Source organism: Drosophila sechellia, chromosome 3R, assembly GCF_004382195.2.
Source record: "Drosophila sechellia strain sech25 chromosome 3R, ASM438219v1, whole genome shotgun sequence".
Classification (NCBI taxonomy): domain Eukaryota; kingdom Metazoa; phylum Arthropoda; class Insecta; order Diptera; family Drosophilidae; genus Drosophila; species Drosophila sechellia.
Window position 1 is genome coordinate 12,509,219 of NC_045952.1, and position 245,052 is coordinate 12,754,270.

Below are 245,052 nucleotides of genomic sequence, written 5' to 3' on the forward strand. Positions count from 1 at the left end.
AAGAGTGTGCTCTGGTTAAGCCCGATCTTGGCGTGCACATCATGTCATTTTCATTTGGAATCGTTTTGTGCTGTCAACAATGCCACAAAAGCGCTGCAAATGACATGTACGAACTCAATCGATTATCGAGTAGGAAGTGGAAAGCGAGGCGAGTTTGTGCCTTAAGTCTTTCGTTCGGGTTCCGCAAAAAGAGAGAAGCGGAGCTGTAGTTGGCTGGCGCGATGGCTAAATACGATGGAATGCGGTAATTAATTAAGCCAAAAGCAAGAACTGCCAACGGCAGCTGACGAAGAATTTTTCTTTCATTTCCAGCTGGAAAAGCCACCAAGCTGCGGTGCGATAGGGCGACGAAGGGTAGGACATGGTGGGCGGTCGATTCCTAAGAATCCAAACATTGCATGCATGAAATGAGCGTAATTATTAAGTACAAGCCAGGCAGCTGGGCACTAAGCCCCATTGCTACCACCGTCTCTTGGCCGTCTTGGCCATGTCTTTATTTAATAGTTGTGTAAGTATTTTTCACAGCAATATTGAATTTTCCGCACACACATGTGACATGGGTCAGTAACCTAGAAATGAAAATAACACCTTGCTGGGGCTGCGGCTTTGGCTGCGGCTATGGCTGCGGCTATGGCTGTGGCTGCCAACTGCCATAAATGTGGACGGAATGGAGATGGACATGGGATGGAGCCGGGACTGGAGCTGGAGCTGAAGCTGAAACTGAAGCTATAGCTGGAGCTGGAGCTGGCAATGTAGAGGCTCGCTGCAAACGAAACGAACCCACCTAGCCACTGCCAGCGACCCCCCTCCGGTGTGTGTGCGAGTTTGCTAACGTTTCAAGACCATATCTATATCTAAGCAAGTGTACGGCAGCCCAAGAGAAAAACTGCCAGCGCAACGGAGACAGGGAGAACCTGTATGGAGCCAACAAGACCGAGACCCAAGCCAAGACAAGACCCAGGCCAGGCCAAGCCACATCTCCAGAATATTTGTTAAACCGCAGCAGAGAAATGTTGAAAACATAAACCGAAAACCGCAAAATGTGGCAAAAAATAATAATACATACCATGTGGAAAACCAGCAGTAGCAGTAGCAACAATGAAAAGAACAATAACAACAATAAAATGTTAGCAAGCTCTGGAGGCAAATTAAATTGAAAGCACTCACAAATGTAACCCTAAACATTGTCTAATGGCCAAAAAGAATACAAAAGGCCCAAAATGTGTGGCAATGCGGGGGAATAGACATCAAAATGGGCATGACAACAGGAAGCCAAAATTATTACGAAAGAAATAGAATATTGTATGCGCTATCCGCAAGGCTACAACGTTAAATATTAAAATGCAAGACACAAAATTAACACAAGCTTTAAATAAAAAAACAGCCCCTTAATTTAAAATTTTAAGCCATTTGAATAAAACGATATATTGTCTAGACAACTTATAATGATATACCACATCGTGAGCATGCTTTTAATTATATAGAAAGCCATAAATGATGCTCTACCAAGCAAAGGTTATGCTATAAACAACACAGAATGTTCTTACGCAAATATTTCCTACCCGAGAGAGCCAACCTATGATTAATATTCAACATAAGGTCTATTAATTGCCATTCACGTTGTTCTAGTTCTGATAAGCCCACCTCTCCTCGTAGCCACCATGCCATGCGCTAAACCCCAAGATCGGAGGCCGGTCTGCCAAAGTATAACCGTCGGGGCAGTGACTCTCCTGGTGAACTTTTAGTCACAGGCAGACGGTCACAGTCAGTAAACAGTTGGTGTTATGATGATATAATAAACAGTGATGGTCCCAGCGAATGGCATAGAGTGCTGAGACCGGGCTGGAACAGATTGATGGGGTAGATTAAAGCCAGGTCATGTCAGGGAAGAGACGGAGTCAGCAGTCAGCAGTCAGCGCTTTGGCATGCGTTTGAATTTGGGTGTCAGAGCGGGAAGAGTCGCAAACAAATCACCCAACACTCGGGATGGCGGACTCGTGTTGGACGCAGATTAATTTCAGGTGACAAATTACACATGAATTTCTAACGGCAGTCCAATATTTATGGGAATCTTCCCACTGGCCCGCAACGTCATGCGTGCGCCCCAACCAGATCCAACCTGAAGTGGAGCGATGTGGAAAAACACTCTGCCAGGTTCCTACTCCGGTTGACAGCTGAAATTGAGATTAATTGTGCTAAATTAAGTGAGTGAGAAATTACGAAATTATTGCAGCGTGTGTTGCAGTTAGAAATCGCAATCAGTTTGCCCGAATCAGTTGGCCCCGTCCGGACTGGACCGGCCCCAGAGGGTCCTACAAATTGTCTTCGTCGCGATCCGTAAACAGGAGTTGAGTTGGGTGCAAATTACAGGTGTGTGGTGGCCAGCGCGAAAGGTGTGAAGCCGGATGGAACCCCGATCCCCAAGAATCGAGAATCGAGAACCCAGCTCCAGTTGAGGGAGAACCTCGGTGCAATTGGGTGAACGCCCAGTTTTCGACAAGAGGAGGGTGGGGCAGCTGATGACTGATGATAGAGTTGATTGAAAGTTAACAGCCAGGCAAAGGGATACTTGGGCAGGCATTATCTTTAAATGTACCCAAGGGATACCTCGCGAATTTCAAACATATTCCTCTAATGGGTAACACACTGAACTTGATGGGGTTGAGAAGGCTAGTTGTAATTTTGATCAGATTGCTTCGTATCTTAAGCCCGTAATTTTACATATTTAATTTCTATTAGAGGTAATTAGAAGTACTTAAGGGGATCTGCATGTAAAATTCCCGTCCTCAAAGAAGTGTATATCAACACATTTAGATTGATGATAGAGCTGATTGAAGGTTGTACACGCACTGAGAAATTCCAGGCACGCAATTAAATATTTTTAGATTTTGAGATAAGAGAGCTGTAGAAAGTTTCAAGAAGCAGCTAGCAAAGGCTTATTGATCAAGGCAAGTACTAGGTAAAAGGCAGAAAATGGGAAAGGTTTAGAATTTATATTCGCATTAGCAAACTTATTACTGCAATTTGGAAAAGCTTGCAAATATAAGTTTCATTGTTGTTTATTGGTGTTTTTTATCTCTTGGCCATCCTCTAAAGTTGAGCTACTGAATTAAATTGAACGAGTGTTATTAGAGTTGATTGTAGAGAACGTCGCTCCCAAAGGCATTCGAATTCTTTCTCAAAGGCTTCCTCTTGAAGAAAGCATGCACACGTCCAGAACCGCATTCCACGTGCCACAAAAAGCAGCCCAAGCAACACCCACTATTCCCAAAGGTGACACATCACAATCGGAGCAGCAGCAGGAGCAGTCCAGTGGAAATGGGTTTTGGCAATGGCCATGGCAAGAAGGGATTGAAAGGGCGTGGTCCGGCAGTCGGCTGCAGTCTGTTGCAGTAGTAGTTGCATTTCGCAGCTCCCGGCTGAAGGAAAAACGGATGATGTCACGGGGGCAGGTGGCACGGGACAGGGGGCAGCAAGCGTCAAAAGCTGTTACAAATTGTGCAATTGGTTTTGGGCTAATGCCAGGCAGAAGGCACATGGAAAGCCAACCGCCTGTGCAACTTGGAGGCCGTTGCATCGAATATTGCAGTTGCATGTGTGAGGAATCGCAACAAACCGAAAATGGTATACGACCACTGCAACCTGTTTAGGCCACGGGGCTGTATGAGGCTAAAGCTGGAGATGGAGTCAGAGACCGCGTCGCACTTTACAGTTTGATTTCTCACGAGGCAGACGCGGCATCTGCCGCAGGACCGTTACTTACATGCATCTGGTTCCGCACTTCAAGTTCAGGTTCGGGCCAAGCCACTTTTCGGGTGAGGGAAGCGAGGCTGGCGGATGGGCGGGAGTCCGACTTGGATACGGGTACTAGGTTTATGGAGGGAGCGATTTGAATAGGGATTTTGTTTTCACTTGTGTCTGGGTCGCCAGCTGACCACTTCAAGTGGCACAAGGTCAATTGTGAGCCCGATGAAGATGTTTTGGGCCAGGGAAGAGATGTTTTTGCCACGGGAAAACCTGCTGCCCGTAAACATCTTCATTGCCATCTTCTTTGACGCTCATAATGATGATGGTGATGATAATGACGTTGAGGATGGGGATGGCGGCGGGGCAGCGTAATGAGTTCAAATCACAGTTGCATCCATGAGATATCGCTGCTCGTGTAATTGTTGGCATTGGCATTTGTCAAACGTTTTGCCCAGCAAGTAACCGACCGACCAACCGGCAGATGCAGTGCAGCAATTAAAAAAGAAATAGAAGAGAGTCCAGCACTGGGATTCGAACTGGGATGCTGGGACGTTGGGATGTTGGGATGCTGGGATGTTGGGATGTTGAGATGCTGGGAACTTGAGACTGAGGCAAACTGCTCAAGACGGACGTGATTGAACTGCAAGTGGGGAACCTGTTTGCTTGTCTATATTAGATATGAGGCAGCGATAAGTGGAGCGTTCTCTCTCTGTCGCTCGGTTGAAGCCAAGAGTTGAGATCGTCAATACAAACATGGCCAAGATATCAGCGACAAGCTGACATTCTCTAATAATTGGCCACTGGCATTCCTTCGCGCTTTGAATTTACAGAATTTATGGTCAGTGAGGAAAGATCCAATGCGATGGCTCACCCAAATCCAATTCCCATCGTCAGAAGCATCCGCTGCTGATCAAAGCCCCCTCTTACATGTCCCGCTCCCAATCCCGAACGCCATATCCAAACGCAAGGCCATTACTCCAAATTAAGTGGCACAGCCGTATGCAAGTTTACAGCCTCGCAACCCATTAACACAGCCAACTCCTGAACTCTCCTGGGCCCGCTTCTGATGTCTGGAGGCGCCTCCAGCTCGGATCTACGCCAGGGAGCTGCCATAAACACAGGCCGCATATCCATGTTGGTCCCATCACTCAACGCCACTCTGGGCAATTAGCCGAGTGAAATTCAACACTCGCCAGTGGTACCATTGTCCAAATGGGGCTGGGTTTGGCCAGGTGATTTGGTCATCGAGCGAATGCCTTTCGGAAAAGTGGATGCAGGCCAATTTACTTGATCACCAGTTTCCTGCTTCGCATATTTCGGATATTCTAGGGGTTGCAAAATGGGATTAACTATTTTGGCTGCTACTATATCTTGCCTCATAATAAAGATTTTAAAGATCAATGAAATACAATGGAATATTGTAAGCCTGCACTTAATATTTCATAGTGAAATTCTGGGCACCATTTTCATCCCTTTAATTATACAAGGAAAAAACTAAATTCTTCCTAATCTTCAAAGGCATGGATAACTTTTCTAAGAAGTCCCTTGAAATGCAACTTGCTTCTCAGTAAAACGTGAACACAGTCGCATCCCAAGTAACTTGGCAATTGCAACAACTTCATTTGCCGCTGCGGCTGGCATCTATTTTTATTAGCCAGGCAATTTGGCCAAAGGCAACAGGAAAAATAATAAAATAAGTCTGTGACGAGGAGATGCGAAGGAAGGCGACTATGCCGGATAATGGCAAGACCTCAATCCCAGAAAACCCAACCGCTGGGACACACAAAAAAAAAAGTAAAACGGTTTCTGGAGAGACACCTGTCATGAGAGCCTCTTAACAACGGCCATCAGCGGAGGCAGCAACACCTCTATTCAAATAAGCCACAGACTCAGATTTAGGATCGCGTCCGTATCGGTGTCGCCACTTGTCGAGTGGACTCGCCGTGGACTTTAGTGGTTCGCAGCAGTCTGTGGTCCATGGTGCATGGTCCGTTGTATTTTGTCTGGGCCATGCGTGGTCCCATTTCCCAGCGAAAACCACTCGCGGTTGACCCAATGCTAAGCGGGCTAAGTTGGACAATGGCCCACAGCGCAGTTTAACGGATGCTTCCTCATCGTCGTTGCGGTGAAGAACATAAAGGGTGGAACGGGTCTGGAGGCATGTTGCTCCATGGATCGCGGATCGCGGATCGTCACTCGAACTCGTTCCGCGGAAACGTGTTTGCTGTTTGCAGTTTGGTGCCTGGTTGACCACCACACGAGCGACCATGCCAGGCCAACCAAGTGCAAGTCCAAGTCGCGTCTTGAACCAGTTGCATATGGCCGGCCAGTTGGGTTGTGCCCCGAAGTGTGGCCACAAATCGAATTGTTGTTAATTAATAACAGCGAAACACCTTTGTCTGGGCCCCATTCCCAGTTGCCTACCCCCGCCCCCAATCCCCCTGGCTGCCACAAACAGGTGCTCCTAATTTGGGGTGGCGCCCCAATGTTGACGCCCTTTTCTGGCTCGGTTTCGGTTGCGAATTACTGGCAGCCAGCTTGTTAGCATGGACTTTTGGCCACAAAGTCCAGTTAGCCAAGCACTCCCAGTCGCGCAAATTCTATAGCCATCTCTCTCCCCGGTTAATTTGTGGCATAACTCGTTTCGTAATTGAGAATTACATTAGATTCGTGACGAGTGCGTGCAACAGAACTAGTTCCACCAGCAGCTACTATTGAGTCATTTGCCATCACAGAAAAGAAAACAAGAAAGACAGTAGTTGGGCGGTATCGAAATATCTAATACCTTGTACTAGTACGCCTATAAAAATATATTGGTGGCAGAATTATTGACTCCATATATATACACAAGAAAAAGCGCTGCTTTAGGAATCATTTGTTGTTACATAAACATTTAAAATATTTTTCCCGAAGTTACCTCTACTAGGGTATGTCATAGTCGTGGCTACCAATTTGGCCAAGATAAGCCGAGCGTATGCCAATACTTATACGTATACGTGGTGCTCTCCATTCGTTCTGATGATCAACGGCTGATAGTCGGTACCCAAACATATCTATATTTTATTGCACGCAATTTCCTTTCAGCTCAATTCGTTTGCCAAATCATTTCCCCAGTTCCAGGCAAAGATTTGGAGTGCTCCTGCAGCCGCTCCTGGAGATAATCAGCGTTCGTAGAGGAGCCCGAGCTACCAAAACGAGCTACCTGATTGCCCCTGGAGTGAGAGTGCGGAATGGAATGATAGCTAAGTGCCAAGTGGATCTCGCTCTGTGTGGGTATTAGCTTGGGTAATCGGAGATGGGGCACAGCCCTCTTAGGAGGAGGGTAACTATGGCAAAATGGAACAGCAGAAAGGTTGATAGAAGCTGCCGATCGGAGATAATGAGGGCCCGAAGGATACAACACCATAAAACGCAGATAGGTATAAGATCTGATTTGATGCAAGGGTTTCGAGAAAGCCTCCTATGTAAGGTGCCTAATGGTAAATGTATTTGTAATAAGAAAAAGGTATTATTAATGTCGAAGTCTAAGTAAAAGTTGTAAAAACTGCTGACAGGGCAACTTATACCGTATCGCATTGAAAACATTCCGACATTTTCATCTTGATTTCCTACCGCAAAGTGGAAGAAGGCAGTGGTTTGCAAATCAAATCACATATAAAATCATCCATCAATGGACAGCTAACACTATCGGTTTGAACTTCCTGTGTGCCAGTGGCTGGCTGCATCCACCACCCTAGCCACCTTTATTACGGCTAACCACTGGCCACTTGGATATGGGCCGCCAATTGATTCCATTGCTAATGACTGCTAACGGTTCCACAGACACTTGCCGCAGCTTCGATTGCGGCTGAGGAAAGGAAGCCAGCGGTTACCGCTGCAACGCCCAAGTCGCCGGGAGCCTCTGCCATCTACAGATCTCGACGCACTTCACCTGCGGCACAGTGAGAACGAGCGGGAAGGATCAGTGATTGTTCAAATTATTATTGATCGGTTGTAGGAAATATTTGATGATCATACAAAGGAATAAGTATTATTAACTAATTACAAACAATCTAATTAAATTGGTGGATTCCCAATTAATTATCTTAAGCCATTAGTCAAAATAAGAAGTAGGATTTGCCAACGCTGCGTATGAGTAATATAAATTGTTCTGTTTCTTCAGTAAGATTCCCCTGGGACAAATTTACATTCCCTATCTAACTTCACCTGTTCTAGCAAATCCCTTTTAAGATCCTCCTTCTCGAGGCTCCACTGTCGCTGGGCAGCAGCACGTTTGCGTGTGGCTTCCGCGGCCGCCCGTCCAAGATTGATTGGGCACTCGTTTATTGTCAGTGGAGCTGGGCTTATCGCATCAGTGCAATTTGTTTGCGCCGCTGCTGCTGGCGTTGGTGCAGATTCCCCCCAACGAGAGGTGCGACCGCCCCTTTTGCCTCACAGAGAACTAAGGGGCAAGGATGAAGGACGGTGTAGGGTGTCCTCCACTGCCATTGGACTCGCACGCAACGAGGCTTAATGACCCCGCAAGCCTTAATTAAGGCCCAAACTAAAACACTTTGATTGATTTACGCTTGCCAACTGCCCGAGGACAGGGACAGTGATATGGGGATGGCCACAATTAAGAGAGCGGCGGGGTTGGAAAACGAATCCGGCTGCTTGCATAATTACCCCGTAAGACTTAATTAACTGTAAATTAAAGAAAATGCTCGCTTACATTATGGCTGCACTTAATGTCGCGTGTGATAATGGTGCAGATCTTCCTCTGGCACTCAGTGCGACTTTGCGAATCTACTCAAATTGGGAAGCCGAAGCTAGGAATACTTCAACCAGGTGAGCAGGTGAGCCCTTGTTAATATTTTTGATACTTTTATATATAGATTGATACCTCTTTTTAGTCACATAATATCATAGATAAATAGCAAATTTTTGGTTTTATGATTTTCTGATACCCCTTTCTATAAATTTTGAAGATTGCCCAACTTGTTGAATATGATTTTTGCTTTTCAAAATTGCACTGCCAACAGATTGGTAATAATACCCGTTGAAAGGGTACATTTTAAGATCATCGCAGAGTAAGAGCATTTTGGTTGCTTCTGTTGCTTTTGATGCTTTTGTTTTTTGCTGCCACAGCGGCAATGCCACCGACCACCCCCCGCGCTCACCACACATGGAATTAGAGCGGGTAAAAATGTACGAGGAGATAAAAGAGAGGCGAATTAAGTAACAAGGCACTTAACGTTAACACTTAACAAGGCAATGTCGTGGCTGTCTTGGCTGAGGCCTGAAACCTGCGCCATGCACCGTGCACGGGGAAGTTGGCCATAAAAGTTGGAGCTGGAACTTTGGCCGCGACGGGAAGCCGGAGGAACGAAATGCCATTAAGTGTCATTGCTCATTCCGGCGAAAGATTGATATCGGGCTTTAAATATGCGTACCGCGATGGTATGGGAAGGAATCGGATAGGTTAGTATAGAATGGTACATCAACACTGTCACGGGGTCGCCAGAAGTGTGAGTGACGATGGTAGTGACTGCGGATCCCCGAACTGCATGGCCGCCAAACTTCCCATAAAAACAGCAGGCGCAAGACATTCCGAACGGAAGCAACTGCCCTGTAATTACGTACTTTTCGAGGAATGAATTATATGTCTGCAATTCACATACACATCTCAGGGATAATCACTCTTTTATTTTAGCAAAAATAAACTTTGAGTATGAACTCTTTTAAAACACATCTATCGTATCATGACGAAATGGTACCACTTTTTTGTATGCCAAAATGTTATTATAGAACTTTTGAAGCCTTAAAAGAATAGATTTGGTTTTGTACATAGGAGTATGTTTCAAACACCTGCCCCAAAACTATGATTGATTGCAGCTTTGCAAACTGAAGAACCGCAGAGCTGGCGTCCAAATACATACCAAAAAACTGATCGCCAGGTGGGGCCGCCAAAGTTGGCCCACAGTGAACTCCAAGCTGGCTGAGAGTGGCAGCCAAAGGCAGTTTGCGGTTAAAGCGGCTTATCACATTAGCACACTTCCAGACATCCGACATCCAGAATTGCGAACTTGCAGGCCTTTGAGCGAAGACAGAAAGACCCGAACGTGGCTAAAAGAGCCGCTGGAGAACCGTTAGCGATCGCGACATTCGCATCCTGCTTGGGATCCTTCGCACACACGCACACGTAGAACCGAACTGACTCAGATATATCTTCGTACTGGGTGGAGATGCTGCCGAGATATACAAGTACGAGTTCGAGTACCGGCCGGCTGCACTTAACTCTTCGCCTGGACGAGATCTTAACAAAACTAACTCGATCGCCATTGATCGGACGCATTTCAACTTAAAGTCAAGTGCAGAATGCCGGCGCTGGCGTCGAAGTCGACGGCGACGTCCGCGCCGGCAGCGAACTGCATTCCCAAACCGAGTCGCGTTTTACTCACAAAATAAATAAGACAGAAACAGAAACAGAATGATACAAACACAAAAAAAAAACAATAAAAAAAAAAAACTAAGTCAAACCGAACTGTGTGCAGAATTTATGGCTTGGGCTGTGGCCGTCCGGAGAAATGCTCTACAAGGCATCTTGGGTCTTCCCAATGAATCAATAGCTTTCCCGGAGCCACAAAACGAATCTCTCTTGCGTAAGACAAAAGAAACTGGGGAAACCCGCCTGAGTTCAAGATCAATCTAAAAAGGTCCCAAAGAAAGTGGCGCTTGAGTGGGGGGGCCAGACCACCCTATGGAAGTGATGGAAATTTAAGATCGTATACGGAAGATCTCGGGTAACAGTTCCTATTGTCTGCATTTAGAGGAGAAAGAAATCTCATAGAAATCTTAGAATGTTTCTTTAATTATTTTAGAGATTATAATGCAACAGTTATTAAAAGTAGTAACTTATACAAAGAGCTCAATTGGCCGCGCAAATGATTCATACAGCAGATTAAGGCCTCCTGCGACATAATTCACAAAGGAAAACCTGAATGAATTCCCTCCACGTCATAACTCCAATACTTTGTGTTGATCCTCCGTTGACATTATTTATGGAAGCTCTTAGAAAACCGAGGAGCCCAAAATACCTCCATGTAGCGCACAACAAAGTGTGGAAGAAAAGCAACGTTCTGCGGTGCTGCTCATTTTGTGTGGTTGCATGGCTGTGTTGCAGATGGAGCAGGTGGAGCAGTGGCAGAGGCAGGGGCAGGGGCAAGAGCAACGGGGCAGCAGCACAATCGAGTTTCCACCAATGTGAATTAAATAGTTGGCCAAAAGAGAGGCGACAGAGAGCTCAAATTCCGCTAAAAACGCAGCAAATCCCAGACGATGGCCACAAAGTAATGGAAATATTGAGAATTCCTTAGCCGCCACTTCGACGGGGTCTCCATCTCGGTTAGAGTCTGGGTCTAAGTCTTGGATGTGGCATAGCCGTAACTCAAACCGACCATTAGAAACGAACATTAGCAGAAGACGTCTAAGAGCTGCAAATGCTGCAAAGGAAAAAGAACTAACGAACCTTGACAATTAAGTTTGCGCCACTCTGCCAAACCCAATTGGAATTCAATGTGCATGCAATGGCAGAGGCAGAAGCAGAAGCAGAAGCAGCAGCAGCAGCAGATGCAGCCAGCAGGGACACCGAGATGGAGGAGGATGCGACTCAGACGGAACAGGAGGTGCATCTGACGTTGATGATGCTCCCCGGACTCCGCATCGAACCGAAGCCGGAGTCGCCAGTCGCACAAAGACCCATACTCCATACCCCCAAACTCCAAGCGCAAAACGCCAAACTCCCGACTGGAGTCGCTGTCTGTCGCTTGCTAATTCCCCAACAAATGTTTGCTGTTGCTGTTGGCGGCTTCTGCAACATGTGTTGCAACAAATCGGCAAGCGACTGCAGCTGGAAAGTCGCGTGATGATGCGCCAAGTGGAGAGGAAAAATCTCGTTAAAGGTCGTGTCACAAATTCTGCAGCACTCAGCGGCGAAAAGGGGACAATGCCAAGTGCCAAAAAGCAGAAACAACAACAAAATCAGTCGCTAGTTGCAACAACGGCTGCCGCAGCAGCAGCATCAGCAGATGCAAACTCGTGCCGCTGCTAACACAATAAATTTTCTCTTTCAGCCCGGGCGAATCTGGCGTTGAACTGCGTACATGGGTGGCCAAGTAATGCTCCTCCTCCGGCTCCACTTGCTAGTGCTAGTGGTCCACGGGAGCGGGTGGACAAATTTATGAACCCGTTGATAGGCGCTGATGGAGATCTTTCCGGGAAATACTTAGATGGGAAGTTGTGTTGGCCGTGGTCGGATTAACCTATTGAGTAATTTATTGCAGTGGGTGTGGCTTAAAGATTTCGCAATGTATTTCTTTCTTATCTCTAATTTGCAATTCGTTTATTTAATCTCTATGGTTTTCTTAATATATACTTCACCATATGCGGACTACCATACGCTGTTAAGTTCAATGAATTAACCTTTTTCCTGCCATTACGACTTTAAAATAATAACCAGGCCGTCAATGGTCTTATCTATGGGCCAGCTAATAATACCAGGACGGAACCTAACACAGTCTTGGCTTTTAATAGCCCACCATTTAATGTAAGCCATTTCGTTTGATTTCAGCTTTGAATCAACCCCACCCATCAATATTATCCTTAATACAGTGCAAATTCCGAGTTAAGTACTTGCCATTAAGCATCATTGCAGTAACTTTGTCTTGGCCATAACTCGGCACCGAGTACCCTCATCGGGGTCTTTAATCTCCCGCGGTCCGGCTGCCGTCAACCGGGCCCCATCCTCCAGACTTTCCACGTCCGCAGCTTCATGCGTGACCCCGATTCCCACAAGACTGGAAATGTGTCGGATTGGGAGGTGGGGATCTGTTCGGATCGGGATTGGGTTAGGGATATGGATGGGCTGCGATAAGCGATCACGGAATGAGGGATAACTGGTCGGTTAATGAATGGGTTCGCAATAATTGATGCCACTTTAAATTGGCCAAATGTTGATGGCCCGTCTCTGGCTGCGAGAACGGCCGAGAACAGGAAGGGAAAGTTGGCCAAGGGACTGGAGGCTGTCCCATCGCAGCGAGTGTTGCAGGTGATACTGGGACATGGAGCCGGAGTGATATTTCAACCTTTCTCCCGCTACCCAAAAGCGAAAACATTTTGCGAACGTGATTGGGGATGTGGATGTTTGGACATTGCCTTTTAATCAAGCCCACATTGCGAGCCAAGTGATTTTATGCCTTGCATTTCAGCATTTCAGAGCTCACTGACCAATTTAGCCGGCTGAGCACAAAATTTCACCGCAAGATCATCGCACTTGGCGGCACGCAACCCGAAAGCCGGGCCCAAAAATCCCAACTCCCAACTTGGCACTGGACGCCACTGGACGCGGCGGCCTGATGTTTATGTATGAGTTCAGTCACATTTTGGGCCAAGCCAAACGGCTAGTTGGATGCTGAAAATTTGAAAATGGGATCACTGCTGCGCTGCACTGGCTCGCTGACTGGCACTCGTATGCTCTAATTAGTGCCGCAATGGGATGGGATGGGATTGGATGTTATGGGATGGGATGGGATGGGTTCGCTGTACGGCTATCCAGCTGTCACTCCCGGTTATATCATCCAAAGCCGAAATGCAGTTGAATGCACCCGCCAGCGGGAAAGCGCGAATTCCATTGACCTCTGACTCCTGGGAAGCTGTGCACATCGACTGCAACACATCTTGGCCAAAAAGCATCTTGGACGGCAGTCTGCTGCAGTGAGCAGACAACATCACTCATACGTGAATGATTCAATGATTGCATGATCACGAGGCAGATGCACCAGCAACGCCGGCAACCACAACCACCCACCTGTCCATCTTCGCTGGCCGCTGGGGTGTTGCATGAATTTGCGCAAATCTCTTAAAATTTAATTAAAAACAATTATTTAAAAATAAAATTTAATTAATTGCAATGTTGCATGAGTAGACACCCCGCTGCTGATACTGTAACGGTGGCACTGGCCTCACCGCATGGGGCATCTACACCTCCAGCTCACGGGTGGCACCATCCCACCTCCTCCGCCTCTTAATCCTCCCCAGCTGCATGCGAAATGAAATGCAGTGTGCTATATGGCCTATATAGCCAAGTCGGTGTGGCACGGGAATAATTAAGTTATGCTATCTGCTACCTCGTTGCATAATCAACTGGATGAGGAGGGCTGGAGAGGAGAAGAACTCGGACCACAGATTGGAGGTAATGGAATGAATAACATTCTTCGGATTAGGATTAGCTTCAACTTGTTTATTGAGCGGAGAGAAGTGAATAATAAAATGCAGAACAAAGAACTATAAAGTAACCGAGCTGAATTGATTTTTTATGACATGAAAAAGATTGAGATAGAAAGATAGATAAAGAAATTGTAGATTAAATTTATTTCAGCTTGGAGTGATAAATCCTATTAAAAAAGTGATTATGCAAAAATTAGTGCATGCTAATTTCTTGAAACATTTTAAAATAAAGTAGGATAGCAAATTTGAATTGAGACTTTTATACAAAGATGCTACCATTATTGAAACAAATGTGATTGCATTATTATTAAATGGCCATTGAAAAATGTAATAATTTGATAATTCATTTAAAAATATTTTATTGATAAACGCAGAAGGTTTATATTAGTAAAACTTCCAGTAATCAACACTAACATTAGTAAAATATGAATTTTATGAGGTGCAACCAGAAAGATAAATACAAATGTGTAAAGTTCTTGATAACAAATCTGAGCCGTCAGTGCTAAATTAGATTAAATCGCTTATTTACATACCACAGATGTGGATCCAAGCACTAACCACCTGAGGAAAGCTACCCCATCCACAAAAGTTCTCCGGCTGCCTACATGCTGTCCGAAGCTGGGAATAAAGAAATTAACATGTTGCCACAAAACTGCAGTTATGCCCCGGAACGATCGGCAACAAGGCAGAATCGGAGCTCTAATCACTGATGTTGGCCGAAAGGGGCAGCAGGCAACACATTTAAGAAATGCGCCCAAAATATGCCGAGAACAAGGAAATGTTTACTTTGGACCGCTCCACTTGGGCCCAATAATTGCCGGCCAGAAACTAAATAACAGCCCAACATGGTCTTGGCCGGGTGCTGTACGCATAAATTTAGCCTTAATTGGCTTAAATATTATGTTGTCAGCCAAAAAAAAGTAAAAAACCACAAAAAAGAAAGAAACCGAAATCAGCAACGCCAATCAAAAAGGGACAGGATGGGAAACGGAATTCAGACAGGATCGAGGCAATGAGAATGGAACTTGTGCTGGAACTCGGACAAGACTCGCCAAATGTGGCACGTTTTCGGATGCCACGGTGTTGGGCTTAATCAGCGGTTTCCATGCAATTGCCGAAAAAAAAATGTCTTACACAAAAGAGGTGGAATGGGCCAAAAGATGCAGATATGCATGTGAAAGTAAAGAACGGACCCTTAAATAAGCCCAGATCACAGTGATTGCCATGGCAATGCGAATGATGATGATGATGGGTCAGGCATCGGACTCCGCCACACCGCCAACCTGCCATACCCATACCCATACCCCTTCTCTTCCTGGCCAACAGTATGTTGGCCTTTTTGGCGCATTAACGGCTAGCCAGACTGGCTAAAAAGCGATGATGGGCGGAGGGAGGTGTGCGGCAGCGGGTCGGATGATGGGGCAACCTTTTAGACAGCCAGGTTCAATGCCACCCAATGCGACGAAGGCAATAAAAACAAACTACCAAATTTGAGGCAGAAAAAACACAGCTGGGCAAGAAGCACAAGTGGAAGACGTAAAAACTACCCAACGTTTATATAGCAATTACCAACTGTGCTCGTGTTTCGGATCATATGCAAGCCGCACTCTTTTAGCGACTGTGCTGGTGTTACATCACAGCCAGAGATGATCTAGTGCTGAGGGATTAGACTAGCAAATAGGGCTTTAGTAAAAATATTAAACTTTTATAACCTATTACCCTGGGCAAGAATCCATCGATTTGATCTATGAATAGAGTCTAAGCTATTGCAATACATTATATATGCTAATAAATTACTCTCATTAAAAGCGACTTTATGGGAAGTCCTTCTATGCGGATTATGTTATAATGTTGCACTGGAACCCATCGCTCTCCCAGCAGGAATTAGCCCATTTCACTTACTCATCTCTGGCCACGGTCAGCTGCTACTTTGTGGGGATTACTTTGTAGTTGCTGCTGGGATATAGCTATGTACATATATGCAGATGCATCGGTGGTGGTGTGTGTGTGTTTGTATCTATGGTCTCGGAGATTCGGCTCTGCTGGCCAGCAACTGCATCAAAAGTTCATTATGCGCGCTCGCGAATCGTGACATTGCATAATGGCAGCTGCAAGTGGACTGCAAGTGGCCGGGCGGACATGCAAGGCGCCGCCGACGTCTTCGTCGTCTTGGCCGTTCCCCAGTCAAAGGTGGTGGTGTACTGGCGTACTGGATACCAAGTCCACCAAGATAGCACACACGTTTGTTTGGAAAGAGGAGCCGGGCAGGTGCCACACCTACCTGGAAGGTGGAGGAACTGCTCGGGCTGGGAAATTGATTCCCCGCCTAACGGCAGAGTCAGCCGCCCGCTGATCCCTGTCCACATTCACATCCACGTCTTCATCGCATCCCCATCAGTCAGCTCATCATCTTCAGCAGCTACCGCACACAGCGTATAGATCCGCATATGCCTTCAAGTTTGAACCACCTTAGCCTCCTGCCCATGCGTCGATTCCTACACCCGGCACATAACTTCTATAACCCTCTTTGATAAAAAAAATCAGTTTATTAAGTTTTGCTTCTGGTAAAAAAAGTATTTTATTTGGGTTTATTATTATTTTAAAAAAATGCAATCAATATTAAGTCTCTAATATCTTAAATCTCAGCATGTCCAACGCGATCCACAAAACAATCGATTTGATGATGAGTTCATGAAAGATTTTTCTCCAAGTGCTCCCTTGCATCTGATCCTTTGTCCAGGTTGCAATTAGAATCTTTGTCGTGTCGCTGGCTTATCGGCGCACACTTTCCGACATTTTCGAGGTGTGTTCGAGCAGCTTTCTTCTGTCTTGCCAGCCCATTCTGGCCCATCTGCGACCATCCCATAGTATCCCATACCAACCCATACCACACCATACCATACCATTCCGATTGCCATTCGGATTTCCCCTCCTGCAAGAGATAAAAAAGAATATGTTGCGGATATTTTTTGCCATTTCTCTTTCTAGGTTATCGCATATAACAACTTGTACATGGCTCTTTTTGTCATACTTCATGGACTGCGACTATGAGTTTAGACGGAGTCATATAATAAAGGCGTTCCAAGGCATGCTCGGAAATTGTCCAACGTCTATATTTGGCGTCTATGCTGTGTTCTGTTCTGCCCCGAACCGCACATCCAGAGATCCCTCCCCTCTGCTGACCGACCACAACTTGACCACGGTGCCAGAGTTGGAGTCAAAGACTCTCCTTCGGAATGGGAGTAGAGATGTGTGCCATGTTGACCCGTTTTTATTATGTTAACATGCGGAGGAGGAGCAGAGGAGGCAGGCGGTGGCCAACTGGAACGCTTGACATGTGCATTGAAGCCAATCCAAAATGCTGTGTTGAACATGGCCAAAATATTCGCAATGCGGTCAAAGTTGAAAAGGTTCGCGGCAACTGGAGTGAGTGCATCCAGTTGGTCAGTGGTTGGTTGGATGAATGCTTGTTTGTAGATAAACAAATGTAAGCTACTGAATCGGAATCTGGAGTGAGTGAGGTTGTTTGTACCAGTGGCAAGCGCATAGATAGTTGCAACAATTTCGGAGTGTGTAGGTGGCGATTGTTCCCTAGAGATATTAATTGGAAAGGGGATTGAATTTAAGCACTTTGAAAAGTTTCCTTCAGCATTTCATCATTTTAATTTTGTTTTAAAAAGCTAAGCTAATGGCAATGTAGCTCTACTCATTAGCTGCTCACACAAACATCCAACTACTTGCCATTCCCGGATTGTTGCCTTTTATCTAAACTATAATCTGCAGACGAATGGCAAAGTGGATCATCGTTAGGCCATTAGTTGATCATTAGCAGATCACACATAACTCATCACGAAAAAAGTGGATCAGTTGTCGCCACACTTTCCCCCACTCCGGCAGCAATTAGCCGCCGGATTCGAGAGCCATCTATTCCCCATTCGATTGGACGGATGGACGTGGGGCTACCGCAGAGCCTCCTCTCAATCAGCCTCAATCAAAGATTGTCCGATGGACCGATATATAGCTGCTATAAACGAACCCCTTAAAAGCGAACAAACAAAATTGCAGCGAAATCGGCGTATAACGCGCGAAACAAATAAATAATTGCCCGCTAAAAAGTCAAACAAATCTTCGGCAAACACCAAAAAGGAGTAACAACAGCCAAATACTGACAATGCCGATATATATATATATATATATCTAAGCAACAAACAATATTAACAACCGACGAACAGCAACACAAACGCCGATCAATCAATCAATCATTTTCACTTCGGATGTCGATGGCTGGATTGAGTTGAATCTCCAGCCGGCTGGTCTTGCCCTATGGATTTGATATGGCCATAACCCATAAACCAGGGGCCCCTGGCCCCGGCTCTTCTGAGCCATCTTCTGTCTGGTCTGGGCGGCTGTGCAATTAAATAAACGAAAGTTTTTCATTAATTTCGATTGCAGCTAGACGACACTTAGACCAGGGCCTTCTCCCTCTCCTCATACTCCCCATGCTACCCGGCTCCTCCTCTTCCGATCTTTGAACACTACCAATTCATTAGCCACGCTTTGGCTGGGCTTTTGGGCCTCCTTGGCAGTGGCTGGGAAGCCTGTTTTTGGTGGACCTGGCCTCGGTCTTGATGGTACTCTTGGTCCCAGACCTGATCCGCTCTGGAGTGGGGCGTGCTCTCGTGCTGCTCATAAATGTCTGATGGATGTGACGTGCCTTGATGTATTTCACTTTTCTTCTCCGCTTTTCCAAGACTCCATGCTGGAGTTGTTAAGTGCCAGCACATACTCACGTATATGTATGTTGCTGCTGCCCAACAGCAACAACAAATAGTTGTTTGTTATTTTTCTAGTTTCAGAAATTTTCACATTACTATAAAGCAAAGAGAGCCCCGAGAGCTGGAGGTGAAAATAGAAAAATTGCTTGGCAAATGAAAAGCGCGAAAAACGCGCGTAGCGAACAAAGCAAACGAGCCGCTTCCCTCCTGCCAACATCCATTGGAGGGATGAGGCCATAAGTTGGTAGGAAAACAATGATGGATCCAGTACACAGTTTCAAAATACGTATCCGATTTCCCAAGTGCACACAAGTCTCTAATTAGCAGTTGTTAGCCTCGTCAATATCGAGTTGGTAGTTGGTGGCGACGAGGTTTTATTAAGTTCAACTTTTCAGCTTCAACATTTTTTAAATATTTTAGAAGAAATTCTAATCACTTTAAATTTATGCATGTCAAAAAACATAAAAGTTTATATAATAATCTCTTGAAAAAAGACGATAGAAATGCAGGCAAAATGGTATCTGAACATCGTACAAACTTTTTTAAATAACTTGCAATAATCTTATACAGTTTCTTAGAAATAATTATATCAATTTAATTTAGAGATGCAGTCCTAACTATCTTAAAACTTATAACAGAATAAATATGGGCACAGAGCATTTTCCATTCGTTGCAACCATTTTCCAATGTTGGCTTTCGTTTGGATTCGGTGTTTGCAATTTCATTTGTCGTCTTATCCGTCATAAGCTCTCAATTTCGGCTCAGTTAAGCTAAACTTGACTTGGGCAGCTCCCAAAAAGGGAAAGTACAAATCGCATCGCACTTTCCTAAGCACTTAGGGCTTGCCAATGGCAATCTACTGCGAGTAGTCAATGCTGCATTGGCCTAAGGATGCAACCCAACCCAGAAACGAGCTCGAGTCTCGAACCTAGCCCAGTCCATAAAACGTATCTCAAGTTCAATATGATTCACTTTCGCTTTCGATGCGTTCCAAAATTAAATTTCTTCTTTTTGTCTCGGCTATTTTGGATGGGCGCAGTTGCTAAATCCGCTTGAATTTGCGGGCTGGAGCGACACACATTCTGCCTGTATATACTATATACATACTCGAGGTTAGGGGAAAGCTGCCTCCACTGCGTTCGCCACTCTCTGTGGCCCCCAAGATTGCGATGCAATTAATCATCGGACAAAACGCATTGTTCGCGTTCCCTGGCACCGGCGATGGGATCGGGCGTGGGGATCTGAAGGTGGAAGTCGGACCCCGGGCCTGCCCACTCCTCGGATTCGAGCTGCTGCTCCCGAATACTTAAGTCGGCCATTGGCGCTTGGCCAGTGCGGTTTTTTCCGCTTCCTCCATTTCCACATCCACTTCAGATGCTACCTCGTTTTTCCATAGTTTTCTTGACCCAATTTTGCTGTAGGACGAGGTGCAAAGAATTTTTATTGCTGAGAGTTTTACGTAACAGTTAAGCTATGCGAAAAGTATTTCCACATCAATATAAAGCAGGATAATTAAAATCATTAAATTCGGAAAAGTCAGGAGCACAAAACGTGTCCAATATCCCAAAAAAAACCTTTTGCACAGTAGTTTGGTTTTATGTAGTTTTATTATTATGTTTTCACTGTATAATAAACTTGGTTTGAATGCATGTATATGTATGTTTTAGTTCGATCTTGAATCGTTTTATAAATCAGCTTAGTCATTATTATCTTTATTTAATATAATTAATAATTAAAACTGTGCGAAACTCGCATTTTCGCCTATCAAAAATTACTCCTAATCAAATTTTCGTATAGTATTGGGGGCTGGATCTGGATCTGGATCTCGGTTGTTGGAACGGGATTATCTTTTCCTATTTTACAATACAAAAAACAACTCAAGTTGCTCGAGATGATCTATGATCTGACTGGTTATATCTCTCTCGGTTTCTTTCTATTTATAGTAAATTTTAAACCATGTTGTTTTATTATATCGCTTTAGAACACATTGTAGTTTGCAGTTCGTGTAAGTTTGTGTTTTTCAAATCGAAACCAAAAATTGTCTCACACAACTCAGTAAACTTAGACAACTATTTTGAAAGGTTTCTTTCGTCCCCTTCGACGGGTAGAAAATGCTTCGATTTGGGATACCAGAGATGTTGACGTTCACTAAGGCTAGTATTCAATTTGCTTCGGATGTCCCTAACCGATTTCTAAGTCTTTGCTTTAGATTTCTAGCTAGTTGCAGACTTGCCGAACGAGTCTGTCAGAAGGGTTAATGGGCTGGTTGAAGTCGATTCTCGGGTTGTATGTCTAGTAAGCCATGCTTAGGGGTTCTATATTTTGTCTATGTATTGCTTGATCGATCTGAGATTTATATTGGCTAGCCTAGATGTCAGCCGCAAACTTGGTGAGCAGAAAGCAAGGACTTCAAGCTGTTCAAGGATATAAGGATTGGTTCAATCGGAGCTATCTGATATCTCTCATCGGCTTAGGCTGGCCTTAGCTAGTTAGTTCGTTCCTAGTCATGATTTGGAACCATCATCATCACAAGACTCCAACGGAAACATCCCGACTGGCTAGCTGCTCCTCAATTCTCGGTTCTCCTCGAGTTCCACCTAACTTCGCCGCTTCTTTGGCATTTTTATCGTTTCTATATCCCTTCGTTTTCGATTTGCTGTTTATTGTAATCATTGATTGATAGGTTTTGTTTAACATTTAGAAGAGAGATTATGCTTTCAATTTCTTTGTTTTCAGTTGAAATGCCCGAACTTGATTTTATTTAATAATTTTTATTTACAATATTTATTTTGTTTTCTTTACGAAATATAAAATAACTTTTTGTTTCGTTTTATTCTTGATTTTTGTTTTTATTGCGCATATAAAAATATCAAAAATTCTTTATTTTCTTTTACGTTTTTTTCTGTTTATATAATTTTTAATCTTCCTTTTGGAACTATTTGTAAGTCTGTTGTGGTTGATTTATATATATTTTTTTGCTGACTTGCTCTAAGTATACAAAACTTGTTATGAACTTTTTCAATGCCAAAAATTAAATGACAAAGATACATTTTTTATTGTGTCAAAGGTTAAACCTTTTCTGTGGCCTCAAATGGTGACTTCCATTTTCCACCCGACACATACATCCTTTGTTTTTTTGTTGCATTTACTCATTTGAAAGTTTTTGCTTTTTTATAAATATTTACAAATATATATTTTTCGTAAAAAATTATAATAAAAAATGGCGTCAATTGTAATCATTTTGCTGTTGCCGTTATTGTTTCGAAATATGTTTCTGCCTGAATATAACTTTTAGTTGTTTGCTAATTATTGGCGCCTATAAACTGCTTTGATGTATGTTTCCCTCGTTTATTAACTATTAGTTTGTTTGTTTCTGTTGTTGTAGTTTTGCATAAAGCACAGCACATTAGAGGCAATTTTAACATTATATATAACTTGTAATTGTTTCTGTTTCTTTTTTGCTTCTTTGGAGTATAAATAATTTATATATACGAGTGTTGCATGTGGGGGCGGTGTTGAATATGTGTATTTCGATTTGTTGCTGTCAAGTTAACTAAACTTCATGTTCGCTATATGCTAAGTGGCTGTGTGAGTGCTGTCTGCGTGAATAATCTGTATAATCAATCAGCTTAAGCGACCCCTAGAGGATGCGATCCCATGATGCATGCCTTTATCCTAGCACTAGAACGCACCGCTCTAAGTCGCTTGGTTAAATGTTTTCCTTGCGTTTAAAATTAACTAATCACTTCAAGCGCTATGCCCCAAGTGTTATATTTAGTTGTATATATAATTATGTATATATATATATATATATATTTATATATACGTGTATAATCATATGTAGTAAATTATTTTCCTCGTCTTCGGCTGTTGCCCTTTCGTTCAACGTTCCCTTTCTCGTTATACAAAAATAAGTTACTATCAATTCAATTCTCTTATTATTGGTGTATATAAACAAACTAGCAAGAAAACCCTTTGCTTGCCTTCGTTATCATGGTATAATTAATATTTAATATATTCTTGCTGTTGTTTTCTTTTGCCCATTTCTATGTGTTATAGGTATAGTATAGTAATAGGTGATGAAGCAGAACATGATGTGTGCTGGTAAAAGTTTGTAAACTTGTTCTATTGCATCGATGCGAGACTTGTGGAAGTACTAATGTGCGACGAGGTGCCCAACGTGGAGGCCATGTCTCCTTGGTAGCTGAACTGTGGCGGTGAAACCAAAAAATCGGATGAGCATACAGAACCCCACTTTAAATGTTTCCAACTAGCTCTTACCTGCGGGAAAAGCGGTTCTTCGGCTATGGAGCCCAGAGGTCCAGTGGGATCCGGCGGCGTCAACTCCACACTCTCTCCCGTAAACTCCTTGTCGAAGTACCTTGTATCCGTATCGGATGTGACCTGAGGCTTGAAAGGAGGCGGTATCTACGGTAAGCATTTTAAATTCAATTAATATATACAAATAGGTAACCGACAGGTTTACTGTGCCCTACTTTTTTCTGCACTAGGTCTGTCCAGTTAATACTCGCAAAGAATGGATGTGCTTGTATCTCCTTGACATCATCCTTGCCACCTCCCAAACGCTTCTTGGGATCCTTAGCTAGAAGGCCTGCTAGCAGATTTTTCGCCTCATCTGTGATATTACGCGGGAATTTTACCTCCTCCACCAAAATCAATGTAAAGAGCACATCATGATCACGATTGTAAAACGGAAGACGACCACAGATCTGTAGAAAATTATATTTGTTTTAAATACTTGTTAATAGTATTTGCAGATGCAACGAACTCACCATCTCGTACATGACCACGCCAGTGCCCCACCAGTCCACCGCTTGGCCATAATCATTGTCATCTAATACTTCCGGAGCTAGGTATTCCGGTGTACCGCAGAAGGTTTTCGTTGTGCGGCCGTAGGTGATGTCCTCCTTGCACAGACCGAAGTCTGCGACCTTGATGTGACCATCTTTGTCCAGCAAAAGATTTTCCAGCTTCAAGTCGCGATAAATGATGCCCTGTGAATGCAGATAGCCCAGAGCAGAAATAATCTCTGCCCCATAGAAACGGGTTCGATCCTCAGTAAATATGCGTTCGTGGCTTAAATGCCAAAAGAGCTCGCCACCGTTCACGTACTGCATCACAAAACACAGGCGGTCGTTGGTTTGAAACGAATATTTGAGTGACTGCAAAAGAGGGAAAACATATCTTAGTTTGTTAAAGTAAGTTATATATTTCTAGCAATACTTACAATGAGGAACGGATGATTTGTGGACTTGAGCACACGACTCTCGGTCAGGGTGTGGGCCACCTCGTCCTTTTGGATAATAACCTCCTTTTTAAGAATTTTGATCGCGTACAGCTTGGCGGTTGCCTTCTCGCGACACAGAATAACCTTACCAAAGGTGCCCTTGCCGAGCACCTTGAGGAACTCAAAATTCTCCAAAGTCTACAGGGAGATAAGGTGGAGTCAGCTCGATTACGCCCTTGGTCAATGACCATGTCACCAGGTGAGTGGTACTTACCACTTTCTTAACGCCGCTGCTATTACAAGTCGTTCCCTGTACGGAGAACTGCTCGGAAAGCTCGTCCTCGGCAATGGTGGCCATGTCCACGTCTGTCATGTCTGTCTGTTCAGATGGCGTCATAGCCACCTCACCCACATCAATGAGCCGGCTGGATACGTTGCGAATGGCCTCCGTCCACTGCTGGCGCTCCAATTCCGATTCGACGGCGAATGTCCTCTCGATTACCGTGGTCCATTGCAGGCCGCGGATGATGAAGGTGAATGGCTTGGGCCGATCGACGGTCATGATCTGGCAGCCGCGCACCGTAAAGTTGTTGAGCAGGAAGTCCGATGGCGTGCTGGCACTATCTGCCGGCTTGCTGCGGTAGCCCATTAGTCTTCCATCGGAGTGGAGCACGAAGTAGCGCTGGCGCCAATTCTTTATGTGCTCGCCCCTCTTCATCAGCCACCCCTCCTTTACGACCTGATTCTGTTCCGTAAGCGCATGACCCGATGTAACGCTGGGCGAGCTGAGGTCGTAAGTTGTGTTTATTGACATGGTTGCGGAATCGTGTGTAGGGGCCGCGGAGGTCCTGCTTGGCCAGGATTGCTGCCAGCTGAATTTCTCTGCACTGCCGCTGGTGGGGCTGCTGTTTGGATGGTTGGATTGACTGTAGATTATGTTAATGATGTTGCTGCTGCCTGTCGTGGTGGGCGATTCCGGGATCCTAGAGGCAGATCCTGGCGCTGGGGCGCTGGCAACCACAGTCGATCGCCGCTGAAGAACAAACGGTAGGTAATTCGTGTTGAGGCTGTTTCACTAACCCTACGGACAAGCGAATGGGGGACCTGTAAGAGGAGAACAGTGAATCCTTTATATTCATGCTGAGTTTCAAAGAAGAAACCGGGTTTAATAGAGGATTCGTCTACCTTCAGGAGTTCAACATGTAAATATTGGCTGATCCGCACACTGTGGACATAAACTAGTCCAAGTAGACAAATAGAGTTCCCAAATGAGTTAACTATCAAAAAAGGGGAAACAGCTTATAAAATGCTGCCAAGTCTATCCAGATATGCACTTCCCACAAAATCGCCTATCTCACGCTGATAGTAAACAATTGTTATTGTCATTTTGCATGTTTATGACAAATGCAGTTGGCGCTTGCGTCAGCAGCTGGTGTAAAACATTTGCGGCATTTCCGCCGCCAGAAAGGGATTGAATTGGATTGAGGACTGTGATTGTGATTGTATCGAATAGGATGGGTTGGTATGGTGTGACATGGCATGGGATTGGATTCTTAGTCACTGGCCCACATGCAGATGTAGGCGCCATCGTCGCCTTGTTGTTGCTGGCACTTTCGGCTTCAAACGAAATTCCCCGCCATGTTACGCAGCGACACAGCGATACGAGTGAAAATTGTTCGCGATTGCATTTAGCGCGAAATTAAATCAAAACAAGTCGACGGCGGCGACTGTTCATGAACTTATGTATATGCATATATACATACATATACATATGTACATATACAGGGGACTCACAGGCGGCACTCGCACTCGTACTCGCGCTCACACTCGCACAGCTGCAAAAGCAAAAGCATATTCATTTACAATTTGCGAAAATGTCAACGACGGATGGCCGCCGGCTGTACAAATGTCGCTATCTATCTAAAACTGTAAACAAATGTACATAAAATAAAAATCGACAAAATACACACACAGGCATAAGCGGACAGGCGCTCGCACACCGAGGCAGTCACACAGACAGGGCTGCATTGCAAAGTGCGAGTGAGGCCAGACTGTGGGTGCGAGGGGGAGGGAGACAGACAGTACGCGTGTCTGCCACAAAGGTGTATGAGTGTGAGTGTGTGTGTGAGTGTCTGGCCGTGTGCGTGTGATTGTCTGGCCGTGTGGGTGTGAGTGGCTGAGCGAGTGAGCCACCGAGTGTGCGAGTGTGTGTGGGCAGCGGCGACCTAGCAGCGCAACATGTCAAATCACTTCGTGGAAATGGAAATTGTGGAAATGCTGGTGAAAAATCCGACGAGAACCCACCTAGTTTTGTAAAAAAAAACGCGACTTTTGCTTTCCCTACTGCACTGCGGTTTGTTTTCCTACTCGTTTTGGTATTTTCCTTTTGATGGTGACGGCAGCGACAACGTCACGGGCCTTCTTATTATTGTGCGTATGTTGTTGTTGCTGCTGTAGTTGTTGTTGTGTTAAGGTGCCAGACACCAGAGGACGGAACGAAACACACACACAATCTCGCACTCGCGCACTGGAAGTCGATTTCCGCCACCCGGGCGTTTCCACTTGCTGTTTTCTTGCCTTCCAACGCAAGGTTGCATCAATTGCAAATGCTTAAAAACGTAGTTTTCATAAACAGAAGCACGCACACAGGCAAAGTAAATTTTCCAAGTACCGTTTAGTTTTTACGCTTCACTTTTTTTCGATAACTGGCTCGATAACTGATTCGATCCGCGCTGCCACCAGTTTTAGCGATAGTTAGGCGATAGTTATGCCGGAAAGATGCCAGACAGGCTCATAAGGCACGCAAATACCGCTTAAATTTAAATTTAATATTTTAAAAGGTAATAGTTCTGAAGTTGAAGAAAAAATATCGAAAACTTAGTTTTGTGACTGGCTAAGCCGACACTTTATCAACAATTTACTTCCAATTTTAATTTATGAAGTGCGGATGAATCATAATGCTGTACTGTTCTTTAATGCATTTTAAAGAACTTTCTTTGATGTGCTATGTATTCAAAACTATTTATAATATCGAAAGATTGCTATAACTTTTTAAAGCATAATTGATCAAAATTTAGGCAGCCCTCAATTTTGTGTGTGGTTCCTGTCCACACTAGATAAAGGTTCGGGACTCTGATAAGTATGACCATGTGTAAAGGGCTTGAAAAAGTCATTTCTCTTTGCCAGTTTCCAGAATATCTTTTGATGTTCACCTCTTTGGGCACACTTGCTCAGATTTGTTTATGCAGAACGCGAAGTCTCCTTTGAAACCAAAAAAACAAAAAACGAGTAGCGAATAAAGTGCCCCATTGGCACAAAACGAGGTAAATAACTTGCAATCCAATCGGAAGGGAGAACATAGCATGCCACCTCCAAATAAACAAATAACGACTCCAGCGTATGTGTGTGAGTGCCTCCCAGTGTATATGTGTGTTATCAAAAAAGGCGTAGAAAAGTGCAAAAACAAAGGTGTTATTGACTCTCAACTTTCTTTTTCTGCCTATCGTGTGTATCACTGTGGGCTGTGGCCGAATAAAAGCGTTCGCCGAATATGAGCAATTGGAATAGCATGAGCATAAGTAGTGAGGCAGAATCGAGTGCATTCAATTAGTTGGAGAAATGGAAAATCGGAAGAGATGATGCAGAGAGAAGGGAAGAGTGCAGTCTGGGGCAATCAATACCAACGCAGCCACGAGCCCCCCTTTCTTTGTGTGTGTGTGTGTGTTACCGTGTGAAAACAAAACAAATGTATGCTAGCTGTGGAAAAGAAAGCGCATAATTGAATAATAAATAATAACAGAAACAGGGCAAATGGCAACGACTCAATGACAAAAGCAAAGCCGCCACCGCAGCACAAGAAATGTGGGTGCAAAAGTGAAGAAATATGCCATTGTTTATGTGATTTGCAAATGTGCACATTCACACACACACCGCTGCAAGATAACGGTTGTTGTGCGGGCGGGTGGCTGTGCATTTGTAAGAGCGAGAAAGCAATACGAAGAGAACAGGACTGAGCAGTACAGGGGCGAATCCAGGGGACCTTAAACGCAGATTGTGCACACCTTAAATGTTTTTGTAAAATCAAATCACAATTAAACAAGTATTTATTTGGACCTTAAGACATGATAAAAAAAAAATAATAATAAATACGGGACTTAAACTATTCAGTAAATTTTAATTGTATTACTAATTCGGAAAATTGTAAATTCAAGTTTGGAAATTAACGGTATCCCCTGCAAGTCTATCTAGGTCCGCCCCTGGATAGAGCGCAGCGGAGAGAACAGTGCAAATCGAATTAGTCCAGACTTTTGGTCACGCCCTTGAACTTCGCATTAACCCACCAACACCCCCATTCCACAGATAGCACCTAAGGACCCCACACACCACACAAGATGTTCAACTTTATGAAGAAGAGCGCCGGGGATGAGGACAAGGAGCGTCGCAAGCGCGAAAAGAAGCTGCGCAAAGAGGCTAAGGGCACCTCTGGTGGCCCGGGTATGGGAGGCGTGACAGGCGTCACCGGCAGCATGAGCACCGATGAGCTGCTCCGCCTGGACGAGGTGCGCCGATCGCTTAAAATCCGAGGGCGACGCAAGGAGAAGGAAAAGTTGCCGAGCGGAATTACGGCGGACTATAGCGCAGACTTCTTTGCCGCCCTCAATGCAGACGCAAACGGCGGAAGCAACGGGGGAGCAGTGGGAGCTGCAGATCCCGAACAGGATCGTGGCAATGAGGAGATTGTAGCATCTGTGATGACGCACATCGAGAGCCGAGCGTCCAACGGCGCCGGCGTGAGTGTCAACTACAGCGAGGTCACACATTCTCTCCTCTCTGGAGGGCTCAAGGTGAGGTCTTTGTGGTTTTTTTATCCGAAATCGTATTGAACAACTTTGCTTCCACATTCCAGAATCGCTTTCTTCCACCTATACCCCCAAAACCACCCAAGCGTGGCATTCTGAAAGGTTCCCGCAGTAATATGACCAATGTCCACGAGGAGATTAGCTTCGCGGGCAGTGCCGGAGGAGCAGGTGGCACGCCAGAGATGCTATTGCGCAACACCTATCAGAATGAATCTCTTTACGAGGGAGCTGCCAGGGGAGCTGGTTCGATCGGCTCTAACTCCAGTCAGCATGGAACCTCGTTCACTTCCGTGGAGAGCCTGCGCAGCGATGGAGAGCAGACGGGAGGTCAGCAACGGGCCATGACCCTGCCGGCCAACGCCCGCTATGGAGCTTTACCCCAGGGCAACAGTCAAGGATCGCACCTCCATGTGCTCACCTCGCCGTCGCCCAGCGCCGAAAGTCTCACAGATACCACAAACTCCTCTTTCGCCACACCCCCATTTTCGCTGAGTCCCGTCGGTGAGTCCCAAGGCATCGACCGTTGGGCCCGCGTCCATGCCTTCGATGACGTGGAGCTGCCGCTGCCGCCGGTGCAGTTAGTAAAACTTCCGTTACCAAGGCAGCTGGTGATTAGGCGACAAAAGTCGCCGCGCCAGGACTTCGGCTTTAGCCTGCGCAAGGCCATCTGCTTGGACAGAACAGAGTCCCTGACTTCGCCCATTTTCAGGCCGGTTATATTCGCCGAGCCAGGTGCTGGTGGCGGAGCCACGGGTCTGTTGCCCGGCGATCGCCTAATCAAGGTCAACGGCACGCCGGTTGGGGAACTGTCGCGGGAGATCATCATTGAGATGATACGGAACAGCGGAGAGGCTGTCACCGTGGAGGTATGTTGTTCTTAGAATTTCCTAATTCCTTTCATGTGCATACGCTAAAATAAGAACCAAAGTATGATAAGAAAAGATATGATAAGAACACCTTTCATTTTATGGTTCATACAGGTAAATACCTGACAACTTTGTTCAAGTTTTGCATGAATTGTTAATATATGATTATGTTTTGTTTCATTAAAAGCAATCCCTCTACGTCGGACTTATGTATAAAATGCGTTATTTGATTATTATAGGAACATTTAGCTGTTAAACTTTTACTTTATAATAAACTAATATTCTTTAATCCCTTGCCACCCACCCAGGTCCAACCAGTCGCTGAGTTGGTGGAGCTGAGCAAACGATGCATGGCACCCAGCACAGCCACCGTGGAGGAGATCGATCATTCCATTACCAACGGCAACTGCAATACCCTGCGACGCAGTGCCAGCAAACGCTTCAAGCGTCAGGTGAGTCGAGATCGCATCCATTAGTGGGTCTAGCTTACACACGTGATTGATGGAGCAGTCAGCCCGTCATCACAGCACTGCAGTGAACCAAACCTCGAAGCTTTGGTTGCATAACAACATTAACCATTAGAATGCATCGGACTGCGATCAATTATGAGAAGCTCAGAGGCATCTTGGGAATTAATAATGATCTTTCAAATGATGTTCTAAGCTGAGAATGTACTTTTTAAATTAGAAAATCGGTTTCACTACATACTATTGGAATCATAGTGATGATTCTTCTGGTATTCCCGTCAGGCGTTTCCTGTTTGGGGTTACTTTTCTTGTGCAAATATTCTGCCATTTGCTTCGAAGCTTTTCTCATATGACTCAATACCAGCTCTGTTCGGTATGTGTATGTGTTGTCTAGTTATTTATAAATTTTATGTGTGACAGATAACTTATGACAAATAAAATAATAATAATAATAAATGAGTTTTTTCCCAGACTCATCTGTATGTACTTTCCTATGAATGTTTGCCACTGTTGCAAATATTTTTGTCTTACTGATAAGGGGATATTTATTTGCAAATCGTTAGGAGAGCATTTCGTAACCGCATAGTTCCTTGTCCATGTGGTAGATCGCAATTCCTATTGACTTGTTGACTATGCTAGAAACGTGTTTGACATTTTCTCGCCGTGTTTAACTGGCACAAATATTGTGAAATATGGTCGTAAGCCTGGGGCTCTGGGACTAGCCAGCGATCTATTCACCTATGTGTGTATCTATTTGTCCACCTATCCCCAGTATGGCCTGGCCCTTTCTATAAATATGCACGTGTTGTTGGTGGAGCAACTTGGGTGGGGTGGTGGTAATGCTAAGGCGTTGACATATTTCACCGCCTTTTTCGCTTCCATTGAAGAAGACGAAAATAAAACCGCACCGATTTGGCAACACTGTGGAAAAACTCAAACTGCATTTGGTATGGACTTTATGTATTTCTGCATTCGGCCATCAGCCGACTTCAAAAAGTCCGAGAGACGACGATCCGTGGATTTTCACGATCCGTGAGTTTGCCTCTGGCCAAAACACCAAACCTGCAGCGCTGCCAGCGCCGACTGCGACAGAGGCAGCGACTGCGGCTGCAGCTGTGTGTGCATTTCTACACCCACTTGAAGCTGCATACACAAATAGCAGGCAAAGCCACAACAAAACATGAACGAACTCCATGGAGTTTAAGTCCAGACTATCAGATACCATGTAATACCAGTGTTCTGTCAAAATATTTGGTAATGGAATTATTATAAATAGAAGAATACTTTTCTCATGTGTGGAACGATAATATTCTAGAATTAATTCACAACTTGGTTAGTTATGTTTTTATTTTTATTTTTTTTTTCTTGATAAGTAACTAGTATTCTGGGAGAGGTAGTTGTAAGCCACCGGTACCGGTATACTCTGGAGCTCCCCAACTACCGGGTATCCGATGGGCAGAGGCGGAGGCAGCGGCATCGATGTCGGCGCAGTGTGTTTTCGTCTGTGCTTCTTTTTTTGTCTTTGGATTTGTTTTTGTTTGCGTCTCGGGGCTTGTTGTTGTCGGGCGGTTCGCAGTCGCTGCGCTTAGAGCTGGGCCGTCAGTATGCTGAAAACTTTGCCAAGGTTCGGTACGGAAATCGAAGTCGAGGAAAGACTGCGCGACGCCCACGGCGAACTCCGATGTTGTTAGCAGTTGTAGTGCCTGGTGCCTGGCGGAGTGGATTTTGGTGTTTTGTGCGCCATGACGATTACGATTCTCGCTGTCATTCGGTCTGGACTGGCTTTAATTCATAACTCGCTGGCGTCGTCGCGTTCGTGACTTGAGTCTTGCAGTGCAATCTATCAATCAATCCGGGTTGGTTCGATCGATCGATGATTGGCCGTTTTCATTCGCGCAATTGTCTAATGTCAAAGCGCTAAGTGCTCCAGCAACATAAAGCTAACAGTTCCAAGGTTCCGCGGGCGCTCCAGTTACCTAATCGTCGCCTACTTCCCGCTCCGCTTCAGACTCTGGCTATTGTGTATCTTCGCATCAGTATCTGTATCTGTTTCTATATATCTGTTTACCGTTTGCTGTTTGCTAATCCGCTCTGGTCATGCTCCGCAAGCTGGCCATGACAATTGTGTGTGCCCAGTGATCGCATAACAGCCATGTTCCTCAAGCCGAAAAGCTTCGAACAGTCGCTGCGCGGCGGTATCGTTCCAGCTGTGCCAGCGGCTCCAGGATCGGGCCTCAATCCAAATTTCCATAAGGGTTGCACAGGCAAGGCGCATGCCTGCGGCACCAACAAATCCCATCGAGCCGGAGGATCAACGGCTGCAGCGTCTGGAGGATCCAGGGCTGGCAGACAGACGCCCAAGGCTCAGCGAAAGAATAGCATCAGTTCGGAGACGATCAGCGAAAGTGGTTCAGAGAACTCCAACAGCTGGCCATCCTCCTCATCGACAGCTGTGCCAGCTACCGTTCCGCCACCGAAACCTCCGCGTCTGGCGGCCACTAAAGCTAAGGAAGCCGCTGCCATTGACTGCTCTCCCGTACAGCCTCCGTTTACCCCAACCTTCGAGCGCTCCACGAAACGCTCGCTCAGCTTCAGGAGCAGCAACAGCAAGACAACCGAGGCAAAGCTCACACCGGGAGCAAGTTCCTCCATCCGTCCTCCGTGGAATATTTCCGCCGCCGCTGCATCAAAATACGCCGCTGCAGCCGCCAGTGCTCCACAGTCACCCAATCCTAGCACTAGGAGCTCGTTCCGACGACGCCGTGATGCCCAGAACGCTGGTCTCCATTGGCCGGCCATTTTGGCCAGTTCCCTGGCCGCCAGCTATAAAAACTACGATGCAATTTTAAAGCAAAAGGTGCGCATAATATCTTCGTAGCTCTGTCAAAGCTCTTTTTAATACGTTTATGGTTTCACATACTATTACTACAGATATCTGAAATATCAGTGAATGTGGTCACTTTGTATTTAAATAACTTAAGCCTCAAATTACTCTGTGGAAAAAGAGGCTCAAGAAATAGATTTGTATGTATATCGAATGAAAACTTTCTAGTACTTCTCTCCGAAATCGATGGGTGCAATAAAAAAAAAAACAAATGAACAAGCCGACGAATGAACAAAAGATGGAGTCGATCGATAGATCGCCGAACCATGACCCAATGTACGATTTAGTTGCTAGACCTTTTATTATTATGCTCGGACTATGCGTGGGCCGTCGAGTCCCAACTCATAATTTACGGCATGGTACGGTCGGTCGTCGTCTTACTTTATAACTTTATGGCTCAATACGCCTGAGAAGCCGACAAGCGGAAGTGTTCATTTAGGTTCGAGTTAGCTTCGTTGCGTGCCCGCCTCCACAAAGTTCTATTCGAACTGGAATCGGGTTGCATAATGCAGTAAAAGATAGATGGATATGAAATCCAGACAGTAGCTTTTGGTATGGCGCATCCATCTAGCCACGCTCTTATCCTATCCGCTATCCATGTTAATTAGCCAGGTCTGATGTCTCTGTGTGGTGGCTCCGCCTCTTCTTCGTCTCATTTGTGTGCTCGCCATCATCAACAGCTGCGGCAACGACTGCGGGTTCGTTGACTTCGCCGTGTAGTGGAGTGCAGCATTGATTGACAGTGGACATGCGCCCGGGGAACTATTTTGTTTATCTTAATATTCCTCCAAACAAGTTTCAACCGATTGATGAGTATGCGAGCTGCGAACTGAACTAGGCGATCAAATTGTGTCCCAGTTGAAAACCAAGCGGGTCAATCAAATTTTAGACATAAATCTTTCGCTTTAATTCTTCGTTATTTCCTTTTAAGAACTAAACGGAAATAAACATTTTTAGAAACTTCCCTTCGTCAAAAGAATTTCTAAAGTCTTTCAAAAAAGGAATGATTCAATTAAATGAAATGTCTATTACCAGTAGTTTTGAAACTGTTGAAAAGCCATAAAAATAGAGTGACTAAGAGCCTAATGAAAGACTACACTCGATTTCCTACTCGTTCCGGCTTTCCCAACATCTACAAAATTAATTAGTTCCCCGCGCACACTCTTCCGAAACGTGCCTTTAATTGAGGGCTATTGAACCTTGCACAATATTTTCATAATTCGGGAGAAGATCTATCTTGAGTATAGCGCGAGGAGGGCGATCTTAGTGAGCTAGGAGCTTGGGAGGCTGCGGCTAAATGCCATTTATAGCCACAAATGTGAACTGAAGCTGGCGACGACGTTGGTGAGTTGCATAATGGCGCATCCGCGTCGTCGCTGGTTTGGCTGTCTAGCCCAATAGCATTTGGCGCGTCTAGGCGGCTAATTAGGATTTAGAAAACACCATCAAATTTAGAAATGCACCCGAAATAAACTGAACGCAACTCTGCAGGCTGCTGGCGGTGGTGGAGTAGGGATAATAAATGGAATAAATGCGTGAAAATGTGACCCGAACCACGCCGATCCGAAAATAAACTCAATGTACATGCCCCCACACCGCCGAACTACTGCTTCAGTTGAAGTTGCGCCGACAAAATGTTGACCCCAATTTAACTTAATTTTCGTGTCTGCTTTGTTTGTTTTCCATCTTTTCGCAGAGCCGCCATGAGAATGGCAATGCCGGAGGAGAAGAGGGAGGAGCCAAAGGAGTGGGCCACGATCTGGAGGCGGATGTTGCGGATGCCAGTCAGCCGGAGCGCGTTTGGCTGGTGCACCGCGGTGGCTTCACTGCCGCCATCCGTCTGCCGACTGCGTCTTCTGGCGGAGATGAGGAGCACAAGCTAAGCCTGCGCCTCCTGCATAATGGGGAGCAGCTGACCGTCGACGAGGACGATGTGGAGAAGCAGAACAGCCCCGCCCTGGATCTTGTCGAGGACATCTGCGAGCTGAAGTATCTAAACGAGGCGTCCGTGCTCCACTGCCTCCGTCAGCGATACGCCAGCAATCTCATCCACACCAAAGCGGGGCCCACGCTGCTCGTGGTCAATCCCATGGCACCGCTGTCCCTGTACTCCGAGAAGGTAGCTACCAACTGGTTACTGGCCAGAGCGGGTTATTTATCGTCTGCTGTCTTTCGTTCGTAGGTTGTCTCCATGTTCCGCGGCTGCAAGACGGAGGATATGCCGCCCCACGTCTATTCACTGGCCCAGACCGCCTACAGGAGCCTGGTCGAGACGCGGCGCGACCAGAGCTTGATATTCATGGGCCGATCTGGTTCTGGCAAATCCACTAGCTTCAAGCATGCACTCAACTACCTGGCGTTGGCAGCTGGTATGCGTTTCCACAGTCGTATTGTCGTGGTTGCTCTTACTCACACTCGTGTTGCAGTTGCATTTGTTGTTTGTTTTCCTTTTGGCCGTAGGCTGCGGGCTGCTGGCTGGCCCAGTTTGCGCGGGCCACACCAAAATCCAATCTGCGTTCGATTGGCTCATTTGCATTGTTGGCCAAGAAATGCAGCTGCAATTAGACAAGCCTCAAATTCGGTTCCATTGTTAGATTTATCACCCAAAAAGGCAAAAAGTCTAATGGAAATGTAAATTGCCAAGCTACATATTAATGATTGTTCATTTGATTTGATCTGCTTCTTCGACATAAAACATTTATATTTTGTTAAGTAATTTGAATATCATATTGTAATATAAAAGGTTGAAACCAGTTTCGTCAACGATTTTTTTGTTGAATTCAATTTCTCCTTTTCTTTTTGTGCTTAGGTGCCTATAATAATTTTATAAACGCGGAGAAGGTCAATGCCCTGTGCACCATTCTGGAGGCTTTTGGAAATACGAAAACTTGCCTAAACACGAATGCCACGCGGATGACGCAGCTGTTAAGCCTGGATTTCGATCAAACCGGCCAGATTGCATCTGCCTCATTGCAAGTAAGTTTTTCTTTAATACATACCATCAAGTGGTTTAAATGTTTCTCGCCTAGGTTCTCCTCCCAGAAAGACAACGAGCTGGCCGACGACTTGGCCATGAACATAGCTTCCACATCATGACGAGACTCTTGGCTGGCGCCGCTGGTTTGCTACAGAAGGAGCTGCACCTGGAGAACATTACCTCTGAGGACAGCCATCCTTTTATATCGTTATCCCAAAAGCTGGAAGATCGGCATCGAGCTGCCAATGACTTTATGCGCACTGTTCAGGCCTTTGAGACGCTGAACATTGATGCAAAGGCGGTACGTGGGATCTGGAGCATTTTGGCGGCCATTTACCATCTTGGCATTGCGGGTGTCACGAAACTGGGCACTGGATCAACAGCCCGAACTCAGTTTGCCAATCCCACGGCCGCACGAAAGGCCTCAGGTTTGTTGGGCGTGAATCTGGAGGATCTGTCATCAGCTGCCTTTGGTCTCACCCAACCAAACGCCCCCAATGGCGGTCTGAGTCCATCGAAATCGCCCACCTCGGACACTGGACACGAATGGGCCTGGGAATGTCTCGAGGCGTTGGTCATTGGTCTATATTCGGAGGCCTTGGCTGCAGTGGTGGCATTGATCAATCGTCAGATCTGCACATCTGCCCACACCATAGCTTCAATTATGCTAATTGACACGCCCGGCTTCCAAAATCCAGCTAGCTGTGGCCAGCAAATGGGTGCTACTCTAGCGGATCTGCGTCACAACTATCTACAGGAGCGTCTGCAGATGCTCTTCCATCACACCACACTGGTGGCTCCCCGCGATCGCTACGCTCAGGAGCTGGTAGAAATCGAGATGGACCAGGCTTCGGAGTGTCATCCGGGACCGTTGATCTCGCTTATCGACAAGGCACCTCAGAATCATGTGGTGCGCTCGTCCCAGCGAGATTTACGAGAACATGATCGTCGAGGCATGTTGTGGTGAGTACAATGTTTTAATAGTTTACACTTCAAAATTCACGGCAACCATTTATGTTCTAGGCTACTGGATGAGGAAGCTATCTACCCCAACTCCAACGACGACACATTCCTTGAACGTTTGTTCTCCCACTACGGTGACCGGGAACATCACAGCCTGCTGCGCAAATGCGCAGGTCCGCGACAATTTGTACTCCATCATCTGCAAGGCACCAATCCCGTGCTCTATGCTGTCGATGGTTGGGTGCGTCATAGCCGGGAGCACCCAGGTATTCGAAATGCTGTATCCCTGCTACAGGACAGCAGTCGGGAGGAGATCAACCGCCTGTATATCGGCTCACTGACCCGCGGATCGGGAGCAATGGTGTTTTGTGGCTCTTTTGCTGGGCTGGAAGGCACTCAGTCACTTCGTCGCGTGTCTAGTATTCGTCGCTCCTTCACAACGGCCGGAGTAAAGCGAAACTCCATCATGCTGCAGGTGAAGTTCACCGTGGATGGAATTATCGACACGTTGCGCCGCACTGGAACTCACTTTGTGCACTGCTATCTGCTGCAACATAACGCTGGCAAACACACCAAGTACACCGCCAATGGATCGCCCAGCTCAGCTGCCGGTCAGGTGTCCAGCGAGGAGGAAATGGTTAACGTGCCACTGTTAAGGAGTCAGGTGCGCCAAGGATCAGTCTCATAATTGATAATACATATTAAATTATTTTCTTAATTTCTTAGCTACGTGGCTCACAAGTCCTAGAAGCGGCTCGCTTGCATCGTCTTGGTTTTCCCGAATCAGTGCCATTGTTGGAATTTGTCAGGCGTTTCGGTCTTTTGGCCGGGGATTTGGCTAGCAATAAGGATGTGAGCGTGGAGCAGATATTAGCTGTCAATGAACTGGATGTGGCCAGCTATCGCATTGGACCCAGCCAGGTGAGTTCTAAATCATATCGTTGACAAGAATTTGCTTAGAACTTTCTACAAAAAAAGTTAGAATAACATACACCAGAGTGCACACATTTAGTTTACGGCCTCCATATTAATAGTTATAAAATTCAAATGTTAAAAAATCAATTATGTGCAATATTTATTTGCTTTATATAATTAGTTATTGCAGTTTCTAATTGCTTCAGCAGTATATATATATTAAATATATTTCGTCTCAATTGCTGATTTTGATGGAATTGGCAGCGGCAGTCGTTGAACCAGTTTGACTGAAGCCTCTCTGTCTTCTCCCCCCTCAATGTTGGCTCTTGATACCACGTTCCTATAAGATTAATTACTCGCAGTCGAAGGCAACTCCCATCTAATTGTTTTTACTCACTCGTAATAAGGTTGGTTAATCCGAAGAGTTGACATTGACTCAACACGTTCGTTCAATAGTTAATGAAAATCAAGACGGACCAAATAATAGGCTGAGTTTAATTACCTCCATAAACCTGCGGAGTGATCCACTTTTATTATAAGATATGCCGAATAATTACTTAAATCTAAAATAATTTTTGACTAATTCGAATTCTTTGGGTGGATAGGCTCTTGTTTAAGTCTAGTCTTATTTATATAAAAAAAAACATCACTTTTTGGTCTGTAGCAATCGTGGTTTCCGTTGATCTGGATCTAGTCAATTGAACGCCGGTTTGCTGTCTCCCGAATAGTGGACGGCCGGGGTCGTTTAATGTGGACCAGCCCATCGCTGGTGCCATACGGAGATTGCGGCCGTGTGCTCAGATAAAATATACCTCTTTTGGGGACTGCCGGTTCACCGCCCATGAACTCGTTGCCGGCGCATGTATTCACTGCATATTTTCCGCTGCCTCCGACGTTGCAGTTGCAGGTGGCCGATAGCACCGATTTCGCTGAGCTGCAGCGCAAGGCGGCAAATGATTTCGGTTGCCGGACTGACTCAGCAAAGTAGAACATGGCCGCGAAGTGGTCGCAGACAAAATCAAACTCCGTAGCCGTGGCGTTGGGACAATGTGGCTGCCCGAGGCCCCAGTTGGCAAAGAAGGAGGCATGACTGAGCTTAGTACTCGGATTGCCGAGCAGCGTTAGATCCGTGTGAATTGACTCCACATACAAGGCATCGTTGACATCCAGCCTCTCTTCGGGTCCCAGGCTGAGTTGCGTTAGACCCGCGGGATCCAAGGCGAAAATGGCACCAAGGCGATTTGGCCTTAACAGCTTTCCAGTCAATCCAGAGATGTGACTGCCGGCGCTGTGCCCAATCATATAGATTTGCTCGTAGGGAACTCCTGTGTTGTCATGGAGAAACCGCATCATTTTGGCCACATTGGCAGCTATCGACGGAAGCTGCTTAGACACACGTGGATAGCTGATGTCCAACGACTGGCGACTCCAGTCCAAAATTATAACGTTGTAATTTCCCCGGGACAGGTAGGCATCCTTGATGGCGGCATTCGAGCAGGTGACACTCTTTCCCGCCCAGCCATGAATTGAGACCCTAAGAAAAGAAATACACATAGCTTTTAATAGTGATCTAGCAATAAAAACTAGCCACAAAAACTTACCTAACTGGCCATTTGGGATTGAAGTGCGAGTTCCTTAGCATGGTCAGATCTCCTGGTCGCAGCAGTTGACGCTCCTCCGGATTGAGGGGCGTATAAAGATCGTACCGCAGCAGCTTTGTTTGCGAAGGACGGGGCCTTCCGAGGAGGACGCCAGCCTCAGTGGTAATCATGCCCTGGATCACATCCGAAATGGACACCTCGCACTTGCCGGGAGCATAGGCAAAGTAGTCAACCGACGCATCCACTGAAATGGCAGACGAGGCAAAAGCTGCACATCGAACATATATATCGGATTGATGCGTTCAGAACTTACTTCCCGCTGCGCCAAGGAGCAGCAGGCACGTCCACAGCCAACTGTGTGATATATGCATTCCCGTTAACGAGCCCATAAACCGCACTGGCCAAAGCCAAGAGCCTGATGAAAATTCACGTCGGGGCGTCAATTAAAATTCACTTAAGTGCGATTTAAGGTGTTCAGTTGTTTCTCGAAATTCTGCCACAATTCGCGATCCAAATTTTATCACTCGCTCGCGCCGCTCACTAAAAGAACGTTCAATTTCTGAGCCGGACAGAGCTGATCTGAGCTGGGCTAACCTGTCGTGCACCTCCGAATCGTTACAAGCCTCGAACCGAAGTATTGCTAAATTCTAAACGGAGGCTTGGTTAAATAAAGCCCGCTGCGTTCTGCCTCTGCCGTCGGCGACCGGCAAGGGCGGCCTACCAGCGGCGGCCGCAGCAGCAGAGGCAGCACAGCGGTCATTGTCATGATGAACGACCACTAACTGGTTGGAACGGCGGGCTGGTCAGTGCCGGTACGCCAGTGCAGTCCACCTATCGCGGCTTTTGCAGTGGCAGAAAGATGCAGTTTTTGTGGCTAAGTGCAGGCAAACACTTCACGGAGTGTCAATAAAGGGATGCTGGAGATCTATGCTGGTTTTAACCACCTTTTCAACCATAGTGGGTCAATAGGCTTTCACTGAGCACTCGGCTCTTCATAAGTTATTATTTTATGCATTGATTAAAAACGACTGTGCTAGCATAATATAATCGACACGCATATCTTTAACTGATTTACAGTTTCGGGTCGATAGCGCTATCACCAATTGGTTGATCTCTGCCAGTTACCCGCTTATATAAGTTAGTCCGAGATATCATTAATATTAATTGGAAAATGATCGCACTCTGAGTCAATAATTTGATCTGTCATTTCGAAAGGGATTACAACATGATAGATTGAAATGGATTAAATAAATTAATTAATTACACGCTAGATAATAGAAATAAAACGTAAATGTATTCTAGCCTGCATCTTACAGAAATTATTAGCCATTAGTTGTTAATTATTTGATAAATCATAACTACCATTTGCAGTTAGATCACTTGTACTCGTTTCAGATCACATTCCAATTAATAAAATGAGGTTGGTAAACAGAAGCCCTGGGCCTGGGGAGTCGTTGATCCCACTTAAAACTCTACACTTCCACACTTTTCACCTGCCCCAGACGAAATGCGGCTGAGATTTTTGGGGACTGGGCCAAAAGATCCCAAGTGGGTTAGGGTTCATCTGTGTTTTGCAAACCATTTAGCAGGTGTTAACTTGCGTTTACGACTTGCCTTGCTCTTCCTCTTTGCATTTTTGGCTAAAACTCATTCATGCTCATGCTTACACATGTATATATAGATTTCTTTAAAGATCGTTAAACCCGTGCGTGGCGTTGCCATTGTCGTGTGTGCTGATCTCGCGCCGACTTGTTACAAAAAGTTTATTGACAGGATTTACCTTTTAAGGCAAACACATAATGTGTGCTTATTGTTATTATGATTATCTCAAACGAAACGAAACGAAACGAGACGCAACGAAATCCGTTGGCATTGTTCCGTGTATTTGTCCAACAAATGTTGCTGTTACTTTCAATCTAATCAAGAAATTACCTTGGAATTCGATGGCTGCCATTTGTCAGTCAACAGATATTGAAACGTTTTCCAAACTGCAGTCTCCTGTAATTGCTGATGGCATGCGAACAATCACCGCCTTGTCAGGATCCTTTCATTAACCGGGACTTACCCTGCAATTATTGTATTAAATGGGCACCTCTCAATCATCACGATCCCTTTCTAGGTGGATCCACCACAGCAGCGTTCACATGTTGAGGAAACCTCAAACTGGTTACTCATCTCCAGTTTGGGCACAGTCGAAGTAAGCATGACTTTGCTAATTGACCACACGTTTGATTTGTATTCAGCTTCTTTCACCAAAGTTGTAGGCATTTTCTTCAGCTTCTAATCGAATTAGAATTGATGAAGGCATTTGAATAATTTATGCCTGAAATTAAGACTAATTCACATCGCTGCTTGTGATGTTACTTCCCTAAAATATCGTAAGCGTAAACTGGAATTTCGTATGTGAGATATTTTAAGTTCGCACCTGACATACCATACTATATACAATATATTGATAGTATGTGTTATGAACAAAAGCTTTGAATTTTTGAGGCTTATTTTTAGCTAAAATAAAGTGGCTAAGTTTTGTGGCAGTAAATCGATTTGCCTAATAAGTTTAATTTATTTCAATTATAAACTTCCATTTGCCTCTTATCAATATTAAAATTCTGATAAAATTCCACTTATTTACTATATATGGAAAACGGAAAGTGCCTGGTTCTAAAGTCCTGTCCCCCGGTGTTAAGCCTGTCTGGGAAGATATCGGTTACGTGCAACATCTTTGGATTCACTCGGTTGCCCGCATGGGGCTTTTATTTCCTGTTCTCAGCGGTGCAACTGTGAATCGAACTGTGCTTTCGACTGGTCAGTGGTGGTCGGTGCCCAGTGGCCAGTGAAGTGATCGTAATAAAGCAACTTTGACGTCACTTGCAGCGATTCCAGTTTGCTCGTCTTCCCCAGCGACTCTTTCTCCTCTCGCCGATGACGCTGGATACTTTCACGGTCAAGTTCATCTCGGCATTGTTGCCTGTCTCGCGGTATAGAATTCCCCAGATGTAATCTCTGCGCCTGGAATGTGGGCTCCAGATGGACAGGGCTTCGCTGCATTTCAGTCGGTCTTTGCGAATGGAAATCGCATGAGCTCTCGTCGAGATGTGGTCGGATAAAAGCGCAGTTTGTTCGCCGTGGAGCGGCAACGCGAGTGTCGCCGCATCAGTTCGCAACAGTGCTCAAATCCTGAACCTATTCTATGGCGAGGGGCAGGAGGATTTTGTGGTGCCGCAGCCAATCCTGGGACTGCTGACCATCGGCTGTGCCATCGCCTGCGTCCGCATAGTACGTACGGGAAAGTGTCCAAATCCATATCCCAGTCCGAAGCCAATACCGATTCCCCCGATTATGATTACGAACACACGCACGGCGACTTTCACCAAAAATGAAAAAGAAAGAAAGAAAAAACGGCAACCAAAACAAAAATCGAAAATGACGTTGCAACCTGCATTCGCCTCACTGGGAAATCACATTTGACCAGTGCACATTAAAATTTTTTTTCTTTTTGAACCAAAGTGAAATTTCCAGCGTTCGCTTTCATTAGAAATGGGGAGTGGTCCGTGGCTGATGGCTGTCTGCCTGCCTGCCGAACATGATTATGTAACTCGATTGAGGCGGGTTCTGTCAACGCCACAGAGGTGGGAATAGGGGGGAAATACCTATTAAATTAGCTCTCCCTCCCATTCGGATGGATGGGAAAATATAAAATAAAGCCCGAACCAAATGCAATCGAGACACGAAAACTTCATTAACGCCTACCTTTGGAAGGGGGCGCGGCTGGTGTCTTTAGCTTTAATCTGCAGGCCCCCAGACGAGCCCTGCATACATATATACATATATGCGTATATGTAAACTAGTTTTTAATTATGAAACAATAACCAGGAAGCTGCAAGATATGCGTTTCGAACGGACCGCAGGCCGTGTAATCCCATCGACATTTGTCGGACTTGTTTACTTCGGTTATGTTTCTTGTAATTGCCTCGAAAGCGGTAAGTTAAGGGAAGCCCCAATGACATCGTTACAGCCGCTTCTGTCACGATCATGGTAATGATGACTATGACTGCGGAGGATCAAGGATTTCCTGATCTTCAAGTGCGACGTGCAATTGTTTTCACAGATTTTGTCGATACTAGCAGGGTTGTAATAAAATGTTGTCTGAGGTCGTTGTAAAATGAACACAATGTTCAATGAAATAAATTTCGCAACTATTAAAAGTCAGCGTTAATCGTTCATATTTCAAATTTCATTCATTTTTTTCATTCGCAGTTACAGAAAATGAAACATTTGCGGTTTCTACGTATTTGAGATTTATTTGTTATTCATTTTTGCCACACACAATCGGAGGGTTACTGATGAAAATCATTTCCATTTTATTATGCTTATCCTAGATATTAGCTTATATTAATCAAGTAGCTTAGCTTAAGTCGTTAGATAGATATATAGATAGTTGGTGAATTGAATAACAAGCCCATATAAAAGACCATTAAAATTTACCGGGTTATAGAACCTACTCTGGTTAACGACCTTTCATCCATGTTGCAACCTCTACAGTCTAGACCAGTGCAGCCTAAACCAATATTTATTTGTCCCCAATGAACATGGCACTTTTGCCCCGTTCATCCGTGGATCTCTTTGAATCTTTTGTGAGGCACACAGGGCTTGTCCAATTGCTGGCAATGAAAAGGCAAAATGGAATAACAAATAAGTAGCCGAGGGCAGTTCCAGACCTAGTCCATTGCCTCACTTGTTTCGCTTTTCTTTTGTGATTGCCTTGATGGCGATGATGTGACTAATTATGCTGGGTAGCCGCAAGTCGAGCATGGGTGGCCAATTGTTGTTGCTGGTAATTAGCATCATTGGTCCAGCCGGAGGATCGGTGATTTGTTGGTGGTTGGTGTGGGGTCGCTGCTCGGTGGCTCTTTGGTTTGGTTGCATTCACTCGCCCCTTTCCCTCTGCCAATTACCAACGGCCGCGACCTCAGCCAAGTTTGTGTTTTTGTTGGTGCTTCGAGCTGTGTTTATGTGCCAGCCGTTTCTCGATAAGCCACTTTCGAATGCAGAGCCAGCATTTGGCTTGGACTCGGACACGGGCTCGGGCTGCGTCTGCTTGGCCAGCCAATTCAGTTGCGTCGCCGAGCCCGAAGAGAAAACACCTTACCACATCCGAGAGTCCCAGTAGCTGCCGCCCAAGCCGTGAAAGTGGTGGCCAGTCAGTCGCCTTCGATTATCGAAAAGGAAACTGCAATTTATTGCGAAATTATATGCACTTTTACTCGCCGCTGTCGTCAGTCGCTGGACCTTGCTTTACATAATTCCGCAATGTACAAGCACACGGTCAAGTCCAAGTTGAGCCAGGTGCGCAGTAACCCGCCACCTCCTGCCGCTGCCACGCCCACAACCCACAAGCATGGATTGGGGGCGGGCAAGAAGTTCTTCTCCAATATACGCCACAAAATCGAGGATAATTTGACGCCCAAGTTGAGTGGAAAACTATATTACAAGGGCAGCAAGCACACCAGATCCATGAGTGCACTCTGCACGGTGGATGGCGGATGTGTGGGTGGGAAGTATACCCCAAAGGTTGTGCCCACAAGTCCCGTACCGCTGCAAATGCCCAGCCATATGAGCAGCAGTGTGTGCAGCTATGTGGACAGCGATGAGGAGAGTCACTTCAGCCTGAGTCTCAATTTGGCGCAGCAGTCGCTGGAGGATGAGATCTTCGCGGAGCTAGAGAAGGTGGCACACGATGAGAGCAAACTGAACGAGGTGCTACAAAGCTTTGACCACATACTAACCGAGTATCCACCTTTGGAGGGAATTATGTTAGCTCCTCAAGAGGAGCTGCCCGCTCCACCAGCGGAGTTCAGCGATCGCCAACCCATGTTGTCCAAGTCACACAGTGCTCTGAGCATGGGCAGGACTAGAATGCAGGTCTACCAGTCCCCGGAATTGGCTGGATCTGTGTTGCTACTACGCGGAGCAGGAGGCGATTCCAGATACAACTCCCTGAGTGATCTTAGCGGCAGCAGGATACCGGTACGCAAACAATCGAGTCTGCGCAAGCGCAGCGAAAGTTTTTGCCTGGAGCAACCGATTTGTACCAGGACATCCAGTAAACAGCGCACCCGGTCCATGCTGACCCTAAATACAACTGCACCTGCAGGAGCAGCCATTCCGAATGCTGTAGCCATGCCCAAGCGAGCCAACTCCAGCCTCGAAAAGAGACACATAACCGCCAGACCAGCGGCCAGGAGAGCAAACTCCACCCTGAAAGCGGGTGGGATAAAGCCAAAATCACCCAATGCAAACAGCGATGAACTGCTAGTGAAGTGTTTGGCCAAAGGTCAGGAGATCCTGCGTCAGGTGGAGAGCATGAGTGCCAAGCCCAAGAGGAGCACCAGTCGCGGAGTAACCAAGGAGCACTCGCAGTTGATGAAGAACAAGAAGAAGCTACAGAAGCTGCATTACGCCAACGAGGAGAAGATGGGCAGACCCAAACTAGAGTCCTGCAAGATTATACCGCCGAAGCTAGGGGAAACATCCGACAAAAATCAGGAACTACTCGTAAAAGTTGTCCAGGATGTAAAGATCGCACCACAACAGAATCTGAAGAAACCCACGAAGGAAATCCGCGCAGAGCAAGAAGAGGATTCTGATGATTCGGGGCACATAAGCAACACACAGCTCTCCACATCCACGAGTAACTCCACCGGTAGTCTTTGTGAATCTGAAGGCGATGAAGCGGAGGATCAACCGGCGGATGCAAAAAGCTGTACCAAATCCAACAAGATCGCGGAGCTTTTACAGAAATTTGAGGCAGCTGCGGCGGCTGGTAAAAAAGGTGCCACCGCCACGATGCACTGTCCCACTGTGGTGGCCAGCAAGGTGGTGGCCCAGGTGCAAGCTGTGCGCTGCATCCAGACACAGGTGGAGATCTATCCCACCTACACGAAAGAGGTAACTATGCGGCTGCACTGACTTGGCAGCGGCAGCGCCGATCCCGCTTCCGATCCTCCCCAGCCACTCCAATGTATGCTCTCAGCTGCATCTACTGTCCTGCACCTCTCTATATCTAACTCTATCCAACTTATGCTGTATATGGAATAAATATTTATTGTACAAATCACTTGCTATGGGTTTATCTTACCCCCTCTCTTCTGGCACTATCCCTTTCCTTTCACCGCCTTAGTATTGCTTTCCGGAGTCCTAACACCTGGTTTCTGGAGCACGCTTTCTGGATTGAAAGTGGCACTTTATATATTTTTCGGGGTATATAGAAATATTTTACTTAATACATTTTGTATTTGCCTTTTTCTTTATTTCCTGTAGTAATATTCTTATCGTTCAGCTAAACTTTCTCTTTGTCTAAAAAATTAGAATTATCGGTTGGCTGAATCGCAGACAAGCTCTTCATATGGCTCTTTATCGGTCGGTACCAACCACTCCCTGTGTCCATATGGACGCATCCGAGTGTCCAGGCATCCGACCAACAGCAGATGATGACTGTGCCGCACACAATCAACACTGGCCGGCACAAGACCGTTTAGTTTGCCATTTCACATTGGTTTACTTTCATTTTTGTCTACGTGCCGGGCATAATTAAAATTTCGAGAAAATAGTTTCTCGACTCGGTCGCGAATTCGGCGTTGACTGACAGAGACGGCCTGAGATGGGGGCCACACCTCGGAGGTGCGTCTTTCAGCAGCTAATTTGTATGGGAACCCAGTGGCCCTAAATATGCTAAACACATATGCGATGGATACAACCGTTTGTGCATTTCCACCTGCATGATCCGCCATTAGGAGGGCACCATTCCAGTGTGGTTATTGCCATATGGCAATATCTTGTTTACAATTTCGTTTTCATTGCCCCCGACTGCCGGCGACGTTGCTTCTTCTCACTTTCACACCTGTCAGAGTGCGGCATCTTTTTGCACACAGGTGTTCAGATTGCTCATAATTTGAATTTCCCCCCTATGCCGCTCAATTAATCTGCATTATCTGAGCTAAGTCAGCCCACAGCCCACCTTGACCTTCACTTCCTGGGAATGATGTGATTTTGTTTTTCGATTTCTCATTTTTCGCTCGACTTTTAATTTTATGATGAACTTAATAATTGAGGGGATACCGGTTAACCTATTGTTAATTCGTCTTAATTAACGTAACCAATTATTAAAATGAAACTCTATTTACATTTATTTAATTACTCGAGATTATGTGCTCCATTTCGGATTAAAGTGCTGATGATGAATTAAAAACAAATTACTCATTTTAGGTTAACATTTTATTTAAGTTTCCAAAACTCGCCGACAGCACAACTATGAAATGTTTTGATTGTGAATTGTAAACAAATTACCACTGAGTAACGAATGAATTTCATATACCATTGCTAAAGATCTATTTAAAACTTTTTAGATTTGCATACATATGTATTTTTTATTATTTGTTAAATATTGTACGTATTAGCAATTCACACTGATAGTTTTATTGAAAATAATATAATAATTTCATCATAAAATCCTTGTACAATCATTACAATCTCTTACTTATAAAAAATATATTGTTTGTTTCAGATCCTCTTCCGCTCAGGAGTTCTTAGTGATCTGGAAGCGAAGCGCGATGTCCTGCTCTCAGATCGCATTATACAGCTGCAAGCATTTTGCCGCGGCTACTTGGCCCGCAAGAAGATGTCCCAGCGAAGGGTCCAGGTAAATAAGCCCTGACTATATTCCGAGATTATAGTAATCCATAATATCGATCCCCTCAGGAACTGGCAGTGCGATGCATTCAACGCAATGTGAAGGCATTCCTTGCCGTTCGCGACTGGCCGTGGTGGCGTCTCCTGGTGCGGGTCACTCCCCTGCTCAACGTTCATCGCACCGAGGAGCAACTGAAGACGGCTAACGAGGAGCTCCTAATGCTGCGAGCCAAGCTGGAGAAGATCGAGTGTGATCGCAGTGAGGTCAAGGCGGAAAACCAAAAGCTGGAAGCCAAGGTAAATATCAAAAATCCTGATGGACATGTGTTTTCGAGTGGGGATGCAATTAAAATTGCGCCATATGACATGACAAGTCATCTGCGAGATCATGTTTGCGTTGGCACTGCTTGGATATCTGGGGCGCCAAAAGCAAATGAATGCTTAATATATTTAGCTAGTATTGCAGTGGGGGGTTCCTCATCGAGAAACTGCTTCTGTTGCAAGAAAAATAAGTATTTATAGAAGAATGGTTTTATAGCACCAAGTTAATATTTAATATAATCATGAGCATTAATTTAAGTGATAATACTTTACTCTTTGTTGCAGTATAACAAATGCTTAATCAATTAAAGATCGATTCCCTTTCCCCAAGTCAAAGTAATCAAGATGCACATTTCGCCAGTGAATTTCCATTCTCTTTCATTTCAATTATTTCGTTTTTAAAGTGGGTTAAAAATAGCATTTTGGGCATTGAACACCAAACTGACTCTGACTCTCAGAGTCTGTGCGAGCGTACATATTCTGGTGGAGATGGACGGCTGGGATGCGATGGAATGGGATGTGGATACTTAGGCAATGTTTCGCACATATCGCACACCAGAATAGCCAGATGTATTTTTAAATGCTCTAAAAGATCATTAATAATACTTTGTCGCGCAACAGTTGAGTTGCAGCTGGGATGCGATGCGATGAAATTTACATAATACTAGATTGCCAAATTATGGGATCAACAGTTGGTCGAAATCAAGAGACATTCGCAGATTATGTGATAGACGGAACTGCTCCGATATTGCAATTGACTTGGTTCGAATGGCGTCTCTTCTCGTCTCCCTCGTGAGAAGTAAAGATTTATCTGGCTATTGGTTCGCCAGAATGGGAGAGCCAAATTGCCGGTGAGCTTTTCTGCTGGCCAGAACCAAGCGAAATCCGTACGCATCACTTAGTTGCCGAGAAAACGTCGCGTTCGCCAGAGGCCCGTAGCGCCGTGTCCGGGAGATTCGATGTGATCCGATCCGAGCCCAACCGATCCGATTTGATCTGTCTCGATTCGTTGCCCTGCCGTGCGTGCGTGAAGAATCGCTGCCAAAAGCAATAAAAAGCCAGCGAAAACAAAGGAAAATCTGAAAAGCTGGCAATTTGAAGCGCGCGCGTGCTGAGGCCAAAATAAATGCAGCAACAACAAGCCACAGAAAAATTCAGTCCGAGATAAATTTAAATTGCATCAACGGTCTCAAGTTTTTGACAGCCCCTAGCATAAAATAATCCCCACCGACACACGAAAACCAACTACACCAAAAACCAACTCGATTGGCATAACGAAAACGAGACATAAATTTCGAAATTTGCGAACAGAAACGAAAATCCGACAAATATTGGCCAAGGAAATTTGCACAGAAACAAACCACCGAGCCAAAAAACCCCAAAACGAAACCTAAACCCCTCAGCCCCGCTTGCACTAATCCGAACCCATGCCTCCCCTGTCGCCTGCTAATGAGGCTACTGCTGACATTGCAGCTTCAGGTGAGGAGAATGCAGGACCTGTAGAATCGGACCGATTGGAAAAGGAGAAGTTCTTGGCTCGCGTACTGGCAGCCATGAACGGCGGCCCTAGATCAGGAACCCTCGCCTCCAACAACAGCAGCGGTTCATCATTGAACTCTACCTTGAGTGGATCCGCCCCTCTGGCACGCCCACCCAAGCCACCTGCCAGCCAAGCCAGGAAACAGCTCCGCCTGCTGCCCAAGCAGCGGGAGCAGAGTCCTGTGCTGAGCAATGGCCACACCACACGTTCCACACTGGGCCACCAGCACACCACCAACAAATACACACTGAAATCCACTGGTGGCAGTGCCGGCAGCTCGTCGCTTTCATCGTCCTTGCTGGGTAATAAGGACTCTGAAATACCGTTCGAGGTCTCGCTGAAACTGCCACTGAATCCTCCTACAGGAGCGGACAGTGACCGTCATCGCCTAGTAAACCGTTCGCCCAGTCCGGCCTTTTCCGTGTCCTCGCGATGCTCAACCCAGTCATCGATCTCCAACTTCACCTCGAACTCACGACTGCAGACGCCACCGCGAAGGGTCTTCCCGCAGAGTTACACGCGCGGGTCGGGTGGAGTCGATCCCTACGAAATGCGACAGTTGGAGAGTTCCCCTGTGGTCTTCGATGGCAATCTCTCCTTTGTGCTCGGATGCCAAAGGCAGCCGGTGCATCAGTCGATGCGTGCTTCGCCCTCTTTCGAGGATCCGCGCACGTCATCCGCTTATCTGAGTGAGAAAATACAGAATTTCCTGAAGCGCACAGACCATGTACAGGAGGAGTGGACCGCCATGGCCAGGAGGACGCGAAGAACCACTAGCAATAGTGGTCGTGCAGGAGGATCTGAAAGTCGCTGCACCACCCCAGGCAGCACCTGTTCCGGATACGATGACTACGATACCATCTCGCTAATAGAGCGTCAACGAGAGAGAAACAGCATGGAGCGCTGCGGATCGGTGGGACGCACTCGCTCCTCGCAGAACATCTTGACCAAGGCCTTTCAACTGGCCAAACAGCTTCCCCATACGCCAACGTCGCGTGGGAATTCGGTTGCCCGGGATCGGGAGTCATCTGTGGCCACCATTAGTCTAACGACCGGGGACAATGACGATGATGATGATCGCACCATTCGTGAGGAGGATGATGAGGTATCAGTTGCGCCAACCTTGAGCTTGTTGCTGACACAATTTCCCGCCTCTCTACTATTAAATCTGTTGTTGAGTGGGGGTGATGATGTCTCCTCTTCATAAATATTAAATTCCTAAACAAACACAAAACACCCCGGCCATAGGATGGGGCTTCCATGCTGACATTGACAGCGGCGAAGCTCCTCCCCCACACCTGAGTTGAACAAGGATCTATTTTTGGAATCGAATACTGTGTGAATCACACGTTCGAATTCTTTTGGGCGGGAGGAAAATATTCCATATTCATATTCATTTTTTTATTCGTTTGTGGCAAAATAGAATAATTCAAATGTTTATGTGCGCTGGATACATTCAAAATTAGTTCTCCGTAGTATTTTCTGGATATTAATTTATTTGGAAGATTCGTAGATCTTAGGATCACATATTTATGTGGGCATTGAACCGACCTTCATCATTTTATTGAGTCGGTTTAGATATTGTGGCATACAAATAAGATTGAACTCTGGTACTTTTCTTGACAGATATGCTTTGATCTGTGGTTTAGTAAATGATCCGTCACAATGAGTAATTTCCTTGTCACTTTCTGTGATCTAAAATCCATTTACCAGCGCTTCATTTTAGTTTTTTACCAATGCTTGCTGGTTCTCTAGTATATTTAACGTCATGGGAATGCCAAAAGAATACAGATGACATCAATGAAATGTATAGAAATATATTAATTTTTAATATTTTAATGTTGATGGATCTATTCGTTTTTTATATATAAACAATTTTTTTATATTTATGAAAAACATTGACTTAAATTTATACATTAAAGTAAAAACTTCTATGGGAAGATAAAACTTAAGTGCTTCCTGCTCGCACTTTTCTGGATCAATGTTTGTTTACTCACTTTATCTCGGCACTCCGGCAATGTTTTGTTAATAATGATTTCAATTGTTTGGACACAAGTTAGTCAGAAAACAAAATCGTTAAGCTCAAATATAAAGTTAGATAAACTCCGTGAAAAACTAGCACACAATAATGAATGTGTTACATCGTTCGAAATCAATTTCTTTGCAGCTATCCGAGCTGACGGTGGACCTTGCCGAGGAGCGATCCACGGCTCACATAGCCACCGAGCGGCTGGAGGCGGAAACCGCCGAACGCTTGAAACTGGAGAAGGAGCTGGGCGATCAAGCCAACAAGGTGAAGAACCTTCAGGAGACGACGGAGAAGCTGGAAATGGAGCTGATATGCGCCAAGTCCGATCTGAATGGCATCTCTGAGGACGAGGATGCAGAGAACGAGGATGGGGTCGGTGGCGGCGTCTACAAGCTCAAGTACGAGCGGGTGGCCAGGGAGCTGGAGTTCACCAAAAGGCGGTTACACACGCAGCATGAGCACGATCTGGAACAGCTGGTCGGGCTCAAGAAGCATTTGGAGATGAAGGTCGGTTAACATGATTCCTAATATCTAAAACACGGAAGTGCAATATGTTCCACCCCGCCATTTCAGCTTTCCGATGCCTACGAAGAAGTTGTGGAGCAACGTCAGGTTGTGGGCCAATGGAAGCGCAAGGCACAGAAGATGACCAACGAGATGAACGATCTGCGCTTGCTGCTCGAGGAGCAAAATGCGCGCAACAATTTGCTCGAGAAGAAGCAGCGCAAGTTCGACGCCGAGTGCCAGTCCCTGCAGGATGCAGCGCGTCAGGAGCGGCAGGCCAAAGAGCGCTACGGTCGCGAAAAGGACGTCCTGCAGGCCGAGAAGTTTACGCTGGAGCAAACGCTAGCGGTAAGTGGTTGCTGCAACATAGGTTCATTTAGTCTTGGCAACATGTTGATAATAGTCTCGAGCAACATTTCTCGAACACTTGTCAGCAGACTATACATTTTTTTAGCCAATTAAAATTAGTTAGTAATTCATAACATTGGAATCATAAAAAAAAAACAAGGAAATTATTTCAATATTTTTGTGCCATAAATATGGGTTCGTAAATAAATATATTTAAGAAAACACTGATTGCTCAGTGTTTGAGCAAGGTACGGCACTGTGCGCACATTGCAGTCGAGATACAGATAGAGATACTGGATATCTCCGACTCAAAAACTCGTTCGGCTCGTTTGCCCATGCACATTCTGAGGCACTGCGCTCCACGGTCTACCTAGACTACTGCCTACCTGCCCACACCGATCATCTGAGACATGTACGCATGTGCGACCGCTCTCTTGCATTGTTCCATACCCAGTCGAGATGTTTATGGTTCTGGGTTCTCGATTCTTGGAGTTTCATGTTTTTATCGGCCTGTACTCGAGACACTCTCTGTCTGTCTCCGGCCGTCTCTGTATTTGTATCTCTTGTCGGCCTTTTGGTCACACATTTGTGGATCTTCGCTTTGCTGCTTTCTTCTCGGTTCCGCTCGACAGTAGCTCGAAGAACGTCAACGTGCGATATCTGGAGTATATAGTGTGTTACGATTCCTCCGTCTACGTCTGTCCCGGAGTCTCTGTGTTCTGATTGTTCGGACTGGAAAAAGAAATTAAAACGTTGGCGGCGTTCTCATTACGCTTTCGATACTCATAATTAGCTGGAAGAGGAAGAGCCTCCATGAAGGGCGATAACTGAACTGGCCACTGCGATTTAGATAGCACAAACCGAGGGTCAGAGGCACAAAAACAGAAATTCCCAGGCCAGTACAGCCATGAGTTTCCGCTACTCAACTCGACTGATTCAAGTGAGTCTGAATAGGCACTGAGCCGAGCTCTAAACTCCAGAAAACAGAAGCAATTTAGCAGACTAAATGAGCAGAAGCTACCTTTATTACTAAGTGGCTTGTATCAGAGTGAAACTATAAAGTTTACAACTAAAATCTTAGTTATTAAATAATAAGTAGACGTTTGTTAAGGTACCATAACAAAATTAGGACATTGTAGTTACTTGTTCCAATTATTAATTCTGGTGTTATTTATTCTTCAGGACACCCGTCTGGATCTTGACCTCAAGGAGGAGAAACTTGCATCGCTACAGCGCGAGCTGGAGGAGATGACCTTTGGTGGCGGCACCGAGGAAGAGTTCGCCCAACTGCGGCGCTCCAAAAATGAAACAGAGCGTCGGGCCAAGGAACAGGAGGAAGAACTGGACGAGATGGCCGGTCAGATACAGTTGCTCGAGCAAGCCAAGCTTCGCCTGGAGATGACCCTGGAAACAATGCGCAAGGAAGCGCGCCGTGAGTCCCAGCAGCGGGACGAAGAGCTGGAAGAAGTTCGCGGTAATGGCTACAAGAAGATTAAAGCCCTTGAATGCCAGCTGGAAACTGAGCACGAGGAGCGGACTCTGCTGTTGCGCGAGAAGCACGAGCTAGAGCGTCGTCTCTCGTCCATGGAGGATCGCGATCGTGTTGATCGCGACGCCGAGGAAGCGCTCAACCAAAAACTTCGACGAGATCTTCGCAAATACAAGGCCCTGCTCAAGGACGCCCAGACACAGTTGGAGCGACTTAAGGCTGACACGCCTGGCAAGACGCTTATAAGACAACTGCGTAACCAACTGGAGGATGCCGAATCTGCTCGTTCGCTGGCTATGAAAGCGCGACAAACTGCGGAAGCCGAACTTACTGAAGTGCAGGCCATGTTCGATGAGTCGCATCGAGCTAGGAATGACGCGGAGGAGCGAGCCAATGCGGCACACAGAGATCGGGCTGAGCTGCAGGCCCAGATCGAGGAGAACGAGGAGGAGCTGGGGGAGCTGATGAAGAAGTACAGCGCCACGGTAAAGCAACTGAATACAGAGCAGATCAACGTATCCGAGGCTGAGTTTAAACTCAATGAAATGGAAGCAGAGCGCAATAATCTCAAGGAGCAGGTGGCCGAGCTGCAACACCGACTGGACAACGTTGAGAACTTGGGGGATCCATCTATGGCCATGATGTCCAAGCGGTAAGATATCGTAGCTCATTTTTCTAACCAACTTTATTTTACTTTGTTTTTGAAACAGACTGGAGCTGCGCACCAAGGAATTAGAGTCTCGACTGGAACTAGAGCAGGCCACACGGGCTCGCCTTGAAGTGCAGGTGAACCGTCACAAAGAGGCTCTGGAAAAACTGCAGAACGAGGTGACGCAGTCAAAGATGCGTGAGATGCAGGCCCAGGATGTAATCAAAAAATCGCAAAAGAGTTTGCGCGACATGCGCGAAGAGTTCCACGTTGTCTCCAGCCGCGAGCAGGAGTCGCTCACGCGGCGCAAGGACCTCGAGAAGAAGATGGAGCAAATGGAGTCGGAGGGAGCGGCGCTTAAGAACGATCTGCGACTGGCTTTACAGCGAATAGCTGATCTACAGCAAGCAATGGAGGAAGAGGGCGAGGAGGAGCTGAGCGAAAGGTAACTGAATGAATGAACATTTAAGCTTAGAATGGTAATATTTATATTCAATCCATTGCAGTGATGAAAGCCTCAGTTCGGTGGGCTCTATCAGTGATCTGGAGGATCGACTTCGGCCAGTTCATGTGAAACGCAGCTCACAGCAGTCCTTGAACGGCAGCATCGGCGGCGGAGGCGGCAGCGTTGTCAGCTCCACCCGCACCGTGGTGTTCGAAAAGGACGACAACAGCCCGAGGTACGCTGATAACGAAGTCAACTCGAACAGCAGAAAGCAGCACAAGCATTAAAGGCCCAAGCACACAGCGTAGACTCACTCACCCTCTATTTGTCTGACTCTTAATATGCCTATCGCTAGTTAGCTAGTCTGTAAGGTCTGTTGCTATTTGCCGGCTTATCTAATTTAAATAATTAAACCATACATGCAAACCATCCGCCTCAATCCACATCCACCAACGACCCCAAAAACCAACTCGACAACCGCTGCCAACACTTAAACGCTGCAATTCTCCAACGACTACCGCCAATTCAAACAAAATCATAAAAACCGAAACGAAACGCCCCAAAACAAACGATGCGTGTAAATATGTTAATGCGTATGTGACAAAAACCAAAAAACACAAAAATTCCTAACTCCGCTCCGCTCTGATCCGCTGTACCGCCCCCGCTCCGCAACAACAACAACAACCCGTCCCTCCCATTCCGCGTGTGTGTGCGTGTAAACCATTAGCTTTTTCTTATTGTAGAATAACAGTGACGTCGCCATCGTCGCCACACATTCATAAGCTGGCACTGGCGGCCAAAGCCATACCGGCCAACAAACCGGACACAAAACCTGCAGCGTCTACCAGGATGGAGTTAACAGTGCCAGCGGGCCAGCATAATGGCCACAATGCCTAGCTGGCCAAGCAGTAGATCCATCCATTGTACGGGGCATGTCCACCTGGGGCTGCAGCTTGTAATTTGTAATTTTTATTTTTTGGATATTTATTAGTTGTTTATGATTATTATTTTATTACTGTTTAGTTCAATACGTTTAACTATTTATTATCGAAATATAGCTACATGATAATATTTAATATAAAACCCAATAGGCATTCGAAAACAATACTGAGTTGTAGTTAATTTAATTTGCGCGACAGTCCCTATACAAAAAGTGATTAACATGTTTTATCTCTCTCAAAAACAAAAAAACAAAAACGAAACTGAACTAACACCTATAGAATATAGTCCATTATCCTATAGCCAACTTAAATAAAATTAGTTAAACGCGTTTCAAAATCATAGGCAAGTGTATGCAAATACAATAAATTGAACTTTTAATCAAATTAAAACCCACAAATGCGAGTATTTTACAAATAACTCATATTCTTATACGAATCATCATCCCCTTCACAAAATCAGTAATTGAACATCATTAGCTTCATTCATCATTAAAATAAAAACCATAATTAATATTTGAATACGAAATTTTGCAGAAATAACGCCAAGTATCGGGAAAGATTCATAAAAAACTTTATAAAAACTAACAAAACGAATATAAACAAATAAATATATTGTTATAAAACTTAAAACAATGTGTTTTTTCTTGGTTGTTGGAAAATTAAATGTTATAATTTCGAAAGAAAAAGCATTTTGAGGTAAGTGTCAAAAGCTATTGCATACTCTTGGGCGGCGTTGTGAAATGGGCCAACAATCCAACGAATTCATGCGTCAATATATATTCCACCATTAAAATCCTAAGATCAAGCTTTAATTGATAATGTTGAAAGCCCTGCTCAATTTATTTAGCCCAAATTTCAAATCAATGCACAACAATCAAAGGTTATTACCGTAAAATGGCGTACAAGCTGCACTTGGCCCAAAACTAAACTTCCGGATAAGAAGTGAGAGGACTCTTGAGCACCACCGGCACATTGATATATTTGAGGAAGCACGCACGCTGCTAGGCCGAGGTCAAATGTGTAAGACATTACTGTGTACCCATGCCAGATCTGGGGCTAGAAATCTGGCACCCACTTACCCCCGAAAGGGAGCCGAAAACCCATTAAGTGGCACCATTTGGCATTCGCCAGCCCAGGTGACTTTGAAAGTTGCAACAATCGGAGTCCTACGCCCACGCCTGGAATCCCCGGATCGGACTTGAATGAAAGTTAGGCACGCAAGCTTACCGCCTTTGGGGGGATGGGCTCGAGCACTTGAAAACACTTGTTGTATGTCAAAGCCAGAGGCCCAGACATCAATCAGGCGCCTGACATCCATAAAGCGAAGCGATGGCTTTCCAATCCAGGCGTAGGCAACAGGTGGCTTACTCAGAGAAACTTATCCGCTTGGTCCTCCTTTTTTTGAGGCAAATGCCGCGTGCCCGTCAGTCGAGCTGAACTCAAAAACAACCGTCAACTAGGCGACTGTCAAATGCGCCACGTATCCGGATTATCGATCAAACAGCAGCGACTTTACGCCAGTTTCTGGGTCTCCGCTATGGCGCAGACACGTATTGGATTTCAAAGGCTGCGGAACGGAATCGCAGAGCTGCATTTGCGGCACTCGGCGTAGTTAAAGATAGCACCAATATGGATGACCGCACCATAGACTCCATATTCCTGGGCTCGCTGGAGTCCCTGCCGCCGGTTAGCTCAAAAATCGTGCGCATCTTCACCAGCTCCACATTCACGGGTGGGTCCGACAGCCAAGTAACCTTTGGCCATGTGTGGCTGTTTTGCGGGGAAGTGTGAAATTGTTATGCAATCCGGATTTTCACAGACACCACAATGGAGCGGAACACACTGATGGCCAAGTGCTATCCGCGGATCAAGGACTACTGTCGCGAGAAGCATGGCCTGGAATTTCAGGTGGTCGACATGCGTTGGGGTGTGCGAGATGAGGCAACTGACGATCACATGACCACGGAGCTCTGCATGCGCGAGATCAAAAACTGTCAGCGGCTCTCGATGGGACCGAATTTTATCGTGTTCCTGGGTCAAAAGTACGGCTACCGGCCCATTCCCACTTACATAGTGTCCTCCGAACTGGCCCTAATCTGCGAGGAACTCACCTCGATGGGCGTGGACCGCGCTATCCTCGATCTGTGGTACAAAAAGGACAGCAATGCAGTGCCACCCATCTCGGTGCTGCAGCCCATCTCATCGATTTTAATTAATTTCAACAACAAGGTTAGTTTTCTGGTGAAAATATTAAGTATTTTCTTAATTGTGGGGAGCATCCTTAAAAAATTAAAGTGAAGTGTTAAAGTTTTGGCTATTAAATTCAAACATTCTGAAGGACTTTCGTAAGTAATAGTCCTAGTTAAGAACGCTAGGTTCTTTTGTAACTAGTTATCAGAGATGTTTGTATATAATATATAGTTTTTTTTAATTCTCTATATGCACCAAAATGTAGTTCTTCTTAAGAAGTAAGACTTAACCGCTTATATACGACTCCGTTCTCCAGCGCGTTCCCAAGCTGCAGGCGGAGGATCAGGCTGTGTGGTGGGACACCCTGAACAAGATGCAGAAGCTGCTGCGCAAGGCAGCTGCCTCCTTGGGGGCCAGTAACAAGATGTCCAAGGAGGACGTCCACAACTATTTCATGTCGGGTAAGTAGCAAGTAGCAAACGTAGTGGTAGCTCAACAAAAATTGGTCCGCGTTTAGTGACGGAGCGGGAGGTGATCAACGGAATATTGAACGTCAAGAATACAAAGAACCACTGTCTGTCCTATGTGAGGTACATCAACAACATTAATCTGCAGAACCTGAAAAAGGCCTCTCTGTTCGTGGACATCATCAACCGCAGCCTGGACACGGAGTCGGCCAAGTTGCTGAGTGACCTGAGAGACGTCCGGTTGCCGGCCAAGATCGAGGCCGTTAACGCCCAGAAGTAAGGAATGAAATGAGAGCCCAGGCCGGCGGAAGGAGGAGAAAGATAAGGATGCTAATTCTTTCTGATGTGGGGATTGGGGGGCACTTTGCAGATACACGGTGGAATGGATCGGACGGGAGGGACTGGACATTGAGACGCACGAGGAGTACCTGAATCATTTCATCTCTCACTTCTATAAGAACGTAGTGAAACTAGTGGATAGGGCGATGCGCAAAGAAGACTCCAGTGCACAGGGGCAGATAGTAACTGAGATCCTTCAGCATCTGCACGCTTGCAACAATTCGGTCAAGATATTCTACGGGCGCGAGGAAAGTTGCGAACGTATCAAGCGCTACATGCTGGGGGATTCAGATAAGCCACTTGTCCTTTTCGGCGACGGAGGCTGCGGCAAAACTTCCCTGCTCTCCAAGAGTGTTTCCCTCGTGGCCACCGAGTGGTTCGCCCACGTCCGGCCCATCAATGTCATCCGCTTCTTGGGCACCACGCCGGACTCCAGTGCCTTGACGGCCACCCTTATCTCCATTTGTCAGCAGGTGAAGTCCATTCAGTACCAGCTAGCATCCAGACTAGATACTAACCCTAAATGCTTCTAACCTCTTACTCCGAAACACACACACACTTCCCTAATCCAATCAGATCTCTTACAACTACATGCTACCCTTCGAGAACATACCCGATGATCTTGTTCCCTTAACAGCACACTTTAAGCAATTACTAACTTACGCCAGCCCCACCCAGCCGCTCACCATCTACCTCGACTCAGTCGACCAGCTGACGGGCACCCAAGACTCGAACAAGGTATCATGGATACCCACGCGTCTGCCCCCGCACTGTAAGGTGAGCCCTGGCTGTGGACGCCACTCCAAGTCCACTTTCTTGTTTTCCTTCCTTTCTTCTTTGTGCATGATAGTCTGAATACTTTTGTGAATATAACAAATCTCTATGCGTCTATTCTTAGTGCATGATATTCGAAATTTTTTAATGGAAGTACAATTCCTATTCTCCTGACACTGTATATAATTATGCATGACATTTTTAATTTCCACTTATTGAGCACCTCCTAAGCCCTTGAAAGATTAGAATATTTTATATATTGTTAGGAACAAAACTGGTAAAATCATTTGCTGTATATATATTTTCACACAAAAAGATAAAAATTATATATTTTTCTGCGAAAGAACTGCTAAAATATGAAAATTTATTGGATTTTCAATCTTAGTGTTAACAATGTGCAGTGAGCTTCGAATCTTTTATCTTTAAATACCCTGTTTAAACCCCTGCATCATCATCATTGCTCATACGCCCTGTATATACATTGCATGAAACCGCATGCCCCAACTCAGATGGGAAACTGAGTAAGTTTTTCCAATTGCTTGACCTGTGCGTGCTAAGCAAAATCACTAGAAACCGCCACCAGAACATTTGCAGGCACCTCACCCAAAACGACATCGCAAGGAAGCCGTTCTGCATGAGGCGATCCGCGCGTGGTATCCACCCAATCCCAATGTCCTTGCATATATATCCGATTCCGACTGATTCCAGATAATCATCTCATGCGCCAACGAACCGGCAAATCCGACGGTGTCCCACGAATACCATGTCTTGTGCAAGATGATCGATGTGGAGGAGAACTTTATCGAGGTCACAGCACTGGGCGAGGACTTGGCAATGAACGTGATCAAGATGTGGATGAAAACGGCGTGCCGGGATCTTAACAACTACCAGTGGCGCCTGGTGGCTAATGCCATCAGCAAGTGCTCCTTGCCAATTTTTGTTAAGCTGGTTTTCGCCGAGATCTGCCGTTGGCGGAGCTACACGCGTCCCCAGGAGACGCACCTGGCCAATACTGTAATGGATTCAATTATGCTGCTGTTCGAACGAGTAGAGAAACAACACGGTCGTATACTGGTTTTCCATGCTCTAGCCTACATAACCGCCTCTAAATCGGGACTTTCTGAGAGCGAGCTGGAGGATCTCATATCGCTGGACGACAAGGTGCTGGACGATGTCTACCAATATCATTTGCCGCCAACTCGCCGTATTCCGCCCCTTCTCTGGACCCGTATCCGCAACGATCTGCCCAACTATCTGAGTGAACGCGAGGCGGACGGTGTAAACGTGATGAACTGGTATCACCGGCAGTTCCGGGACACCGCCAAGGAGCGCTACTTTAAGAACATGAACATGGCCATTTACTTTCACTCCATGATTGCAGATTACTATCTTGGCATTTGGGGCGGTGGTGTGCCGAAACCGTTTAAGTTTACAGAGATTCAGCGGCACAGGTTCGGATTGGCGGACAAAGAGGGATCGGCTGATCGCAAGGTGCCCATCCAGCCGTTGGTCTTCAGCAGCAAGGATGGACTCTCCAAACGCTACAATCTGCGCAAGGTAAGCTGGTCTATATACATAGCTCTATTATATAAAAATTTGACCCCTATTAGTTTGGTGAGCTGCCGTTTCACTTTGTACGCTCGCGACGGTTTAAAGATTTGTTCGAGCACGTCCTCTTCAACTACGACTGGCTGCACGCCAAGCTATCCAGCTGTCCACTGCAGGCGGTGCTGGCGGATTTCGAGGATGCCTCCAGTAACACCGACGACAAGGAAGCCAAGCGAGAACTTATGCTGGTTTCCGATGCACTGCGTCTAGGTGGCGCCATCCTGGCCATCTATCCGAACATGCTGGCACCGCAGCTGGTCGGTCGTCTTCTTCCCGAGATTGGCGGTAATCCCAATATCAAAATGCTTTTACGAGCTTGCGATCGGAGTGGCCCCAAGGACTGCGCTCTTATTCCGGTGAATCATTGCCTGCACACGCCAGGTGGACCACTTAAAGTAGGTGGCTCAGTCTTGAAGTAACAGTTAAACTTGATAATAAGAAGCCCCCTTGACCTGTAGTATTCCCTTGAGGGTCACCAGTTCGCGGTGTTTGCTTTTTGCTTGACTAGCGACATGCGCTACATGGTCTCCATATCCACGCACTTCATCACCTTTGACCTTTCCACTTCCGACCTGACGCGTGACGTGAATCCCGGCATCGAGGGCATTATGCAGCAATTGGTTCTGAGTCCAGATAACAAATGGGCTGCCGCCTACTCGAACAACAACCAGACGGTTCTGCTCAACATGCTCTCCAGCGAGTTTGTGGTAATCAACAGTCCTTTCGAGGAGTCCCACGGACCAGTCAGCGGCCTTTATCTACTAAATCAAAAGTAAGTTTAAGTAAGCATTAAGTAAGCATTGAGTAAGCATTGCATTCTTCATCGATTTCATTCTCATTCTTTCGATTTAAGTTTGTTTATCACCTGCAAGCTTCGTTGGGCCCAATTTGATATGCGGGGCAATCTTGTAGATACGTTTGAAGTTCCCGGCGAAAATAAAGATTGGGAGATCTTAAGTAAGTTAAATATATCATGACTACTAAGGAATTTAATCGTAGTCTGATAACACAATGTACGTCTCTTTATTTAGCTATGGAGTTCTTCAATCCTGCGGAATACAACGTAGTTTTCTGGTCTGGCTCCATCAACGACATGCGTCTAAGGCTGGACTCGTGTCGGAGTGGCCACTACTCCAACTGTCAGCTGCTCTTTAGCGCCATGGTGATGAACAAAGCTAGGACTCGGGCCTATGGATGTGCCAACGAAGAAAACTTTGAGGTCTCCGTGTTCGACTTCATTGAAGATGAGGTTACTGGGGACATATGTTGGACTTTGGTAGAGAGCTTGCCGCGTTTCGAGAACGATGACAAGGAGATGTTGCTGCAGTTACGGCTTGATCAACATGATCGCATGCTTCTGGGGACGGCTGGCAAGGGTTTCGTAATCTGGGACTTTGGCAGCAAGGATAAGGATGCAGCGGAAGAGTGTCGTTTACGGGAGGGGGCCCTGTACCTGGCCCTACCGCACGGAGTGCGCAATATTACCACTCGTATAATGCAGTCTAACTCGATCATGGTTAGCTCCAAATTGGATTATGCCGTTGCCGGAGTGCGTAAGAACCTGTATGTGTGGTGCCTACAGTCTGGTCAGTTGGCCAAGGTCCTGGACGCCCACTTTGGACGTATTATTCAACTGGAGCCGCTGACCATCGGCAACTGGAACAACCTGGTCACATCCTCCATTGATCGTTCCGTAAAAGTGTGGAACATTAACAATATTTTTGAGAAGGTCCACGTCATCGACCGTCACGAATTGCAAATTGACGACATCAGCCTGTCGGAGGTTGATATGGCCGTGACCGTCACCCGCAATTGTGTGGGTGTCTGGGAGACCCGATCTGGTCGCCTTCTATCCAAGCTGGCCGACAGTCCGTTGGGTGCCATCGTCACACATGCCGAGATCACCCCGGATGGACGCTATATCATCTCCTCGGAGACTGGCAAGTTTTTAGTGTGGAACCGTGTGTCGGAGCAGGTAGTTTTTAGGGACGATCAACCCGGAATTCAACAAATCACCCTTATGGACTACGGCTATAAGGTTCTCACCGTGTCTGTGCCGAACATAAATCAGCGGGATATTCTTGCAGCAGCTGCTGGAGGGTCGTCAGATGAAGCCAACCGGCTTACGGCGATAACGACTATGCGGTCCGTGCCTGGTGAGTTAGTCTTTGATACTCATTTAGTTAAAAAGTATAAACAACTTACACGAGTACATAATTTCAGAGGGCGCCATCTTATTCCGATTCGAATTCCCCATACGGATGATCACGGGCATGCCTTTTCGTCAGTCGGTTATAACAGCCGACAACGCATACATTGTGGTGGTTACGGTGGATAAGTCCAACAAAGATTGCCTGGGCGTCTACAGCGCAGCAAATGGAGCATTTGTTTCCAAAGTCCTGTTGAAGGGCTGTTCCATTAAGGAGGTCATTTCACTAATCCCGATGCCGCACAAGGCCAACCAGGTGGCCGTGATCAGTAGCGAGAAGGGCAGCGTCATGGACATCAAGACGAAGAAGCACGTCCGCTCCATTGCCAAGTGGGGAGGTAGCATTACGCGAGACGGCAAGTGTGGATTATATGCCCCCACCCGCGGCGGACTGGAAATGTTGGAACTGCGTAAAGGCACCACAGTTAAAACCTTTATACCCAAGGTGGCCGAGGGCGTGTTCTCGGTGATCTGTATCTTCACGGAGAACGACGAGTACGTGGCTTATTACCATAGCGGCCGCAAGACCATACGCGTATTCCGCACCGCGGACACTGAAATGATAGCCAACTACCGGCTGCAGGCTGAGCTTACAGCGATCAAAAGCAGCAAGGATGGACGCGCTATCGTTTTGGGAACTGTAGACGGGTGTATGTCGGTGCTGGCGATCGTTGATCCAAAGAAAGAGGAAATGAATGAGTACCTGAACGACTTGCCCTCCCGCGACGAGAACTGGAAGGCCAAGCTGGCCAAAATGAAGGCCCGGGTTGGTTTCAAGGCGGCAATTCGTGTGGCGACCATTTCCTCACGTTACGCCAAAAGCAGCAAGGGAGGAGAGGATGGCGAGGAGGAGCTGCTCACAGAGATTACGGAGGACATTGTCGTGCCAGTGGCCGATTAACTCAATTCGTTAATTTATAAATATAACATTTATTTTCGCATATAGTTCATGAGGATGTTACAAAAATACGCTGCGTGTCTACTGTGTATGTTATCCTGCGTGTATTGCGTGCTCTCGGCATTGAAATAAGTGTGTGTATGTGCGGGTAGAACTGAATGGGTCTTAAACTAAAAAATGGTTAAGGGGTAAGTGCTATTTGGTAAGAACTACGGTTAGCTAATATCAGTATAAATTAGAATTTTTAGCGCGCACTGAGCCCAACGCTTGGCTTGAAACAATTTGAGGGGTGTTGAGAGTGTTGAAAACATAACCAGACATAATAATAACAAGAATCGATCCTAGTAGGCGCGTGTTGCAAAACAATGACCTTTCAAGTATACACAAACCTTTAACATGCTACTGCTTTTACTGACAATTCAAATAAAATAGCGTAGGCATAAACTAACAAGCTGTCTAATGAAACCCCCAGTCGCCACTTTAATCTCAACTCAGCCAATCGAATCTTATTGAATCGCATACGAAACACAACTCAGTGCTAATACATAGACCGATCGTTTGTTATTAGTAAAATTACAGTACATAGTTGGAGGAGACATAGTGTAATCTGTTAATTATTGTTACTGTTGTTAACCTGCTTTCGACACTCACTGCTGCTGTTACCACACATAATAACCGAGAATATATATATGTGCCGATTCGTAAGCATACAACTATGTTAAATAATAAATGAATTATGTAGTTTACGAGGACTTGCTCGATCAGTGTGTTTTGAGGGGTCTCTTTTTCTTCTATAGCTAAGGTTTTTCAGCTACGGGAAGCGCACAGTTTATTAGGCATGATTCTCTTTCTTGATTTGAGCCAGCTTTGCCTGGAGATGCTGCAAGCGATTTGGTGACATATCCCGCTTCTGATTAAAATACCTCAGTTAATGGTTATTTATTTCTTCATTTAGCATACTCACTTCTCGCTTAATGAGCGACGCCTTCTGCGCGTTCATTCCGTTTAGACAGAGGTTCTCATCAACCACCTTATTGTCCAGCATATGGGATCCATCGTCTGCTGAACGTGCGGATGCTAGCTTGGCGGCCCCTCCGGTCATATGATACTGTAGGCGGTCCATCCAGAAATCGGGATCAGGACCGCTGTTCTGGTAGTTGACATCTGTGAGATAAGAACGAGTAGCTGCTGCAGTTCGTCGGATTTAAACAGTGTAGTTAGTATACGTTAGTATAACAAATTGCTCATTGGCCGATCTGTGTGACGCTCTTACCCGTCCGATTATCCGGAGCCTGTGTGGATCCAGCGTTCTGATTCCTCTCAATCTCGGCTAAGCCCTCCTCGATGTACTTGTGAAACGGGGCACTGGAGCCTTGCAGAAAGGTACTTAGATCGATATCAGGATTTTGTTGCTAAAATGTTTAGAAGTGTTGCCTCAGGTGCCTCAAAAATCAATGGAAATATTATTAGAAAACCAACCTTAAAGTCGTAAAGTTTCTGCAGACCTTGCTGTTTGGTATCTCTATCTGAGATCAGCTTAAAGATCTGTGAAACTGTATCATGTGTTTGGTGCGAAATTCGCTTGGAGGCAATCTCCTTGGCCCTCTGGGGGGAGGCACCAATTCCTGAAGCAGAGCCATCCTTTTGGAAATTCTATAATAAATAGCGTTTATTTTGTATTTGAGCATTATAAAATTTTTTTTTTTTAATTTCACCTTGAGAATGCGTATCAAATACGTGTGTAGCTCCGAGTGTGTTGGAATCTGGTTGAGATGCTGCAGAATGGCATTCCCCTTCACCTTTGCCATGTTATGCAGAATGGTCTTAATCGTGCGCATTGGAGTGTCCGACGGTCGGTTTTGCCACCAAGTGCTTGGCAGCGCGAGCATAAACTCGTGCACCTCGAGAATCACGGCGTCATAGTTCAGCTCGTTGCTTCGTTCTGGTAGCATCTTAACGTTGCGCCATATGCACTTCATCAGCAGGTCTGTGAACTTCGGCAGCTTTGCCTCCGGACAAGTCTCCCGCAATAGGCGTATCAAAGCACTACGAAGTTATAAATTCAATTAATGTGGCTTAATACATAGTAGACTCAATAATCTTACCAGTTTAAATTTGTAAAATCTACCTTGTCCAACACTTTCAGACATATGCCATTAATAACCTTGTTATACTGACTATCATCGCCCACGGCCAACTTAGGATCAGCCATAAGGTTTAAGAGCGCCGACATTAGATTTTTTATGCATGCCACGCTCAGCGTTTTGCCCAGAATGTTGGCATGGAAAAATGTATACAGAATGGATAATAGCGGCTGGTAAACAACCACAGATTGAGCAGATGGTATCTGTGAGAGATTCTGATAAAAAGAAACAAAGGAAAACAATTTATGAAGATTAGAACTATATAATAAAGTTTTTTATACCTTAAATTGTGCAAGCACATTCTGAATAAATATTTCTTCGTAGTCGCGCAGCACAGCCTGCTTCTCTGGGGCCTCGATGATGGCGGCAAGCTCGTTGATAGCCGCGCGCGCCTTGAGAGTGTCCGTGCTGCTTACACCTTTTATAACTTTTACCAGCTGCGGATCGTGCTTTGGCAAAACATCAGCCAAACTGTTAGTATAAAAAGAAATTGTAAAATACCCGATGTGTTGGATAGCCTGATGGACCACCTACTTTGGTATATTGTTCTCGAGTTGCTGTTGAGGCTGCTGGTGCTGCAAGCGCATAGGACTGCGATACGGCGAGACTCCACTGGTCATTCCGGCCGTTGATGACGGGGACGTGGTTAAAGTCTGCTGCATATAGTGCTGTCGAGAAATCAGCCGATCGAACTTCTCCTGCGGGTAGTGAATGCCGGCCCGCGTGGGCCTAACCTTAATGGGTTCGTCCAGCGATGAGATGTCTACGTTCAGTAGCGGCTTCTGCTCCATTTGGTCCACTCGGACCCAATCTCTTTCGATCTCGCTGATTACCTGCGAGTCCAAGCCGAATGGTCCACTGGGCTTCTGTTGCTGGGCCTGCTGTTGTAACTGTTGAAGCTGTTGCTGGAGTAGAAGCAGCTGTGACGAAGGTGCCTGGTCGAAAGTTCTAGATAATCGAAACAAAAGAAATTGTGAAATAACTTCAAACCCAATTAAACCGCATACACATAAGAGGACAACAAAGAACAACAAATGCAAAGGCGTCTTTACAAACAGCAAGCAACACAAAAAAAAGAAAACAACACAAGTATAAAGAAAGCCACTTTACGCCTGTCGAGTCAGGGAGCTCAAGTAGTTTGTGGCGCTCCGATCTGTCATGTTGTTCTGCCCACGCGCATTTAGTTCCCGCTGCAAACTAGTTAATGAAATATAAATAATAACGAAAATCAACCGAAACAAACCGAAATTTATAAAAATAATATGCTCATCTTTGGGTACATCCGAGGGAGGAAACTACTAACCACTACCGCATCTTTTAAAAATACATAACAATTGGACAATCGGTAGAAGACATTTAACCGAAAGGAATGGAACGCACCTTGTCTTTTATTTATCAGGATTAATTATATAACGTTATTGTGTAAATTTTACATAAATACAACAGCTTGTTTTAGAAATCAAAGAATAATAGCTTTCACTCCCGAACACAGCCATAAACTACGGGTTCTGGATTTATGGGCACGTACGTAAAAGTGGCCAACTAAAAACTAATTTTTGTCCTTGTCTTGTGGATTATTATTATTATTTTTATTGCTATCCCAGAATAATGGCAACACCAGTTTCCAACCCTCGGTTGTACAGGGCACCCCGCCAAACCTTAAGCCAGCCTTCTTACTTACCCGTCCTCATCTGGTGGCGGAAGCTCGTCGCAACCATTGCCCACTTCAGCATCTTCGATTTCGATGCTGTCATGTCGTTGAGGTGCCTGCACATCAACAGACGGCGGTGGCGTGGGCTTCTTAGTCTTTTTGGCTCGCTTGATGCGTTCATCAAGCATTGAGAGGTCCTTTTCGTTAAGATGGCCAATCATCTTGTAAGTCTTTTCCCCGGACAAAAAGAAGACCTGGACGATGCAGTTGAGTGCTGCGTTGCGTACGGAATTATCACGGTCAGAAATCTGGCGAGCGATCTCGCGCACCGCCGATTGTGGACAGATGTTCATGCCATAGCTCTCAATTAGAAAGGTTAACTCGTCAAGGCACTCAGTACGCTGACGGGCATTCTTCGATTTCAGACCCTCCATTACATAGCCAAAGACCTTGACGAAAGGGAAGACCAATATTACTTGCCGCAGAACGCGGCGTACGCCATTTCGAACAGCATCCTTTGGATCTCCGATCTGAGTGTGAAAAAGGAAGCTTAGAAAATTGTAATACCCCCTATTATCTAGAACTTGCCTTCAAAAGCAGATGTGGGACAAAACAGCTTCCCTCGTTCTCGGCCAGAATGTATTCCTCGTCAATAAGTACCTGGAAAACCTGTACTAGATATTCGAGACCCTTAATCAGTACAGAAGGGTTCGTATCGTAAAAGCGCAGCGTCAGCCATTTAAGTATTAGGTCCAGATTACACACCAGCGCCCTACTGTTTCCAGCCAGATCTTCGCTCAACTGCTCGATGACTTTCAAGTGGTAGCTTCAGGGTAATTCAAATATTTATTTCGGTAACGCGAAAGGGACACTAGAGGCACTTACCGAAAATCGTCGTGGAACATGTTGGCTATCAGCGCTTTATTTACGTTTGCGGTCATCATTTGGTCGCGTAACAGCTCGGTGAATTCCTCTCTTGGGGTTACAAAAGTCCACTTCAGCACCTTCATTTTTTGTTCGTCTAGCAACCGCTGGTTTTTAGCACTGTTGGCGCACAGTAGCGGCGACGTGTCGATATCTTCGTCCTTTTTGCGCGCTAGTGCCGGCTTATCTTGTCCTCCGGCCACCCGGGCTGAAGCACTCTTCTGGATTCCAGGCGCAACCCCTGCTCCACCGCCGCGAACAGTTTTTGGCTTCGGCTCTTCAGGTATTGGAGCCTGATGCTTCCCTTTGGGCAGCGGTTTTACCGGAAGATTAGGACGCGCTTTTTCGAGTGCTGCAAGTATATCCTTTTTGGAGGCGGGCTTCTGCTTGTCCAGAGCGCGATTCATTGCATCAAATCCAAGGTGAATCATAATGCCCAACACCGCCTCGTTGGCATTTTTCCGGACATCGGCGTTTCGATCGCAGATGTGAGCATATAAGTGCGGCACCATTGAATGGATATCCTCCTTCGATACTGACTTGGGGGGAAGACCAGGCAGCTTATCTGCCAGCCAAGCCCACAATTCTGTCTTTAGAGCTGGGGATCCTCCCTTCAGGGCATCGGCTATCATTTCGCTCTCAAAGAATTCCTTATAGCCGCCCTTTTCGCCAAAACTATTGATGCAATTCAGGGCAGCGGCTCTTACAAAACTCTTGTTATCACCCAGAGCGTGTAAAAAGCCAGGGAACAAGTTCCGCACGTGGTTTCGACAACCAGCCCCCATGGATGTGGCAAGCTGCTCGCAAATGGCAAGTGTCGTTTGGGCAATCTTAGCATTGGAATCTACCAGACGGTGGGCCAGAGCAGGAGCCAAGTCGCCAATGCTGGGTTTGATTAGCCGCGCCTCTGAAATAATGGCCTGCAGCTTAGTCAGACCCTCGTTGCGAGTTTTCCAGTCCTTGTCGGACATCTCCTTCAGCAGTGCCTCCGTAATCTGTGGAGAAATATCAACGCGTGGTAGAAGATCAGCCATGTTAATGGGCTCTTCTTCTCCGGCTGCCCCACCATCATCGTCCTCATTGTCCGGGGAATTACCGGCGGTTCCGCCGCTGCTACGTTGAACTCCTCTAATAGGCTTGGGTGGTTTTTCGCCCACATTCTTGTCAAACTCTACCTGGATCTGGGACTTTAGTGCGGGCTTCTCGCTGTCGAAGAACATCATTAGAGTTTTGCCCATATACATAGACATGGTGCCCACCAGTTGAATAGCGGAAGCACGAACCGTTGGATTTGTGCTTTGCACCCCTTTTCGTACATCATCAATAAGTGTCTTTGGCTGCAGTTGGAAGCCGAATTCTATGATTGACTTGCTCACCCAGTTAAAGGCCTCTGATTGCACTTTAGGCGATTTTTGCTCAAAAGCAAAGCTCAACACTTTGCCCACAACGTACTCCAGTTTAGTGGCTTCGGCAAAGGCGGACAAAACATCGGCAGCTCCTGCACCATTCTTGGCGTCGGCTAGCTTCTCGATTATTTCGTTAATCACCAGATCAACGGTTGTCGTGGTCAGTGGATAGTTTTCGGCCACACAGCGGATTATGTCTAGCTTAAACTTCAGTACCTGGAAATTCATTTCTTTGAGGCCTGGCTTCCGTCCACTGATTGTTCGGATCAGGATTTGTGATATGCCAGCCTGTTTTACATCAAAGCCGGTTATTTCACCCAGAAGCTGTTCCACAGCAGCAAGGCGGTTCTTCCAGTTGGAATCCACCAGCCCATTAAGAATATCGGCTGGCAGAATTTCTTCGGATTTTTCTTGCAATTCCTCGGGGGTTAATTCGCGTTCCGTGGCTAGGGGCTTTCCACCCGCTTTTAGAGCTGCAGTTGGAGCAGATGTAGCTCCTCCACTAACTGTCGCCGGTTTTTTCAAGACCTTACGTGCCCCTGTGGTGGCCGGTCGGGTTACAGGCTTTGGGTCCACACTACCAGCCGTTGTCTTAGCAGGAGCACCAGCTTTTGCAGTAGGTGCAGATGCAGGTCGTGCCTCCTTCTTTGGACCTGCAACCTTTATTTTAATCTCCGCCTTGTCATGGCACTCCTTTATCTTAGCCATTTTGAGTGGATCAACATCGGCTAGCAAGGGAGTCACCGCTTTGTCTCCCATTAGCTTCATTAAAGTACCAAGAGCTTCGGCGCTGCTGTCACGTACGGTTGGATCTGGTTCGTTAAGCGTTTTCACTAGACTGGTGGTCAGAAGTTTAAGCAGCTTCTTGTTTAGCGCGGTTGGTTGGGTGCGGGTTAGGGCACGGGCCATAAACAAGGCCGTTTCGGACTTGACACTTGGATTTTTGTTGGCCAGGGACTCTACAATGGACTCCTGCTGTGCCTCTAGAGAAGTGGAGCCGTATATGGCATCAATAGCTTCGCGCAGCGCTGTCACAACATTAGGTTTCTTCTCTTTAAATTTTTCCAATAAGGATGGGACACAAGCCTGAAATAGAAATACACATATGAAAATACGTTGTTTGGAAGAACGTGAGAATTACTTACGGATGCGTAATTTGAGAATCGCTTTGACAATCCTTTGGCTAGCAAGGCTAGACATTTTCCGGCCATTGCAACGAGGACTACGTTGGAGTCCTTGGTTATAACCTTTTTAAGAGCGCTCACCAACGCTCCATACTCGCCATTCTCTAGCTTGGGATGGTCCGTGAGCAGCTTCTCCAGGATCTCCAAAGATTCTTTGCGCAGAGTCCATTTCTTTTCCTCCAGCTTATCGTAGAAGTCCTTGGGCATTTTGGAGAGAATGTCAACGGGGTCTAAAAGATCCATAGGATCGATTTCTTCAACGCCAGCCTCGCCATCATCTTCTGCATACGAAAACAAAAATTAAAACAAAAATTCACTGCTTTTGTAATATCTAGGACTTTATACCATTATATGCATCCTCGGTCGCTGCAGCATCGGCGATCTTCGCTTGCTTTTCCTGCTGGGACTTTAGATATCTAAAAGTAAGAGCGGTTTAGCCAGGTAATGATAGAGAGAAAGCCTTTAACACACCTGGAGGGTTCAACGCGTTCACCTTTGAGTTTGTCGAACTCATCCTCCAGCTCCTTTAGCGTTACCTGTGGTAGCGTTGAGATCTGTGCCTTCATTGCAGCTCCGATCCAACGGTAAATCTCCACGGCCAGCTGCTTGCCCTCATCGCGGACCGCCTTGTCTCGGTCACTCATCAGCGGGGCAAGCTTTTTAATTAACGGCTTGACGCCGATCACCTTGTGTCCGAACTCCCGGAGGGCCAGTGTGGTGGCTGCCACGCAGGCGGACACAATCTTAGGGTTCTTGGCCTCCATACCCTTAACCAGCTCTTCGACGACGGCCTCCTGCTTCTCTATCTCCACATACATGAGAGCCACTTGGACGGAGAGCTCCTTGGTTTTGGTCTTTGGCGCCGCAATGCACTTCTGGACGATCCCAGTCATCACGTCGCCTACTGTGCGTCCCGCCAGCCCGCTGTTCTCCACAAAGATGAGGGCCGCTTCTAGACCCTTCTCCTGGGCTAGGGCATTAGAATCCACTACCATCTTCTTTATGAGCCCTGCAAATTTAGACCATTCCGGCGACTTCTCGTCATCCAACTCGCGAAAGATCTTTGCGGCCTCCTCGTAACCATCGACGCGGGCTTTCCATAGTTTATGGACACATCGCTCCTCCACCGGCAACTTCTTGTACTCTGTGTCCTCGGCCATGGTGTCGTGTTTCGTATGCTACTGGGGTTCTCCTCAATGGTCTCAGACGCAAGCAACCTCAAGCAGCATTCTGCGAAACAAATAGATAAAAATGTATAAAAAAGCTACTTTAATCGAATTTTTCTTAAAAGAAAAACTAGTCAAGCTTCCAATGAAGCAGAACTATTCCGGATGTCAGGAGTCATCGAGCTGATGTTTTAAAATTGAGCTTAATAGTCTATGAAATACCGATGGCCAAGGAAGCAGCATCATCCATCCGTTCCGCTCGAGGGGCGGCAAAAAGTAAATGGGTCGGCCATATTTAGATTGTCGTTCTTTAAGTGCAGTTATTTGGCAAACAGAAGCAGAAATAGGAGAGTGTAAATTTGGATTTTCGGAAAAGGTTGGTGGGCTTGTCACCCAGGATGGGTGATATCATATCGCTGAATAGCGCGTTTTTTTCAGACAATTAATCAGGGGCAGGGAAAATACTCCCCGCACAACCACTACAAAAGGTGACACACACGCACACGCAAGCCTGCGACTGATTCAGGCGTGGATTTTCCATCACTCCCATTTGTAATTCCTCTTTATTTGATGCGCCCCTGTGCTCCAGTTCGAGTAGAGCATTTTTCAATTCGGACATGGCCGCCCTTTGTTTCTCCCTCTCTCTTTCTCACCCTGTTTCAAGCTCTCACGCACACCGACGCTCTCAAGTTCGAATTAACGGATCGTACCGCAGGCAGCAAATGTTTCTCCTGTGGGCTGTGCGTCTGGATTGTGCCGTCGTTTACCGTTCCACCCAACCGCTAATGGTTGCAGCGGCTATCAATTTCCTGTGGCTGCAACTTGAGAGTCGCAGATGATCCACATACCGCCCATTTTAGCGACAAACAAATTGCGACGCCCTGGAACAAAATTGCGATGCATCCGATTGCATTCCGGTACACGCAACAGCACACTCACCATCAGAATTGTGATCCAAGTACCGCCGTAGAGCGGGGACTGGGCGGGGAGCTGCGGGCGGACAGCTGGCCAGGGACAGCGGCTTGAAAGGGCTGCGCAATGCAATAACTTCGATTTTTCGCAGGCGACGACGTACCAACACTCACACACGGCACAACACAGAAGCACGCACACTTATTCGACAAAGACACACCGACGGGCGTCTTTCCGGGATGCCAAGTAATGTAGCAACAATGAACAATAACTTAACTACGTTTCCAGCACTTCGAGGCCCTTTTGTGCAGCGGAATTCTCTTGGTTTCGCGAGAGGTAAATAAATAATAATTTTTGCAGTTCTTCAACAGCGTCGTTGCGCCAGTGTGACCGCTACTCACAACTGTAGCATTCCTTTAAAACCTATAATTAGTGTGCCTGGGTGGAAAACTTTGATAGGTACGCGCCAAATTTTAAACATATATACATTCAATATACAATATTTTGCCCAACTTTGATTTCAAGCAATTACCACAATCACTTCAGAATAAAAAAATATTTATTTTATGTTTGGCGGCAAATGCGTTTTGTCTAAACAACATTCATTACCACCCCCGTATAAAATACATTGCCGTGTAGAACATGTAGAACTAAGATAGTTTTGACATTCAGTAAAAAAAGCTAATTGTATAATTGTTATGTTGTATTTATTGAGCCATCGCTTTCGATGCGCGTGATCTCCAGAAGATGAATGGTGTGTCCGCCCATAAACTCCAGCATATCCACTCCAGACTCCTTGCCAATGTCCTCCATGCTAATGGGTAAAGCCTGCAGCTTCCACTTCTTGAGCAGCGCCTCGATAGACCAGTCGGCGCTCCGCTCTTGGTATGTGAATATAAATTTGGCCCCGGCATTTCGCTCCAGCAGAAAGGCGACTGTGACCACGATATCCTCGAACACGCTGGGATCGTAGAAGCAGTCTGCTGCAATGATAAGGTCCAGAGGCGGCAGACGGAACACGCTGTTTAGCAGCAGGCCCCAACTCAGGCCCACCACATCGATGTCAACCCCCGGCTGCAGTTGATTGGCCAGGCAGGACTTTCGGATATGGGCCAGGGACTTGGGCAGAATGCAGTTGTCAGTAAGAACAACTTGGGCGCGGCACTTGGCCGCCAGGATGCCAGGCAGGGCGGTGCCGCTCCCTAGCTCCAGGATGCGCTTGCCCGCCAGTGTCTGTCTGCGCTCCCACAGGAAGTGGGCTAAAATTGGTGCGCAGGGCCATGTGTAGAAGGAGTAGGCTCCCTGAAGCAGCTGTAGGCGGATTTCAGATACTTTAGTTACTACACGAACTCCTGGTTTTAAGGATTACCTCAGGTATTTTGATCTCAAGTCGCTCGGCGGGTGATCCGCTGAAGACAAACTTGCGGATATGCTCGGCAGTGGCTGTGGCCGCCACAATGTCATTGTCCTCGCTGCCGCTCTTCATGTGGAAACGCATCTTAGCTCAAGCATGCAGGAGTATTACTGTTTTCACTAAACTGCAGCTATTTTTCAGAGTTTTGTTTACAACCTGTTTGATTAGCGATGCCACTTCGTTGCGATAACTTAATCGATAAATATTGAGGTGAGCGAAGCAAATAGTGACCGGGTGTTCCAATGGTCACTTCAGTATCAGTTGACATTTTGGGCCACCATTTTATTTTAAGTTTCAATTAAAAACGTTTATGGGTATCCCAACTAGTGCAGATTTTTTAAAAGCATCCCAATATAAAGTAGTTGCAGCTGAGCGCTCCTCTAACTTAAATTCTAGTGACCGCGACTGCTGCTGTCTGATGACAAGTGTACGAACAATCGAATATCGCCCATCTCGTATGATCACTGTGAAGTTTTGATTTTCCAATTGCCATGGAGGGATTCAGATTCTTGGAAGAATGAGCTCCGTAAATAAAATAAAGCTAAACGAGATCAACAAGATGGACTCCTGTGGAAACTGGGAGCGGTGCGGGAATTTGGGACAGGGCGGATTCGGCCAGGTTATCCATTGGCGAAACCGGACTACGGGCCGTGAAATTGGTGAGCTATAAGAACCTTATGGGCTAACACAAATATACTATAAATATTTTTATGATTTTCTTTTTTGCAATCACACACATTACCAAACCCCCCACCCACCAGCCATACTCAAAAACATTTACATTTTTTGTTGTTCTTTCTATATATCCAAATCATAAAACCTTAAAAAATAACATACATGTTTGCTGCCCAACAATTCCTAGAAATTCCTAGGTCTCCGCATGAGATATGTCGCTTATAGCCGTTCGGCTGAGTTAGCCGATATCGCAGATATTTTAAACGTCAGTCTTAAGTGTTTATTTATTTTCCACATAGCCACCAAACACTTCAAGGTGTTGGAGTCTCTGGGCGCCGATCAGCAAGTAAAGTTCAGCGAGCGTTGGAACAAGGAGCTGAACTGGTCTCGTCAGTTTAAAAGTCCCCATATTGTGGCTGGCGTGATCCTGGACAACGAGGATCCGGACTTTTTGAAGTACCTGAATGACATGCACAGTGTTGAGTTACCTGTGATTGTGCTGGAATACTGTAACGGTGGAGACGTGAGGAAGCGTCTACAGAGCCCGGAGAATGCTAATGGTCTGACGGAGTTCGAGGTGCGGCAGATCCTGGCAGCTCTACGTCAGGCCCTACATTTTCTGCACTCGGTGTGTGGGATTTGCCACCGCGATTTGAAGCCGGACAATATAGTAATCCAACGAGGAGTTGATGGCAAGAAAGTCTATAAGCTAACCGATTTCGGACTCGCTCGAGGAACTCCCGACCAGACCATGGTGCAGAGCGTGGTGGGCACCCGACATTACTTCGCCCCAGAAGTGGTAGAAAAGGGTTTTTACAACTCGACCGTGGATTTCTGGTCATTCGGAGTAATTGCCTATGAGCTGGTCACTGGTGAACTGCCCTTCATCCCCCATCAAAACCTTAAAAACATTGTAGTCAATCTGATAAAAAAGCCTGCCGGATGCATTGCTATCACAGAGGATCCGGAGGATAATACTCGTTTCGTGAATCAGTTTAAACTGCCACAGGAGCACCATCTGTCGCGGCCCTGGGCTGCTGAGTTCACAAAATGGCTGCGCAGTCCGCTAAACTCAAACTACAAGGAACGCGGTCTACTAGCAGCTAATGAAGTTCCAGTCGTCTTCGATGACCTGGACAAAATACTCAATATGAATGTGCTAACTATTTTTGCTGTTAACCACTGCAAACGACTTGAGTATGCGGTCTCTGCGGAGATGACTATGAAGGATCTAATTGGCTTGATTGTCCGGGACACCGGAATGGACGAAAAGGAACTGTACTTCGTACTGCCCACTTCCCATCCGAACAAAACGGTTACGCCCGAAAGTAAGCCTTTGCAGCTGTATGTGGAGGAGTGGAGTGACACAAGCAAAGATTCACGAAAGTGGACTAAGTGCAGCAATCCACCTGTGATGTTGTACATCTTCCAGGTCAAGAAAGAGTGTGACTACAATGCACCTGAACCCATTCTATCAATTCTTGCTCGAAAGTTTATCGCTAACAAATTTAAGACGGCGGAAAGATGGCTGCAAAACCGTGTTGTCTTGGATATGCTCTACGTGCTTACCAAGGAGCAAGCAAGATACGAAATGCTCGTGTCAGGAATAAACGAGCGTGCGCTGTCGTTGGAAGACGAAATGATGGAAAATTCGTTCAACATAGACAGCATCGATAAGCAGCGTATCATAATCTCCTTTGCCTGTGATCAGCTAAAAAGTTTGCTAAAAGAAGCCCAAGCAAAGATTCCGTCCCGTCAGGTAGCAATTCTTACTATTCTACCCTTAATCCAGTAGTAATTCAGTTTTTTTTTCAGCTTATCAGCAGTGCACAGTTGGAGAAGCTTAACCGAAATTATGAAATCATTATACAAAGCGCGAAATCAATTAAGTCTTACTTGGAATCCTGCTTGCGTGAAGCCAAGGTCATGGTTAAAACCACCAATCAACTACGGAAAGAAGTTTGCGGGAAAGACCTATTCGATTGGTAAGGTATCAAATGACCACCTCAATATAATGCAGCTTTTTTGTTTTTAATTTCTTAGCACTCGATTTTATAAGGAATACGTCTGCAATGGTGCGGTAATTTCGCCATCAGAGTTGAATAATGTCGCCGAGCAATTCGCAAGCACTCGTTTCAAGTTATATAAAAAGGGCGAGGCTAGAAATCTGTCCAAGTCTATCGATCACATGCACTGCTTATATTTTAAGACCAAGGAGTCCATCCCGGTCCTTGAACAACAATTTTGCGACATTAAGGAGGAGATATTTCAGCTTAACTTGCAGATGTTGATGCCAGCCTCCAACACACAACCTCCAAAGCTTGAGCTAAGCGCAGCGTTGGACCGCCTAGCTATAAGCTCTGGCTCAACCAGCTCGGATCCATTTGACTCTCTACGCACGATAAACGCCATCGAAGCGGCAGAAAGGATTAACAACATGTAAGTTAATATTGAAAACTGTTAAAAATTTACTAATAAATGATTTGGTTTACAGGCTTGTTCATGAAATGAAAATTGATCACTATTAGTGTGCATTCTGGTCGACCATACATTTTAATTTGATTTCAATCAAAATCGCATGAATATTTGTCCATTCGAAATCATACAAATATGAATTTCGATCTTATTTTGTTATCGTCCGCTTACCCAATTAATTAGCTTTATTAGTTTCATAGAATCTTCGCATGTTCTCAGTTTAAAACGATTTTTTATTTTTTTAGTAAAATGTGTTACGAACATTGAAATAAATGACAAACCTTTTTTAAAATTGGAGTATTTTTACTAGCTACGCTTTTTTTTCACTACTTAATTTCTGTTCGCGGTATCGTGAAATGGTACACTTGGATTTGATCTGCTTTCCAGATGTCTATTTTCCTATATCAATACTGGCTATATATTTAATCCACAGTAGATTATATAAGTGTATGACATATATGTGTATTTACATATATTGTATATATACAGACCGCTTAATTTCTGAATAAACAGCTGTATATAGCTTGGCTTGGTCAATTGAAATAAAACTTGCTGAGGATTGCAATGTCACGGGAAATTGCACATGCGGCAGAACAGAGAATTAGTCGTCTTTTGGCCATGCCAGACGTGGCTATAAAAGCGAATTGAGCAACTGGGCAGCCACCATAAGCCGAAAGCCGGTGACCACTGCCAGAGCTTCAAGGAGATCGCAAGGATACACAAAATGAACCAATACTGTTTGACGGGCTTGCTTTTGGTCCTAGGAGTAGTACTACATATAGAGTGGGCAACAGCCAAACCTCCAAACAAAATGCCGGATCAGCTGCGTACGTAAATCAATTTGTCTTTCTTATATTTTACTAACAATCGCGTGAGTATAGTGATATTTAAAAAATTTAACAATTTATTTTTTTAAATGGGAGCAATGGAATAAGTAAAATAATTTTGTTGCTTCGCCCCTTTAGCTTCCTTTCTTAAGGTATGCCATCGCAATGCACCTGACCTAGACACCTGCGTTAGAGAATCCTATGAGGAACTGCGTCCACGGCTTATAGAAGGTATACCAGAGCTATATATACCTGCCATGGAGCCGCTGGTTGTTCCCCAGGTCAAGATGGACCAGGACTCCGGGGCCATCTACTTGCACTCAGTGTACCGAAACGTCAAAGTCACAGGCATCTCAAAGCACACGGTCAATGAGCTGCGTCTGGAGCCTTCAAAACTCAAGTTCATTTTGTCTTTGACTTTCCCAAAGCTGCATATGGAATCGGACTACAGCATTAAGGTCAGTAGAGAAGTATGAATATTGTATTGTCAACAATTTAAACTTAATTGACTTAACTAAAACTGTTATTCTGTTCTGTTATTTTAGGGAAAAATTATGATGATGCCACTTTTGGGCGATGGCCACTGCAATGTGGATCTCGGTAAGCTAAAAGAGCCAAGTCTTTAAAGTCTATATATATTTATTTGTAATATTCCTGCAGTTAACATCACCATGCGAACCGAGCTGATTGGACAGGAGTACAAAAAGAATGGAGCCAACTTTTTGAAGATCAACACTGTGAAAGTTAAGTACGAGCTATCTGATGTCCACATTCATCTGGATAACCTTTTCAACGGGGACAAAGCTTTGGGCGATCGCATGAACGAGTTCCTCAACGAGAACTGGAAGGCACTGGCCGAGGAAGTGCGTCCGTTGATGACCAAGGCGCTGGTGGACATTTTGAGGGCCTCCGTGGATAAATTGTTTGCTTCTTTTAGCTACGATCATCTGCTTCCCAAGTAAAATATCGAGTGAAGACAATTTTTTTTTCTATCTTACTGATTTAATCGTAGTTCAAACAGTAGCCTACAAATTAAGCAGACAGTTAAAAGCGAAATAAATTATATATATAATACAAAAACGGCGGACATGGTCCTCAAGATCACTAAACCAGCCACAGTTTGGTGGGCATCTTGGAGAAGACATTGTTCCACAGCCCATGAAAGATGTCTGCCAGTCCCAGTTCCAAGTCTGGACGCAGCTCTGCTATCACCTCCTTGCCGTTTTGATTCAGAAAGGAGTTAATCGATGCCGCCAGAATTTCGTTTCCGTTGAATAGGTTCTTCAGGTGTATTCTCATGGCGCCTACATCGAAGCCCACCTTCATTTCATCGATATGGATGATCTCGTCGCCCGTGCGGCTCTCGTTCCGTAGCGAGATCCTTGTGTACACGGTTGTGTGTACGTTCTTCAGTGCCATAGCCACGTCTCCACTGCCCACAAGGGGCAGAAGTAGGATATTTCCCTTCAGGTTGTACTTCGCCCGGATCCTAAGCCTTGGAAGCTCCAGCTCGAAATTTAGCAATCGCCGCTCCAGATCCAAGCTAGAGCGTAGTGGGTTTGTTATTAGCTATTTGGTGTTTAGTGAGTTATATTTAATTACCTGGCTCGTCGCACAGTCGCGTTGGACGGTCCTCGGATGACCAGGTCTTGAAATCCTCCGGATAGCACCAGATTGCCGCTGCCCTTGGACACCGACACCTGGTCAATGTTTAGGGGCTCAAAGCTCTTTACCCCGATCTCCGGAATGCCAGCGGCTAGTGCCGGAAAGCATCCCTCGAAGAGCTGCCGAAAGCACTTGTCCTCGTTCGGATTGGAGCGTTTGCACGTCTGCAGCCACGGGGCTGAGGAAAGAATTGGTTTATACATTTAATTTCCAAAATTTGGTCTTTCGATACATGTTTACATTAATTATAGACTCAAATTTACAACTTAGTTTGCTTAATCATTTTCAAAACGGTTCTTTATTCGTTAAATATGAATATATATATATGTATCTATATTTCGGGTCTGTTGGCCAACTCTACTTACGCCTCTCCTGCAACGGGAGCTTGTCGTTGACAATTTCGCGAGTATATGCCCCGTGGGAGCCTGTTATCAGGAAAATCGAACCGAAAACACTCAAACTAACGGCCAACTTCCAGTATGTTGTGCTCACAACCATGTTTACAGGCGAACGAAACTAAAGCAAGGGGTATCTTTGGGATCGCCACTTTAATCCGTGGCGTGAAATCTGCTATCCGTTGAGCGCGACCGTTGGCGACGATGGTTCGAGACCAAGTGCCGGGATAGCCAACAGAAAAGTCGAACGAAACCATCAAAGGCCAAGTTGGCCAACAATAGTTGTGTTTTTCGTTCGCTGCTTTTGCGGCCAGTTTTACATACACTTTTTTTGGCTTTACGAATTCCGCGATTTCGGTACTACCCGTTTATCCGCCTGCCAAGTGACCGCGGGAAAAAGTTGATGAAAAAAGGTTTTGAAAGCAATGCACTTTTAAGGAATTGATTTTTATTAAAATCTTGCCTATGATTATCATTGATATCCATCAAGTGAAATATGTAGCATACGTTTTGGTGTTTAAAAGAATTGTTCTCTCTGCAGAATAAGTCACGTATAAATGACTAGTAACGACACTAATTTATTAAAGTACCTCATTTGAAAAATTGCAGAGAAAAGAAAGCTATTTTATTTTAGTTATTGCCTAATGTGTGAGCGATTAAATTTATATAAGCCATTCAAGCCGTTGAGCTTCATCGGTTTTAATTGCTGCAGAGGTACTATGCCAACTTTCCCAAGTGTAGTGCACATGAAGCCCCAGCACTTGACCGAATATTTGGGATGTTTTATTTGTTGTATTGATATTTGTGCTTTTATGTTACCTTACATTTTATGTTCGTTTGCCGCATAAATGCCACCGGTTCCCAGGTTGTTTATGTTTATGAATGTTGCGCCACACACACGACATACATATGTATGTATATATAGCCTGGCCTGCTTCGGGCTCCACCATGGTGGGGCAGAGCTCCCCCGAAGTTGTTCACCTGTTGACTACTTCTGGTATTACGCAGACGCGACTCGATCGCAACGGGAGTTGGAGTTGTCTGCCTGGGATAGTCGACGCCGCCTTGCCCCTTCATTGTCACGGGTGTTGTCCGGTTTTCGGACTCTTCGTGGCCTCGGGCCACCGATGCCGACAATCTCCCCTTCCATGTGGCGCTTGTCGCGTGTAGTCTGGTTGCAAGTTTCTGTTACGCAGTCTCCCCAATTAATGATAGAAGTCAAACAAAACAAGCAAAAAATCCAAAAAAGAAAAACCATATATGCTCCCTGATTATGCAATGTTTTATCCATGATAGAATACTTAGCCTAGAGGTGGCCCACTCCTAATTGAGCCATGAAAAAACATTGCGTGACAATAAATAGCATTCATTTTCATTGGCTCTTTTGTAGACCTTAAATTTAGAAATAAAAAACAAAGTTCAAAATGTTGTATTTTTACCTTTTCTCACGCTTGCATCTCCAAAACCCATTTGTCATTAGGGAAGTCACTTAATTGCCGCAGTTTACGAAAACATGAATATGCAAATTCAACTGTTATGTGAATAATAATTATTTTTATAATCTTTCTCCCTCAAGGTTTCAATGTTGCATGCTGTGACAATAACCGAATATCCAAAATATCTTCCATGTTCATCTCTCTCGGATTTTTTCGCTTACGAGTTGCGTGCGGAAATTACCAAAATTCGTGTCTGCGGATTGCGATATCTTAAATTGAAGCTGCTTCCTTACCGACTAGCCCATAAAAACAATATAAACAAAATCCAGCCGAGATTGAACAGCTGTCGAACCGGCAGAAGTTGTCCCACTCGTGAAGCCTGTGATTGCGCAACGTTCGGCTTGATTGATTAACCAGCGTTTTATTTTCTTTAAACGCCAAACAAACGAGTTTAATGTTCGCTATTGATTTTTTTTGTATTTATGTTTTATTGGCGTTTATTTTCACACTTGTCGGTGCATTCCTGGTTTTTTCTCAATACTGCCAGCTTGCCGGAGCAAGTGATGCAATCACCCGTCTCCATCACTTTTTGCGGTATATATATTTTTAGCAATGTCATAAAAGCAAAGAAAACAAATAATTGCATGGGCTTTCCCATGGCTTTTGGCTAATCCGCACCTGATCACGTGCAATTGGCGCCAAGAGGTCAATAGCTTCGATTGGGCTTGTTAAATTGGCACCTTGGCAGGCAGATCACGCCTGTGTGATTTGGTTGCTTATCACCTGGCTTATGGTACATTTGGACACTCTGACATTGACCAACTAGCCCGTTAGTGATTATTGTGAAAATATATAAGCAAATTGGCAACGGTAACAAAAACACTATTATACTGATTTGCAGTTCACTTGGAGATTTAAATATTTTCGCTGGCGGCATACAAATATTTATTACGTTGTAAAATGGCTTCAGTGCTGTTAAGTAGCATTCATATGTAAAGTAAATATGTAAGGTAAAGTGAAGCCGCGCTTGAAAGTAGGCAACGCTTTTTTCCAACTTAACCTCTGTTAAAAGCTCACAGATATGATAAAACTACTTCGTCAGTAGAATAGGACGGACTATACAATTTTGACCAAAAGCGATTTGAATTTTCAGTGTATTCAGTTTTGATATGCAGACTAAAATGTTTTATATATCAAATCCACAAAGAAGTAATACTAAACTCAATGCATAGTTTAATACAATCTTTATTTAGCGTTCATATTGAATGGGATCAGAGCTACGATATTAATTCTAGACTTCTACATAGGCCTACTGCTAAATGTTCTATTAAGTGGGTTGTTGGGGAAGTGCGGAATACACATAAAATATTTAAGCTACTTGAACAAGATAATGTTTATGATAAAGACCTAAATGGAACTACACTATAAACGAAGCGATATCAATATCTGTACACACACATAAAACTTGATGGATAAGCACATACATATAGACGTAGATTTGTACAACAAGAATTGCTATTAGTTATTTACAAGACATAAAAACTAAGTGCCATTCAGGCAGCTCTTAAACTAGAAAAGTCCCACTTGCGACCCGAAATTCAATTAAACTAAGCTAATTCATGGTACTTAGCTAGAATTAAGCTATTCCGAAAATACGTTTCAGAAAGGCACACAATTAGCTAAACTTAATTAAACGAAATTGCAAACGAGGCCGAGTAGTACTAATGTCTAAAGTCTTTTCAATGCCATGATTCCAAGGAAGGCTTCAAGTGAGGGTGCAGTTTTGGAGGAGGAAGGAGATCACATCACAGAGCCAGTGTCCAGAGCCCAGAGTTCTAACCTTACGAGGTGGCCATCAGTTTGGCTGCCTGGATGACGTTGTGCTGGTGATGGTAGCCAGCCAGTTCACTGGCGGCTCCGCCTGCCATGGCCGTTGTGGTAGCAGCTCCTCCGAGCGCACCGAAGGTTCCTCCAAAGTAGCAATTGTTCACGTAGTCGTAATTGGTGGCACTCGCCTCTGTCTTGACCCCGTAGGCGGCGACAGCGGCAGCGGCATGGAAATGATGATGTGCCGCCGCTGCCGTCACATGGTGTCCATGGGATCCGCCGAGGTGATGGTGGTGCTGGTAATGGGGCGAGGGAGTTCCGTTGCTCAGGGCCGGCGTCTCCGCACTGTGCGATGTGTAGGCAGACGCACTGCCTCCGCCGGAACTGCTGCCGGGCGTGTAGAGCTGCGTTCCTGCCGCTCCGTGGAGCTGGCGGGCACTGAGCTGTGCCTGTCCAGAGGATGGAGTCATGCTGTGGCCATGTTGCTGGTGCTGCTGCTGCGTCGTCGCCTGTCCGTAAAGAGGAAAGCATTGTTGGTGTGCCGATTGCTGCTGCTGCTGTTGCTGTTGTTGCTGCTGTTGCTGCTGCTGCTGCTGCGCGCTGTGATGTCCCATCAAGGTGCTACTACTGCTGGTGCTGCTCTTCATATCCGTGTGCAGCTTACTGAGGCTATGGCGCTCCAAGCTGAGCGAGGGTTTGAGATCTGTAGATGGGCAAAAGGTGATGAGTGAGTGTCTGGGGAAATCTACACTGCTTCCTCTCATGCTCCACTTACCATGCTCCTCCTTGCACTCCTTGATGGCCTCCAAAGTGGAGCCTGTTCCGGATCCCGCGCCCGCTCCTCCCGCCGAACCGCTGCCGGTTTTCTTGGGCTTTCGCTTCCTGGTCTGAATGCCATCCTTCCTCATGGCCAGTGGTCTGTTAACACCGTGCAACTTGTAGTACAGTCCACAGGCATTGCACACGGGTTCGCCATCGTTGTTGCGCCTCCAAAGTGTGGTGGTCCGAGTGCCGCAGTTGGTGCAGCACAAGCCCATCCTCCGGGTGGCAGTCTAAGGTGAGGAGAACGCATATTAGCACTTGAATCTTGTGATTATGGACGGGGTCTACTCACTGCACTCACCAGGCGCTTGCTAGGCTTGATCAGCGGCCGGTTCATTCCGTTCATCTTGTGGTACAGTCCGCAGGCGTTGCACAGATAGTGTCCGGTTCCATCCCGTCGCCACAACGGCGTCGATATGGCACCGCAATTGACGCACTCGCGTCCCTCGCCAAACTGGAAGTCCATGGCGCTCTCGTAGGGCGAGGATCTTTGGAAGCCCGACGGATCGTAGGCACTGCGCCACGAGCCCATCATCACGGCGGCGTTTGGCGAGTAGAACTGTGCATGCGCCGATCCGAATCCTTCCGTGGTCCAGGCATTCTGCGCCGCAGCGCTTCCGAAATGCGCGGCCACGTGGTTGTACTGTCGGTTGGATGGCACGTACACGGGAGCGTTTACCGCCTGCTGGTGATAGCCGGACACACCGACTCCGACTCCGGCGCTAGCCGCACTACCGGCGGCAGCCAGGTCCGTGTATGCCGCAACGGCGCTACTGTGGTACATCTTGACGGCGGCGTCGTGGGTGGCAGAAGCGGATGCGGATGTGGATGCAGGGGCTGCCGACAGCGTCACGTTCTGATAGTCGCCGCTGAAGTGGGGATAGTCGCGAGTCGACTGCTGATCCGATGTGGACTGAAAGCATAAAGGACAAACATATATAAACTTTATGTTCAAAATAATGTTCTAATTAAAAAATATATTTAAAATATATAAATAAAATATATAATAAAAATGTGCGTAATGTAAATTTATTACATTTTAACTAAATGTACTGCTTTAACTTCGCAGAATATTATGTTGTTAATAACTTAAAAGTAACGACCATTTAAGGTAGGACATCTTTCAGAGATCATCTGCCCTTACATCCCTTTAAATCCCTTTCCCGACTCCCTGTTCCATCTCTTTCCTTCAGGGACTGCCATTGGATGCTCTGCCACTTGGGCAACTCCCCTTGCTTGGCAGCCATTTTGGATTCGGTACTTGCTGCAGCTCCTGCGGCTGCTCAACACGCCTGCTCCGAACGTTGCCCCCTCCTCCACGTTGGAACTCGTTTTCCCGGACTGCGCCCTTTCGAGTTGGCAACTCGAGTTATTGGCGCTCTCAGCGTCTTGCATCTCCACACTGCTCGTGTATCTCGGGCATCCGTGAGTTTGTGCATCTGTATCTTTGGCTTCGCAGCACTTATCTGGTGCGTAGGCACTTCGATTTCTGGGGGGAGATGGAGGGATGGAGGGACATGCCATAAAGTGTCATTTGAAGGCACTGGGTACATACTTTGAAATAAAAAAATTGGGAAGCACGCATATATTTGATTTCATGAAGAAGCAGTGAAATAGGTATACATCTAATAACAATTTAAAGGTACTATTGCAAAATAGTAAATTCAGCAAAACAATTGCTTTTTATTTCACCACAGTTTTTCATTGTTCATTCAACATTTTTGCACCAAATGAGGGAAATGTTTTCAAGTGGCGTTGGCTGTTTTCCCCCACATACACTTACATTTGTATTCCTATTTCAGAAAAGTTCAACAGCCAAAGAATCAACAGCGCGGGTAAAATATAAAAAAAACAATAACGTAACTCGACGGCGATCATCGAAATCTGTGCTTCACATCGCTTTCAATTAAGGCGCCAATTGCATATTTTTATTTATGCGGATATATATTCCAATATATTTTTAAATTGCCTTTACAGTCAGCAACAAAAAAATCGAAAAAAGGGGGGAAAACATTTGACGTCTTTATCTTATCCCACAAATTTAATGCGATGATGTATGAAATTTTTAATTTTTTTCATTCACATTGCCTCGAGGGGGCCGCAAATAAATTTTACTTGCAAACAGATGGCCACTTAAGGGGCGGGGTATTCGGAATGGCTAAGTTTGGCAATATTCATGAAATTAAAAAATGTTAAATGCAGTTGAATGTAATTGCTGGCAGGCAAGTTGTTGGCCAAGAATTTACTGCAATGGATTAAAATGCCGTCGGCAACTTAGATTTAGTATAAGACTATTCGATGGTACCTTTAGTACCTATCTCTAGTTTCTTCTAATGATGTAATGCTTATAATATGTATTATTGTTTTAAATGGAAGTATTTGTGTACAATTTAAATTTTTCTTATTAGTTCTCATAATCATTCTTATCCTTTTGTTGTGTATATTAACATTGTTATAAAGTATATAATTTTAAAATATATAGCTATTTAGTTGCTATATTTTTTACCAATTAATTTATTAACGTTAGCTTTAATTTCCCAAAGCAAAATCAAACTGGGATAATCCATCTGATTGATCGAGTGCAACGTGACGTATGAGCAATAATATTTAAGACTCAACACGCAACTGTCAAAACAAATTAATTGCGTGCATAGAAGGGAGGGGAGGGGAGGAAGAGGGGATAGGTGAGTATCGGTGCATCATTTTCGGCTGCAACTACCCAAATTCCAGCGGAGCCTGGATGCGAAAGGGACGGCGCGACGGTGGCAATCAAAGGGTTGACCACGCGTGCATAATGACGTCGCTCCCTTCAGAAGATCACTCGATCAAAGGAGCGCCGAGTGAGAGATGCGATGGCGATGGAGTCAAAGTCGGATTGGAAGTTGCAGAGCGAGATCAAAGGAGGCGGCGACCACACGAAAAATTGTCAACAAGCCGGTCGAAGGCAAAGCGATGAGAGGGGTTCTTACCTTTAGTACGGATCAAAGGGATCATGACGTATGGGATACCAATGGGCAAGTGGAGGAGAGGACGCTTGGCGCTTATTAAAAAGCGATCAGCAAAAGGGACAAGCCGCGAAATCCCCCAAAGGAGGCGAGGAATTCAAATTAACAGCCATAAAAAATCAATTTAAAAAAGTGCACTTAGCGAAGTTATTGTCGGAAAAGAGCTAAAATGTTAATATATATGTACATACCAAAAATTATGAGAAGTGTAAGATTCTTTCAACAAAATAAGTTCATACGAATCATATTTTCTTTGAGATAAATCGAATATTTTTTATTTGTAAATATGAATGAATTTATTTCAAGTGTAGAGCAGACGTGAATCAAAAGAGGATACCGAAACCTATAGCTATACCAAGTATAACGTTAATAATTTGTCACCGCAAATGAAGGAACAAAAACAAACAGAGAAAACCACTTGAGCGGGAATGGCCGCGCAAAACAACAAACAAAACAAAGGCCGAGGAGTCAGAACCAGGATGAGAAGAAGGAACCCATGGTGGAGGGGGCCCGGCGGTTAAGTGGAGGACGAGGATGAGCGGCGCTTTGAGTGCTTGTATCTTGTTTTCATCCCGCTCTTAAGCTGGCGCTCTGCCGTCAAGTGGCGGATCCTGTTTTCCACTCACCACCACTGCTCACCACTCCTCGCCACTTCAGCCACCTCCACTTGACTCATTCATTCATTGATCTTCGCTATTCCTGGCTCTCACCGTGCTTTCTACTGCCCCTTTCTTCCCACTCCCGCTCCGCGGATCCTTCTCCAAGCTGGCGGCTTGTTTCGATTTTGGATTTTGTTTTGGCCTAATCGCTAAGCCATTTAAGTTTGCCGCCTGTCGAGGCTCATTTCATTTCAGGGTAGTCGTTTTACTACAACTAATTGATGCAAGTAGATTAAAAAGTTATTAATGTCGATGGGATTCGAATCAACTTTAAGAAACTGATCAACTATTCAGCGGTATCTAGGGAAACTAAAGTAGAGCCTTTATGAAGTATTTACACATTTCTGGAAACTAAATAATACCATACTCACATATGTACACATACTATACATACTCACAATCTTATATTAATCAAAAATAAAGTAAAACCATTAGTTAAAAAAAAAATACTTTAAGAATTATAATATTTCTTATAGTGGGACTCAAGTATATTATTTTTACTATTTGTCATTAACAAACTGCCCATTTAAAAAGTAGTTTTTATGATTGAAAGGCTACATCAAGTTCGGAACACGATATGCCAGCCCAAAAAAGAAGTTGTAGCACAAGTTCGGTGGCATATTAACAAAAACGTGAAAAACTTGGAGTAAACTTACATCGCCATCACTCAGTAAGATGCCCATGATTTATGGCCGAAAAATTCGCGATCGCAGCTCGTTTTTAGAATGATTAATGGGCCACGCAAGCAGCTCAGTTCAAGTTGAGGTTGAAACCGATTCGGATTGAGCTTCCGATTTCGATATATTCGATTTGATACGATTCTGCTTTACAGCTAGTTATGTTATTGATATGGACGTTAATAAATAATCGTTTCACAAATGCATTCCGATTAATTGCAACAAGCTCCGAAATGTTTTATTGCACTTTTGCACGACGTTTGTTTATTATTTATATGGCATTTTATGGGCCTTGTTGTAAGACATTTGATTAATGTGGCCTATAAAGCGATAAATTTCGGTTTAATCCATTTACGAGCACTTAACCGATTCCGGTGCTTTTGTCTCTGTTTTCTTAATTTTCGTTGTCTCTTGTTTAATTGTATTTTGGAGAGCGAGAGCACAACGATCCGACTTCCTTGAGGCGAACAAACAAACTAAAAAACGCCCCGGAGTAAACAAAAACTTAATCCCAAATATCCAGATCCAGTTTCATTCGTTGCCGTTGGCGCTGACGTCGACGCCGACCGCGGCGCTGGCAGCGGAACGGCAAGAAGTCAACGGCAACAACATAAAAAGTCAATTTCATCAATGGGCAGTCCGTCGTCATCGCGCCTCTCTTTCCCGCTCCCTTCGTCCACTGCTGCAATGTCACCAAATCGTCACGAGCGTGAGCGGGATGCACTTGGCTGACAGGTAAAAATTTGTAGGTGCATTTCGGTACGCAGCCGCCGGCAGCGACGTCGGCAGCGGCGCTGTCTCGAAAATTAGTCAATTTCATGTAAGTCTTGAAAAATGATGTCCTGCACACTTGAGCCGGGAAATCGAGGCAGGTCCGCACTTGAGACCGGGGAACGGTAGGCACTCTACCACTCGTCTTTCCTAATCCGCTTTTCCAGACCCCGATCCCGAATCCTATATCATTTCTTATCCTATTCTTACACAGAGAGAAAAGACATGGAAGATGTAAACTAATATATGCAAATAAGCATTCTTAAAATATATTATATTTTGAATATAAAAATCTAAATATTTTTCCTTAACTAAGAGAAAACTATCTATCTTTTTTCAAATTAAGCCACCTAGTGCAGATACTTTTGTGAATATATACAATTCAATATTCATTTGAAATTGATATAAATTTTGCTGAGTGTATAAGAAATCAGAAAACCGAGGCGATATTGTGGGCACTGAAGGTCCAGCCCATTGTCAGCAGCTCATTAAATGGACTGGCCGTGTGTCTATCCCCGAGAAAGGATCGCAGGATCTGGACAGGCTCGAATTAATTGATCGCTCAGCCCCGTGTGCGTTTGTGTTTATATAGCTCCTAATGGTAGAAGATTAATTCAGATGACTCAAATTGCAAGTAGGGCTAGGGGATTCACAATTTATTGTTGAAAAATGGATTGATGTCCGCAAGTAATACGCGACTTAAAAAGATGAAATAGTCTGAATAATTTTCTTTTACGATGATTAAATAACAAATATATGAAATTGCACACATAGAAGCATGAAACAGTTTTACTATTTACTGCATAACAAATGAATATTAGGAAATAATATTAAACACATAAATGTGCTAAAAATCGCATTATTTAATGCCATACTAAGCCAAATCCTTTTATAAACTGGAAGATAATTTCTAGATTTCAATTCGTCAAGTCCTAAGCCATTAGTTTCCTGATTCAGAGCCGCAGATCGACCACAAATCACTCGCCAAGCAAGCGGAGACCCCAGGAGTCGTCATTAATCAAGCAATTTGCCTTAGTTTCTGGCAATCGGCCAAAACAAGAAAAGGTTCTCGATGAGCGAAAGAGCGACCAGGTTCACTCCATTAAAATGCAAAGCATAGGTGGCAGAAAAGGAAGGAGAACAAAAGCAGGGCGAGGAAAGTAAGTCACAAAGCCAGTCCATGGTGGTAGGTAGGAGAAGATGTCAAAACAAAAACCGCAGGGATGGGCTTTTCGGAGGAGGAGCGCGGAGGAGGCATACATGCGCATATTTCAATCCGCGCTGACACATCCTGCTGCGCTAATGGACCTTAATTTGTGAACAGCTTTATATATCATGCGCCAGACCGTTAATGTGATCATCCACACGATCTGAAAGCGACTGCGAACTTGAAGCTGGAGTTGGCGATAAAGTTTTTATGTGGCTTATCGAACGGAATGGGGCTGGCACGCGCTTTCCTGGAAATTGGAAAAACTGTCGGGGGAAAGGCTCTGGAGAAAGTGCAGGAGAGCCACTCGCAGGCCCATCTCGAGCCCATTGATAACGTGCAGACAAATGATAATTGTCCCGGCTCCATTCTAATCCTTTTCCAGCCATGGAAAAACCTTTCAATTGACTTCGTTCTCGGGGTCGGGGAAATGTCGCCAGAATTTTCAAAGTGGCGTCACCGCTTATCCGCCCCGGCCGACCCCTTTCTCCGACTATCTCCTGCCCCCGCTCGAAGGGAACCCAGTGAAGTCTAACTCTCGGGTACTTTGCATCTCGATGATCACAATTCCCATTGATCGTCATCGCCATCATCGACGTCTTTCTACCCCGCTCGCTGGGTACATGGATCTCCCTCTCGGCAAAGATGAAAGCGATCTTTATTGGTTTTTGTAGTGATTTTAAGTGGATTTGTGGTTCGATTCTTAAAGCCGAAGTGCGCCAGGCCAGCCTCGGATTCAGAGATCCAGAGATTCGGATTCAACCTCAACCTCCGTGGCCGTGGCAGCGATGTCTCTGCGGTTATATCGTTTTTATTCAAATTTGTATGTTTATTTCTTTCTTTATGCGTAATTATGAGAATCTTCCAGCTGTCGTCGGCAGACGAAGACATACTTGGCCCACGGCTGTTGAGTGTTTTAGGTCGTTTGAGGCTTGTAATTATGGACTTTGGTTCGTCTTTAATGTCGCAAATGCATCTAGCCGAGGGAGTAAGGATGGAGGTTCAGATGAGCAGGGTTCTTTGATCGCATTTCCATCACAACTTGGGAAAGGCCAGTGCGGCTATTGACGAGATATCGGGCGGAATTTAGTTAGGAGAATTCGTTGTATGAGTATTTGCAGTCATCATGACACATTTTAATTTAGAATTATAATATTTTAAAGTTATATAAATAATTATAGGACATTATAAATAATGTTCTTAAGAGATCTGAATTTGTTGGTACTTAATAGGACTAAATAGCATTGACTTCTTATCACAAATTTCACGTATTTCAAAGCACTACATATGTAGAAAAGTTTAGTTATTTTCCTAGCGCCACGAAAGTTGCGATCTGGTTTCGTTATCGCAGTACCATTAGGGGCTCTTTTTTAACAACCGCTGGCATTACCCATCAAAGTAACTCCCCGGGCTCCAGTTTTCATTGCCCCAACCCCACTTGCCCCCACCCCCCCTCCTCCTTTGTCAGCCCGCACTCAATTCAAGGAGGCACTTGACATGGCAACTAAAACGCAGTTGAAGTGCGACGGCTACTTACAAATTGCCGAACAACAAAAAAACGCAGAGCTAGAAAAGAACTCAATTTGAATATGGAAAGATAAGTGAGCCCCCAGCCCCTCTCCGTAATGATTGTTCCAATCGCTGATTTTTAGTGTGTGTCAGTCTATAAACATCGCTTTGGATAGAGGCGCATTAATGCTTATCACCGTCCCTTCGGCAGGGTACTGATGGCGGAAATGGGGACTTATTGCAACTCTGGTACTGATAATACTACATTTGGCTGTGCATTTTTTTTTATAATTAATTACAAGGGAGATACGCGTATCCGTATCTTATGTTGTCCTATTTTTTGTACGTTTTGCATGGAGCGTGTGAATAAGGAAAGACTTAAGCAACGAACTTTATTCGGGTATCCTTAGTGGCCAGCATAGATGGCGTCTCAATCGGATATATTTGATCTCCGCCGATATAACGATGCCAAGGAAGTGTCCCCATTTCTCCCTGATATCATTTTCTACACTGAAAAAAATTTAATCACTCTTAGATACTGAATGTTAAGTAAAATTATGAAAATGTTTAAGATTTCAAAAGAATTATCGCTGTGCGAAGGCAGTGACAAGTTTTCGGCACGCGGTCCGACATATTCAGATTCTCGAGGAATTTGCCTCGAATGTGTCTCTCGATTGGGCCCCCACTCCGCCGCTCGTTCCGTCGGCTCCTGAGCAAAGCTCTTAAGTGTCTTGGCGTCGGCGCGGCTTATGTCTTCACGTCTCGCTCCCTCTTGGGTGACATTTACATTTGTGAGATCAGAGAGAAACACGCAGAGAAAGGGGGGCCGCGGGGAATTAATTGCTGTGGAAAAATCAAGATTTAATCGGCGCTCTTGACTGTGAAAAGATGTCGCCTAATTTTCTCTAGCCTTTAATTAATTAATTATGGCCACCTAATGACGAAGAAGGCCAATGTACATTCGGGAGTATTCGAAAGTTTTTTTATTAGCCTTTGGCGCCGACCCGAGCCACAGATGAACTTTAAGCCTGAGAAATATCACGATAAGGTTCAACTGCATGCGGTATCGAAATCAGTTTTCTCCAGCAGAATTTATTGTTGGAGCTCGAGCACCACAGCTTCCCCTAAGACCCACCGATAAGTGCGGAGATTACGCCTCCCTTGCGTGGGTTCCGCAAGGCCCCGATTGGATAAATCCGCCTTGATAGCAATATCGCCATGAATAAGGCGAGCTTATCGGACTGACTCTTTGTATTCAGACTAAAAATTATACCATATATGATTTATGTGGAAGTGCAATAGGAATTTAATCTTGCGCCACTGGTAAACAATATTTGCGGATAAGGATTGGAGAACAGTGACCGAATGTTTTGCAAAAACAAACATGATCTGCAGACTATTTTCTAATAACAACATTCAAAAATAACGAATGATTTATTGAAATAAAATGTACTTAAAGAAATTCTGTTAGTAGGTTTTCAATGTTTTCAGAATCTCCTCAAAATATAGCGCATATAACCCACACAGCAAGCAGCTCAGACTGCTGACGCCAAGTTCCCGACTACCGAGAAGTACCAGGACCTCGCCAGGATCTCCTATCTGCTGGTCGGGTCCTTGGCTAACACGCAATTAGCCGTCGTCTCGCAGGGCACGGCAGGACTTCCATGATGGTGGGTCAATGGGTCTCCAGTCCAGTGCTGTACTTCCTATTGGGCTCGGTGTTTCTGGCCCGTTGACCTGCTCGATGCAAAGTGCAGCCAGGGCATTTATCATCCGCCTGCCAGTTGTTTCTGCCGCCGATACACTTTCCACTTGCGTGCTGCATTCTCGGAGCCGGCTCTACCTGAATGAATATGGTTATGGATATGTCTACATGCCGGGTTCAGTTCAGTTTGGTCTACTTGGGATTGTGCTGTGTGGGCTGGTGGTCAGCTTGGCGGGCGAGTGTTGAAATTGCATAATTAGGTTAGGCTGTGCAGTTTGCGTTTTATCCAAGTTTGCCTGGGGGTTGCAGAGTTGCCATGTCGCTTTAGAAAATTAAGAAAATATTTATTTCTGAGCCGTTGACCTTTTTATTCAAAGTTACGGAAAAAATGAATGTCTTACTAACTTATACAAGCACTAGTCAGAAATAACCTGAACTTAGAAATGTAATATTTCTGTATCCAAATATTTTCGTACTTTCAAGATATATTTTGGTAGATATCGAATAATAATGATTCGGGTGCCTGGTAACCCTACCTCTCGATGACCTTTGACTTGGCCTCGCCAAGCAATTTGGGTTAGGATTTATGATGCAATTCCCGAAATATTCTTTCGGGCCATAGCTGGAGACAAAGTCAGAGCCATTTAACTAGTTTTGTTTTGCCTTTTTCCCTGATGCTTGAAGCCAATTTCAGTTTTATGGGTTTCTGTTGGTCTCATAAAAGTGTCATAAATTAAAAGGCGCTTAAACACGCACACAGATCCATCCAGAAACCCACTGCAAATGGACGGAATAGGGATCATGTAACCTGTGCCACTGGTAACACGCAGCGCTTTTGACTCATGACCTCCTCCGATGGCATGGAAGGGCATGAGATTGGCTAGCCTTTGGCCTGCTTTTATGGCCCCTACGGACTTGCCTTTACTGTTTTCCACCTAATGATTTTATGGCACTTTTTGCAATATTTTCCTGCGTTCGAGAATCTGCCGTCATGTTGTGTCATTGTCAACACGGTCCGGCCCTATGGGATTCCATTCTCCGGCCTCTCGGATGTCTGGGTCATCCATTCTGTTGTCCAGTTAGTGGTGGCGCCAGCAGTTAATTGCTTTATGGAATCGCACTTGTTAGTGCCTTGAGAAAAACGACAAATTCGTGGCCTCTGCTCGGAAGTGAAAGTGTAGCAAAGGGTTGCAAGGCAACTAAGTGGTCTGGTCAAGGATAAGTTTTAAAATGATAGGGTTGTCAAGGTTTTAACAGCTCAAGGACTATTGTGCACCTATATCGCGATTAGATATACTAAAGCGTGTATTTATTTATCAAGATTTTTTTTTCCATTTTCCATGGCTTTTCCTAGGAATTGAAAATTCTTTTTAATTGTTTAGTCCCAATAACTATTTTGCACACAATTAACAATATTATTAAAAAATTTATATTTCTTTCAGTATTACCATTACCATTATAGAATTGTAGACTTTGTTTGCAAAATATAAATATACCCGCAGAGAATATTACATATATACATATACCACAAATTGTAGACGATAAGACCACTTTGAGTGAAACCAAAAGATCAATTAAGTCTGTTCAAGATGCCTAATTGCAGCCAAGCCATTTCAATTCTTTTCTTTCTTTCTAAAACCCCCTCGTCCCCTTCATTGTCAGCTGCTTACACCTTGCTCTAATTTATGTGCATTACCAAAGAGTTTTGGCCATGTTTCGAGCGGAGAGGAGTCGAGACCCTAATGAATAGTGATACCAGTTAATGTTAATGTTAATTCGAATGTTAATGACTGCCGTCCGTTGTTCTCGCAAGTTTTGCGCTGGAGTCTTTTGTTGGGGTTGGCCCGAGTCGGCAATATATGTATCTGCAGTGCAATTGTGCGAGTAATTATGCCAACTACTGGCACTGCAAGTGAGTGTTGAAAAATTCATGAAACAAGAGCGAGTTTTTCACTGTTTTCAACGGCTTTTAGCACTCGACTGCCGTTTGGCTGGCTCCCATCAATAACGGACAAGCAAATGGAAGTCTGAAAGATTTTTGACACTTGGTCTTTCAAAGGGGAGCTAAACGAAACAAAACTGCGCTCATGTCAACTGCCAATGGACGCCAAGTTCATATCAAAACCTCCCCGGCGACAACCCCTTTCCTTTGCTCTTTGACAGCTCAAAAGTTGATCTGAAATTTATGGCATTTCTTGCTATATTTTATGGCAGTTAATGCCAGAATATAAAACGCAAGCGCATAAATTAAAATTCAATTAAATTATTGATAAATACAACAATGCCCGCGGCAGTATAAATTTGATATATGCCCAGCCGCTAATGGCACCATCGAAAATGATTTAGTTGCCAATTTTTGTTCGAAAATCCAAATTTACGATCCTTTCACTTCGTTGGCTTCTGGGAATCTGAAAATGCATCTGAATTGACTTCCTCCAGCTTTGTCATAGACTATCGCGAACGAGTTTATTTATTTAGATCGTTATCTTAACGCAGTCTTTACATGTTCAACATTAGTCCCATGCTAATTTCATTGTTGATCCATAAAGATTGTGTTGTAGTCGAGCATTATCTTAGCTAATTGATATAGCAGATCATATTGCTTATGTCTAATTTAAGCTGTAACTATTCTCACACAAAGTTGCAGTTCGCCAATCATTGAAATAGATCATTGAATGACACTTAACAGCGGTCTAATGATTCGCCACTGGAGTTGAAACCAGTTTTTTAATTTTCTGTTGTTCAAACAAATGGGGATGTAAAAATAAAGACGTTTTCGTAAGCAAGAATTAAAGAAGAATTCCTCCATTGCTGATTAGCTATAATTATAAGATCCTTCTTAAGTAAGTTAAATTTCAAGAAGGGTTTTTTGAATGAAGGATGTGAACTTTGTATTCCGTTTTTATAACACTCGTTAGGTATTAAATTAAAATTAGTAATAGCCAATTAACACAGATGCTTTAAAATAAATTTCAACTTACATTATTCAGTGTATAAACAGAGAATATCTTCTCTTTTCTGTCCGTTTGATTCGTCTGCGTACCTCCAATGGTTTTGTGTAATTTATGCTAATCAAGATTCGTATGCCAATTGGCAGTTATGGCACTTAATGGCCTTTTTGTTGGGCGGTTAAACAGAAATGTAAACTGCTTTTAAATCGCATTTATTGTTTTCACAGCAATCGTTTTGTGAGTTTTTGTTATGTGTGCGCGGTTTTGATTTGATTTTGAATGCCGGAGTCCAAATAAAAGCGCCACAAATCACACGAAATCCACAAATATTTAATGGGTATGAACAAAAAGGCAAAGATCACAGATCACTCACACATACACTATTGCTTTCGGCAGCTATTCAGTTAGCTAAAGATGGCCAATGAAACGGCGAATGCGAGAACCGAAACCCGCTTAATTAATCAAAATGCGAGCTATTAAAAACGGTCAGTTTTCCAGTTTTCAATTGATGGATGATAGCTGTTATAGATCACTACTATTTTTGCTTTTTGGCGACGGCAATTCGCGTTTCGCTCGCTTCATTCGCTGCGTTTCGCGTGTCGCGCATAAACGTTCGGAACCCAACTGAAGGCAAGGAATTTCAAATTCGACGGGGACTCCTTGTCGCACCGCCTGCAACAGTGTGTGTGCGCGTTCTGATTGGAATGGGGAAACTCTGGCACACACTTACGTGGTATACGGTCACACACGCGCGTTTCTTTTGGGCTTCCGGTTGGATGTGCGCTGAGAGAGCGACTGACTGCACTCTCGCGGGCAAACAAACGGGTTTTTCCATACGCACGCACACACACTCACGCTCGCTATCGATATAAAAGTGGGTGTTGCCTTTCCATCGCGTGCTCTCTCTCTCTCTCTCTCACTCACTTAGCATGCCGTCTTGCTAGCTCGCTCTCTTACTTAATCAAAATGTGGCCATATTAAAGTTAGCTTGATTTGCTGTTTAGATATTGGTGAGCGAAAGAGCGAGAGAGATGAGAGCAAGAGAGAGACAGCGCGACTCTCTGGGGACAGCCCACTTTGTGCTGGCTAACGCGGCGTATGCGCAATGTCTCCCCTTCGCCGTTTAAGCACATTATATGCGCTAATAAAAGGAATAAATTACCAATATCAAAGCCATAAGCCAAGACTCCTTTTTCCGCTGGTAAAATCCACACTTTATGTGCTCTTTAATTGGCACCTTCATAACTCTTCTCCCATCGCAATTAACAGCCATGATATATACACTTACTTATATATACATACATATATGCGAATTCGTACTAGTACTGGCCTGGAATTTATAGGTTTAACGCCCACTTTTGATTTATTTATCAGATAATGTCTTCATTAAGTTGATGCCATTTACATACATTCAATCGGAACGAACTTTGGAGGTGAGAATAAACAAAATCTTTCTGATTTACAAATTAGTTGTGCCATTCATTTGTCATAATGCAGATAAAGCAATCAGTTAACGCTGGTTTCGATGAATAAATTTTAATTACTACGCTGCAAAAAGATTTCTATGCGAAAATTATGTGGTTGCAAATTACATACGTTGACTTACACTTAAAGATTTCCTTTAAAAATTATAAACGATTTTATATTATTATTTATAATGACTAACTTTATCGTGCAATAATTTAAACCACTTCATAAATGATTTATATTGAAAAACAGCCACAAAAGATGAATTATAAACTTGTTCATCTTTGGCCTCAAATTTTTTGAAAGTACGCATAAATTGACGCAAATGAAGTTGCTCTTTAATGAAATTTTAATCTATGAAAGAGTGTTTCGTGTCATGGTACTTATCGGTATTTCACATATGTACGAAGTGACTAATGTGAACTCTACCCACGCAATTATATAGTCATATTTATATAAGATTCCGTTTTTGAAAGATTGTCATTTCGTGACACATTCACCCCCAAAAACAAAGACAAAAAGATGCAATCAGCTTTCTTAAGCATCCAGTCACTTCCTCGTTTACTAATTACGCGTCAACACTAAAAAATTGCCATTTTCAATTGGAATTTCAGGCGGGAACAGCCCGATAAGCTTTTCGTGGAACATTTTCGTATTCAAGTCTGGTCAAAGCCTAATGCTCAATTACCACAAATTAAATTTATTAAATCACCAGCGGGCCAGCAGACGATAAAGTTCAATTATTTATTGGAACTGCCAAAATACGAGCAGGCCAAATCATAAAGAAAAAAGCAGACACGAAATGCGTTTTCCCCCACCAGTTTTCCACCGACGGAGAAGGAGATGGCGACGGAACGGAGAATGGAAAGCGAGCTGCAAATGAATTGGACCTGAAACGCGTGTAGCCGTGCGATATACCCATACACGGACGGACTCTTGTGGCACGGACATGAAGCGCCCCAAACATGCAACAAAATTTATGCGAAGCTTTAACGAAAGCCAGACGGAGGATTGAAATGCGGGGAGGTGGGTTCAGCAGACACAGCACAACAACACTTCCAGCGGCATATCCACTGGCCAATCGCCGCACGACTGCCGCATGGCTCTGACTCCACCTCAAAATGGGGACCAGCATTGTGTGGCACCCGAAACGGGTTTCCGTTGCAAGTTGCCCCGTCGGCCTGCAGCGGCGTCCTGCTGATCTCCAGGCGCGATAGCCACAGCCATGGGAGGCCATAGCCCGGGTCTGGTCTGGTTTCGATTGTGGTTCTGATTCCGGGGTGTGGCGTGGCGTGGCGAGGTTGTGGGCCGGGGCAGAAGCCGCCACTTCGTCGCAGCAGGGTCAAAAGTGGTAGAATTTGTAATGGTGGCCAAGAGTATGCTGCAGGCCAACAGCAGAGGTGCCCCACAGGGGGTTTGTTTTCAACTGGATTAAAGAGTAATCAGCTAAAAATCCATTAATTTGTTTTTTTTAACTTGGATTATTAAATACCAATATTATTACTTGTGCTGAATTACGGAACCTGCGAATTAATAAAACTATGTTATCTTTCCTCAACATCCCCCTTTTCCACAGTTTTGTCAGCACCTGCGACCTGCGCCCAGTTCCCTGCCCCTTTTCTGTGGCGCCCAAAAAGTGGGATGTGGCTTACGACCAGGTCGGATTGGGATTTCGCCTCCGACACCGACTCCTTGAGGTGGCGTGGCAGCTCTGGCTCTTTCGCCTCCTTCTGGCCTCTTATCCAGCGCACTGCCATTGCAATTAATTTTGGCATTTTGACATTTACGCGTTTTGTTGGATGTGGCTGTGGTTTTCTGGCCCCTATCTCAAGCATACGCACATACATTTTTGTTCAGGTATTCTGGCGCTCGATAACAAGACATTTTGCCTATACAATTCCGAGCGGAATTTTCTCACGTTGAAGGGTCCGCGAAAGCGGCGCCAGTTGTGAAAAGGGGCCCAAAGAAGAAGTCGTCCCTTTAATTACGACTGGTTGGGACTACTTTTGAAGGGCAGCATTTGAAATATTTCCTCCACCACTGCCGTTCGATAAACTAATGAAAAGCCCTGCAGGATTTTCGCGGGCGCCTAATTGAAGAGGATGCCAATCATAGATTTGGTCCCCGGTTTCGATATGAGCGATGCTCGTCGTAAGTGGGTGCCATACATTGTAATTATTATGGCCAATATCTGGGTTCTCTTTCACATTAGTTTTGTGGTTAAGTTGGCGCCGGCCAACAAAGTTGTTAAGTTGTAAACCATAAGGTTAATAGCATCTTTTATAGCTTATAAAGGCATTCCTTGGTGAATGATGCTAACATAATGCGAGCATAGAAATGGGTTTCAAACTAATAAAGTGGTATATTGGTTACTTTATTGTTTATTTGTAATTTTTATTGCATTTTGGATATTTCAATTGTACGACTTTGTAGTGGGTAGCATAACTAACAATCGTTCATATGTATTACTCTTTTGAATACAAACCAAACCGAAATGATATCACTAATTATTCCAATTGAATTCACACGACCAACTTGCCTGTCCAGTGCATTCGAGAGCGGGCCAAGAGAGCGGCCAAGTCCCCTGGGGATTACAATATCACAAAGTGGCCTAGCTGGATCGTGATCATGATACGACTGAAGGAGTGCCACTGCCCCTGGCGACATTTAAAAGCTGCAAGTGCATTAGTGTGGGGCAAGGATCGAGGCGCCGTCTAAATTACAGTCGGCAAGAGGCATCGCGATCAAGATCAAGTACCATTTTCAACGCTTCCTTTGGCGCCACGTTTCTGAGCCCCAGAGAACCCTTTCCCAGCTCATTTCGCCCAACTTGCATTCCCTGATGCGATGCAAATGCGATGGCCCAGGAGTCCCAGGTGGAGTGGAGTGGGGTTGGGGCAGAGGCAGGGCCAGGGGCAGGGGCAAAGTCTGCAGCTCGGGCGATAAGGAACGACACAGAAATATGCGGAGGAGATGGGACTGCTGCAACTCCCATCGTGAACTCTTTTCGGGCTTCATCTTTGCGTTCCCTGCTTCTTTTTCCTCCTCGATAAGCGCCGCATCTTCAATCTTCCTCCAGTCCAGGCGGCGTCTGCGAAAGAGACGGGGCAGATAGAGCGAGAGAGAAGGCCCATCATCATCATCGTCGTCATCTGTGATATGTGTTATGCCTTATATATGTATGTATATGCACTTGTGCATACAAACGTATATGGATGTGGATGCGGCGTATCCATTAGCTGCGTCGCCATCTCGCAACGGAGAGCAAAGATAATGTGATTTCGGGTCGGTCCGAGCCGAAAACCGAAATGGAACGAGACGCGCGTGAGTTGTGATAAGGGACCCGAGACAAGGGAATACCTTAACCCATATCCCCCATATCCATTCCTCCTCCGCCTCTTGCACTTCCCTCCCTGCGCGGCTCATCCAAAGCAATCGCGTTTAGTCTTTCGTGTGAATTCTCGGAATTTCGATATATATTCCTAGAACTCGAATCGAATTCGGTTTAGTCGATGATGCTGCTGCTGTGGCTTTTGTGACGTCACTGGTCTTCTGGGTGTGTCTGTGGTTATGATCTTATGATAGAGTTGCAGGGCAATAGAAACAAGGGAATTGAAAACAGCTTTAATGAGAATAAGATCAGGAATGTATAGTTTACATACATATTATTAGAAACATCTCCCATGGTCTCTATACATTTGTAGGAGCTTATAAATTTTGTTATATATTACTATTTTTAGATGAGTAGAATTCCCCAGATACCATATCAGCCTGCCCACCAGGTCCAATTAATCTCATCGAGATGTTTAGAAAGCTAAATATACAGGTAACTAATAGAAACAATTTTTTCTTTAGTATAATCTGTCTGTTTTGGATCTCCCAAGCTTTGGCCAAAACAAATTATAGTCGCATTCGTAAACGGACTTAGCATAGCCTGAGCCCAATCCCGAATACCCCGGAATCCTCCATATGGCCGGCGACGGCTGACTATCGGCTTTTATCTATTTTAACTGCGAGTTGTTAAAGCGCATTTTCGTGTCGTTTGTCGATTTGTTATGCCAGCCATGAAAATGACGCTGACGATGATGGTAGCTTGCGGTCCGTCCAGAGGGAGATGCACCACCAGCGACCCGCGACTGCGGCCGCACTTTGAAGTTGGCTAAGTGGCGCCTATGGACCCGGCTCGGTGTTTTCGGGGCCAGATCGAGATCCAGTTGAGTACCGAGGCGGGTTCAAGAGGCCGCCGTGCTAGGTGGTCAGCGCTGGCTAATTAAATGCACAGAGAGTGGGGGAGTTGACAGTTTCGACTTTATGTCGGCTTTTATGCCCACATTGGATGACCCAGCCGTGCCCTCTGCTCTATCGCGATCACATCTGCACGGAGAGAAAAGCAGCTTAATGTTTATATTAGATATTATCTGGCAGAGAAGTTGCTTAAATGGTCGTGTGACACAAGCAAAAGCTAAGTGGTTTTAATTCCATTTAAACTATTAAATATCGCAGTTAGCACATCACATCATTTATAATTTATAATTTTCTCTCCCTGTAGAAACAATCGTTACTTGACTGTTATTGGACATGAACAAATGCGCGTTCGCCTTGGCCAATTGCAATTAACTTAATAGAAATTCAAATGCATGCAAGGCTCCGGAGATTAGCGGATCGCTCTTGCCAAAACCCCCCCATCCAACCGGTGATTCCCCCATTTCTTGCGCCGTTGTACGTCTGTCATAATTCCGGCGATAATGTCAGTGCGCTGCAACTTGTAGCATAGTAAGTGTGCCAGGGGATCGCTGGCGAAGGGGAGTGCGGCGCTGTGGCATCTGAAAAATGGCGCCCGCTGTCGTATCTTGTTGCCTGTCACATTGAATTATTATTTTACGGTCTCGCCAGCCCTCCGCTCCTCGCTTTTGGCCATGGAAAATGGGAAATGGAACAGGTTGGTCGCTAATGTTTTAATTCGCTGCTGCAGAGGATGTGCCGCTGGCTGCAGGTGCGGCAGCTATTAGTGCTACGCTTATTACGGATTGCCGAGTTATGAAAGCATAAATACAATTGCGATTCCGATATACTTTATGTGTCCGTCCGACGGGGCTAATTAAAAAGCGTATGCGGTAGCAGCAGCTCCTTTCAAGACGGCTGTTCATGCAAAAGGGCAGAAAAAGATTATGAATTTTCATTACTTTAGGATGTCGTGTATACACTTAATTCAAATGCAATCTTTTAGAGATTGAAATTATCAATAAATAGCATCAAGATAACCATCAGAGATATAAAACTATACATTCATTTCGATTAACAACTTAAAATATGATTTTAGCCCTCTTGGGAGCAGTTTTACAATGCCCGAAAAAAAACCAGAAAAGAAGTGAATATTTTTTATTCAGCTAATTGAGGTGTGATCATTCCTATGGTGTCCATTATTTTCTATAGTACTCCTCCACCAGTCCCGGCCATTCCATTTCGATTCCCTCGAATCCATTCCATTCCACTTGCACAACTTGACGCTGCACATAATTTTTGCCAACACATTCCATAGCTGCCGGGTGCTGGGGCCGCCGTCTCATTACTCATTCGCACCGCAGTCTGGAAACCGCAACCAACTTGGGTCCCCGGCCCAAGTGGAAGTCTCCCCAGTGGAGCCGCGGCTTGAGTTCGACTCGGTAAGCTTGGAGCGCCGGCCAGAGCGGACGCTAATAAAAGCGGTCGTAAAACAAGTTTGCCTAATTGATCGAGCGTACGCCAAAAACAAAAAGAAGACTCGGACAAAGAGAGACCCAAGCGCAAGGCGTTAATACCATACCTCCTTCGGCTCGAACTCAAACTGGACTCCATTCCCGGGCTGTGGGGCATTTTTGCCATACCATGCCATACCATCCGAGCCATGCCATCCGTACCGCCGACAGCAGATCAAAGGCAGCGGCTGCGGGCGGTGGCGTTACTGTGCGTCGGACAGGCTTTTAAGCGATGACACCAAATCGCTATTTAGACACTGCTCCACTGGTTCGGTGATCCGCGCGAGATCTGGGGTCCTCGTCTCTGGGGTGCCCCTTGGCTGGTCTCTTGCCTGCCAACTTGTTAAGATTTTATGGTCTCGCGCTGTGGTCCGTGGGGGTCATTAAAATTAATTTGGATCAATTTGGTTGGCTGCCAAATTGTTGACAATGAAATATAACGATCTCCACCGAGGTACCTCGCATCCTGGTAGAGCCATCAAAGTCCGAGTGCCTTGCGTTTACAACTTATTTATTTTGTAGAATTAAAAAGAGGCTTAAACATACAAAATCGTAGGCTTCATTATGGGCTTGTGCTGTCTTGGGCTAAACTACCTCTATATAGAGTACAGCGATCCTAAGTGGTTGGCACAAATCATTTCCAAACTATTTGCTGTAAGCAGTTGACTAAAAGGAGGAAGACATCTGCCAGGTAAAATGGTTACTCAAAACCAGGAAACGCGGCAAAGTCTTCCTCTAACTGGGACATTGGTCTTGGCTATATGGTATGACTAACTAGCTAGGGCTTAAATAAATATTTTGGCAATTTTTGACATTTGGGTTAGGTTAACTATAGGTTACTTTAGTGCGTAGCTTAAGTCAAAGCTAGCTTAGTTATTCGATGATCGCTCTGGCAGACCAGTGCGCGTAATTACGCTGGGGGTCAGTTCGGTGTTGGAGCTGCGACTGCTTTCGATGGTGGGTACTCTATAAGGTATGATTATTATTGAGGAGTTCGGCGCGGTATCGAGAAGTATCTTTAACTTACGGCTGAACTATCTGACGGTTTATCGGCACCGTGCCGGGCAGATGCGGCGATTGACTCTGTGGCGTTGATTGCTGGCTGTACGGAGAATGGCTCTCGCCGGTCACGTGATGACGGGCGGACATGTTGAGCGTTCCGTCGGTGGTGGGCGGTGCCGTCGCATTCAGCGAAATGGCCACCACCCGTTGTCCACCCGCTGGACCCGTCGTCGACATGTCGTGCAGCTCCGGACTGGCATTCTGCTGGCTATTCAGCATGCTAACCGGCACTTGGGAAGGATAAAGCGGGCTGTTGGCCATTAGGTTGACTCCTTGCGACATGCCTGGTTGGGAATACAGGGAATACGAGCGAGGAATTGGGATTAGTTTATTGCATACGGTAATCCCTGGCAGGTGTACTCACTCGGCAGCGGTGCTCGGTGCATGGGCGCTCCTCCGGTGTTCTTAGGCTTCCGTTTGCGCTTCTGGATGCCCTCCTTCTTCATCGACAGCGGTCGATTCATGTTGTGCAACTTGAAGTACAGTCCACAGGCATTGCACACCGGATTGCCCTCGTTGTTGCGACGCCACAGGGTGGTCGAGTTGGTCTGGCAGTTGGCGCAGGTGACCCCGTTGCGGCGGTTGTTGGGGGCGGCGGCGGCCTTGGGCTTCGCCTGCCGCTGGGGCATACGGGGCGTCATCCGCATGAAGGACGGGCAGTTGGGGCAGAAGTACTCGTTACCCTTCCGCAAGAACGGTGCATGGCAGTTCTCGCACTTCAGCTCGTGGTTGGGCGACGAGGTGGACGAGGCCGTCACCGGACTTACATCGTATTGCCCTAGGCTGCTGGCGGGCGGCCAGTGGGAGGTGCCCATATTGCCGCCCCCGTATTCATCAATAACCTGCGGATGGAAGTTGCTCTGTGAAGCATGCGGGAGGACAGTTAGTATGTACTGTCTCAAGAACCAGTAACTTAAGTTATACTTACAAATTGAACACTCTGGTACTCCGGCGGGGCGGGAGATGGCCATAAAGCCTCGATGCCGTTTCCGCCCTCAAAAGATATCGCCTGAAAAGTGGCCGGACCAGCCTGCCGCAGCTGATTTAGGGCAGACTCGGACTTGGCCAAGAATTGACCGGTGCCCGGAACACTGTAAATAGTGTTTCCCTGCTGCAGCGTTGCCGCATAGCTATTACTACTGAAGCTGGAGCTGGGCGGGAAGGGGGCGTATGCGTTGCCCAGATCGGCGTACGTCTTGGACTCGTTGGCATGCACCGTGCCATCCACCACGGGTACATCGTAGTACATATTCGAGGCGGACGTCTCCGGTCCGGCGGTGGTGAAGCGTACATCCTCCGTGACGAAGCGCACGGGTCCACCATGCGAACTGGTCGCAATGTGGACCGTCTGGGCCGCCGCCGATGCTGCAGCTGCCGCCTGGTGTTGGTGGTGTTGCTGCTGCTGCTGCTGGTGCTGCTGCTGCTGTTGGTGGTGATGCTGCAGTGCCTCCGCCTCGCTGCTGATCACTATGGTCTCGCCGTAGCTGGCACCGTTGGGCGTGGGACATTGCTGTTGCTGCTGCTGCTGGTGTTGCTGCAGTTGCTGCTGCTGTTGTTGCGACTCCCCCGCCGTCTCTCCCTTCTCCATTGTTTCAATTTTGATCGCGGCCACATCGTCACCGCTGCAGATAATCTGTCCGGAGGAATAGGCGAAGATGGTGCCCGGCGGAGCTCCGGCAGCAGCTCCCACCTGTTCCGTCACCTCTGCGTTGCGTGGCGCCATCTGCACGTAGTGGGTGGCTCCGGGAGATTGGTGTGCACTGCGCTGGTACTCGATGTGGCTATCCGGAGCAGATCCTGAGCTCGCGTTGCTGGCGTTTGTGCTTGGTTCTCCTTCACGAGCTTCGTTTAATTCACTGAAATGTTGTGAATATAATAATAATTTTTAATAATAATGGTAAATATTAACTATCGATTGCCTTTTGCTAGAGATGATTGTACTTAAAATGCAATTTTAGAATGTTTATGTTTTCAGGGAAAGAAGGTCTCCAGAGGTTACTTACAGTGTGCCCGCTGTGGTGAGGATTCGGCGCTGGATGCGTTGCACCACCACGTACTGCTCCTCCGGTTCGCTGACGCCCGCTTGTCCCGTCTGCACCACCACGCCCACCGATGTTGCGGCTTGCTGTTGCTGTTGCTGCTGCTGTTCCTGCTGCTCATCCAGATTGTTTGCCGCCTGCTGGGCCAACTGATCGGCGCCGTTGCTGGACTCTAGCTTGATCTTGTCCAGCAGTTGAAGCTGCTGCTTGGTCAGAGCCTGCTGCTGTTGCAATTGTTGCTGTTGCTGATGCTGCTGCTGCGTTGTCTGCTGTTCCATCTGCAATGAGCAAGCGACAAGTGTTGAATGCCATGTTTCGCTCGGCTCGTCTCAAAAGTGTGGCTCCAGTTCCGGCCGCGGCAGTGCGAACTGCCTGCCTCGATTTCCGTCACAAAAGTCAACAAGACGCAAGCCCAGCCAAGACCGCTGAGTCGGACTTCAAAGACACCGCCCGCTCTCGACTCACAGCTCAATTTGTCGCCTACAACCGTAAAGTAACAGAAACTGAGCCGAACGGAGACGGGCTTGGAGGCGACCCCTCTCCTTTCTACCACTCAGTTGCTCAGTGTCAACATTGTCGAACACATTTTTCACTTTTATTCCATTTCATTTCCACCAGCAGAAGTATTTGCTCACAGAACCCTAAACTCAGAGCGGTGCCTTGGTTTCGTTTTCATTTTTTTTGTGTGTTCGGGGTTTTTGTTTTTGGTTTAGTTTGGCTTTTGGCGGAAATTAAACTTGGTCATAAAATCGGTTTGCTTTCCCCGCCATAAGTCAGTCGCTTTTGGGTTTATGACCTCATTCCGTTGGGGGTGGCACTTCCACTTCCACTCCAAAGCCCCATACCCATCCCCATTCCCATCCTCGAGCTTGTGTCAACACATTCGATCGTCACTGTCACCTGATTCACGATGCGGCCAGGCAGGAATTTACCGCCAGTCCGCTCATGACAAGTGCCATATAGCTCAGAGGCTCAGGTGGGTTCCACCTTTACCATGGCTATAAATATACCAAAAAATGTGTGTGCCTATGTGTATCCATGGTTCAATACACCCTCAATTGGGGAAATCCATAGCAACACTCAAGAAAAACTTTTGTGGCGATTGAAATATATTGCAAAGATAATTGCAAACTGTTAACTGAGATATAACTATATATTTGTACAGGTGTATTAAAAAATCCCCACTCCCCTTTCATATAACCAAACCAATTTTTGACCTACCACTTAATTAAAATTGATTCACTTTCGCAGAACTTTAGGTTGACTTGCCACAAATGATTGATACATTTTTGGCATGGACACAATCTATGTTCAATGATGATTCAGTTGGTGAGTTGACAAGCCGTAAAAATGAAAAATCACCCGCTTACCAAGGTACAAAGTCTAACTACTTATGAGGAAGGCATATAAATGGGGGACAACCTAGTTCCATGGAAGCCGATTGAATTCCGTCGGCGCTGTTGACCGTGCCAATTTTTCGACGTCGTGGCCAAAGTTCAAAGAATTCCCTGGATGGAGATAATGTGGTGCAAACGTCACTTTGACAATCGTCTGGCCGAAATGCAGATAAACCCGACTTTGAGTGTATAGTAGTAGTACGATAGGTAGGCCCCCATGCACGTGCCATGTACCGCGAAAAAGTTAAGATACTACGGCCGAACGATACGGACAATATCTTATCCGGGCGCTATCAATGTACATAATCAGCTGCTGCTGGGACTGTTGAGACTGAGAGGTCATGGTTGGTATCCCCCACCTGCCCGCACCCACTCTCAGTTGCGGCTACGTCATCGATAGGGACAGATACAGATAAATCCAAGAATTACAAAAGTTGGGCAAGCGATGTTTGTCACCCGCGAATGGCAATGGCATGTGCTATTTGCTCGGCTTAGTCAAGAATCGTTGCGAGGGTGTGGAGCCCGCTGAACTTATGAATGAAATCTGCCCAGTCACACTCACAACCATACACACACACACACAAACGCAAACGTCCGTACTTTATCTATATAAACAAAAGATATTGACTATATAATCGCACATCGTTTCGCTTTCGTTGAGCTTGGGTTCGTGGTTGAGCAAATTTCAAAGGCAGCTCTGAGCCAACATTTTAAGGCATTTAGAACTGAATAGAACTTTAAATCTTGAATATAATATAAATATATGTTTAAGTGATGTGATAAATGCCATTTTTGTTAAAATTCTACATTTCATCAGGAAATTCTATGCCAGTTTTACTTTTTATTTCAGACTTACACAAACATATGATCAATTTGTTTATTATAAAGACATGAAATTGGGTAAGACTGCTTCAAGGCTAAAGATGTGAAAGCATTTTTAATATAACAATATAATTACCAAAAGAATGAAAAGTAAATAAATGTACCCATTTTTGGATATACAGCTTACACAAAGTCCTGCATTTATACCCTTTATATCTGCGCTCGTTAGAAGATTCTCCGATTAATTAAACTCCACTGCAGTTGGCTAATGAAAGTGCGATAAGACTCTCGACTGCCAGCTGCATTTACAGCTCTATTAAAGGGCCATCAATCGTAACCTTCGCCCTCTCTCCTATCAGCCATCATCAACTGTCAACTGGCGACGCGTGTCTAATAAAAGTATCTGCAACTGGAACTGCAACTATCGATGCCGCCATTGAGCAACTGTTAAGGGACTGTTCTTCCATTGGTCGAAAGGACACTTCCGGCAGGGTAAAAAGTACCCCCAGATGAGCCAAGGGTTGGCAGGGTCATTCATTCACAAAACCAACCCCAAACCCATTTCCTTCATGGATAGAGACAGGGATAAGAAGCAGGACCAAAGCGAGGTGATAAGATTGACATAAATTTCACATTATCCGTGCCCAGCAAAAAATAGGAAAAAAACAGTCCTTTTTCATGAATGAAGAGGAGCGAGCAGTTGAAAGTCGGCTGCGTGTTTCAAATTTTATTTTTGTCAAAGGTATTTTGACGCCACCTTCGATCGCAGCTGAATTTGGGCCTCATAAAGATTAGCCATCTTTCCACATTTAACTGGCTTTCTTGTTGCCTCGTTTTCTTAATGGTTTCGGTTCGGTTCGGTTCGGTTCGGTTTTTCATCCAAGAGCAGACACCAAAATAAGTGTCGCAGTTTGCCGCTGCATCCCAGATGACTCATTCATTATAAATCAATTTGTCTTATCTTATTACCTGGCGCTAGAACAGAAAAAAAAATCCATACCGCTGCCGTTTGCGGACTAAAATCATTTTCTGGCTCGGTAAACCGAAGGATGTAAAATCTATATGGCTATTCGAGCTGTAAATGCCTTTGAAAGCCTTTATACTCCGTTAATTAATAAATTAATATTTATTCGTGCCTTGCGACTGATCTATAAACTTGAACTATCTGCTTTTAATTACCCTATATGGCCTGTCTATTTAGCATAATGAACTTGTGTGAGAAAACATTAAAAACTTTTATGATCTTGTCGTTTCAACAAAGTTAAAATGATAGATAGGCTTATAGAGATCTCGTAAATGAGCATCAAAAAGGTATTTAAATGTTTTTAATAGAGTTCACGTCTAGTGGCTCAATTTTTTAAACGGGCAGGTTGATATTCTCGATTCCGATATGGAATTGTAACAAAATTGGTTTTGAAGTAAAAAATACCGAATTGGCAAACTTAAGTGATATATTCATTTAAAAAATTACGTTCACTATTTTTGAATAATTTTAAGTTTATTTCACCCACCTTCAGCTGCATGTTTACACTCGGTGAGATAGTTTTGCAAACCATCAAATTGAGTTACCCACGGCGCTTCTTTGCGTTTCTTCCAGCGTTTTATCTAAGATTGGTTTTTATCACTTGATTTCAGTTCTGTTGTGTTTTCAAAAATTTATCACAAGCACGGCGTGTCCAGGTGTTTGGTTCACTTCTCCTATCAATCTGGGCGGCCGAAAAAGTGGCGCGCAAATTGGGCAAGTTGGGAAAATTGACAAAAATTGGCGAAAATTTGTAACTTTGGAATGTAGGAACTTTGGAGCTTTGGGGTCGATCTAATGCTGTCATCCGTGGGGCGATTGTGGTTGTGGCCCGCGCGCAACCTTTGCCAGTTAGCAGTGATACGAAGTGCTATTTTTTCGAGACCAACTCGGCTCTGGTGGTGGCACTGGTCTCCGGTCTATGGGCTCGGTACACTAAACACTGAGCACTCTGAGCACCAAGCACCTCACTTGCGATGACAACAACGACGGCGACGCAATGCGGTGCCTGCCGCGCGTTTGCCGCCCAATTAGCTACCCACACCGATGAAGATCCAGCGCCTCTGCGGTTGGGCGGCCTCACACCTGTGTGGGTGCGTGGTCCTGTCGGTGTGGCAGCTTTATGATTTATTCTGTAGCGCCTCGCCTGGTATTGGTTATCTTATCGACACACATGCGATAAGATACGCAACGAGTGTTGGTGCCACGGATGCGATAAGTATCCGTGAGATACAAATTGCGCCTGCGTGCTCGGCCGATTTTCCAACACACCGATGTTACGAATGTTCCGAGGTTTCCGAGGTTTCCGAAGAGTGGCGTCAAGAGGCCCACCAGCCGGCACAGTTCAGCCAGCCCCACATTTGATTCCATTTCCACCCTTCAGCGCTCCTCGCCCTCGCCCCCAGCTATTTGTCAATTGTGCAATTTAGTCCAGCGCATTTTCTAATTGCACTCATAAAACACTTTTCTGGCAAACTAATAAACTCGAGCAACGTTAGTCAACGTCAACAGAATATCATCGGATCGGGCTTGGGCCTGGAAAGTGGGTCTGGGCATGGGCATGGGCATGGGCTCGGAAACTTTATATGACCCCACGAGCAGTCTCGCTCGAATGTGGGCCGCTTTGACAACTCGACTGCTCCGTGGCTGCGCTCCACTTCCACTTCTTCAATTCTCCCAGCTCTCCACACTTCACAATCCACTCTCGAGTGTTGTAACTAATGAACACCGCCGGAGGAGGAGGCGGAGGTGGAGGGCAGGAGCACACGTGGTCGAGGATCAGGTGCGGCGCATATATTGCAAAACCCCTGAAATGTCACCAGCCAGGAAAAGATTGAGTTTGAAGTGGCTGGGTGATTGGAGTGCTTGGTCAGAAATCTGATATATTTTTCAACCTGTCAATTGCAGATACTTTGTAAGCACAGATGAAATATGTAGATAAATATTGTAAACATATCTATACTATATAAAGGGATGTAGTAGCTAAATAGTAAATTTTATAATAAAATTTATATGAAAACCATGACTTGAATTGTAAACAATCTAATCTAGGCTTTTGTATTCATACCTTAAAGCTAAGCCCCTATTGCAATTCGTACAAACTCCTTGCTTTCTTTTCTTCAAAGAGCTGCAATCTGTAAGTTAGCCACATATCTTGGCCACCCAGCCAAGTTGGCCCAGCGAATCATAAATTGTTTATAGTTAAAGTCATAAAGCAAGCAGATATATGACGGCCATTAACATGCACAATCCCCTCGGAGTTGCTTATAATCCCACAATTACGGGCAACTTTCCGCTGCTCCCATGAATGGAAATCGAGTTGAGGCGATAATTTTAATTGTTGCAACGCATGCGGTGCATAAATCATGGGCAAATCTTAAGAGCAAAACCGGCAGACAAAAAGTATCTAATAGTAGCTGCTGCTGCGTGTCGCGAAATATCTGTGCGGTGATTAATCACTCAAAAAGTTGTCGGCTATGCCAGTTTCGATCGTAACAAATGGCGCTACACGAATTCAACATTACAGGAAATTAATGCTGGGGAGGAGGACTCCAAGCTGGATACCCTGCCACTTGACTGACTCATCGAGTTGGCTCTCTTGCCCTGGCAGAGCCGGGCAATTAATACCCTAATTGATGGCACCGCCGCGCCTAGCTTTAGGTGCTTTGCCGGCGAATTTACGACCCTAAGACGGAAGACTTAGGGGCGGCGAAACAGACAGAGTCTTAAGATTGCTGGCCATGGCATATCGTGTGCACGGAATCGTACACCCTTCAACTTGTCCACATCCATTCAGTTTCGAGTGCTACGTCCGTGAAAGCCCATAGAAGCGAACCAAAACCCCAAGAAACCGTAGCCCAAAAAGTTATCTAGCCTCAAGTGTTCTCGACCAGTTGACAGTATCGACGATCTTTGGCTGGAATGACGGTATAGAATTTAATTTCTATATATTGTTTATTGCGCTCTTGTTTTGGTTATAATTGTATTATTTCTCTAGCTTTCCGTTTTGGTCTTTTTCCAATTTTGTTTGGCGGCGCAAACGGGTTGTTCTGATAAGGGGAAGAACTCTTTGGAAATTAAACGTGCCAGTGGCAACAAAGGCGTGCGCCATAGTTTTAATTATAGTCGACAGCCGGGGGTGCGATCCGATTCGATTCAAAGTCCCACCCCGCATGGCTGGTTGCCCAATCCCTGCCAGCCGCAATGGCGTGGCTCAATCGAATAAAAATGGAATGGAAAGATGGAGATGCAAATGGAAGTGCCGTAATGGCTCTCCCTTTTTGGGTGGCTGCACTCTGCGCCTTGCAACCGCTGGCAAATTGGGTTCAAGTAAATTCTATTAACCCGCGCCGAGGCCATAAATCATCCGGCTAAAGCACGCTACCGACATTTCGGACATGAGTTATGAAAATGGAACTGCGCACTCCGCACTGCGGGATTTCATGGTCCCAGCAGGAGGTAGAGGCACTGCCAACCAGCTGGAAGAGCAGGAGGTCCAATTCCGCAGAAGGAGCTGGCAAGGAAAGAGTTAAGCTTTCTTTGTTTACGCTCCGAGGAGTTGTCACTTGGCTAACGAATGCTCATTCGTTTATTTATGGATTGGACACTCGGACAGTGATGTATCTTTCGAGTGAGTCAGGGGAAAGTTCGGATATCAGAGAAGAAAAAGAAGTATGTTATTAAGCCAATTACTCATTATTCATAACCAAACTTATACCAAATTTTATCCATATCATACTGTTAAAAAAGATACTATGATTTAAGTTAACATATATTTTCGATCTAATGCATATTCCATTCCAACTGCATAGCCTCTTGCGATTGGCGTTGGTGTCTTTTTTGCGAGATTCTCTTGTTTGTTTGTCAAGTATACGTACCTTTGTTTGCCAATGGGACCAGGTGCGTGACTCATCACTATAACTGGCAATCCATAATAATCCGCCAGAGGTGCTCAGTGCGGTTGCTGCTGGGCATTGTTTTGGCTGGGAAACGTGAGACGTGGAACGGATGCCACAACGGCAACAAAACAGCAACGACATCGACGCCATTAACGTTAACAATCATGGCTACTGGGGTTGATTGGGATCGGCACTTGGAGTGGGTACCCCGGGGTGGAGTGCCCGCTGTGTTGGGTTTTCGATTCGGTTTTGGGTAGGTAGCTGGTTAACTGACGACTCCGGCGACCCCAAAACGCATACGAACATTATTTATTACTTATGAGCGCGGACATTTTGTTGTTCGTTGCTTTCAAAGCCTTGCGATTTAGCCATGAGAAATTTATGGATGGGCTTCTCGTTGCCACCGATTTGAGTCGAAACTGGACCGAGTTGTGGCATGTCACTTTTCCGCGGCCGCCTGAGGAAAAATGCTCTTCTGGAATGGAAACTCCGTTGGGTGTTGCACACCCGCTGATTGCTCCTATCAACCAAAGCGATTTTTCCTATCGCCAACGCCTCTAATACAGCCCGTACGTATGTATATGGTATACATAGAGGGAAATATCGAATATCTGAGAATAGATAGTGGCCTTAGATAAGTTAAGGTATCTTAACAAAGATTTCGACTCCGCAACTAGAATTTAGAGATATCCCTCCCGGTGGCAGGCCCCCAACAAGACCCAACCAAAATCGTAAGTCAATCGGTGGCGGCTACTTAACCTAGTACACGGCTCCTCCTCTTGGACAAACATCCGAGTGGGTCTGGGAATTTGCTTAACCGATAATGGGGGAACTCTATCTGTGACGTCGCCGATTCCTTTCGAGGCGCGGGATTGGGGATGCCTTGGGGACAAGGGGACGAGGTTGACCCAGCTAGATAAAAGTATCTAATCTTGGCTTTTTAGCGATACACGACCACCAATGCAGCCGTATTTATAAGATAATGAAGATTTCCTATCAATTGGACGCGGTGCTTGTTGTTAGTTGTTGCAGTCGTTCATGCTGTTGTTGTTGGTAGGATATCGGTATCAGTTTGGGGTATCTGCAGCCAGTTAAGGTTCCATTTCCAGTTTGGGTCGGGGTTCTGGGGCTGGTTTGGGTTCTGGGCCTGGGCATGGCTCTCTCTCGCGGTCTGTATCAGTATATCAGTGTTTGAACTGATAATGTCCCAAGATAATAAGCGATAATAATTTGAATTTTTCAGTAATTCCTTAAGTTTGGACGCCCAGCGGCATGGAATCTAATCACAGTTGGTGAGTGTAACTGGGATTTTCAACATGGAAACATTGCCTTTGCGCGTTCGTCCCGAAAAGAAAAAAAAAGAGATGATCGGCTTGCCTCTAAAGATATAAATGTGTGAAAAAGTGCTATAATAATCACGAAATATATATCAAATGCGGATTACTAAATGGCCGGCTATCCACAAAGTGCACCTAACAAAATCAGCCGTTTATATAAGAGCTTCCAATGAATTGTGAAACGTTTGGCGTGTGTTTCGAGAATTGAAAATTTGATCTTTGGCTCATCGATAAGATACTGCCGGGCCGTGTGTATAAATTCCAACTGCCAAAGCAGCGCTCAAGTAACAACTGAGAAATCGAAAGTCAACTTTGGAAGTTAATTAACGATCCGCTGATTAGATTAGAATATGCTTATTAACTACTGCCCGCGATATGACAAAGGCACCTCAAAATTGTATTTCCAAGAAATCGCCAAACAATTTTACCCATCGATCTTATCCATCTGTTTGGCTATCGAAGCTTGTGTATCTCATCGAAAGTTCAATTCGTAGCTAGTGACATTCTTTTCCATTTGAATTGCTGCTGATGTGGATGTGGCCCCCTCTTCGTGTCACTTTGAGGCCTGGCTGCTTCTTCCTCGTTTTCGTTATCTTAAGTACACATTCTGAGGTACAAACGTCAGTTGGAGATAAGGCCACGAAAAAAAAAAAACAGCAACACCACCCGAAGAAGACATCAAAAAGCAGTCAAGTCAACAACAAACAGAAAGAGCCGAGGAGCGCAGGGTGGAAATCGAGCATTGGGTGGGGGATCCATCCGACTGCTCTAAATGCAATCTGTTTGCACAACACCGACCTGAACCCATACCCATATATGGTATATGGTCTACCTATGCCTAAGCTGGCCGGAATCGGGAAATTTTGAGCATTTTCACGCCAAACAAATCAGGCAGATGTCAAACATTTAATTAGGTGCACCGCAGCCGAGAAAAAGCAGGGAAAATGTGCATTTCTTATACACTATATTATGGTATATAGACGGCAGAAAATCGAGCGACTTACACAACTCAGCTGAGCTGCTTGGCGGCTTCGGTTTCTGCATATGGTAAATACCATTATCAAATCATATTATCTTATTTATAAGCATTATCGTGCCACAGATACAGATTGCCTATCTATGGAATGGGCATGTAAAAAAATCATATATACTCTGATATCTTACCGAGTGTGGTTATTTCGTTGCTGGCACAGTAAGTTTTGCACTTTCCATTAAAACGCGCTCCGTTCCCCAGCCAACCCGTGTCGCAATTATAAAGCAATAATTATGCATTATACGAGAAACATTGAACGAGAAGGGAAGCTAGATCGTAAAGTGACGAACCAGAAAAGTGCGAATATAAAAATGAGTAACAAAACGCGTCAAAATGAACATGAATTCATCGTAAATTACGGACAACAAGAGTGTGTACTAAAATCGTAAAGTCGGCCTGAAAACATATAGTATATATAGTATATGGGCAAACAAATGGACTGCGAATTAAGCCCACTGTGAATTGTTACCGTTCTGGTCCTCAAATATAACAGTGAACTTAGTACCATTGGAATCGCCGAGAAACCCATGATATTTTTCGGAACATGATGACTAGTTTTATCCCGCTTCCGATTTAAGAATTATATCTCCTTGGTGTCATTTGGTACCAGTCTTCAACCATTTTGTGATATCAACATCTAATTTTTAAATGCTTGCGACATTTCTAATTTCGTTTGAAACACTTAAAGGAAACCATTGTTTATCATTATCATTGTGAAAATCCCATAAAATTAAAGATATATTTAGTATACCATATATGAGCAGTTTGTACACCAGTGCTTCGCTTTGAAATCAACACACATATGTATATCTAGCCTAGTTTGTGCACAAATAGTTGCCTTGTTTACCAGCAGCAAACATCAAAGCCTAAGCTCTTATAAAATAAGAATAAACAAATTCAGCCAAATGATTACGAAACAATAATTCCAAGTTGTCATGGCTAAGTAAATTAGGGTTAGTCATATACGAGTGTTTATTGAGTGTCAACCATTTTGAAAATTTTCCACCACCATCCAAATCATCCTATTGGATTTTATAAAGCTTCATTTTCATAGTGACAAAAACAATGCAACACACATTTACATTTACATACAGCTCCCGAAAGTTGGAAAACGAAAACATAGACAAACTTTATCTTATCGTTCATGATATCGGGCAAGACAAGGCTATATGCTTGGCATTATCATTTCTTTATTTGCTCAAGTTTCAAGTGTGAAACCCTGACCCGAAGCCAAAAAACTAGCAATCTGTTGAGTGAAAGTTTTTGCGAATATACCTGAGCAACGACCGATTAGATCTTAAAAACACATGGTATCGGCATTTAACAATTGCAGGAAGAAAGGCAACCATTTTGCAATTCATTTTGAAACCGAATAATGTTGACTACGAAGTAATTTATGGTGGATGGAGTCCATTTCACGGTTAATCAGCAGGGGTATCAATCAAATTACTGGACGGAGTCTCCTCAGCACCACTTGAGTGGTGCACGAGCCATTCCAACGAGCGGCACTCGCTACTTCACTCAACTTTTGTACAGTCACGTAGTCAGGCACCCAGCTCGTACCTCCCACTGCCACCCACCAGAGCCACCTCCACGTTTACCGCAGACCCTCCCTGTGGATCCCCACAACTCGACGAGCAAACAACCCTAGCAATAAACAAAAACTGTTTTGCCACATGAAATGACTTTCAGATTTTGTTGCTGTTGTCGTTTTGTAACGCGTGACTCCCATAAAAAACAAGAACAACACGGCAACCAGCGCACTGAAAGTTTATTAAAAAAGAAATAGAGCGAAAAATATAAATAGAGGGAGAGGACGAGGACCAGGGAGTGACAGAGACAGAACGCAGGGAACTCAGCAATGCGACGTTATCTTATCACTGAAAATGTCGCTTTCGTAAATGGCGGCGCACAAAATAATATAACACACACTTACTCCACCCCAACGTACATATATGTATGTGTGTATGTACATCCCCACCACATACATATGTATGTACATATGCACAACCACTTTCTGCTATATTTTATTCTTGTCTGTAATTGTTCAATTCTAGAGTGGCTCTGCGTAGAGGACACCCACTTTACATATTTCCTAAAAATCAGAAAATATATTAAAATTTATCTGAAGTGCCCAATATTCGAAAAATGTGTGATATTCCCTTATTTCTCATAATATAAGTGCTCTAAATCTATAACAATTTCTACACCTACCAAATATGTGTAGTACACATTGTGTACCTATATGTATACCTTTTTCCTATAGCTGTTCTTTTTTCATTATTCTCTAATAAAAAACAATTAGATGCTCTACTGTTCTAATAATTCTCTTTTTGTACTAATATAACATTTAAACAAAATAAAACAGTATTACCAACTAACTAAAGAGCCAATAAGTATTTAAAACACCATCTTAAAAAAGTATAAATATATAAAGTCATCTCACATGACAAAAACTGCAGAGAGTTTAATTAGCAGCTATTCTTATCTGACAATCGGATTAATTTACATTTTTTATAAATTTCGGATAAAAAGATAATTAAAAGATTCATTAAATAACATTTCATCTGATGTAATATTAGCATGTAAAATAAAGACAATTTTACCTTACATGTAAAGTAGAAATATGTAGCATATTTACGAGGGAATACATTCAAACTAAAGTGCCTACTTTCAGGGTTCAGCCATACTGAAAACGATTGAAATCGAAATACTTACCAACACTTAACATCTTAACAACGACATTACGAATACGCCACGTTGTCAAAAACTCGCTTTAGGATATTTCAGGGACAATTGTCTTTTATTAACTCAAGAGAAATAAATTTAATATTGCAAATATTATGTAAAAAATATAGCAAACTAAAACTTAAATTGCATTAAATATATATCGATGCTATAAAAAATATATAAATTAATAGCTAATTGCATGAGATTATTGGTTACTTCGATTGTTTTTCTTTTTCGTTTTCATTTGCCGTTTTTGGTTGACTTAACTATTTTTTGTGGCTAATATCTATGTGGAATTTGATTGTAGGAAATCTCAAAAGGTATTCGATTTGATAACAAAACTTTAAATGAATATTCTTAGCCTAGTTTCTGAATCGATTTTATGCTGTTGGCATTTTGCTAACAATTAAACTAGTATTTCATAACAAATTTCGAGTAGTGGACCATTAAAATTCGACGAAAATGTAAATGTCAATCGACTTAGACCGTATGACAACTAATGATTCGATAGATTTTAGATAGATGAGTGTTCTTTGAGAACTGCTCTTGGTATACAGGCTATAAATTCTTTGGAGCTATGAGATTAATGTAACAACAGAATCTTTGGTCGTGCGACATACAGCGTGTCGCGCCTACTCCATCTTCACCACTGTTTCCCGGTCAACGCCGAACTTGTGCATCGCATAGTTGGTCACATGCTGCTCATGTTGACCCAAAAGGGCAGCAGTCTGCTGCAGCAGCTGTTGCTGCTGCTGCTGATGTCTCTGGAAGGCGGCCAGTTCGTAGTGCTCGTCCAGCGAGGCCGATCGGCTGAGCATTATCTCTCCATGTTGTTGCTGCTGATGCTGCTGCTGCTGCTGTTGCGACTGATCCATCTCCTCCATCTTAATGAGAGCGGGCTGCTCATCTTCCTCCGGAGTCAGGTAGTAGGGTGGTGAGGCTCTCGTGGGCTTGCACAGCGTCATTCCGGCCTGCTGGTACGGATTCTGCAGACTAATAATGTTGCTGTGACTCAGGGACGATAATGTGTTCGATGCCGTGGTCGGTGTTGAGGTGACCATAAGTCCCGCCGACGCCGTGGAGCAGTTGGCCTGGGAGGTGAGCGACAAGGCCTCCGTCTTGATCGCCGCCGCTGCCGCCGCCGCCGCTGCTGCTGCTGCTGCCGCCGTAATGGAGTTCGGCAGCAGTTGGGCCAGCAACTGGTGGTCGCTGGTTGAGCCGCTGCTGCTGCTCAGTTGCTGAGCTTGTAGATATTTCTGTATAAGTTTGTTGTTATTCTCATTGCTACTATTGTTGTTGTTGTTGTTGTTGAAGAGCGAGCTGTTGTTGTTGTTATTGTGGAGCTGGTGAGTAGGCGATGGGGTGTTGAAGATGGATGTGGGTGTGCTGGGTGAGTGCTGCATGCTGCACGATTGCTGCTGCTGATGCTGCTGCATGTTGAGGGGCGACATTTGGTAGTTTGAGTTGGGCGACATGTCCAGCCCGGAACAGAGCTGCTGCTGTTGATGCTGATGTGGATGAGTCTGATGCTGATGTGACATGGCTGATGGCGACAATGAGGTGGAACCCATGCTATGGGGCGAGCTGGCCGCCGATGAGTGCTGATCAGCCATTAGCAGCGGTTGCTGCTGCTGCTGCTGGTACTGCGGAAGCTGTTGCTGCGTCTGCGATGAGTATGAGTTGTATGGTTTCAGATCGAGCTGTGGTTTCATATCTGACCAGGTGAGCGGGGAACAAAGAGAAAGCAAACATCACTAATTAGGCATGCACATAGAATGAAAAGTTGCTGGAACTCACCGTCATTGACATCCATTTGGCTGCTGTCCAGGACGACGCCAACGTTATGGCAACTGGTCGCCAATGAACCACTTTCCATGATGGCATTCAAAGCGTTCTTCGACTTTGACTTGGACTTCTCGCTCTTCGTTCCCTTGGGCTTGCGCTTGCGTTTCTGTATTGGTAAGATAATATAGTTATAGTATACGAATTCATATGCCATATTTAATTCTAGTGAGCTGTATTCTTAATCAAGCCCCATATAGTTAACAAAAATACAAGTCCCCATATTTAAGATGTGTTGGATACATTGGTTTGAACTCTTAAACAGCAAGATTGATACAAAAATTGATCAAATAAATATTACTACATTTAAACCAAATGTTGTTTCATATTAATTAAGTTCCTTTTCAATAATAAATAAATACGAATAAACTTTAAGCTGCGATGTTTTTTTTAAATGGATGACTAACCTGAATGGTGTCCTTTTTCATGGTCAGTGGCCGTGGGACACTGTGGAGCTTATAGTACAGGCCGCAGGCATTGCAGACGGGCTCTCCGGCGGGATTGCGGCGCCACAACGAAGTGTGGGTGGTGTGGCAGTTGGAGCAGGAAAGTCCGGCTCGCTTTGAGGCGCTCTAAATGTTGCAACAAGAAATCAACGAATTAGTTAAGACTAGAAGCGCTCGGGATGCAGTAGCTTTTCGTGTGGAACAACGTTTTCTATGGCAACTCAGTGGCCAAGAAGGTTTACGGGTGTACAGATCTACAGATCTACGGGTTTACGGGTTAGTCAAAAGTGGTTAGCATCGATTCTGGTCTAGGGGTTAGTGACTACTTGCTCTCATCTGTTAGTCGGTTTTGCTATTCCAAAGGGGTTTCGGTTGGTTGGTAGGGTTTTGGTATGGGTTTGGTTTGGTTGGTTTTGTTTGATTTGGTTTGGTTTCGGTATCGGTAATTAATGGGCGACCTACCAAGCGTCTCGAATTGGCGCGACTAACGTGCTCGTCGAGCGTCGTCGCTGCAGTTGCTGCCGTTCCCGACGCCACCGCCGAAGTCGCCGCCGAGGTTGCACTCGAGCCTGGACAGGAGTAGGAGCTGGCGGCACCACTCGTGTTGGCCTTACTACGGCCACCGCCGCCCACATTAAATGAGTTGGGTTTATAGAAATCCCCGCCTGATTCAGCGGCCACTGGAATTGAGCAATCAGAATGTTGTTGGTTGTAGTACACAAGAAGCAGATGCAGATGCAGATGCAGATTGATCAGATTTTCTTTGTTTTTGATGTCACTTTTCGATTAAACTAGTTGGCATTGCGTAATAAATAATAAATTCAATTAATTTTTTCACTCTCTTGGAGCATTGGAGGTTTGCAGGGGGGCTGGGTGAAGGTGGGGCGGTGGTGCTGAGGCTGGCGGATGCGGATTTCTATAAGTTACGAGTACCCACTAAACACTGAGAGAGGAGGTTGCACACAGAAATTTTGTTCCACACAAAAGCGTTTGTTTTGATTGATTGATTGGTATTGGTTAGTAGTAATTGCTGGTGGTAGTTTTGTGATTTTGTGAATTTGTTTTAGACATTTACCAATCTTCTAGGCTGTTTAATTAGGGGTCGATTCATGCCGTTCATTTTCATGTACAAGCCGCAGGCATTGCACAAATAGTGTCCCGTGTTATCGCGTCGCCATAATGGGGTTGAAATCGCACCACAATTGACACATTCTCGCCCCTCAGTGAAATAATCGGCATCGAATAATGCTTCAAAGATTGACATAGAAATATCGGAATAAGTCATAAGGTTTTTTTTTGAGTTGATTTGGTTTGGTTTTGCAATGTTTGCTGTTGCTGTTTTTGCATTTGGGTATTGTGTGTGTATTTAATATTTAGATTTGCTTTTGTGGTGTCTTTTTGTTGGTTTTGAATTTATCTCAAGAGTTGAAATAAAATTAATTGAATTTATTATAGAGACGTAGGCTTAATCACTAAGTATATGTATAAATAATAAAATGTACTAGAAATGGGAAAGAGTGTATGGGCATTGCAACAGCTGCTTACAGTTGGCCACCAGTGGCTGACCCAGTTGGGTCGTGGTTTGCTCAGGTTATGCAAATACGGGTTTCCTTCTCGCCTGGTGTGCGTGTGAAATTCTACCTAAAACCCTCTCTCTTTCGTTTGTCCCAGACAAATGGGACAAACAAGCGTCGGAAAGGATTTCGGTTTGTGTGTACGTTTGGTGAGTGTCTTATGTCCTAGTCTAGACTAATTCTTGGTTTTTCAATCCCAACTGTAACTTACTTGCTGACAACGATGCCGAGGCGGAGAGAAAGGTTCCAGGATCTACGCGTCCAGTGGTTCCATCCACTGCGGCTGCGGCTGCTGCATTAGCAGCCGAAATGGCCCGCCCATTTCGTATCACATTCGAGACCACTCCGGCTCCAACTCCGGCGCCCAACTGCGCCTGACCGGAAGAGGAGGTGGCGTAGCCTAACGGATCGAACCAGGTATCGTTCTGCAAGTGAGTGAAGTGTATGCTGGTTAGGGGGGAGCTCAGAGCAATCATGGCAGTGGGGGCAGCACTCACCTGACCGCGATAATTGGTCATCGGAGCATAACGTTCCACCGAGCCACTGTTGGGGTATGCGATCCGCTGGAAGGCTGGCAGTGTACCACCGCCCCCGCCGCCACTGTGGCTGCTCCTTGGCGATCCGTAGCCGTCCTCCAAGGAGCTGTTGTGTCCATTGACCGCCGCCGTTGCCGCAGCCACCGCTGCCGCCGTGGCCGCAGAGGAGCTCGAGTGGTGCAGACCCGCTGGCCCCGGACTGCTGCTGCTGGAGTTGTGGTGCTGGTGCTGATTGTGGTGATGTTGCTGCTGCTGCAGTTGCTGCTGCTGGTGTTGCTGATGTTGCTGCTGCTGTTGCTGCTGTTGATGGTGCTGCTGCTGGAGATGGGCGTGCGTTTGGTTGGGGGACTGCATGCCGTACTGAATGCCATTGGCCGTCTGAGCAAGCAAGGAGCCAGCATAAACAGAGCTGTAATCAAGAAAAAAAAGGTAAAATTATTGATTTGAATATTTTTTCATTTCATTGCTTTGACTCTGCAATTATACCTATAACAATAGTTCTTCAGATACATATTATTGTAATTCGAGAAGAACATTTTAACAATTTGTTTTATATTTGCCCAGAGAAACGAAAACTATGTGCGCGTTTAAAATCGCTGGGCACACATTTGCACGCGTTTTTAACCGCAACTGCTGCTGTTATTGCCGCTGTAGAATCTCGCTGTTACTGTTGGGAATACGAGGCGCTATTAACATTTCCTGCGTTTTGTTTACTTTACAATAATGAGTGAGATTTGCTCGGGACGGACGGACCACCAGCGTCCAGTTTTGGCATGTTTGCAGTTGAGCCTGCGCGGGTGTGGTTATAAAACTTTTAATTAAAGAATAAAAGTGTTTGCAGCGTTGTTTACCCCCGCAAATAAAAACGTACGTAGACGTTTGTTTGTTAGCCTTAGCCAACAGTAGCCTGTGCAAATATTTTTGCCAAGACCCGGAAAGACATATTCAATAAACAATGATGGGGAACAACAAATTGCTGCATAGGCAAAACTTTCGTATGCCTATCGATCTCGAAGAGACTAGGGATAAAGGATCGAAGCTTTGGAGCTTTCGTTTTCACAGGTGCACACTTATTACGCGCTGGACAGGAAGGGTCCTTCGTAGAAATTCAATCGATATCCTGTCACAATACGTTTTTGCTTTTTGTCGAACAGTACAAGTATCTATTTATTTTCAAACAGCAGGAAACTCGCGAAAGTGTTCAGCTCAGCATTGGCGTTTTCATTTTCGTTTTGATTTATTTGTGTTTTAGTTTTCAGTTTTATTTCGGGCCGAGAGTTCTCTGGATGACGAGATGGAGGCGGAGATGGAGATGGAGACCGAGACCGAGAAGAAAGCACAACCGAATCGGGGCACGCGCGTTTGCATAATGACTTGAGTCGGGTTTAGTTTTATGCCAATGCAGTTGCAGTTGCAGTTGTCGCTGCTGCTGCGGCTGCTGCTGCTGCTGCAACTGCGATTGCTATTGTTGTTGCCGTGAGTGTTGGCCCAAAGTAATCCAACTCACTACACACACACAATGTGATCGAGTGACTAAAGAATAAAGTTAACCGAAAAAAATCGCATATCTGCGTGTGTATTCAATTATCAAACAAACGGCTTGCAAATAATTGACTCTTTGTTGCCAGAATTTATACGACCAAGTCTTGCAGCTAGTTGCACACGCTCTCTGATAACAGCGTTAACCGCATTTACAGCCCGAGGTGCCCCACAGCTATAGCCAAGCTATAATATATAGCTGCATATATAGGAAGTCTGAGTGACAAGAAAAAGTGCACGACAACGATATAGCTTTATCGCCGCTGCGGTTCACTTCTGTTGTTTGTCGCAGGTGAGTATTTTGCGTCGACTTCTTGTTTTTCACATACTTATGAGTGTGTATGCATGGCGAAAATGGCATGTGAGCTGGCCAGCAGCGTGATATCTTCTTCTGGTTTCTCACTGCCACAAGAGCGAAACTGGCCAAAAAGTCACATACGATGTGCTGGCCACATCGGCGTCACCATCATCCGGCACCAGATGACGTTCTGTTACCAGATATATGTACAAGTGCATATTTCCGCCATACAAAAGATACTTTTCCATAACTCTAATAGCTCACCCCATTGTGTTTCTAACATGTTTGCATCCTAAAAATCAAACTTTTTGGACTGCTCCTCACATGACTTCATATATACTTCAACTGAATGTGCATTCATGCCTGTTTCCATATGCATATGCAAAACACGTTTTCAATTTAAATAATAACATAGGGAAAACAAACGAAAACAGCAAAAAGTTTAGATGCGAATTACCAGAAAATAGTCGAGTAAACGCGATCGGCAATGTGCGGGTGCGTTGGGTCCGCTGCCTCCCACCGATGTATTTATAATTTCCCGCCGTACCTAACGTAACGCTCCTGCCCCGCTTGCCGCTCCCCTTAACCCTTCACTGCAACTTGGGGGTTGCTGAGTCAGCAGCGGCTGCCCTGAACACACACACAAAAAAATAGACACTTACGAAGCATTTGAGGCTGTTTCTGTTTCTGTGGGCTCCAGTTTGGTTTTCGTTCGGGGGTTTCTATGTCACGGGATGGCTTTGGGTTACCCCAGCTCCCAAACAGTCACACACTCGAAAGGTATCCTCACACCGAAAGCAATAGAGCTTGTTGCAACCCGAGCACCCAAAACAAGCTAGAAAAATGCGCTACAATTGCAATTTGCATTTACTGCTTTTTTTTGGCTCTGAAGAGTCGCCGCGAGTTTCGACTGTTCGATCAAATGCGGGTCGCGCCCCTTTTTTTGGCCTTTAGGAGCTAGTTCGCCACAGTCTGTGGCACGTGCTGGTTTTAGGCCAAATGTGGCAGCAACCTGGACACGTGCAACACTAGAACTCTCGCATGCTGGTCGGAAAAACTAGCAAAGAAACTAAGTGAACCATTTAGATTTCCTGCATCTGGTGGGGAAGTCGGTGCTACCCGGACTAGGATCCAAAGTGGAAAACTCATGAGTCAGACAAGCCATGCGTCAATAATTAAGACATTGCATATTCTTGTTTACGAAATTCGAGCGGCAATTTGTATATATTCTGCTGAGTTCGAGCTTGCAGATGATTTCACAGAGGCGACGCTATAAAATGCCAAGTGCAAAGCCTCCTTATTTGTTGTCTCCCATTGTTTACTTTGATCGTGGACAAGGTTAGTTGTTCTAATAGAAGCCGAAAAGCACTTATACATAATCGGAAAGATGACAAGCTTTATGTTAAATGGAGTCTGTTAAAATAATAATTAATCCCTGAACTTTATACAAATAAACTTTAAGTAGCATCTCCGAAGGTAGAAGTAACATTCCTGAATGTTAAATAACAGGACGAATACTTGGTCTAAAATTTTCCATACCTACAGCTACGTTTCTAAACCAAAAGTCCTGCCCCACTGATCCTGCTCCCACGGAGGGCGACATGCGCGGAATGCTACTCACATGAGACATCTGCTGAGGCTTCACAACTGTGTTTTGTTTATGTTTTTGTTGTCCCGCTGGAAACACATTCTTGGAGCAGAACTAACTTGGTGGCTAGATGAAAGTGGAACAGATTTTCGCATTCCGCATACTGAGTAAACCACCTGGGAATGCCATAACGCCATAACCATAACCGACTGTATTTGGGCATGGATTTGGGATTGCGAGAGACGGTGGAAAAGAGGAGACTGAAGTCCGAGCTTTGGAACCAATACCCCACAATGGGGGCTTCTGTTCGGTTCGTCACTCCGCCCGAGAAATCGCGCCAAGGCGGGAGAAATATGAATCAGCCGGCGCGGTTCTCTGTTAGGTGATCGCTGATCGCTGATCGGAGCTCCGATCATGACTTTTAACGGTGTCGCCAAGCGGGCGAAAGGCACGTGCGCTCGCCCGCTTCGTGATAGTGAGCTCATTACAGTGCTCCGCGTCAAGACTCACCTGTTCTGCAAGCTGCTGCCGAGCTGGGCGGCCGCAAAGTAGGCGTCATTCTCCGGCGAGAGGCTATCACGCTGGGTGGCGCTGGTCAGCTGGGTGAAGCTCTGCAGGGTGGACAGTGCGTGCGAGGACGACGGGGAGTCCCCGCCTGCCGAACTGGTGGAGTTGTTATGGGGATGGTGATGTTGCTGCTGCTGCTGTTGCTGGTGGTAGAGTTGCTGCTGCTGCTGCTGGTGGTGATGTAGTTGCTGCTGGTGGTGGTGCTGCTGCTGGTGGAGTTGCTCGTGGGTGAGGGCATAGGGACTGGCGGCGTCCTTCAGCGTATGCATATCGGACACGGAGGTCAGCACATGGTAGTCGGTGCTGTGGCCATCCTCGAAGCACTCGTCCTTCAGCGTGTCCTGGATGACCTCGTCTATGTTGGGCGTGGTACCCTGGGCCACTGCTGCTCCCGCAGCCGCCGCCGCTGCCAAATGCTCATGGCTGGTCACTCCGCCACCGCCTCCGGTGTAGACGCTGTAGAACGCAAAGTTGTTCCGCATTATGGGATCCGTGCTGGGGTAGTGCTCGTAGAGCTGGGTAGACGTATGATGGCTGGGCGGATAGGGGAACTGCCCGAAGAGATGGGGATGCGATGCTGCTGCCACGGCCGCCGCTGCTGCTGCCGCTGATCCGCTGGTCAGGTCATAGGCCAGCCAACTGGCCTGGTGTTGCTCCTGCACCGCCTGCTGATGCTGTTGCTGCTGCTGCGCCTGCTGATGCTGCTCCTGCTGATGGTGGCTTATTAATTGCTGGCTGAGAAACTGTTGCTGTTGCTCGTAGATCTGGGCTTGTTGCTGCTGCTGTGGATCCTCCGACTGATGGTAGCTTATCACTTTTGTTTTAACACTTTCACTCGCGTCGTTCTGCGCTTTACTATTATTATTATTATTAGTATTTATCGCACTTGGATCGTCATCGATCGCTGCTTCAGATGTTGCTGCCGCGTCGCTTGCTGTTGCGGTTGCTATTTCTGTTGCTGCTGCTATAACTGTTGATGTTGGTGTTGCTGTTGCCGACGCGTTTGCTGTGGTAACCGCTTGCCTTGCTGTTTCGCTGACAACTGAAGTGAGAGCCTGCGAGCGAGCGGACTCAAGTGACGATAAATTCGCTGCGGCGGGCGTTGCTGCCGCAGTCGGCGTCGCTGCTTCTCCGTTCTCCGTTTCGATCGCTATTGCCGTCTCTTTCGCTGCTGCATTTGATCCTGTTGCTCCCGCTGTTGTTGTTGCCGCTAAGGCTGTTGCTGTTGTTGTAGTTGCTGCTGCTGTTGCTGCAGTGGTCGCCGCTCGTCCTGCCTGCCGCTTGTTGTTGTTGGACTTCGCCGTGCGGATCTTACTGTCCGCCGCATTCGTAAGCAGACTACCGCCGCCCGCCTTGGCCGCGGAACCCAATCCCGATCCCGACCCTATCACCGCCCCTCCCGCCGCTGCCTTCTCCTTGGGCTTTGTCGTTTTCGTCATGATTCCCGGCGCTCCACACGATTATCCGGATTCTCCGCCGCAATCCACGTACGTGTCCGTATCCGGCGCGATTTTCACAGAAACTGATTTGATTTGAGCGGCTTGCGGTTCGAACTTCGAAATACGGAACAGCAAAGCAACAGAAAAAAATAAAGCTCGTTAAAATTGTTTTTTTAGAAAACCAAATCGAGAACAAATCTCAGCGAGCATCCTCTCTCCCTCTCGCCATCTCTGACCATTGATTACAGTTGCGTTTGCTTAGCGCTTTGCTCCACATGCCGTTACACGAGCACCACTCGTAATCGTAATCGCATGTTGGTGCACCGAAATAAAAATTACTATCATTTTAATTTCTATCCTTGTCCTAAGATCACAATTTATTTTCTACATGTGTTTATTTATTTCTTTATATAAAGCAAACATATGATTCAAATATAATAATAATAATAGATTGAATTATTTTATTCAATATAAAAATACAATATGAAAAGGAAATTAGATCTTTTATTTTATAAATTATATATAAAAATTTGTACTATGAAAACATTTATGACATAGTTTCCAAGTTTTGAAGATTTTAACAAGGATTAATTTAAATTAGAAAATATGAATATTTTCGTCTCGTGTACAGCTTTTAATATTTCGAAATATTCGATGCGAGCTCCACGCTCTCGCACTCGCCCACTCCTTCTTTCTCTTTTTGGGGATCCCTCTCTTTGGCTCCTCTCTTCCTTCGCTTGCTATTCGTTTGTGCTTGCGCCTAATGCCTGCCTTATCGCACTTACTGCCTCCGCATGGTGCTGCGTTGCTCCGCCTCTCAATACAGCAGCAGCTACAACAGGCGCGGAAAGTTGGAGAACGGGTGGGTGGGGGAGTCAGGCCGAGGTAGGAACGAGGCCATGCCGGAACGTGCTGTTGTTGTAGCTGGGGCGGCCTCAACTGTTGCTCGATTGGTGTTGTTGTGGTCGCTGTTGTTGTGGTTGGTTGACTGTCGACTGCCAGCGACCGCAAACAAGTACACACAAAATCTGGAAATAAAATGAAAAAAACAATCCATATATATTAAGAAACGTAAGCTAAGTTTAAAGGAATTCGAAAGATTTACCATTTCTTACTGAAAATTTCTATTTAAATGAATATTTGAGATGTACAAAAAGTATAAAGCAATAATGAAGTTTAATTCAGTAAAAAATTTCAAAAAGAAAATCATAGATTAAAACATTTTTTCGTAGAAACAAAAAAAAATATAAAAATAAACAATTAAAACATATGTTTATATAGTTCTAAGAAAATTAAAAACATCGAAACAGCAATTAAAATATGACACATTTATATTATCAATATGTAGGGCTAAATGTTCGGATTGCGTTTGTAGTAAATCCAATAATTTAATTAAACTTAAAATATAACAGCATGAAGCCAAATAAATCGCCCTTCACTTAAGCCCATTACTTTCGTCGTGGCTAATGGTCTCAATACTCTTCACGGTTAGTTCTTTAATTCAATCGTGAAATTTACGCATAAATCAGAACGCCTCATGAGAGACCCAATATGAAATTTCTCAAAAATTTCAAAATAACATGCACATAGGACTGGGGCTCCAGGATCCAGACACACTTTCATGCCTATCGCGAGGACGAGAACATTAAAATCCAACCGAGACGCGTGTAGAATTTCAGGACAAATCTCGCGGCGCGACAAGTGAACGTGAGAAAATGCTGGGGAAAGACTTTCCTCAGGAGTCCGTCTGCGTTTGCCCCTTGCAAATTCCCGAGACGTCGCGCCAAAATACATAAAAACAATGCACTTGAGCTCCGTTCTAATGGCTGATTAAAAAATTGTTACATTTGAACCAGGACGAGTCGTAAAACGATTTTCGAGTGGGATCTTGGGAGGCTCGGACGGTGTTTTTATGGCATTTTTATCGTCATTTGAATAGGCGGCTCCAACGATCTGTTTGGACATTTTTGGAACATTTTAACGATCGTTGATCAATTGCTGTACATAGCGGGCGACATACTCAAGTGCTTCGCTTCCAAAACCAAAACCAGAACCGAATTCGATTTTGAATGCTGCATAGAACGCCGAATAAAGGCGACATGCGCACTCGCTCCATAGACATAAATCGCTTAACCTTTGTCGGTATTAAAATCAAATAAGTGTACGTTATTAAATATACGAAAAATCGAAAATGCTGATAAGGTGCTCTTGGGATCGCTTGGGATCGAAACCGTGCTGAAGTGGGGAACTAGAGCGGACCTCTCGATAGACACATGGTGACTGAGGTTGACGCCTCTCCGCGATCGCCTAATTTGTTCATATACATATATATTTTTATTTTTCAAATAATTTATTCACATGTTTTTCTGTTCGCCTTCGGTTGGCCCAACACTCTCGATCGGAATCGGACGAATTTCAATTTTACTACGAAATCAAAAACAAGTATTTCGAAATGTTCAATTCGAGCTCGTTGGCTGCATGTGCCTCGGATCCATAATGGAACTTTAACCTTGAAATTATTAATTGCCAACTTTGAAAAACTGGGACCGCCGTCACACGGGGGATCAACTCAATATAGCAATCGATTCGCGCATGTCTAGAACCTAAATTAGCCAATTAATTACAATTGAAAAGAATTCACTAAATGTTTAAACATTTCTAATGTACTTTCTTTTCATTCCATGTAGTCTCCTTTTTAGAGAGTTATAAAAAATCTGCTGTAGTTTAAACGCAATTAAAGGTGTTTACTAACTGGATCTTATTATTATAAAAAGTACCTATTCCACACTTGTGACTTTCTCACACTTTTATTCAGTATTTACCTAGCCGAGCTCCCCATCCGAGTTGACCCTCTTTTCCCTGTGACCCCAAGCTGGCAATGTTATGCTTAGTTAGGTCTGATAAGTCGGGCTTCCATAAACGAAATGCATTGAGTACACATGCAAATAACGGTGGGTGGCCTTAAAGCCACGACTATGGTGAAGAACTACGCATTCAAATGTAAGTCAGGGCTGAGTGCCCCACCCTTTGAAAAGTTCCGCAGATCGGACAATTCAGATGAGTGTTTGTGTGGCGAAGATTCGGAGGAGCATGTGGTAGTGTCAACAAACACGAGGATTTTGCTCCAGACCGATCTCCCGAAACGATAAATCACCAGGAGATGCTATGCTAATGATGTGATTTATTACAAGTCCTTGGGAAAGGATAATCTTGTGGGTCTGCAGGCTAGGAGTTGCCCTGTTTCACACTCGATCTCCGATTGTCAATGGGCCGTGGCACAGCTCTCTGGTTTTTGTTTGGAGGGGAAACATATCGAATAGCCATTGTTTATGGCGAAAAGTCGTTTAATAAGTTTTATGCGATGCATTGAGACATTAGTAAACCCACTGAGGGCCAATTCAAACAGAACATTCTTATTTGTATATCCCACGAGACCAAAGTGCAACGCACACGTACACACGAAATCCCGGGTTTAATGCCACTAAGTTTGGCTTCAAACTATTTTGACATATTTATGGTGGCCGAAAATGGGTTACCCCGCTCCACTCCCCCCTCAAACAAACAAGTGTCAAGCGTGGCGAGTGTCTCACATATCAGGACGATGTACGATGATCAGGCATAGTTTCGGTGCCGATGTATTTATGCATTTTTAATATTTTCGTGTACATCGCGGCCATAAATATTGCGCTGGTAATCCAATACGCGCCACGGATCCATTTCATGAAGAGCTCTTTGTTGAGTGCTGAGTGTTCCCCTATCTTTTGGATACAAGTCGTTTGACTCCTTAAGCGCCAATTATCTGCATCGTTATGTGGTAGGCATTCAAATAAAACTCCTACAATAAACCGGCCAGATCCGATTCAAGTGGCCTGCGGTCCTCCACAAAGTTGTGCTCTTATCAAACCCATTTAATGGCCATTGAGAACATGTCTTTAACACTATTTTAATGCAACAATGAGCGACTCAATTGTTTCGGGTTATCTTCAGATGCTGGGCGAAGATACAAGAATGGTAAAACTAACGATTTTGCCACATTTCATCAAATTAAGTTCAAAAATTCGTTAAATTCAAGGATTAAAAAAAACATTTTAAGTAAATAGTAAACTAAGTTTGGATAAATGCTTTTTAAATGATAATGTTCATTGGTATACAAACAACTCAAATGAAGATTTTTCTGTTGCCCACATGCCAGTGTTAACAATCTTAGCAATTTTCCAATTTTATGCAAATAGAATTTACATGGCATACTTATCCAATTTGTTGAGTCAACACTGGCGCATGTGACGTTGAATTAAATGAGCAAACACATCATTAGGTAATATGGTCAAGCGGATTTGTTTGGAACAATCACCGACTGACTTTCCTGGACTGGCCGAACATATTTTCTGCACATTTGAGAGAAGTTTTTCCCACAGCCGGACAAACAAAAAAACGTCAATTGAACCTATTTAAATAGAGTTTGTATTGAATACTGTCAAGAAGCCACGATTAAGCCGCAATGATCAGCGCTAATCGGCCGGCCAAGCCGCAGACGGCTGCCATTTGCCCGCCCAGGTAGGATTCCCATTTCGTGTGACCCACCCGTCCGTCCAGGTAAGCGGATGGTGACTGGCCTGTGGCAAGGTAAACAGGACAAAATGGCAACACGCGCCGACACGATACAAATTGATCGTGGCAAGGGGAGGAAGGGAACGGGGACAGCGGACAGGACACCCAGGGGATGCGGTTGTTATTGTTATTGCCGCATCTCGTGCTCACTTGGTTCTCTCGGTCCCTTCGATGTCCTTCGAGATCCTTTCGCTCTCGGACCAAGCAAATAAACAGAATTATGAATTTGTTTTCGCTGACAACGTCAGGGAAAATATTGTCCCTTCCATTTTTGGGTTATATAATTTTCGAAAATATGTTTTTACTTTTCGTCGTTAGCCACGTATGTACCTAGGCGCTGGCGCTTTATAATTAGGGCGTCCACTTGAAAAACATTTCGAATCGCTTCTCTGATGATTTTTTAATGGTGCGCTTAAGTGACAATCGCTGTAGGTGGGCCCCTAATGCGGAGACTATTTGATTGCATCTAAATTGAAATATCTTCTATTATAAAAAAGTCATAATAAATATAAATATTATATAAAATGGTAGTGTAGATTTGTATTAAAGTAAATGACTATTTCCAGATCATTCATTCCATATGAACCTTTTTTAGGCATTTGGAAAAACTAAGGAACTTTATCGGGGTCCAAGTTACACAGGATTGCTTGCAATTACCATGCATAAATGCGGTATACGGACATCTACCAATCAGATAAATGGAATTCCCCCATTAAAAACCGATCCGAAGCCATCCCAAAAATAGAGCACATCCATTCATGAAAAGGAATGGCAAATGAATCAGCACACGGGAATTTCCCAGCCCAGAAACAAAATTTATGAATGGAAGACGCGGACGCTAAACGGACAAGTCCTAAACTCATTAATTTTTATGCGGACAGTGAAAGTAAGGTTGGGTAATTAAAGTTCCGCAGCGGAGAACAATGCAAGTCGGAGCGATGACGGGGCACGGTGTCTGGGTGTTTGGGATCGGGGAATAGGGACTGGAAATGGAACTGGGACTGGGCATATCCTGTCAAGCACACATTATATTACGAAGGTGGACGGACAGACAGGTAACCAAGCCACTAGCAACAGGTACCCATTGAAGACCCAGTTAAGAGACACGCGCGGATACTGCTCATCCGATGTGCTTGTGGCACTATGTTTATATGGAGTAGGTGCGGTTTTTCCTAGAGTGGATGTGGTGTGCCGACCACAAAGTACTGGAACTGGAACTCGAGCTCGAACTGAAATCGGTACTGGGATAGGGACGTGGCCAGAGCAATTAACGATTAAGACAAACACGAGTGTCTTGTATCTTGTATCTTGTCTTTGGTGGATTGTTGTTTGCCGTGCAGTTTGTTTGCGTTTCGGAATTTCACAAAAATTCTTTTATACTACAATTTTTACTTTACTTGTTCTGTTAATGTTTAATGTATGTGACTGTCCGTCATTGTTGGTTGTTTGTCCTCGGCTTGGTTTTGGTTTTTTGTTTTTGCGGTGTTTATTGTCGCGGTTTCCTCCGCGGCACCCAAAAGTAAATCCCACTTGTTTGCGGATGCATTTCGCCATGGAGATGCACGTGTCAGGGGAGTCGGATGGCTGTGTGGGATGCATCCAGGGTTTCCCTGGAAAATCACTGGCTGAACAACAAAAGGCAATTGTCGGTTAACTACGACAATTCGCTTGACTATTATATGTGTGCGGGTATATATATATATTTTTTTTTTTGTTTAATTAATTTTCAATATGGCTGACCTATGGCAGGAAGACATGTGTGTGTATATAGCAATGAATTTATGGTTACATAGTATAAGGCCCCACTACATTTATTTCATTTGTTTTGAAATTCTTTTCTTAAATGTTTATTTTTCTTGAATAATTATTTCTTTTTATTTTTCCCCCACATATATATATACATATATATACATATACATACAAGTCGATGTTGATAAGGCCTCGTTGTTGTCGTCGCAACAACTCAACGACCGCAGGGCAAATTGTATGACCGCCAAGTGGATCGGCAGCGGTACCATGGAACGGGACCCATCGTTTGGACTCACATTTTGTTTTTCAGTCGTTTCAACCTCCTTATATATTTATACATATGTACACATATATATAAAAATATATATGGGCACTTGCTGGGTGCCACTGCCTGGAGCTGGAAGGCAATGCCCCACCCCTTGGCTGGACGGGATCCGGAGTTTTGTGCTTTTTGGGTTCGTTGATCGTCATGCTGGTTTCGTGTAATCGTCATAATTTTCCCTACTTTTTCCCTGTCTGTCCCTTTTTAATTCCTTAAAAAATTTAGACACTTTTTGCTTGGGTGCATTCCACTGATACATTTTGTTTTTAAAACATTTAATAACCTTACTGCGACTTGAACTGAAATATTTATTCTTAGAAACTATTTTTAAGCTTAAAAATCATTAAAATCATGACTGTACAATGACTCATGATAATACGTACACTATGTCTTCCCAAAAGTTCTGACTAAGTACTATGTGCCATTTACTTTGTACATATATACAAAGTAGCATCATTTCGCACATATGCAGCATTCCATTAGTATTAATTTTGTTAGTTATGACAAGCTGAATTGAGACCAATTTCCCCCGAATGGCCACCACATCGTCTGGGGAAACTTACCAAATTGTCCATGGCCAGATTCCCATGCTTATTCCGCCAGCGATAGAAAATCCATTGTGGCTAGGTCCAGAATCTAGTGCTCGGATCCGTTGCGCTCATTATGAGGGGCGTTCGGTCGGCCCATGTGGTTTTCATCGATGATGACCGAGCCCCGGGCATCTGGGCATCTGGCGATCTCAGGCGCTAAGCAGGCGTTAAATTTTCGGTTTCGATACTGGCCGGATTTCGAGGGGGCGTTAACCCGGCAAATGAAAGTGTCACACAGGTCACGCCGACGGATCACAACTCTTTCGGGGAATGATGAGGAGGCGGGTGGTGGCTTTTCCGTGCGCCCAACCGTCGATTATGTTGGTTAAACTCACGTCGCTTTTGTGGTTAAACACACGTTTGAAGGATTTCCCTTGCGCCTGCGCAACTTTCCTCACATTTTTCCACGCTCAACGGGTTTTCTTCGGTTTCACGCCCAACAGATCACGGTGATAATCGCCGGGACACAACCCACGAATCCGCACCGGTGTGCCGGATGCGATCGATAGGATGGGATGGCACGGGATAGGTTGGGTTGGGTTGGGAGTGGACCCGACCAGACCCGCATCCGAGCTCCGACCTACTACTACAACTTTTCAAATGCTACTCGGCCCGGAGCCACCCAAAGCAATGCGAGTAAAATATTCTTGATTAAAACTTATCAGAGCACATTTCATATCACCTTTTCAAAAACGCAACAACAGCAAAGTAACGATTGAACTTATTATCGGCGACGCAACCGTCGAACTCATTGCGCCGTGTACTCGGTACTTTGGCGTAGTTTGGCTGTCGCCGGTTCCGCTGATTGGACGCCGCCAAGATATGGCTATCTGAGCCGGGCCCGATTCCGATTCAACGATTGCCAGCCCCACAGGCGCCACCTCCGCCGCATGGACGCCACACGGGAGCGAGCAGGACGTCGGCAGAGATAGAGCGAGAGGCAGGGAGAGTGATACCAAAACACGATTTGATTAAGTTGCATCACGCGTCGGTCGCGCGACTATCCTTATCGGGGCAACTCTCGCTCTCCGACTTGGCGAGTATATGCCATAGCCCTAGTCATATGCCCAGCCGAGTCCTTATCATCTGGCCTGCTTTGGCCAGATTTGATTTGGTGACGACAGCATTGGGAATCCGACCAGATTGCTACTATCGCGGGATGTACATAAGCTCCTTGTCGCAAAGAGGTATTGGGCGAACTGGAATCCTCACCAAACAGTATAGAAAGGATCTTTAACCAACTTACTAAATAAAATCTAAAAATCTCAAACCACTTAAAAGTCTTTTGCATTTAATCAGAATTATATAAAAGATATAAACTCCTCCAGAAACAATCCTGTAAATACCTTATATCTAACTATTTATCAAAGATACAGACTCTTCCAAGCTAATTTTAGTAAACATAGATATAAGTTCCTAATATAAATATATTTTTTCACTTTGTTTTTTATATCTAAGTTTTTTACTTCATGAAAAATATAAACTTTTTTGCGGTCTACTTTTAACCGATAACGAAGCCTGCCAGTCGACCTTGCCTATCTATGGCACTCCTACTATACTGGATCTTCATGGAAAGGGGGAGTCTTTCCATAAAGTTAAACAGCAGAGCTTTGTATAACCGAAACCACCAGGGAAATGCCAAAGAGTCTGGTATTTTTAGAAAAACTATAAAGCAAGCACGTTTCCCAAAAAAAAAAAAAAAACCGATAAAAAAAAGTGTAAAGAAATTCCTATCTAATAGTAAAATGCCGGCTCTTATGACGTCACGCGTCGTGATAAGAGAACCAGTAATCAAGAAACAACAAAATGCTGAGAACAAACATATTGCAAACAGAAACATTGATAAAACCAGACGAATCAGAAGCAAGGAGCGGAGCGGGTGACGAGGCGAAAACAATGCTGGCGAGATAAGGAGGTAAATAACGTGGCGGAAAACTTTAAGTCGGCGCCTCGCAGACCAAGATCCGACCCAGCCAGTAGGGAGAGGAGGAGGCCCTGGCCACAGGGTGCGGGTCACCCATGCGGGGAGGAGTCGAGGAGGAGACCTTGCGATAAGAATGCAAGGGTGCGGGTGCGGGTGCTGGCTATCAGTAGTTGCAGTAGCAAAGTCCGGAAGATGCCTTGTGGTCAGAAGATAAAAGGCCAAAGCGAGTGGGTAAGAGAAAAGGGAATACACTGAGAAGAATGCAGGGGCAAGAATTGTAAACTACTAATAAATTTTAATAAACTATTATCTTGTCATCATGTCATTTTAGATACTATTGCTACATTTAATTTAAACCATCCTGCTACATTTAGCTTTAATCATAAAGAATATATATAAAGAATTTCATATGTGAAATGTGTATAAGATCTGTTCTATTTTCCTCGCAGTGTAATATAGCGAGTGAAAATCGTTGCTTATCACTTGCTTTTGCTTACAATATTATAATGACCATTATAAAGAAACTGGGAAAGACGGGCACTACTACAGGCCAGAGATAAGGCTATCCTGTACCACGCACCGAATCCCTCGTACCGCTCTGCAGGAATCACTATTGTGTCGGAGTATTGAGACACAGTCTCCATTACGAGCGGGTCGCGTTTAGCGCCCCTCGTAGACATAAATAATCTACTCCATGGATGGTGTGCCTATGCCACATAATCCGCAGCCATTTCATCGTGACGGAGCACAGATAAGCCGGGATTTGTATTAATCGAAAGCAAACCAAATTGAAAAATAAATCGAGTATGCTGTGTGGTGGTGGTAAGGGGTCAACTAACTATATTTACTAGCTGGGGCACTTTTAATGGGCTGACACAACTGATAGCCCCATCAAATTTCAAGGTACTCGGGTCACAGCCGACCAGATTCGAATGAGAACAACCGAAAGTACATGTGTACATATTCCTCGCCAGTCGAGCAAATAGCTCTTCTGATAAATGAAACACGAAATCGATTTCAACCGATCGATCTGATAACTTGTGGCCATATCAACGCATTAGTCAATAAAATGAGCCGTGACTATGGAAACAATTGGTCAGGGTGAAATTAGGTGTCTTATTGTGAGGGACAGGCGTAAATATTTACTAAGCAAATTATGCACGCAAACATTAATTTTTCAGGGCAAACAATTTTATTTGCCATTGCTGATGAGACTGTTTGAAAACATTCAAATTTGAATTCTTTCTTCTGCTCTCTCTGTATTCTCGATGCACTGCAAACCATTTCCATTCCCAAGCATATTTGATTTTCGATTTTTCCAATGAGCCGTAAAGTATTCTACACTTTGATTTCTTAATCTTCGAAAACTCATACGTCATCGGAAGTGAATTTAAAAGAGCAGCTATTTCCTTTGGTATTCAAATTTGTTTTGTAAAGATTTAAGCTGATGTTTAATTTTTGTTTTATTTAATTTCAAGCTTTATTAATATTTATTTCTAAAAGTTTCCTTTCGCGATTATAAAGGAACAGATCAACGTACCCTAAAACTGGAAGTCTTGGCGTGGGAAGCAGTAGTCTACTTTTTCAGTGCCTGCACAAAGTTGCCCAAGTCGTATTCTTCCTCGTACTGATGCTCGGACCAAAGTTCCGGCAAGTTCTCGATAATGGTGTTCATGGACATGCCGCCCGATGCTGTTCCTGTCACCGCTGATGATCCAGATTCTGTTCCCTTGTCTTTCCCTCCGTTGAAGAGGTCAAAGATCTGAGAGGTGCCCATTGTCTGCAGCGAAGCGTTCTCCGCGCTCACCACAGTGTTGGCGGTGAGTATCTTAAACTTTTGCAGCCCCATGATCTTTTCCTCCAGCGAGTTGCGCGTGATCAGCCGATAAACATTAACTACTTTCTTCTGACCGATTCGGTGGGCGCGGTCCATAGCCTGCAGATCCTTCATTGGATTCCAGTCGTGCTCGACAAAGATGACCGTATCGGCACCCGTTAGATTGAGACCCAGGCCGCCAACCTAAAAATTGATTTACGATTAAAGTTGGATCAAAACATGAAAGCCAATTTTATGCTTACCATAGTGGTCAGGAGCAGCACATCGATGCTAGGATCGCTGTTGAAGTTATTGACTATATCCTGTCGTTGAGAGGCGGGTACACTGCCGTCCAGCCGGAGATATGTGACGCTGGGCAGATGGCGGCGCAGTAGATCCTGTTCCACAATGTCCAGCATCGCCTTAAGCTGGCAGAAGATTAGCGCCCGATGCTGGCTCACAGACTCCGTCTGCACACCAATGCCGCAGTCTAGGAGAAGTTGCCTGGCGAAGGAAATGAAATATTTTAAATATATACTTTATATTTTAACTGTGTAACGAGAGTGCACTTACTTCAAGGCAGGCAGCTTTGCAGAATGCTCAATGTCGTCCAATGAGCTGTTTGACAACGCCAACTGACTGGTCACCTTTGTGATCTCCTCAGACTGGCGCAACACCAGCTTGGGATGGTTGCATACGTTCTGCAGGTAGCGAAGCGCTTGGAAAATATGTGTCTTGGCGCTGAGATTCTCCGTCACCATGGATGCCGACGACGAGTCGCCCAGTTTGTCTAAACAGTCTTTCAGGTGTTTATTACTAAAATCTTCATACAGTCGCAGCTGGAGCGGACTCAGTTCGCAAAGTAAGTCCTGTGTAATCTTTGGCGGTAGGTCCTTCAGCACATCTTCCTTAACACGGCGCAGCAGGAAGGGCAGGACTTGTCTGTGCAGAGCCTCCATGGCCAGAACTCCAGCTTCCTGCTCCTTGGCAGAGCTCTTCGCATCCCGAGATGACAGAATGGGACGTGAGAAGCGTTGCACGAACTGTTTCTCAGTGCCAAGGAAGCCGGGCATTAGAAAGTCAAACAAGGACCACAACTCCAGCACATTGTTCTGGATGGGCGTGCCGGAGAGGATCAGTCTATGGTTTGCCTTCAATCGTTTTATGGCCTTAGAGCTCTTTGTCTTTCCGTTCTTAATAATATGACCTTCATCTAGAACGCAATAGTTGAAGTGTATGCCGCTGAAGAAGTCGATGTCCTTGCGCACAGTGTCATACGATGCCACAACCAGGTTACATTTGGTTCCGATCTCACTCCTTAGCTTCTCTCTTCCCACTGGAAATCCATAGTAGTGCAAGGGACGCAGAACGGATCCCTGGTCAAGGAATTTCTCCACCTCGTACACCCAATGACCGGTTAGAGTTGGTGGGCAAATTACCAGACTAGGCAGATTCGCCAAATTGGCTGTCTGACGGTGCATGTGATCTCCGGCAAGGATGCATATGGTTTGTAGGGTTTTGCCCAACCCCATATCGTCGCAAAGAATGCCGTGTAGATTGTATTTGTTCAGGAACCACAGCCAGTTGATGCCGGCTTGCTGATAGCAGCGCAGTTCCACACTTATTGGTACCGGAACCTTATAATTGGGAATGCTCTTTGGATTGAAAAGATAGTCGAGAAACTCACGGTCACGCGTCTTGCGCGCCTGCAGCGGATCGCTTTTTAATTGCTCCGTCTTTCCGTCCAGGGGCATTAACTGGACGAGATTTGCAAAGCAGTGCGTGGAAAGCAATCGCACTGACTCATCCGGATCGCTCATTGCGCCCAGTAGAGGCACCACCAGCAGCACGATGTAGGGCACTACTTTTATCTGCAGCCGGCTGACCACGCGTTCGATAGCCTCTATGGCTCCTTGTCGCTCTATAAGTTGCTCAATCTTCCCAAGCAGCGGTAGCAGATCGTGAACCACAAACTGCATAGTCTGGCAAGCATCGATCTCGGCCAGAACGGCGATGCATCGAGCAGCCATGTGTCGGACTGCCTTAAGAGGATGGCAAACGATAAAGCCAAGAGAGGGCAGAAGGGCAAACATCTGAGGATGCAGTGCAACATGTAGATGGGGGGCTGCTGTCTCAATAAGCTGCATGGAGCTGACAAGCTCATTGCATACTCCCAGATCTGGAAGGAGGTTGCCCAATCGCCAGTCGTGAGCTTCTTTTACGAACTGCTCCACCTTGCCAAACATTAGCTGTTGGAAAACAGCCACCTTTTCAATGATTTGCTCTCCAAATATCCTACATAGCTTTTCTATGGCACATGCCGCTCCCAGGCGCTGTATGCGGCATTGCTTCGCCTCCGCATCCTTGGCTTGCTGCGCCTTTAGCTCAATGTGAGTAGTGGCGTTGGTTGCGGACAATATTTCGCCAGTGGGCGGTCGTCCAGGGCCCCTGGGGGCCGTAGTAGCAGTGGGAGTTGTTGCACCGCCCGCACCGCTTCGCGTGTTAGTGGTTGTCACTGTCTGTTGAAGTGCCAGTGTTAGGATACCATAGTAAACACAATTATTAATAACCTCAGACGAAACTGGCGTCTGTTTGAGGGTTTCTGGTGGCATTACCTAAAAGAGATTTAATGAACAAATAAGCAAATTGAGTTATAAACAAGCTAACTCCAACTTACCAGTTTGGGAGTGAATTCGGGATCGCTCCTTAACAGCGTACAAAGGTTGTTTAAAATCTTGCTATTTGGACTAGGATTTCTATCACAGACCTGATCCATAAGGTGGACCAGGAACTCGGCAGACAGCTGCTGCAGCTGGAGGCACTGCTCCCGCTTGATGGACTCCATTAATGGCTTGACCACCGGATTCAGCTTATCGGGCAGGCAGTGAAGAGCGCAGATGGCGCCAGCGAGTGCTGCCTGAGCACTGACATGATAGGCGCTTTGCTCACTGGTTGTCTGCTGGTAGGAGGCCTGAAGGCTGCGTCGGCGCTCCTCTAGCATGTCTAAAACTTTCGGCTTGAGGGGATAAGAACGCACATTTTCGCTTAGCGTAGTTGCCACTGCCTCGATTTGATCTAGAGTAAGGATCTTGGCGTTGTTGAAATCGTTAATCGGGATTTTGTTCTGCTTCAGCGTAGCAATAAAGTCTTGTGCCTCTTGTAGTAGTCGGGTCAGTGAAATGGCCACCTCATCGTAGTAGACGTACTCGCTTACACACTGGTGTAACTTTTCCTGCAGATTGGGCGGTCCTGGGCGTACTGGCTCGTCTTCTAGCGCCCAAAACGCAATGATAAGCCCGCACACGATTCGCTGGACAGCGGAGTGGGCATTTAAATGACCCAATAGTACTTTTGTATAACAGTCTGTGGGACTCTCTGTTTGTGGGGTATACACCACTCCCGGTGCTGGCTGAACCAAGTAATGAGAAAGAGCACCCAGTGCCCGAGATGATGAAATCCGAGCTCGCATAAAATTAGCATCCCGCACATCCAAAGGCGTGGCCTCGCTACCACCAAGGTACAACTTCAATGAGGCGTTTGAATGCGCTAGAATGTTACCGCCCAATTCGTCACCTATGCGGGGCGTTCGTTTTCGGGATGCGCTCCCTGGTGTGCTTGTATCTCCACCAGCTCTGATCAGCACTGCTGCATCGAAAGCCAATCGAGGTGGCTGCATTGAAAGGCATATCCAGGACGACACGAATGGACAGGCAGCATGCAACAGCGCACCCAAATCTGCATGCTCGATCAGATTGGACCACACCTGACGGGCTAGTGCCTGGATATCCGCCTGCGGCTCGACCAGGATGCGTTGATATATGTGACGCAAGGCCTGCTGCAGCAATTGCCACTTCCAGTCGCTGACTCCAAAGTTAAGTTTAATTTTCTCCTTATCCGCTTCCTCTTTAACTTGATTTTCATCTTTGGGCTCGGATTTGACCCTATCCGCACTCGTCAAGGTTATAAGTGTCTTCAGCGTTGACCTCCGCACCGAACTAGTGCTATGGGAAAGAAAAGGCCACAGGCGCGGTACCAAAATGGCCATCGGCTCCATCTCCACCCAACAGGCAGCGTTTGGCAGGCATAGAATGGCCGCTAACAGCCCCATGAAACTGTTGCATGCGGACGTGAGTTCATCTTGGTCCAAGAGTAGGTCCCACAACATTTTTACGATGGAGGATACTTGCGCCGGATTTAATAGCTTCGGCAGCCAGGAAGAAACTGGAATCAGGGTTGCGGCAGCCACCGCTCCGACATCATCCACAGCATCCAGCAGACCGATGAGGATGTTTGAAATCGACTGGGGCAAATAGATGGGCAGCAGCTCCTCACGCACCACAAACACATACTTCAGGCCCAGTAGTCCACCATGCCGCACTTCCCACTCGTTCTTGTGCTGGATGAGCTGAAGCAGAATGTCCACGATTCGTTGAACCTTGGACGCCTCGATCTCCTTGACCAAGGTACCCAACACTTGGGCACAGGTCTCGCGAACCGGTGCCACTACCTGATCCGAGACAAAGTCACCAAACCGATCCAGGCAAAGCACACAGAGCAGGCGCAGGGCAGCATCCTCTAGCCAGCGGCTATGTGCTTCGTCCATCTGTTCGCGAGTCTGTAGTACTGCCTTTCCAGCTCCTTGAGCGTGCTGATTGATCAGCTCCCTTAGAGCTGTAGCCGCCCCGTGGCGCACCTCCCATTTGGCGTGAAAGAGATCAATGAAGAGACGTGAGCAGAAGTTCTCCAGTGGCCAGGAGACGGCATCCACCCAAGTGCCTGTGGCATCTGGCACAGCAGCTGAAATATATATGAAAAAGTCAAATTAATAAAATGTAATCAGCGCTTTATCTGGGCCACCCACCATTTAAACTATAGAAGATTTCCTGTCGATCCGTTGACTTAAGTTTCTTCTTTTCGGGTTCTTCTAATGCAGCACCAGTGGTGTCATTACTGCTGTGGTTGCTGCCAGTACTATGATTGCTATTGGAGTTCCTCCGGCTGCAAGTTGGCGTAACTGCGGTGGCAGAACATCCGCTTGTGTTTTGGCGAGCCTTGCGCTTGGCCCTGTTCATCTCACGGCAACTAAGTGGAGCTTGGCCAGATCCGTTCGCCGCTGGCTTTATGTTGAGTAAGTGCTCGACTGGAAGCTTTTCTGCGTTGACATTGTAAGTGCTGCCACTCCTGGTAAGTGCTACATCCTCGTCTGTTATCATATCGGTAAGATTAACGCCCAGCTTGGCGGCCGTGGTCAGACCCAGTTTGTCGTTCAGCACCGCACGCTGGCGGCTTAGACGACTGGCTAGGCTTCTGTCCTCCTCCCCGCCGCCACTAGCCGGTTGCTCCTCCTGCACATCAAACTCGTTGCCCTCGGAGCCAATGAGTCTGGCACCTTTGTGGAGGATTTGCTGCAGATCGAACTCATCAAAGCTGAGTAGTCGCTCGCTGGCCGTTGTCGAGTTGGAACCACTTGACTGGCAGCTGTCCTCTTCTGCTGCCGCTGCAGCTGTGGCAGTATTACTAGCGCAACGCTCCTTCTTGGGCAGCGCATGGAGTTCCGGCTGCCAAGGCGGCACTTGCTTTAGTATGGCCTCAACGGTCTGGGCTGCAGCTATCCGTGTCTCCCAGGACGTACTGTGCAGGTAGCCCACCAATCTGTTTAGCAGAGCATGCAGCTCGTGTGGATAAAGCTTTTGGACCTCACCAATCTGCTTGGCGGCCGCTTGACGAGTGGCCGCTGTGGAGCCGGTCTCCAGTAGAATGAACAGCCGATCAAGTCTGCAAGGGATGTTGAATACAGTTAGCAATTTAAATCTTGGGGTTTTGATAATTGACAAACATACCTAGATGTCATTATACAATGGTAATTTGTGGTTCTTTTTGTGATCCGTTGATATAATAATCTAAGTAACTAATCTGCAAATAAAAATAAATACATTATTAAATAAAGTATACAATATGTTATATTATATAAAGTATTCATTGGGGCATAAATAAAATTGAAGAAATGTTTATTTTATATTTTCGTATTTCCCCACTTAGGAAAGTGTTCCCTCGTAACATATATTATTTAAGTGATTCAGAAAAATAACCACAAAAATAACAAGTCGATACATTCAATTGATAATAGAATTAAGCGAATCATTTGATGGAATGTTGTCTCTATAGCGCTAAATAAATAAGAATATTAGTAACCGTACTAAATTGCTTAATACTAGTACTCAGTGGTTAATAAAAATATGGAACTACTATATTCCTCAAGGAAGTTTGAATAATATTGCTCTCGATTGAAGATACTTCTTTTTAAGTATTTTACGTCCAAACACCTGCTCGACCATTCATACCATTCCGTCAAAGAAGATTTATACCCACGCGAAATGTGACTTAATTGCAAATTAAAAATTAACCAATTAGTACGATTTGATTAGTTTCATTCACAATGTAGTACCTTAGAATGACCGCATAGCTCAGCACGACGACAGGCCTGTCGCAATCTCAAAATTTAGCCTTTCCCACCGCAATCCAATCGACCAATAAAGACTGGACACGTGGCCGAGGAAGGCTAAAGACATGGACGACCGAGTCGGTAATGGTATGGATTTCCTGGGAGGCATTATTAAGCTCCGCCACCAAGTGGGGTTAGGCTGTGTAAATTGAGTCACTCGACGCGAATGGCGAATAATGACTTCGTTGTGGCCGCTGAGGCGTTCTTAACAGCTTAGAGCAGAACGTGACAATTGAGCAAATTACGGCATTTCCATATTCCATATTCCGGACTAGTGCCCCCATATTACGTACGAACGCCAAGGGGCCCAAACGATTCGCCTGGCTTAGAGCCCGTTCGCCTCGAATTATTACAAGGAGATTATCGATATTCCAAAGTGACACATACTTTTACTCTCGACGCTTTCAGTTTTGAATGCCTGTTATCAATGCAGCGCGTTGTGGGTGATAAGAAATTGCAAAAAACCACGGTTCACTGAACCGTTTTAAGAATACATTTACATTTACGTTTAGAATTAATAATAATAACGAAACACGGTGAGTCTTCAAGGCACGTGCAGATTTATTGACAATGTTTATCCATCCACAAGTAATCAAGCTAACAAAGCACACACACTTACATAAACAATAAAGAAATACATAATATTAAAAACGACGTAAATGTCATAATGAAATCGTTTGTACATATGGCATGTCGCTTGACTTTATCCGACCAACCATAAAGCCAATTTATCGGCGACAAATCTGCTGTACTTCGATTTGTCAGCGACCTTGTCGAAGCCACCCACTGAGGCGGGGGGTTGGGATGGGGATTGGGATTGGATCGGCATGGATTGGATGCAGGAAAATGCCCCGTCGGCTGGGTAATTAAATTTCCATTAGATGAACATCGATAGAAAAAATCGCATTTGTTCCTTTAAAAGGGGAATCGTTACGAGCTGTCCACGATATTAGGCGATGTTTTTGCCATATTGATTTTAGCCTGTTTTGCGTGTCGCGCATTTATTTTATACATGTCCATTGGACGATAAGCCACGAATATGTTCACTTTTTCATTATCACCAAATGGCTCTCGTAAAGTAACGATTAGGCTAGGCCAAGTGTGTTTCGAATTTTTTTTGTGGCAAGTTCTGTGTGCTTTTTTTTTTATTTATAGACGCTTGTATTCTACAGATTAAAACGGGCTTGCGGAAATGTTGGGTCTTTTGTTTACACTAAAGATAAGCGCGACTATTTCCCGTGCCATGTCGCTTGATCATCGAAAATAAATTAATTATATGTAAAATAAATACAGTATGTTGTCACACTTGACTAAGTTTATATTGGAATGGAGGGTATTTTTATTTAAGCCTAAACTAGATTAGCTCATAGTCCGCCCAGTTATTACTATCATAATTCCCAGAGAAGGGGAGATTTATATGGAGCTCTGTGTGTTTATTGCTTAGGGAAATACAAATTGTTTTAATTCAATAGATTACATATTATGAGATCAATGGGTCATCTGCTCAAATTCGCCGAAAATTCGGCATTGATCGCGCCATATGTTTTTTATATGCGAAGAGTTCCATATTTGCACCATATTTGGCCAATATTGGAACAGCTGTTGCTGCGTATTTTGCACAATGCACGAAATACTGATCGGTATCGAATTAATGGAGCTGAATAATAAACAACGGGCTGTTTAACGCCAGCAGCATCATCGCATCGCGACGGCGCAGTCAAGTTCGGCAAGTAAAGTTGTATATTCAAATGTTCTTTAAGAAACTGTGACAAATGTCGCTGATGTTGCGAACCGCGGGAAAATGGCAAATGCGAAAAAGCTGAAAAGGCCGAGCGCCGCCTTTTGAAACTAGTTCAGGTGCCCTACCCCAAGTTGTTGGTAGCAAAAGAGAGAGGGAAGCGGCGACTGCAGTCGATTACGGCAGCGGACCATAAATAAATACAGGTGCTTGTACCGCCTGGCATTGTAGTGCACAGTGAGAAATTCACTGAAATGCTATACTGAGATTATCTGTAGTAGGTTAAGGTACGGTAAGATGAGAATTTTTTAATTACTTTGAGTTTGTATACCAAAACACGAGGCTCATTTAAAATCAAATAATATTTCATGCATCAATAGCTATAGTATTAAATATCATGAAACCACATGCTTTTTTCTTTCCGTGCACTAAACGAATCGTAATGTGGACGTGGACAGCGAACGCAGGGATTATTGTTAAATGCCACCCACTGAAATCGGAAAAAGAGCCCAATGAATGAACAAATGGACGACACAAATAGCGGCTGGCGAATTGGGCACTGTGCTGCGACTAAAAATACGCGCACTAGAACGGGCTGCCAAGATGAGAGAGACAAGAAGGAGAACACAAAGAACTAGTGGTAGACCAAGTTTTTGTAAAGGATTTCCGCTGTTTTGCTGCGTTGGCGCCCACCTCCTCTATCGCTCTCTCTCTCTCTTGAGCGCTCTGCTCTCTTATCAATAAACAGAGTGGCCCCTTGGCCCCACTCTATCTATCTCTTTCGCACGCACACACGCAAGCGGAAGCGATAAGTGGCTGCCATATAAATACTGTTGCAATCGAGGATAAGAATTTGGGGATTCCTTATGTTCCTATTCGCATTCCCACTCCCGATCCCCGAGTGTTATATCACTTACCTTTGGCAATGGTTGCTCTCTCTCTCTATCTTCCCCTTCGCTTCGCCTTTGCTCTTCTCTCCACTCTACGCACTCCTCTTTCTAGTTCCCTTCGCGGTGCGGTAGCAATCAGCTTATGTGGGGCGCCCACTCACAATTCAACTCATGCGCTCTGCATTTTCTAATTGCTTGAATTGTTTGCTCTAAAACTGTACAATCGATGCTGCGTTACTATAGCCGTGCGTATGTGTATGTTTTGGCCACGGAAAGGGGTACTGGATACTGCTTTTCGCCAGCAGCGTCACAAATCAATCCAATCGCTTTTGCTTTCTTCCTACTCACTCGCACTCACGCACCATTGACTTTTTATTTTCACGCACACTGGCACACTCGCGACGGACACACGGATGGGAATCCGGCGTTGCGAATTACGGCAGAATTCGATTTACGGCAATTGTCGTTGGCGGGCGTGGGCAGTCAATGTTTTAATTTAACACTGGGCTTCACGCTAATGCAAACACACTCCGACAGCACAATATTTTTAAGTTTTCGGTTCCCAGCAGCCATGTTAGCGCGATGGAGTCGCATTTATATGTGCGGCCTGACTATCGTGGTGCATCGGTTTTTAGGTGGCGCGAGCGGGACGCCGATAGAGCACAACGACCAGTGTGACCAGATGGCGATATTCAATTAGCGCGAAATCATCACATAATAGCTTGTGCTCACTGAGATGTGAAGCTAACTGACACGTTAGCTAGCTATAACTTTTCCGAAGTCTATATAAATCCCTAAACAGCTAATACGTTTCCTTGTCAATTTATATATCGTTTCAATCACTAATAGATTTATATTATTATAACCTCAGTAAAAAAATATTAAAATGATGATAACTTTCAGTGGAGATAGAAGAAATATCGATTACGACTGTCACAACGACATCGATTTACATACCATCCCTATTTTATCAACGCAGCGTTTATTGGCTTTTTGGCGTGGAAAAGTGAAAAAATAATTGACAAAAAGACCACAAAAGTGCCGCAACATGAACACACTGGGTCCTAAAAAGGACGGAAGTCCGAATATAGACTTTTTCCAGTCGCAGGAGACGCTGCAGGGCTTCGAATCGATTCGCCAGTGGCTGCAGAAGAACTGCAAGAAGGTGCGTGCCAACAACAACGCCGCCGCAAACAAAAATGGCGCTGTCAGGCGGCGAAAAAAGACGATTTACTCACAACCTTAATTATTGCAGTATTTGGCCCACAGTTCGGAGCCCATCACGAAGGAGTCCTTGGCCCAATTGCTTGTCCACTTCCTGCAGTATGTGGAAGCGAAGCTGGGCAAGAATTCTGCGGATCCGCCGGCAACCAGAATTCCGGTTAGTATTGTTAGTGGCTGCGTTTGGAGAGGGGGATAGGGTGCTCCGTGTTGCGTGTGTACACGTAAATATTAACCCTCTAATGGCCAATTGTGGACCACTAGCTTATATTTTGTATTTAGCTACATGATTTACGTTCATTATAAAATATATATCTAATAATCGTACCACCCACCCCAGATGCGCTGCTTTCTGGACTTCAAGAGCGGCGGTGGTCTGTGCATCATCTTCTCGACCATGTTCCGTTTCCGGGCTGAGCAACGCGGCAAGAAGTTCGACTTCTCCATTGGCAAAAATCCCACGCGCAAAGATCCCAACATCCAGCTGCTGATCGAGATTGAGCAGGCGTTGGTTGAGGCGGACTTGTATCGCATACCGTACATCTATATTCGGCCGGAGATTGAAAAGGGCTTCGAGGGAAAACTGCGCGAGATCCTGGACAATCGGCGGGTAGAGATTGTGTCGGACGAGGAGGACGCCACCCATATCGTCTATCCCGTCGTGGACCCACATCCCGACGAGTATGCGCGTCCCATTTTCAAGCGCGGCGGACATGTGATGCTGCATTGGTACTACTTCCCCGAGTCCTACGATTCATGGGTTGTGAATAACTTTGACCTGCCGGATCACATTCCGGAGAATCCCGAGTCACCGGCGGAACGATGGCGTGTGTCTGCATCCTGGATCGTGGACCTGGAGCAGTACAATGAGTGGATGGCCGAGGAGGACTACGAAGTTGACGAACAGGGCAAGAAGAAGACGCACAAACAGCGTATATCCATAGACGACATCATGTCCTTCGGCGACGAGAAGAAGAAGCCTGCTGCAAGCTCGGGCGGAGGCAAGCAGAAGAGACGCCGTTCACCATCTCCCGCCACATCGGCATCCACCTCAAAGCCGGGCAAGCGTAAGCGTTCTCCCGCCGTGGTGCACAAGAAGTTGCGCAACGACGATGATGACGAGGACTTAACCCGCGATCTGGATGATCCGCCGGCCGAGCCCAATGTTCAGGAGGTTCATAAGGCAAACGCCGCCTTGCAGTCCACCGCCAGTCCAGCTCCGGGCGGTAAATCTCGTGGCGACAACGACATGATGCCCATTAAAGGTAAGTTTTGTTATCTGACATCGGCATGGACTAAACAAAATGATATCTAGGTGGCACTATGACCGATCTGGATGACGAAATGACTGGAGGAAGCGCTGCTCAAGCCATGTCTACCGGAGATGGGGAAAACTCGCAGACAGGCAAGACAAGTGATAACAGCAACACGCAGGAATTCTCTTCATCGGCCAAAGAGGATATGGAGGATAATGTGACCGAGCAGACGCACCACATTATCGTGCCCTCGTACTCGGCTTGGTTTGACTACAACTCCATCCATGTGATCGAGAAACGGGCTATGCCGGAATTCTTCAACAGCAAGAATAAGTCAAAGACACCGGAAATCTATATGGCCTACAGGAATTTTATGATTGATACGTACAGGTAGGTTGAAGCTTCATTTCTTTGGCGGCAAATAGTTTTGAAAATGTTACTCATCTCTTTCAGGCTCAATCCGACGGAGTATTTGACCAGCACAGCTTGTAGGCGCAATCTTGCCGGAGATGTGTGCGCCATTATGCGGGTACACGCCTTCTTGGAGCAGTGGGGCCTGATTAACTACCAGATCGATGCGGATGTCCGCCCCACACCAATGGGTCCACCACCGACCTCACACTTCCACATTCTTTCGGATACGCCATCGGGTCTACAGTCCATTAATCCGCAAAAGACACAACAGCCGTCGGCGGCAAAGACGCTGTTGGATCTGGACAAAAAGCCATTGGGTAAAGATGGTGGCCTGGAATTGGGCGATAAAAGTGGTCTGACTAGCATAAAGACAGAGGCTCTAGAGAATGGCGCTGCCGGAGGATTAAGTTCCGGAGTGAGCCAGTTTGGACTCAAGCTGGATCAGTACGCAAAGAAGCCGGCGGCCATGAGGAATCGCACGGCGGCAAGCATGGCTCGTGAATGGACCGATCAGGAGACTCTGCTGTTGCTTGAGGGCTTGGAAATGCACAAGGACGATTGGAACAAGGTCTGTGAGCACGTTGGATCTCGCACCCAAGACGAGTGCATTCTGCATTTCCTCCGACTTCCCATCGAGGACCCGTATCTAGAGGATGATGGCGGCTTCCTGGGCCCCTTGGCTTGCCAACCCATTCCGTTCAGCAAGAGTGGCAATCCCATTATGTCCACCGTCGCATTCCTGGCATCAGTGGTCGATCCTCGCGTTGCCGCTGCAGCAGCAAAGGCTGCCATGGAGGAATTTGCAGCCATTAAGGTAGTTACATTTTAGTCAGGTTTAAACGATGATTTTAACATCTAATCTAAAACTTATGCTAGGATGAGGTTCCCGCCACAATAATGGACAACCATATGAAAAACGTGGAAAAGGCTTCGGCAGGTGGTAAGTTTAATCCGAACTTTGGGCTGGCAAACAGTGGAATCGCAGGAACCGGAAACGACAAGGACGATGAAGAGGGCAAGGAGGGTGGCGCATCTGCATCTGCTGGAGGCTCTGATGAGGAAATGAAGGACCTAAGCAAAAAAGACGGTAAGCCAAAAAAATAGAAATTGGTAAAGGGGGTTTATGGATGTTGGTTAAGGGAAAAGTCGCTAAATCGAGCGAGTTTTCTATTATTCGATTGTAAAGGGAATTTACTCAATTGTTGGTTCTGCATTTGTTTGTTTTGTTGAACTCTTGTGTTGCTTTCATTCAAAATTCGCAATGTGTTCACCATTTGGCACTGTATTCGTATATTGTTTCGTTTTTGTGTTGCGCCCAATCTACCAAACTTACATCAACACCACAACCACCAAATAACAAACAACAACCAAAGACGATGCCAAGTCCAAAGACAATACAAAATCGGATAAGACAAACACGAACACAGACTCGAGTTGCACATCATCATCAGCGACAGGCAACACCAACAACACTGACAAGAAACCAAAGGAGTCCTCGCCTTCGGGCGACAAGTCAGCCACCAAGTCAGACAAATCAAACAAATCCTCACCCACAGAAACCGCAGCATCCGCAAGTGGCGGCGAAGTGGACATCAAGACGGAGGACAGCAGTGGCGATGGCGAGACTAAGGACGGCACTGAGGCCAAAGAGGGATCGGGAACCGGCACAGGGCCATTGGCGGTGGCAAAGGAAGGAACATTTAGCGAAAATAATATGCAGACTGCGGCGGCGGCAGCCTTGGCATCGGCAGCAGTTAAAGCCAAACATCTGGCTGCCCTGGAGGAGCGTAAGATCAAATCCCTTGTGGCGCTCCTCGTTGAGACTCAGATGAAGAAGCTGGAGATCAAATTGCGCCACTTTGAGGAACTGGAGGCCACCATGGAGCGAGAGCGCGAGGGATTGGAGTACCAGCGTCAGCAGCTGATCACAGAGCGTCAGCAATTCCATCTGGAGCAGCTGAAGGCAGCCGAGTTCCGAGCGCGCCAGCAAGCACATCATCGTCTTCAGCAAGAGCTCCAAGGCCAGGCGGCCGCGGGATCAATGATCTTGCAGCAGCAACAGCAGCTACCACAGGCCCAGCAGCCCCAGCAACAACAGCAATCACTGCCGCCGCATTCGCACCTGGCGCAGCAGCAACAGCTGCCTCCGCATCCGCACCAGTTGCCGCCGCAGTCCCAGCCGCTAGCGGGTCCCACCGCCCAGCACCAGCCGTTGCCTCCGCACGTAGTGTCGTCGCCCAACGGTGCTCCCTTTGCAGCGCCACCGATTTCGCTCACGGGAGGACTCCCACCAGGCGCACCCACGGCCATTGTCACGAATCCGAGCGACCAAACCGGTCCAGTCGCAGCGGGAGCAGCGCAATCTCAAGCACCTACACCAATGGGTAAGATCACTTACGAATGACAATTCATAAACTATGGTACTTAGACATCTAACTCCCGCCATAGATACCACACCGCCAAGCAGCGGTCCAGTGCCAGATACCAACGCACCGCCGGGATCGGCAATTCCACCAGGCGGCATTCCTCCGGCGAACTCTGCTCCCATCGCCGGCGTAGTTCCCTCTTCTTAACTCTTACTCATAAGCCAGGAAACGTTAAAGTAAATAGCTCTAAGTCGTACGCTCTCAGTATGTATTATGTATACTCCACTTTAAGCCCAACTCTTGTGTGTAATCTGAAGGAGATGCACTACATCTTGACGCGTCTCCAGTTTTGTGAAAGTTTCGTTTCGTGTCCGGTCGCGTTAACAAGCAATTGCACAAATATTTTGAACAAAGTTTCAAAGTCGAAAAATTGGCATTCAATAAAAATTTATTTAAAATACGAGTGGAAGTTATTCGTTTATTTTTACAAAAGCAAAAGCTTTTAACTTACTTGAACCGCACTCAAAGCGGAGTAATCAAGTCAATAAAATATCTATCATTTAAGCATTATTTAATTACCATTTTTGAGTTTGAGAAAAATCTTAAGAAATATACTAAGCTAGCTGCGTAAAATGCAGCCAAGTATTTAAGCCTTTTTTGATTGGTTTTTAGATCACTGAAAGCTGGCGACGCCGCAGGATGTTGGGTCGCTTGATCTCTCTCAATTCGCTACTGGAAGCAGCGCGCTTTATGTTGGGCGAGCTTTGCAAGGAAAGTGGTGATGCGGCGGGAGATGGAGGTGAATGACTGGAGCAGGAGCCACTTTGGCATATCCTGGGAGGGGGCGGCGAAGATATGCTGATGTTGGCTCTCAAGATCAATTCGTTGGGAGTTGTCTCCGTCAAAATACCAACGTTACTCTGTGATTCTTGCAGTGACTTGATTGCTTGCGCACACTCCAGGTGTCGACCATAGTTGCCCATACTCTGGACATACACACTGTTGTAGAAAGTGATAATATCCGCGGTCTGGCCATTGCCCAGTATAACCTCTCGGTAAGCGCTTCTCCGAGAGTGCGGCTGTCGGCGATAGTGCTGGATAATCATGCTAAATGTGAGGTGAAGCTTCTCGAGCCGAACATGAAGATGTATGGCGCACAACAGCAGTTGGTCCAGGTGGCGATTGCGGAGCAGACGGCCACTCTCTAAGGTAAAAGAGTGCTCGGCCAGATGCCATATCTGGGGAAAGGAATCCACGAGACAAAGACTCTTACACAGAAGGAGCAGCCGCCGGTTGGCCAATCCGTAGAACTTTCGTAGGCAGATGCTTAAGCCTGTTGAAAAGTTCTCCTTACCTTCCGTTTCTGCATCGACTTCCTTGTAGCTTGGAATTCTTTGCTTTAGCTCCCACCACAGCTGTGAGCTCTTGCGGAAAATCAAAGAGTCCAGGCACATTTCCTCCACCACATCCAGATGCTTGATCAGCTCTCTGCCCAGAAAACCATGATCGCAGCGCACCACCAACTCTAGAATCTTTTGAAAGTCGTAGGCGTCCAGTGAAAAGCAGTGCAGGACAAAGGGAAACTTTAAGCCTTCCACTAGTTTGTGGTGGACGTGAAGTGCTAGTTCCAGACAGCAAGCTAACAAGGCGTCGGTAAGCTTGCGCTTTTTTATTAACTGACCAATTTTCAGCTGGGGTTTTTGTACCATCTCCGGGCCCAAAATTTTCTGCAAATATTTGTAGCAAAGGCCTCTGGCCTGCCGGAATCGTTTTCTAGACAATTCATCATCCAAAAAATCTTTTACGGCCATAGTAAAAGTCCGATTCATTTCTTCCAGAGTTTCATCCAAATAATTTACAGTTTTATCTGCGTCTTCCTTCTTTGGGAAAGCTTTTATAATGCTTAGGGGAAGAGTTTTTGGTAGATCATGGGTGAACAGTTTCCTATGCGAAGGTGACAAGCTAGTTTGGAAGGCGAGCTGTGGGCTTTTAGGAGAGTCCTCTTTGGTCTCTATCGCCCCCTTGACGCTAAGCAGCACACGCTCGTCCATCTCACTAATGTCGGCTATTTGATTGGTGTATTTGCGATTTAAGTTTGCAAGGTTGATATCTAGCATACCCTCCTTAATGATCTCCCGCATGTGAGTGTCGTCTCCAAGTAAACATTGGTCCATATAGAGCATTATTAAGGCTTTGTGGAAAAAGGCGTTCTTCATTTGCATCACCCCCCTCGCTGGTAGCTCGGGAATCAGTTCTCCCAGTGCTTCTAGCACGCTATATTTATTTAGCAAGACAGGATTGAAGTCTTCGGTGTCCCATTTCTTGGGCACTCCAGAGAATTCCCGGCGGATAACTACGGATCGGGGCAGCTCTAAGGCGTTCACGAAAAGGATATCCATTGTGCAAACGAGCACTTGGCAGCCGTTGATCAGGTTTGTAGTCGCAAAACCGGGTAACTCGTTGCGAATGACTAGGAAGAGCAACCAACCGAACTCATACAGCGCTTGGTACTGATATGTGGCATCAGGGTCCGCATCCTTGCCGGGCTGAACGAACAGGCACCGAAAGATGTGCTGATAATGCCGCAGCAGCGTCAAAGTGATACCAAGTCGACAACGCAGTTCCTCAACCTCCAGCTGGAAAGTGTTCTCGTTTTGTGTTAGCCAATTCCAGTGCTCCATGCGGCGTAGAAACTGGGACATGTTCACTTTAAAGCTGCGCAGCAGACTGGTTAGTGACATGTTCCAGCAGAAGTTTTGCTCCTCCGAATCGTTTGCCTCGTTGTTGGACTCCCTAATATCGCGCATCTTCACGCGCTGCAGTTCGCTGTAGACGGCGCAACACAGCCACTCCTGGGCATCTGCCTCGCTTGTAGACAGCCCGCTGACGGCATCCAAGCGACGGTAGGTGGACAGAGCGCCCTGCCGGATTCTCTCTTCCAGATCCAGTTGCTCGCAGCTGACGGAGAAGCGTCTCACCAGCGTGTCCGCGTCTCCCTCTACTTCACAAGTGTCCATTGATAGGAAACGGTTAATATTCTATAGTCTACTAGTTTTTGTTTGTTTATATTACTTCGTAGTTTACACGAATTCCCGTTTAGACTGTACAAAATGCAAATTTCAGAAAGGCGCGAATGATTTCGATTGTCGCCTGCCTCACCGCCATTGTTATCGAATTTTTTCTTTTGCAGCAGTGTTGCTTTAGCTGCCTTATCGATAGCTAATACTTAACCCATTGCTTTCACTTACTAAATAATTAATTACATTTCGTTATTCAGCAAGTATTTCAAAACTTGCATGTTTTTAACATAATTTAGTTTTTATAAGTAACCTAAATACAATTAATGTAATTCCTTGTCCATTGGAAGTATACCATATGAGGCATTCATAAAAAAGTGGTCATTCTAGGGTTAACGTTTATTAATTGTTTTCAAAATGCTGCAAACAAATCGAGTCCTTCAAAAAGAGCAGGCTGAACTATTTGCTATCCAGAAGAAACTCGACCGAGTGCTCCCCGTCATTCAGGAGGCATTAAACTCACTAAAGGTATCTACAAATCTCTTGCTTCCATGACGGTTTTCCCAAATCAGTGTTCCACAGGTAGAGGAGCTGCATCTTAAATCTCAGTTGGTGGGCCAGCAGAACCCAAAAACGCAGTGCTCCCCTGGAAGGGATCCCCTCCACATAGATGTGTCGGTGGAACAGTCCCCAATCACAACTGTGATGGAGTCCCAGCTCGTCAACAGCCAACAAATAGACCTGGATCTCGTAAGCCAAATGAGGCGTTATGAGGAGGAAGTCGACTCGGATTAAAATTGTTATTAAGGCTGGAACTTCACCAGAAAACGTACATGTTGGGTGCATAAAAATATAGACAATATAGTACAAAAAGTTCCTTCATATTCGGTTTAAGTGTGGGAAAACTAAACTAGTAAAGCTACATACTATAGACCACAAATCGGTCTCTTGATTACTCCTGATCGTCAGAGGATTCAGGTGAACTCCCGGCTCGTTTTTTTTTCTTTTGTGGTGCTCCCTGCTTTTGATCCTCGCTGCTGTCGCTATACGAGCCACTGCCACTTGAGTCTGACGAGCTGCCTTCCTCGTCGTCCGAGTCCGAACTGGAGCTGCTCGAGTCTGATTCGGATGAGGAGCCCGATTCGCTGCTGCTGTCTGAACTGTCCGACGAGCTGGAGGAGGACGAGGAGCTCTTGCTCGGTTTCCGCTTGCGACGGACCTTCTTGCCTTCCGAGGAAGCCACTTCCGAGTGCTCCTCCACCTGGTTCTTAGGTGCGTCAGCCTCCTTTTGGGACATATGCTTGCTTAGCTGCTTGGTACGCGAGCTCCGGTGGACGTACTTGCGCTTCTCCTTACACTCATAGCTCCAGTGTCCGATCTGCAGGCACTTCTGGCACCGGATGCCGTTGGGAAAGTCGGCTGCTTGCTTGGCGGATCTGTTTTTGCAGAAATCGTAGGTTACAACAAAAAAGCCGGCTGGGGTACTTCTTAAACAAGACTAACCTCTTCTTTTGCGCTAATTTGCGGGCAGCTAGGCCCACCAAAGTCATCCTGAAGCACTCGAGCAGACGCTGTTGGGAGGAAATCTTGATGTGGGTGGAAACCAACGTGGCCGGGTGGAAAAACTGGGAAAAATGAGTATCAAAAATGTTTTTTATAATTTTTTTCGTCACATTAGCGATAGTCCACTGAAAATTGTATACTTCGCCAATCGACTGTATATGGTATGGTCACCCTTATTGTTATCGGCTATCGAACTCAACAGCTGCTTGCCTAATTTGTGTCTACCTGTTTAAATCTGTTTAAATGTCTGAATTTTAAACTTAATTAAGCCGAAATTGAAGTGCATTATGCATGGTCGTAAAAAAAATAAAAAATAAGCAACAGCTGTCAGCTATTTCACTCTTAATTGACTGGCACAAATTGCCTGGCCAAACAAAAACAAAAGCGCTGTGCTGACTAAGCGGCGAAAGTGGTTGCAACAAAGTCCAATTACTATCAATCGGTAAGGTTACTGCAGGCCATTTGCTGACCAATAATAAAGGATTTTATACGCATCTAGCCATGGACAACAGCGAGTTGATGCCACAGGCGGGCGGACGTCATATGCCGCCCGAGGAACTGGCCATGCAAGCGCTAACCAAGCAGCTTTACAAGTCTCGTCTCTTCCGCGGTTATTATATGGAACGCTGTTTGGTGGAGCAGGTGTCTGGATACCGCGACGTGGTGGTGCTCCAACGCAGCGAGCGAGAGCTGGAGAAGCTGCTGCATTCGAGCGCCGGTCAATTGCAAAAGTTCTATCAACGCTTCGTGCCCAATATGTGGGTGGGCATCACCTATGGCAGTTGCGGAAGTTATCAGCACAAAGCAGATCCTGGTCAACTGGAGACCTGCATCTGGACAGAGATAAATGACATAGCTTTTGGAGAGTATTGGTTTAGCATCAAGACCCTGCGCTTCCGGGACCATGAAGTCCAGTTCAAACTGAAGATGGTGAGGCCTGTGGAGCCAGAGCCGATGGGGACACCGAGGAGATCGCTGACCCTTAATAGAAGTAGCCCTGTTAAGGCGATCACAACGGGTGAGGGAAACTCCTCCTCCAAGCCGGATGAAGTGGCGGAGCAAATTCAGCTGGGCCTCGATGATTTTTTGGCTGTGTTGCAACAGTGGGGCGATGGAGTCAAACAGACCGTGTACGAATTCATGGCCAACGATGTCAACAAGAGGAACATATTGGGCACTATTCGGTTTATGGGTCTACTCATTTTCTCTGCCTTGGGTGGAGCCGCACTAGCGCTACGATTCCTAGGCGTATTTGCTGTGCGATTCCTGTTTGAACTGAGTCGTTTCACACACACAGCCACTCCAATAGTATTTAAACTAATCGAGTTTCTTAATAAGATTGTGGGTGCTTTCTTCATACTTTTGACCATGATTTGGAAAGACATTGTCACTCGTGGACAGCCGCAACCGAAACAGCAGCAGCTGCATCTGGAGGCAAGTAGCCGCTTCAAGAGCATCCAATATGAACGTTCCGAACCGAATCGACGTAGTCCCCGGTGGTGACCCGCCCACTAAAAGCACATTAATGTCTAGCAAAATGTTCCGAGGTGAAAGGGCAACGAAAAATCATTGAAATTGTGTTACTAGCCGTAAGCCAAGCGAAGCCAATCCCAATCCCCGCTTCGAGTCCGAAGGTATTTGCTCTGCAAATATGGGGGCACCTATGAGATTTACAGATTTTAGTCAATTGCAATATTGTAAATTATTAATTGGCGTGCCACTGGCGCACAATCGCATGCTTATTAACCCCTCTGTTAATTCATTGTGTATTGTCCAAAAATGTGCTTAATTAAATCCGTTTAGTGTTAGATTCTGTAATTTATGTATCGAAAATTATTGTGAATAAATTGAATGCAATATGCGAAAATCGAAATGAAAGAGCTTGGCATTTCGTTAGTTTTAATAGTTATACACTTTCCCTTTATTACTTTAGTTGATTTTAATCTCGTTAAATTGTTCTCATATATATTTATTATGTATATACTCGTACGTGTTCATGCTGTCGTCTTCGGTCTGTCATCGAACTTTACACAAAATGTTTAATTTATTTTCCGTTTGCTGTGCTTAGTTTTCAGGGTGCTATCGTCAGAGAAACTCCACGTTCTGCCCTTGGTTTTACATTGAGTGGAAAATGTTCTATGGCATTTCAGGGAGTGCCTCTGCTTCTTTCTGACAATTTTTGCATCCGGAGGATACTACGAGGAATCCTCTGGTGTCTAAATATTATCAATCATTAAACAACTAAATTATACTTTTCGGTTTTTCGTCTCGGGGGTGATATACTTTAATTAGTACATTTACATATATTTTACTTCAATTTGCAATGTATATTAATGGAATGCTGCTCAACAAACTTTGCTCATAAACATTAATTTAATTTTTGCTTTCTTTACGGCTTCATAATAATAATCTATTTGCAGACAATAAAAATGTGTGTGAGAGTCAATGCTGGAGGTTTGATATATCTTTCAGGATTCGGTGAGGATTGGATCTAGGGGGTTGGGTTGTTCTGCCTTGTAAAATACATATGTTGTCAACATTATTACATTATTTATCGTTAATTTTTAATTTTTAATATTTATTGTTATTATTAGTTCGGTTTATGCACTAATTTGCTTGTCATTGTGTCGCCAACATGTTTAAAAACGCACAAAGTAAATATAAATTTTAAAATTTCTTTAGTTTGTCATATTCCATGCCGTTTCGTGTAAATACATTTCATTTGTTTAAAAGTAAATGTACAATATACAGTTTAATGTCATAACTTTTACTTTTTCCGTACCATCCGCCTGCGTGTTTTCCATATATTTCGTGACTGCTAACAAATAATTACACATTCATAGCATTCTCATTCTCATATAACGTTTGTCTGCAGAAAATAATTTTATTTTGGTTTTATTAACAATTAGTTAGACATTTAGAGCAAAAACATTGATAATATAGAATTTGTTTTGTTTTTAGTTTATGCATAAAAATTTGTCTAGTGAAATATATAAATATATATGTGTATATATTTGTTTCAAATGTTTTGAACTGCTTATTGTTTATAATTGCATTTACTTTTCATTTGTTATTTGTAATTTATTAATTGCGTTTTAAGTTTCTTGATCTTTCAAGTCGTCCAATCAGTGTATTATTGTTTTGGCAATTTGTTTGTTTTTAGTTTTGTTTAAGGAAGTTCGTGTCTTGGTAGTGGAACAGCAAGGTAGTTGTTTAGAAAAAATCCAAAAAGAAGTTTGGTTCGAACTGAAAACGTTCGGAAAAGAAAACTTGTTGGCGAGCCTTAAATTGAGCTAAACAATTGGTATTTATATGCATTGTTATTTATTTATTCTTCAACGTGTTGTTTAAGCATCAATCAATGATAATTTATTCTGTGTTTAATATTGTTGTTCGACTATAAACTATCGAGGGATAAATAATACGTTTGAATGTTACTTCTTTGCTCTCAACTAATAAGTTACTATCATTTTTATTTTGCTTGTTTTGAATTCAAAGTTTCTAAAAGAAGAGCATTTCAAGGATTTTTAAACTAAAACTTTCATCATTTTGTTTTTTTTGGGTGTCTCGTATCTTTACATATTTTATATCTATACTTTTATTATAATAATTTTTACACATTAAATTCAAATGCATTAATTTATCTGTATATATATATGTGTGTATATATATTTATATATAATTTATTTATAAATATAAATAACAAAATTTCCCTTTGAAGCATGTTTGTTTACTCAATTGTTAGTCACTATATTGAAATATGATCTGCATATATAGCATTAGCCAGTTTCTCGTCTGGCCCGCTCTCATAGTTGTGTGTCTGTCTATATGTTATAAGTACTTATTGATAGTTACTGACTGCCAAGATTTCGGTTGCTTCGTGTGCTGAACAATTGGCAAGTAATACCGACGACTCCCTCTACCGCTGCCACTCGGTGTGTCAACCAAATAAAAGAGAATATAGTAGTTACATTTGAATACCGGATTGGCTAGGGCTTGGTTTGGATCTCTTTTACTTTTCAGTTAAAACGTTAAGGTTAAATTAAATCGTTTTCTTTTGCTTTAGTGTCTTATATCATGTCTGAACGTAACTGAATAGAACGCTTTGCTCAGAGGCCAATAATTGAGTGGGTGTTGGGTCGGGGGCTATAGTATCTCAACCAAACTTTTCCAATAGGCCACCCCAAGGCAAGACCCCATGGAAATGTCTGGGATTGTGGACCACCGGCACTAGAAGAGCGCTGAGACTGCCTCGTCTCATGGATAGCCCAACATCGTGCGCTTTAGGCACTTCAAAGTTCTGTGGTTTCGAATAGTTTTGTATTTTGTTTGGATTTGGATTCGGGTTTGTTTTTGGGTTTGGGTTAACAATATTAGGGTAATCAATTAAGGAGGAAACAAGGTTGGAGAGGAATGGAAAGAAAGATAAAGTAAAGATAGTTATAAACTTAGAGCCAACTTAGAAGAAACTACGATATAAGCTCTTAATTACTTTAAATCATCGGTATCCTCAATTAAATCGGCGTACTCCTCCCAATCGTTGTTAGTCGAGCGTGTGCGCAAGTTTGATATTGTCGGTTCGTCCTCATCCGCCTCCGTGTCGTCCTCGCCGGCCTTCCTGCCCTTTCTGCGTCCCCCGCCGCCAGTGCCGCCTTCGTCAACCACCTCGTAGTCCTTGAGTTCAGCTTCCAGATCCTTTTCCCATTGTTCCTCTGGCAAAAGACGGAGCAACAAGCGGAATATCGATTAGTATTTGCGTGGCTTAGCAGCGAGTCAGTAACGGAAATCTGCTTATGTACGGATATATAATAGGTTTAGCATACATGGTTTACACATTTCGTATATTGGTATATTGGCATATTGGCATATGGGTATATGGGTATATAGGTTTAGTATCAAAAGTGTGTAAGGCAAGCAATTGAATTGTGGTTAGGTGACCATCCCAAGCAAGTACATGGTTGTTCTTAGTTCAATCATCGCTTACGTTTACCTGCGGCTAGTTTCTGGGGATATAGCTAAGACATAGATTTTCACACACTGTTATGCGTTTGGGTATTCGCACCGTAACTGAATAATAGCCGTCTACAAATAGTTGGAAATTTCGTTTATTTTTTACTTGGTCAATTAACAAAGTGGGGCCAATTTGTGGATTAATTGATAGGGTAGGCTGGCTGTTCACCAATGTCGCTCTAGCACTAATTAACGGATAGCGTGCACCCAAAGGATACCCAGTCCATGACTTGCTTGTAGTTCCCGAACTGCAATTTGTGTTAGGTTTATGGTTGGCTTATTGTTGCTTCACACTCCATCAATTAACAAAAATGTTTACAACAAAAATCATATTCAGTGTGTATTTACAGCATTTACGCATAAAAAGCAAGCAAACGGAACATATTAGATTAATTATTCTTATTTACACGCCTAATAACCGACGAAGCTTGCCAAATATAAGGTATTCTATAAGCTGGCAAACCAAATGCTGCAAATCAATCTAAACAAAAATGCCATGAAGAGATAGAGAGAAACAGGGGAAAGAAACTGAGTCATATGCGGCTTCCTGGGGTTTTATAGTTTTGGTCAGAGAATTGAATAGTTTTGAATTAGTTTCCATCGATTTTGTGTGGTGAGTTGGTCCCAGAGATTCGTATTATCATTGTGCAGTATAAGAAAGCGAATTGATTTCGTAAGAAGCGCCCAATTTGTATTAAAAGGTTTCATTCTTCTTGCCCCCCGCTGAGTTTTCAACGCACGCACTTCAATGTAAACTATAATGGAAATGCTAAACTAAAAACAAAGCTTTGTCGACTAAGACTACTAATTAATTTACGCACACATACTAAAAACATACACAACGATTATATAGACACAGACAGGAGCGTAGTGGGAAATGATTGAAATTGCAACTACTTTGAATTGTTGGATAATATCTACATACAATATTGCTGAACAGAAACATTATGCAATTGAAAACCAACATGTAACCGAAAATTGTCACAACTAAAACGTGTTGCAATTTGTATATATTTCACTTTAATGTTTTTTTTTTGCTTTAATTCAGGCAACAATTTCTAACTTACCACACAAAATTTTGTTTCGTTTTTTGTCTTTTTAGTAACATTTTTTTGCTTTTCTGTCTTCGGTTTATATAAATAATGGCGTTACTGGGTTCAACTCAAATTTTCATTGTTGTCAAGTGAATATCTTTATAAGTATTTATATAATTTTGTTGTTGTAGTACTTTTTTTGTTTCGCTTAACAATTTCTTTTCTTGCTTGTGGGCAATTTTGTAGTATTTTTTTTTTTTATAATTTTGTTCTTGTTTATTTTGTTAGTTGGTTTTTTGTTTGCATTTTGAAATTTAGATTTAGCTTTTTGTTTTGTCTTTTGGTTTTAATCCATTCAATCTTCTGCAAGGTGATTCGTAAATAAATCAAGAAATACATGAAGAAAAATAAATGTTTTGTTAAAATGTTTTCCCATACAAAATCATCATCAGATATTCAAGGTACGATACTTTTGGAAAATTTTGTGTATTTCTAGGAAGGAGGTTCTTTTCGTGTCGCGGCTAGTTTATAATATAGTTTCTTTTGATTTTAAAACATGTGGAGAAATGTGTCAAAGAAAGAGGCAAAATTATAATTGGATCAAAGGAAGGAAGACAACGAAAATTACATCTAGCTAAATTTTTGTAAATGAACTGGAATTGCAAATTGAATAAAAAGGAGCACGAAATTGCAAAGAGAGAGCGAAAGTTATATCAATAGGATATAGTTGTATATAAGAATTTCTTGATCAGCTTGGTCATACTCAACTTGTTCGAAATTTGGTTTGTGGCTTTAACTCTTGGATAATCGAAATCAAATTATATGTCATATGTTACATACATATATATATATATATTTGATATTATTTTGCAGTTCGCTAAATGGCAAATGAGAGTTTTTGTCGAGTTCGATTTTATTTAGGATATATACTTATATGTGTTTATATAATTTATAATACTCTTGTTATCCATTAGTTGCTTTACTTCTATATTTATTTATTGTGTGATTTCGTTATTGGTTTAATATTACTTTCAATTGATAGATTCGCTTTAGTAATTAAATGCCAGAGCTTGAGTTGTTGTCATATAATAAGTAAAAACGATTTTCATACAAAATGTAATTTACATAAAAGAAAGAAACAGAGCAGAGGAGAAGAAAGAGAATTGTTCGGTTTTACACTTGATTTGTACACACATTTTGGTTTGTTTTAGATTGTTTGTTCTGTTTGTTTGGCACAAAGAAATTATATATTTTCATGTGTGGCTTTGTTTGCAAAATAGATAATGGGATGTTAGGAAAACCAAATTCGCGACTCAGACAAGAGACATTATTGTGCTCAGATGGCAATGGAGTGTGCCTGGATAGATCTCTAAAGTCTAGATGAAATCAGAGCTGAAGCTCGCTGCCTAAGCAATATAACTAGATACACTAAATGTTTTCTCATGTTGCATGTTGTATGTGGCGACATGTGTGTATGAATGAATGTTTCGTGTGTCTCAGAACACCAATGAAATTCGTTTGATCAATTTCATGTATGTACAAAAAATGTTAGTCCTTAAATCAAACAACACGAAATAACAACGAAACAATAGTAACAAACTGATAGGGGGAAATAAAATAAAACATAAAGTCTTACCATCAGTCGGAGCTAATGCCTGCTGGGTCATGCTGTCGATGCCCAATTTGCGCATGCCGTCTTGGATCTCAGCCAAGTCCGATTCGCTCGAGGCCTGGAAGTCATCCGAAACGAATTCCGATTCGGAGATCTTCTGGCCCAGCTCTTTGCCGGCTTGAGCCTTTGCCTTTGACTTGGCTGCCTGGACATCGCACTCCTGCGCCTCCGGCTCAATCACGGCCTTCGGCTGCTCGGCAATGGCTTTCACACTCGAATCGCCCTTGGCTGGTTCGGCAGTCTTGGATTTCTTTTCTTTAGTGGCCACTTCGTTGGCTGATCGTTCAGCACGGTTGAGTTTTCGAATTGATTTTGATAGACAAGTTCGTTTTCACAGTGTAATTTCGTGGTGGAATTCATAAAAATAATAATAGAACGAAATAAGGAATAATTAAAAAACTGAAAAGAGGAAACACAGTAAGTAAATCGATTTGAGGTGAGGCGCTGAGCGGCTGGCGACTGGCGAAGTTCGTGGAACGATTATCAATTGAGCTTCGAGACGCGATTGAGATGAACGTTAGGGGGAGTGAGGAAGATCCGAAAACCAGGAATTGAGTCCTCGACGATACAAGCCATTGCGGGTGGAGGGACGGATACAAATCAAGGGGTTTTAATTCAACTTAAGACTTGAGCATACTCTTAGGCGGTGTAGTACAGACGCTAGCCAAGTTAGTTAGATCGAGGCTCGAGAGATAGTAGGCATGTTTTAAGAGTAAGGTAGAAAGAGCGAGAGAACGGAAAACGTTGGATAGCTAGCGTGTGTGAAAAGGACTAAGAGGAAATCATAAGTTAAACAGGCGCGTGTGGCTAAAGTGAACCAAAAATGAAAGACTTAGACTTAGAGAAAGATAGACAGAGTTCATAGGCAGGTCGTTATAGATAGATAGATATAGATAGATAGATAGATAGATAGAGAGCGCGCGAGTAACGAGTGTGAGTGTTTGGTGAGCGAGGCAGTCTGTTTGTCCTGCATCTCTTTGCGTTATATGTATATATTTTCCAGAGTTGTCTACGACGATCAGCAGGAGCTATAACCAACTTACCATCTTCGCCGCTTGAGGCCTGACCCACGCCATCGGCGCCCAGAGTGCCCAACTCGGCGGCCTGGATGATCAGTGAGACGCGGTAGAAGTAATTCCGCCAGAAGTTCTCTTCAGTGATGCTGGGGAAAACAAGGGGCATACGGATCAAGTGATTGTTAATGGCAACGCTAGAATTGTACTCACATCTTGGGCACCAGCTCGAATCGCATCGTCTCGAGCGCCTTGTCTTCGGCCATAATGGCTATGGCCGTAGGATAGGCGGTGTCGTAGCTAAATTCAAAGTCCACGCCGGCGGGCGGGGCGCGCACGAAGTTGCGGCGATCCTGCGACAGGCCAAGGATTTCCTCCTTGATCTTGGCCTCGTTGGCGTGTCCGATCCAGGGGGCTGCTCCATTGCCCACGCCGCCCTGGCCCTTGATGAAGGCTTCCTGCTCCTTGTTGAACGAGTCGAGAATGGTCTGGGAATATGCAGGAATAAATAGAGGTTGGCCCCATTGTAGCAGTGTCATCGTGGTACTCACATTATCCTTGACAGTTTCCTTGATTTTGCTGCCAGCCTTGCTGATGGCCGATGACAAGAAGGACCCAAAGTGTTTGGCCTGCTGTGTTACTTTTGTGGTAACTGTCGGATACATTCAAATCAGTATGCGATAAGTTTCACTCCACTGACGACAATCAGCCCAAATGGGACTTGCTACCAACAGAACTAAACTAAACTAAACTAGACTACAAAGCAAGCGTTTCACTAGGGGATTGAGAGTGAGTGCGATGGGAGTGGGAGTTCTGGGTTATTTCAAACTACTTGTAACTGGGGGTTAGTAACCTGTCACCGCTTTCTATCTCAATCTTTTTGAATTGGCAATTCGAGTTGACATTGATTCGACATTTAGCACAATGTGTTTGAAGTTGTCTCTTGTAATTTGGTTACCAATCAAAGTGTGACACGTACTTTTGACTTCATCGCCCTTACCCTGTCCGATTTGACCCTCGTCGCCGGTGGGCGTGCCACCGCCCGATGCAGGATGCGAGTCGGCGCCCTCCGTGGCGCTGCAGTTGCGGAATTCGTTGTGAAGCGGAATAAAAAGAGAGAGGGGGCAGAAAGATGGAGTGTGAATAGTTTTGCAATTTTCATATCGTTTGTGTATTCATATAGTTATTGGGAAAAGCTCCAAGAACAACTCATGCAGCAGGCGGCAAGCCAAATGAACTAAACACATAATTAGGTACAGGATTATAGTAAAATAGTAACAAAAAAGAAATAATAAATATACCATTCAATTAACCATGCATCAACAGCCATTAAGCGTGCCACGTTTTGTTTACAAAAATCTACTAGACTTTCGTTTGGGGTTCTGTCTCTCTTATCAAAAGATCTTGTTCTCATTATGCGAATATTCATTTTAATTTTCTCATATTCAATGTTCTTTAACTAGTGATCTTACTTTTTCAGGTTAATTTACATTTAAATAATCTTTTGAATTCGCTTATTTTAAAACGCTTATGTATATTTACACATATGTTTTTGTATACAGCCATTTATTTATATTGTTTTTTTTTTCAGTTTGATTCGTGAATGCAAAATGAAATGAAGGAATCTCATATGAATGTCAGGATGAATGATGCCAAAACGAATACTACAGGGGCACAACTAAAAGTGGGTAGAACAAAAGTGAATTCCAAATGGGATAGCACACTCAAAAGTCATGCGAGGACTGATTAGCATCATTAGCATCACGGATTCATACTTTTCCATTTATGAACTTTTAAGCCGGTCCCCGAGAAAGACAGACACTTAGCGAGCTGGGAGATGGTAACTTTTAGCTGCTACACCAAAAAAAACAAGGCCATGAAAAACAAAAATCGTACACAGAAGGAGGCTACACAGCAAAACAGCGAGATGATTTTTTTTTTTTTGATTCGAGACAATAAAATGAAAACACTATGATAATGATCGAAATAAGGACAATGATACACATATACCAACAACAATTAGGGTTGAGTTTTTTTGAGGTTTTACTGTACGTAGACGAAGGACTTGGTTCCAAATAGTTATTTTTATGGTTTTCATTCGGTTTCGTTGACTTGGTTCGATGGGCCGCTCAAAAATGATGGAATCTGATACTTTGGGCAATTGTTAATGTCGAGAAAATGAAGATTTAACGTTTTTGATTTCGGCACGTTTGAGAAATTGTTAGAAGCGAAATGTTTTTAAATAATAGAAAATATCAAATGGGACTGCTAAATTCATGTTGTATGCTTTATGTGTTTGGTGTTGAAGAAGAAATCTATTCAGTTGTTTGATCAAATGGTTTGATCAAATGGAAATTGTACTTGATCATGAGCTGAATGAAATGAGTTATGGTAATTTCAGGTTTTGATTTTTATGTTATTGTTTTTTCAAAATTGTGTCCATTTCCAAGGCTAGGAATATGATCAACTTACCGTTTACAGATATGTATCTGAAGATACACTAAAAGATACTTTATATACTTCCTACTATATAATAAGATAATTTATTGTATTGTTTAGTTTTTAGGTGAATGCTCAACATATCCAAGTCAGGTAATAATAATATATTCCAACTCTCGTAAAGGGACAACATTTTGTGATTGTTGTAAGCCAATTTCAGGTGGGTTTTTTGTTTAAATATTTACTTTTATATACAAAAACGTTTGAACGATTTAAAGATGTTGTATTGTTTTACAGATGGGAAGATAGATAGGTTAAGAGATATAGAAATTTATAGAGAGACAGATCATATTTGATTTGTACAAAAAGTTATTAATATGTGAAAAAGTGAAACTTGAACCAGCACAAGAAAATTCGTGTATAGCAAATGAATAAGTATATAAATATATTGGTTAAGTGGGAATGCGGAACAATATCTCAACTAAATAAATGGAGGAAAACGAGTTTCCTTTGATGTGGAGTAGGTAAATCGTAAATAGTTATAATATATTTCAAGAGAAACTCGTGTGTATAATTGGGTTAGTATTAAAGTAAATCGTGTGGAAAGGCTTCAACTTTCGGTTAGGCAAACTAATTGTAAATAAAACCAACGAAAACTTAAGCCTCTGCTCGTATTCCTTCCAGTTGAGGAAGGAAACTGTTTCGCCAGAGGCTTCAAACAAAAGGTACCCAAAAAAGTTGAACAAAAGACTGAAGAACTTAGTGTGGCTTAAACGGAGGTTAACCAAAGACGCAACAGGGAACTGAAGTACAAAGACGCTTCTCATCTCCTTTCATAATTTTTTTTGCATTGGTTTGTATTGAACGGCTGCTTCGTATATAATTCCGTCATTGTCAAGCTGGCACCCATACCTAATATACCTCGACTTGTCGTCATCCTCGCCACCACTCACGGCTCCACTGGCGGCGGCTCCGCCCTCTCCGGCGACAGCTCCCTCGGCGCCCTCGGCTCCATCGGCTCCTGCGCCCTTGCGGAGTCCCGGGATCGATGGTATCGATGGCATCGCTGGCATGGTCGGCATCGATGGCATCGACGGCATGGCTGGCATCGACGGTATCGAGGCGTTTCCCAGCCAACCCTTGGCACTGCCCAGCCATCCGCTGTAAGTAATGGCAAACAGAAAGAAGCATTAGTCGTGGGTCCTTAGTCCTTGGCGATTGAGTGACTGACTGACAAAATGACAATCAATCTTTGCCCTAATTTGACAATATTCAATGCTCGCATGTGGGTGGCTTTGGATAAGGGCCTGATAAAAATCTATAATGTACCATGTCAAACAATAAGCAGGCGCCTCTAATCGCCGAGCTCGTGCTCACACATACATATATAGTATAAGGGCTCGCACATACAGGGTGGCAAATTAATTGATTTCCTTTCGATATTTTGTTTATTTATGCCAATATCTTCAGATTTAAGAAGGAAATATTATTATGAATCCGTGATCAGTTTTTAAAGAGAAATAGTTTTGAAATGACTGTCTACAGCACTCTTTTCAAATTCTGTCTTGTTCGATAATCCTGCGCGATTCGTTGAACTATTTTTACGCCGTCATCAATAAAATCCAGCTAACAAGCCTATACATCCAGAGTAGACATAGGTGTGTGTATTATTGGAAGGAAAGCCGTTGGAGACGGCTTTGCCGTAAACTTCGTCCCAGACCGACACTGTGTCAATCACAACAAACAACACAAAGATCATCGAAAAACTGAAAGTGGAAATAAAGTGAGCTGAAGTGAGCGATGTATGACTGCTGTCCTGTGTGTCTGGGCAGGCTTCGTCGGCAGGTGAAGACGCCATGCAAGCACACATTCTGCAAGAACTGTCTATGCAATGTTTACAAACACAGCCCCGCCAAAGCCTGTCCACTCTGCCGGGCCCCATTGGAGTACTACATCGTAAGTCGTTTAGAAATATGCTTGCAATTATATGAATTAATTATAGGCTCATTTCCCTGGAGCAGAGCAAGAGGAACAGCACAATCAAACTGGTCTTCTTTTCATAGAGTCCCTCGTTAAATTTAAATGTTAATGGATGTTGCTTTTCTGTTACTTGTTTAAATTATTTCATTTTGTTTAATTTTATATATATATTTAAATCAAAAGTTGCACATTGGACACCCGGATTCCGAAAATCAATAGCTTAGCTTATGCAACGCAATGGTGAGTTTAACAGTAACAACTTGCAAAACTTAAATTGTCAACATCTATTTAAGTTGCCCAAAGACAGTGAAATTATGATTAAATCGCTTGACTGGAAGCTTCGGGGTCTTCATTCAGCCAAGTACAACAATCGATTGGAGAATAGTCCTCGTCCTTTTCCTTTTTTTCCGCTTTCCACACTCAAATATTCCATATACATATTGCAATATTGAATGCTCTGCCAGCGGCGCTACAAGGAGCAGGGACATGATGCGGAATAAGCAGGGGGATACGCCCCCTTTGAGCCTAGGATATTCTATATGGTGATGGTCGTGCAGACATAGCACTCTCACATTGGCACATAAAAAGCGAGCTGCGCTATATATAGAGGAAATAAAATAAAACTCACAATGACAAGCAAAGGATTTCAATCGGTATGCGGTTCGAGTAACGCGCCTGCACTTATATATCTGTAGATTCATGTGCATTATGCTTCATTATGACGGGGCAAGGCCAACGGAATAGTGGACAGGCATTGCGCATACGCCGCGTTGTGTGGATGCTCATCGATGCGGAATCAGAGCAGTAGTGAAAAATCGCTGCCGTAAATCGAATAAAACTGCAGCCAGGACCCATTAATTTTTTTCTCCCCCAACTGCACTTAATTGAGGCGGCAAATTAAATTTGTACCCAACTGGGTCAGGAGATTAAAGAAGCATATGTCGAGCCGCATCTAGCATACGCCATGTTGGCCCGACCAATTAGGAAACCAACTCGATGGGCATATCGGCAAAGTTGTAGCGCATCAGTATATGGAACGAGAATGACTATCGCCATGGAGCTTATCATTAGCAAGGGACCAGAGGCACTCCCTCCTTTTTTTGCTCTACTTTCTCCCAGGGCTTCCCTTTTGTGATTTATGTCTTCGTCATTGGTTAAAAGGATGCTGCGAGGTTGCGTCTGGCATCTACGCAGTTATACTGACCTGACAGCGGCGGCAACAGTTTCCGGTCTTATTTATGGCTCCAAGGATTCCCAGATGGGCATTGCATAACTCAGCACGAGCAGACCGATAAGTGGTTGGACATTCACTTGAGAGATGGTTTCTTAAAGTAGCCCACCGACATTTCCTGCTCTCTGCCAAGTGTGAATCATAAATTTCCATCTACTTTAATTATGCGATACGCACTCATATCGACTTTTTGCTGCTGCTCTTAAGCATTCTTTTTAGCTAACTTTTTTTGTCCTGCCACCAGAATTTTCCCGTGAAAAGTTTTAATTATAAAAGTTCGGGCCAACGCTGCGGCAAACACATAGAACAAGAAATACGACATGCCGCAATGCCAGAAATCAGTGGAAACAATGGAGTGAAGTGAGGCTGACCTCAATTCTTCAGACATCTTCATCATAAATCCGGAGGGTAAACAAGGCCAGCAAAAACTAATTAATTGGCTTTTCAGGCGCCGGCAATCGATTTTCGTGGATTATTTTATATGACCAATCCTACCGCTGTATCTCACTACGTCATTTGTCAAAAGAAATTTCCCAAGCTCTTTAATCGAATTAAATTTTATTTGAATTTAACAATTTAAAATCAGCATTTTTACACACAAAATATGTCATAAATAACACTATTTTAAACAGCGATGTGTTGGTGTAACATTTATTTTTTTCACTCCTAGTTTTTTTGCAGAATTTCCTAGCTAGAATGTTGCAGAAAATACTTTTCACTCTTCAATTTTTTTTATTGCAACAATGTCGTGGAGTCGTGGTGTCATTCCCTTCGAAAAAGTGAATGACAAAACAACGCCCAACGCACATGGCACTTATGTAAATTGCAGCCTGTCTGGGAAAAGCAAAGTGGGTAGCTTTGGGTGGGGAGAACCATTCGCTGCAATTGCAACTGCAAATGGAGAAGTGTAAATGTGGCGAAAAGAGCAGGAAGGGATGCAGTGGGTGGGTGGGGATTTTGGCGTTTTAGCAGTGCTTGCCACCCAGCTTGACACTTTCATCCCCACACTCTGAAAACCCCCTTGTTGATCCCCAATCCTCTGATGCGAAAATTGCATTGTCAGCACAGAACGGCGTCAACTGTTGCAGTTGCTCCATATTCACTCTTTTTTACTGCTTTTCTAGCGAATTGGCCATTTTAATTGTTGTAATCGTTAATTGGAGTACTATGAAGTGTTGCATATCCTCACCCTCCCTTTTTACTGGAATTTTCTAATTGGATTGAGATTTTGTTGGCGCCGAGCGGAGATTTATCCAGTTTCAAAGGGTCTAAATCGGAACCAGACACGAAACGGCAGAGCTGATGGGCCTATAACTAAAGACCATGGCAACACAATCCGTTGTCATGTTTGAGCCCTCCATCTTGCTGTCGCTCCTTCCCTTCCGCTTTTCTGCTGCTACACAATGGCCTGTATTTAAAGATAATGCTTATAGGAAATTTATTACATTCGCCGTGGATAATGCGAGGGAAAGTAAAGCTAAATGCGTGTATAAAGCAAAAAGAAATGATACCCGGCTAAAGGCACCTGCTGAGCTTCCATTTTCCCCAACTCCATTCCTCCATCTGCCGCCAAAGAATCTCCGCCATCATCATTTTCATCGAAAACCCCCACCCAGAGTAGGCTTATACTAAGGGGGGAGATACATCAGTCTTAAAGTGAAGCTTAGTTAAACTGCTGTATATTTTTGCTTTGGAAGGAAAATGTAAGTTCCATACGCAACTTTGGTGAAACAACCATAATTTTGTAGCTGGAATGCGGGTTTTTCGATACTGTTAAAGCTGCCCTCGCCATTTAGCAAATGCCACACTCTGTCAGAGGCGCAACAGCCAGCAAAGTAGCGCCGAGAAAAATCCACATTTGACAAATTACCAGCGAGCAGGTAAACAGAAGGCGACTAAGCCCGTCCATGAAAAAAGGAGGCGGGAAAACACAGGGAAAACCGCCAGAAGCGGGAAACTGGGAATGGCTGGAATGCAGGTTTGCCAGGGGACAGGACATCTACATAATCATGGTCATGTGTGGCTATTAATAAAAGATGAACGCAACATTAAACGACTGCATAAACGTGAGTCATCCATCCATCGGCACGATTGTTGCCTGCCTTCCTTACGATTTCGCCATTTGACATTTGACTTTTCATGCTCGGCAGATTTCTATTTTCATATCGCGTTTAAAATTGCTTTTTCTTCTTTTTCTTTATTTACTTTTTGGGTTTTTTATTTGATTTTATTTTCAATTAAAGTGAGCTGAGCAAACATAAATATCTGCTGGAAAGTGGCCTATCAAATATTTATGCGGAGCACTGTATGGGGGAATGTAAGTCGAGGCAAAATGTCGAGAATAAATTATTCAAAGCGAGAATTGATGAACAATCTGGCTAACAGAGATTGAAACTCTGCGCGGGAAATTGGCCCAATCAACGGAAACGGCCAGAATGGGTGATTGGTAATTCATTTGCAAATCCGTTTGCCCACAATGCACAGTGGTTCCCCCCATAGGCCAAAAATAAAAAATCAAACTCCAAATTTTGACTTTAAATGTTTCATTACTTTCTCATAATTGGTCTAGCTTTTCAAATTTATTCATGTTTTTGTCTTGCTCTAACTGCCCGTAAAGTCTATAAAAAACCTTATAAATCGACAATACTCTGCACGTCTAACTCAACTAGAAGTATTTTTGGGCGCTTTCCCCATACAATGGAAACCACTGTGGAATGGTGGTAAAAATAAACCTACTTTGAGCTGATTATAAAATGGACCCATTTTTCTGGATTCAGCCGCAAGCCCTTTTTGTTAACTTATGCCTTGTTTAATTACGAAAATCACAAGTACGTCCCACAGGATTCTCGGTTGAGAACCACCGTTTCGAAATAATCATACTAGAATAATTAGGCGCCTTGTTCACAAACCCCCCGGTCTAAACCACTTAATATGATTGCGTAATGGCTGTCGCAACTACCGGGGATTCAACATTCAAGGAAACGACCCACCTAAGCCATGTACATTTAAAGGAACGACTGCGATAAGCTTAGAAATGCGAAAAAGAAGCATAATCATCAAAGTCGACGCGAAATATCCAAAGCTGTTTGAGTAGAAGTCCCATAAAAAAATTACGAGTAAGGACGATTTAAAAAGGTGAGAGGTTGAACACTTTATCAATTTAAGTGGAGTTAGAAATGAATTTCTCTGGGCTAACCAACATAATGCGGTTGAGCAAGGTTAATTAAACTAAAAGTTGCCGACAACGTCTAAAAATAGGAAAGAGGAACGAAAAATAACAATCTGCATGCAAATGACAGGTGGACAGAAAGGGTGAATAACCAGCTCTTCAGAGTCCTTTTTGTTTCACTGGTCTCATTTTCAGGATACTTGTCAATTGTGGCTTTTCTTGTTTCATTTTGATGTCCGCAAGAATGGATATATACAATTTTCGAAGGGAAATTCAAAAAATAAACCTAATTTAGGAATTTTACCCTTGGCAAAACTAAATATGCGTATAAGACCATTCGTGCCAAATACTCAAAGTAAATTTTGAAATAATCTTCTTATGCCAAATACGATATATAAACCAAATGAATACAATAAAAACATATATCAATAAAATAATGAATACATTAATATTGTTTGTCAGACAACTATGTTATGAGGGGATTTCTTTTCCTCTTCTCTTGAGTAGCATAGGTTTTGGGGAACTCAACAATAGTGTTTTCAATACTGACACACCAAAGCACCAATAACATAACTCGTGATTAACTGTGTCGTGCCACCATTTCGGGTTATACACACACTTATTTATAGCTCCGAATTTAATGGCACAGTCCCCGAAATGATAAACATCCCACGGCAAAGGTTTGGGACAATTGTTGCCAAGGGCTTTGGCTCCTGAATTGCGATGGTCCGCTGCCGCTCAATCAAAAAACTGAATGGCGCGTGAGTGTGTATGATGGCCGAAAGCCCAGGGGGCGGCCCAAAGGCCCGTGGCGGAAATAAACCGGTAGCAAAAAGGTGCAAAGTGTTGGGAATTTTATGCGCATTAATTATACGCAGCGAGCACGCCCCGAAAATGCAAATGAATTATTTAGCTTGATATTTAAGCTGATTGAGATGAATTAACTTGAAATGAATATCAAAGGCAGGGGCAGCACCAAACAAAGGCCACTTAATGCTCAATACGTGGGCGAGCGCTTACATTTGCGACTCGAATTTCCCACGGCGATTGGCAGAGTTTCGCCAAACCAGCAAGGAGTCTCCCGGAGTCCTCTCGAAAGTGTCACTACACATGTGAAAGTGGCTTCTACTTCAACTTTTGCAGCCAACGGGCAGGCAATTTGTGTGAGCTTTTGACTTCCCCTCGGCGATTATGGTTGCAGCCCTTTTGGTTACTTTTAGACCCCTACCTGTGCACCATTTGATGGCCCAAACGGGCGTGGTCGCGGTTCAGTTTGAGAAAAAGTTTCTGTGCTAATGATTTTACGACTGCGAACAAAAGTTTTCCTCTTACTGCGTTGGAAAAAAGGTAAATAGTTTATAGTTGGAGCCCAATTAGTGGGATAATGGCTTCCAATTAGGTATAATTACAAAAGTATAAACTTATAATAATATAAAAATAAAAACGAAATGAACTTACGTGGCTTCGGATACTAATGAATCAACCAGGGAGGCGGATTTGGGAAGTCTAAAAGAAATCATAAGAGTGTAAATCAAAATAAATATATAATATAAATAAAAAATATATCTCATCAAACGAAATCAAGAAGGGTTCACAATTAGGTAAATTAAACCAGGGGATTTTGAATTAAATGAAAACAAACTACACAATGAGTCAGGTTTTTACATGGAAGTGGTATTTTCTGTTACCCGCCGAGTCTGATAAATTTATTTAATTCCTTCCTCCGTTCCCAACTACATTTTCATCCGGGTTTGTTCACCGTTTGGATAATTACCTGCAAAAAGAGTGAAAAGAGTTTCCAAAGGTAATGAAGATGTATATCACCAGCGATTTTGAATGTATTAGGCAAATTAATTAGATCATTTCGTGTTGGGTCTGGGCAACCGTTCGGGCACAACGGCCTGCGAAACGCCCAACCAAACTAAAATTCTTCCTGACCTGACCCTCTAATTAAGCCAAAGGATATGATTACAAATGCGAAACAGGACCGGGTGCAACATGAAAGCGAAATAAAAGACCAAAGTTCACGCTCAAGCGGACCCAGTGGCCCATTCGTACATATAGTAGATTCGCAAGTCTCCAGCTGAGCGGAGGAAAACAATTTCTTAACATAAATCAACTCAACGGGGGAATTGTGGCTAGCTGCTTTCCAGATATTTATGTAGCAATTTGCCGACAAGGACAGCAGCGCAGTATTGATAAACAATACCAATCGAATTGTATTGAATGGCAGGTGGGGCGAAAAAAAAATGCAAATCGTACTCTGACCTTGACCCAATAAAAATGGCATACGGTTTGCGGCTCGTGTCCTCTGATAGAGGCCCTGAATAGCAAAACAACAGTACTCGTATTCGTCGGGCGTACAACTTGCAAAGGGCAACCAAGATAAAAGTCTAAGCTGGCACACTTCGCGTATACGTAATGTAACAAAATGCATGCAAGCAAGGCCACCCAATGGGTGCGGGAGTGGGTGTTGTTTTGCTGCTGCTGTCGGTGGAGCGACAATGTTGGGGAGTGGCCCATGCGTAATTTATGCCGACCGATTCAGTGGCCACTGAAAATTTTATTCAATTAAGCGAAGCTCTGCGTTTCATCTAGCAACCCCCTGTTTCGCTGGCCACCAACATGTTTATGGCAAATTGTCAGCCGCAACAACAGCAGCAGCAGCGGCAAGGATCGTCATCTTCCTGGCACCAGCCGTTCGCCTCCGCGAGTTTCCTTACTGCGTCCTTTTACATAACATGGTATTCATTATAAGGCTAATTAAGTATACGCCATGTTGTGAGCTCCGGCACTCAATGCACGCTGCACTGTTTGAATTTGCTCGCTCTGCTCATGGCAACACCAATACTTGGGAACATATGGCGAGAGTGTTAGTTTTGACGAGGTTACGCCTGAAACTAATGAGATAATAATGGGATATTGCGCTCGATAGATAAAGCAAAACATGCATGTCCTTCAAGTGGAATATGATTAAAGCCGACTCAAGCATACGCATAATAAATGGTCGGAAAAGGACGAAAACAAGTGTACACACAGAATACTCTCTTATAGAAGCGAAATCAATAAGCATATGGACCAATATGGATACGTTCTTAAAATAAACCCCGCTAAGTAGGCAACAGTTTTTATTGCCGACTTCAGTGCTCTCGAATTGGCAACGAATGTTGCCCATACGCCGCGTAATCCCTACTGCCGCACCCAGCGATGAAGCATCCAAGGACTGCGCCACGTTGCAGCAACGTGTTGACCTTTAGCACACTTTCCGCAGCAATCCTTCTCACTGTCACTTCGTGTGCCCCCCAGTCGTATTATCTTAATTGTTATGCAGGCGAAAGTGTGTTCGTTTCGCAGTGTGTGACTTGGCATATTTCATTACTCAATTACAAAGCAAACTGTTTGAAGAGCCAGAGTCAAATGGAAGGACTAAGCCGTTTGCGATTTTCAATTAACGGCCAACTTGCACAACACACACGACGTGCTGAGTCACAGGCGAATGAATGAGTGAATGAATGAATCGGTGAAAGAATGAATTGCAGCACTCACCACCACTACACCCACAACATCGAGCCGATTTAATGAAAGATGCAATATGGCAGGATGGGTTGACCCTGATCTAATGCAAACGGGTCGCAGGCGGAGGTCGTCATTTAATTAAGAAATGCTTTGACTCCGGTATGCGACCACTGCTGTCAAGTCGGTAAGTGGAAATACCATCTCTTTAACGTATTTCCCTGGCAATACGTACAACCAAATCAATATTGCTCAGATAGAAAAAGGCAGTTTGAAACCGTAAAAAGTTTCATCAAAAAGTAGATGGAGGCAAGGCTTTAATTTCGCTTGGAAAACTTTGACAGCCATTTCTAGATAAAGTCAGAAACCTTTTAAGACGGCCGTTGGGCACGAAAATTTGGTAAGTAAAAGGTTTCGCCTGTCACGTACAGCCATGGAATGTGTGAATTTTCACTTAAAGGATTGCGTTATCGGGAGCTTAAAAGCTGCGAGAAGCCAAAACATAACATTGGATAATGTCATTAGCAGTAAAGTTGAGTAATTTTGTTTATTGAAAAGCCGTGAGGGAAACTTTCAAGGATACTGTTTCCCGGGAAACTTGATTACAATCGTCCAAATCACAAGCCATGCTCTCATTAAAAGTTATATTATTCCCCCAAAAAAGGTCCACGAAATTGGATTAAAATCGAGGAGCCTAACCCTAAAAGAGTTGAAATGTGTAAGTTTTGAAACGCCGCTGCTGGTGTACCATTTAAATTTCAAATTGTGCGACGTCGCATAGCGTGGGCCAAAAAACCATGGCCACGAGCCATTTTCGTAGACGTTTAGAAGCCTGTTGTTGACAGAATTAATTGCGCATGTTAACGTTGCTACGCGGGTGGCGGCATCCGAAACCGAAAATTGAATTCTAGGCGACGTGGCTGTCAAAGGAGTCCAGCCATCCTGCCGCTGCAGCTTCCGAAGCTGAAATTGAATTACGCGTGTTTTTCATACACATTTTTTGCGCCACTTTCAGCCACGGAATTGCGTTAGGCCAACGGGCAATAAAGCCACCCAAAGGCTGTTTCGCCAATAAAAGACCCGAATTGATGCCCAGAGACAATGAGTTGTCCTGTTGTTGGCTCGACCACCTACACTCCGCATTACGTATACGCCCCGTCACCGTGATTAGGCAGGAGCCCGAAAAAGCCGACCCATAAATTTCAACTGCAGAGCCAGGCGGAAATTTATGAAGCACAGCACAAAACAAAATGGCCGCTGTGAAAGCTTGGGGCTATGTGTTTTACACTCGACCAAATCACACAGCCCCCGACCATCAGGATGTGGGCCAAAAGCAGACATACATATGAGCAATTGGGTCTGGCTATTAGCACTGGCAACTGAGCTGCCATTAACGCAATGCAAATACAACCCTCGCAGCCTCGAAATTTCCCGGCTTATCAAACGGCGATGTTTGCTGCTTTTGCTCTGCTGTACTATTACTTTTTTTCTGTTATTTTATAGAGCGTGCCCGTTTTATGTAAATTTTAAATATTACTCTAGAGGCGGTTTATTTGCTGGAACCATTGGCTTTATGACTGTGACTGACAGGAACCCCAAAAGGGATTACGGACGAGGGGGAATGATGTGTGATATCTACAGCCATTTGCATAGTTGGATAAGCACTGGGAATGTGCACTCAATGGGCTACAAAATGGCACAGATGGGCGAGGTTTAAACAGATAATCCAGGGAACTGGGATTTATTCTAAAATATTAATATTCTTAAAAGCCGAACTAATATTTATAGCAAGATTTTTAATCATATATTCTAATCCTTTTGTACCATCGCATCAAGATATCTTTGCAACAGGATACAACATACAGTTTGCAAACACAAACAATTTAAACCACTCAGCCAGATGAAAGCAAGTTTTTAAGTTTAGACGTGCCAGTCGCACACTCGCGGCCATAAATATAGGGATGCCAGCCTCTCTGACATCCAGAGCAAAGTTTTTGGCAGAGCATTTCTCATGCTGCGAGGACAGTGGGAAATGGAAACAAAGCACGTAGTCTGGCTGCCGTTTTTACGATACGCCGTAATTTGCTACTTTGACGCAAGTCCTGTGAGGTCCTGTGAGACCTCTGCCTGCTGGCTTTTATGTGTGTGCGTGCTGCGGCCCACACAAACACATACACACTCAGTCCCTCGCTTCCTGTTCCCCGGATGTGGCTCCTGGCTCCTCCCCCGTCTGTTGCATCGTTTGTTGCCATTACCCGGTTGGCCTGTCACTTCCGCGCTCCGTTAATATTTATGTTTTGCCAGCGCTTGTCTTTGCTCTTAACGCGACTTTATCATCGTCTGCGTCTGGAGCAGGCCCAGCAACTTGGCAACATGGCAACATTATCGTGAAGGGCTCAAACGGCACACAAACTTTTAGCAGTGACTGGCCTTCCGGCTGCCTTGCCTCGACTCGCTTTAGTTGACTTCCGGTCGTGCACTTTCCCATTCTGCGGATATTCCATTTATCTTTATTCGAGCAAAAGTCCAACTGCTAACATATGTTTCCCACCCGGTTTCCTATATTTCCATATGTTCCTGCCGTGTCCTGATTTCATTGCGTTTTAAATCGGACCACGCGGAGCATCTGCGTCGTTCGCACCTTGGCCAACTTGGGGGGTCACTTTACGAGGAGCATTAAATTTTATTTTTTTTTATGGTATTTCGGTTTCGGTGCTCCTGCGTGCAGGGGCCATAAAAATCCGTTTGGCAAGACCTTTGGCCCACTTTGCTTTTTTGGCATAATTGACCGCCAATTGGTGTGGCAAAAGTGGCACGGACAGCGCCAACGTGTCGGGGTCAAAAGGTGGATCTATAAAAATTGGTGTTAAGCTGATTGGACACTTTGATGGCCTCTGATTAGTGGAGCCACTGGGCAGCCAATTATGTACATGAAAAACCTAGCAACTGGGAATTTTTAGATTCCAACTAACATGTGTTTAAATCAAAAATCACTAAAAATAGAAAAGGGTTACCGAATGAATTATAAATCTTTCTGGGAATTAAAAAACAAACTAAATGTGAAAAAAACTACCGTGCGACACGCATTCTAAATCAGCCCTTTTCTTTGAGTGGGCGTGAGAAACTCCCTGGCCAGCAATTAGGCAGTGAAAAACTCGTGTGACAAACACTTAATTTGCATAAAAATGACTATTTATATGGGCCGAATGATTTAGCACGAAACAAATGCCCACACCATAAATATTAATTCGTGGTGCAAACAATAAGCACACAATGCCGCAACAGAAAAGATTCGAGCGTCGTATAAATTGAATTAAATGCGACAGCTGAAAAAATACACAGAACAAATAGTTTCAGGACAGGACAGGACCCACCCACGGCGCAGGCGGCAATTAAGGTCCTGCCCGAACGTACTGAAATTGCAGTGAGTTGAGGAGGAGGCGGAGGAGGAGTAGCTGCTGACCACAGGGATTGTTTGGCTGCTTTTGGTGCCAGGCCAGGGCGTTAATTTGGCTGGCAAATGTCAAATGGCGAGCGCTCGGACACAGGGCGTCGTTAGCACCCACGCCATGTCCTGGCAAATGGCGATATGTCCGGCGATGTCCTGCCTTGACATGAAATTTTAATACCGCCTTTAAATTTAAGTAGCCTGTGGGGTTTTCCTTTTGCATTCGGCTTGGCAGCATTTCAATTGGATTCCCGCCGACCGTCTCGTTTCTCTTATTTATATTTTTATATCCTTGGGTAATGTGTGTGTTCAGTTCAGTTCGGTTCGGTTCAGGAGGCCAAATGTCGCTCGATAAATTTCTGTGGGTTTTCCATTTCGCCAGACTCGCATTTATTTATTTATTTTGAGGCCATCGCTTTGATTTTATTATGTTTGCCGTCTCCAGGTGGGCGGAAAAAAAAGGAAAATCTCGGCCGGACTTTGATTTCCACAGCTTGTTGGCTCAAATGTAGTACTTATATAATTTGAATAGAAATCGTAATACCTATTTGCATATAGAGGGCATATTTCAATCAGGCCAAGACCATGCGACATGTGCAAATATTTAATTCTTAACTTTTGTTTGCCCTCGCCCTGCTGCTTGTGTGCCTAATGATGACCCGAATGGCATGGCAACTGGCTAGCAACTGGCTAGCAATCAAGTGTTAGCTGTTATTGTTGGTGAGTAAATTGTGTCAAGCGGCGTTAAGAATGCATTGCGTACTTTTACTTTGTCCAGCTTGTTTGCCAAGCAATTTGGTCGCAAGATGAAATAGTTAGTTACTCGTACCCTTTCGCTTCGTATTTGTTTTCATTTTATTTTGGCATAATTTTAGCAACAAAGGCAAGGGCACACGCATACATACAGACACACTCGCAGAGAGCAAGTGCAAATAGTGTAAATGTCCTTGAAAGCGCCAACAACTTTGGCCCTGGCGATGGCAGAGAAAAAATCAGAAAAGGAGCGAGGAAGCGCATGTACAGGTGGGGATCCGGAGGAGCTTAACTAATGGGTGGAGATGCATTCGCTTATAACTCTGGCATAGCCTACTTTTTCGGGCAGTCCTTAATCGAATATTGACCGATTGGGCTAAATCACCAACCCCATTGGCTTCATGAGCAACTCAATATGCATGACAGCGAAAATTGAATTAATTAATTCATTGAAAATTATAGAGATTTGACGCTGATTGGCAAGCGAGGAAATGAAAAGGGCAGGGGCACAGGCTTAAAGACAGGCAACAAGCCAGCACACACGTTTTCTGAATGCACAATTATTAAATAGGCTGACAAAAGGACAACAAGGGAGCGGGGCAGGAGGTGGAGTAGCAAATCCTCTAAAGCGGGCGCCATCGCCGTTTCTACTCGTTTTGGCCACATCACATGTGCACATTTCGCAGAGAGGAGCATAGAGCGTCCTTTCGCACGGCTCTCTCGTATCGATCCGCAAAACGAGCAAAAGTCAACTGGAAACTGGAAAGCAACCACCAAAAGGAACACATCCTACCTCCCAGCCAGCACCCCTCCGAATGCTCGACCTCCCCCCCCCATCGACATTGGTGACAGTATTTCGCACACAGCAAAATGGTCAAAAAACCAGAGTGTACGAGTGGTGAAAGCGGACGTGGGCGCCGGGGGACAGCCGCCAGCTCGAATGACTCAACATTTTGTGGTTATGCAGGAGCCACGTGCAAATTATTTTCATTGGAACGTACAGAAAACAAAAAGAGTAAAATAAAGACGAGATACAAAGAACAACACGAAGGTGGACCAACTCGTCAATGTCAATTGATAGTAAAAGGACTTGCGGGGCAGGAGGAGAACGGCGCCTCGTTGAAAAGGCGTGACACATCACGGACTTGGGTTTCAAAGACAACAACGACGACGACCACGACGACACCAGCTGTTGGCAGCTGGTTGGAAAAACGTGCCCCGGATTGACATCCTGGCATCCGAGCGCACACTCGCACAATTAAATATTAATGAGCTGAATTAAGTGAAAAACAACGTTAGTTGACTTTGGCTGATCTTCCGATTAGCCTGCAACTTGTGGCATTAACGGGCCATCACAGCGGGCTTAACTTGTCCAAAATATCAGCCGAATAATTGGAATTTACTTTCATTTATTTCGAGGAAATGAAGGTTGAAACGGCAGTAACACTCTTGTGGGATAAAGCAAACCCAACATAACTGCGGTGTAGAATGCCTGCTAGAGATTGATGAAGTACCCAGAAGAAGCGCGAAGGACGAGGTCAAATGATACGGCGAGGTCGAAAAGAAATAGGGCACTACTATCACTCATTTTGAGGGAAGGAAACCAAGAAACCAGTCGGAAGCTTGTAAGCATACAGTTGCTTTTTCCGTTCTCTGCCAGTTCAAGGAATTTCGTTTGGTCAACAAAATTAGGGCAAATAAATTCGTTTGGAGAATTATAGTACTGACAGTCTAGCATACTAAGTAATACATATATGCCAAGCTAAGAAAAGTTTATGAAGACTGAATTGTACTATATTCTATGACGATTCAAATATTTTAACAATTAAAAACCAGTCTTCACTTCAAATCCATTTAAGCCGCAAATTGGCTTGGCATTTTCAAATGGAAATTGCTAGCCAGAAAAGTTCAGGGAAGGAAGTTTACTGGCTTCGCAAGGAAACGGAGCCATATAGGATATAGATGGTACCGAAATTATCGGGCATTTGGATTCCAGTTTAAGCAATTATGTTCAGTCACGTGAGCGCGTGCGGAATGCAACGTAAAATGCAGGATAAGCGGAGTGTGTCAAAACAATGATGAATGTGCCGTAAAGGAGCGATTGCTGGAGGGCAGGAACTCCACGGGGCGAAATGTTAAAAGGTACAAATAGCAAGGTCACATTGGCACGCCATGTCAGGTCGACTGAAGTCAGGATTTCGGAGTCACAGTCACGGAAGACTAGAAAGATGGGCCTAAGGATTACCCAGGGCGCAGTGTTCGATTCACACACTTACCTTTTGCCAGCTTCCTCGCCCTCGAGTCCTTCGCCACCGGCGGCGGCAGCTGCCTCCGGGTCCACGGCGGAGGAGGCCGTGGCCTCCACGGATGTGGATGCTGCTGGAGCGGCTGCGGGCGCATCTCCAGTGGGCGCGGGCACATCCTCGTCGCCAGCGCCTCCTTTAACGGCGCCCACCAGCGAGGTGAATTGATTTGTTAGGCCCGAAAACATGTTGGCTCCTGCTGTTTCTCTCAAGGATTGGTGGTGTGTCCTGACCAGGAAGACGTGCGCACGTTCAACGCTCTCTAGGCTCTCTTGCTCTCGCGGTTCTCACGGTTTTCCACTGCTCTCCCGCTCCTGGCGCTCCAACTTTTACTACACTGGGCAGAGGCAGATAGAATGTCCTGTAATGGGTTTTCCTTTCTTTCAGTGTTTCGTTCGCACCACAGAAGTTTCACTTTCAACGCTCGGCGTTATGTAAATTCTCGCATTTAACTTGAAATTTGAATTTTGCACGCTGCAATTGCGTTGGCCAGATGGTCGAGATGGAAGGGAAAAGAATGCTTTTTATTGCTGCTTGGCGAGGCGGTGGGGAAAATCAATAAAACGGACTGGGAATTGCGTGGCTATTGGGCACAATTACACGATAAATACTCTGCGATTCGATCGATTTTCCACATGGACACACGCCACGCTCGAGTTTCTTTTCTTTTGGGTTTATAGCTATTCGCTATTTGCACAACTAAAGTAATTTGAGTCGCAGCCAATTACCACTTGAGCTTTTCTCTGCCAACTAGATTTTGCTTTTCTTATTTTTTTTTTCTCTTTGGTTTTCCGTTCGCTGCCAGGAGACTTTTGGATTTTCGGCTGCCTACTTCGAAGGTCCTCTGAAAACTGACGGAGCAGCGGAATGTCGATGGCTCAAATACCGAGCTGGAGTGTCGTCTGCGCTCTCTTGGACTCGGGGATTGGGGATTCTCAGATTCGGATTCTCGTATGCGTACGTTCGCTTTCTCACTGGAAAAGTGGAGTCCACCCCCTCCTCCGCGTTGCTGGGGCGATGGTATTGCGATTTCCGTGGGTGGGATATTTGTGCGCTGGAATGCGCATGTGTGTTTTGGAGTCGTTTTGCTGCTGCTGGCGCAATTAGACAAACAATTGACACGTCTATGGAAACAACAACTGCGCACCAGTAATGATTATTTTCGGTTGGTTCTCGACCAGTGCTGCCCATCAAACAGCTGACTACCGTCGTCCGATAGCGCGCTATCGATGCTCGCGCATCTCTAGCTTGTGCAACAGCTGATTTTAAAATTCAAAATTTCCAAATTCCTATTTCGAAATTTTGGAAGCCCATTGCAGCATTCGTTTATTTACATCAGCATAACCTTATATAGCTAGATTAAGACATGGAACTTTGTTGACGCTTAAAATATTTTTATTTTCAAGCCCCAACAAGCGTGGTTTTAAAATTGTTCCAATTCTAGTTAGCTGGCCTGAGAGTAAAATATTTATACCTAACCATCTGAGCTAATCCGTGTTAGTTTACAAGAATTCCATAACATTTGTGTTCCCGGGAAGTGGAGTTCTTCGCAGAAAGTGTTTACACTTCTCTTCATGTTCGTAAATCTCTATTTACATCAACAGACTTTCATTTTTTGTACTTAACACGTAGTTTTTAAATCAATTATCAGCTAATTAGTTCGTTTGGGAAAACAAGGACACTCAGCGCCGCTGCCGCGCTCTGCTCTGAGACTCCTCCGCCGTCTCTTGAGCTGCTTCCGTATTCGACGACTTCGACTGCTCATGGGCCTTAATTTCATGGTCCAACCGCTCTTTCGCCCGGAAAACCTTTGACTGGATATAGAAGGAGCCGCCTTTGGAGCGTTCGTTCACTTGAAACAGATGTTCGTAGTTCTTGATGATAGCGTCAACGTTCTTGGGGTCATCTATATTCAGGATCTGCTTGGCTTCCTCCAGCGTCATGCCTGCATTGATAAGTAGGTGTGAATAGTGAAATAGATAGCATGACTGTGTCCAAGACTTACCTGTGCGCAGGTTGGACTCGGCGCTCTTGTCGCCCTGCTTGCCACCACCCGCCCGTCGTGCTGCTTCCTGGGATGCGGCGATCTCCTGGCGCAGCGCCTTGGTGAAGGCTCTTCCCACTGCCTGGGCGCCCAACACGATGATCTGGGCGATATACTTGGCCATGACGTCGGTTTCTTGTACTTCCTGGGATTCGTACGTTAAATCTCCGGCACTCTATTTGTACAGCTTAATTTTGAGGCTCAAAAAACGTGTCGCTTTAATTACGCAACACTGTTCTTTTCCTCCGTGTTCCAACTGTACTATTTAAAAGGCGTCCTTCTAAAGACATGCATACATAACTTTTAACACTTAATTTCGAATGGGATTTATAATTGTATTCAGCTACCAGGTAAATTTTAGCTTTTACTCCAGATATTTACTAACGAGCAGGCGGCGAAAAGCAGATGAAACAGCTGATTGGGGATGGTACACGGTTTTCATAAAGAACTATCGATAGGTTTAATTGAAAATCGAAATATTTTTAAATATGAACTATTTAAATATTTTTTACCACGACTACTTTGTCATCGATAACAATAGTCAGTTATCGTTTTCAAAAATTCAAAATTCCCTAGTTAAGCCAATGACACAGGAACCCAACTGGAAAAAGGACTACGACCGTCTGGTCCGCGAGCATTTGAATGATCAGAATCAGGCGAAAATGATACAACGACAAATACGGCACTTTCGGTCAAAGCGTGTACGACTCCAGAATGAAATCGAGGCGGAGAGCAAGAGCATGGACGTTTGGGTAAAGATGATGGAGAACTTGCACCGCGGAGTGGAGCGCTTTCAGCACAACCACCTGCTCACGCCCAAAAAGCGCAAGCAGCTGCGCCGCATAATGCGAAAGCTGCCCTTGAGCAGTTTGGATGAGCAGGTGCGACTGATGGAGGTGTCGGAGCAGTTGGTGCCCAAGCCGTGCAAGGAGACTCCTAAACCACCGAAGGGCAACGAACGCCCGTTCATCAAGTACTCAGTACCGCATCAGAAAAAGAACTGCGAACCCAATAATCAATCCCCCGTGGACAAACGGCTGGCCAGGATATACGCCAATCTGAAGGCTCTGCTAAAAATCCACGAGCAGACCTCGTCCGTCATCGCTGATATACGTTCCCTGATGGCCACTATTGACTATTTGGAGCGCGGAAACTGCACCAAGATAAAGATCACTCCAGCGGAGGGTTCCAGGCCGTCAATAAAGGCCACCATCGAATTGGATCGGCTGCGCAGGACCAAGAACGGCAACCACTACACTCGGGAAATTATGGACGTACGTCCTCCGTACATCCTTGACCATGTGCCGCAATTGAAACCAAACATTTTCGACGCTCTGGGAAGAAAGGCGGCAAAGTCAAAACCTAAGCACTGAACCATTTCTGGTGTGGAAAATAATTTATTACTCCAAGAATTAGTCTACTTAGACATAGTCTACTGAACATGCTCTATGCTACGCTAGTCCTGTCCTGCGTCCGTTTGATATATACAATTTACAATAATCTTATTTAGCTCGGGCAAAGTGGTGGCTGATTACAGAGAACACTTTAAGATATGCTTTTTATATAAATAATATCCAAACCAATAGATTCTCTCGGTTAATCATTGAACTAAGACTTGAGGACTTGTATCCCAAAAGTCCGTGTATGGCTAAAATTTGCCTGCCACTTTATCAACTATTTTGTTTTTCAAGAGTATTCTTTGCCCATAAATTCCCTTTATATCTGTGCTCATATGGCCTGCCTCTGTGCTTTGTGGTGGCTACCGCCGGCTATGGGACATCTCAACAGAATCCCGGATTGGTGTGTTCGATGATGCAGCGCTTGCAGTACTTCTTGACCGCCCGGTAGCCCTCGATGGACACCGGACAGTCCTGGATATTCAGTTGCTGGAGTCCACGGCAATAATACGCGATACACTGCACCCCGCGGTCTGTGATCATGTCGCAGCTGCGCAAGCTGAGCTTCTTCAGGTTCGGACAGCTCTCGGCCAGAGCTCGAAGCCCCGCATCGCTCACATCGCACTTCCCGATGTCCAAGGCTCGCAGACGTGGGCAGGATCTCGCCAGAACCGTAATGGAGTCATCGCTCACGGCCTCACATCCTCGAGCGTTCAGGTAGCGCAGCTTATAGCACCGCCTGGCAATCACCTTTAGCCCCGCATCCGAGACCCGTTCGCATTTGGCCACGGAAAGGTAGCGCAGTGCGGCTCCCAGCTTGGCCAACTCATACAATCCGAAATCCGTGATGTTCAGGCAGTCGGACACACTGAGCTCCTTCAGCGAGACGCAAAAACTGGGCACAAACTTCAGACCCGCATCTATTCGTTTGAGAAACGAAAAGTTATTCATATCGTATCATACGAGTAATCCACTCCAACTCACCTGTGACTTGTATGCAGCGGCGCAGATAAAGGTAAACCAGCTGGGGGCAGTTCTTCACCACGATCTTCAGACCCATGTCATCGATGGCCATGCAGTCCGTGAGGTCCAAATACTGAAGCAGCAGGCGACGCGGCGGCTCCATGTGGGGATTAGGACTGATGCTGCTCACCTGGCTGCAGCCTGAGAGTAAATATGATTTAAAACATGAAATCATCAATAAAAAATCCATTAAACTATATGCACTAACCCGTCACATCCAGATGCTGCAGGTTGCTGCACTTGGTCAGCGCCTCGACCAGCGCCTGATTGGAGATGTCCACGCAGGTCTGTAGCTGAAGGTGGGTCAACTCGGGGCAGCGGCGCGTGAGGAGCTGAAGACCCTTGTCCGAGATGCGGCAGCCATCGGCGAGCATAACGCGCTCCACCTCCGGACAGGCGCCATTGCAGCTTTGGCCGCACAGCTGGCGGAAGATCATCTTCAGCGTCTTGTCGCCATTCAAGTGCTCGCCCCGCAGCGAAATCACCTTCCACAGGATAGGCCGCCAGGCGAGATGCTCGAATCTACGGCAGACTCGCGCCACGTTGCACAGCTCACAGCTGTCCAGCCATGAGAAGATCCGTACAACGGCCTCGTCGGGCAGACGATCAAAGAGCGGACCACAGCGGAAGGGACCTTTGCGGTTCCAGGGCGGCGGTCCAATGGCGGTGCCAGACGCTGCTCTTCCTCCCAATCCATTGCTGGAAGCTCCTCTTCGCGGCGTTGTAGTCGGCGTACTGCTGGCCATGATTCCCGCTCCACTGGCCGTGGTGGAATTGGTCACATTGCCCGCTCCGCCACTTGAATGGTGACCTGTGGGAGAGGGTGAAACCAGTGTGGCATAGCCCTGATCCAAGCTGGGCGAGAAGCGGCCCAGGTTGCACAGCCCGTCCGACAGGCTCTGGCCCTTGGAGTGCAGGTGGTTGGAGTTGGAGCTGCGGTTCAGCAGGTAGCGATCCGATCCACTTGTTTCGCTGGGACTGGAGGTGCGCGGATGATGCAGGCGTTCTGAATAAATAAGCATTAGTATAATTTCAGGACTTGGATTTAAGTCTACCCACCTGGCAGTCGCTCGTTCCCGCTACCGCTGCTGTAATCCTCCAGGTAGTAGCGTTCGTTTTGGAACTGACTCGCCTCGGCGCCTAAGGGAAGGGCTCTCAGGGCGTTGCCCAGATACAGTGACTCCATCTTCTTTTCCAGCAGGTACTGGGCTCCATTGCCGCCGCTGCCATTGCTGCTGAGTACAGTGGGCACACTACAGCGGCCACCTTGGGCACGTCTTCGTCCTCCAGCTCCACCACTGCCACTTCCATCTCCACCGCCACCCGCGTTGTTGTCACTCGAGTCCTCCGTATCTGCACTGTTGCCGTGCATCCAACTGGGTCGCTGGGTTCCAAATTGCAGGACATGTTCTAGTGTTAGGAAGTTCCGCGGCTGTGGTACGGGAGCCACGTTCCTCGACGCCGGAGCTGGTAGTTCTGGGGACTTTTTCGCATGCCTACCCACCGAAGCCGTGGAATGGGCTCCATAGTTGGTCTGCTGATCGGTTGGTCGCGAGTGCCGGCCTCTCAGCTCGAAGGTAGCCGCTTTTTGCTGCACCATATGGAGCACTGCTGCCGCCGACGAGGATGCCACAGCCTGGTCGCTGGGCGGCGTAGAACTGCTCGAGGCCAGCGCTTCAGCCACCTCCAGGACGGGATTGGGTGACTTGCGGGACATCATCTTGTAGGCTTGTGGATCCAGCGGACTGGAGCTCAGCGGATGCGGGTGGTGGTAGTGGTCACGTACCGCATTGCTGTTACGGCCCAATGAAGCAAGTGGACACTCCAAGTCGCTGCTGCGACGGTTGCTCGTCTTGTGCGACATGGTTGGTACCTCTCCTGGTTGGAGGATCCTTTGTCTATCAGCTAGGAGGCCTCTAGAGTGGCGCGAAGGTCTATAATATACAAATAAGGAATACTTTTAATATATTTCTTTAATAGTGCAATAAAGTCCATTAGTGTAAGTGTAGATAACTAGGCACACCTTTAAAATATTTATTAACAAAATTAGCATCCATTATTAAGGAACACGCCTATCTCAGATTAAGTAATTTTAAGACTGCAAACAAATGTCTGATTTTTCCAATTGAATTGTAATTATGGTGGAATTTCCTAATATCATTTAACCCAAAGGCTCCAAACGAAGCAATATGTGTGCCAAGCTGTAAATGGAATTCAAATCTGCGATGGCCATGAGAACACGGAATGTCTGGCGAAGTGGAAGTGTGTGGGTAGCCATTTGTGGGTCTGCATGCCATTCGCAATTATTAGAGGAAAAAGCAGCGATGGAGCGGCATAACTGGGAGTCATAAAATGCATATACATTGCTGTGCAAACCACTCCTCCGAATCTTTACTGCATTTGACCTTTCAAATCCAGCACTCGACTCTGGTGGGTGAAATGAGTTGGGGATTGTTGGAATTATCGGTTGTCGGCAAACAAATCGTTCTGCGCACGTATATATTTTCACAATTAATAAGGGGATCGCCCACGCAAACACCGAACAAAAATCATTGCTTAGCTTTATATGTGAACAACGGGCATATCTTTTATTTGGCCACACGTATGCTGTCATTTCCATTGAGTCGCGCTCCAAGCTCCAGCTCCATTCATTGTTGTTGCTCCGGAACCAGTTTGCTGGGGAAGCTGCAGAGGATCGGGGGGCATGGGGAACTGTGTATTTTGGATGAGGAAGAGGCTGCAGAGGCAGCAGAGGCGTGGGCTGGCTTGTGGCCATCCGCAATTTGGCCTAACCTTAAGACCTTAAATTAAGCCGAAAGTAACCCAATTCGGCAAGTTGGGCACAAGAACAAGAGATTTGGGCAGAAGCCATAACCGTTCTCCGGCTAGGGGGCTTGGCATAATTTACTCGCCCATCTGTGAGCCATCTCTTAATAGAAAACTATAAATTCATTTCAAATTTCCGTGGCATTTCTGGGTGGGGCCGCGCTTTTTTACGGGGCACACCTACGGAAAAAATGGGGCTGGGGTGGCATACTTTTGGGACGAGCAAATCAAAAGCTACTCACAAGTGGAGCTCCGCGCCCGGCTTTATTTTTATTGTAATCAAATTTGAAATTAATTTCAATTTCTGATTTTTGTGTTGTATCATTTTGTGGCCGCACCATAAATAAACACACCAATAGGCTGGCAATAATAACGCGGTGCTCTAGCACATTTGGTGGTGCCACGGAACATAGACATATGTCTTGTCATTTGGCTTATGGCAGCTGATTAATCTTAGCATCTCCGAAACCGAAACCCAAACCAAAATCTGAATCTGAATCCGAGGTGAAGTGGAGCCGCCGCCTGTCGCGTATGCCTCATATGGAATGTAGCTCAACTGGTTCGAAGCCCCAAACGAAAATCCCCGAAGAAAGAAAGGAAAATGCTCCAAGCTCCAGAGATCACTTCACTCTGGTCCACTCTGGTCCACTCCTGCCCAATTCAATCCGTTCGAGGGGCATTCGATTTTTTCCTAGACCATGGCCAGCCATTGCCATAATTCACAATAGTTGGACAATAAATAATTAATAAAGCACGCTCGGTGTGTGGACAAAAGTGTCAAATGGTTCATTGGGCAACACAGCATGGAATTTGCATAAATTTACATGCAAATGTAATTCATTTTGTTTGTCTTATGCTTTGTCTCTCGACTGAAGGGCCTAAAATATCATTAGTAACGCATTAAGTGTTGTAAACAACGCACGAAGCTTGTAAAGTTCTTGTCTTCCAACACTTGGAACTCAGATTAAAGCCAGGCTTAAGAAATTTGAAGGAGAAAGTTTTGGTCAAGATATATTGACTTAAGTATGAGCATTTACCATAATTTGGTAAATTTATCTACATTTTATCTAAATAAAACGTAATGTGCGATTAAATATATATTAATAATCCGGATAAACTTCACATCTACTATATTATTATTATTATTAACTGAGAATTTACGATGCGTTATGCAATTTCGCTTCATTTTATTTAAATTAAATGAGTATTATCTTTTGACTTTTTGGCGTCCTTACCATTAAATTTATATCCCGGATTACCTTCGTATCTGTCAAGTTGCTCAATCAATTGCTGTTCAATTAAGCCGCGTATATATTTCGCAATTTTTATTGCTCAAATAAAAATTAAAAAGCCAGCTAAGGCCAGCGATCGGCGGACGTCCATTGGAAACTGGTCCAGCTCAGTATCTGGCTCGATCTGTGTCTATGTTCCTATCTCCTTCTTTACGTGCTTGTCCATATTTCCCTGTCCAAGCCAAGCCTCTTCAACTGAGCTCAACGAGCACACAAACGAGCACATAAAATATGACAACAACAAGTACTAATTATTTAATATGCTTAATGAGCAAATGTCGCCATCGTGGTGCCCACAGTGCACTCGAACATGGCAAGACTGCCTCGGCACAGTGGGCAAAATGTTTGAATAAGATATAAATAATCAATTAAACTAGGAACTGCGCAGAGTGTGAAATTTAAATAAATGTAATGGACATCTTTTAACGACTGTTATTAACTGACTGTGTAGATGTTTTATGGGCAATCTTGTACTTTTTGATAGTGTCATCTTTTTGAGCACTTCCTCGTTAATGGAAATCCCCATTTTTCACCTTCCTGATTACTTTATTTCTCTTTATTAATCACATTGGGCACACTGTGCGCTGTGCCAAACTAATAACTGCTATTTTCAACGTTTGTGTGTGGCGACCGTTGTCTGCACATGGTTGAAATCTAACGCCGTGCGGCAATAGCAACAACAGCGGCCACATCTTGGCGCCACGGACAGCGGGCACCTTTTGGCCTCCATGGCTTGGCGTGCTGAGCGCCTGGCCCCAAGTCTTGGCCCAAGAGGCATGTGCTCCACGGAGTGCCTATGTGTGTGTGCGGCTACCGTTTTCCCGCAGCAATTGCCGCTCTGTGGGTTGGCTTTTTTCATAGTGTCAATTTTGATTTAGCAAAACGTTGATGGTGCTGCTGTTGCAATTGTTGTTGCTGCAGTTGTGCCTGCAATTGTTATTGCAGCAGCTCCATTGGGTTGTCAGCGCACCCGCCGCCTAACACCTCCTGGGCAAATAGACACCCACTGTGGAACAAGCCGGCGCTGCCTAGAAAGTGGGTGGCACTGACAAGTTTTACAAAAACAAGAATAAATATATACGAGTATGAGCTTAAATTATAGTAAATATTTCTTGGCAGCGAAAATGGGCGCAGCATCAACTTGATTTTCTCAGCGATTTCACACAAAATGCAATTAGCTCAACTGGCCTTAGCGTACTTAAGTCTCATTTATTAGTTATTGTTTGATTCGAATCGTTGTTCTTTTCAAGCGCCAGTGGAGTTCAAATTAATTGGCAGAGAAACTGGGGCTAGGCAAATTTTGCGACATCGAGCTTGGGTATGGAAGTTGTTGCCATTGCTCGCACCTCCATAGAAGATGAACCTTTGGCACTTCTGCGATGTGGAGTTGTAGAACCAATTGCGCAGATAGGCCTTGCCTTTGCCCACATCCAGTGGCTGGAGGCATCTGCGTTTGACTAAAATCACATAGTCCATGAGTTTATGAAGTTACTTCTTGAGTGGGAATCCACACTTACTCGAATGACTCTGCTGCAGACAGAGCACGAAAAGAATGAGGAGACACGATATTTTGAACAGCATGGTGATAAAATTGAAACTAACAAGAATAAAAAGCTATTGACAACTTTTATGCCAGCAACAATTGTTTTCGAACTAGAGAGCTATATTAAATCAGGTGGTATAGAACAAACACCAGTGTTTGTCTTATATTGCCTATGATAGCCAAATATTGTGTTAGTTGTTTGCTTCTAATCATTCGTCATGCACTTAAACTGCCTTTTTAGGCATTTGTAAAAGTAAACAAAAGCAGGTGAGAAAGAAGTATACGGTTTCGGTGAAACTTAAAAATTCAATTCAAATATAACCTGATTGTTACGTACTATACATGTAACTTAAATATTATGAAATATTCAATATTACAAATTTATGGACAATTCTTTTTGCAATGCCACCAAGTTGCAAAGTTATTTGCATTTCCATTTCCACTGATACGTTTTCCATTGAATCTAAATTTTCGACAGGCTCTCCAATTTCTATCGTAATACCAGCGAATTTTCCAAATCGCACCTTTGCCAGTATTTTTAGGCAAAACGCATATTGCTCTATCTAAATGGACAGAAGTTAATAACTTTATATAAGTTATATAAGAATATAAGTTGCACATCTACTTACAAGTGCTAATCTGAGGTGTAATAACTATTAAGATCAAACCGAGATATAGCCATTTTAGCAGCATTATTTATGTGTGACTGAGTTGTAAGTTGATAAATGCAAAAGGTACGAATATTAAACAGCTTTTATAGGTGAATTAATAAGCCAAGCGACAGTCGCAATTTAAACACCCTATAAAATGCTTACGACTTGTTTTCTATTTAACAGTATTTGTATTCATAAGGTAATTAAATAACCCATTATGCGGCTAAACGTCTTTCCAAAACTGGCTTACCCACTTACTACCTTTAAGAACCCCGAAATTTATTTATTCGCTGCCATTCTGTGGCAATTAGGCATTGCTTAAATATTTATTTCGACACATTTAATTGGCCGCAACAATGGCTAAACTCGGTTAACCGTTCAGTTAAGTTAAATGAACCCGAATTCTCTGGCTTCTCGTGTTGCTGTTGTCTCTATGCATATATGCGATGAAAAGAATTGAAAGTTGACACAGTTCAAAAAGAATTCGAAATGTTTCGCCAGAAGAAAGAGGGGAGAATGTGCTCGTATTATTAAATATGTATGGGCGGCATTTCGGAATGGGCTATATTTTTGCCTATGCATGCATAAATAGGCACTCGTTATAAAGGTTCCAGCTGAATAGGCCGTAGATGGGAAGTTGGAGAAAGAGATTGATATGGTAGAAAGTATTGAATGGAACGAATGAATGAAGACTCAATGTGGTCGTAGCGAAATTAATTAGAGCATTCGACTTGATTTCGAGCTATGCGATATCGGCGGATATAGTATTCCTTCCCCGCTCTAACTGTAAATTATGGGAATTTTGTCTCAATTTGTAGATTCTGCAATCTCAATTACCTAGGCAAAAACTTTCTCAGGAAGCTGCTCAGTGACTGTGGAAAAACTCGTTTAAATTTCCACTTGGCCATCGCTCACTTTTTGTTCAGCGCTGATTGATCTGATAGTGCAAAAAATGTTTAATATATATATGTATATATATAAATTGATTTCTTGACGTCTACGCGCTATCCATCAAAATGGGACTTGCCTTTAAAGTCTTTACGAAATTTCTTTAATGGTTTTGTGCCATTTCTTTCGTCATTATCTGTAACTAAAAATTTCACCCGAGCCATTAAAGAAGAACGCGCAGATTTTAGTCGAACTAATTAAACCGAATCTTATATAATGAACCGTGAACACAATAACAACCGTGAAGACGCAGACGCGGCGATTGAAACATTGAGACTGTCATCAATCAATGGCAGATTCTTGGCCAGCTTCTCATCCTCGACTCGAGCATAATTCAAATTCCAAGCGAATTTCCAGTTCGTTGCTTGAGTCTTTTGTTCTGCGCCACGGCCCCGAAAATAACTTTTGGCAGTGACTGTGCCTTAAGCTCAAAATTAAACAGCAAGCCCGGGCAAAATAAATTAAAAAAAAAGGGGCCCAGAAACAAGGCGAGCTCATTGCAAATTACATGCTGTTCCAGGGGCAGTGCTGACTTTGACGGGGCCAGCACAATTGCGGACGTGAATGATGGCACCACGGCTAATCCCCAGATACCCAGATCCCCAGATTCGGAGATCCGAGATCCCCTCTAGCGAGATCCCCGAATTCGAAACACATAAATCCAGGCCAAGTCAAAGTCCAATAAAAATGTCGAGCAAATGCAAAAGAGCGACAAATGCTTGACGGACCAAATGTCAGAGTTAATTTATCTAAAAGCATTGCCCGACTTTTCGTTGCTAGACGGCTGCTAAAAGAAGACAGAGATCGGATAATTTTAATTAAGACAAAATATTTGAAATTCTGCACAAGACAACGAGGTCTCTCTAACAAGAAGCTAACAATTTGCCGCGCGCAATTTTTCAAATTACATTTCATTACAGAGAGAGGGAGAAAGAGAGAGAGGGGGAGAGGGAGAGAGATGGCCATGATCGAGTGATAAGTGCAAGAGAAAAGCACCGTTTTGTCCCCGTCTCTTGGCCACTTTTCATTCGGAAATCGGAATCCGTCGAGAAAGAGAGCGAAACAGGTTATATCCGTGTGGTGGTGGCCCGCATGGCCAAAAGACCAAGCCTAAGCCAAAAGACGCCCGCATAGGTTGCCTATCTGCTTTTTTCCGCCATCTAATATGCTACACATAAATTGTTTAACAAATTTAATTTTAAAGTTCAGCCCGCAATGCCCTGCGACAACGGCAACGACAACAGCAACAATTGTGGCAGCAACTATGTCAGTCACTCGGCAACATGGCCAACTAGCAAGTAGAAACAACATTCCAGCTGCCTCCCCCCGCGCACCTGCACCGCCGCCCTCTCCTCTCCTCATCCCCCCCTCCCCCTCTCCAGTTGCCCCCCTGCTCTAGCTGGCAATCGTCAAGCTCGTAACTAGCTGCAGCTACAAGTTGCCGTTTCTAATACAAAACTGTCGCTTGTGGCGTGAGAGACTGCAACTCCGGCCACCGAGCTCTCTTGGCCATGATTCGCGGCAAGCTTTGGCTTTCGAGACAACAACAGCAGAAAAAAAGAAAACGTCAAGAAAAATGAAAATAAAGGAAAAATAAATAATAAAAAATACGTCGCATTGCATTTTAGTATTTGCTGATTGCACTGTTGCAAGAGCTATGAAATCATACAAACAGACACATAAATACCCGCACACACACAGCGCAGGGAGACATACAATAAAAGTTGCGGACAAGAAAGGAAAGTCGATTAGCCGGCGGATAGAGCCGAATTAAAAATGCTCTTCAGATTAAAGGCCAAATCCCTGATTATCTATACATAAAATGACTATTTAAGTGCAATAAATAAATATGGTATATTTTTTAATGCAACCTTTCATTGAAATGTTAAAACCAATTAGCAATATTTCTGCTCAAACTAGAAAGAAAAAATGCAAGCCATAAATATTTTATATAAAATATATCGTAATACGCAAAAAACAAACTAATTACTAAAATATTGTGGCATCTTAGAAATATGAAAGTTAAAATAGATAATGCATTTTAGTGAATATATTAATGAATAGCTACATTCCCCAAGTAGTTGATGGATCCACGCCATTGCAGTTCGAAATATAGAAATAATAAATATAAAAAAAAACTGTTGAAAATCTCATGAAATTGGCGAGTGGCTTTTCCATGTCTGCAACTGCGATGGCGGCAGCCTTTTGGCTTGAAAGCTTTTTGGCTTTGATTGGGGCTGCGGGCCATGGCTGAATGCTGGACTGCTGGATTGTTGGACCTCTGGATTGTGGATTGCATTGGCTCTCCAAGTGGCCAAGTGGCTCGCTGGCTGGCCTGTCATTGCAATGCGCATATGTTGACATTTTTGTAGGAAATATTTGAAATAGCTGGTAAATGCGCGAGTAAGCGGGCGATCTTTGCCCGCTTTCATTGCGAATAGCCGCTGGCTGGGAAAGTGCGAGCCCGACACAAATGCCAAAATGTTGTGATATCAAATGTCCAATTTGTAATCATTTAGCCATGCTAAGATTACAAGGAAGAAGTCAAACATAATAAATTCGTCTGCTTGTTTCGGTTTCGGTTGGTTTTCTGCTGGGTATACGAGTATATGGTTTCCAGCTAACCGAACTACAGGGGCAAACCCTCGGGCACTTTGCTAATGATGTGAAGAGCCGAAAACATTTGGCCAACACGTGTGCCATACCTCTGATCGCCCAACGCTGGATAGAATTCTCTACATAAGTATCTGTCTATCTGGTGGGCACTGTGGAGTTCCAGGAAAAATATGAATATAGCTATTTTCGCGGGGGAAAAGGAAAGTCGCTTGGCGTATAATTGCCGAGAGCATGCGTTTGTGTGAGGATGAAATTCAATCAGTTGGCCATAAACATATCCGTTGCAGCAACTCCTAGTTGAGTTAATGACCAGTCGAGAGATCCCGACTTCCTCTACGTGTATAATTTGCATGCAACCACCTCGCGGAGAGGGTGTATCTCCAGCTCCATCCGCATCTGCATCTGCATCTGCATCGGTGGTTGTATCGCGAACGAGTTATATGCCAAAGTGGTGCAGCAACAACAATAAATATATATCTCCAAAGGTGTGATTTTAATGTGACAACTTTTGCAACTGGTTTGGGTTTTGGCTTTGGTCTTAGTTTGGGGTCGAGAGTTTTCCTCCGATGCGAGGTGTCACAGGGAATGGGCGTACGAATAATTTCATTAAAGTTTTACGATCGTGCAATATTAATAAAGAATACTATGGAATATATGCTTAACGAAGCCATACAGAAACAAAGAGAGCGAGAGGGCGAGCGAAAGAGAGGGCCTGAAAACCTGAACCTCGAATTGCAATTTAATAAGTTGTGATCGCCCATTCTACCTTGATGATTATACAGGTAACTCCGTTTGGCTTCTCATTTATGCATCGCATAGCACTTTGTTTATTTGGCAGTTTTTGCAGCTTCATTTAATTTCCATTTATTTTCTCTGTTATTCCACTCGCACACACACACACTAGCGCACTCTTTTCTCTACTTTATTTTCATTGCAGGTCGCGTGAGAGTGTGTGCGTTTCGATCTTTCACTATGGCTCTTTGTGTTATCTTTTTTGCGCTCACTGACTCACGGCACCAACACCAGCACAGACTCTCGCACACACACACACACACACACCCGTAGGACACGTAGGCACGCAACGCAGAGCGCAGAGCGGCGCCTTGAGACCGTTTGATCCGCTTCTACGAGATCGGGACACGCGGGCACCTGGATGCGTCGACAGGTAAATGGCAACTGAGTGCGAGTCGCAGCTCAGAGGCTATAGATCGCGACCACGGCGGCAGCGAAAGAGAGCGGCGCGCTCTCTTGACCGAGGCAGTAACACACCACAGATGGTGGGAGGGTGGCATTGCCAGCCGAAACCGAAAGACTTAGGCAACGAACTTGTTGAGTTTTAAAGTTGAAAATCACATCCTCGAATTCAAAATATTTGATGAAGTGATACTGTGACCAGAGACCCAAACAGTCATTGTTTTAATGAACTTGTTTTTAATTTCCTAAAAATGTAGCATACCTAATATGAAATTTCAAATATAAAGCTGACAAATATTGCTTTAAAAACAAGCAATATTTCTTTTGTATTTCTTAAATTATAAAAAATTTCTAAGTGAAATTTATATTTTTCGTTAAAAATACAACACAAATGTAAAGATTTATGTAGGCTAACAAGTGATAATATTAATAAAGAAATTTAAATTCACCACTTATTCGAACTATTTCACCGTGTTCCCAAACTCCTGGTCCGCTCTCTCCACCCCCCTGTAAACCAACGCCTGTTGGACATGTTGTGCTACTTTTCCGTTTTTGTTGTTCTGCTGCTGTGCTCGCAAAAATATTTCCACCACGGCATAACTAAATGTGCCTGTGGGCTTAACTGGCATACAAGAAGAGAGCCCCTCAAGATTCCAGGCTGAAAATCTTAAAAAAAGAGGCTTAAGAGTACGGCTGAGTGGGTCTGTGCATGTGTGAGCTGTGTGTGAGTGAGCTGGATTACAGGCGCGCATGCGCAGCGCACGCCTCTCGCCCTCGCGCTCCCTCTTTTGTTTGCAATGGAATTTCTTTCTTTTCATAAACATGTTTTCTGGCCGCTGTTGTTGGCTTATTACAGCATTTAAGAGGCAAAAAAAAAAAAATCGAGGGGTGCGGGGCTCGGCATAGGGGATCGGGCACACACTAAGCCCAAGTTGCATGAAACAAGTTCAGCGCTCGACTTTGGCTGCGGCAGCTCAGTTTTGGTCCGCTCTCGGCTTGCTGCGTTTTAGCCAGCCCAGCTCTTAACTTCTTCTTGAATGACTGCGGCGCAGGAATGCAGTGTTGTAAATAGCTAAGGCCGCAGCGACGCAAGCGGCGACTGCGACGCCAGCACCGAATGCAAGCGGTCCGCACCACATTGTTGTTGGGCGCAGAATCAGAGCAAGTCGGAGGACGACCGGGCCAACAGATCGCGACAACGATCACAGCAGAGAATTCGAGCTGCAGCTTTGCACAGCCAGAAATATTGTGTCTTACGAGAATACACTGAATTAGGATGTAAACTGCAGTATTTCCTAATGCTCAAGTGGCCATCAAAATTATTACTCCATAAAATGAGATGTTAAGACTTATGACAATGCATTTTTAAAGCCAAGCAATTAATTTTCCCTGTGTAGCGTTCGATGTTGCTGTTGCCGGAGCTAAGGCTGGAGCAATGAAAATTGCTGAGAGCGCCCCGAGGGCTTCCAACTTGGATTGGGACTGGACATGGTTGGGACCCGGGTCTCTTGCCGCTGCTCTTGACCACGATCGATAAGGCTCGCACACACACGGCCACTTCAGAGACGGGCTTTTCGTGTAGGTTATGTTTATGAATTGTCTTGCAGATTTTTGCACACGGAATTATGCGTTTATCTCAGAGGGTTAATTTCACTGGCTGCTGCTGTTGTAGCTGTTGCTGCCGCTCTCATTGCTGTTGTTTTCCATGCCCTGGGTAATTAAATCGCAAGAAGCTGATAATATATGGAAAAGGGCTCAAAGTGTGCAGGAAAATGGTTTGTTTTGCCCCTTTTTTTGGCCAAAAGGGTTTTCTGGCTCTGCCGCTGCAATTGCTGCTGCTGCGCTTGCTGCTGTGCATTTGCCCGCTAGGAAATTATTCATGATAACAGAGATTGCATTGATTGATTGTGTGGCTGCACTTGGGATGGGTTCGACTCGGATCTCCTGATCAGGCTTTGGGTGCTCCGGCGTGCTTTGCGGGGCTTGTGGAGGGGGCCGTGGGGTCGCCGGGTTCCTGGGAGCTGTTGCATCGACGGCTACCGAGTCTGAGTTATTTGGGCTATTAAATGTCTGTGATTTGGTCATAAGTTATAGGAACATCGACAATCAATTGTTGGCGGGTCTAGGCGGTTACCACATGTGGCAGTAGCTGGCCCCTGGCAGCTGAATACTGAAACTTAATAGTCTTCGAAAGGAATTTGGTAAGAGCGCTCCGCGAAGGATATTCATACTTAATATGGAAAATTGAATTCATTAAAATTTATTTTTGAATCAAATTATTTTATTTTTTACTTATACTCTTAGCTTTTCAACCACAAAATTCCTCTGGCACTTTGACCTTGTTACTCTCTTATATGGTTTAATTACTCCTAATTAAATTACTCCAGCTATTAGCAACGTAGGTCATAAATAAAGCAACTCAAAACTAAATATAACTGCAGAAATAAACCCAGTTAGGAGCCCTTAAAATATGCAATGAAAACGTTTTTGGCCTCGATTCGCACTGAAAGACAAGCCCAAAGTTGAACAACCCAGAAGAGGAGCAGAGTGGGGACCATGTATATGACCAAATATTGGCACAAATGAACGTGTCTCCAGTGCATTGACGAGTCCCCCTTTGGTATCGATCAAACAGAAGACGAGCCAATACCGGAGAGATTCCAGGACAAGCCCCCCATCGAATTGGTGAGCTGCCATGGCGACAATTGCATTGCTGCGAAGCAAATGCTAATGGGAGTGTTTTGGAATCTTGCTGACAGGGCACGACGTGGCACCAAACCCATTACCCAGGCACACTAAACCATATATACCCATGGATGGGGGATATTGGGCCGACCGAGTCTATAAAAGCCCCGACTTGTGTTTGCCGCCGTTTCAGTTCAACTTCATCGCGTCGTCGTCCTGTCGTCCTGTCGCTCACTCTTTTGCAGAAGCAAAGAAACAATTAAAGTGCAACCGCAAGGCGGAAGGAAGTGCATACCACAAGTGATTCCCCTGCTCCAGCGCCGAGTTGCATGTTTGATTGTGCCACAAACTTTTAGCCAAGTTCCCCCCGTGCCCCATGCCCTTGTGTGTAAAATGAAAGCAGACAACTTCTTCAAGTACGACGCCCCTTTGTACCAACCGAAAAATACCAACCGGAGCCACTCGCACTCGCAGAACCAACCGCAAGCCCACACCGGCAACATCGGCCATCTGACATCGTCGCCGCTTCTGACGAGCGACGACCTGCGTCATCTCACCCAGCAGCGGTCCACCGGATACTCGGACAGGGAGAGCATCGCCAGCGTCAGCAGTGCGGGTGGCCGGATTAAGAGGCGATCGAGGTAATCCTTTTGGAAGAAGGAGAAGGGTGCAAGTGGGAGTTGTCTTGAGATGTGGTCAAAAGTTGTTTTCCTTGCAGTTGTTTCCTTAGGAACTGACAGATGCAGTTAACGTCAACTTCTCCTTGCGATTAACAGAGCAGTTGCACAACATTGTAGGGATTATTCAGCGAAGGGCACCTTAAGGAATAAAGCTTAAAAAATTAAAAAAAAAAAAAAAAATAATTTTAAGATATATTTTCATTAGTCTGCGCTTTACAAGGGTCATTATTATTACCGCAATTTAATAAAATAAAAAACTAAACCATATTAACAGATTTTTAGACATGTCATCCAAGAATATAAAAATCAATATATTTTAATCCAACTATAAAATATAATAGAAAAAGAACCATGTATAAAAAGATTCTGTTATCCAAATTAAATTCTGGGCCGTATATATCGTAGAGTAATCAAGAAGTTCTATTAAACTAAATTTAAGGAATTATTTATTACTAAAATAATACTTAATTTTATAATTAGAAAAAGTTAGAAATCTCGGTCTTATTTCCACCTAGTTTATTTTATACACCTATCGTATTCCAGCATTGATAAATAGTTTGAATCATCGTGTTATATGTTGCTCTATAGGATTTATCAACCCTTGTGTAGGTGTTTGCTCAACCATGACGCATGCACTCGGCCACAGGAGCAGGGTTACATTTTTATTTTGGCCAACCTGTCGTCTTGGCAACAACTGCAACACCAACACCAATTGTCACCCCGAAAGGCAGCTTCAGATAGGCTTTTTTCGTTTCGGTCACAGTTCCATTTTACACTTCAGTTGCTGAGCAACTTTGTTCCGTAGTCAAATTCTGTCCAAAAATGTGATCCTAGATGTGCCCTCCAACTTTCCTATAATTTTTAGAAATTTCCCGATGAAGTCTTCGAAGGGAGGCATCACCAAGAAGAGCAAGACCATGGATTACACCAACTACGCCTATAATGAGGCAGTGGGTCGCCTCAAGGTAATGCTGGCCGACAACTCCTACGTGGCACCCAAACTGGGAGGCGGAGTGTCTTCCTATTTGCGCAACCTTAACGAGGATTCCGGGGACAACTTCTCTGACAACCTATCGGTGCGTTTTCCAACCAATTTTGTGCAACGAATTCCTGTATACATATATATATATATATATATATTTCCTGTGTATATATATTTCTATAGGTAATTGAGCGACCCGTCTTCTCGGACATTTCCAAGTACTTGTCGCCCAGCCAGAAGTCGCGGATCAGCTCCTATCGCCCCAAGAAGAGCTACTCCTCGGGGTATCTCTCGGCTTCCAAGGAGAATCTAGCTTCCACTCCTTCGCTTTACCCGAGCGCCTCAGTTCCGGCTGCTCCTCTTCCCGCGGACAGTGTCCCGGCTCCTGTAGAGATCTTCAGCTTTATCGAGAAGCAGGAGGACTACATCGAACAGTTGGAAAAGGAATCCAAGTACTGTCGAAACGAGCTGACCAATCTGTTGGGTAAAGTGAAGGATGTGATCAATGAAAATGAGCAGTTGACGGAGAATGCTCGCTCTGAGTTGGTGGGTCTTGGTTCGGGAAATTCCAAGCATCCAATTGCCACCACTAGTCCTTCCTCGGACAGTGACGAGCACTTGATGTTCGCCAGTGGGCGTAAGACCCCGTCCACGCCGAGAAAAGGTGCCTCCAAGGGACAGGTGCAAAGTCCTCGTTATGCAAGCGCACCCAATATTGTTTACGAGGCCAGGATCAGCGAACTGGAAGCCGAACTGATGCAGGCCAGCATCGATCTGAGGCGTCTGCGTACCGAGAACGAGGAGCTAAAGCGGAAACTGAGTCATACGGATCCTCTTACCACTGTGGCCACCTTGTCCGGAGGATCCAACTGTGAATTGCATCGCAAGCAGCTGGAGAGCCTGCAGCAGGACAAGCAAACTCTGGAGGAAAGTGTTCGCCACTTGCAAAGGCTTCTGGATGAGGCAAAGGCCCAGGGTCAGGGTAGCGCCTCGTCCAAGCGATATATCAACGACTTGATGCAGATGGAGCGCTCCCAGGCCGAGCTAGAGGTTCGCCACCTCCGGGATGAACTGGATCGCCAGCACGAGCGGGTCAGGGAGCTGCAGCACGAGATGGCCAGACGGTTGGCCGAGGAGCGGGCCAGTGCCGAAAGGCGTTACAACAGCCAGGTGGATCAACTGGGTGGAGATCTGAGTTGCCAATGGGAGCAGGTGTCCAAGCTTCAGTTGGAACTGGAGCGCCAGAAACGCTACGAAACAGATCTCAAGCGGGATGTGGCCAGTCGCAATTCGCAGATCGAAGAGCTGAAAATGGAACTGAGAGCTAATAGGACCACTTTCCTGGCGGACATGGCGCAGGTGAATGCAGAGAAGCAATCTCTGGAGCAGGACATCACCTCGCTGCGCCTTCAGTTGGATCGGGCTGGCAGGGAGGCCAAAACGGAGGCAGCTCGTCTTAATGCAGAAATAAATTCGCTGAGGCAGCGCCTTGATCGCGGGGATGCTGATCTTCTACACTCCAAACGAGAGGTACTGCGGCTCAATGATGAGATAGCCAATCTGGAAAAGGAGGTAAATCATAGTATTTATTGCATTTATTATATACTGTTAAAATGTTATCACTTTTTTTTACAGCTTGCTTATGGGGAGCTAAAGAACGAGATACGACCCACCAAAAAGGATCTGGACAAGAGGATCTCTGAGTTGCAGGATAAGCATGGTAAGTGGGCCAAGTTAACACTTTAACTGGATCACTTCTATCTTTCTACACCCACTTCACCTTTCACTATCCTCTCTATGAACTCTGGTTAAGCTATTGATGCTCCTATTGTGTTCTGCGTGTGTGTCAAATGATATAAAGTCAACTATATTCCAAAGATTCGAACTCGAAATTAACTACAGAGAAATATTCAATAGTTTATCCATGAGTTTGTTCTGTAGCGCGTTGCATTAAATCCCATATCAAAGTACATGAAACATATATAACTAAACCGTTAAATGTCTGTTTGTAGCGGGAACGGTAAATGAGCTTGAGGAAATGATAACATCTCAGAAGCAACTCATGGATAAACTGACCAACGAGTGTAAGACCTTAACGGGCAAATTAGAGGACACGACCTACAAGCACAAGTAATTATGATCAAATAATACCTAAGCGTATCACCTAGAAATTCTGCAAACTCAAATCGATTTGGCTTTTAGCAATCTATTTATACTATAGTGTAAGTCTTACCAGTTCGATTAAGTTGTATAGTCACAGTTAATTATTACAAAACGACACCCAATGGTATGTGGGCAATTGATTGAAAGCCTTTCGACATACGGAAACCACCGCACAGCGCAATATGAAATTCAAGGCCAAACCAAAGTTTTCCCACCAGTGCATTCCGAACACCAATTTTCTTTTCCGAGATTCATTCGTTCCACACCAAAGCAAACGCAATAACATAAACATCTCGACCTAGCTTGAGACTGGATTAACACGCTGTACTTGTACTTCTTCAAACCTTTCTTTTGCTGCCTACCCGCCACGCAAATTTCATGGTAATTAGAACCAATTTGCGATCTTGTGATGCCAACAACAACAAGCGAGCCCTTGACCCCAACAACAATATCAGCTCCTACAGCACTAAAAGAAAGCGCAAGCGAGTTCACTTTGCCGCCTGATCTGGAACTGACCGATTATCCAGGAGATGTGGCTGCGGATGTCGCTGCTGCCACAAATGCGGATGCTGTTGCCGGCGATGGCGATGAGATTCTGCAGAACATAATCAGAAGCAATGAGCGGCTGGCCAAGGAGTTGGCAAAGATGCCGCCGCTTCCCAAGATCTCCAGCTACAAGAAGTCCAGAGCCAGAGCAGAGGCACCAACGCCAATAGCAGCAGCATCTGAAACAGCAGCGACACCAGCGTCATCCAAGATCAAATGCTTTTGCCCCAGTTTCATGCGACACAGACACGAGCATGAGCACATCCATACGTTGCGCAGACGCAGCAGCGGCAGCAACATCAGCAGCGAGACGAATGTTGCATGTTGCCGCAGTAGTCGCAACAACGGCAGGGCAACAGCAGCAACAGCAACATCAGCATCGCCAACAGCAGCAACATCGTTCAGCAAAGCGCGTACACAAACCACGCACAGCAAGAGCATGAAATGTCACGGCCACGAATCCACCCTAGACACGCACCACCAGCACGAGCACCACCGCACCACAAGCAGCAGCAGCAGCACCACCGCCGAGCCGCATCATCATCCTGACTGCTGCCATCCATGCAAAACGGATCCGTTGCCTTGGCTGCAACAGCATTTAGTTTTGAACCAGATCCTCAGTAGTAGTGCCACCGCCTGCCAGCCCACGTGTCAAGTGCAACACTTGACGGTGGAAGCTGATAGTATGGCAGCCACATCGGCAGAAGCCACATCATCCACTGCCTGCAGAGGTCCTGGCAGTAATGCTCTGAGCGCCAGCATCAAGCCAAAGTTGTACTTTGAGCAGCTGCTGCGGCGGGACGGTTGCCACAAGAAGCCGCGTCCGCCCGTCAAAGTGGACGTCAATGTGCGACTGGTGCCCAAGCAGCCCAAGCCGAAGGTCACTCGCTCCCTGAACGAGACGTTCGTCAAGGAGGTGGACGAGGTGGCACAGGCGATGAACGAAACCTTTGTGAAGGAGACGTCGCCGGAGCTGGCTCGGATCGATGAGCAGCTGGCGGAGCTGGAGAGCAATCGAGAGCGCGAGGATCACGAGGATAACGAGGAGGTGGACGAGGAGACGGAGGAGCAGGAGCAGGCCACCAAGCTTTGATAGCGTTATTCTAAGCCACAAGAATAGTATTAAGTTTTAGGTATATGCATAGGGATAATCCATTTGAATATATCAATTTATAAGAATATTTTCATTTGATAATGATTAAAGTTTAGTAAATTGGGATTATAGCACTAATACTTATACTAGCAGATAATTTTATTTCTTTTTGCGAGCTTTTAGTTTGACCTGTTTTAAGTTGACATATTTTCTGTTTTTGATGAACCACAGTCTGGAGAAGCAGCAGCTGAGAGCCACAAACGAGCAGCTAATGTCACGCCTTAGGCAAATCTGGGGCAAATACAAGGCACAACTGCCAGCGCACCAGGGATCCCCGGAGCTGAGCTCCGAGGACATGCGGGAGGAGCACCCAATTAAATCCGTGACGGTACCTAACAGTATTTAACTAATATCTTTTTCCCTCTTTCTTTCTTCCATCCGATTCTCTTTCTATCTTTCCCTATCTCGATAACCTACATTTAAACTTTCTTGAAGAGAGGAAATATCTGCTTTACAATCGAATCTAGAGTATCTGTCCAATCGCATGTTGAGTAATGAGGAGCATATGAGTAAATTAGATAGCTCACCACACGATTATACTAGCTTAGTACCCGGAAAAGGTAAATTCCCCGATTCCCATCAATAACCAAGTAGAGCACCTTCATCCCATAGTTCTATAACTGATTTAACCACCCCATCAGAAACGGAAGCTGAAGTCAAGGAGGCGGATCTGCCCGATAAAGAACCCATTTAGACCCTATTCACACGACGACTCCAGCCACACTCCTATAACACTTGATTGGCGATCCACTCTAATCAAAATTCTTGTACTCACACAGCCGCTTACGACTACCAGGCAGCGACATATGGCACCCCAATCGAACCCATACAAAGCACCCCACAACCACACAACAGCGCCAGCGACAGTGATTACACGTCCGGAGGGATTGTCTTGGGCGATGGAGCAACTGCATCCGCAACAGCAGCGGCAGCCACAGCAGCCAGTATTGCTGCAGGAGCAGCTGCAGCAGCAGGATCAGGATCAACAGCCACTGGACGAAAGAGCAGCATCGCCGACTATGGACTCCAAGATAACGATGACGAGAATCTCAAGGACAACCTTGGCCTGGGCGAGAAGCAGCAGCAACAACAGCAGCAGCAGGACCTGGACAGGCAAAGGGAGCGAGAGGAACGCGACCGGGAGCTCCAGCAACTCCGCGAGCAGCGCGAAAAACGGGAAAGGGAACGCGAGCGGGAACGGGAACGGGATCAGGCCGAGCAGCAGCAGCAGGCGGAGCAGCAGCAACCACAGTCGCAACCTCTGGCAGAGAGCAGCATTACCAATGCCGGCAGCGCCAATCTGGCCGCCTATAACACAGACTACAGTGCCTACGATCAGCAGCAGTACGACGCCAGTGCCTATGATCCCAATGCCTATGGCCAGCAGCAGTACGAGGGGCAGCAGTACGACTACGGCGATGCGGGAGCCGGATACGACTATGGAGCAGCTGACTATGGACAGTCTGGATACCAGTATGACGCCGCGCCAGGAGGCACCGCAGCCGGCCAGTCACAGCCACAGTCGCAGTACCAGGCACCAGCTGCCCCCCAGCCAGTGGCCACGGATTACAACAGATCGCCACCGCCATTGGCAGCGGCGGCAACGGGCATCACGTCCCCGCCAGCAACAGGAGCGACCGGAGCAGCAGCAACACCTGCAGTACCAACAGCAGGAGCAGGAGCGAGCCGACCACAATCGCGCCCTGGCAGTGGAGCTGTGGGGTCAGCAGCTGCGGCTGGAGCAGTCGCCGGCGGAAAATCCGCTGTGCCACAACAGCCTGCCGCGTCAGCCGCCGGCAAGAAGTAGCTGGAGTCCCGACTGCGAGGATCGCCTGACGCTGGAGTGCTCCATCAGTAGTCCCAGCCTGATGCGCTCGTCCAACGATGAAACCTGCTCGGAATTGGCCGATCTCAGCGAGACCTTTGTGGTCGTGGCTGACAATGGTTCGGAGGAGCAGAGCTTGTCCCCGGCCCAGACCACCATCATCACGGCCAGAAGGTCAAGTGCTCCGGCCGTGGTCCAGCAGGCGGACATTGCCAACGATACAGTCACCATCGAGCGCCATCTAGATGCCCACGATTAGGGGTCAGCACCGAGTTCTCCAGCAACAGTTTCTTCAATCAACATACTTCTACTCATGTGTTCCATAATTAAACGAAGAAGAGAAATACATGTTTTATAACTAATAAATCCATTTGAAATAGGTTGATTTTGTTATTTTATTTTTAATTAGCTAGTTGAAGAGATTCAAAGGTATAAAAACTAGACTGGTAGGATGGTATTAAATCCATTTCGAGGCTGAGTTTAATGACTACATAATACTAAAACGTCGCAATCACTTTTCTGCCTTTCGCAATTTCAAAATAAACGCTTTTGCCTCTTGCATAATTTCCGCCAGTAATAACTATTAATGTTAGAACTAATAAACAACTTCGTGGTGTAAGTGCTTTGCGCCACGCAATCCTGTCAAAACAACCAAAATGATAGGCAGACGGGCATTGTTCATGTCCTGACTGACATCCTCGTCAATTGCCAGCGACAACTGGGCCAAGCACTCATAAAGTGGCAAACTAAAATGAACTTGACTTTGAGCTTGGAGGTTAGCCGTTTGCTGATTTCGATGAGGTAACACGAATGTAAGTAATTTGATCTAGGAGCTGTCCGGATAGGCGGTTCCTATCAGGCGCATGCCGTTCCATTTCCATCCGTGGGAGACAATCGTGGCGGAGGCATGGCCCAACTGGATGTGGCAGGGTTCCTCCTCCGCCGTGGCCAGGAAGCAAGCGGTGTATAGGGCGAGGTCAAGTTCGGGCGAGGTGCCCACAAAGAAGCCGTTGACTGGCTTATTGATGTTGTGGAACGTGTAGCGAACGCTGAGGACCATTTGGTTGTGCTGAGGAAATAAAGCAATCCCCTTTTATAAGGATCATCTAATACATCTGCCTTTAAGCCCTACCTTTCCCATTTCCTTGTGGTTCAGCCAGCCCTTGTAGTCCACATTTCCACGCTGCTCTTGATCGGCAAAGTACAGCCAGTTATGCAGGCCCAGGACCTTCTGGTCCCGAATCTCCGCCATGAAGACGTGCTCGAAACTGGAACTGCCCACAATGCCACGACCTCTGGAGTAGGGAGTGAACCACAGCTCCTGCAGCAGACGCAGCTGATCGTCATATTCTACGCTCACAATATCTAGAGGGTATTGGATAGGTATGCTAATCTGATTTATTTGATTTAAAGGTTACTCACCCTTGTGTACCAAATAACGCATGGTCAGCTTCATCACACGCGTACCCATCACGGCCCTAAGGAAATCATGCTGCTCCTGGATGTGCTCCGGCGTTGGATGCTCCTGCACAGCCACGTCCAACTCGTAGTTGTCAAAGAGCCTCATAAGCAGAGCGGTGGTGGAGTTGGCATCCCTGGCCAGGAGATCCTGGTGCAATTCAAAGAGGCTGGAAGATTTCAAGTAAGTATTTAATGAATTATTATTTGTTATAATATTGTTTGCATTATCATCAAATTAAACCTTTTAATTATAAAATTCATTAGGCATTGCAACTAGGTACTTACTTTCTAGGGGCGCGATCATCATGAGCACCTGAAGTGGTCTTCCCCTGGATATTCACCTTGTAGAGGTATGGACTGACCTCGGTCTCCTCCGCGTACAGATTCTTCGAGAGGGTCAAGACGTCATCCGGCGTTTTGGGCAGCGGTTTGCTGTGGAAGTACTCTAAGAGAAAAAACCGATGTGCATTCGCTTACGGAAGAGAGCTTAAAGAGAAAACTTACCGTAGAAGTGCCAGCTCAAAATGCCAATGGTGATCAGCAGGCCTACGATCACGAATCTCTTCAGCTTCTGGCATTTGGCGCTGTCGATGTTGCTAGTGCTGTTTGTTTGCTGCTGCACTGCGTCCATTGTGATATAATTATCCAATTAAGATAAGTCAAACATTTGTTTTTGCGCCTCTGTTTACTTTCCCGATGCTCGCCGTTTATCTTTAGCCAAAACTCTCGCGTTGATCGAGTTTTATCTGCTCTTTACGACCAACTGCCTTTGTGGCTGAAACGACACTGAGCAGTGGGTTTGCTCCAATGCGGATCTGCCGCGCATATGCTTGCTGAACACATGAGTAAATCCCCCGAAAAATTGGATAACACGCTCTCCCTCTCCCTCTGTTTTCGTTTTTGGCGCTCTCTGGGGGATCATTGTTGTGGTTTGTTTTGCCCTCACGAGCAGCATTTGTTTGTTCAGGAGCGGATTCGTTGGGCCCCCTTGCCAAATTTCAACTTGGAGGCTAAAAATGACAATGTGCAGCATATGGTGTAATTTATGTGGTGGCCCAGTTCCAGGAAAGCGGTCAGTCCAAGTATGAAAACAGCCTATTCAATTAGTTTCCTAAAGAAAAAAAACTAAACCAAACGAAAATTAATAAAAAGTACCTTGGATAATAGCTTATATTTTAATTTATTTTATAAAAAACTTAATTTTAATATAGAATCTGTCTTAGGCTGTGAATGTTTAACAACAAGAAACCAATTATTCTTCTCCACAATACTTCTAGTATCTATTGATATATACATAGATATAGATATTTAAAATTCAATTCATATTTTTGTGGAAACATATGACTTATGGCAAGTCTTCTAATTTTTGGTACTTAAGAAATTTCATCCAAAGGCTTTAATAATTACTAACATCGTGACTTGAATAACTCATCTGGAAGTACTAAACAAATAATTTAATCACGCATTTACTAATCTGTTTGCTTCAACGAATATAGCGTCATTTGTATTAAAGTCTCGACTGCAATATAATTACTTCCAAATTGGGCTTAAACCATACTGTGTATAACAAAAAAACTTCAACAGGAAACTGTGACGTGATTTGAAAAAAAAAATTGACAATAAATTGTGAGCAAAATATTGTATAATTTAACACCTATAATTGCAGTGCGAAATTTTCTTAAGGCTTGATGTTTATTTTATTAGCAACAACATGTTACTTTTATAATGTCTGTAGTCTGCAGTTCCTACAATGAGTTAAAAATTTTCTTTAAAGCGTAAATAAAATAAAATACTTTGTCGCCAAAGAAGGAATGATATCCATCATGCTATATTTAAATTAACCTTGATCAATAATTATTCAAGACACGGAAAAACAAATAGCTCGACACGAAAGGTGTAATTTGTTTGCTGTTTGCTAGAATTGGATCCATCTTGTAGAAGAATTCGGTATACAAAAGATGAGTTTTACAAATATTGAAATTTGATACTTTATCTTTTGGATTAGTATTTGATTTAATCTTCATAGTTAAGCGAATTGTTTGCTTTGTTACAATCATCTAATATTTTCCAATACAATGCTTGCCTTTTTCAAGCTTTGAAGAATGAATTTATTTTAAGGTGATATGTATAGGTAAATTTGATTAGCTATGTTATTTAACAGTTAGTTCTTAATATTTAAAGTAGGTACACATACCTACACATATTTCACTGCTTCTTTTAATCTTCTGACTCCTAAAACTCTGAAGCTGAAGAATTCGGAGCGGGCATTTCATTGATTAGCTTCATTCTAATTTATTGACAAGCATTCTTCGGCAATATTTACCAAATCTTACGAAATGGAAGACCAATACGTATACTTTCACCCAAGTTGACCCCGCTGGATGATAGATAGTGTACGAAGATTATCAGCTCGGAAACTTTTGTAGCTTCGTTTGCTGCGTTAATTTAGTGGCAGTTGCTGTTGCCGCTCGGAAGTCATTTATAAAAGGCAGTCGGGCTAGAAATTGTATTCAGTTCAAATATTAACGGCGTCGTGTGCAGTTGCTCGGCATTTAATATAAACTGAGAGTGTGAATTGGAAAATAGTGTACTATCCCATCCATATTTATGCAAATATTTGTTGTAGAGTGATTGCATTCGTAATGCAATCCCGTTCATATAGTAGCAAAATAAACAATACGTGTGTGGTGTGATATTTGAATGCAACGCATTTTTTTGGATATAAATTGGCAGTGCATGTTTGTTTTTCCGCCACTTGGTGTATTGGAAATTACTGAGGGAGGCTTATTAAGTTAGTGATAGTGAATAAACATTTATAAAAATAGTACAGCGCCACGATAAGGAACATTCGTTTATTTGTGCATGTGATTTTTTGATAAGAATAAATAGATGATTATTGTTTAAGTAAAGAATAAAATAAACAAAACAACTAAATAAAGTGTTTGAAAGAAATTGTTATATTGCGAATATTAAACTTCTAAATATGATGAGTCGACATAACTAGTTTTCAAAATCTTTGAATTTTTCAATTTTAAATACAAAATTGTTTCATTTGTTTTGCTGAATTGATTACCTATTTATATTTGAAGATAGCTTAGACATCTTGACAACAAATATTTGTTTATAGCTCTTAAAGCTTAGATTACATTGCGCATTTGAAGAAAGCCACTGCCCAACGGTTTTGTAAGCTTTCGCCCGTTCTAAGCCCAAGCTTTTAAGAGATAGCTTTGTTGGAGCCAGCACTTCGACTACGCTCTTCTAAAACGTCGGAAGGTCCACAGGTGTCATTGGAATATGTTTGATTTGGGCGTGTTGGTTCGACAGGTGTCTTCCCATTTGGAATTTGTTATGAAATGTGACAGCAAATCGGCGGAGTGTCCATAAGTGGGCACTACGCCTGATCGGAATATCAATTGTTTGGGCAAATGGCACACCTCAGTGTCCCCGTTGAACTACGTCTCTGTCCAAACTCTCACTCTCTTGCATGGGCAGCTTTTGCTCCACAACGTTTTGGTTTTGGCGGGCTCTCTCTCGCGAACCTTTGCCGGCAGAGAGTGCCAATCTGGTGAGTTCGCTCCCATAAAAGGCCCCACAATTTGCCCGCGCTCAGTTTTCAACCTGAACGCAACGTGTGCGGTTCTTTGCAGCGCCGAAAATTCGCACTCTACGGTCCGGTCTTTGGTTTTCCACGGCACAAAAACCAATCAAGTGCGCCAATTAAAAAAGTAGTAATCAAAACTGGGAAATCCGGGAAATATATGTGAAAATAATACGTTGGTAGGGGAAATTTATACCATAGTGGAAGCCTTGCGGAATTATGAAAGAATTCGGTGAATAAGAGCACACGGCTAACGAACTGTAAATACGCGCTATCTTCCACATCGAGGGCGCTCAACAGGCAACCAACAGCTGATTAAACGCCCATTCCGTGCGTTTCCTACATTGTATATTTAAATCTCGGATTTTTCGGGTTCGTTGAATTCCTGCATTTCAGAGACATAAGGAATAAAAGAGCCGCACAGCAGCGGGCTTGGAATTTATGGATTTCTGTGGTGTCCTTGCAAACAAGTGTCGCCTCTGGCAGAACCAGATTGTTATTGTTGTTTTTTTGTGATTACCATTTGTTGTTTCTGTTGTTGTGGCAGTCATTATCCTTAATGCCCGTGATGAGGACATGAGTGTGCATCTGTGTGTTTTAAGTGGCTGTGTGTGTTTAAGTCAGGCATTGTGGCTTTAAGAGACAATTTCAGAGGCTCAAAAGAGTTGGGAATTCGTTTAATTAAATCAGCCAAAAGCATCACATGTAACAATCACCGCAATTTATATTTGTTTATCATCAAATTGTTTAGTTTTCTTCTTTTTGTTATCCTATTGCTAAAGCTTCGTCATTGTTATCAAATACACAAGAATCCAGAGTACTTACCCATACATAAATACGTCTTGAAAATTAAGATTAAATGATTTAGTTATTTGTTAGACCCATAAATAATATTTAATTTGAATATAGTCTTGTTAAAACTCAAAAACATTTTAGAAGCTATCCCAATTTATATCAAGTGTCGAATTCTAATATTTGCCAGAAACCAATTTATCCAAATATTCTTTTTTCAAGCCCCGAACTTTGAAAGCTCTTTAAAATTGTTTTAAAGTTGTTTAAAAAAAAAAAAACCAGCTCGTGTTTCGAGAGTTCACAACACTTCACATCTGGCACTTGCCAAACGACAGAATGTTGTTTCTGAGTTCTATAAAATAAATTCACTTGCCGAGGGAAAAAAGAGACAGGAACAGAATTGCAACCAAATCCATAGCGACACTTGAGTGGCAGCATCACAAAACAAATATTCACGTACACTCGCACAAACACAGTCCTCTCCTGTAGGAGGCACTTTGCCAACACCTGACCTGCCTGCCAGCCTGCCTGCCTGCCTGCCTGCCACGCCTACCCCATCGGTTCCACCTGCTCCGCCTTCCACCCACCGCCCAACGCCCCATGAGCTGCTCCACACGGCTGACTGTCTAGTAGCTGTCCATCAAGTTTGCCTTAATTTAATTAAGCGCTCAATGTCCTTACTGGCAACACTCTCTCACTCGCACTCACAATGGCAGAAAACACAGAGAGAAATTAATTTCTTAATGCGATCACGCTAAGTGTTAAGAGAAGGTATTAAAACCAAACACTCAAAAAAAACCTATTTTATCATTGCAAACTGTATGAAAACGATTGTAAGAATGAGTTCTTGAGAATGGATTCTGATGGAGGTTAGATTTTCTCCCAGTGTTGAACCACAAGGTAACGCTTGATTTGTTGCTGCCTTTTTTCACTCTTGACTGCAGCAGACACTCACACTCACACGCTCGTGCGACTACACACACACACACGCAGAGCAGTGGCCAGCACTTATACACTTACAGGCCCAGACTTGAACCGCAAAATCCACAGGCCATTTTGGCATGAAGGATATTACAGAACGCACACAGACGCGCACATCCTGGCATATGTAGTGTGTTGGTGCTGGTGTTGGTGCTAGTGTTGGTGTGCTCCCCAAAGGGGTCTTGTAGACAAGGTTACTGAGAGATGGCAAATTTTTTATAGTGGAATCTTTGACTGCACCGCCCATCCACCCACCTCCTGCCACATTGCACCCACATTTTCCAGCAAAAAGCAACAATAACATGGCGGCCACCTGCTGCGGCTGCACTTGAGTCGATTTCCCTGTTTTATTTTCCTTTTCTCTGCGTGTTTATTTCCCCTGTTACCATATCTATTCCGTTTGTCTGTCTGTCACTTTGTGCATTTTTAATGAACTTTTGTATTTTGTATTTACTTTTTAGACATAACTTTCCTTTGGCTTGACTGCTGTTTTTGCTGCTTTTCCCTGTGGTAAAATGTTTTTGTCATTCGGATAAAGTGGAAAAGTCGAGTAAAGAACGTTAAATACTTTTGCTTTTCTAAATATTTATTTTCCATGTGCGGTTTGCATGGAAATTTACTTAATTTGTTTAGCAATTCGAAAAGTATTTAATTTTTTTTGCGGAATTCCATTTGATTTGATGTCTCGCCATTTTTATTGTGGTCTGCATATTATATCGCAATTTCTGGGAGCTCTTGCTGTTTACATTTCCGCCTTTCGCCCAGAGAATTCTCCCGCAATCTCCCATTTGCAATAGCTTTCTCATTTTCCACAGTTCTCCGTTGAACACAGGGGGGCATGATAATTTTCGCAGCCGAGAGCCCGCCACAAAGCTCGGCGGATTGGGGGTCAACTGGGGGCAGGTCGAGGGCGGGGGTAGGGTCAGCTAATGAACTCGAGAGCAGGCCACGCAGACTGGAGATGGGCAACTATTATATAAACAGATTTATATATATATTTTAAGGAAACTAGTTATTAACATAAAAGATAAATAAATAGTTCTTTTCACCAAATCATATGGAACATTAATAATGGCTTTATTTGATATATATCTTTTATGCAGACAAAGGACTAAACTTTAGGGACTTTCAACCAATAGAAAAGATCTTGAAAATACTCAGCTCTAGACTTAGTTTTAACCATATTAATTTAAATTTTAACAAATTATACCTAATATCATCACCTTGGTATTATCACGTTACCATCTCTATAAGAAGGGTATGTTGAAAATGGTATAAAATGAGGGTTTGCTGCGGCTAAACTGACAGACGTTAATTTGAGCTCGGATATAATGATGATAATGATGTTATTTTGCCTCTGTTGTTTGGCGGCGAAGGCATTGACTTTTAGCACGTGCTGTGCGCTTATTTATCTAAGGCACTGTGTTGTTGTTTTGATTTTGATTTTGCTTGTGCCGGGCTCGTTGAGTTGCATTGTAAAACTTTCAATTTCAATTAGAGCGCCAAAAAGAGACCGAAGTAAATTGACTTAATTCCACATTTTCTCCCTTCACTTTCAGCCTAAAAGCCATTAAGAGAGGGCCGAACGCTTAAAGAGAGCTATAGAGTGAAACTGAGGAGAAGCAAAACGGAGCATAAACATGAACAGCGATGAGGTGCAACTGATCAAGAAGACCTGGGAAATCCCCGTGGCAACACCCACAGATTCTGGAACAGCGATACTGACACAGTTTTTCAACCGCTTTCCGTCCAACTTGGAGAAGTTCCCCTTCCGCGATGTTCCACTGGAGGAGCTAAGTGTGAGTTGTACATTTCACATAGGTCTTTAATCAACTAAAGATTATCATACTCTATTTTCTTTCAGGGAAATGCTCGCTTCCGAGCACATGCCGGCAGGATCATTAGAGTCTTTGACGAGTCCATCCAGGTCCTGGGCCAGGATGGCGATCTGGAGAAGCTGGACGAGATCTGGACCAAAATTGCCGTTAGTCACATTCCGCGGACCATTTCCAAGGAGTCTTACAACGTAAGTCGAGCTCTCGACTATCAGATACCTGTTACTCAGCTAGTGGAAGTTGAAAGCTATATGAAAATTAAAATTATAATTGTAGCAACTGAAAGGAGTTATCCTGGATGTGCTGACAGCTGCCTGCAGTCTGGACGAGAGTCAAGCGGCCACGTGGGCCAAGCTGGTGGACCATGTCTACGGAATCATCTTCAAGGCGATCGACGACGACGGCAACGCCAAGTAGATGAGGCAGCTTTGGGTGGAGATGCAACCGAATCCGTGGAAGGATGCAACTGATGCCAGCCGGTGGCACTTGCAACACATGCACAGCTTATGTAGTTCTAAGTAATTGATAAATGTTAGCTATTCTCGTTTTGTAATACTGAATGCGAATGTCCAAAACAAAAATACACACACACAGTGAAAACTTATGTCTGCGTAGAGCTACTCACACACGCGCACACCCCACACACATACACCCGCACTTGCATTGCTCTGTAAAGCTTTAACCCATTGTCAGCCTTAAGCACTTGATAGCAAACAATACATGGAATCAGCAAAGGAGAAATAAGAAAGCTTATGAATAAAATCCAGTTTGAAAGCATATCCTATTCAATTGTAAGTGGCTTTGTAATATTTAGACGGGGCTTTTATATTATATTATTATCTCATATGAAACTCCATACATACCGACTATAGCGTCCAAAAACCATAGAGTATCTAGATTGTTTCGGTTTGTCAGTGCACATGAAATCATAATTAAAATAATTGCCCACTCACTCATAACTAGGACAACGCAGAAAGCATTTAAGCACACTTGAAAACCATTTCCGCACATGATTTTCCGCCACCACAGCTCCCACTAAAAGTTTGGCAAACAATTGCAAACATCGCTCAGCTGCGACCGCGTTGAAAATGCTATTAATTTCAGTGGATCTAAATGCTCATAAGGGGGTTTGGGGTGGCGAGTGTGGAAAATGGGAAAAGCTGCTGCTGTTTTAGCCGAAATGCGTGAGCCGGCAAACAATGTACATGGTGACATTGCGTATACGCCATGAGAGCATTTGCATATGAAAATGCGCGTTTAGGAAGGAAGGCGCTGCAGAAATTACAAAATAGAACAAAGGAATTGTGAAGAGTGCTTTTGCAAAGCGAGCGAAAGAAAGTGTACAGTAATAGTTTGCTTGAGTATATATTTCTTAGATTTCAGAGACTAGGGGCGTTTCATTGCGAAGATTTTCAATCCATCAGCCAATTGACTTCGACTTCAGATAACAGAGCATGCTCAGCTAACAGCGCCGCTGTTATGTCCAACTGTTATCGGACTGTCTTCTTATCATTGGTGAAATGTTCGAGGCGTTGGTGAAATGTGCCACCAAAACGCCTTCGACGAGCTTTTCCATAGTTTGGCCAATAATGAAGAAAAAAAAATAACAAAGTGAGCAGTTTACCAAAGCGACCGCGAATTTCAGTTCAATTCCGGCAACGCGCGCGTACCGAAGTGGGCGAGAAATTCTTTTTTGACGGGAAAACCTCGCGCAATATATATGGTGATATATTTTTTGGATTCTCCTGCCGTCCACTGCAAAATATAATATTTTCCATGCGCCTCTGTGATTGTGTTTTTGTGTTGTGCAAACTTGTTTCCCCTCAAGCGTAAACATATGAAATAAAAGTGAATATACTGGCAAAACTGATTGCACGATCTTTGAAAATCCATGAATAGTTCTCAAACATAAAAGGGGAACAAATTCTGAAAAATATCTAAAGCGTTTGAAATTCTTGCGACAAAGAAAAAGGTGAGCTGGCAGCTAGAGCAGATACTTTCCTCTGAAGCATGTCACAAGCATTCGACAAGTCTTTATAAGCTCTTACCCAACATTTTGTTGCGGAGAGAGGCTCCTGCTCCGGATTAGACACGCCCATCAGCAATATTTCATGCAAATTCACTTCCTCACACCGTGCCCACTCGCCACCCCCTTCGTCTTGTGATGATAAAAGCAAATGATTGCAAAACGGCATTTGACCCCCAGGGGAAAATATCGCAAAGTTCCTAACCCCCTAGTTGCGAAATTAAAATAAAATACCTAGATGTAAATTCTCCTCGGGCTGTGGGAATAGACAAAGTAACTTGGTAATCAGGAAGGGGTAAAAGGCCCACATTGACTTTGTGCCACACATCGGATGCTGTTATTATTGAATTTGCATAAATCATTGAAGCGGATTCTTTTCAGCTTCGCTGAATGGGGATTTCTGCAGCAGCACAAAATGGAATTTACTGCCTGGAGGCTTTAAAAGTTAACCTTACCGCTTGTGCGATGAAAACTATGAATTTCTGATTGGATTAAGAGCAAAATAGGTGTCAGCTTCAAATTCCCTTAATAGCTTTATACAAAAATAAAACCAAGAACTTATATTAAGCTAAATAGAGTAACAAAAAAGATTAGGACATTACGATAAAATGCACGCAGTCTAAATAGCTCTTGGTTTATTACTTCCGAAAGACCTTCTTCGAGAAAAACTTGAGTAAATCAAGAAAACATTTTCGTTGTCATAGTCAGAAAATTCAATTTTCTCGCTGTACGAAAATCTCAATTATCCGGTTCTCTTTTCGTTGCGCACATTTTTGCGACTGGTATCCTTCCAATGGCGTTTCCTTTCAGCAACTTGACATATATTTTCAACACTATTTGCCAAACACCCCATGCTGCGATGCTGTGAAGTAGGCAGCACTTAGTAAATCAAACACCACACTCCGTATACATAATGCTGGCAAGGGCAGGGCAAAATCTAGTGGTCACACCTCCGTGTGGCATATGTGCATTAGCTATAGCCGCACGATAACGTAAATATTCATTAATCAATTGGTAAGCCAACACCCGAACAAATATGACCATGTTTTTGTAAAAGGGTTAGGCTAACAGAATAGGCCAAACTTTCCCCACCCGAATGCTTTTGGCGATTTGGTTTTTTTTTTGTTTTGGCAAAGTTCTGAACTAGTTTTCGTTAGTTTCGACGATATGTGGTGAGAAGTGAAGTTTGTTAACTCAATTATGCCATCTAATGCTTCGATTTTTGAGTGCTATTTCCAAGTTTCACTTCTTATCCTTAAAGTGGCAAACTTTATGGGAGCCAGAATTGAAAGACTCGAATAACAGCTGCGTGGCGTCACACTGGACCCCCGTCTCTTAAATTCGTTCAAAATTAATTAAATCCATTAAAGGCCCGTTTTAATTACGTTTCATTAAACTACAGGCGGTGGACTGCACTGATTCCGGGTATTTAACACACGTGCCATGGATGCCAGCACATGTTCGTTGTTTGGTTGCAAGGATATTTTCACAGAACCTTGGGCATTTCACCATAAACATTGATGGTGTCACAGTTTAAGCTTATTCCCTTTATTTATTGTCTAGACAATAAACCAGGGGTCAAGGAAAGGCACTAATTCCCTGGAATCCTGCTTTATTTTTAATTTTACCTTGCTCACTTAACCGATGTGACAGTCTAAATTTAATCGAAATCAGGGCAGCATTAAAAATTCGTAAATAATATAAATTTAGCATGGCCTAATCCTTTCGAATTAGCTGATGACAAATGGACATTTAAGTTGCATGCAAATGGTGGAGATCTAAAACCGATTTATATTTTCGAATTCAAAAGCGAGGCTATCGTTAAATATTAAAATGGGGTTGGCAACTGATGTCTCCGAATGGATTCGCCCACTGAATATCGTGTACGAGTATCTGTTTATTATGGACTTTTCCGTAATCTTATCGAGCAGGTCAGGAAGACGGCAGAAAAGCGGCTTGATTGTACATTAAAAATAAACAAACGCCTATAAATAGACTTAAAATACCAATCGCAGACGGTTTGTCTTCCGACGGCGTTCGCGGTTCATTTCCATTCGAACGCCTTGTCTATTTGGCAAAGGTTATATATTCGCAATAAAATACACCGATTGATTCGCTGATTGTTATTGAACATAAAATTTCTGAAGTAGCTGCGGTTTGAAGTGGTCTAATCGGTGTGTAAGTTTTGGCTTACTATTTGCACTTAATCATTAATGACATTGAGGAGCTTCAGATATAAATAGAAATTGCGTTTGGTCAAAGGCTGAGTGAAAACGCAAGTGACGTAAAAATGTAAAAATCTGCTTAAGTCCTTGTTTCTCTTTCAACTTTCTACTCAACTTTCCATAAATTCGATGTTTGCTTTTGCACCACGAAAAACTTCAATAATGAAATTTAAGTTTAAGTTCCGGTCTTGAGTTGAAAAAACAAATTCGATTTCAATTGGCACAGCTTCGTACGAAATCTTGCAAACTTTTTGACATTATTATTATGCCATAAACCATCAGAAGCTTGCGAACACTTTGACATTATTTTTGTACCATATAGAGATTGAAGACGAGAGTTTTTCATCCTCCCCTTTCTTGAATTTCTTTTTTCTTGGTAAACTCAACGTTGGCTTAGTGTCTTGAAAATAAATCGATATGTCTTTAAACTACAATTCCATAAATTTGCAACTAAAATAAAATAAAGTCGAGTTGAATAGGGGATGTATCTTTTAATGTTATATTTACGCATTTTAAGATTGTCTTTATGCCTTTTTTTTATCTTAAATATTTCAATGTTGTAGGTATCAAAAGATCCCTTGACGTTTGTAGGAAAATTTCGAAATATTTATCTATTTATTTAATTTCACCAGCATTAGAGTGCTCTCCACATAAACAAATCCCCTAAACACTGAGCACATTGCAAATGTTCAGTGAAGAATTTTTGTGGTCAACTAGTTTGTTTTGCGGCTCACAGTTACAGCGGGCATGAAAAACCCCGAAATCACATCGATTTAGACTTGTTTGCTTTACACGTTGAGTGCCTGATAAAGCGGAGACAGAGGAGCATGAATAAAAAACACGGCAACACGAACGACGCCCATGTGTGTCTGAGTGCGGGGCTTAGCACACCCGATAGGCCTACGATTTGGCCAGGCTCCGGGCCAAAAGCAAAGCGGCCAAAAGCACCGTGAGTGGCAAAAAGTTCGGAAGGTGCTCCGCAGTCGGGACATGATTGATTCGAACGCCCGCCGCGCTCGACGATCTTAATCAGTCAGTGCTCAGCGCTCCGCAGCTATAAATAAACTGACGTTCGACTGAAGACCTGCGCCTGAAACTTATAAGACCGCCTATGATGTCCAAGCCAATTTGTTAATAAATTTATTTCGATTCGCTGCAAAAATATTTACCCGACTTCTATTTCTGGCCTTCGATCAATGCAAATAGTGTGCTTCAGTATGATGGATGTTGGATAGAACTGGTAGCCCGGAGTGCGGAGTGCGGATCGGTTGGCCAATGAAATGGGTCTCCTTCGATTTAGCCATCCAACGATCGTTGATATCGCTCGCTGGCAGCAGGCACATGACCCACACAGAGTCCTCATATCTCGCTGGCATTTGGCATTCCATTTTTTGGATTGTCATCGACCGGGTGATGAATTCTTATTAATTGCCGACAGCTCCGATTGCCCGCGAATGTTGGATTGGAGTTCCGCCGTGTTTGCAAAGCGATTGGCCCGGCGGCTTACCCGCTCCATCATCATCATCATCAGGTCGCTCCCCATTCGCGCTGGGGTTTTCCAAGCACCATCGAAGTTGAACAATCGGGCGTATACGCAATCTCAAGTTCAGCCTACACACGGCGCTTTATCGGGAAAGAGATAAAATGTTCTTGTCTGGCCCCGGGAAAAATGCGAAAATAGTTTACTGCCTCTGGTGGTCATTTCAATATATGTACATATCAATGCAAGTCCGTAATCTATCAATTAAAGAAAATATTTTCCCTACACCGACTTGATTTTCAACTTAACTCGATGATTACTTATGATAATGCAGGAATATGCTCAAAATTAAGACCATATATAAATTAAAACCCGATTGCTGTTATCTACCATTTAGATAAGTTTAATTATAAATGATCTCAGCACCTTAATCTTCCAATGCCAAAGTTCATTCCAAGAAAAGTTCTTAGCGTTCCGAATTTGTTCCGATCCGCATGACTAACTAAAACCACTCACTTCGATACCCAGCAATCATAAGTTCCCCGCTTGTCGCGATTAGATTAGGAATCACCGAACGTTTAACTAGACTTGGCAGCATGTTAACTACCATTTGACACGTTTTTTTTTTTGTTTTGTAGCTGTAGCTTGTTTTTCGGTTAGTTTGCCACCTTGATGACGTTTTAATAGATTGCAGACGAATCTTTTGTGACGCCGAAACCTAGAGTCGTTCAAGTGGCCCATTGGTGGGAGATTTCCATGAATAGTCCACTGGGCACCCTTCATTCGTTCGGTCCTTATCAAGTGGCCCCATGCAATTCACAGAAATCCAGGGAAATTGCCATAAACAACACAGGTTCCATACTCACTATCTAATGCATCAGCTTCAACGGGAATTGAGCAAATAATTGGGCACCAGAAGCAGTGAGTCACACCTGCGAACCATAAAACTTACCTTCCATTCAAAAAAATAATGTTGTTATGGTTGGAATCGTAAATAAAAATGTGTACTATATGTGTAGGGCGATGTTCTGCAATTCAGGTGCTGTTTACTTTTAGAGACACTGTGCGGCAATGCAGTTCAATGAAAGATAAAGTTTTTTACTTCCTTATCATCATTAAATTGCGTATCTAATTGAGACAGTGATAGCTGGAGTGAACAAAAATTTACGACTGAAGAAGCTTCAATATTTACGACTAGGGATCTTAAGATTTGGTAGAGGCGAAAATTGTTTAATAATTTAATTTAAAGGGTAAATAAGAAGTGCATATTCCCTGGGAAACTTCCTTTCAACCACTCAACATTCCCCTTTAAAGCACAAGCTCATTTCATTTCTCCATGTGGCACTTACACATCGACCCCCAAGGGCAGCGCATTAAAACTTCAATAATTTATGTATTCCTGGGTAGCAGGAAGCGAGGGAGCTGCTAATGACTTCAATTTCTTGATTCGCACCATTCGCAGTAGCAGCTGGAGGCACTTCGACGGCAAAGGCAACATGCAGCGGCCAAACTTCGGCTCAATTATGCGCGCAATCAAAGCAACTTAATTACTCCAGAGTTATCCGGCGAACGCACAGAGGCGCAGAAATATAGAGACCGCAATCACCGAGCTGTAGTCTGATAGAGAATCGCTGCTATTATGCAAATTAGCCAAGCCAATTCACAGAGACAAATTGGTAAACAAAATGACACTGAAAGCGCCAGACGCAGACCCGCATCACTCGATTTGATTGAAGTACCAGTTCCGAGAGAAATTGTCAACAGTTTCCAAATTAGCAAGCGCGCTTGCCTGTTTCCAATGCTCCTCCTTCTACTGCTGTGCGGGCTGGTTTTTGGCCCCAAGGATTGTGTGGCCACTTGCCGCGAGGAGCCAGCCCGCGATTGTGAGGCTATATGCGATGCGAGTGGCAGAAACTGCACCATTCGGGCATTAGTCCTCCTGCCTGACGACAATATGTACCAGGCCTCACTGCCGCGTGTCCTGCCAATCCTTAAAGTGGCCGAACAGCAGATCCGGTCCAAGTCCTTGATTCCTCCGCACATCGATTTCGAGTGGCTGGCCCACGACACCAAGTGCGATGCTTCCCTCGGCGTGATTAAGGCCATGGATGGCATTATCAAACAGTGCGCCCAGGTGATCTTCGGACCCGTCTGCGATTACTCCTTGGGTGAGTTAAGCGAAGCTATTCGAAGAGCATCCGATTATTAGTTTGTAATACGATTTATGTTTTAATTAAATAATTTCCATGTTTGCTAATTCCTTGCAGCTGGTGTAAGCCGGATTACCAAGTACTTCAATAGCCAGGGCACCCCACTCATATCAGTTGGAGGCTCGACCTACGACTTTGAGGAGAAAAAAACCGATTGCAATGACGAGTTCTATATGCTGTTGCGCACGGGAATGCTGAGTTTCGAGACAATTTCCGAGCTGACCATAAACGTGATGAAGCGGTAAGTGCCATAAATTTGCTATTCTAAGCCTCACCAGCTTATCAAGTATTCCGACAGACACAACTGGTCGCATTCCATCTTCTACTATGAACGGGATGGCCAGCGAAGTGTGGCCGGAATGCACACCTGCTTCCTCATGATGAAATCCTTGGGAAAACAAATGCGTAACGAGAACATGACATTTGCCCAGTTTCCACTTGAGCCCAACTTGACAAATCGCACGGAGGAAATGCGCCGAGAAATTGGCAATAAACATGCAAGTAAGTAACAGAGAGATTTGCTGTCAACTTAACATGGCTGTTGTTAACAGAGTAGTTTCACCAACGGCTTAGCCGAGACAACAACCGTTCAGCAAGTGCATCGGGCGAGGAAACTTTGTAGCTTTTTGCATTGATAATAATGGGTTATGCAGTTTAAGATGGGAACAGTTGCACAAACATCACCTGCATTATTGTTCTATCATAAAACTAAATAAAATTTTTAATGTTAAGAATTTTTAATATAAGGTTGATTTGACTAATGTAGATATAACAACGTCCAGTTGTGTTTGTAAAATGTATGAAAATTTCACAAATGTACATGCCACACCTCGCTTGGGTTAAACATAAACAATTCGGTCCACACCGCCCACACACTGAGAAAGCTTTGTGACCGTGCCACGTGCAGCTTGCCCGTCAGCTGTTTCTTGGCCAAAATGCCGGTTGCACATTAAACCGAATAGTCGACTTCGAATCGAGAACGAACAAAATCGACTCGTGCCATTGCGAAAAGGCGCCAGAAGCCGGTGATAAACCGTTAAGTGAACACCAAAGGCGGACGAAACCGGAAACGGAAGTCGACATATAAAGTGAAAGTGGAACAAAATTGACGCGAAACTAATCGAACTTAAAGTGTAAAGTGAATGTAATGATTTGTGGATTTATACAACAATACAAATAAAAATGCAGAGTGGAAATAAATCAAATTATAAGACCAATATAATAAATAATTTGAGGCATATGGCACGGACAGTGCGGGTCCTTCTGACAAGCTAAGGCTGCACCATTTGATAAATGATCGGCAATTGTGTGAACAAGTGGGGATAAAGATGGAAAATTGCACCTTCAAAGTGTAGTTTTTTCAGTCCTTTTTGTATCTTTAGTCAATGAGAAAATTCCATTTTTATGGCATTTATAAATTAAGGCAAAAGATTATGTAGGACGCCTTAAAATTGTATATGTACTATAAATATAAAAAAATATGAATGCAGTTTCTGCAAACTTTGGCCGACATACTTTCTTGTAAAAGAAATCATTTCTCATCACAATAATGATAGAAAATGTTAAGTGCATTGGACATTTTAGTGAGCATTTATATATGTTAAGCTATTGAAACAGCACAGTTCAAGCGTAACAATGTTTTTTAAATCACGTCTCTTCCATTTTAAAACTGTCTTCAAAAACTTGAGATTTTCTTCCTTAAACAAAATGTTCTTGGCTTTTTCTCTCATTGCCATGCAGTGAACGTCTTCTTTTTCGGCGGCTCTTAGCTGCCATTTAAGGCTGCTTCCTTCTTGGCAATTGCCGCTTGGCTCTTGGCTCTTGGCACATGTCTGTAGAGCCAGCTGCTGCCAAGATATATACAACCACGGGCAGCTAAAAAAGAACAATTAAAATGATTTTAGACCAGAAAAAATTCCACCAGAATGTGCGATATTTCGCTGGGGAAGCGAAAAGAAACTGAAGACCTAAATCATCTAACATTAAGCGGATCGTAAATCATATTTCACGCAATTTCTTTGGTTTAAACCTAGTTTTTGGCTCCACAAATTTGTGCTCCCCATGGAAGAAGTTCCAGTCGAGACTTGGCTTTTATGGCTGCCATTTTTATTGTTAATCCTGCCGACGCAGAGGGCTTTTTCATCACAACAAGACAAAATTTAACTAACAAAGTTGACAGAACAGGAACAAGCGAGTCATAAATTTGCATATGCTGGCATTTATTCTCAACGGTAAGCGAAACAGCCAGCGATTAATGTGGCTATTTCGAGTAATGTATTTTGGCCAAAAACTTAAACGAAACTGTGTTTCAACAATGCTCCTTCTATGTTCACCTGCAATGAAGAACAAAAAATATAACCCATGAACCCGAAATCTAAACAAAACATCATAACAAAAGTGCATTTTTGGGAGCTTTCCCGGAAATTCGTTTATTTATTCGCAAGCAGGAAATGAAAACAAAGTCGGAGTGTAACCTTCATGCGAAATCGCACGGATTGGCAGGCGGATGGAAAATTTTGATTGTCATTCCCAGCGCGGGGGTAGCTCCGTCTCAAGGTGGGCACTGCGAAACCAAATGGATCCAAGCTCCACATGCAAATGTGGCTCACAAGGAGCTGGTGTGTGAGAAGGGCCGGCTGCCGATTGAGCTTAGATGGCAGGGCAAGCTAAAATCGAATCAGCACCGAATCGATTTCAAATGGAAATCTATTTGGGATTATGAAATCGCCGTGTTTAATCCTTAAGCGCATTTTCATTTACAAAACAATCAAATTACCCGTTCCCAATTAGAATTTGCATGGCTTAAAAACTGAAAACCCAGTTTTCATGCAGTTTTACGTGAGACTTGCAGATGAATTAAAAACTTTTTGCTGCTGTTGCCAGTTGTTCGACATTTTTGGCTTTACGCACACACGTGCAGCGCAGTCAGCCACAAAAAGTTGAGTATATGTGAGGCTAACCAACACGCAGACAACCAGCTCACACCTATTAGGCCATGCTCACGTGTTCGCAGCAGTTGGTCTAAAAGCCAAAACCTGTTAACAGTTAACAACACCTGAGTGGTAAAACACTAAAATATGAGCAACGAGAAGTGCGACAACTGACCCGATTAATTGGGATTTCCTTTAGCCCCAACAATTAGTTTGGATTTTTGTCTTCGCCACTCGTATTACCAAGTTTTCCCAACTTATGACACGAAACTTTTGCCCAAGTTGTCAACGTGGATTCTTGCAAAAACAATTAGTCAAATAACCATTTCCACTCTGCTCGAATTAATTCCTTAAAGAAGATGATGAAAAGTTGAAAATGCACCTGGTAGCTAAAAAGAAATTATTAAAGCCTACGCAAATTGTTAAATACTCTTATATAAATACAAGCATATGCTCTGCAAACTGAAGAAACTACATACTTAAATTTCTCGGCTTTATAAAAAAATATGACTGAATAAAATAAATAGCCGAAAAACTTTATCGGATGTACATATCTAAAGCAGTTAACAAACGACTGAGATGATTCAACTTTCGAAAAAGAAAGAGTTGGAAACTTACAAAAAAACTGGAACTTGAAAAGAAGTCATGGGGACAAAGTGTAAAACAAATGTTTGCCCGTAAGAGTTGAGAAGGGAAATTGAAGGGCGAAAACAGGAAACCTTGTCAGGGCTTTCGGCGCACACGCTTCCTTTGAAAAGGATATGGGTAATGCGCCGTGCAAAATCCCTAAGACTTCCTAGGCAGATTGTGACTAAACACGTGAGCCGACATGGATGTCATTTGCAAAGTGCCCTGCCACAGCTGAAAAAACGAAGCTTCTAAAGATGTTACCTAAGTTGCAAGTTACTATCTGAGCTATCTGAGGTGTTTATCGAAGTGCGACAAAGAATCACATTTAATTTCAGTTTTTAATCAGGTTTAAACGTTTTAATTGTATAGCTTATTCATAGCTATTCACAGTTATTCGTAGGTTAGTGTTAAGCCAATCCTTGAAAAGGATAAATAATAAGCTTAAAAGCAAACTACGCACAGTTGGCAAAAGAAACCTCAAATTTTCCATTTTGTCATAAATCAAGCGTAGGCGATTTTCCATCTGCTCTAAACACACAACTGGGCCAAAGAAATCCCGTGGAGGAAATGCTTTGAAGATATTAAATAAATAAAATAAATAAATAAGTATTTTTCTGTTGCTGATGGCGCCTCTTGGATGCAATTTTCAGTTGGGAACTTTTTGTGTATTTTCCGCATGGCAATAAACTAAATTTGATGCCTAAGGCATAAACATAAGAAAGTCAATTGTGCCAACGTTTCATTTAGAACCTTTTGATATATTGTCTTAAGCTTTAACTTTTTTTCGATTTAATGAGTTTCTCCAACAAGAACCAAAACAACGCATGTATCCTTTTCAAAATAGGATATCCAACTCAATTTGTTGCCACAGAAAACCAGAGAACATTTTGTTTTTATCCGCATCTGCATGCACTTCTAATGTTTATAAATAAATTTCTTTTACTGCTGCCTGGGCCAGATAGCAAAAAACCCAGAGCAACGAAAGTTTTAGTGTTATGACTGCGACGGCCATTCGTTTGCTGTTGGCCAACAACTTTATGGGTCCAGTACTCTATCTAGTGGTTAACCCCAAAAACCACAAGCATCTGAGCACAATTAAACAATTACCCTCTAGTGAATATTTAAGCACGAAAATGCCTGATGCACATTTAACAGATTGCTGTGCAATATTACGGGAAATCGCCGCAAAGTCTAACACTTTTTTAATGAAGTGCACAATAATAATCATGAATAAATCAAAAAGGGTGCAAAACCATCAGCAAACGCTGTGCATACGATGCAATTAATTTAGCATGAACTGTGGTTCATGGTTCAAACGAACAAAAAAAATAGAATTGGTAGAAAAACCTTAAATGCTGTCTGCTAATGTGGAATGGGTAAACACATTTCACATTTCCCCGACACTCTCGCCCATTTCCCTTTACATCTGCTCCTTTGACAAATGAAAATTGCACTGAGCTGTAAATAAACAAAAAGAGTTGCGTGTCACGTAGCGAGAATTTTCTGTTTGCCGCTGTGCAATTTGTCGATTGTTGCTGTTCGAGATTACGCATACGCCGCGTTGGTTTAGTCGGGGGTATGGCAATCGAATGAAAAATACTAATACCCCAAGTGAAATTTGACGGAAATGATTGAAGCGGAGCTCATAGATTAGAGACCTCGAAAAAACGTATTTTATTGCTATTTTCAAATAGTGTGCAAGGCATGACGTTGTATTTCACTCAAGATTTAAGAGAATATATTGTTTTTAGCAAATCAACTTTACCACTAGCTTTGCTGCACAGTTCAATAGCTAATCGATCAACTCGGCAAGGAGGTAGAGTAAACCTCTCTGAATTAGCCAAATGTTCTAGTTCTTGCCGTTTTTTTTTTGTTTGTTTCGCTGTCACTATACAAATATGAAAATTGCCATCCTGGCCATGCAATTAAGTAAAATAACAAGCTTTCGATTTTAGGTCTGCTCGCCTTTCTGTGGCGCTTGTTAACCCTATTTAGTTTCCGTTCCGTTTGCCCTTTTGTTTTGTTTACCGCCTGTGCGCTATCATCGATGGCGCTGAGCCACTGGCTCCGTTCTGGCTTGGTGTCCCATCGAAGCTATCTTTTGGTGCTTCATGCACTTGCCATCATCCCTTCGCTCCGCCCGCTTGTCGCCAACTCAGGACACAGCAACGCGTTACAGGTTTTTTTTTAGAGCGCGACGCCTCCGGAAGTCGGGACATCGGGTTGGCAGGAGTGGAAGGATTGGAAGGAGTGGCAGGTTGGCGGGCTGTTGGTCATGCATAGAAAAACGTAGCCAAAACTTGACGTTGACCGTAAAAGCCTTTTTGCCGCTATTGTGTTTGCCTAGGTGGGGTCAAAAATTAGTTGAGCTTTCAAGTGGTTTGGCAGCTAAAATAAAACAGCATTGGAACGATTTCTGTATTATTAAGTAGAAGTCGTAAGTCACAGAAAAATATAATAGAAATTTGGAAAATTTGATAAACTAGTTCAGGTCATCTTCATAAATATTTCGACCGTGAAATAGTAATATTAAGAAGTTCCTAGTAACCAGTGGAAATCTTAATTATACATCACGATTAAATTATCTTTATACCAAGTTTCTCCATTTACAAAACCCTTCGCATTTCTCCAAGAAGAGTAATGCAAATTATTTTTTAATTGCCATGTTCGGCCGCAGATGTCTTGCCAGTTTCCTCGCTTTTCTCGGCTGTCTTACCACAGTTTCCTTTTTCTGGCTGGAAACCATAGAAAGTGACTTCATCGCCACTTCATTACTTTTGGCGCGCCATGGCCAAACTCAATTAGAGCGTTGAATGCCAGTCATGAATGCAATATTCTCAGTCTCAGCCATGTCTTGTTCAAATCTTAAAGATTTGAAATATCGCGCTCGCTGACTTTATTTGTACAATCGAATTGCTTACGAATTGTTTCAGCTGGCACTTATCGCTGCTCAGAGACTTTCAGACTACAAAGCCATCGTCTGAGTCTGGCTTTTGAGTGTCTGCGGTTCATTGGGAACGGGAAATTTATATGCCACTTAAATGCATTTTTCCACCCAGAGTGCCATGAAATGCGTTGCATTTCCGGTTCCATTCTTCACGGCCGCTCGTTTCCATTCGCTGCTCGCCTCCTTTTGGCATTGCCTTTATTTACTTGACTTTGGCGTCAGCTTGCAGTCCCCAGCCAGGGAGAATCCCATAAAAACACAAAAAAACAGCACACACGTACACCAACTATCAAAATAATATAATTTAAATGCATATTAAATAAAATTGTATTGGTAAAATTCACTGCAAAGTGAGACTTTACCTAAATGTTCCCCCTTAATAAATGTAATGTATCCTCTATTTTATCCCCAAAGAGGAAACATAAAGAGAACCTTACATGGATCGATTGTTAAGAATCGGCTGGGGGAAAACTATATGCTTCCTTTGCATTCTATCTAAGCCATATCCTATTATTTTATACACAACTGTAGACACAATGGGGAAATCTTGCAGTGCCCCTGCAAGTATGCAATAAAATTGCGTTCAATGTAATTTATTATTTCGGTGGCCACTTCCTTGAATCCCTCCCTTGTTTGGGCATTACTCAACCGTCTGGTTAAACTGAACTTAAATTCGTGAAAAACTGTAGTGGTTTCCTTTTAGCACCTTTATGTGCTGGCTGTCTTTTATTTCATAATGGGGACAGTTTTGCTGATAACTTTCCGATGGGTTTTCGCACCATTTCACATGCCAAATTTACAAAAAATCCCCTTTTTACCGGAGCTTGACTACTGTCTGTCTATCTGCATATGTGCTAAGCTGTCGGTTGTCAGCCAGCGGAAAATTGTATTTTCATCTGTGCAGCGAAATGGCAAAAATCGTGACTGGGCGACCAGTAACAATAATCAAATGAAATTCACTTCAGAATTTGAAACAATCAAACCATTAAAATAAGTTCTTATCTGAGAAATGGTGTGCCGGAAAGTTTACCAGCTCTTGGCACAAACTTCTGGCCAACGGAAAAAAAGCGAAAATCTTTGAGGAATGCTGAGCACTCAACTAATTGTGTTTGCCAGCACTTTGCTGACTGGAAAATGGGATTAAGTCCTGCAAATATTTGCCGAAAAATTTGCAAGTTAAACGAAGTTTATTGACAGCTTCAATTTTCATACCTAATTTATTTCCCACTTATAGTTACTCCAGCAATTTCCCAGCCCAACTGGCTGAAATAACAAATTTGTTCCAGCTGAACTAACGCTTGGGAGCAAATTAAACGTTAAGGTGGCAACTGTCAGATAAAAGCTCCACTTTTATCACCCAGCCACCCACTTGATGGGGTGTTAAATTGGAAAAAGTTTCGTTTTAATGCATACAATTAGAATCGCTGAGTGAAAAGCCATGTTCGCAGCTGATTATCCGGTTAAAGCCAGCGAAAAGTTGCACGTATTTATTTAATTTTTGGCCAGCTCTAAACATATGGTACGGGCATCTTTAAAGAAACCTCCTCCAATAATAACATATACATACTCGTACAATACTATTTATTTGTCGTCCCTAAAATGAGACTCGGTTATGAATCACTTTGTGCTCCGAGCTGCCATGTTGTGGCAACAAAAGTTCCAGCTGCATGCAACCTTTCGCAATTTCAGCGAGGAGCACACTGTAAACCTCATTAACTGGCAACACAATACACTGCCCCTGTCCCCACCCACATCCTCCACTTTTGGCAAACAGACCGCCATGCATGTATGCAAATTAGTTTGTCCCGCTGCAGTTCTAATAATTTTTTACGACACCAAATTAAATTCAAATTGTACTATTTTACTTTCGAGAAACACACCGGACACGTAATATAACCTAAATAAAGCAACAGTGTCAGTTGCTTGTAGCTTTAATTAAATACTTGTCTTTGAACACTGACACAATTTTATATATTGCATTTTTAATTTATTTAATAATTTACCTAGCTTTTTGATGGGCACAATAATTGTAGGAAACTGTCTAACTAAACTGATATTTACATACCATTCAACGAATCTAATATACCCACTACTGCATGAACAACGAGCAAATTCAACCATTTTATCATTTAAATTTTCACAAAAAACTGCAGCGAAATTAAAAAACTTTCAATGCCTTTAACATTTGATATACCAAATATAGCGAATATGGCTTGAATTATGAATAAATTGATGTTTGCCAAAAACAAGGCTATCAATATGTCAAACAAGGACCTCGTGACCGAAATGAACCCGTGCTTTAATCAATTATTCAAATGTCGGACATCACATTTCAAACCTCCTTGACCAATCCATTTTGGCCTTAAGCTTTGCTTTCGTTACTTTGGTCAAAAGGGTGGCAAAATACACAAATGCCTTCTAGAAGAAAAGCCAAGAAATATAAATTATTAAAAATTAAAACCAACTCTGGTTGTGAAGAAATGAGATTAATTCTTGATAAGAAATTTAACTAAACTTTTCAACTAATTACACTGTTTTTCCAATCTATTAAATATTTTAAATCCATTTCATCGGCATATCATCCACTTGAATTGTAAATACTTGCGTTAAATTGCTCACGAGCCAAATATTCAGAGATTCTCCGGTTGTTGGATGCCAATTAGCAAATTAAAACGGAATCAGCCACATACCTGTATTGCACATAAATTATATAATTGCGTGCTGTTTTCTCGCCAATTTCACCAATCAAAAACAGCCACGAAATGCAAATACGAAGGCAATCATAAAAACGGTTTAACATACTTTTTCTCATGTATGTAATTTGCACCCAAAAAGGATTTTACAAGGACAAACAGCCACATTTGCTACTGATGCATTTTTGTTGAACTTTTAAAGCAAACAATATTTAAAAATATTTGAGAGAATTTGCACGAAATGTTTCAATTTCGAGATTACCACTGCCACAAAAATCTTTTCAATTTATTGCACAAAAATCACATTTTAATCTTGAAAATGTGTTTCCATTTTCAACCGAAATATTTTCGTTTTTCAGCTTAACCACTTGAAAATATAACATTTTTGCATCCTCGTTCAATTTGTCTGGCTAATTAATTGGCTATGCCTGGCTAAAACGAGAAAACTTCCATTTAGACGAACCCTAGATGACTTTTTCAATAATTTCATGCTCCTCCGGGCACTGCGGTTGTGTTGAAATCATTAAAGTGGCCGAACTATAAATTGCCAGGACCCTCTTCAGTGGGAAAGGAGTAGGAAGTGACTATGTGGTTGGTGTCATGGCCGAACTGCCTGTCAGCCAGCCGCAGTGCATCATTAACAGCACTGAGCTGGGTAATAATGCCGACAACAGATGTGGCCATCGCTCACCCCTCCCATCTGCGCCCAGAATCGAATTTGGCCAAAACTAACGAAGTGTGAACTCACTGCAGTCAAATTGAGTTTTCTCCAACGAAGTTTCCATAGTTAATTGAATCTTGAAGTGTAACAACTAAGTTTGTACTTTTTTTTTTTAACAATTTTATTTATAACAAGTGGTTTTTGAAAGTCTATAAACTATATAGTGTATATTTTGTAATGCAAATCAAAAATTTTTATTTAAAATTAGCATCTCAAACGTAACAAAAACTAATTTATTAAGATGCGAAAGGTCATGGTTCCTAAAACATTTTATAACTGCTAAAGTTATAGCCAAAGTTTATCCTTCTTCTAGTTTGGTTGCTTCCTGCACTGCAGAGTATTAAAAAGTCAAATTTTTGAGCCATTCTGGGGGATTTTGGCTATAGTTTGCAATGCTGATATGCGGTTGGCACAGTGGCAACTGCCACCAACCACAGAGACAAGCTGATAGAACTGACACACACACAAGGCTAAGCTGGAAAATAGTCACACCCACTAGCGAAAGCGGAAAACCCGAAGGGATCAAGTGACAGAGGGAAGAGAATGATGGAGAATTCACTTTTGTGCCGGATGATTGCGCCTAAGGATGCGCTGAATTTTTCCTTCGAATTTACCCAGCTCGTTTAGAGCCAAAGTTTTGATACCTCGCCACCCTTCACTGCCCGGAAAAGTTTTTGTAAAGTTTGCGTAAAGGACGCCACAACCTTTAGCTCGAACATGCAAATATAATTAATTATAAATGTCTTCCATTGTTTCGCTTTCCATCCAATAAGGTCTTAGCTCGTTAGGTCGCTCAAAGGCGCAAGTATGCCGTAATTACGTGGCCTAGTAACCGGATGTTTAGGGAAATAGTCTAAGTCTAATAGTACTAATTGAACAAAGGAAGCCAGAAGATCCCCACCTGGGAGCTGGCACACTCATACGTATATAAGTGCCCGTCTGGGCTCGATTTAATTGCTCAGACAATTAAATCTGTAAAACACTAGTCACATCACCTGGCTGTCTCGTCTGTCATATGCAGGATTTCACACACCCGCCGGAATCCGTAGAACAATTGCTCCAAAGACAGCAACACCCACACTTGGTCTGCGATAAAATGTGTGTTAGACATCGACTCTTAAAAGAGTAGCTGGTGAGATTTCCCAGTTCTGCTGCCCTTTACTACGGAATCCCTTTGATTGCAGTTATTGAAAAGTGTGGGGAATACTCATATAGGCGTCCAATGAAGAGTTCTTCGATGATATTGCATTTGAAAAAGAAATTTTTTGAAATAATAATATATTTGATATACAATAAAATGCACTCTTAAAAGGTTCATAACGCTCACAATCTCTTAAATATTCTATTCTATATTCTATCTAGTATAAATTTTTGTTTTTATATTTACTTAATTCAAAGAGCAATCGATAATTAGCCTGCAGGGTGTTGTGACACTTTCAAAAGTGACATAACGCCCATGGGCCTTTTGAATCAAAAATGGGTGGCGCATCGTCCAGGAGCAATTTAACTCCAGTCACCAAGCACTTACCCTACAATTTGCATATTAAAACTGTTTCTTTAAGTTTTATTCCGGCTACTTTTAAAAATATTTAGAGAAATACATTATTTTATATCACTCTACTTATGTTTTTATTGCATACCTTTCTGGGCTAAAACATAATTTTAAGAAATATTTTGCAATGAAAGGGTATTGCATATTCAGCTAGTGCAGCTCATACTTGGTGCTGTTATAGACATTCCGGGACTTGTTTGTTGTTTTCATTTACAGTCATTGCTCGAAGCGTTCCGCCCACGCACACAAAGGCATTCAGACACAATGACACGCGGACGCACATGCACATACGCATTTTAGCTGAGCTACAGGCGTGCCGCATATTGAATGGTGACAACGCGGCGTATACGCAATGCAATAAGCACGAGGGAGCAGGATACTGCGCGGCATTAAGCCGCTTTACTTATTAATTTCAATAAGAATAATGCTTAAAGAATCGATTCAATTTCCCTTCAATGTTTACATTCTGCCCGGCAGAAGTGCAATAGTGTGTGGCTTTGTCCTTTAAGCCAGTCATTGTGCTCTTTTTCCGGTCGTGTCCTTGTTCGGAGCAATCAACATTGGCATTCTTTGGCTTGCCCTCTGCTCGACGGCATTCACGCAGGACGCTTTCCTTCTTTTTCACCATCCATTCTTTGTCGTCGGCAGCCATTTCCATTCGCCGGAAGGATGGGGGACACTCGACGGCAGTGGACAGAGGCATGCTTAACATTTTCAGCATGCAACTTCATTTTACTCATTTGCGCTTTATTGACAATTTATATGGATTGTCGAGCAGGCTGCAACGTCAGGGAAATGTTAATGTAAAAAGCCTCGCTGAAAGTAAAAATGAGCGCCAAGTGGCTGGCAGAAATGAATAGGAATTTCATTTAATTTCCAGTTTCAAAAGGAGCAACTGAATCCATAAAAGCCGTAGCGGGCTTAACTCGCCTACCCATCCATCAATGGCAAATGGATCTTGGAATCAAAATAAAAATCCTTTTGATAGTCGTTAGCTGCTTATCTTTTCGAGGAGCCAACAATCCATCCGATTGACAGCCTAAACAGGAAATTGCAGTAGCGACCGGCACTGCAATTGATGCGTGGCCGGAAGAATCTAATTTATGTCCTTTCAACTGACAGGATGAGTGCCACCATTGGTTATGCACAAAGCAATCCTTTTTACGAGCTTCAGCTCGTTTAGCAGCTGGCTTAGCCCGAACATTGCTGGCACTGCTAACTCGAAGGTATGGCAACCAATTATGGAAAAGTAAACCCCAGCGCACTCACACAAAAAATACACACAGCTATAGATAAAATGATGGGCAACAAGTGCATTTCATTCGCACCCATCTCTACCGAAAATTCTGTCTCATCCCGGCGATTTATTAAGTTTAAGTGCTGGAAACGGGCAAAAGGAGGTGGCAAGGCAGAGATAAAACTGAAATATGAAAGCTGCCGACCGGAGTAACCCGGTGTCCAACACTTCATGCGTACCACGCTGCGTATGCGTATTATCCATCCATCCCATGTATTTTTTTTTTTTTTTTTTTTTTTTCAGTATTTGAACGATGATGTTTTTATTATTTGATCAACGCACTGTTACCCATGCGGCAACTTAATTTGATCTGCTTAAATTATTTTATTTTACAATATGTCTTGGTTACTTAAGACTAACAGATTTTTAATCCTAAAAACGATAGGGAGAATTATAATAGTTGATATAACATAATAATTACTATTTATTTGATTATTCTAATGAATTTTTAAAACTAAGACTTTCTAGGTCAAAACCAGGTCAGGGAGGTCTTGAGGGTGGTGTCGCTTGAGTCTTCTTTTGACTCTAGTCCGAGGGTCAGCATTGACCACAGCTGCAGTTCCTAGCTTCCTTGCTAGGCTGTTGGGGTGTACATTAAGCCTTTCCATATATTTTTGGGCGATGTTCTGGAGCTTGTCTCCTATTTTGGGCACCTTGAGGTCGCGTTCGATGTCTCTTGTTCTCATATACCAAGGAGCCCCCGAAATTCTTCTTAAGGTCTTCGCCTGTAAGATCCGGATCTTATTAAGGTGACTCTTCGCAGCAATGCCGTATACCTGCAGGCCGTAGAACAGGCAGGGGGCCAATATGGACTTGTATATATTGACCTTGCAGCCAAGCGACAGTTTGTTGCGTGGTGCAATGAGCCAAGACATCCGAGCAACCTTGGTCCTGAACGCTTGCTGAATATTTGTGATGTGCCTGCTGAAGGTGAGCTTCCTATCGAGGGTAATACCAAGGTATTTATAAGCCTGATGGTGTCTGATCAGTCTCCCATTCAGACTGACACCCGGACAGCTACCTGTTCGGTTGGAGAACGTCACATTGGCACACTTCTCAGCGTTGATGCGCACATTCCAGTTCTCAGCCCATTGCTGGAATGCATCCAGGTATTCCTGTAGACCCGAAGTGGCAGCCAGGATACTTTTACTTTTCGTGAGCACAGCAGTATCGTCAGCGTAGGTGGCTATGAGCACATCTTCTTCGTCTACCTCTGTGACTGGTGTGTGAGTAGGCATGTCCGAAGCAAAAACTGAGTATAGGGTTGGGCCAAGAACGCTTCCTTGAGGAACTCCAGCTGCAATTGGCTTGATTGACGATTTGTACCCATCAACAGAGACGTGGAATGTGCGTTCTTCCAGGAAACTTTTAACAACCAAATATAGCTGCGGCGGGAACAGCCTCTTCGCTTTGTACAGGAGCCCAGGGTGCCAGACTCTGTCAACATCCCATGTATGCGTGTGTAATCTAAGCCAAAACAGAACAGGACGACGGGGACCAAGGACACCAGGCAAGCAGGCGAGCAGACGAGCTGAGGAGTGGTCCGTAGTTGAAATTCAAATTGGATTTGCGAATGTAATGGACAACGGGCAGGAATATATGTATGCATGCAGTCCGGCGAGAGTTCAGAGTTCTGAGCGAAGAGCCAACAGCTTTTAGGTTGAACACATGCCTGCTCCCAAGACTCATTCTTGATTATGATTTATTATTCATCTGCGATCGAAAACAGTCATGAATTGATTTGGGAAAGTAACACAGTGGCCAAGAGAAGAAGGTGGCTG

At 44.3% G+C, this 245,052-nt stretch overlaps 30 protein-coding genes and 2 long non-coding RNA genes across 77 annotated transcripts; 15 read left to right on the forward strand and 17 right to left on the reverse strand.

Annotated features, from left to right (window-relative positions):
* Positions 1–21,735: 21,735 nt before the first annotated feature.
* LOC6606164 (RAC serine/threonine-protein kinase) lies at positions 21,736–25,105 on the reverse strand. The gene is made up of 6 exons (XM_002030936.2): positions 24,308–25,105; positions 24,034–24,231; positions 23,579–23,968; positions 23,282–23,515; positions 23,067–23,213; positions 21,736–22,994 (listed from the first exon to the last, which is right to left on the reverse strand). Exons 1-6 carry the CDS (start codon positions 24,845–24,847, stop codon positions 22,911–22,913), a joined length of 1,593 nt encoding a protein of 530 aa, XP_002030972.1. The 5' UTR covers positions 24,848–25,105; the 3' UTR covers positions 21,736–22,910.
* A 2,144-nt stretch (positions 25,106–27,249) lies between these two features.
* LOC6606165 (unconventional myosin-XVIIIa) lies at positions 27,250–57,149 on the forward strand. Of its 10 annotated transcripts, none has more exons than XM_032722511.1 (18): positions 27,250–27,356; positions 28,393–28,877; positions 28,940–29,758; positions 30,067–30,210; positions 34,806–35,228; positions 35,292–35,478; positions 35,919–36,085; positions 36,139–37,049; positions 37,110–37,713; positions 37,776–37,970; positions 48,129–48,263; positions 48,323–48,550; positions 52,282–52,650; positions 52,717–52,995; positions 54,178–55,136; positions 55,195–55,578; positions 55,640–55,813; positions 57,054–57,149. In XM_032722511.1, exons 2-18 carry the CDS (start codon positions 28,425–28,427, stop codon positions 57,124–57,126), a joined length of 6,504 nt encoding a protein of 2,167 aa, XP_032578402.1. In that variant the 5' UTR covers positions 27,250–27,356; positions 28,393–28,424; the 3' UTR covers positions 57,127–57,149. The 10 variants fall into 10 exon arrangements, with proteins under 10 accessions (XP_032578402.1, XP_032578403.1, XP_032578401.1 ...); XM_032722512.1 differs by lacking the exon at positions 57,054–57,149 and adding an exon at positions 56,306–56,414; XM_032722510.1 differs by lacking the exon at positions 57,054–57,149 and adding an exon at positions 56,322–56,917 and having other exon boundaries at positions 27,251–27,356.
* Positions 38,458–40,208, reverse strand: LOC6606166 (lipase member H). The gene is made up of 3 exons (XM_002030938.2): positions 39,879–40,208; positions 39,566–39,809; positions 38,458–39,498 (listed from the first exon to the last, which is right to left on the reverse strand). Exons 1-3 carry the CDS (start codon positions 39,952–39,954, stop codon positions 38,655–38,657), a joined length of 1,164 nt encoding a protein of 387 aa, XP_002030974.1. The 5' UTR covers positions 39,955–40,208; the 3' UTR covers positions 38,458–38,654.
* Positions 44,635–46,682, forward strand: LOC116801648. Its single transcript, XM_032722519.1, has one exon. The coding sequence runs from the start codon at positions 44,876–44,878 to the stop codon at positions 46,532–46,534; it is 1,659 nt and encodes a 552-aa protein (XP_032578410.1). The 5' UTR covers positions 44,635–44,875; the 3' UTR covers positions 46,535–46,682.
* A 969-nt stretch (positions 57,150–58,118) lies between the features above and the next one.
* Positions 58,119–65,750, forward strand: LOC6606169 (NACHT and WD repeat domain-containing protein 2). The gene is made up of 12 exons (XM_032722925.1): positions 58,119–58,251; positions 58,339–58,748; positions 59,026–59,170; positions 59,227–59,452; positions 59,547–59,988; positions 60,092–60,292; positions 60,998–61,846; positions 61,900–62,292; positions 62,356–62,669; positions 62,751–62,854; positions 62,929–64,053; positions 64,121–65,750. Exons 1-12 carry the CDS (start codon positions 58,149–58,151, stop codon positions 65,005–65,007), a joined length of 5,199 nt encoding a protein of 1,732 aa, XP_032578816.1. The 5' UTR covers positions 58,119–58,148; the 3' UTR covers positions 65,008–65,750.
* LOC6606170 (protein mini spindles) lies at positions 65,017–74,787 on the reverse strand. 6 transcript variants are annotated; one of them, XM_032722921.1, is made up of 16 exons: positions 74,419–74,787; positions 72,785–73,543; positions 72,659–72,729; positions 72,275–72,591; positions 69,685–72,215; positions 69,388–69,625; positions 68,830–69,329; positions 68,259–68,345; positions 67,683–68,096; positions 67,430–67,619; positions 67,110–67,363; positions 66,720–67,050; positions 66,484–66,657; positions 66,278–66,416; positions 65,969–66,192; positions 65,017–65,914 (listed from the first exon to the last, which is right to left on the reverse strand). In XM_032722921.1, exons 2-16 carry the CDS (start codon positions 73,471–73,473, stop codon positions 65,837–65,839), a joined length of 6,237 nt encoding a protein of 2,078 aa, XP_032578812.1. In that variant the 5' UTR covers positions 73,474–73,543; positions 74,419–74,787; the 3' UTR covers positions 65,017–65,836. The 6 variants fall into 6 exon arrangements, with proteins under 6 accessions (XP_032578812.1, XP_032578810.1, XP_032578811.1 ...); XM_032722919.1 differs by having other exon boundaries at positions 72,275–72,594; XM_032722920.1 differs by lacking the exon at positions 74,419–74,787 and adding an exon at positions 73,702–73,746 and having other exon boundaries at positions 72,275–72,594.
* A 289-nt stretch (positions 74,788–75,076) lies between these two features.
* On the reverse strand, positions 75,077–75,990 carry LOC6606171 (methyltransferase-like protein 23). Its single transcript, XM_002030943.2, has 2 exons — positions 75,761–75,990; positions 75,077–75,702 (listed from the first exon to the last, which is right to left on the reverse strand). Exons 1-2 carry the CDS (start codon positions 75,887–75,889, stop codon positions 75,088–75,090), a joined length of 744 nt encoding a protein of 247 aa, XP_002030979.1. The 5' UTR covers positions 75,890–75,990; the 3' UTR covers positions 75,077–75,087.
* Positions 75,991–76,254: 264 nt separating this feature from the next.
* Positions 76,255–79,261, forward strand: LOC6606172 (inhibitor of nuclear factor kappa-B kinase subunit beta). The gene is made up of 5 exons (XM_002030944.2): positions 76,255–76,464; positions 76,780–78,239; positions 78,296–78,465; positions 78,524–78,919; positions 78,975–79,261. The coding sequence occupies exons 1-5, from the start codon at positions 76,323–76,325 to the stop codon at positions 79,006–79,008; spliced, it is 2,202 nt and encodes a 733-aa protein (XP_002030980.2). The 5' UTR covers positions 76,255–76,322; the 3' UTR covers positions 79,009–79,261.
* Positions 79,262–79,580: 319 nt separating this feature from the next.
* LOC6606173 (protein takeout) lies at positions 79,581–80,762 on the forward strand. The gene is made up of 4 exons (XM_002030945.2): positions 79,581–79,782; positions 79,921–80,240; positions 80,328–80,382; positions 80,443–80,762. Exons 1-4 carry the CDS (start codon positions 79,680–79,682, stop codon positions 80,742–80,744), a joined length of 780 nt encoding a protein of 259 aa, XP_002030981.2. The 5' UTR covers positions 79,581–79,679; the 3' UTR covers positions 80,745–80,762.
* A 5-nt stretch (positions 80,763–80,767) lies between these two features.
* On the reverse strand, positions 80,768–82,053 carry LOC6606174 (circadian clock-controlled protein). Its single transcript, XM_002030946.2, has 3 exons — positions 81,813–82,053; positions 81,385–81,625; positions 80,768–81,325 (listed from the first exon to the last, which is right to left on the reverse strand). The coding sequence occupies exons 1-3, from the start codon at positions 81,943–81,945 to the stop codon at positions 80,887–80,889; spliced, it is 813 nt and encodes a 270-aa protein (XP_002030982.1). The 5' UTR covers positions 81,946–82,053; the 3' UTR covers positions 80,768–80,886.
* A 2,454-nt stretch (positions 82,054–84,507) lies between these two features.
* On the reverse strand, positions 84,508–99,034 carry LOC6606175 (GATA-binding factor A). Of its 3 annotated transcripts, none has more exons than XM_032720564.1 (4): positions 98,442–99,034; positions 86,220–86,840; positions 85,881–86,157; positions 84,508–85,808 (listed from the first exon to the last, which is right to left on the reverse strand). In XM_032720564.1, the coding sequence occupies exons 2-4, from the start codon at positions 86,709–86,711 to the stop codon at positions 85,120–85,122; spliced, it is 1,458 nt and encodes a 485-aa protein (XP_032576455.1). In that variant the 5' UTR covers positions 86,712–86,840; positions 98,442–99,034; the 3' UTR covers positions 84,508–85,119. The 3 variants fall into 3 exon arrangements, with proteins under 3 accessions (XP_032576455.1, XP_032576454.1, XP_032576453.1); XM_032720563.1 differs by lacking the exon at positions 98,442–99,034 and adding an exon at positions 90,248–90,746 and having other exon boundaries at positions 86,229–86,840; XM_032720562.1 differs by lacking the exon at positions 98,442–99,034 and adding an exon at positions 90,248–90,746.
* Positions 99,035–106,107: 7,073 nt separating this feature from the next.
* LOC6606178 (box A-binding factor) lies at positions 106,108–116,594 on the reverse strand. 3 transcript variants are annotated; one of them, XM_032720561.1, is made up of 6 exons: positions 115,833–116,594; positions 108,679–108,992; positions 107,604–108,531; positions 107,040–107,517; positions 106,641–106,959; positions 106,108–106,579 (listed from the first exon to the last, which is right to left on the reverse strand). In XM_032720561.1, the coding sequence occupies exons 1-6, from the start codon at positions 116,001–116,003 to the stop codon at positions 106,483–106,485; spliced, it is 2,307 nt and encodes a 768-aa protein (XP_032576452.1). In that variant the 5' UTR covers positions 116,004–116,594; the 3' UTR covers positions 106,108–106,482. The 3 variants fall into 3 exon arrangements, with proteins under 3 accessions (XP_032576452.1, XP_032576451.1, XP_002030986.2); XM_032720560.1 differs by having other exon boundaries at positions 107,040–107,535; positions 115,833–116,572; XM_002030950.2 differs by lacking the exon at positions 115,833–116,594 and adding an exon at positions 112,445–112,957 and having other exon boundaries at positions 107,040–107,535.
* Positions 116,595–120,998: 4,404 nt separating this feature from the next.
* LOC6606179 (box A-binding factor) lies at positions 120,999–130,846 on the reverse strand. Of its 4 annotated transcripts, none has more exons than XM_032720555.1 (7): positions 129,287–130,840; positions 125,313–125,760; positions 125,027–125,240; positions 123,704–123,921; positions 123,203–123,367; positions 122,751–122,904; positions 120,999–122,667 (listed from the first exon to the last, which is right to left on the reverse strand). In XM_032720555.1, exons 1-7 carry the CDS (start codon positions 130,780–130,782, stop codon positions 121,586–121,588), a joined length of 3,777 nt encoding a protein of 1,258 aa, XP_032576446.1. In that variant the 5' UTR covers positions 130,783–130,840; the 3' UTR covers positions 120,999–121,585. The 4 variants fall into 4 exon arrangements, with proteins under 4 accessions (XP_032576446.1, XP_032576450.1, XP_032576447.1 ...); XM_032720559.1 differs by lacking the exon at positions 129,287–130,840 and adding an exon at positions 125,838–125,859; XM_032720556.1 differs by lacking the exon at positions 123,704–123,921 and adding an exon at positions 124,317–124,489 and having other exon boundaries at positions 121,586–122,667; positions 129,287–130,782.
* On the forward strand, positions 122,588–123,106 carry LOC116801394. Its single transcript, XR_004361980.1, has 2 exons — positions 122,588–122,675; positions 122,728–123,106. It is a non-coding gene; the product is annotated as an uncharacterized LOC116801394 (long non-coding RNA).
* A 420-nt stretch (positions 130,847–131,266) lies between the features above and the next one.
* Positions 131,267–138,650, reverse strand: LOC116801393. Its single transcript, XR_004361979.1, has 2 exons — positions 138,025–138,650; positions 131,267–131,810 (listed from the first exon to the last, which is right to left on the reverse strand). It is a non-coding gene; the product is annotated as an uncharacterized LOC116801393 (long non-coding RNA).
* A 2,770-nt stretch (positions 138,651–141,420) lies between these two features.
* Positions 141,421–151,517, reverse strand: LOC6606180 (TATA-binding protein-associated factor 172). The gene is made up of 7 exons (XM_002030952.2): positions 150,949–151,517; positions 147,632–147,704; positions 146,653–147,566; positions 144,469–146,588; positions 142,365–144,406; positions 142,055–142,295; positions 141,421–141,995 (listed from the first exon to the last, which is right to left on the reverse strand). Exons 2-7 carry the CDS (start codon positions 147,640–147,642, stop codon positions 141,552–141,554), a joined length of 5,772 nt encoding a protein of 1,923 aa, XP_002030988.1. The 5' UTR covers positions 147,643–147,704; positions 150,949–151,517; the 3' UTR covers positions 141,421–141,551.
* Positions 151,518–151,872: 355 nt separating this feature from the next.
* Positions 151,873–156,638, forward strand: LOC6606181 (SWI/SNF complex subunit SMARCC2). 2 transcript variants are annotated; one of them, XM_032723335.1, is made up of 8 exons: positions 151,873–152,086; positions 152,177–152,302; positions 152,483–153,407; positions 153,458–153,788; positions 153,852–154,626; positions 154,689–154,899; positions 155,186–156,196; positions 156,261–156,638. In XM_032723335.1, exons 1-8 carry the CDS (start codon positions 151,970–151,972, stop codon positions 156,383–156,385), a joined length of 3,621 nt encoding a protein of 1,206 aa, XP_032579226.1. In that variant the 5' UTR covers positions 151,873–151,969; the 3' UTR covers positions 156,386–156,638. The 2 variants fall into 2 exon arrangements, with proteins under 2 accessions (XP_032579226.1, XP_032579227.1); XM_032723336.1 differs by having other exon boundaries at positions 155,369–156,196.
* A 110-nt stretch (positions 156,639–156,748) lies between these two features.
* On the reverse strand, positions 156,749–159,328 carry LOC6606182 (retinoblastoma family protein). Its single transcript, XM_002030954.2, has one exon. The coding sequence runs from the start codon at positions 159,193–159,195 to the stop codon at positions 156,847–156,849; it is 2,349 nt and encodes a 782-aa protein (XP_002030990.1). The 5' UTR covers positions 159,196–159,328; the 3' UTR covers positions 156,749–156,846.
* Positions 159,329–159,452: 124 nt separating this feature from the next.
* Positions 159,453–160,072, forward strand: LOC6606183. The gene is made up of 2 exons (XM_002030955.2): positions 159,453–159,723; positions 159,778–160,072. Exons 1-2 carry the CDS (start codon positions 159,613–159,615, stop codon positions 159,988–159,990), a joined length of 324 nt encoding a protein of 107 aa, XP_002030991.1. The 5' UTR covers positions 159,453–159,612; the 3' UTR covers positions 159,991–160,072.
* Positions 160,056–160,890, reverse strand: LOC116801788 (zinc finger CCHC domain-containing protein 10). Its single transcript, XM_032723339.1, has 2 exons — positions 160,699–160,890; positions 160,056–160,631 (listed from the first exon to the last, which is right to left on the reverse strand). The coding sequence occupies exons 1-2, from the start codon at positions 160,743–160,745 to the stop codon at positions 160,148–160,150; spliced, it is 531 nt and encodes a 176-aa protein (XP_032579230.1). The 5' UTR covers positions 160,746–160,890; the 3' UTR covers positions 160,056–160,147.
* Positions 160,891–160,938: 48 nt separating this feature from the next.
* On the forward strand, positions 160,939–162,636 carry LOC6606184. 2 transcript variants are annotated; one of them, XM_032723337.1, is made up of 2 exons: positions 160,939–161,200; positions 161,240–162,636. In XM_032723337.1, the coding sequence occupies exon 2, from the start codon at positions 161,260–161,262 to the stop codon at positions 162,259–162,261; it is 1,002 nt and encodes a 333-aa protein (XP_032579228.1). In that variant the 5' UTR covers positions 160,939–161,200; positions 161,240–161,259; the 3' UTR covers positions 162,262–162,636. The 2 variants fall into 2 exon arrangements, with proteins under 2 accessions (XP_032579228.1, XP_002030992.1); XM_002030956.2 differs by having other exon boundaries at positions 161,258–162,636.
* Positions 162,637–164,472: 1,836 nt separating this feature from the next.
* On the reverse strand, positions 164,473–189,497 carry LOC6606185 (synapse-associated protein of 47 kDa). Of its 14 annotated transcripts, none has more exons than XM_032720435.1 (11): positions 189,052–189,495; positions 188,297–188,684; positions 179,765–179,812; positions 172,839–173,087; positions 170,467–170,564; positions 170,039–170,139; positions 169,701–169,975; positions 169,518–169,636; positions 168,439–168,750; positions 165,251–165,470; positions 164,473–165,058 (listed from the first exon to the last, which is right to left on the reverse strand). In XM_032720435.1, exons 2-11 carry the CDS (start codon positions 188,509–188,511, stop codon positions 165,016–165,018), a joined length of 1,680 nt encoding a protein of 559 aa, XP_032576326.1. In that variant the 5' UTR covers positions 188,512–188,684; positions 189,052–189,495; the 3' UTR covers positions 164,473–165,015. The 14 variants fall into 14 exon arrangements, 12 of the variants coding, with proteins under 12 accessions (XP_032576326.1, XP_032576325.1, XP_032576327.1 ...); XM_032720434.1 differs by having other exon boundaries at positions 188,297–188,797; XM_032720436.1 differs by having other exon boundaries at positions 172,848–173,087; positions 188,297–189,495.
* On the forward strand, positions 173,583–175,688 carry LOC6606186 (E3 ubiquitin-protein ligase TRIM68). 2 transcript variants are annotated; one of them, XM_032720446.1, is made up of 3 exons: positions 173,583–173,882; positions 173,948–174,146; positions 174,200–175,688. In XM_032720446.1, the coding sequence occupies exons 1-2, from the start codon at positions 173,727–173,729 to the stop codon at positions 173,987–173,989; spliced, it is 198 nt and encodes a 65-aa protein (XP_032576337.1). In that variant the 5' UTR covers positions 173,583–173,726; the 3' UTR covers positions 173,990–174,146; positions 174,200–175,688. The 2 variants fall into 2 exon arrangements, with proteins under 2 accessions (XP_032576337.1, XP_032576338.1); XM_032720447.1 differs by having other exon boundaries at positions 174,210–175,688.
* LOC116801433 lies at positions 174,134–175,688 on the forward strand. Its single transcript, XM_032720922.1, is given in 3 exon segments — positions 174,134–174,256; positions 174,258–174,305; positions 174,307–175,688. Coding segments are annotated over 3 exon segments (261 nt in total). The 3' UTR covers positions 174,397–175,688.
* Positions 189,498–189,889: 392 nt separating the features above from the next.
* Positions 189,890–190,801, reverse strand: LOC6606187 (mitochondrial import inner membrane translocase subunit Tim16). Of its 2 annotated transcripts, none has more exons than XM_032722312.1 (3): positions 190,715–190,801; positions 190,329–190,647; positions 189,890–190,268 (listed from the first exon to the last, which is right to left on the reverse strand). In XM_032722312.1, the coding sequence occupies exons 2-3, from the start codon at positions 190,489–190,491 to the stop codon at positions 190,006–190,008; spliced, it is 426 nt and encodes a 141-aa protein (XP_032578203.1). In that variant the 5' UTR covers positions 190,492–190,647; positions 190,715–190,801; the 3' UTR covers positions 189,890–190,005. The 2 variants fall into 2 exon arrangements, with proteins under 2 accessions (XP_032578203.1, XP_002030995.1); XM_002030959.2 differs by having other exon boundaries at positions 190,329–190,644; positions 190,715–190,772.
* Positions 190,802–190,885: 84 nt separating this feature from the next.
* On the forward strand, positions 190,886–191,751 carry LOC6606188. The gene has a single exon (XM_002030960.2). The coding sequence runs from the start codon at positions 190,952–190,954 to the stop codon at positions 191,738–191,740; it is 789 nt and encodes a 262-aa protein (XP_002030996.1). The 5' UTR covers positions 190,886–190,951; the 3' UTR covers positions 191,741–191,751.
* On the reverse strand, positions 191,745–203,843 carry LOC6606189 (F-box/LRR-repeat protein 7). The gene is made up of 5 exons (XM_002030961.2): positions 203,432–203,843; positions 193,847–194,721; positions 192,996–193,793; positions 192,749–192,928; positions 191,745–192,684 (listed from the first exon to the last, which is right to left on the reverse strand). Exons 2-5 carry the CDS (start codon positions 194,649–194,651, stop codon positions 192,149–192,151), a joined length of 2,319 nt encoding a protein of 772 aa, XP_002030997.1. The 5' UTR covers positions 194,652–194,721; positions 203,432–203,843; the 3' UTR covers positions 191,745–192,148.
* Positions 198,085–199,191, reverse strand: LOC6606190 (kappaPI-actitoxin-Avd3b). Its single transcript, XM_002030962.2, has 3 exons — positions 199,078–199,191; positions 198,423–199,011; positions 198,085–198,362 (listed from the first exon to the last, which is right to left on the reverse strand). Exons 2-3 carry the CDS (start codon positions 198,484–198,486, stop codon positions 198,151–198,153), a joined length of 276 nt encoding a protein of 91 aa, XP_002030998.1. The 5' UTR covers positions 198,487–199,011; positions 199,078–199,191; the 3' UTR covers positions 198,085–198,150.
* Positions 203,844–206,776: 2,933 nt separating the features above from the next.
* Positions 206,777–214,273, forward strand: LOC6606191 (calponin homology domain-containing protein DDB_G0272472). 5 transcript variants are annotated; one of them, XM_002030963.2, is made up of 8 exons: positions 206,807–207,185; positions 208,090–208,300; positions 208,390–209,778; positions 209,842–209,926; positions 210,219–210,336; positions 212,504–212,628; positions 212,848–213,602; positions 213,694–214,273. In XM_002030963.2, exons 1-8 carry the CDS (start codon positions 206,938–206,940, stop codon positions 214,150–214,152), a joined length of 3,390 nt encoding a protein of 1,129 aa, XP_002030999.2. In that variant the 5' UTR covers positions 206,807–206,937; the 3' UTR covers positions 214,153–214,273. The 5 variants fall into 5 exon arrangements, with proteins under 5 accessions (XP_032577398.1, XP_032577400.1, XP_032577401.1 ...); XM_032721508.1 differs by lacking the exons at positions 212,848–213,602; positions 213,694–214,273 and adding an exon at positions 212,710–212,841 and having other exon boundaries at positions 206,790–207,185; XM_032721507.1 differs by lacking the exons at positions 210,219–210,336; positions 212,848–213,602; positions 213,694–214,273 and adding an exon at positions 210,759–212,048 and having other exon boundaries at positions 206,777–207,185; positions 212,504–212,592.
* LOC6606192 (poly(U)-specific endoribonuclease homolog) lies at positions 214,271–216,451 on the reverse strand. Its single transcript, XM_002030964.2, has 5 exons — positions 215,859–216,451; positions 215,640–215,799; positions 215,316–215,521; positions 215,026–215,258; positions 214,271–214,962 (listed from the first exon to the last, which is right to left on the reverse strand). The coding sequence occupies exons 1-5, from the start codon at positions 215,983–215,985 to the stop codon at positions 214,720–214,722; spliced, it is 969 nt and encodes a 322-aa protein (XP_002031000.1). The 5' UTR covers positions 215,986–216,451; the 3' UTR covers positions 214,271–214,719.
* Positions 216,452–217,843: 1,392 nt separating this feature from the next.
* LOC6606193 (globin CTT-VI) lies at positions 217,844–223,339 on the forward strand. Of its 3 annotated transcripts, none has more exons than XM_002030965.2 (4): positions 217,844–217,941; positions 222,285–222,524; positions 222,590–222,751; positions 222,837–223,339. In XM_002030965.2, exons 2-4 carry the CDS (start codon positions 222,366–222,368, stop codon positions 222,975–222,977), a joined length of 462 nt encoding a protein of 153 aa, XP_002031001.1. In that variant the 5' UTR covers positions 217,844–217,941; positions 222,285–222,365; the 3' UTR covers positions 222,978–223,339. The 3 variants fall into 3 exon arrangements, with proteins under 3 accessions (XP_002031001.1, XP_032576499.1, XP_032576498.1); XM_032720608.1 differs by lacking the exon at positions 217,844–217,941 and adding an exon at positions 218,052–218,145; XM_032720607.1 differs by lacking the exon at positions 217,844–217,941 and adding an exon at positions 218,965–219,324.
* An 853-nt stretch (positions 223,340–224,192) lies between these two features.
* Positions 224,193–231,161, forward strand: LOC6606194 (atrial natriuretic peptide receptor 3). Of its 2 annotated transcripts, XM_032720605.1 has the most exons (5): positions 224,193–224,532; positions 229,754–230,459; positions 230,559–230,742; positions 230,800–231,002; positions 231,053–231,161. In XM_032720605.1, exons 2-5 carry the CDS (start codon positions 229,931–229,933, stop codon positions 231,055–231,057), a joined length of 921 nt encoding a protein of 306 aa, XP_032576496.1. In that variant the 5' UTR covers positions 224,193–224,532; positions 229,754–229,930; the 3' UTR covers positions 231,058–231,161. The 2 variants fall into 2 exon arrangements, with proteins under 2 accessions (XP_032576496.1, XP_002031002.2); XM_002030966.2 differs by lacking the exon at positions 231,053–231,161 and having other exon boundaries at positions 230,800–231,010.
* Positions 231,162–245,052: the final 13,891 nt, after the last annotated feature.

Excerpts from the sequence above, each read along its gene's own strand:
- LOC6606192 (XM_002030964.2), bottom strand. The coding sequence starts at position 215,985 with ATGGACGCAGTGCAGCAGCAAACAAACAGCACTAGCAACATCGACAGC. Across the intron at positions 215,259-215,315 it reads GCGTTATTTGGTACACAAGG|ATATTGTGAGCGTAGAATAT; the intron begins GTGAGTAACCTT and ends AATACCCTCTAG. Across the intron at positions 214,963-215,025 it reads ACCACAAGGAAATGGGAAAG|CACAACCAAATGGTCCTCAG; the intron begins GTAGGGCTTAAA and ends TTATTTCCTCAG.
- LOC6606185 (XM_032720435.1), bottom strand. The coding sequence starts at position 188,511 with ATGTTTTCGGGCCTAACAAATCAATTCACCTCGCTGGTGGGCGCCGTT. Across the intron at positions 170,140-170,466 it reads TAAGGGCGATGAAGTCAAAA|TTACCACAAAAGTAACACAG; the intron begins GTACGTGTCACA and ends TGTATCCGACAG. Across the intron at positions 168,751-169,517 it reads GGCCTCAAGCGGCGAAGATG|CCAACGAAGTGGCCACTAAA; the intron begins GTAAGTTGGTTA and ends CTGAACGATCAG.
- LOC6606178 (XM_032720560.1), bottom strand. The coding sequence starts at position 116,003 with ATGGCGTCGATGTCGTTGCTGTTTTGTTGCCGTTGTGGCATCCGTTCC. Across the intron at positions 108,532-108,678 it reads CTCACCACAGCGGGCACACT|TGAATTAAACGAAGCTCGTG; the intron begins GTAAGTAACCTC and ends ACAACATTTCAG. Across the intron at positions 106,960-107,039 it reads GCACCGAGCACCGCTGCCGA|GCATGTCGCAAGGAGTCAAC; the intron begins GTGAGTACACCT and ends ATTCCCAACCAG.
- LOC6606194 (XM_002030966.2), top strand. The coding sequence starts at position 229,931 with ATGCAAATTAGCCAAGCCAATTCACAGAGACAAATTGGTAAACAAAAT. Across the intron at positions 230,460-230,558 it reads CGTCTGCGATTACTCCTTGG|CTGGTGTAAGCCGGATTACC; the intron begins GTGAGTTAAGCG and ends AATTCCTTGCAG. Across the intron at positions 230,743-230,799 it reads ACCATAAACGTGATGAAGCG|ACACAACTGGTCGCATTCCA; the intron begins GTAAGTGCCATA and ends GTATTCCGACAG.
- LOC6606166 (XM_002030938.2), bottom strand. The coding sequence starts at position 39,954 with ATGGGCTCGTTAACGGGAATGCATATATCACACAGTTGGCTGTGGACG. Across the intron at positions 39,810-39,878 it reads GCTCCTTGGCGCAGCGGGAA|TGGATGCGTCGGTTGACTAC; the intron begins GTAAGTTCTGAA and ends CTGCCATTTCAG. Across the intron at positions 39,499-39,565 it reads AATCCCAAATGGCCAGTTAG|GGTCTCAATTCATGGCTGGG; the intron begins GTAAGTTTTTGT and ends TTCTTTTCTTAG.
- LOC6606164 (XM_002030936.2), bottom strand. The coding sequence starts at position 24,847 with ATGTCAATAAACACAACTTACGACCTCAGCTCGCCCAGCGTTACATCG. Across the intron at positions 23,516-23,578 it reads GCGTGGTCATGTACGAGATG|ATCTGTGGTCGTCTTCCGTT; the intron begins GTGAGTTCGTTG and ends AATTTTCTACAG. Across the intron at positions 23,214-23,281 it reads CAGACCTAGTGCAGAAAAAA|ATACCGCCTCCTTTCAAGCC; the intron begins GTAGGGCACAGT and ends TGCTTACCGTAG.
- LOC6606191 (XM_002030963.2), top strand. The coding sequence starts at position 206,938 with ATGAAAGCAGACAACTTCTTCAAGTACGACGCCCCTTTGTACCAACCG. Across the intron at positions 207,186-208,089 it reads CGGATTAAGAGGCGATCGAG|AAATTTCCCGATGAAGTCTT; the intron begins GTAATCCTTTTG and ends TATAATTTTTAG. Across the intron at positions 210,337-212,503 it reads GACACGACCTACAAGCACAA|AGAGGAAATATCTGCTTTAC; the intron begins GTAATTATGATC and ends ACTTTCTTGAAG.
- LOC6606182 (XM_002030954.2), bottom strand. The coding sequence starts at position 159,195 with ATGGACACTTGTGAAGTAGAGGGAGACGCGGACACGCTGGTGAGACGC.
- LOC6606180 (XM_002030952.2), bottom strand. Across the intron at positions 146,589-146,652 it reads AATCTTCTATAGTTTAAATG|CTGCTGTGCCAGATGCCACA; the intron begins GTGGGTGGCCCA and ends TATATATTTCAG. Across the intron at positions 142,296-142,364 it reads GCAAAGCTGCCTGCCTTGAA|GCAACTTCTCCTAGACTGCG; the intron begins GTAAGTGCACTC and ends TTCCTTCGCCAG.
- LOC6606171 (XM_002030943.2), bottom strand. The coding sequence starts at position 75,889 with ATGCGTTTCCACATGAAGAGCGGCAGCGAGGACAATGACATTGTGGCG. Across the intron at positions 75,703-75,760 it reads TTGAGATCAAAATACCTGAG|CTGCTTCAGGGAGCCTACTC; the intron begins GTAATCCTTAAA and ends ATCCGCCTACAG.
- LOC116801788 (XM_032723339.1), bottom strand. The coding sequence starts at position 160,745 with ATGACTTTGGTGGGCCTAGCTGCCCGCAAATTAGCGCAAAAGAAGAG. Across the intron at positions 160,632-160,698 it reads AAATTAGCGCAAAAGAAGAG|ATCCGCCAAGCAAGCAGCCG; the intron begins GTTAGTCTTGTT and ends CTGCAAAAACAG.
- LOC6606190 (XM_002030962.2), bottom strand. The coding sequence starts at position 198,486 with ATGCTGTTCAAAATATCGTGTCTCCTCATTCTTTTCGTGCTCTGTCTG. Across the intron at positions 198,363-198,422 it reads TCTGCAGCAGAGTCATTCGA|TCAAACGCAGATGCCTCCAG; the intron begins GTAAGTGTGGAT and ends ATGTGATTTTAG.
- LOC6606183 (XM_002030955.2), top strand. The coding sequence starts at position 159,613 with ATGCTGCAAACAAATCGAGTCCTTCAAAAAGAGCAGGCTGAACTATTT. Across the intron at positions 159,724-159,777 it reads AGGCATTAAACTCACTAAAG|GTAGAGGAGCTGCATCTTAA; the intron begins GTATCTACAAAT and ends AGTGTTCCACAG.
- LOC6606179 (XM_032720555.1), bottom strand. The coding sequence starts at position 130,782 with ATGACGAAAACGACAAAGCCCAAGGAGAAGGCAGCGGCGGGAGGGGCG. Across the intron at positions 123,922-125,026 it reads CTCGGCATCGTTGTCAGCAA|TGGCCGCTGAATCAGGCGGG; the intron begins GTAAGTTACAGT and ends GCTCAATTCCAG. Across the intron at positions 123,368-123,703 it reads GCGCCAATTCGAGACGCTTG|AGCGCCTCAAAGCGAGCCGG; the intron begins GTAGGTCGCCCA and ends TGCAACATTTAG.
- LOC6606189 (XM_002030961.2), bottom strand. The coding sequence starts at position 194,651 with ATGTCGCACAAGACGAGCAACCGTCGCAGCAGCGACTTGGAGTGTCCA. Across the intron at positions 193,794-193,846 it reads CGGGAACGAGCGACTGCCAG|AACGCCTGCATCATCCGCGC; the intron begins GTGGGTAGACTT and ends TTATTTATTCAG. Across the intron at positions 192,929-192,995 it reads GCAGCATCTGGATGTGACGG|GCTGCAGCCAGGTGAGCAGC; the intron begins GTTAGTGCATAT and ends ATTTACTCTCAG.
- LOC6606187 (XM_032722312.1), bottom strand. The coding sequence starts at position 190,491 with ATGGCCAAGTATATCGCCCAGATCATCGTGTTGGGCGCCCAGGCAGTG. Across the intron at positions 190,269-190,328 it reads CGAGTCCAACCTGCGCACAG|GCATGACGCTGGAGGAAGCC; the intron begins GTAAGTCTTGGA and ends TTATCAATGCAG.
- LOC6606165 (XM_032722510.1), top strand. The coding sequence starts at position 28,425 with ATGTTCAACTTTATGAAGAAGAGCGCCGGGGATGAGGACAAGGAGCGT. Across the intron at positions 52,651-52,716 it reads AGAAGCATTTGGAGATGAAG|CTTTCCGATGCCTACGAAGA; the intron begins GTCGGTTAACAT and ends CCGCCATTTCAG. Across the intron at positions 52,996-54,177 it reads CGCTGGAGCAAACGCTAGCG|GACACCCGTCTGGATCTTGA; the intron begins GTAAGTGGTTGC and ends TTTATTCTTCAG.
- LOC6606184 (XM_032723337.1), top strand. The coding sequence starts at position 161,260 with ATGGACAACAGCGAGTTGATGCCACAGGCGGGCGGACGTCATATGCCG.
- LOC6606174 (XM_002030946.2), bottom strand. The coding sequence starts at position 81,945 with ATGGTTGTGAGCACAACATACTGGAAGTTGGCCGTTAGTTTGAGTGTT. Across the intron at positions 81,626-81,812 it reads GCTCCCGTTGCAGGAGAGGC|CCCCGTGGCTGCAGACGTGC; the intron begins GTAAGTAGAGTT and ends TTCTTTCCTCAG. Across the intron at positions 81,326-81,384 it reads GCGACTGTGCGACGAGCCAG|CTTGGATCTGGAGCGGCGAT; the intron begins GTAATTAAATAT and ends ACTACGCTCTAG.
- LOC6606193 (XM_002030965.2), top strand. The coding sequence starts at position 222,366 with ATGAACAGCGATGAGGTGCAACTGATCAAGAAGACCTGGGAAATCCCC. Across the intron at positions 222,525-222,589 it reads TTCCACTGGAGGAGCTAAGT|GGAAATGCTCGCTTCCGAGC; the intron begins GTGAGTTGTACA and ends ATTTTCTTTCAG. Across the intron at positions 222,752-222,836 it reads TTTCCAAGGAGTCTTACAAC|CAACTGAAAGGAGTTATCCT; the intron begins GTAAGTCGAGCT and ends TTATAATTGTAG.
- LOC6606186 (XM_032720446.1), top strand. The coding sequence starts at position 173,727 with ATGTATGACTGCTGTCCTGTGTGTCTGGGCAGGCTTCGTCGGCAGGTG. Across the intron at positions 173,883-173,947 it reads CCCCATTGGAGTACTACATC|AGCAAGAGGAACAGCACAAT; the intron begins GTAAGTCGTTTA and ends TCCCTGGAGCAG.
- LOC6606169 (XM_032722925.1), top strand. The coding sequence starts at position 58,149 with ATGGATGACCGCACCATAGACTCCATATTCCTGGGCTCGCTGGAGTCC. Across the intron at positions 58,252-58,338 it reads CACCAGCTCCACATTCACGG|ACACCACAATGGAGCGGAAC; the intron begins GTGGGTCCGACA and ends GGATTTTCACAG. Across the intron at positions 59,171-59,226 it reads CCACAACTATTTCATGTCGG|TGACGGAGCGGGAGGTGATC; the intron begins GTAAGTAGCAAG and ends GTCCGCGTTTAG.
- LOC6606170 (XM_032722919.1), bottom strand. The coding sequence starts at position 73,473 with ATGGCCGAGGACACAGAGTACAAGAAGTTGCCGGTGGAGGAGCGATGT. Across the intron at positions 72,595-72,658 it reads GACCGAGGATGCATATAATG|AAGATGATGGCGAGGCTGGC; the intron begins GTATAAAGTCCT and ends TTTCGTATGCAG. Across the intron at positions 68,346-68,829 it reads CCGCCACCAGATGAGGACGG|TTTGCAGCGGGAACTAAATG; the intron begins GTAAGTAAGAAG and ends TTCATTAACTAG.
- LOC6606188 (XM_002030960.2), top strand. The coding sequence starts at position 190,952 with ATGACACAGGAACCCAACTGGAAAAAGGACTACGACCGTCTGGTCCGC.
- LOC6606175 (XM_032720562.1), bottom strand. The coding sequence starts at position 90,274 with ATGGGCATCTTACTGAGTGATGGCGAT. Across the intron at positions 86,841-90,247 it reads TCTTACTGAGTGATGGCGAT|TCCACATCGGATCAGCAGTC; the intron begins GTAAGTTTACTC and ends TTATGCTTTCAG. Across the intron at positions 85,809-85,880 it reads GGAGTGCAAGGAGGAGCATG|ATCTCAAACCCTCGCTCAGC; the intron begins GTAAGTGGAGCA and ends GCCCATCTACAG.
- LOC6606181 (XM_032723335.1), top strand. The coding sequence starts at position 151,970 with ATGAACACACTGGGTCCTAAAAAGGACGGAAGTCCGAATATAGACTTT. Across the intron at positions 152,303-152,482 it reads CGCCGGCAACCAGAATTCCG|ATGCGCTGCTTTCTGGACTT; the intron begins GTTAGTATTGTT and ends CACCCACCCCAG. Across the intron at positions 154,900-155,185 it reads GGACCTAAGCAAAAAAGACG|ACGATGCCAAGTCCAAAGAC; the intron begins GTAAGCCAAAAA and ends CAACAACCAAAG.
- LOC6606172 (XM_002030944.2), top strand. The coding sequence starts at position 76,323 with ATGAGCTCCGTAAATAAAATAAAGCTAAACGAGATCAACAAGATGGAC. Across the intron at positions 76,465-76,779 it reads GACTACGGGCCGTGAAATTG|CCACCAAACACTTCAAGGTG; the intron begins GTGAGCTATAAG and ends TTTTCCACATAG. Across the intron at positions 78,466-78,523 it reads GGGAAAGACCTATTCGATTG|CACTCGATTTTATAAGGAAT; the intron begins GTAAGGTATCAA and ends TTAATTTCTTAG.
- LOC6606173 (XM_002030945.2), top strand. The coding sequence starts at position 79,680 with ATGAACCAATACTGTTTGACGGGCTTGCTTTTGGTCCTAGGAGTAGTA. Across the intron at positions 80,241-80,327 it reads AATCGGACTACAGCATTAAG|GGAAAAATTATGATGATGCC; the intron begins GTCAGTAGAGAA and ends CTGTTATTTTAG. Across the intron at positions 80,383-80,442 it reads CCACTGCAATGTGGATCTCG|TTAACATCACCATGCGAACC; the intron begins GTAAGCTAAAAG and ends ATATTCCTGCAG.
- LOC116801648 (XM_032722519.1), top strand. The coding sequence starts at position 44,876 with ATGTACAAGCACACGGTCAAGTCCAAGTTGAGCCAGGTGCGCAGTAAC.